The sequence below is a fragment of the Scleropages formosus genome, chromosome 6, assembly GCF_900964775.1.
Source record: "Scleropages formosus chromosome 6, fSclFor1.1, whole genome shotgun sequence".
NCBI lineage: Eukaryota > Metazoa > Chordata > Actinopteri > Osteoglossiformes > Osteoglossidae > Scleropages > Scleropages formosus.
In genome coordinates this window covers 13,078,892-13,366,459 of record NC_041811.1, presented here as the reverse complement: position 1 = coordinate 13,366,459, position 287,568 = coordinate 13,078,892, and the positions used below count along the sequence as shown (strand labels likewise).

The 287,568-nt window shown below is 45.0% G+C and overlaps 11 protein-coding genes, 1 long non-coding RNA gene and 1 pseudogene across 25 annotated transcripts; 4 read left to right on the top strand and 9 right to left on the bottom strand.

Annotated features, from left to right (window-relative positions):
* Positions 1–14,960: 14,960 nt before the first annotated feature.
* ctxn3 (cortexin 3) lies at positions 14,961–33,935 on the bottom strand. Of its 2 annotated transcripts, XM_018744697.2 has the most exons (3): positions 33,556–33,935; positions 29,691–29,714; positions 14,961–17,848 (listed from the first exon to the last, which is right to left on the bottom strand). In XM_018744697.2, exons 1-3 carry the CDS (start codon positions 33,584–33,586, stop codon positions 17,514–17,516), a joined length of 390 nt encoding a protein of 129 aa, XP_018600213.1. In that variant the 5' UTR covers positions 33,587–33,935; the 3' UTR covers positions 14,961–17,513. The 2 variants fall into 2 exon arrangements, with proteins under 2 accessions (XP_018600213.1, XP_018600214.1); XM_018744698.2 differs by lacking the exon at positions 29,691–29,714.
* A 21,733-nt stretch (positions 33,936–55,668) lies between these two features.
* Positions 55,669–66,779, bottom strand: prrc1 (proline-rich coiled-coil 1). Of its 2 annotated transcripts, none has more exons than XM_018744918.2 (9): positions 66,679–66,779; positions 65,602–65,708; positions 64,879–65,274; positions 61,470–61,612; positions 60,438–60,540; positions 59,409–59,572; positions 59,093–59,196; positions 57,285–57,387; positions 55,669–56,519 (listed from the first exon to the last, which is right to left on the bottom strand). In XM_018744918.2, the coding sequence occupies exons 2-9, from the start codon at positions 65,690–65,692 to the stop codon at positions 56,310–56,312; spliced, it is 1,314 nt and encodes a 437-aa protein (XP_018600434.2). In that variant the 5' UTR covers positions 65,693–65,708; positions 66,679–66,779; the 3' UTR covers positions 55,669–56,309. The 2 variants fall into 2 exon arrangements, with proteins under 2 accessions (XP_018600434.2, XP_018600433.2); XM_018744917.2 differs by having other exon boundaries at positions 66,674–66,756.
* Positions 66,780–69,003: 2,224 nt separating this feature from the next.
* Positions 69,004–145,760, bottom strand: megf10 (multiple EGF-like-domains 10). 2 transcript variants are annotated; one of them, XM_018744669.2, is made up of 25 exons: positions 145,469–145,760; positions 122,279–122,415; positions 120,506–120,607; positions 119,743–119,843; positions 117,259–117,351; positions 106,268–106,514; positions 105,471–105,591; positions 104,979–105,115; positions 95,802–96,014; positions 92,821–92,995; positions 92,169–92,289; positions 91,452–91,615; positions 87,744–87,846; positions 80,905–81,051; positions 80,338–80,472; positions 79,813–79,941; positions 75,390–75,518; positions 75,015–75,143; positions 74,170–74,298; positions 72,988–73,218; positions 72,599–72,717; positions 72,344–72,470; positions 70,782–70,826; positions 70,458–70,664; positions 69,004–70,150 (listed from the first exon to the last, which is right to left on the bottom strand). In XM_018744669.2, the coding sequence occupies exons 2-25, from the start codon at positions 122,404–122,406 to the stop codon at positions 69,984–69,986; spliced, it is 3,399 nt and encodes a 1,132-aa protein (XP_018600185.2). In that variant the 5' UTR covers positions 122,407–122,415; positions 145,469–145,760; the 3' UTR covers positions 69,004–69,983. The 2 variants fall into 2 exon arrangements, with proteins under 2 accessions (XP_018600185.2, XP_018600186.2); XM_018744670.2 differs by having other exon boundaries at positions 72,344–72,467.
* Positions 145,761–147,578: 1,818 nt separating this feature from the next.
* LOC108929906 (TIMELESS-interacting protein-like) lies at positions 147,579–152,757 on the bottom strand. Its single transcript, XM_018744741.1, has 5 exons — positions 152,692–152,757; positions 150,065–150,187; positions 149,245–149,341; positions 147,971–148,036; positions 147,579–147,885 (listed from the first exon to the last, which is right to left on the bottom strand). The coding sequence occupies exons 1-4, from the start codon at positions 152,728–152,730 to the stop codon at positions 147,978–147,980; spliced, it is 318 nt and encodes a 105-aa protein (XP_018600257.1). The 5' UTR covers positions 152,731–152,757; the 3' UTR covers positions 147,579–147,885; positions 147,971–147,977.
* Positions 152,758–153,529: 772 nt separating this feature from the next.
* Positions 153,530–155,511, bottom strand: LOC108929939 (uncharacterized). The gene is made up of 3 exons (XR_001965796.1): positions 155,407–155,511; positions 154,330–154,491; positions 153,530–153,604 (listed from the first exon to the last, which is right to left on the bottom strand). It is a non-coding gene; the product is annotated as an uncharacterized LOC108929939 (long non-coding RNA).
* Positions 155,512–156,406: 895 nt separating this feature from the next.
* Positions 156,407–160,416, top strand: c6h5orf63 (chromosome 6 C5orf63 homolog). Its single transcript, XM_018744864.1, has 4 exons — positions 156,407–156,805; positions 158,591–158,717; positions 158,876–158,932; positions 160,008–160,416. The coding sequence occupies exons 2-4, from the start codon at positions 158,598–158,600 to the stop codon at positions 160,209–160,211; spliced, it is 381 nt and encodes a 126-aa protein (XP_018600380.1). The 5' UTR covers positions 156,407–156,805; positions 158,591–158,597; the 3' UTR covers positions 160,212–160,416.
* LOC108929936 (E3 ubiquitin-protein ligase MARCH3-like) lies at positions 158,874–183,761 on the top strand. 8 transcript variants are annotated; one of them, XM_018744859.2, is made up of 5 exons: positions 158,874–158,932; positions 175,073–175,377; positions 178,030–178,231; positions 181,056–181,265; positions 182,144–183,761. In XM_018744859.2, the coding sequence occupies exons 2-5, from the start codon at positions 175,127–175,129 to the stop codon at positions 182,300–182,302; spliced, it is 822 nt and encodes a 273-aa protein (XP_018600375.1). In that variant the 5' UTR covers positions 158,874–158,932; positions 175,073–175,126; the 3' UTR covers positions 182,303–183,761. The 8 variants fall into 8 exon arrangements, with proteins under 8 accessions (XP_018600375.1, XP_018600374.1, XP_018600372.1 ...); XM_018744858.2 differs by lacking the exon at positions 158,874–158,932 and adding an exon at positions 160,669–160,858; XM_018744856.2 differs by lacking the exon at positions 158,874–158,932 and adding an exon at positions 160,669–160,863.
* Positions 183,686–199,556, bottom strand: lmnb1 (lamin B1). 2 transcript variants are annotated; one of them, XM_029252814.1, is made up of 11 exons: positions 198,825–199,556; positions 191,258–191,414; positions 190,763–190,888; positions 189,830–190,000; positions 188,800–188,925; positions 188,242–188,462; positions 187,534–187,759; positions 186,151–186,255; positions 185,913–186,032; positions 185,710–185,817; positions 183,686–184,969 (listed from the first exon to the last, which is right to left on the bottom strand). In XM_029252814.1, exons 1-11 carry the CDS (start codon positions 199,187–199,189, stop codon positions 184,928–184,930), a joined length of 1,767 nt encoding a protein of 588 aa, XP_029108647.1. In that variant the 5' UTR covers positions 199,190–199,556; the 3' UTR covers positions 183,686–184,927. The 2 variants fall into 2 exon arrangements, with proteins under 2 accessions (XP_029108647.1, XP_018600371.2); XM_018744855.2 differs by lacking the exon at positions 198,825–199,556 and adding an exon at positions 197,841–197,902.
* Positions 199,557–204,967: 5,411 nt separating this feature from the next.
* On the top strand, positions 204,968–208,051 carry LOC108929880 (la-related protein 6-like; annotated as a pseudogene).
* Positions 208,052–208,700: 649 nt separating this feature from the next.
* phax (phosphorylated adaptor for RNA export) lies at positions 208,701–212,841 on the bottom strand. Its single transcript, XM_018744725.2, has 5 exons — positions 212,697–212,841; positions 211,240–211,841; positions 210,550–210,670; positions 210,276–210,359; positions 208,701–210,034 (listed from the first exon to the last, which is right to left on the bottom strand). The coding sequence occupies exons 1-5, from the start codon at positions 212,799–212,801 to the stop codon at positions 209,747–209,749; spliced, it is 1,200 nt and encodes a 399-aa protein (XP_018600241.2). The 5' UTR covers positions 212,802–212,841; the 3' UTR covers positions 208,701–209,746.
* A 716-nt stretch (positions 212,842–213,557) lies between these two features.
* Positions 213,558–222,208, top strand: aldh7a1 (aldehyde dehydrogenase 7 family, member A1). The gene is made up of 18 exons (XM_018744687.2): positions 213,558–213,822; positions 214,819–214,872; positions 215,529–215,594; positions 215,747–215,827; positions 216,065–216,188; positions 216,355–216,487; positions 216,773–216,817; positions 217,488–217,565; positions 218,432–218,529; positions 218,619–218,660; positions 218,787–218,881; positions 219,068–219,152; positions 219,365–219,471; positions 219,926–220,042; positions 220,586–220,683; positions 220,952–221,025; positions 221,115–221,190; positions 221,554–222,208. Exons 1-18 carry the CDS (start codon positions 213,619–213,621, stop codon positions 221,606–221,608), a joined length of 1,632 nt encoding a protein of 543 aa, XP_018600203.1. The 5' UTR covers positions 213,558–213,618; the 3' UTR covers positions 221,609–222,208.
* Positions 222,209–222,341: 133 nt separating this feature from the next.
* Positions 222,342–232,439, bottom strand: gramd2b (GRAM domain containing 2B). Of its 2 annotated transcripts, none has more exons than XM_018744677.2 (14): positions 231,729–232,439; positions 230,357–230,485; positions 229,154–229,241; positions 228,164–228,233; positions 227,767–227,870; positions 227,529–227,624; positions 227,367–227,438; positions 226,818–226,898; positions 226,591–226,702; positions 225,823–225,927; positions 225,645–225,732; positions 225,365–225,469; positions 225,082–225,166; positions 222,342–223,955 (listed from the first exon to the last, which is right to left on the bottom strand). In XM_018744677.2, the coding sequence occupies exons 1-14, from the start codon at positions 231,857–231,859 to the stop codon at positions 223,917–223,919; spliced, it is 1,305 nt and encodes a 434-aa protein (XP_018600193.1). In that variant the 5' UTR covers positions 231,860–232,439; the 3' UTR covers positions 222,342–223,916. The 2 variants fall into 2 exon arrangements, with proteins under 2 accessions (XP_018600193.1, XP_018600194.1); XM_018744678.2 differs by having other exon boundaries at positions 231,737–231,841.
* A 17,344-nt stretch (positions 232,440–249,783) lies between these two features.
* Positions 249,784–255,543, bottom strand: LOC108929881 (zinc finger protein 703-like). Of its 2 annotated transcripts, none has more exons than XM_029253070.1 (2): positions 253,718–253,770; positions 249,784–253,091 (listed from the first exon to the last, which is right to left on the bottom strand). In XM_029253070.1, exons 1-2 carry the CDS (start codon positions 253,730–253,732, stop codon positions 251,577–251,579), a joined length of 1,530 nt encoding a protein of 509 aa, XP_029108903.1. In that variant the 5' UTR covers positions 253,733–253,770; the 3' UTR covers positions 249,784–251,576. The 2 variants fall into 2 exon arrangements, with proteins under 2 accessions (XP_029108903.1, XP_029108902.1); XM_029253069.1 differs by lacking the exon at positions 253,718–253,770 and adding an exon at positions 254,669–255,543 and having other exon boundaries at positions 249,786–253,091.
* Positions 255,544–287,568: the final 32,025 nt, after the last annotated feature.

Genomic DNA, 287,568 nt, shown 5'->3' with positions numbered 1-287,568 from the left:
GCTTTATTTTTCTTAAAAATGTAATCTGCTCATTGATCACAGACTGTCAGTGTGTGCAGATTCTCAGAGTTTTGACAAGTTTATGAATATGCAGGTTTTGCAGAATGCTCCCAGTGCAATAAACAGTCATTTTTACACTTTTCAGAAAATTGTAGAGGCCTTTGCTTTAGTAGCCTGCTGATGTATGTGTAGCCTGTAGTTATTGCGCTCTCCGGTAATGTTATGGAACTATTTGTTCTGCTTGAAAGCACGCTGAGTACCTTTCAGGCAGTTGGGTTACCCCTAAGAAAACACTTTATGGCCCTTTGCATGAACAGAGTGCAACTGTACTGCAAAGGGTGACTGCCTTTTTATTTTGTGTTCAGTAACCTTTAATTTTGTCAATGACCAGTTAAAACAGCTCCAGTAGTGGCTCCGTAAGTAGGAACAGCCAAGTTTTGTCACAGAGACTCCACTTCCAGCAGAGTTCCTTATCCGGCGCTGACCATGTGCCATCGCACACCTCAAATGAAATGATTTAGTTGAAAGAGAGAAGGAAGATTTGAAGCAGAGACTGAATGAAAAAATGTTATTTACGCAGGTTCAGTTTCATCAAATAGATGAAACTGTGGTTTGAGATGTATATGGTAGTACAGTAGTTAGCACCAGTGCCTCACAGTTCATGGATTCAGGTCTGTATAGAGTTCTAGTGTTTGCATGTGTTTCTTCCAGTGTTTTAGTTTCTTCCTAACCCTAAGTATGTTCCAAGTGTGTGTGATTGCCATGCAATGGACTGGCATCCTGTCCAGGGGTGTTCCCTGTCTTTACCCAATGATTCAGCTGGAACAAGTTAGGGTAAGTACATTACTCAAGAGTACTATAGCTGGAGGTGGGTTTCAAACCTGCAACCTTTGGGTCTAAGTGCAGTTGCTCTAACCACTACACTACCAGCTGCCTAACTTATTGCTTTTTAACGTATTTATTTATCAAATGAAATATGTCTGTAACCTAGAACGCTGTTAAAGGCTGTAGGTTCAAATCCCAAGAAGGAAAATTACCGTCCTTCAAAAGGAGTGTCAATTATGGCCCTTACAGCGATGGTAATAAAGCTGAAACCTGAATGTGTGGTATAAAAATGCTGTTTAAATGGGTAAAAGAGTGAGGTATGTAAGCTACTTAGGATAAAAGCACGTGCTGAGCAAAAGAAAAAGTAATACAGTCGCGCAGATTAGCAGCTCAGCGGGAGTGAAAATCATAAAAAGGCATTCAGAGCTCGAGTTTCTGCTGCGTGCTTATTTTGGTTCAAAGTGCTGTTTGAGCCTCCTACATCAGAACTCTTGACTTATCGCTTGTTTACCTGCGAGGCCTTCCTCGGATTCCACAGGCTCACGCCTCTCGCAGGTACTGCTCGCTTCTTCACCTTGGTGGCATCCGCCGGGTTTGCGCTCGCTGTGCAAAGTCAAGGGGACGTGTCATATTTGCAAGTGGCATCTTCCATGACATTTAGAGCTTGTGTGCGACGTACTGAAGTGGCCTCCGGGCTCCTTGCAAATCAAAGGAAGTCAGGACAAGTGGAGTAGTTAAGATGGCAGAATGAAATTTGTCGACCTCCTGAAATGTTCTTGCGCGCCCATAACGTCCAGAATATCTTACGTCAACGAGACCCGACAATGCACGCAGGATTCTCATAAAAAAGTTTATTAACGAGTTACATTTCTAACAGCCATTTGTAAGAGAGCAGTGTGGTAAATGGCAAACGGCTGTTTAATTCAACCTCCGAGGGTGAAAATCGTTAACAGTATTGACGGTTCCCAAAGCCCTTCTTCTAAGCCTTGTTTTGTGAGTTATTCAGTATGAATTAGAACTGAAAAGTGAAACTGTAATATAGTACTATAAGGTTTATCGTTCGCTATCATTCTCACAAGAAAAAAAAAATGTGCTCACGTGCTGGTGCGTGTGATGTGAATTAATTGTTTGTCTTCGAGTCTGGAGTTCTGAGTCGGACAAAAAACAGGAGCCCTTTCGCCTCCAGTATCAAATACTTACGTTATTATCTTCTTTCTACACTGGCCCATTCTGTGTCTTTGTTTCGAGCTGAAATTTCAAATGAGGGTAAAATGAAAACAATCGTCTATAGTGCTCGCAGATAATGACATGCAGGACCATTAACATAGAGCACAACAACACTCTTTTCTACGACACGCCGCACCGTTGCCGGGCCGAGGGGGGCTTCAGTGGGCCCCACCGCCTGTCAGCAGAACTGGGCTCCTAATGCACAAAGGAGCAGTTTTGCTCAGGGCACGGAGCATGGGCTGACGCGATGCGAGGCACGGGGCTCGGGACCCAGGGCCCGCCTGGGAAAACCTGACTGATGTGCAAGCTCAATGTGAGAGAGAGTTAGCGCGCTGTCACCGCAACATTACATCTACATGCATTCATTTAGCCGACGCTTTTCTCCAAAGTGACTTCCGATGGATACTATGTAGTGTTATGAGCTCACACATCTTATTCACCAGGGTGCCTTACACTGCTAGATACACTACTTACTATGGGTCACTCATCCATACATCAGTGGAACACACTCAGACTACGGGGGAACCTGAACAGCATATCTTTGGACTGTGGGAGGAAACCAGAGCACCCGGAGAACATGAGAAGAACATGCAAACTCCACACAGACTGAGCGGGGATCGAACCCACGTCCTCTTGCACCGCCCAGGTGCCGTGAGACAGCAGCGCTACTCAACAATCATTCGCGTGACATTTCAAGATGCCTGCAGTCACGTGGACAACTGTAGCAGGTGGGACTGTAGCTGCCGTGCTCCTCTGGAGGATTTGGACAGCCAGACGTCGCTCATTTTCTTTAACGGAATTTCCTGTCTTGCAAGTAAAATCGCAAAGGGGTTCGCATCACCCATACACCTGCAGAGTTAACTCCGGTTCTTCGGTGAGTCACATGCACTGCAGTACTCCGTGCCGTTTTATGAAAAATATAATGGTGTCTGGGTTTTGCCCTTTACCTTCCTTGACTGCCGAAATACATTTCGGCTTCCCCAGAACTCTGCAGTCGGGCCTCTCTGTGGTTCTCATAATGCCCACTGAAGGTTTCTTTCAAATCAAAGAGCAAAGGTTCAAAAGGTGGCCTTGGAGCCCCCTCGTAATTCAGTGTCCTGTCACTGTAAAGTGGCACTGTTTTCATCAGACATCACTTCGATTTTTATCCAGTCCAGACCACAGTTGCCATGGCAGCCCACGCAGGTCAAAGATTGAGGACAGAGCGCAGCGTGTGCCGAATGTTCCTCCTGACACTTTGGACGTGCTCGCGCTCACCGCGACCCAAAAAAGACTCGTTTCCGAGGGGGGTCACATATTTTTGCGCGTCTGCTGGCCGTAACGGCATGCGTACCGTATGCCACAGGAGCTCAAAAGTATTACAGCGTTACTACTGGGGTTTTCAAGGCTGTACGCAGGTACACCTTAACGAGAGTGAGAGCGTATTTTGGAAAGCTTCATTATAAAAATGTACACCCTTAAGAACAAACAAAGGAATAAAAAAAAACCTTGGAACTAAGTGAATAACTAAGACGCTCACTGGGATTGCGACAACTGTTTCATAATTTTTCACTCCTTTAGCAGGGATCTGTCACTTTAAATACAAATCACTCAATCACTCCCCAGGCAAAGCACTAATATTCTTCTTCTGCATATGATAACTGATTAGTTTCAGAGGGAGAAGCACATCTTGGTCAGTGTGGTCAGTGTCATCGGAATAAAAGCGCAGCAATCGAAGGCAAATTTCATAACCCAGGGAGCGCAAAAAGGCACAGATAAACGACTGCTCGAAATTCAAATCTGCACCCGTCTTTAACAGAATTTATATACAGCATTGTATAATACATTTACCGTATATCAAAATTTCTATTAATTTGCAGCATCATGTACTGGGCTCTTTTACCCGAAGTTGCAGTTGCAGAAAAGGCTCTGTTGATTTAGCCCTGAATAAGGTACTTGACCTGAAGGAAAGTGAAAAACTGTGAGTTTTCTCGCCCTGAAAGGAAACCTTAGCGAAGCAGCATCCTGAGAATCCAGACAGACAAAAGGCACTTAGTGAGCCCTGGTCCCATAACTCAAACCGCAGATCCCAAGTTGCTTTTTCCCCGACTGCGACTCAGAATATTTATCAGTACTACGGATACACAGAAATACGTAATTAATTGTGAAATTACGTTTTTCTGTGAAAGTTAGTTATGCACGGTTGTCACAAATAAGTAGAACTTTGCAAAGATTTTCCAGTTATTCCTGTTATATGATGTTGAATGTGAATATCAAATATTTCCTTCAGGAGGGTACCATGGTGGCATAGTGGGTAGCGGTGGTGCCTCGACACTCCCCGGCTGTGGATTCAGTCTCTGGTTCGAATCCAGTTCAGTCAGTGCGGAGTTTGCAGGTGCTCTGGTTTCCTCCCACAGTCCAAAGACATGCAGTTCAGATGAATTGGAGACTCTCGATTGCCTTTAGTGTGAATGTGTGTGAAGGACTGGTGTTCCCTGCCTCACACCCAATCTTTCTGAGATAAGCTCCAAACCACAGTGGCCTTGCACAGGACTAGTACTTGACAGAAACAAAAAAATAGGGGGGAAAAAAAAAAAAATTCACCCTTATTCTTTAAAGAGAAATTTTACACAAAGAAACTTATTGTGAAGCAGCGATTTTTTTTCCACAATAATCACAGTGGGTTAAGAAAAAGAAAGCGATCACATTAGATACACACGCTTTTCTCCCATGCCATGACGGTTCACTGTGCGGTGGCTGGCGAGCGGTAGAGGCCGCAAGGCTGCTGCTGCTGCTAGAGCGCCGGCATCCCTTCCACCACCGTCTCCTACCCATTATTAAGTGGGCTGTGCTCTGTGGCACTCATTCACAAAGCAGAGAGCTGAAAAAAAAAAAAAAAAACGTACAGGCGCCGAGACACAAATTCATCACAATACCTACAAAATAGATGCATCTAATTACCACTGTCAGACCAGCAATCATTACCCATTGGCTTTTTCTTTCAAAAATTTCTCCCGAGGACACGACGCAGGATTTTCCGAGCGATTCCTGTGATGAGCAGCCAAAGCACCGAGGCCAATGGCATGTGGGAGGATCGATGGCAGATTGTTGTTCTTTTAGAAATCATTTTTTACCACGAGGGGGGCGCGGTGGCGCAGTGAGTGGGCTTGGGTAGGTCCCGCTCTCTGGTGAGTCTGAGTCTGGGGTTTGAGTCCCACTTGGGGTGCCTTGTGGTGGACTGGCATCCCATCCTGGGTGTGTCCCCTCCCCCTCCAGCCTTACGCCCTGTGTTGCCAGGTTTGGCTCTGGGACGCCGTGACCCTGCTTGGGACAAGCAGTTTCAGTCAATGTGTGTGTGATTTTCTGCCACAAACTCCATGCTGACCTCTATAGAGTCCATCTTTGGCCCAACAGCATGAGCGCTTCCTTCCTCCAGCGACAAGACACAGACAGATAGGAATGTGCTGATTGGAATGTAAACTATTGGAACATATTTCACACTGTTTTGTCTATTCATCTGTCTCACAGAGACACTTTGCACTTAGGGGGTTTTGAATAAGGTATTCTCAATGTTTCTCCTCCGTCCTGTTAAGTTTGTTTCTGTGCGAACTGTTATGTCCACGTATGTCACGCCAGAGAGGAGCATCAGTAGAATAACCACTGCAGATGTGAGCAAGACATTTTTATGCGGCACATATATGTCACTCTTGCAACGAAGGAGAGAAAGCCAGCATTTCGCAACTAGAGCAGATGTGGATTCAGTTTCTCCAAACCTCGAGCCAGGGACCCTGCTCCCTTTATACCTAATGAGTGGCTGGGAATGGAAAAATAATCAGGATCCTTTGGCAGGTCTGTCAGATGTTGTGTCATGTTAGGGTACAGAGTTAATTCTAATACATAACACCCTATGCATCCATCCCTCCGTTTACCAGAATTCCCAAAACAGTGTCACGGTAATGCAGAGCCAACCCGAGAAGGGAGATGTTGCAAGGAGACAGACTACGGCCTTGACACACAGTCAGTCCATGTGGAAGTGCATCAATTCACAAGACCAGCTTCAGGAAAATAAGCCCATATGAGCCAACGCCATGAATCGTCCAAGGGAAAGTCTACAGTGTGCTGCTGGTGACCTCAAAAAGTCGTCCCGGTGATGCATGAAGCAAAACCCAGCAAGGTCTCTGAATGGCATCTCACCAGGATGTCCACGGCCGCATCCCGCGGTATCGGCCGCGCAGAGCTCCAACAGGCCCGGACTTAGCAACAACTCCAAAAACATGGCAAGCACTTTGGAAGAAGTAGCAGACAGTCATAATGTAACTGAAGTGCTGTGAGAAACTGGTTGCTGAAATTACTATCTGATTTCTTTATTCCTAAGGAGAGCAGCTGCCTTTGTCCCAGGACATCAAATCTTGGAATCAAGTGGCCATGTAAGCTAAAGGTCATCTGTACCTAGTTAGATTAGAAGCTCTGGTCTTCATGATTATTTCAGGAAATCACTGTCTGAGTGGTTTAGTTACTGACTGATTGATGTGTTACTGATTTATTGATGCAGAAGGCAGACGATGTACATTTTGATGCCCGACTCCTCGTCTGACTGACTGCTGTGCTCGAGTCTTCCCACAGGAGGTACAAGAAGAAGATGCAGGAGCTGAGGGGGTTGAGGGTTTGTGATGAAGATGAGAATCCGCTGGTTGCCTGACTGAGAGATTAGCTGCCATGTGAAGTATCGGCCTTTGTGCGGTCTCGAAAGGAGGCTGCAAGACGGGCGGTGCACATGGCACAGCTGGCCTGCAGAGGAAGCCAGTACCTCCATAGCACTTGTGGAAAATAGAGAATATGCAGAACAGGCCTTCAGATCCCTAACGCCGGTCCTCCTAACCCCCCCACCTCAACTTCACACCAGGGCTGTTAGTCATCCGGCAGAACTATTTATCATCCTCCTCTACCTTCTCCCAGCTCCCCTTAGCAACTTTTATTCATGAGGTTCACTTTGTACCAGGCTCCTTCCCCAAGGCTGGAAAACCTCTGATCTTACTGAGGGCCTTCAGCAGGCACCTTGACAACCTTGAGAGAACTCCCTCTCAGCCAGTCTCCTTCCTCTCCCTCTTTCTGCCTCTGCCTCACATACTCAAGCACAGGCAACACACAAACTCTAGACCCTAGATCCCCAAGCGCCCTGCTTTCACACCACCAACATCTGGTCCATTTTCTGCCTCTTCCACCCTTTCCACAATTAGCTTCCCTTCTCTCCTGTCGATTGACTCATCTGGTCACCTCTTAGTGTCCTCCATCCGTGGAGCTGGCCACATAAACCCTCTTCTCCCCTGCAACGTCCCGGAACAAAGAAATCGAAGAAGACCTGTAGACAGAAATTGGAAGAGGAAGTGGAAACGGAGGAACCGGTCGGAACTGACGCGTTTTGCCTTATTCATTTGCTTAACGCCGATGCATCACTTCAGCCACGCAGTCTTCTTCTGGCTTTCCAAAGCAGTTCAACCCCGAAAAACTCTTTGTGAGGTCAATTCTCAGAAACCGAAGATATAATTGCATATAGGGCCAATGGTTAAAATTTGTACACATTCCTCAGTTGTTCACCCATTGATGCTAAAATATCACCAAAACCTACGAGAAAGGATATATTTACTTTGATATTTATCATCAGAGGGGGTGTGGTGGCGCAGTGGCGCAGTGGGTTGGACCAGAGTCCTGCTCTCGGGTGGGTCTGGGGTTCGAGTCCTGCTTGGGGTGCCTTGTGATGGACTGGCGTCCCGTCCTGGGTGTGTCCCCTCCCCCTCCGGCCTTACACCCTGTGTTACCGGGTTGGCTCTGGTTCCCCGTGACCCTGTATGGGACAAGTGTGTGTGTGTGTGTGTGTGTGTGTGTGTGTGTGTGTGTGTGTGTGTGTGTGTGTGTGTGTGTGTGTGTATTATTACATATATAATACAGCATAAAAAGGCAGTTTCCTCTGTGAGTTACTCTATAATACTGTACAGCTGTGTGCTCATTCAGCTCTTTCATAGCTCTTACATACCATACTCTTCAAAGCTAACAACCAGAACGCACATACACACAGTGCTTCTGTAATAATTCAATGAAATCGATGCAGATAAGCTCTCGCTCATGGAACAAGTTGACATTGTCGGACAGTCCAAAAGGGGCCATGACTACTGAGATTATAAGAGGGAGACTAGATAACCAGGGGAAAAGGAGGTTGAGGACGTAAACGCAGCAGGAACCAAACTGTAACTGTGAAGAAGACCGCATGATAGCTCTGGTCTCGTGCCGCTCAGCTGTTGGGAGACACAAATTCCAAACTCAGCTCTTGTAAATGCGAGGAAATGCCTTAAACACGGAAGGAGGGATGTTAGATGGAACTCGGAAGAAAGTGCAATTCTTGAACCATATGGGTGTATCTCAGAGTGCGTCTGTACAGTATGTGCTTCCGTTAATCAGCCAGAGCTGAATTATTGGTTGGTTTTTCAGGTACTGACGTAGTTGTGGTACAGATATAAACGAATTTACTAATTCCTCGAGGAGCGCTGATGTGTTATCTAGTTATCCAGTCATTCTTGAGCCAGCAAAACCAATTTCAGGGCTATATTTAAAAACAGAATGAGCGGTTAAATTATCAGGAATAAAACAACATTCCAGTCATACTTTTTGTAAATGATACATACGCATACTCACACGGTCTCTCTCTCTCTCTCGCGTTGGGATTTCATATTGACTCACTTCGGTGAAGTAAATGAGTCCTTACTCCACCTAAGTGCAACCTGAAAATGATGTTTTGCACTTTCAGTTTCTTGAAAACTCTAAACTGATCTCATTGCATAATCTGTTAGCTAATATGCAAGTACCAAAATTTACTTCTCTTTTCAGTTAATGAGAAAAGATGTGTCTGACCATTAGTGAATCCTGCGATGAATAATTTATCAAGTAACCTTTGCAACGCCCGAGTTTATTTTTGATGTGCATGAGATGATTCTTCATTTCGTCACCTCGTACTCTCAGTGCTGTGTTGTCTGTTACAGATGGGAAGAGAGATGCCGTACAGTATATACATTTCTCAGTTAATGTGCTTTCAATGTGCAGATGGACTTTTGTCATAATTGTTGTTGGCTCAGTAAATTTCATGTATGATAATGTCATATGTAGTGTATGACGGGTGGCAGAGCAAGAAGCTTTGCAGTCTCACAGTGCCTGGGTGGTGCGAGAGGATGTGGGTTCAGTCCCCCCTCGCTCTGTGTGGAGTTTGCATGTTCTCCTTGTGTCTGTGTAGGTTTCCTCCCACAGTCCAAAGACATGCTGTTCAGGTTCACCCATAATGTGTGAGTGTGTGTGACAGAGAGAGAGAGAGTGTGTTCCAGTGATGTATGGATGAGTGACCCATTGTAATAAGTGTATCTAGCAGTTAAGTCACCTTGGGGAATAAGGTGTGTGGGCTCATAACACTACATAGAGTTCATTGGAAGTTGCGTTGGAAAAAAGAGTCTGCTAAATGAAGTAATTTAACAAGGTGATGTGAAAATAAACAAGTATATAACATCTCCTGAGCTCAACAGAGGTCTGTGTGCAGTTTGCATGTTCTCCCTATATTTATGTGGGTTTCCTGGGGTGCTCTGGTTTCCTCCCACAGTCCAAAGTCTTGTTTCAAGTGAAATGGTGACTTCCATAGTGTGTAAATGTGTGAGCGAATAAATGTACCCAGCCTTGTAGCCCCAACCCCACACTGGACAAGTTGTATTGATAATGAATGATTGATGAATGAATGAAACAGCTGCAGTGACCTGGCAAGAGGTGGGGCCACAGCACGTGGTGAGGCTGATGTTGGTGAACCATTCCCTGGTTTTCATTTTGTACCCAGTCCAGCTGTGTAATAATGACCAGCTGCCTCCTGTTCAAGGGACAGTCAAGGAAATGATTTAAGGCAGCTTTTCTCATGACATAACAACACTGGAAGAAGGGAGCAGGTGACCTCCTTCACCTAGAAAACAGTGAAAGCTGTTATATTTTTTTATTATAGAAATTGAAAGCTTATAGCATTAGCAAACCTGCTGTCCCGATTTCCAGTCCCACCCATAGGGCTACGTCCATCCTAAAAACACACACACACTGGCTGAAGCTGCTTGTCCTGACTGAGGTCACAGCAAACCAGAACCTAACCCAGCAACACAGGGCACAAGGCTGGAGGGGGAGGGAACACACCTAGGATGGGATGCCAGTCCACTGCAAGGCACCTCAAGCAGGACTTGAACCCTAGACCTGCCAGAGAGCAGGACCCAGCCAAACCCATTGTGCCACCGCACCCCCCTATAGCTTATAAAGAGCAACACTGATTTATAATATCTTAATGAAACAAAAAGGAACACCAAATGCACAAAGAACACCTACTTGCAGAACATTTGCAAGTAGAAGGTAAATTAAGAATTTGAACCCATAGGTCAAGAGAGGCTGGACCCTAAAGCTGGGACACTTCTCTACTCTGCCATCCTGCCTACAGCTATAATAGTGCACATGCAGAGGTTGTTGACTTGTAACATTCAGATTGCAGCTTCAAATCCAGCTCCTGCCTCTGCTGTAGTACTTTATAACAAAGCACTTACCATGAAATGGCCCAGTATCAATACCATACTGTGGGTATTCAACTTTGGGAAGTTACTTTGGGAAAATGCCATCAGCCAAATAGAAAATTACAATTAATTCGTAATAATTACAGCATCTGAAGGGTCAGAAGGTAGTCCTGTCTGTGGTATGGACTTTCCAGATTCTCATAGTAATTGTATGAGTTCCAGGGCCTGGAGTTCAGGTAAAAATAAGTTTTCTTTGATGTTCAGATGTACATGTGTGCTGGGAAAACTCTGCCTTGCATCATATGCGTGTGTGTTGCCAAGACCTTCCAAGGAAGCGGCTGAGAATGGGTGACAGCGGTGCTGAGACTCAACTGTCCATTATCTGTGCTCTACTGCCACCCAGTGCCTGTGTTCTTTGAGCCCCCGGTCCCTGTGCAATGGGACAGTATGGACTCACCGGTGCTCCTTAAACTGCTTCTCTCCAGTGAGATCAATGTTGTTGTTGCTGATAGCTTTCCATTATATAATGACCTTTAATTTCACCATTTTTTTTGTGTGAACTACCACTAGCAAGCATGTAACTCAAAAAGGATTCAAGAGACTTTTTACAGCATTTGTTTCACATTCATGTCTTTTGTGCAAACAAAATATATTACCTGGTATTGCAAAGATCCATAAATACCCTTAACAATTTAAGTAAAGTAATTATTACACCTAAAAAGAGTAAACCAGAGAGTCATTAGAGACTGTGCAGATTATTAATTATTTCAATGTGCCCTGGACTGAGTTACTATCAATGGTCTCAGATGATGATGATGATGATGATGATGATGATGATGATAGATAGATAGATAGATAGATAGATAGTGTAGTGGTCACAGTTATTGCCTTTGGATTCAAAGGTTCCAGGTTTGATCCCCACCTCTGGTTGTAGTACCCTTGAGCAAGGTACTTACCCTAAATTGCTCAAGTAAAATTACCCAGCTGTATAAATAGGTAAGTAACTGCAAGCTTCTAACTGTGGTAATTGTAACCTTAACATTGTAAGTTACTTTGGAGAAAAGTGTCAGCTAAATGAATACATGTAAATGAGGGGAATTTGAACCTTGGTCCTTCAAGCGGAAGGCAGCAGCACTCTGCCACCTGCCAAGCATATTGCGTAACACCTGCTGTCTCTCTCCTTGTAGAAGATGTAACTGCTGTTAATCCCTGTCCTGAAAGCCAGATCCAGACTAAGCAAAGACCAAGGGGGAAAACACAACAATCCCCAAAAGCAAATTCCAGAATGTGATGTCTGAGAACAGCCTGTCCTCCAGGCAGCCATCTGCTCCACCACCAAACCTAAGAGGTAAAAAGCACATTGAGTCCCAGTCTCAAACTGCCGTGCTGTGGTAGATTTCATTGCCGTCTGCTGTACGCTAATATAAAATGTAATACTGATACATTCCTTAAGGCATGAGAGTTATAGAAGCAAATTAAATTTAAGCATCATTCCATGTTCATCAACCACTTGTCCAATACAGGGTTCTGGTGGTGCAGAGCCCATCCTGGAAGAACATGAAGACCATAAAGCATGGTACACCCTTGATGGGATGCCAGTCCTACACAAGGCAATCACTCACTATTTTACTCACGCATACACACACTAAGGGCAATGCAGAGTTCACCTGGACTATTGGAGGAAACCTACGTGAACACGTGGAGAACACGCAAACCACACCGACCGAAGATTCAAAATCCACGTTGGAACTCACAGCACGGGAACGGTGAGGCACCGGTGCCGCTCTCTGAACCACCCTAATCAGAGCATTTACGAACAATAAAAATAACACTCTTCCAAGAATAGTTTATTATTTCACCCTATATGACAGATCGAAGTGAAAAAAAAAATCTCCGGAACTTGCAAAAGATGTGAATATTCCCGGACATGCTGCTGCTGTTTAAGTAGTCATCGCTTTTATTCTCGAAGGTTTTATTTGGCAATGCTAAACAGGGATTTTGGCCTTGAAGTCCGTCGCGCCGCACGGCAGTGGCTGTCGACGTTGCCTCATCATCGAGGCCTTATTTGAGAATCTCCTGCTGTTCTCGTGGGCCTTGCTTTGGATCGCGCTTCTGGCACGTTCCCCAGGTTTGCCGGATGTCCTTCCAAACATCTTGCACCGTGTTCTCCTGATTAGTCATTGATAATCGAGCGCCGTCTCCCTCATTGACGAATGCGCTCTCGAAACAGGACATCCGTTGGATCGTTCATTAGAAATTGATACCGTCTGGCAAAATAAAGTGGGGACCGGGAAACAATTAACTGCATCGGTGAAGCTTTTCGTACAAGAACAACAGTTCTTTGGCTGGTGCCTGTGTATTAAAGATTATGTAAATCAAGTACATCTATTTATTATTTAGTTTTTTACTCAAGATAAAAGGCTTTCCAGCAGCAGCTCTTTTTATGTTTTAGCACCGTGAATTCGGCATACAGCGTCCTTTGTAATGTCCATTAGGCCTCAGGATTGTACCGTGTACAGTTTGCCACGCAGTGCACTTAAAATCATATGTCCTCTAGAGTGGACAACAATCAATGCCTGGGTGGGTCTCAGGAGGATGATGATATAAAGACATAATATAATATGAAGGTGAATTATTTTCAAAGTCCACACGCAATTTAAATTATAGCAAGAACCCCATTTGGAATATGAGAAATTTTGCAGCATCACCACAAAAGTAGTTTTCTTTGTTTTTTGTGCTTTCGATGTGCTCTGCAGCACTTCCAGTTCTACTTGTATGGTCACCGTTTCCCTGTGAGGTATCCAGGCATTTGTAGAGAAAATGATTCTCTCAGTCACACAGCCAGTGCGCGGACTGCTAATGTGGGCAGATGGACTTTAAATGGGGTCTCACTTTCAACAAGCCCAGGGTAATGTATGGAACTGCATTCGCTGCATTTGCCTACGGAGCAGGGGTGTGGTGGCGCAGCGGGCTTGGCTGAGTCCTGCTCTCTAGTGGGTGGAGGGTTCAAGTCCCGCTTGGGGTGCCTTGCGATGGTCTGGTGTCCCATCCCAGGTGTGTCACCTCCCCCTCCGGCCTTGCGCCCTCTGTTGGCAGGTTAGGTTTGCCGCAACCCCGCTCGGGATAAGCGGTTTCCGACAGTGTGTATGAATGAATGAGTGAGTGAAAGTCCCTCTTGGGGTGCCTTGCAATGGACTGGCGTCCCGTCCGGGGTGTGTCCCCTCTAGCCTTACACCCTGTGCTGCCAGGTTAGGCTCCTGCTCAGGACAAGCGATTTCGGACTGTGTGTGTGTGAATTTGCCTACGGAGAGGTACGCATCTCCAGAAAAAGCAACTCTTGGCTGGTATGAATACAGAACAGAGTTAAGAAAAAGGTTGCACTTAATTTGGTTTTCATAGCCACTGCTTTTACCAAAAGATATTTTAATAAGATTATGGTAACCACGGCACCCTGTGGAAACCCCTTTAATACAAAGTGCCCCAATAAAATACCCTGCTTTATCGATGGGTAGTTTTAAATTGCTTTGAATAATATAAAAGCAACACCTAGGCAACAAAATTACACAGGGAAAGAACAATTTTTAAATGAAGCCAGGACTTCGTACGGATATTAGGTATAATGCACTTTTTATATGAATTTGTTAACGGTTAATGCACTTTAGGATTCCGCCCTTTAATTAATGTCTTTTGCATTAAATGGTGACATTACTTATGTGAACATTTGTACCAGTCTGGGTTTTATTACGTTCATTTAGGGCTGTCTGGACATCGGGGACAAGTCCCTGGCATTTCTGCCAGCTCTCAGCATAAATAAAAAGATTTCGGCAACGGGCCTGCTAGCTGTAGTGATCTTTCATAAAACAATGCATCTTAATAAACTCTTAAAGACTCTTAATAAACTCTTAAGGTGTTCTTGATCTGTAATAATATAGGCATCCTGTATGGTTTCTTACTACACTTCGGTCTGACCACATCTGGCAGTTGAAAATCCGTTCTCAAAGGTGTATTCACAGCAGTTGGTCACTAAACTGGATTTATTGCATGGTTGTGTGTGCTACATGTTTGTGTCTGTATGGCTGCATAAATGAATGTGTGTGTGTGTGTCTGTGGCCTGCATTAGACAGGCATCTGATACAGTAAGAATCATACTTTCAGCTCTACAGTATGTTCCTGTTGTATGAATACAATACAATTTTTCAAAAGGTAATTCAAAATTAACAAACTTTTAAAGTTATGTTTGAAGATTTTCAAACAAAAAACAAAATATTTTACTGTCAGTAATGTTGATTTAGAAAGCACTGCTCAGTCTTAAGAGACACAGTCAAAAAATGTTAATTATTTTTATTTTATTGAGGGTACAATGGATGGTTACAATTTACAAGGTGGTAGCTCATTACATGTTTCATTTCTTTGTAGTTTAATAACTACATAATTCCTATGAATATATTGCAGTACTGTTTACTTACCAGTTAGTTCTGTTAGTTTACATAATTAGTCTACTAAAACAGAGAATTATGAATTGTAATTCACAGCACTTAAAGGCAATATCCCTCATTCATAGCGATGAGAAGGCTTTGTTCTTGAACAGTTGGCAGGTCATATTACAATCTCAGCAATCACAGTTTAGAGCAACGTGGTGCCTGTGCAAATCCCATACCTGTCCCAATCCAGTGGCAGTTCACTAAATCAGTTTGTTTATTCGTTTGTCTGATCAATCGAGATGGTGATGGGGGGTGGGGGGTGAATTGGCACAAGTGGTACGACAACTCTTTGGGATTCAGACTATTTTTATTCTAAAACCTGCAAAACATATCACATAACACAGTTTTTCTCATTCCTGTCTCTCTATTAAAAGTTGGTTTAAGGCTCTCTAGCTAATGAGAGTCAGTTTCTGTCATCCATAACTTTTATTTTTTAAAAAAAAAACATATCAATAACCACTCGCTATATAGGAATTTGTTGGATCGCTTCGGTTTGTCCTTGACAAGGAGATTGTGCTCAAAATAGCCGAGTCTCCTGACAGAAAAAGGAGACGGAACAGCTCTGGAACGAGCGCTTCAGACGTTGCGCTTCACTGCGTTTCCTGTGTCCGTATTTGCGACCACTATGTACAAAGCAAAGCCCGGAGAGGAAGAGGAAAAGTTCACAATGAGGTGATTTACAGTGCCTTAAAAAGTGCAAACAGTCTTTGCTGCATTAAATGCGCATCAGGAAGCCTGGCTCCACCAAAACCCATTATGTAAACGGCGCACCTATTTTCCTGTTACATTTGCGCTGCGGTCCTATTAATGATCTATTAAAGCAACCGTCTTGTTTTGTGACTCTGAAGTGCGTAGCTTACACACAGGCCATGGCTCATATCAGCATGTGGACAATGTCAGACTCCATTTATAATGGTTCCTAATACCCCAGTCAATGGGAGTCATTTTTCCCCCGTGGCTATTTTTAAGCAGTGGCTAATAGTGCAATGTAATCACAAAATCGAAAGATATGAACCGATAGCTGGAAAATAATAAGAACGGGAAAGCCTGCAGTCACATGAAAAATGGCTCCTTGGGCATTGCCCGCCCTGGTCGATACAAGGTCTAGTGCAGGTCTTTCTTTAACGTAAAGGTCAGGTATTCTACAAGGAATAACGTACACCGGGAGTCAAGCTGATCACCCTGTAGCATTAGCAGGCAGCAGACAGATAACTGCATCACACACTCCAGCTATGTTTGCTTAACTGACAGCTGATTTGATGGATCGTAGTGATTCTCGAAAAATGGCGGCTTTAATTGAATCCTGTGAAACCACCGACGCTGGGAAGTGTGAAGGACGATAGAGAGCCCACACACCCACAGAGGTTTGATGACCACTGTCACTGAGCTGCTGATGGCGTCAAACTTTAAACTGACATTTGATAAGTTGACAAGCACCACAAACACCGTACAACTCGCTGGAGCTTCGTGTCAAGTGCAGCAGTTCGTAACAGTCTTCCGTCAACGCAAGCAGGCTGCAGCGCGATACGGAGCTGATGCCTCCCACCTCCTAGCGAACGACTTAAAATGCCAAGACCCTCCGAGGTGAGGTAAACAACTACATCCGTTTCCTGGACCACTGGAATGAACAGAACAGTACTGTTAGCACACAACTGGTAGCATTTAAGGTCAAGTGTAACGCACTTCTATTTCTGCTTCTACTTCAAGCTTCGTGTTAGGCTAAACAAGGTATGAGCATACTGTAACTGGCCTTTTTTTCCTGACTGCAGAAAACAATGTTTTAACTATATTCTGACAGTGCAAATAATCACTGTATACATTCCCCCATTTGCCAGTGAAGACATTTATACAGGTTTCACCCCTGTTGTGCAGTGGATCTATAACACACATGTTACTACTTTACACTAATGGTACATAAGAACCCAGGTGCTGATTCTCAATGTATAATGGTCCCAGACTGAAAGGGAGAAACACTGCAACTGGATAGCAGGTCAAAGCAGTAGTATGGTTTGGATTAGTTAACCAAATGGCCTTCATGGTTAATCCAATTTCATAGCCACTCAACCAACTAAGCACAGATTTCCCAGTTTTTCTCTGGCAATGCTCAACCATAAGTCTGTCGATTTTGCCTATGCTGGTGAGTCTTTCAGATGTTCTTGAGCTTGAGGATGGCGTACCTACAGCAGTGTGACTTCACATAGCAGCACGAGAGATCACGTAGCGTCACTGAACAAGCTGTGAGGTATTAGGAAGAGGAGAACTACCCTGTATGAGCTGGGAGAGTCTCCCAGCGGCACTGAGGGAGACCACAGCAGTGTCTGTCCCACGGCAGACATCAGCGTTTTCTGCCTTCCATGTAAACAATATCCAGCCTCTTGGGATAAATCAAAGTGTTTTCCACGTGTGGTGTGTCAGCTGCTGAATGGCTGCATCATGCCAGGGTGTAGTCAAACTGGCCTTTCTCCAGCCCATCAAGGCCATCGGCCCAGGTCGAGGTGGGCATGCTGCGGTAGGGGTCCAGAAGAATGCGGAAGCAGCGCACGATCAGGATGCCCAGGAAGACGAAGAGGAAGATGACAAAGGCAAAGGTGGTCTTCTGCTCCAGTGTCATGCCGGCGTCAGCCACGGAGCCCCCCGCCTGGAGCAGCGTAGAGGTGAAGGGCTCCCCCTCCATCATCCAGGAGAACTGCAGAGGGTGCTCCCACAGGACGGGCTCTCGCATCCTCACTCTGCCCCGCCCCAGCTCCTCCAGGTGGACCTCATTGTCTGTGGGCAGAGGGACACGACAAACAGGAGTGAGCTCTTAGAGCAGAGTAAGTCAAAATGAACGAGCTTACAGTAATGAAAAAGCTGACAAGAATTCATTAACTCACCTAAGCATCATTCAAGCCATCTACTAATACTCACAAAGCACAAGAGTTTCTAGCGGACTTATCCCGGTTCACAATTTATAGATTAAATGGAGGAGGGAACAGACTCCTTTATGTGGTTAACTAATAATAGGAAGACTGTAAACTCCATCCATCCATCCATCCATCCATCCATAATTCCCTGGCTAATACAAGGTTGTGAAGGTCCAGAGTCTATCCTGGAAACATAGGGTATGAGGTAGGATACACCCTGGATAGAACACCTGCACTACCGCGGTTAAGGGCTTAAAACAACCACCTGTCCACTCTGTACACACACACACACACATTTTCAGAACCGCTTGTCCCTTACGGGGTCACGGGGAACCGGAGCCTACCCGGTAACACAGGGCGTAAGGCCGGAGGGGGAAGGGACACACCCAGGACGGGACGCCAGTCCGCCGCAAGGCACCCCAAGCGGGACTTGAACCCCAGACCCACCGGAGAGCAGGACTGCGGTCCAACCCACTGCGCCACCACACCCCCTCCACTCTGTACAATGGAATCAAAAATGACAAATGCTTAGTATGCAGCATCTTCATCACTGAGAAATGCAAGACTTTTCACAAACACATCAATAGCATTAGTGAACTGTGCCATTCTAAGAGTTTTATTCAGATGGGAGTTCTATACTCCAGTGCTTCTCATGAATTCTTTACTCATTGTGCATGGCTTTCTGACGGATTCTTTAACAACACTGCATATATCAAGTCCAGTTTTTGGCAACAACGCAGTGGTCGAGTACACAGGCCATAATGGAGCCATTTTTAAAAATGTAGCGCAATACACACACACACACACACACATTTTCAGAACCGCTTGTCCCATATGGGGTTACGGGGAACCGGAGCCTACCCGGTAACACAGGGCGTAAGGCCGGAGGGGGAGGGGACACACCCAGGACGGGACGCCAGTCCGTTGCAAGGCACCCCAAACGGGACTCGAACCCCAGACCCACTGAAGAGCAGGACCCGGTCCAACCCACTGTGTAGCGCAATATTCCATTGTAATTACACAATCAATTGCTCAAGAATCATCTCTAAATTTTATCAGACATCAAAATGATTTCAGCAGGCACAAACAACTGTTATGCTTTATTAAAATAAAGCATTAACAAGAGAGTTTTATTTGAATTTCTAGCCAGTTTGAACCAGGTGTCACAAGTCCTGAGTCTTAAACGCCCAGTGCTAAATTTCCTGATATACTGAGCTTTGTCATTTACCGCTCCAGCCAACAATAGCGCTTGACAAATCTTCTGATCCCCTCTGCTGCAGGAATTAGCTTTTGATAGATGAGCTGCTGAACCACTGCTGTTGTCACAGAGCAGCTTCAAGGCTGATTCAGAGTGGCCTGAATGGACTGAATGGTATCTAAAATAGTGGAACTGACTCACATCTTCTCTCTTTTATAACAAGACACTAAGCTGATAAGAATAATATATGCCAGCTGTGCATCTTCAAGCAATGTCTGACTCAAAGGAGGCTTACAAGAGTAGAGTCAAAGTCAAGAGTAGTCTCTCAAATCATGATCAAAAGTTTAGATCTTGTGTTGCTCTTGAACAGTGTGAAGAATTTTCATTCGGGAAATAATTTTCAGCTGAGCCACTGCAGACAGGACTTTCAACACGATAGTGTAGACTTCGCAAGAAAAAATGTGTGATTGCAGAATTAAGCTATCTACAGCAGACTTGCTGCTCTCATAAAAAAGTGCATCCTATAGTTCTCCTTGAAGTTCTTTTGAATTTAATGCAGCCAAAAACAGTGTTTGCTTTCTTCTTTTCAAATTGTTTTGAGACCTCGCTGTATGGAGGGTGTTCATCATACCAGACACAAGAGCCCTTATGTGCTGCAAGGATCCTATAATTCAGCTGCAAGACTCTACAAATGAAGTGCTCTTTTCATTCACAGCTGTTCAACCTGCAGAGAGAAGTTCAAAATCCAGTCATGAATCTGAAATGCAAATTAAGTCAAAATTACACTGCTTTACATGAGATGCCTGCCGCCAATATCATTTGTTGGAATCTCTGTCAGTCTTGGGGAAGGCCTGTGGGCAAATTCTGAAAATAAAGTGTTATATTCCTGAGCAAGCACAAAATCTGTAAGGATGCAAAGACTGACGATAACCAGCGAGACTAATGGTGACTTTCTGCAGCAGCTCTGGCGGACACATTGCTACTCTTGTTCTCCTGCATCTTCTTTCTGTTCGCCATACATTGTGTATCCACAGCTTAAATAACCAACAGGTTTATTTAAGTGGAAAGTGGGGTGGAATCAAGTGTACCTGTTCATTAAACCACATCATTTGTATTTAAACTGCTATTGAACATTATATTTTATTACCCCATTATCACAGTTCTTGATATCACCAAGCTCAGACTTCCTCAGCCGGTTTGGTCAGAATATGCATATATTTCTGTTCAAGTGGCCGAATGCAAAAGGAAGAGCACCAAATGGGGATTCTGAGGGTGTCTCATTAAAACCTGCAACCGCTTAAAGGTCAAGGATGGGGAGAGAGCGGTGCCTTCTGAAGCCACTGCTGCAGTTTTTATTTTATTATTCTGTCTATAAGTGAGAAGGGCAGCTGCAGAGAACCTTCCTAGAGATTAGACAGCGACACTTACTCATGACCTTACTGTCAAATTTGTTTGGGCTGATAGCTGTGATTCACTATTTCTCCAAAACAGGATAGAATGTCAGATTGCTAAAGAACCTGCTGACTGATGCTTCTTCACTATCATTGGCAAACAGAGCATACAGAAGTCTTTATTAAATTACATTTCTTTTCACACAAAGCACAGTTCCCACAACTGTATTTATGACCTTATTGTTCAATTTCTTTGACATAACTATCAGTTTTGTTTAATACATCCATTGCTCACATTATGGGGTTAAATTCTTCCATGAAATCACACACACATTTTCTGAAACCACTTATCCCATGCAGGGTCGCAGGGAGCCGGAGCCTAACCCGGCAACACAGGGTGTGAGGCTGGAGGGGGAGGGGACACACGCAGTACGGGACGCCAGTCCGTCGCAAGGCACCACAAGCAGGAGTCGAACCCCAGACGCACTGGAGAGCAGGACCTGGACAAACCCACTGCACCACTGCGCCCCCTGTTCATGAAATCACCCCATACTGAAATTACTGCTGTGAGGGAACTGAACTGCTGTGATTTCTTATGAAAAAAATATAAAGGTTCTGGAAATAAAAATATTCCCTTAAATTCACAAAGATTCCAGAATAAAAGTTATTTTGATGCATGACAATAACACCCATCATTAGTAAAGCAGCACCTAAATGAAGAGAGTCCAACTACCACTATTTGAGCTGTATTTGTACACTACTTTGCATTGTTTCCAGAGTAATTTAAAGTTTAATATGATATATTCAGGCAATATAAAGTCAGACTCATACCATTTTGGGACAAAAACTTTATGGGTTTGACACAAAAGTGTGTAATTGTCCAAAAAGTATACTAAAAGCAGTGATGCTGTTGTACAGAATAAAATACCCATTTGCAGAAGTGAAATCGCCATGTAATGGATAAAAAATCCATTGTACTGAATTAAAAGCTCAATGTATGAAAAAGGGCTATATATTTAATATATTTTTTCAGAAGCTCTTACACCAGTTTTTTGTTGCATGATTCTTGCATTTTTGTAAGGAATGAGTTGTTCTGTCAAATTTAAAAAAGAAAACAAAAAAACTAAACTTGGACTTATATTTTCACCATTTTATGAAGTACTTTAATAAAAAAGAACATCCAGATCTTCCTGCGACAGTCTCTGGATCACATAGCCCTGCTAAACACACTCTATCCACATACACATTTTGCATCTCACACTTTTCTGTGCATGGCCATGTAATGAAGGGTTACATTAATTTTGAACACTGCCCAAAAATGCACCCAGTGCTGTCCGTGCCCGTGGCATGATGAGGTTTATCTCTCCAGGCAGCAGGGGCCGCTGCAGAGCCGCAGAGCCGCAGTGCAGGGGTGCTGGGGGGAGGGTCCCCGGCCCTGTCTAACATATCACCTAATTCATTCATAAACCAGATAAAGAACTTTTACCTTTAATTATAGTACCGCAACCTTTCATTGTTACTGTTCTCAAAGTCAATTTTACCATAACTTCTGCTTATTAAAACACATTTTGTGAAAACGATAAACTAGGACAAAGCCCAACAACGGAAAAAGATATTAACCGAGCCTTTGAAAAAACTGTATTGTCTTGCAATTAATTCTTCCCTACCAAGTGCCACCTTCCGTTACAATTAAGACAACATTTTATTGTAGAACTCATGAAAAACAACCTGAAAAAATGCTTCCTCATCGGTTGTTCCTTGCAAAGCACCACGGAATGCTATGGAATTTGTAAATGTGCCATTTTAATGCCCTTGACCATTTTGAAATCTATACTATATACCGTATACCTACCATATCAGCCTGTATGTAAACTGATAGTAAACCACAATCAACTATGAAAGCAACAGCAGTTCACACACACACACATTTTCAGAACCGCTTATCCCTTACGGGGTCACGGGGAACCGGAGCCTACCCGGCAACACAGGGCGTAAGGCCGGAGGGGGAAGGGGACACACCCAGGACGGGACGCCAGTCCGCCGCAAGGCACCCCAAGCGGGACTTGAACCCCAGACCCACCGAAGAGCAGGACTGCGGTCCAACCCACTGCGCCACCGCACCCCCCCTCCGCAACAGCAGTTCATTAAAATGCAATTAGCTTCCACTGTGAATGTAAAATTTTTTTAATTTTTGCCAAGCAAACACACATACTGATTGTTTGTGTATTTCTAAAAGTCATGCCCTTCACTTTTCCCTCAGTGAGACCTTTGCGGTTTTGCATCGGATTCAGAATTGTCCACTGTGGCTCCCACGGGTCACACCGTGATGCCGGAGCCAGCGCTTGCTGAGGAAGAGTTGCATTTTTCATTGCAGGAAAGCAGCAACTTCAACTGAACCCACAGGAGGCAGGTAAGTGAACTCTTGGAAACTTCTAGTTTCCATAGGCAGATGGTGCTATGGACCTTCAACAGGGAAGGGCCTCCAACCGGAAGGGGTGGCTTTACTGCCTGTGTCAGCATGCTTATACTGGTAAACCTTGAGTTATGACATACGTGACTTATGACAGTCAACCTATCAACCTTCTTACATTATTGTTGTGTTCTCACGATTAATCTTAACATCTAATGACTACTCTATCTGCTGTACGATAACATCGACTGGCTGCGCTGCCACAAGGCACCCATATTCCTTAGTGTTTGGGTTTGTGGCAGCAACTGCATTTTGTTCACAAAACATTTTTGTCTGCAATTCCCTGCAATTAACTTTTTATTTAAAATGGCTAGCAAGCCAAAAGGTGAGGGCAACGGTGATGAAACGTAAAGGGAAAAATTTAGAAATAGTGCAGGATGAAACTATTATTATGATATTGTCCTTCATTTATATTATTATTCTATGTTAGTATTATCAGAACATGAATAATGTGAGATATTAGTGAAAAATATAACAAAGCTCTATTACACAACATAGCATTCATGCATTTCAATTGTTAACATACGTTTATTGTTTATATAATGCGATGCAAGAGGGTTTCTGCAGCAGAATTTTAGAATGGCCAAAAATTGAGTAGCTGAAACAGCACAGCAGTGTAGTTAATTGAGCTGTACTCCATGAATGCAGCAGTATCTCGAATTAAAATTGATCTGCCTCTGTATTATCAGTAGTTACTTTTCTCTGTTTTCATCTATCCAAATGCATAGTGTCAGTCAGCTCACACACAAGTTGTGCCCACTGTATACAGTGAAACCTGCTGGAATCCAGTACTTTACAATGTGTCTGACAATGCTTGGAGCATCTTTCATTGCCATAAACCAATATATTTTTGCATCATTTGTTTGCTCAGAGCAAGACTTTCTCAACAAAAACACAAAATAAATAAAAGATGTGTCAGTCTTATTGTATTTCAGATCCCTGTTCTTAGGCGGCTATAAGTGTTTTTTTTACACAGCTAGTCCCTCTTGTTGATTCATCTTACTATGCTATGCCCCTTCAGTCAAACTAATCAATATAATCCTGCATCTCTAAACCACCTGGACTAATTAGCTCACAAAACATACTTTTTAACGGCGACTGCATTTGAAGGTAAATACAGATACGTGAATAACAAACAAAGAGAAAATTGATTTCACTGAAAAAAACAACAAACAGGGAAGAAATTGGGGGACATATATTAAAGAGTGACAAAGACAAATCAGTAAATGCTGACGTGTTCAAAACAATTTTAAATGACCATAAATATAATAGCTATATCCATTTGTCAGTTTAATTTATTATCACATCCTCCTGTGCTCATGGTGGTTGAACTGAGTAAATATGTTACTGCAGAGAGATGAATTGTCACAGCAACTGAACTGAAGGCTCATTTAAAGGCTGAAGGGTGACGTACAACCCGAATATAAAGATAAATACTGTTGCTAATTGAAAAAGTAGCTTCATGCCATCCTTACACTCTCAACTCGTTTTATTCTGCCCCGAATAACGAGGGGACAGCAATAAAGAAGACTTACACCACCTTCCCTGCAATCAATGCCAAAGACAGCACTTAAAACCAGGAACCTTACACAGGACACTATGTTTCTTAATGCCCGCGGGGAACCAGGTTAATCTGTGAGTCCCCTGAGGTGTACTATCTCTCGTGCTCCAAATGGTAATGCGTCATAATCCACGCATTAAGCACCAAAGTTGGCTGTCTCTGTGTAAACGTCAGCTTCATGATGTCTGTGCCGTTTTTTCTCGCTTTGCTGCACTGTCGGAAGGGACCTGTCTTCACAGCGCCAGTGTCATCGGCTGAATTCGGCTCAAGGCCAGGAGATTTGTTCGCCTTGCAATTTCGCCCCCACCAAAGAAAGACACGTTATTACTACTGCTCACTTCTTGATAACCAAATCCTAAAAGCCCCAAGCACTTCCTGTATGCTTTTATCTAAAGCAACTCACAGTTTTTAACATTTAAATTATTAAAGGTACAACATCAGGGTCTCCCCTAGGACTGGATCCAGCAACCCTGAATTTACCAGGTTGTGTCTATAACAGCAATATTAAGTGCTCCCCATTATATACCTGTCAGCAGAAATGTATAGCTTTAAAATTAGATTATTTTAACATTTATGTGGCAAATTTGCCCAAAGCTATGATCTCAAGGTTAGAACAGCAGAGCCTCTCCAGTGATTTCAGTGAACAAGCCTCGGGTTAAAATTGTTTGTCCTTAGCCACTACTCTACACGCGGCCCTCTAATACAGCAGTATTATTTTAAATGCCCTGTACAATGTGTGGCTGTTAGGATGATGCTTGAGTGCAAAGCTTCTTATATATTGTCCAGTTCATATTGCTGGATATTTGAGCAATTTGCACTAATAGGGGCTCAGGAGTATAACAAGGCCCTGCTGTGATGTGGTCTCAGCTCTCTGACAGCCCGCTTTGCCACACTGCAGTTATCTTCCGCTGCTGAATCATAAAGGGTTTGTGAAAATGACATAACACGGCGATGCAATTCCCCATCCCCTCTGAATATCAATTTGATTCTAGCTGCCTCAGCAAACAGCTCAAAACACTGACAGGGATTACAGAAAAAATACCTAATTTGATTTAAAAAAGCCAGTCATAGGGATTAAATTTTTGTTATTAAGACTAAGTAATTTGCGAAGAAACATTAAAAATATCCATTTGAACTATTACATGTGACAAGAATATTTGATACATGATAATTACTGTTATAATGTTTTTATTTCAGGTGACTTACGGTTCAGTGTCTTTCGATAGTTGTTACTGTGATTTCATGTATACACATACATGACAAAGGTATCTAGTTAAGACGAATTAGGTGAGGGGACACATACACACACACACTCTGTCTGAAACTATCTGTCCCAAGCAGAGTTGCGGCAAACCGGAGCCTAGCCTGGCAGCACAGGGTGCAGGGATGGGCAGAGGGGTGACGATGACACCCAGGACAGGATGCCAGTCCGTTGCAAGGCACCCCAAGCAGGACTTGAATCCCCAACTGGCCAGAGAGCAGGCCCCAGTTAAACCCACTACACCACCACCTCCCTGAGCCCCCTGTGAGGATAGAGAGATTTTATCTACAGACCAGATGTACACTGTGACCAAAACTTTTCAAAAGTGTAATAAGTGTAAATGTTTTGAAGAAATATTACTGCATAATGACTACTAGTGCAGAAAAATACAGTCCTCTCTCCCCCAACCCTTCTGAATCAATGCTAATTCCCCAACTCACATTTTACGTGTTTATGACATGTATTTTTAGCTGATGGAAATAACTGTGTGACTCTTTAGCTGCATAGCTGACATCCCTAAGAAGCCTGAGGCTAAACAAATGCTGCGATGCTGCCAAGATCTGGTGAGGATTGTATTCCCTCTTGGGTATCAGTGAGTGCTTGTTCCTTTCCACAACACTTCTGGATATTTCAGATGAGGTGGGATTTCCATGAGTGAGAGTGGCTCCAAACTTCTTGCCTACAGTGCATGTCTAGAGATTGTAGCATGTTGGCTAGTTGTTAACCTTTGAGCGAATGAAACGGGAAGGCAATTAATTCACAGTGCAGTTGCTTTTCTGATGGATGGTGGAGCCTTGATTCAGTCTCATGGGCCTTTCTTGGATTACAAATGGAGAATACCATTATAGAAGCCTCACACTGGCAAAAATAAAAATAAAAATAAAAATATAAAAAGGCACTGGAGGACTCAAAAAAACCAAAGCTCTCTGTTGAATAGTGAGGAAAGTGAGGAACAATGAAGTGAATGTTTCGGCATCATGCCATCACGAACACAAAAGTATCAGGAATTTGTTTGGGACTGTTTTATAGAGATATAACCTGCTGGACAGAGGGCACAAGCAATCAATTAGCACCATTACTTTTTGTCCTAATTAGAAAAACCAAATTACTTATTACTGAATTTTATTATTATTAAATGGGTCCAACTGCTTCACACTAAATCTAAAAAAAGAGAGTGTCTTTGTACTGCAATGAATTGAAACTGTTTTCTTGAAGAAAAGCAATTCTGAAAATATGACAACTCTGGCAATGTGTTTTAGTTCATGTACTGAAAATTAAAGACAAACACTAAGAGGACTTACCCGCAATATTTAAAGCTACACCGTAATGATGATTTCCCGCATTAAGTAGCTAAATTAGGACTGCTGAAATCTAAGATTCGGACAAAATAGACCAAGCTGAAGCGGACTGAATGGATCTTGACACAGATATGGCTTATGGAAATTAAGTATAGTCCTGAGCACCTACAGTTGTTCTATATACCATAATCCACCTGTTTAAATACGTGTAAACTAGAAAGAGGGTAGCACACAAACTGAAAAGAACAGTTACTGTCTGTAGCCAATATAAGCAGAAAATACTGCATAACAGCATAACTGACAAGCTAACATTAAAATCTATGCCATATAAGATATTAGCACACCTTTTATTACGCCTGCCTCACGGGGTGATGTACAGAACACCTTAGTAAGTGTTACAGCATGACTGTCAGGAACAGCAGTAGCGTTTCTCAAAAAAAAACCTTCTCAGTAAATATTCTATTTATATTCCCTTTTTATACTTCTGTCTACAAGAAACTATGCATATGACAAAGTAACACAAAGTACTAAATCGGTTTTAAATGCTGGCCATTATCATAAGCACGAAAGTTCAATCTGGTACAATTTCCTACAAAGAATACACTGGAAATGCAGACATTTACTGGAAATATGCTTCTATAAAAGTATAATGTATTACAATCAAATTTATGTTAGACTTTGTGCATTCTAAGCTTCATGTGTATCTCTTGGTCTCTCATTAACGAAAGCACAAAAAAAACCATTTTATATTTTTGAAAAACAAAACAGGAAAGGTTTTTTCCATGTGTGCATTTTTAGATTTATTTTTTAACCATCAAAATACGGACATCTATCCGCCCTGAATCCATTCCTGAAAATGACGTGGATAATGAAAAGACGAATAGCGGGAACCCATTTTCCATTTTTCCTTATGGGGAAAGTTATAGTCAGTTCCAAGCCCATCCTGAAAACCTCAACTGACTTTGACAAATGTCTTTAAAGATGATAAACACTTTATGAAACACAATAACAGTTCTAATGATAATAAATTAAAATAAGCATAATCATAAAGGAGGGGGCGTGGCAGCGCAGTGGGTTTGGCCAGAGCCTGCTTTGTGGTGGTTCTGGGGTTCGAGTCCTGCTTGGGGTGCCTTGTGGCGGACTGGTGTCCCGTCTGGGGTGTGTCCCCTACTCCTCCAGCCTTGTGCCCTGTGTTGCCAGGTTAGGTTTCAGTTTAACGTGATCCTGCTCAGGACAAGCGCTTGTTCACACTGATTTAATGATAAAGTACTACAGTAAATTATACAATATTTATTTAAGTTTCCCAGAAATATTGTAATAACTTGCCTGGACCGTGCCATTGGCAGCGTTGCAGAAAGACGGCTCAAAAGACAGAAGTGTCAGAACGCAACTTTTATTGTGCCTCCGCATCGTTAGGGAGCAGCACTCACAAAGCACACACACACACCCAGCCAAAAGCTCTCAAACAACAGAACAACACTGGAGTCATTAATCCCCATAACTCCCCACAATGGTTGCCCAATAACTATTTACATCCATAGCGGCAGCACAGCACTATGGGAGAGCTATTGCTCCCAGCGCCACAGCTAAAATATATTTTGTAGCTTTTTTGCCGGTTTGAGTAAGATACTATCAGAAAACATGTTCTTAGAGACTAAATTTGATGTTTTTTCTGGAAACACTGACAAAAAGACGTTATAGCGGAAGGGATCAGGGTGGAGGACAAAGATGGCTATTCATCTGTAAGAGGCGTTATAGCAAAAGGACTGATAACGGGAGTGTGGATAGTGGGTACGCCTATAGCATACACTTAGCCCCCAGTCCTAATTTGCTCCTGTAAACAGTCACGTAATGTGATGCAACGTAAACAGACTAAATACAGAACAACCAAATAATGAAATAACTTATCTCATTATTTCTTATCCGGAAAAATTTCAGTTCAATCCAACCCCATTCCACAAAACACCATAAGTGATGCCTAGTATCACAAAAAGTAGTGTAACGTTAAAATTTTACAAGGTTCTACTTTTTTATGGTCTGTTCCTATAAAACAATGGAAAAAAAATATTTTTTATTCATTATGTCTGCAAAAGTTTCCGAATGGTAGGGGTGGCTGTAGTAGGCCTATATATTTGTATATGTGTATATGTTATAAATATATATATATATATATATATATATATATATATATATATATATATATATATATAAATACAGACATAATATATAATACATATATATATTTTTGTATATATGTGTAATATATAGCAGTAGCATATAAAAAGCACCCTCACCATTCTACATTTCAAATAGAACCAAGAATGACTATTATTTTTCTTTCATTATATTTTATGTTCAACTTATTTCTTGTTCTCTAAATTACAAATATATGTTGAAATTAAAACTGTTACTTTCTAAGCTGCTTTTTTAAAGCTTACTTGGTCTATAGGATAGCATGAACATGAAGGCTATAGTGTATATAAAATAAAGTTTTTAAAAATGTTGATTTCATAAAAGTAAACTTACCATGATAGTCTGCATCAACTGGCTCTAGGAAGACAAAGGATATATATCACCTTTAAATAAATGAACAATTAGAAGTTTAAGTAGAATGGTACAAAACAGAGCATTGAAACACAATTTTAAGTATGCAAGAAAGACTGTAGAATGCCAGGGCACAACTTAGAGCGTGGGTACCCGGGTCACACAACACAGTACATCTCAGAGTCTCTGTCATATAGCCTCTTGGCATAATTTTCAAATGTGGTCTCAATTTATCAGACCAGACCAAATTCCACAGGCCCAGACGACATGTAGCAAACGAATAAATGAAAATCTGGACCAATTAACAAGTGGTATTAATAATTATAGACCAGATAAGTGATAAAGCTGGTATCAGGTGACCAAATAAGGGAATGAGTGCATAATAATTATTCAACGCTATAAGAAAGTTCAGCTGGTTATGGAATATTTGCTCAAAAGAACCTTAATAAACGGATTACAGTTTTCCTTTTTTTTATATATTCTATTTCAAGTCATTCATTAGCACTCTTTTACCCAGCTAGACTGGACATGTGGGTTTTATCAATTCTGGCTTTTATGTACCCAAACCAGCAGGCAACAACAATTAACAGCTTTCTGAGATATTTACCTTTAATAAATTTATAAGCATAATAACACAAATTCTACTTACACAAAGGTATGCAAATGGTAATTTCATAAACATTGAACATTCTGCCTCATTAGAGAGTTAAATACAATGCGATGCTGGTTCACTGCTCATCTCTGTTCAGTGCTTTGTGGAATGCTTGTTGCTGCAGTTACAGTAAAAATCACAGCATGAGGAACAGTGTGCTCTCACAAACGGACTTTCTTTTGATCCACAGAGCATGCACAAAGACTCTTGCAAAAGCTCTGCACCATAGCCTTGTCCTTCATGTTCACTGTGGCAAACTCTGGATTCTGTGTTTTCACTACTGAATGGATGCCTGATTTCTCAATTATTCACACGTTATTTATGCAGCCTTGCGGCCCTGCCGGTGGAATAAGAATTGCCTGACAAATACTCACGCCTAAGCAGCACATCCATCAATGTTGCTCCACTGAATGGTGCTGCTAGCAGCCTTATCTTTTTTTCTGAAAACTATCAAGTGCACATGGGAACACAGCTGGAGCTGGGGGAAACACACAGGTGCTGCACTGCAGCTGAATGGTGTTCCATACGGGGCGGTGTTGCTGGTGCAGGTGGGTTGTTTGTTGGTCGGTTGGGGATTACCTCTGCATCCCATCAATGATTTGCCTTATGTGCATGAGGTCAGGATCAATACATTACCTCTCCACAGGTATGTCTGAAGGCATAAAACCTATTTAAGATTGCATGTTCTATACATTAACCTTGAGGGCTCAAATATAATGCTTATAAATTAAAATGCATCCATGTGTGTTTGCTTGTGATGGCATTTATTTTACTGCCTGTCCAAATACATGTATACAATATGTTGCATTCCTAATAAGAAGTCACCCTCCTCAAGTTAAAATCACAGGTTTGGTCTTCTGAATGGGCAGGGGGGAACTGTACATAAATTTATGGAGGATAATTTGATATAAAATGAACTGAATGTCAGTAATGACAAAAAACAGCACATCGTTAAATCAATGATTCCGTTAAGGCCAAATGCGTGCAGCAAAAAAATTAATTCCACTATAAAATGAGATGCCATGCTATTAAGGTTAAATGATGCAGAAAAGCAAAATTCAGCACACTGCAGCATTAAGTACCATTGTTTTAAAGTCCATTGTTTTGTCTCGGGAATCCTGCACATAGTACTATCGGGAATTTGAACTGAAAAATTGCTCTCCCTGCATAAATATATTTGTTAACATTCATAGCATCCAGTGCAGCTGTCATCAATTCGCAAATCAAGAAAACATATGTACAATTGGACACACTTCCGGTTAGGTGTAGAAACAGAACTTAAAACAGTTTATAAAGCATACATTAACTTTTTGATGGGTAATGCAGAAGAAGTACAAGTTTGAGAACCGAACCCACTTTGGATGCTTCTGAAAATAACCTGATGGGATACGTTCGACTACATCAGCAGGGGCCTGTAGAAACGACTGGAAGAAGTGCAAACACAACTCCAATGACACACACACACACACACACACACACACACACACACACACACACACACACACACACACACACACACAAGACCTTGGCTGCGCACAGGCTCGTAGTTAGTCGGGAAAAAGGCGCGACTGATACACAGCATTTTAGTCGCCGACACTGTTGATCTCATACAGTTCTTACAATAACCATGCAAAAACAGCAAAACCGGTACCACACTAGCAATACAGCAGTCTACACCCACTTAGATTTTCCACTGCCTTCAAAATACAAGAATAATGGTATTGTAACCACTATCTTAAGTCAGCTTGGCAATACAGCATGCTGTAGCATTTTCTTCAGCTAAACATTTTAAGTCACTCTGGAGAAAAGCATCAGCTAAATGAATAATAAATATTAACTTAGCTAGCTAGATCATAGATAAAACTTACCTGCCAATGGACATAATTAGATTAATATCCACTATGCAATGAAGGCACCTACGCAATGAAGCTCATACCTACCCAAAATAACCGCATATGATATATGCAAAATTTAACTCAAAAAACCACTGAAAGTTTCAAGCATGAAAGCATGTTGTATCCATGTTTCAATCTCGCTGTTGCTCGCTATCCTCCTGTACCTCTGTTGTTCTTTCATGCCTGTGTAAGTCAGTGCTACTTGTCCTCGTCTCTGATACAGAGAGTTGGTGGATATTGCATAAAATCTCCTGCATAATATGCAAAGGGCCCGAGCATTGCAATTAAGATCTCAATTCGTCACTCACAGATCTGGACAAACCATTAAACTGGCAACCACTATAAGTTGCAATCTCCCTGGCAAGGGCAAGCGGATGCTCTACGTCAGTTTCCCAATGAATTTAGGACACAACCTGTCAAACAAAACACCAGAACCCCGATCTCCTACATCACCATCACGGTTAGACAGGATGTGCTGCAATAACACGAATTTTAACAGCATTACAGAACTTGTGTCGGCGTAGACTCAAAAACATCTAGATCTTAGGGTCTGTATGGACTGATGAGTTAATAAATGCAAATAAACTGATCCTTTTTTTTTCCATCTTCTGCTGTGGATTAACATGCCCACACAAATTCACGAAGGACCATTCCTTCAGTGCAAACGTGTCAGGCTGCTTTTGGTGTAAATTTAATGTAAATCAGGGATATGCAACATTATTTCAACAGTCCAGCGAAAAGCAGTGATAAACTAAATTACTGGAGTAATAAATAAGATTCTACCAAATCTCTTCTGCATTATTATTAAGAGTCCCGTGCCATTTGACAACTTTATACTTGAATTCGTTGTCAAATTGAGCAATCGCGACAGTTAGTTGGAGGGCAATTTGAGTGAATTTCTGATATTAAAATTGTCGAATTGAAGACGCAAGACAAGCAGCAGAAGGAAGGGGAAAAACTCATCTCTCCACCATACCTCCATCTCCACGGACGAATGATTCAGAGCTGCAAGCATCACAGAAAACACACACACATATCTAACACACATACATACATACGTGTGTGTGCGTACGTATATATGCGCGTGGGGCTACGAAGGGACTTGGTCGCGCGGGAACTGCTGCACCTTTAGCTCATTTTCACTCAACAAGTGCGTTAAGGCGAGTGTCACACCGCACTGCCACATGAACGTGTGTGCTTCCCCCCGAGCGCCGCGTGGTAAAACAACCTGAACCGCCACCTCGGAGCGAAAATAACAAGAAGAAGAAGAAGAAGAAAAAGAAATGGACTCGGGCTGTACCTTTATCTCCCCGTGAGAAAGACGGATCCATGTCCAGAGTTAGAAGGCAAACCTCGGGGATTCGCCCATTCTCTTCAGCGTCCCCTGCTCGCCCCCTCAGCGTCAGCACAGGGACAGGCAGAGGCAGAGAGAGAGAGAGAGACAGCGGGTGGGTGAAAAAGAGAAGCGGGAGGAAAAAAAAAGAAGCGGGAGGAGACGGCACGCAGCAAACCGCAGCTCAGTCTTCGTCTCCTTCTTCTTCTTCACAACACATTGCGGACGGGAAATTTGAGCGCTATTTTATTTTGAGGCGTCGACAACGGACTCCTCTCGCAGCCCTCGCGTGCGGCTTCGGGCGCGCGCGGATGCGCCTCGCGCCTCCCTTTACCCCTGCCCGGCAGAGAGAGAGAGAGAGAGAGAAAGAGCGAGCGAGCGAGCGCGTGCGGACCCTCGACGCTTGGCTCTCTGCGCGGAATGCGAGGCGCGCGGCAAAAACACGGCTGCAAACCTGCAGGAGTTGGAAATCACCGGGCATCCCCCCCCAGTCGCCTCCCCCTCCCGGTGCCCTCCTCGCTCGCACTATTCCCAGCGCTATTCCCCGCACCACAGTGGGCGGACGAGCGGCACCCCTGCCCGCAAATTCCCGTCAGCAACCTGTTCGGATGACGTTTTTTCTAGCAACAGACAGTGTCCTTATTATATTGATCTCTTGGCGGGAGGAGAGTCACGTCGGATCGCTGCTCCGCCAAGGGTGTCTTCTCCAATGAGCCCTGGCGTTCGACATGACAATATACTGTCGCCTACAATTGTGTTGAGGGTTACCGAACATGCACAAGATACACGTGATGTTAACGATAAATAATGATTTACGACCTAAAGCGTCAGTCTGCTTAATTATCCCACACATTTTCAACAAGCATCTGCTTGAATCTCTTGCTGCTGAAATACATTTGCTGCATTATTTCACTGGGCTGTGCCGGCCAAAGGTGTTCTAAAAGCATTTTAATAAGTACCTCTATATCTCCCATAAGAGGGACATTATTAATACTGACTCATTAAGTGAATTAACCAAAAAACAATAGCAGGGCATGACACCACGCTGCATACCTCTTTCCATAAAAGTCCAATATTTCATTCTAAAGTGTTTCCCGCAGTCTTCTGTGTGTGAAAAGGATGTCGATCTAGATCAAACTGCAAATCTCCTTAAAAATAGGGAACAATAAAACGTGGCAGTGAGATATTGGCAAGGAGGGTTGTAGCAACAAATATGAAGTTAGTTCTCAAAGGAGACATGCGAATATTGTGGGGTCACAGGCTTGCTTGAACATTGAGGGTCATGTCTACAGGTAGATGATATGTTTTGTGGGCTGTACTGTGATTCAGCTACAATATTGTTATCTCGCAATGCGACGGACTGGTATCCCATCCAGGGCGTACCCTCCCTCACTCCCTATGATTCTAGGATTGGCTCCTGACCACCGCAACTCTGCATTAGGAGAAGTGGTTAATAGTAATGAACAAACAAAATGTACGTGACCTCACAGCTCCACGTCTGTTGGTGTTGAAGACACTGAATCAAACCCCCGCTCCGTATGTGTGTGTGTGTGCGCTCTGCAGACTCCCCCAGTGTCCGCTCACCCCCTGGGCCTTGCTTGAGTCCCCCGGTCAATTCATATAATTGAAAGACATGCCCACTGAGGTTGCCTGGCCGCTCGGAATTGCCGCCATTGTCGGCCCCAAAAAGGCTCTCCTCCTTTGCAACCTGCCTCTGTGCCTTGTGTTTGTAAGGATGGTTTTATTTTCCCTAGGCCTGTGCGCCTTGAAAATGGATGAACAGATGTCAAGGCATATAATATCGCATTTTCCTTGTATTTTTTCCTGTGTATTTCTTATGTGTGCTTTTTTCAAGCAATGCCATCATTGTTCTATTATCTTCCCGCAACAGCAAGCAATAGCAGAAAGCATGTGAAAGGCGTTTTAAAGGAAATGATGTAGAAATTACAAAATCATCCACGCTCGCCAGCTGGCTACCTTCAGTAAATTTGGATGCAACTTACTGCAATTTAGAAACAGTTTAGAATAAACTGTGAAATCAACGGTGTTAAATCAACACTGACAGAGTAAAACACGCTGCTGGAAATATTCATTTTCGTACAAAGTGAAATCTTTGTCTTGATTGATCACTGATTTCACTGTGTTGTGCGTTCCACAATACATGTAACACGTAAAAACGTTTAGCAAGGTCAGCTATTCACTGCACATGAGATGATATATTTTTGGAATATGTAAGTGGAAAAAAATGATATTACCTTATGGATGCTTATTTAATAAGGTCTAACAAGCTGTAGTGAGAGACACTGGCAAGGGTTTCTTTTGAAGAAGAGCATGCAGCACGTTTTATATTGATTGCTTGAACTTGGGCCTTTGTGAGTCACCTTACCATAGACCAGCTCCTGGGATTCTCTCCCAAGGTTGATTTTTGCCGTGTCTGCAGCTCATTTGTTGTTGCTGCTCGCGTGGTCTGGGGGAATCGCTAGATGGGGGAGGGAATCCCTGTTGATGCCATTGGAGGTTTCGGGGTAATTGGAAGAGTCTGCTACAGGGCCTGAGCAGCTCAGCCCAACACCCGACCTCAAGCTGCGTGGAGATGCCGCCTCCCGAAGGTTGCAGAACCGAGATCATGCAGCGCAAAGTGCAGCCCAATACATATTCCCCCCGATACCTTAGTATTGCAATTCTGCAACAATGTTGTGAGGCGGTGCACAGGTAGTGCAAGTTTACATACACTGTGTTATTTATTTACTCATTTGCTCATTTACATTGTCATCTCAGCCTAGATGAGTCGACTCCAATTCAGTGCAAGACTCTACCCAGACTTAGTGTGTGTTCCTAACGGATTCCCAGCAGGATGCTTCGAAGGCAGAGTAAGAGCTACTATGGTGTGCTCCCTATAAGATCGATTTCTTTCTCTTTCCTCCTTTTAAATTCAGAACAAGAATCAGAGCTGCTCAGCAGTAATGTGCTGCTGTGATGCAGCCACACAAGGAAAGATATTCCTGGCTATGGGAGCTGATGAAACATAGTAGGGTGGCTGTAACGGTACAGTATTAAATCCCATTCAGTGACCTTACTGGTGCAATGTTATAGCCAATTCAGTGGTGTTATTCACTGAGGGTTAAACCTAGTCCAGTGACCTTTTGATTGCAGTGTTGCTGTAAACCCATTCAGTGACCTTACCTGTGGAGTGTTAAACTTATACAGTGCCCTAACATGCTGAGTAGTAAACCCAGTTTACTAGTCTTGCTGATTGTGAGTTAAACCCGGTTGGAGGCCACCTTTCATTTCTTCAACGTCTGAAGGGCCACATACTTTCTTATCAAAGAAATTATCACTGGTCAGGGCTGTGACCCTGGGAACGTCCAGTGTCCCATTCTATGCAGTTGACCCAAAGCAGGTACAGCAGCCATCTATAAGACAATGAGAGATCGAGAGCAGCATCTATTGAAAGCAGAGAAAATTCTCATACTGTTGGGAATTAGATGGTGCAAGTCTCAGCAAAAATAGATTAAATGTCAGTTAAGATACCTTAAACTTTTAACAGCAGCTGTTATTCAGATTCATGATGTGACACTCAGTAGCTTGAGGGCAGCTGGTAGCATAATGATTAAGAACACTGACTTGTAACCTGAAGGTTGCCAGTTTAAACCTATCTTTCCTGCTCTAGTACCCTTGAGCAAAGTACTTACCCTGAATTGGTTTAATAAAAATTTCCTGCTGCATAAATGGTTCTAATAAAAACTGAAAATGCTGTATGGGTTTGTATGTATTTATAATACATACACATCCAGTACTCACATAACAGTGTTAATTCGTTCCGTGAAATCACCCAATTAGGCAAATTCCCATTAGGAGGAGGCTGAATTGCCATTGTTTCTTATGGAAAAGAAATAATAGATTCCCAAACGAAAAATGCATCAGCTAAAATTAATTCAAATACCAGCATAAAAGGTATTTTTTAAGCATTACAGTAATAACACCAATATATTTTATGAAGAGGGGGGTGCGGTGGCGCAGTGGGTTGGACCACAGTCCTGCTCTCCGGTGGGTCTGGGGTTCGAGTCCCGCTTGGGGTGCCTTGCGACGGACTGGCGTCCCGTCCTGGGTGTGTCCCCTCCCCCTCCGGCCTTACGCCCTGAGTTGCCGGGTTAGGCTCCGGTTCCCCGTGACCCCGTATGGGACAAGCGGTTCTGAAAATGTGTGTGTGTGTGTGTATTTTATGAATTCTGTAACAAAAATAAAGATGTCAAGGTTGTCTTTCAATTAAATGTTTTGCATTCATTTATTAATAACCACATGTCCAAAGCACTAAATACTTGGTTCACGGATTTCTATATTTTGAAGATGGTTTGAATGCCAGTTGAAGAAACATTTAGCAGATTTTCTCAGTTGGGAGAAACCCTAACTGACAACTGAGGCAAGTGGTGTCTTTTTAAAGCCTCTTCTTATCTCTTTTTCATATTTATATTTATATTCCTGGACAACTTGTGTTTTAAAATGTACGGTCCTCATTTTGAAGAAGTACTTCACCAGTGTGTTCTTTTCTTCTTTTTGAATTAAAAACACATTGCTACTAAAAAGCTCCTCTTCTGCAAGAGTTGTAGAGCAGAGGAAGTGTTTTATCTGGTTTTTAGATGTTCCCTTTTACTCAGTTTAAACTTTTTGAACTTTGTGAACATTATCACAGCAGCCATCAGAGGCGTATGCGGTGTCTCTCAATGAACAACGATATTGCATACATATTCACGACTCTTTTATTAATAATTTTTATTTCCCCGCACTTTTTATGATTGTTTCTCTCTTTCAGCTGTGTTGTACCTTTGTACAAGTTAACCTGAAAGCCATACGGGAACTACATTGCACTGTGTCTGAATTGTTCCTTTTTAAAACCTGCCGCTGGCTGAAACAACACAGGGGCAAAGGTGAATGGTGTTGTGGAAGTCAAATGACAGTGTAAAAAAAAGAATAGTACATTTTATGAAAAAAGATTTTCATAAGTGGTGTAGAGGTTTTTCTGTGTACAGAACACCATTATATGAGGACTGGAGGAATTCATATAATACTAAAATTTAATTAAATTAATGTGATTATACATATACCACAGTAATTTCTTGTAGGAGTAGTATATGTCAATATTATTGATGACATTATTAGTTCGAAAAATTCTTGAAATTTAAGACTTATTTTTTTAGATTTATTTTCCAACAGCTTGAATCACCTGAAACAAAACTTTGTGAGTCAATATTTTTCCAGTGACTATGTTCTGCTGCATTAATAGTTTGCTTTTAGCTGTTTTGGATGTATATAGAACACTGTCTGTGGGTAAATTGAGAACTGAAAAGGATTTATTTTGGTGCCAAAGAGCAAACACTTCATAGACCACAAATGACAGTAGTGGAAAAAAAAAACATCCAGGGACATTTACTGTAGCTACAAGTAATGGTTTCCCCCTTGGCCCTTGCTCTATACACTTATTTGCACAGTTTATTTTCATTGACATTTTTCCTTTATTGCTGTTCTGCAGACAAAATATATAGCCTTGCACTGGCATCTTAGCCATTATGGTCAATTACTTCATTTTACTTGCCATCAGTCTGACTGTCAAACTGTCAGAGGCCATGAAGCCCAGGCTGTTTTGGCAACTCCAATAAACTTGCATATTGGCCAGGGGTTGAGGAAGCATGCTGAGAGAGCCACCAAAGTCTGGGGTAGTCCCTTGGCCTTTCAATCAACACAGGTACATTCAGAAACTATGCTAAACTAAAGATCTGAGAGCAAAATGCTTTACATTTGAATATGGACATTAGCCACAAGCTTGGAATAGGCCAAGTGGGCAACAGCTGAGGGCGTAGGCTGAGCAGAACTGAATTACCTACCCATGTGGCTTGGAGGAAGTCTCCAGAGCCACCACGTCACCCTGTCTTTCTGAGCGGAAGAGTGCACTCGGCAGATGTTTCGGACAAGGGCAGACAGCCGGAGGCCAGGGAGGTGCCTCTGGGAATTCTCAGACCACAACAGGACCCCATTCCTTTCTCCAGCAGTCAAGCACTGCAATTATTGATGAAGAAATGCCTATTCTTATCCTAGACTTCTTGAAGGTGCCATGGCCTCTGCCCAGTTGTACACAAGACAAAGTGCATTTTAGTATGAAGACTTGTCTGTACACCTATAAAATGATCAAGTCAAATTCTCTCCTGAACTTTCATTAATATGGTTTTTTGTCATCAGTAAACATTTGGGTTTTTTGATGGGATGATACAAGCGTGGTGTTGGCACTGATTACGAGTGCAATATTAACGTAATCTTGGGTGTGATCTCCATTTCATGAATGCTAAAGTTCCTCCTGCAGCATGTTTTGGAAACTATAGTGCTGATAAATAACAACACAATTCTTCAAACATGTTCTCTGTCTCTTGGTTGTCTTTTTAAGATATGCAAGCTTCTATGTGCCATCCCATTCACTGTAGTTCAATTGCTGAAGATAAAAGACCTATCAAAAGCAAACTCCATGTACTTCAATGGTGGGTAGAAGCTTAATGCAATACATATTAAACATTACAAATAAATTATTAAACTTGATCTACGACGGTCACTGGCAAAGCAATGAGGTTCTGTGTGTTGCATTAATGGAGCCATTAGCTTGGTGAAATCATTATGAATGAGCAAGGATAGTCACAGGAATGCTGCTGTGTTATTGTAATCTTTATCATCTGCATCATAGTAAATCATTCTTGCATTACTCATTCACATTGTTATGCACATCTTTCATCCCAAATTGCCTTAAAAATTTCAATAATAAAATTAAACTCTCATTTCAGATGATTAATGTTTTGAAAAAGAAAATGCAATGAAATCTGTAGCATAATCTCTTTTAAGACAAAACCCTCTAAGAAAATGTAAGCTTTTAGGTACCCGTTTAAAATAGACCCAAAATTCTAAAAAATTCTTCTGGATATCCATTCATCCATCGAATTTCAAGACCTGCTTGTCCTGAGCACGGTCGCACTGAACTGGAGCCTATCCCAGAAGCTTTGGACACAAGGCTGAGGAGGGGGTACACCCAGGATGGGATGCCAGTCCATCGCAGAGCAGCCATCCACACACACACACACACACACACACACAGAGTCACTCACCCATTCACACTCTAAGGCCAATTTAGTGTCATCAATCCACCTGAACTGCATGTCTTTGAACTGTGGGAGGAAACTGGAGCACCCTGTGGAAAGTCACACAGGAACTGAACCCACATTCTCTCACATCCCCCTGGTGATGTGAGGTCACAACGCTATTCATGGCATCATCGTCTGGATACACTTACCATAAATCTTGAAGATTGTATTACCCATATACAGATCTAAAGAATATAAAATGTGCAATATGTTGGAAAACACCGATCATCCAAAACATTAAAACCACCGGCCTAATATTGTGTAGGTCCCCCTCATGCCGCCAAAACAGCTCTGACCCATCGAGGCATGGACACCACAAGACCTCTGAAGGTGTGTCCCGTGGTATCTGGCAGCAAGACGTTAGTAACAGATCCTTTAAGTAGGTTGTGAGGTGGGGCCTCCATGGATCGGACTTGTTTTTCCAGCACATCCCACAGATGTTCAATTGGACTGAGATCTGGGGAATTTGGAGGCCAAGTCAACACCTTGAACTTTTTAACAATTTTTGCAGTGTGGCAGAGCGCATTATCCTGCTGAAAGAGGCCACTGCCACCAGGGAATAACATTGCCATGAAAGGGTGTATGTGGTCTGCAACAATCTTAGGAAGGTGCTACGTGTCAAAGTAACATTCACATAAATGCCAGGACCCAAGACCTCCTGTTTTGGAGATGCTCTGACCCAGTCATCTAGCCATCACACTTTGGCCCTTGTCAAAATCACTCAGATCCTTACGCTTGCCCATTTTTCCTGCTTCCAACACAGAAAATTCAAGAACTGACTGTTCATTTGATGCCTAATATATCCCACCCCTTGACAGGTGCCATTGCAACGAGACAATCGATGTTATTCACTTCACCAGTCAGTGGTTTTAATGTTTCGGCTGATCAGTGTATGTGCCACTCTGTATAAAGTGTCATTAATAAACAACTACACAATTACAAAATATCTTAAGTGTAGCTACCGTATAAAACACAGATGTGACTAACAAAAGTAACATTATTACATCATTTTTTACTTTTCCCCAGTTTGCCCTTGTTGCAAGAGGGAGATATTTATCAGTATCATAAATATAGCTGAATTAGGGAAATAAAAATGACAAAGCACCATTATTAAACTTTGTTCAATTTAGGGATCTTTCAAGTCAGAAGCTCTTACTTAGAAATTATGAGAAAGTCTCTACTATTTAACTAACAAGGGTCCAACTTAACCCACAAATGACAAATATACAATTAACAATAGTTTGAAGTAAAAGAATAGGAATCAATACAAAAACACTTTGCTGTGGTACAGTTTAATTTAAACAACTCATCCAAATCAATTCACACTGCATAAAATCTTATGTAATTTCAAACAAGCGTACCTTTCATAAGCTAAAGCTTTCAGGTGTAAATTCTCTTTTGCACAAGTGTAATAATTACAGCATGTTTTCAAGGCAAATAACCAGCATGTTCATTGTCCACTCAAAAATGTGAGCAATGTAAATAAGATATGCACAGGCACAATATTCTTTGTTTATGCAGAAAATCATATTCTTTCTTTAGTTTTTTTGGCCTAATTTTTCAAATAAGTCTTCATAGCTTTATCTGTTAATTTACAAATTCTGATTAAAAAGAAGTAAAAATCACACCGAAGAGGCAGTAATATAGAATGATACACAGGGTAAGATGGTAAAAACCCTTGTGCTAAGATTATGGGGCTGGACACAAATTACTAACTATACCAACCAGTGCCCACTTCCTTCTCAGTACTCATACCAACTATCTCAATCCACCAACCATCTTATTTGATCTGTCCATACTACCAAAACCTTTTCAGAATATCTCTATACAGCAGCACATATTAGCCGTGGACACTACCTTCCTCACCGGGGATCACTGTGAGCCTTTCACTGGGGTTGTCAAGCGGGCACCTTCCTTCGTTGGCATTCCATCGAATTGAGCCCACGACACCTCCAGAAGGCTCAACAGCGATATGTGGTGTCCCAGACCCAGCCCCTCCCTGCTCACGTCGCAGCCCCAGTGACTCAATCTGCCAAAAGCCTCCCACTCCAACCACCCTCCAACCAGCCCACAACACAGGCACATGGAGGTGACAACAAGATCTAACATTCAACAGTATGTCGCTGTTAAATTTAGAACAATCATCCAGGCGTTGCTCATCAGAAACCAAAGCAATAAAAACAAAACACAACAAATCTGTTTAATTGACTAATTGCAATGTTGCTTTCCCCTCTGAGCTAGAAATATGCAGCTCCCTGTTTGATGGCATAATTTTTAGTGCTTCAGAAGGAATCCTAATAAAGGTCTAGTGTTATGTGAAGTCAGAATGGCCGATGGGGTAAACACAAGGGGAGTGTTTCACTTTCTTCCCCTGCCCTGTCACACGTAGCTTATGATGGTTGGTGTGAGCCTACATTTTTTTACATGCTGCCAGCCAAAGAGTCTTCTCTGCAGCAGGCGGCCAGCAACCTTGTGTGTCCTTGCCGCTTTCTGCCAGCGTGCACAAGTTCAAAGGCCCTCGGACAGCTGAAGGCAGAAGGAGAGATCGGCATTGACTCTTCTGCCTACCACCCCACCCCCCAAAACAGAGATACGTGTTGATGGGAAGATGAGGCAGAGCACAGAGAATGGCAACTCCTGTTCATGAGGGCACAGAAACCTCCACTGTTTAATTGAACTTTGCACAAGTCCTGGGGTCTCATTGTCCCTGCCTGGTTATGGTATACTTCTCGCATCATGGGGTAAACGTTTCTTAACCTTTCTGAGTACCAAACTGCGGACTTTCACATAAATCGCACTACAGGTCAAATGAAAATCTCTAACACTTCAAATTGTAATTACCAGTTTTTGTCTGTTGTTCAAAGAATGCCTTTGGCCATCAATGTCAAGGCTTGTCCTTTTACACAAGTGGAGACATATCTGCTAGCCATTAATTAGGTTTGCAGTTATGAATAAAAAATACACACACACACACACACACATTTTCAGAACCGCTTGTCCCATACGGGGTCACGGGGAACCGGAGCCTACCCGGCAACACAGGGCGTAAGGCCGGAGGGGGAAGGGGACACACCCAGGACGGGACGCCAGTCCGTCGCAAGGCACCCTAAGCGGGACTCGAACCCCAGACCCACCGGACAGCAGGACCGTGGTCCAACCCACTGCGCCACCGCACCCCCTGAATAAAAAATAATGAAAGAAAAACTAAGAATAAGATCCCTGGTTTTGCTTCTTATTCGTCAGCACAAGCCTTTAAATTGAGTCTCAGAATCACAGACAAGGTGAAACAAGGACATGAAAGCAAGTCAAGAACTGAGTATCCCTAATATCTCTGCACTAATCCCACTGAGAATCTGGCCGTGACGCTAATGACATTGTTTTCCTCATTTTTGTTTAACTGTGGATTTTTATTTGAATTCATTGCAATAAATATGGGGGGGGCGCGGGGGCGCGGTGGCGCAGTGGGTTGGACCGGGTCCTGCTCTCCAGTGGGTCTGGGGTTCGAGTCCCACTTGGGGTCCTTGAGACTGACTGGCATCCCGTCCTGGGTGTGTCCCCTCCCCCTCCGGCCCTACGCCGTGTTGCCGGGTTGGGCTCTGGTTCCCTGCAACCCTGTACAAGCGGTTCAGAAAATGTGTGTGTGCAATAAATATGTAAATACAGTACATATAAAACTATGATCCTGAATACTGCCAATAACAGTAAGGAATATGTTGTGCCCTTTCTCCCTTTATACTTTACTAATCTGAGCTAAAATTTAATTACACATAGTCTTCACGAAGCTCGTACTCCATTTGCTTTGGTCCCCCAATGAACAAAAAGAAAACCACAGTACAGGTATATTAAAATATTAATACTTAGAAATTACATTCACAACACAGGTAATAATTTGCACTCATAAAAAGAGTTGAATTTCAGTTTCAATTCCAAAAAACCCAAGAGGAAAAAATACAATTTTGTCAAGTATTTTGTTTTTCTTTCCACTGATCTCTGTGTGGCACAGCAGGGCACATCAAGTTTGTGAAGTGACCAGGCCTGGAGCAATAGTAGCTGGATATCCATTTGCTTTTATTTCCAAAATCCACCTCTACTAAACTCACAAACACAAATCTCTCAGTCCAAAGAAAAACATCAAGAAAATGGCTTTTCGGGCATTGAAGAAGAAAATCCTCAAACTCTGAAATATTCAATAGCACAAACACAAACCTGCCTCACAACACTAGATCTCAAACAGGTAATACCTCAAACAACTCTCACCTGGTTTCCAGAACCAAGTGTTTTATTTAAAAAAAAAAATATTAAATGGTTATTTGGCCGCACCTGGTGCTCACTTCTTCTGAATGAGTTGCTTTTGGGTGCTGCTGTCAGTCTGGGGAATGGGAATAGCCAGATTAGAGCATGCCACACCCCCATTATATCAACATACATTCTGATCCGCAATAAATCAGTGAGTGTGAAAGTAGTCAATTGCCTCCAGTACTTCAAGGATCCCATCAGAAGAAATTTGGCTGGTTACAATAAATCCCTGAAGAACGACATCTCCTCCCTGCTTTCTGAAGCCATCTTAAAACACGTTTGCTGCAAAAGTCTGCTGCAACCTACACTTGCATTCATATACTTGTCTTGTCACATCAAGTGAATAGTCTCACTTTATAGGCACCAAACTGCCTTAGCAGAACTCATTAATTTGTGAATTGACTCTGACAATCCCTGCATTGAGCCCTTTGCAACAGAAAAATCCAGAGGCGTGAAATAACACATTAAACCTAATAGATATAGCTCACTTATTGTTTTCAGTCTTCTTGTGTTTGTAAAACCTTGGTAGCTGTCAAAAAAAATCTCGTGTCCTGCAGGCTTTGGATGAAATATTCATACATGAGTCTGTTTGACCCAGGGCTGCTGTAGGACTGTCTGCCAGAAAGCGGCCATTTAATATTGTGATGCACTTTTTTTAATGCTCAGGAATTTGGAAAGCGCTGAGGGAAAAGCAAACACTTTCGAAGCACACACACACATAAAAGGCAGTGCTAGACAGGCAGTTAAAGCTGTCGCAAGCTCTTTACCGGACAGCGGACGAACAATGTGAGCGCTATTTGCGCAATTAGCTGGAGAGCACTTAACTGGAGCTCTGGACATCAGCTTCTAAGCCCCGTAATGAGGTTATTCCCTCTCTCGTAGTGCTGAGTCACCAGGCCTTGGACGGGCATTACGGACATCCTCTCTCTGCGCCTCACCTGAAGGTCGAGGCACGAGCGGTGGCCCAGTCCCGACCGCCTTGCAACTGAGGAGACCGCATGCACTCGCACCTCTCTCCAAGAAGCCCTTTATCTCATCTCCCTCTCCCCGCTCTTGTCTATTAACGCACAGTTGTGAATCAGGACGTAATGGGGACACCGTCGTCCTCTGAGGTCAATGGAAACCGCGGACCGTAAATTAGTGCCTGGCTGCGTAGAGCGCAGGGTACGGCAGCACTCTGAGCCCTGTGCGGCAGGGAGGCAAGAACTGGTGCTACATCGATGACCACAGCTTTGCTCCTTTGACTAAATTATTGTGCATAAGTCAGGAAAAAATCAGTTGGTAATAATAAAACTGCAGTATGAATGGGTGGTGAGGTGCTCATACTTAACAATACATTGGGGAGCCATGCAAATATCTTACACTTTATTGTTTCCTGACATTTTTATGCAAATAGCATTAAAATATGACAAAACTTAAGTCTTATTTCCTCTAGCCACATCATGGGATGTGTAAGTGTTATTAATGAGGCAGTATATGTAATTGATGCACCAGTTTTGAGCATTGTTCTTTTGTATGAGAGTTAAATGTACTTTGTGAGGGATACATTCATAGAAAAACATTCATAAGAACCATTGCCTACATTATTTAATCATTCTGGCAAAACTGAATTTCATTAAGCCAGCGTGTATGTCGAATCAATCAAGACAATATTTTTGCAACAAGCTGGTAATTGCTGGCTTTGCACAGGAATGCATCTGCATTAGCTTTTAACAGAAAAGAAAAATTTCTGACGTTGCATTTGTATAATACTGGCGTTCTGTTTTCATTTCCAAAAGTGTGGACACAAATCACCACAGAGAATCTTCGAACAGAAGTTTATAAAACAGCGCTTGACTTGTGCAGACCTTTGCTTCGAAGATGTGTCTACTAAATTAATGAATGTGAATTAAGACTTGAGCTTATTTAAGAGGAAGGGAGCCTGAAGGTCATGCCAATTGCATCTCAGGCCCTGTGAGTCCTTCATCTCTGATGTAAAGTTGAATCTGTGCCTGTGTCCAGAATTTCAGGCACCGCCTACCTGGATGACCTCATTGAAACAGACACGAGGACCCATTCCATCACAGTTAAAGAGGTTATAAAATGCACAGGCCAGGCTGTGGTGTGCTCATCTCATTCACCCTTTTCTTTTCAACATGATAAAATGAGAAGAAAATTACTGGAAAAATTCTGAAAACGCAATTCTCTGTGCCACATATATACTAATTAGGTGCCGTATGAGGCTAGCAAACAAATCTAGGCTTGGAAAAGAGCTTCCAGAATATACTGAACACATGATAAATCTGAAGGTAATGTGTTTTCATCTAAAATATAAGAGATTCTTGTCAGACATATGACAGGAATTAGTGTATATTTATGGGAAAAAGATGCACATGCCAAGCAGTATATATATATATATATTATTTATGCAGGGTAACTGCACAGTCTGTTGTGTGTGTGTCAAGATCCTGATCTTCATTCATCGCATTGTGACGTTCTGTGTTCTTAATGTGACTGAATATCAATTTATTTCAGGCAGAAAAACAGACTTAAAGCTTTCAAGTCTCAGATAACCTGTCAGTCAAAGCTTTAACTCAGCAGCTGAAAAAAACAGTGTTCATCTTCTTCATCAAAGCTACCAAAACACTCTCACCAGTTATATTCCTGAAATTATGATTTATGATTTTAAAATACATACAGATTTAGGCATGAATTTAAACATGAACACATTATTCAGGCAGTACTCTGATTAGCCATGGACCTTGTGCTTTCTGGATAGGTTCTGGACTACTGCAACCCCAACATGGACTGGAGGTTCATAGTAGTGAGTGAGCAAGTGAGTTACATTCAGTGTTTTCAGTAGGTCACATGTGCAAAATGTAAAACAAAACATAGGAATAACAATAATAAGTACAGTTAACACAAAATTATGAAACATTGACTGATAGCACATTTTAATCATTGCTGCATATAGAACAATACATTTAATAAAAATGACATATATACAGAAAGCCCCAGAGAAATATGCATAAGAAATATATGGGTATCTCAGGTGTTCATTTTAAAAGCTTTACTCTGCTGTTAATAGAAAAATTTACATTTAACCACTGAAGCATTTGTCAGTTACATATTGAGGCGAGACAAAACCAAAGGATGCAGAGGGAAATGGAACTAAGAGCCGCCCGAGTGTTAAATAACAGTGATTAGCAAATGGGCCCCGGCATTAGGATTGAGCTGTTTCTGCAAAATGTGGGCAAAATGTTAATCAATAACAATGCTGTGCTGCAGCTACAAGAGTAGGAAAGAGGTTTCAGCTCAGTCTGCCGTTTTGATGTGTTGTATCACTACACCCACCTACGAACCCCTCCAATTCCAACAACAACAACGCTTAAAATGTGTACTAACTAATCTGCATCAAAAAAGCTGGAAACCTCAGGGTACACAATCTCTTAGAAAACCTTTGTAGCTTAGATACAACGTATAGCTAGTTGTGATAGTCATTTAAAAATGTAGGATTTAAATTTAAGCTAGACAGACTGAGTGCATTTTTAGCCTAAGGAACAACAGCAGGGTTCTTAGGGCATAACTAAACCTGCAATTTTTCTGGCTACAAAAAACTAAGTGCCTTAACCAATACAATGTATTTTTTCCCAGTGCTATATGTGCGAATATGTTACATGATAATTATTCAGTCCAGTACATCTGATCAGGTTGCTGTGAATTGGTTGAACAAGGTGCTGAAAGTTATCAAATCCTTTACTTCACAAAAAATCCCAAGATTGCATCCATTTGCTTAAGGGGGTTGCAGTGGCGCAGTGGGTTGGACTGGGTCCTGCTCTCTGGTGGGTCTGGGGTTCGAGTCCCACTTGGGGTGCCTTGCAATGGACTGGCATCCCATCCTGGGTGTGTCCCCTCCCCCTCCGGCCTTATGCCCTGTGTTGCCGGGTAGGCTCCGGTTCCCTGTGACCCTCTATGGGACAAGTGGTTCTGAAAGTGTGTGTGTATCTATCTGTGAGCTTCTTTATGAATATTACTTTCTAATATCAGTCCAGAACTTACCTTTTACTGCATTTCTCTGGCATCATCATTTTACATTCACAAAATTTGCATGGAGTGCCTTAAATGGTCCATCTTACTAAATCCCCTGATCCTTCATTTTTTTGAACCCTGATTAAATTTAGTATCTTTAGCCCCTTTTTGTAACATCGTGTTCAGTGAGCCTTTTTGGTTTTCTCTGAACATCCTCCTACAGCTCTCTGTCAATTTTATTAATGCAGGTACGAAAACCTGGCCTAATATTCCACTGATAGTTTTAGCCCAAGCTTCTTTCATTGTTCCTGTATCTCTCTTACAGCTCTGAATCTACAGTACTCTGTCCTACTTGTGAGTTGATGGGAGGCATGGAAGGGCAAAAATTTGCAATTACTTATTTAGCAGATGCTTTTCTCCAAAGTGACTTACATTGTTAAACTGCTTCAGAAGGTGGGATTCAAAAATAAGTACACGGCAAACGCTGTAACCACCATGCCAGCTGATGGACATCTGGCAAGTGTCTGCTGTATGAAAATTCTTCCAAATAATGAATATCACTTGCCTCTAGTTAAGTGAACAATTAAGAGTGGTACACGAGGCAGCTGGACTGAAGACGGTAGACTGGTTAGAACTGGTTGGGATTGCACTGCATTGTGTATTCAGTTCTTCTTGAGAAGGTTCTTTTTTTAGAGATTATTTACATTTATTCATTTAGCTAATGATTTTTTCAAAAGCAACTTACAATGTTAAGGTACTTACAGTTACTTACCCATTTATACAGCTGTGTAATTTTACTGGAGCAATTTTAGGGTAAGAGGAACTACAGCCGGAGGTGGGAGTCAAATGTGTGACCTTTGGGTCCAAGGGGAGAAGCTCGAACTGTTGTGTTTTTGTAATTTTTTTGCTTAAATAAAAATAATGGTTTTGTTTGGAAGCCAGGATATACTGCATCTGTGCCACTCATCTGGCCATGTACACCTCACAAATCGCCGTACACTGCAGGATCCCAGCTTGATGCCAGTGACATATTCCTAATAAAATGTGATATTTAACCATATTAATCATATGTGATCACCTCAACTCTGAGATTTTAAAGGCTTGGTGTACCTTGGTTCTTCTTACTCCTCTTAAAGTTCAAGACTTTTCAGCATGGGCCCTTGAGGAGCCGGAGCAGAGCAATGCTGTCCTAAATAAAAGAACCACAGTTTGCCTGCGGTAAAACACAATATGGTATGTTCTCAGAGAGTTTTGTTCTGTGAAGAGTCCCCGACAGGAGGAAAAGAGGAATTGATAAGAGTTTTCAATGCTGTTTGTGTAAAAGGACAACTGAAAGCACAGAAAACGCCGCATGTTAAATGTAATATTTGATAGAAAGTAATCTGGCACCATTTCAAAGGTCATTATGTCTGGGTCACATAAGAAACGTATATTTATATACGTATATTTATTGACATTTCCCCTCACACAGTAAGATGTGTTTAAAAATAGGAGGTTTAGCATTTAATCCCCAATTCAATTTTTGCACCTTTTCAAATTCTCTCCTGCCTCATTTAATACGACCTCTTTACTTGATTTCCTAACACGACATACAATTTTCGCAGTTTCATTTATGTGGCGTATGCAGTGTGGTTTCCGCAGATGCAATATTTAGCGGACTTCGTTAAAATTCAAGCCGTCGCCATTAATTTTGGCGGCAAACGGCAAGTGGCAGATTTGTCTCGCGCGGAACACCTCCCTCGCGCGAAGCAACCCCTTCGCTCGCTGCCGGTTTCCATGGCGATCTTAAGCGCAGGTCCTCGACACTATGCCAAACTGCCCTGTCGAGAACGTTAATATTCCATACAGTACCCAGCGTACACAAAATAATTTGCGCCACACATCCCAGCATCGCATCGGTGTTTGCCTGCGGTGTTTTAATAACAGTGGGCTGTACCTGCGGCGCGGTGCGCTGATCATGTAGAGAAATGCAACACGTACGGTGAAAAATACTTAATATAATGAGTAGGGAGCTTCATCATGTCTAGTTAATGTCATAAATATATAATGTTATAAATATAACATTAGAATGCGGATAAACTAAGTAGGCTAATCCAGCATAGATATTGTGCAAGTTCGGATCTGGTGATAGCAGTGTCATTTATGAGGCTCGGAGCAATACTGTAAAGAGTGTTTGTGGAAGGCGAGGACGCTCTCTGTTCTATTTCGGGCGCGCGGCGGCAGAGGAGCTCGTTCCCGCGCAGGGCAGCAGTCGGGGATGGTGTCGAATGCTCTGATCTCAGGTGAGAAAAGGGAGGAATGACTCATCAGAGCACATTCCAAAACCCGTTCCCACCAGTTGTTTACATTGTGAGGTAAAAAAAAAATACAAATAAAGAAAAATGCAGCAGTATCTGACAACCATAAGACAGCATTGCCACGACTCCTGCTTCTTCGCGCAGATCGGGAAGTGCAAAATAAAAGTTAATTTATTCTGATACATTCATGATTAGGCTTCAAATTTACCTGTTTACCTCAAGTTTAAAATTTGGCTGGACTCGTTTTGAGACTTCCCTACTGGTTCTTTTGAGTGAAATGAAACTATAGGTGCACTGAAATATGCAGACTAATTATTGATTTAAGTCAATTTTCTTAACACTTGGGGGAATTACCTTATGAATTTAAATAGTCGTTTTTATGGGCGCGGACACCTGTAATATCCGGAGCTCATTCCGCTGCAAACGTTTGGCAATTCTTGAAACAGACAGAGCGGCGAAATGGATTGTTTCGATGATTTCAATTACAACCCCGAAGGAAAAACAGATCCATCTTATGCAAACGAGGGCGCGAGCGAGTTGCGGCGGGCGACCTCCCTCGCGCAGTCATTTCCTCTGGCTTTTGCACACAAACCCAGCCCGAGGAGGAATCAGTGTTTGGCTTTTCGTCGTGGAAAGCAATTACTGTTTGCTCTCCGATCGCACCTTTCGCGATGGGACTCTCATCTCATTGTTCGAAGCACGTAGAGATACTTAACCTAAAGGAGACCAATTTGCCACCAAAATATTCCCGCCAAATTGGTAGCGCCGTTCCCGCCAAATTAGTAGCGCTGGAAAAATTTGTATTGTATACACTTTGTGTTCTTCACTTTTTCCGTTTTCACGCCTCTGTAATTAAGGGAAACTTTCTAAAAACTTTTATTAAATGTTACTTTGGTAGCAAAGCCCTGTTTTAATTGCATAACTAACTTGCGTTTGAGACTTTAAAATGCATTTTATGCTCATAAGGCTTAAACGCAATGAAAAACGTTGAAGAGATTAATAGTTTTATCATTAGTAAGGTACAGTATTTGTCCTTTGGAGTAAGACAGAGAAGCTCTAAGGCAAGCGAATGGGTTTTATTCAAAAGAGTGACACTGATCAAGAGTAGTCGCCTTTGTGTTTTTCCACAGGATTTCTCCTTTAAATAAGATGAAAAAGAGAAGGAGAGCAGGAGGAAATGTTTGACACTTCGACGGCCTTATGAAATCATTCTTGCTGCTATTTTTGGGACCTCAAGAAATGACAACAGGCACATAGAAAGATACCTTGGACACATCAAAACAGCAGAATATGTAGTGACAACAGCTCAGACAAAAAATCTGCAGGTTTAAAAATTATTCACTTGAACTACTTCCGTATTGCCATGAACATTGGGGCAGCTGGCACCGTAGTGGTTAGAACTGCTGCCTTTTGACCCAAAGGTTGCAGGTTCAACTCTCACCTCCCCTGGTGGTATGCTTGAGCAAGGTACCCTGAATTACTCCAGTAAAATGACCCAGCTGTATAAATGGGTACATATTTATAATTTAACATTGTAAGTCACTTTGAAGAAAAGTATCAGCTAAATCTAAATATATCAGAAGTATTAAGAGTTTCCCCAGTATTTACAGTCTCCCCAAGATTGAAAGTCAGGATGTTTGAACAGAACCTTGATTTTTTGAAGTCAATCCATAGTTCCAGCTAGTGACTGGAATGACAGTTAGACTTTAAGAATGTTGAGGTTTGTCTCATAATCTACATTTGCTGTTTTCAGTATCTTGGAACGAGTTCATTTGGGGAAAATGCATATTTGTCAGTGGTACGCTAGCTAGACATCCAGGTCTTAACCTTAGCAGTAACAATTCATTTGTAAAACTGCACCGAAAATGACGCTTATCTAGTTGTCCTTGAAGACCTCATAGGACTGCAGTTGTAAAATAAGAGCCTCTGGGGCTTGAACTGACACTCTTTTGGCCACAGTGCGAGAATGGGAACTGGGCCTCTTGCCAGTAAGGTACTGTCTTGCTCTTGTAATCATGTATGCTTATATATTACTCCATAAGCAGATACACTGTGTCACTGGCCATTCTATATTAATTTTCCAGCATGAATTTAACTTGTTTTATATGACATAAAAAAAAAACATTTCTCAGGAAATGCACAGTTTTGAAGATGAATTGAAAAATATTTTTGCTCCATTTACTAGATTGACTATTCTACTCAACAGGCCAATTCAGAAACAATGAGCAAAATAAACAATTGGAGCAAACGCAAATAACTGCACAATAAATGTTACTTTCGATAAGTGTAGTAATGTAATTTAGCATAGTGTCTTACAAATGGCCTCTTGTATTTTCTAATTTGTATGACCACATTTCTGCTATAGCAGCAGACAGAGTGCCCAATGAGGGACAGTGTGAAACACCATATTCTTCCTATTTGCCTAAAAATAAGAGCTTTTTGAGAAATGATGCCTTACCGTTTTATTTCACATGGAAGGCCTGATAATAGGGTGCAATCTCACCGAAATCATGATGCAATCTTGAGTTCAAAGCCACCACAGAAGAACAACATACACACATACACAAGAGGTAACAAAAATTGATTTTACTCTTCTGACAAAAAAGGCACATTGAGGAGGCAAAACTCCAAGTGGGGATACAATAAAACTGAATGAGGATAAAATGTAAATCATTACAGGCAGAAGAGACAAATGTTAAATTGAATAAAACTTGTTGAATAGGTACATCAAAAACTGTCAATGTTATTCCAGATTCAGCTGGAAAAACCCAGAGGTCATTCACAGTATCCTGATTGTTACTTGTCTGTACTCACTCTGGGTATAATGACATTTCTGAAACAACTTTGAGATTGAAAATAAAGATTGTATGAACCTGACCTAAAACAAACTTTGCGTAACGGTAGTTTGTGACAAAACTGTGTTTGCCAGTACATCTATGAAGCCCAACTTGGCACCATGTGTCCTACAATTAGCAGTAATTAAATTTCATGCATGCATATTAATTTCTTCCTTCAAGAACTTAAAAATCAGGGGAAAGGTACATCAAGTTTCATTCTATTACTTTAATACAAAAAAACAGAAATACATATTTAACCTTAGTCTGATTAACAGAGCAGGGCACTTAAGATATATACAAATAAAGTTACAAACTTTCTGTGGATTTAATTAGCCTGATGCCATCTCTGTTCTGTTTGTTTTTAATTCATAAATGATAGTTTTGTTCTTTTAATTTTAATTTCTGTTCCAGTATACTCCCTGTTTTTTTCTCCAGTGCCCTTTTTCTTTATGTTTATGCTCTTGTTACAAAACTTAAAGATGACACTGAAAAATTTAAGTAGTGACCTTCTGACCTCTGCTGTGATGATAAGCTTGGTTTTGACAGAAGGGTCTGTGAATAGAGGTTTGTCCATAAACCTCAGTTTTTAAACAGAATCATGTCCTATGCCTCTCACATTATTTCTCATTCTGTTAACCACAGAGTCTCAATACAGTCCAAAGACCAGCATCAATGGTGTACATACTGTAAAGCATGGGAAAGACAGGTTTTCAAGTCCACGGAAACACCCTAAGCCCTGTGCTGATTTTTTTTTAAGAGGCTTCAAGTTATTTTGGAGAAAAGTACGTTCTTAAAGAAAAATGTTAATATACGTATGATTAATCCTCTTCCTTCTTCATGTAGCTGCACTACAGAACACGGATGAATCTACAACTTCGACTGCGAGACCATTCAAAAGGACTGAACTGTTGGGAACCCAACAACCTAAATAATTTCCTTTCTAAGAACATGACACTCGATAGAAAGGTGTTGAATTAGTGTAGGTACAGGAGGGAGGGTTATCATCCACAATGAAGTCCTAGTTATCAGGCCAACAGTTAAAACAGATTCAAAAAGCAAAGGAATGGTTTGACTTTAGCATCTAATATATCAAGACATCACTTTTGTGCTGCTCTGATGACATTCAGACTGTCCTATTGTGACAATCACTAAATAATTAAATGTGTGGACCACGTAAAACTGTTTCATTATTTATGAGTTTATAATTGTCAAACCTCATTAAGATTCAACATACTAAGTATTCCTAGCAAATATGAATTTTACTTCTCTTATGTGGGGATGGGGTGGTACTCTAATAATAAACACAAGGATTTATCCCGGTACTTAAATCCTTCGGTAACTACTAAATTTCTTTTTGTAGCTCCAAGCAAGAGACTGATTTTAACAATTACAAACTTTCCATAGAACAAGCCACTCGGGTTGACAGAGAACACATGTGTTTTGTTTTATCTAACTTGTCAAGGGGAAAAAAAAAAAAAAAAAAAAAAAAAAAAATCGTACACACAATGTACAAAACGCAAAACATTTAAAGCTGTTTTGTGCACACTGCACTTCATGCTATACATGTTTCAGAACAAATTACGCAACCAGAGATACTTCATAAAGAGTAGTTTAGAGAGACAGACACGTTTTACACTGGCCAGGGTTTCTTGCACTGCTCAGGACTCAGTATGTGAATTCCTAGCAAAAACACCCATCAGGATAAACGGGCTACCTATGACCTTCTTGTCTGAAGGGTTTCCTCTCCAACTTAATGCAGCAGTCTTTTACATCATAAGTCATATAACAATTGAAATGGTCTCAGTAGAATATAATGAGAAAATGCAACTTACAATTCTCATAGGTCTTAATAAGAATTATAAAACATTAAGATTTTCAAGGGCACTCCTTAACTTTTCTTTACATGTTCATCTTAGAAAACATCTTCAATATACAGGAGCTGTTTCTTTCATGAATGCTTTAAAACACGTTGGAATGTCTACATACCCCAACATGATTAAAAACATAAAAGTAGTATGTTTGGCTTGTGCGCTGAGACCGAGGGGATTGGCTGAGCAGGTGAGATGGCTCTGCTCCGCTCCACCCTTACACCCAGGCTTGTGGCGGTATCACACGGTCCTGGGGGGAAGCTGCTGTTTGTACATGCCAGCCAGGGCCTTGGCAGCGCTGTAGATCATCTTCTGGCGGGACATGCCCGTGAACGCCAGGTGCCAGTCAGTCCGGCTCACGTGAGGGAGGCTACCCTCTAGTACCTCACCCACTGTGATCTGCAGGCCTGACCAGCGCAGGCTGTAATCTGGAGGGGTGAGTGCCTGTGCCTGCAAAAATGAGTGAAAAAGACTTGGAATGAAACAGAGGTTGCCAAGCAACATGTATTTTTACTGTATAAATTCAAAGTAAACACCTTGCTGAAGGCTACTACAGCAGGAGTGGGATTCAAACTTTGAAACTTCATATTGCTGGGCAATGGCCCGATCTACTACTCTTTATGTGGATTACAATTTAATGAAAAAAGGCATTTTGAAATCTGCTATCAGAGTGCAGTAAAAAATACATTTGTTTCATTTGTGAAAATTACCAAAATAAGAATTCAATTCCTTAAGCTGGAACGAGCTGCACAAGAGTAGCATCCTGAAATCAGATTAAGAGGGACCACTCTGAATTGCAAAGACATTCAACAGTTTGATGTGTTAAATTTAAATTAAGCACTTCAAACACGACCGCGTTAGCTTGAGAACCGAACAACTCAGCAAGCGTACGGACAAGGCTGCAGTTATTGCAGCAGGTTCTAAAACTATTTCACAGCCAAAAAACATGCTGGTATCTTCATTCCTATTACGACATTTAATTGTAAAAAGTCCAGGCTGTTTTAATTAACCTGAGTTTGTTATTGAAACTGCTGTGCTAATAGTAAGGTCTGTCACTGAAGTGAAACTGCACTTTAGGGCTCTTAACAGGAGCACACCAGACAGGAAAGAGCATGACGTAAAGGGGGCTTGAGCTCTAAATCAGAACTGATTGCTGAGTCAGCCTTCAGTGAACCAAAAGTCAAGTTGTGAAGAAGTGCGCAGGGCCACTCTTACCTGCTGGACACGTTCTAACGGCACCGGTGTGGCCTGCGTGAACGTCTCAATGTGGATTCCATTTCCAGGGTCCTCAAGGATGAGGCAGCCGATGTCGAACCACCTGCACCAAAGAACTATCCTCCTTTACCAAGCCTTGCAGGATGGCAAAAACAACATAACAAGCAGGACACACTGCTAGCGCCGAGCAAGAAATGATTAATAAAACGACAGCTAAAATGAAGCTGGCACCTGAAAGGTTTGAAAAGATTTGCAGCTAATTTCCATGATGAAAGATGAGGGCTGGACGAAACAGGTCTGGAGTTTCGGTGTGGGATTTGCTTCCCTGATGTACAGCACTGGAAGGCTCGTCGGACCAAAATTTTTCCGCAAATGGTTGTCCTTAATTTGAACAAATGAACCTAACGCTTCTATGACATAGAACAATATACTATTCGTCGGTACAAATGATGACTTCAAAAAAAAAAAAAAAAAAAAAAAAAAAAAAGAAAAATCAATACTCACTTTCTGGCCCACAATCCCCACTAGATAACTTCTCATACCTGGGGCCTGAGCCAAACTCTGCTCTGTCCAACCCCATCACACCAGTGTAACAGTTGTCATTTTTTTTTAGCTATGTCATCAACCCCCCACTGAAAAGAGTGAGTTGGATTGCTAATTCAATCCATTTATCCATGGTTCAACAAGCGCAACCCAGCTCTTCAAGGAGGTATCCCAGAATTTAGCAACTCTGTCGCTCCGAGATAAGCAGTCGGGGCAGGCGCATTTGTCTAATTCCCACCCACATCGCTTTTAATACCTTCATACATTAAACAACTCCAGATGGCGTTTTTGGTGGAGAGATCAGCACTCATTCTAAGCCTGGGTTACGAGCTCTTATCGTCTGAGGCTGCAGAATGTGTTTTCTGTTGCAAAATTTTGTAGTGTGGCTAGTCACAACGGTCCACATGCTGACACACTAAATGTGTTTACTGGGAGGCAGAAAGTTGTGCCATCAGGTAAACCAGAACAGGGAAAAACAGAGGAAGGTGACTTAAGAAAAGGCCCACTAATGAATCACCAAAGTTTACACAAATTATGCTGAATAAGGTTGCATAATGCAGAGGCAAAAGGTGTTTAAGTCCTGTGGTATGAACTGGCCCTTTTTGTAAGAGACCACTATTGTTATACTGACAGAACATATAAATACGTACTGTCTGAATTTTTTATGTTTCGAAAGCCCAGTGTAAGGATAAAACGACAGCATATAAGAAATAAAAGTATGAGTGCCCTGCAAGTGCAAAAGCGCTGTAATAAATCACCTACTTTCAAAAGTTCCGTAACAACGGTTTGGAAAAGATGTGCGCTTTTCCCTAGAGCATTTACCTTATTATACCAATGTAGTTACCCCCACTTTTGATTTGTATGGTTTGAAAGCCATTTCCTTCAGACCCATGTAACTTTGTGCAGAGAAATCGTTTTGATGTTTATTTCTCATCTCTGCAGAAAGTGCAAGTTTATCAGCCTTTGGCAAGACTGGTCCTGAATGTCTCCCAACCTGGGGAACATTTGACTGCACCGACAACATTTAAAGGACAGTGAGGCAGGCTGCTATGACCACCCCTCCCCCGAGCTACCCTGGACTGCATCGTAGTTGGACAAGAGCCAGGGAAGGAAGAGATTTTTTGAAAATGTCCTCTTGACCTTCTGTGACTGCAGGAGTGCAAGTGGGGAGCTGAGGGCGGTCATTCATCGTCCACAGAGCCTTCAGAAGCTAAAATGCACCTACTTGGGTAGGTGGACTCATAAGGATAGGGTTTCCTGCTTACTTGTCAGAGAAAAGCTCTGCGATGAAGTTTTCCACCGAGACAACGGGCTGTTTCTCGTGGATGATGCCAGCTCGCCGCAGGCTGTCGATCCGCTCCTGAGCACCCTGCAGATAGAGCCACAGACAAGTCACCTCGCTCGTATGCAAGTTACGTAAGCTTTCTTTAAAAAGTGAAGGTCCATTCATTATCATTCTTTCCCTTCCTTGGTCTTCACACTCCTTCACTCCATGACAATGACAGGTTCCCTGCACAAGTAAGGATGGACAGTGACTGACAGAGACAGACAAGCTCACTCATCAGTCAAGAGACTTCTCACCTTCACTCCAGCCGCGTATCCCACTGGTTGCGGGGCGATGTTGGACTGCCCCGCCTCTCCCGTCACCATAGCCAAGCCAAACACCTCCTGGAAGGCATCACGCACCGCTGCGACCTTCACTTCCTTGTTGGAGGTCACTACAATGTCCAGGTCACCTCCGGATCCTGCGATGCATGCAAGCCTTATTCAGGCACCCTGCTGCAAGGCAGCACCCTCTGATTGCCTCTCCAGGTTCAACTTATCATCAAAACAAGAACTGTTACTGTCAGTCAGGGTGCAGGTCTCATAACTAATCACATATTTAGTGGCCATTCATTTACCCCGCACAATTCATTACGCTGCAAACTGCTAATGAACTACATTTAGCGACCGATTCACAGCGTAGTAAAACTATTATTCAGCAACACCAGACTGGCCTGTACAGTAATCAGGTTGTGCGTCAGGTCTTTCCAGCAAAAGCACTTAGTCATTCTTAATCACACTCTGTTCTTCATTTGAGATCAACATTATTGATAGATTATTTGTTTCAAATTAAAATAACAAGCAACACTGCGCTTGACCTCTCAACTGTCAGGATATAGCATGAGTCTTTCAAAATGCTTAACACAAGCCATTTCCTCCCATCAGCAATGGGGAGACTTTTTTTTCCTTTACTTAATTAAGCCTGGTTCTATGCCATGAGGAAAAATGTCTTCCTGTCATTTATCCAGCAACCATGAAATGTAAGGCATGATTGTAAGGGCTACAGGAGCCTAACGGACCGACGGATAGAATCCAAGATCAGTGTTGCTATCTGCCATACATATCCTCGCCTCCACCCCACCCTGACGGCATTCTGGAATATTTTGTGCTGAAGAAATGCTACGAAGTCATCACCTTCTCTGATGTCGACCCAGAGGAAGTCGTTTTTCCACTCACTCACAACGAGCTAACGTTTTAATTTTTTTCCCCCCTAGCCTGAGACCTGTCAGTCTCCAAGACTGAAATCCCGGAGCTGTCAAAACAATGACGGATGTCAAGCTCACATACTGATGTACGGTGCCATGCCAGGGTCCAGAGTGGTGATCATGGACTCCACTGAGTGCTTGGTTTTGTCCAGGACAGTCTTCACCATGGGATTCCCTGCCACACCCTGCCAGGGGAGACAGAGACAGGGATCAAGCTCCACTTGCCATGCTCTATTAGAGCAGCAGGCCTCAGGTGCATTGTGGTCGAGAGACAAATGAGAACAGCGGCCTCGTGGGGCAGTGTGGCTTGGGCCTCTCTGCCAATCAGAGCTGCAACAAAAAAAGTCTGAGGAACACTATAAAATTTCAAATGTGGCAAATTTTACAAGAATTTGGAATTGAGGTTTTGATTACCCAGTTTCCAATAATCCAACTGCAAGTATTTTTTTTGTAATTTTTTAATGACAGATTTTACAAAATACCTTTGACTGAAAACCGGCCCAGTTTATAACTGTATATCAGACCAAGTGGTGATGGTCGCCTCTCTAAACATCTCATTTCATACAGAAACATGCTTTGAATTTCCCCCCCTCCACACTTTAATTCTGTGCTGAATTGTGAAAACATAATAAAGCTGATGTGATACTGTTTCACTTTAGGTTTTATTTTAAAATACTGAAATAATTATTACTGCCTAGGATCTCACAATGTATTTCTAAATACACATATTACAACATATGGCTTTGGATTATCCAGTTTCCTGTTACTCAGCCCACCACCGTTTTACCGTTGAGGCCAGATACTCAAAACTCGACTGTACCTCCCACTAACTAATCATTTGGCACCGGGACTGACAAATAATGCCAATCAGTCAATTGCTAAAAGCCAATGAATCAATCACCACACCCCAATAAACACGGCACTCCCCAAGTAACCGGTTAAAGCACTCCGATCACCCCACTTCCGTACCAATCATGGTGGGTCAAAGTGCGCAACTGACATACCCCAGACTCAGAATGCAGTCTGGGCATTAACAGCCACCTTTTCCGTGGCTCAGTCAGAGAATCCACACCACTCCATCTCTTTGAGGAGATGGGAACAAAACTGCACCCACCTTAATAAAACCCCATAATCCACCTGCATTGCTGTTCATGTTGGCCTGGGGGTCCTCATGATCCTCTGGAAAGGTGATTGAGGACCCCACTTCCAAGCCACTTGACATTACAGGCTGCTGCACCAAAGGGTTGGTCATTACCCCTGGAGGAGATAAACAAGAAGTCATTGAGAGTCACTGAGCATTTGACTCCAAACTGCATTCTAAACTCTACCTCTGTGAGGGGTCAAAACCCATCCACCTTACTGCTACACTTTGCAGGGTATAGCACCGTAAGACATGAGGTTACAGCCACGCTACAGATATCCAAATCCATATTCATCATAAGTTCTCTTGGATATTCTCTTGTGGCCATCTTGATAGCAGATGTGCAACATCAGAAGCACTACAATTTTTATGCTGTCAATTTCTAATTTGAATTCCATTTGAAAGTGAGCAGAAAAGTGAAAAAGAGAAGGCTGCATCAAAGACAGCAAAATACTCAGACACACTTTTGGACATTACTTTTCTTTCAAAAGACTACAGAACATGTCATTAACAGATGAAAATTTCATGAACCGATTGTCCAAAAATTCAATAAGGCACAAACACAAAGCACTCAAATGTCTGTCACATTTATTGCACAACTTTTCAAGTTAAGTCACAATTGGTTACAAGGTTTTTGAAGGATATCTTCTTAGTAGCAAGCTGTCACTTCCTTTCAACAAACACCTCCTGAAATATAAACTGCATGGTGATAAAACACATTCAATCAGTGTGCAAAAACCATAGCTTTTCCTGACTGTCAAAGAGCCACTTCCCTACTTTGAACTCCAAATACTACAGAACAATATGTGATTAGGCATCACTGCATTTGCAGAGTTCCATCTCCAACTGTACACGAAGCTCGATAAAAACAATTACAATCCTTAGCTGTCACTTTATCCAAAACAGGCCGCAAATTTAGTCATTTTTTGAGCAGCAATTTTACTGCCGCTATTCAAGTTCGATAACTTTCTCAGCAGTACTGCAACAGGGCCCTTGACAGGATTTGAATAAGCAACCTTCTGGGTAAATGTCCACCTACTTATGATTCCATTATTATTAATACTTTATCCAATGCAGGATATGGTGGTCTGGAGTCTATCCTGGAAACATATGGAGTGAGGCAGGGCACAGCATGACCAGTCCATCACAGAGCAATCACACACACACACACACACACACACACACACACACACACACACACACACCAAGTGCAACTTAGACTCATCAGTCCACCTGAAAACACATTAACTGTGGAAGGAAACCAGAGCACCCAGAGGAAATCTACACTAACGTGGAGAAAATATGCAAACTCCTCATAGACTGTCTAATACAAAAACACAACTGAGCCAACAACTTATGAGCTCAGGCAGTAGTGCTACCTGCTACACCACCGTGTCGGCCTCTACTTAAACACCTGTGCCCTTCATCAGACTTTTTCCAATAAAATAACTTACCATTTGCCAGCTTGTCGACTCTGCAATACAAGCACCTTCCCAAAACAATTGAAGCAATACTGAGCTTCTCCATGAGGTCAGGAAAGGAGAAGAGTTGAACCGAACACCCTCCATTACACATCATAGGCCGTCTTGCCATTGCCGTTTCGAGAGTCTTGTTCGGGGCGCCTATCTCAGACTTTTGGCTCCAGCTAATCGATAAAATGACTCCACTGTCACCAAATGTCCCTGGACTAATTATAAAAAAGGGACACTCGTTTCAAAAAGCAATTAAACCTACAGCCATAAAAAGAAATGCAGATGGGTATTGACAATGGACAAAATGACCTTCAACTGACACAGGCTTCCAAGCTTTTCAAAAAGTTAATTCTGTATTTTTATTCATGGAAAAACTGCCCCTTGTATAAAGGTAGTAGCCGACACTGAGCTTCAAGGTGGGAAGTAGGTTACAAGGTGAAAAAACTGAAATCCACATTTGGTAAAAGCCTTTAAATCTTAACTGTTCACCAAAACTTAAATTAAAAGGCTGCTGTTTTCTGATGCTCCAATGCAGAATATTTTTTTTTTTTTTGGCTTTGGTGGGCCAGATTTATGGAAAACACAAGAGGATGCTCTCATCGTTGGGAAGGAAATGTGTGAAACTTACAGATTTCAATGTTCAAGAACACATAATGATAATTAATGCAGTACTTATGGAGATTTCCCCCCCAAACTCAGCATGAGGGCCAGTAGTACTGAGAGGAAAAGGTTCGCTGGCATGACCTGAATAAAAACCATGTCTTCGGCTAGGGGTTGAAATCCCGAGTGCGCCCTTCTTGAGGTGACTGGCTTCATAATTATGCTGTAAATCAGCTTGCTTTCTTCTACGCTTAGCTTCTAACAAAGTTTTTTTTGCATGAACCAACACAAACACAACTTTAAAAACACAACTAAAAATGCAAAAATAAGCACACTTTTTGAAAAACATAAGCATGAACACAAGCATACTTTTTGATTATTATTGATCGTAATTTGTTTCCTGAGCTAACACTTATTTTGGGTTTGTTTCCTCCCATTGTCCAAAGAGATGTATTTCAGGTGAACTGGAGATGCTAAATTGTAATTTGTGTTTGTGTGCGAGAGAGATTGCCCTACAATGGACTGGCAGCCCATCCAGAGTGTACTGTGGCTCACATTATACATTTTGTGGATAAGCTCGAGACCACCATGACCCTGCATTGGACACACAGTTTGTTGATAATATTTGAGTGGATGACGCTTAAACTTTCACTCATGTACACACTTCAGCATTTTACTTTTTGTACTCTTTTTCTCAAGGGTACAAAACAGGACTCCCTGGGTCAAACTGGGAACCTATTAGTTAACAAAACTGTGTTTAAACGCTCTACTCCTGGCTCACTTTTCCCTGTATCGCACTGAATAATCCTTTTAATGGATTACACACTAACAAAACTAAATTTATTGGGGAGGGAGGGACTATGCATAACTAAAGTAAAAAGAGGAAGGAGAGCACCCTTATTTACACAGCAGTTATGCAAGGTTTCTCTGCTGCCCAAGTCAACCGCCTGCAGGTCAAATCCAACATAAAAGCTCCAGACCACTTGAAACGGTAAAGCAGTGTGATAAGCATGTATATCCAAGGCAGAAGAGCAACCGATCATGTACATTCCCCGACGGAAAGCAGATATGTCCACGTCTTCCTGCGAATGTCCAAGTCAAACTAGAAGTCCTACTGCTACACTGTAAATAAAATTTCAGGCACATATTCCCTAAAGTTACTTTTTAATGTTAACTGGAGAGACAGACAGGTAGAGAGAGAGAGAAAGAGACAAAACAGGCTGAGAGCTGCACTAAGTAAACGTAGGGAGAGGAATTATGGGGTGGTAAGTGTAGCTATACACCCAGTGGGAGCACAAGCAGCCTGGTACCTGGGACTGGAGCAGCCGTGGAGAAGCTTGGCAACAGCGGCGTCTGCGGCGTGCGCCCAGCGTGACCCCTTGTGATGTCATAAGAAGCGCTTGTGGTGAAGCCGGACGTAGGCGGGCCAGGGGGAGGGGCAGTTGAGAGTGGGGGTGGAGCATTTCCAATATGAGGTGCAGATGGAGAGAAGTTTGACAGAGGGCTGGCAAAAGGGATCCCTGTAGGTGGGGTGACGTGGGTGGTAGAGGACATGAGGCCCTGGGGGCTCCCGAAAGGGGGTGGCGCAGAGGATCTGATAGGGGGGGCTGACGTTGACACGGCAGGGGGAACTGGGGTAGAAAAGCCCTCCGGGGCAAACGAAGACATTCCTGTCGTGCTGGGAAGTGTAATTGGACTCGTCAGGCCTGAAATAAGGAGTAAAAATAGATAATATTAGCTCTGCTGGAACCATTAGCCACACTGCATGAGAGAAGATGTGTATCCTACCCTTAAAAAATGTACCAGAATTGCTACCATTTCCTATTTCTTTAAAGAGAAGACTGAAAATCTAGAAAATTCAGATATCTATCTTTTTGAAAATATGAAACCCCTGCAGAAATCACAATTTGGGAACGTCCACTATTTACATATAAACGTACACTTGAAAAATAATGCATTAGGAAAACCTTGCATTTTACACACACTTCAGAGTACACTGTGGCATTGTGGATATTTTTCTAGAATATTCTTACCAACTGATAGAGGTGGTGGGCTAACCACCATGCTGGATGGGGGAGGTGGGGTAGTGGGGGGAGTTGTCTCGATTCCACTCTCTTCCATCATCTTCTTACAAATGAACCTGTCATTTGAAACGTTCAACAAGTTTTCTTTAAATAAATCTGCGACAAGCATAAGCAGGGAGATGGCACAGTGGCACACCGTTATGCTTTATATAATTATACAGTATATCCTAACCATGTTTATTATTTCACATTTTTTTCATTTAGCAGAGACTTTTCTCCAAAGTAACTTGCAATGTTAAGCTACCTACAATTTTTTTCCCCATTTGGACAGCTGGGTAATTTTACTGGAGCAGTTAGGTACCTCACTCAAGCAAGGGTACTACAGCTGGAGATGGGATTCAAACCTGCAACCACCAGTTTGGGTCCAGAGGCAGAAGATCTAAGCACTACACTACTAGTGACTACAATTTTATAATAAAATATTCACTTATTTTACACACATGCGGCATTACTTTGTTTGTAAGAGAAATCTCAACACTTCCCTAGGTTACCCAGGCACGCTGTGGCCCCTCTCGGCTTCCGTACCGGTTGTCCAGTCAGTGAGTTGCCACGTATCCTCGATAATTCAATGAAGCCGCCACACTAGTGATTCATTTTGATCTGCCAGTAGTAGCTCGCCATGTGCTGAAAAAACTGATCTAGATGCCTTTCCTGGCTTGGCTGTGGCCATTATGCCTTTCAAAAGGCAGCATGAATTTTGACACATGCTTAGCTAGTACTTCGTCTTCAATGAACTCGGCGTTCCCACGTGTCGACGACGCTAGATAGTACAAACTAGCAGACACAAGGAGACAGCTGAGTGAGTTTGGGGAGGGACTATTGTTTCCACCGACTGCACTTCTTTCTAGCCATTGGATAGAGAGCCTGGTGTTGTGCTCCACTAATTCATTAATTACTAGCCGCTGCTGGACTCAGAGTCAGAGTCATTCAACACAACCAACTCGTGAGGCTTTACGGAAGCGAAGGAAAACGGTGAGCTGTTGGTTTATTCTAGACATCAAGAGTGAAGATGCAAACTTACCTTACTTCTTAACGTCTCGGTTTCGAGAAGTTGCGGAGGAGATCCAAAAGAAAGCAACCCAATTTTCCGTGTCAAGGGAAACCCAAACACCACTGTCGAAAATGGCCGCGACACGATGACGTCACGAACTGCCACGTCTTCCTGACCTGAAGTGGGCGGTGTTTAGCATAAATTGGGCGGTTATTATGGTGAAGTGGGCGGTCTTTAGCGTAAAGTGGGCGTTCCACACCATAAGTGGGCGGTCTTTAGTGGGCTATCCTGAAGGTATGAAGCGCTACACGTTGCTGCGTCAGCTCAGCTAATTTCGAACCGCTTCGGGAGGATCCCTTCACTATTTAGTATCGTGCAGTTCCATTTTTATCATCTTTTAGAAGTATTGCGATCTATTGAAAAGAATGTAACAGATGCCCAGTAAAAGCTTTCCAAGGTGTTTTCATTATATGCCAAATGTTTTCTGAAAAAAGTGTAAAGTGCTTAATTTTAAAATTTATAGAAACCTTTTATTTGTCAAAATCAAAGATTATATTGGAGGATTTTTATTAAGCATGTTTGTTAATCCTCTCCAGGAAGACGTTTAGTATCATCTGGTACAAATTTTTCTCAATGCTGGTGTTAATTTGGTCCTGAAAGGGTTAAACAGTGATTTTGAAAAATGATCAGACACCGGTTTTATTCATAGTGTAGGACTATTTTGATGTACATATGTGAACAGCACATCAACAGGACTTCACACTTACGGTGGAATGATAAATCCAGATCCATCTTCAGTTTTTTTGAATGTCCTTATGGTTCATATAAGTATAATGTTCTACATTCCCAGATTCTTAGAATACTATCCTTTATTTTCTCACTGTATTTCCCTATATTTACCTTTTAAATCTGAAAAAAAAAATTAATGGCATAATTGAGTTACCCTCACACTTTTTTGAGTCCAGAAATGAAATGGCAATGATGGTGCATTATATTGACCTTTTTTTTTTTTAAATCTTGCTCAGAGGAGCATCAGCATACTGAAGCTGCAGTATGGTCTTATTTCCGCAATGTGGCAACTGGAAAATCATGCTTAGATGGACACTTTTTATGATGTTTTTATGGGAGAGAGTTATTTAAGACAACAATAAATGTTTCTGTCCTATGAATACTTTTTTGCATGGCCTGGGAAAAAAGCATTATGTAAATATTTAAATGTAAAGATTTATAGAAGGTTGTCTTAACATGCAAATAAAGCAAATATAAGGGTTTTTTCATAATGACACAAATTTGAATACAGAAATAATTTTATTGAAAAGCTCTTGCACATACATGTAATCTACAGATTTAACAGGAGATTTAAAGAATTTTAAAAAGTGGTAGTACAAGGAAAGTTCATTGTCTTCTGTCGTCTTTGGGGAAAAAAACAGTTATCTGAAATGTGCAATTTATTTGAGTACCTTTACAAATTAAAAAAGAACATTAGAAAGAAGCAAAATTAGCTACAATGCAAATTATATACATGTACATACATGTTGCCCTGACAATTGAATTTGAAATACAATCATTCTTTTCAAATCAGTTCTGCATTTTTCCCCACAAATACATTTGTTAGAACTTTGAAACTAAAAGTCAATGTTTTGTATTTGTATAATCTGTGGTCTACCATAAAATGATATCAAATATGTAGCTGTCATTTACTTGTGACTGAATAAATTTGTAATAAAAAAAGTGAAAGTTATTTTTTTTTTTTTAAATTGTATAAGCTGACTGGACCTCTAATGGTAAATTTCCCGGTGCAATATTCACCCATTGTCCCTGTATTACAGAAGGAAAACAGGGCATTTTGTCATGTTAATACATCAACACCAAACATCACTTATGTTTTAAAGTGATTTACAGCTATATACACAATCTTTATACAACATTTTTATCAAATCTGGCTCAGAATAGTTTAAGACTAGTGGCTGTCCTCATGCCATTCAGTATAAATGAAAATAGCCTCTCAAACAATATGCAAATATATAAATCCTTAAAAAAGATGCAGAAAAGTCTAAATGTGTTTACATTTGTTACATCTATCTATTCTTATTTGTTTATCCTTTTTTAATCTTTTATTGTTCTTCCTTGTATGCAAAAGACCAGCTTAAGCATGATTTTTGTTTACTGTCTTGGGCATTTATGTTGCTGGTTAATATCAAGCACAGCATTAATTTCTATGCTGCATCTGTTGTTTTCCTGTGTCTCAGTGAACACAATGTTCTGACATCAGTCAAGATACAATACCAGTGAGAAATGTGAGTACACCTGGGCAATAACTGTATGGGACAAACTGTACATAAGAGTCAAATCAAAGCAGCTAAAAGTGCATCTTGGTGCAAAAGAGCTGGGAAGACACAGAAGTTAATTTCCAGATGAAATTTAAGTTTTAAAAAAAAAAAAAAAAAAAAAAAACTAGTTTCCAAGAAGTATACTCATACTTTGCACTGGAACTGTACTTTATGGTGTAAGGCAGTACAAGCAAAATGTCTGAATGTTCAGAAATTAACAGATAGACTAATAACAGTACATATAGTGCCTTGGTCCTTTAAAATGACTTCTTTTGTGATAAAAAATAAAAATATCCAGCAGGGAAATACTGTTTCTATTGTTCTTTGGTTAACTTTATTACTAAACAACCCTTTTGAAATTAAGCGGTATTAAGCTTCCTCAGCAACACAAAAAATAATGCAGAACACGCAGTGATGTTACAGTACGGGGTTGTTATTCATTCATCCCACGGATCTCGTTATAACGCTGTTATAACAAGTTATTTTTTTTATAAAGAAATCCAGAAGTTTCTTTCATATTTGTTTTCTACGGATCATTTGATATGAGTTTTAATTGAACAGAATGACTTAAATATGCATTTGTCCATCAATCCATTCACCCATCCAGTTTCTTTTAGCTTACCCAGTTGATGGACATAGTGATGATTTTCTTATCTGAAGCATATTTGCTGTCTTGCCACCTGTGTAACTGGATGCAGAAGCTAAAAAATATAAAACCAAATTCTCATCCCTCTCCACACTATACTTAGCAAACCGCTGGTGCACTTGTTTGCATACAGAAGATGACAGTAGCTAGAAACTAGGAGACTTATGTGAAAGTGTCTGCGACAAGCAAGATTAAGAATGATAATAGTGATTAAAAAAACAAATAAAAGCAAATTAAACAAGTAATAAAATAGTGATGGGATATGCAGCAAGTGAGCACAGTGGGGGAAAAAAAAGGCAGCACACGAAGGCCATTGATTGGCTGAGCCACGGTGGGGGCGTGGTCTCTTTGTGTCTCTGAGAGCTCATTCGCTACCCAGCTCCTTGTGGGGGGAGGGGGGACTGTCCCGTGTGGGCAGAAGGTCGTAATGACAGGGGATGTGGCTGTTCTTTGGTAGATCATATGGGTCTTGGCCAAAGGGACCACTGTTGTTGCTGTGGCTGGAGGAATGGACCACGTTCACTGTGGGTTCTGAAAAACAAAATCCATTTGAATCTTGTTATGTTTCAATCAATTGCTTTAAAATTCATTATTTTATAGCTTTATGTCTTGTGGGTCTTCACAAGTATTAACACGTCTACAGATATCTGCAGATATATTATTATATCAGCACCGTCCACAGATGCTGGCAGATTATCATTGCCCGTCTGAAGCTAATTCCCATGCAATGGGATAAAAATGTGTTCTAAACACAGGAATACGCCACCGGATGGAACACAACGTCATGCATTTGCCTCGAAGCGCTGTATTCTACTGGAAACGATGGTCCGGTCCTCACCAACTTCATACACGTTCTTGCTGGTGGGACTTGAGCCGTGGATCTCCGCGTAGGGTGAATCTCGTCGAGCAGGCGACTTCATCTCCACATAACCACATTCGGAGTTTTTGGGCACCAGAAGGGGCGGGTCCTTAATGGTGGCGTACGGGTTCTCCGAACTGTTCAGGGAGCAGGAGCTGGCGTGGTAGGGGGTCCCCTTCACCAGGTCTGATATAGGGATGGACAGGTATTAGAAAACCTCACACATCTATATGAAAAATTACTGAGACAATTTCCTATGCAGTTATGCTGTGGTCATAAAACAAGACCAATAATACTATGTACCTCTAAGAGACTTTCCCATGTAACGTCTGTCAACTCCATACGCTCCTGTTGTTGAAAAAAGATGTTGCAAAGCATGTATCATCAAAAAACCATTAATATAATTTTGCACAACAATGTCATCTTCAGAATGATAAAAAGTTACAAAACAGTATTATTTAACAACGGTGGCCAAGACGGTCTGTTTTATTATAGCCTGCAACAAGTTTTATATACTAATAACGAACAGATTTTCTTGAAAAAGCAAAAAAAGCAAAGCTGAAAAATAAGTTTTTTTTTTTTTTTCTTTTTTTAAACTGTGTCTAAAACTGTGCTATAATAAAGGAACAGAACAACATAGTTAAATATTACATGGTATTTGCTGCCAGGTTGAGTATGAATAGAGCAGCACCGTGGGGTCCCAAGAGTCCAGACAGAGTGACTTCAGGCTGGATCACTACTGACTGCTGAAACAGGCCTTTGATTGGCCAGATTGTGTGACGACTCAGTCATAAACAGTTCTGGCACCAGCGAGGATCAGGCCACTTGCAATTTTTTTTTATTTTTTCCCCATCTTCATGAAACGAGCACCATCCTTCAGAGGCGGTAGACAGATTCAATTGCAACTACAGAGAAACCTGTAACTTTTCTGTAATCCCTCTGGGTTCCTCCAGGCGTTGGGAAGCTCAGATGCCATTGCCGCCACAATAATCTCAGACTTTTTTTTATGTCTTTGCAGTGGTGTGCAAGACTGTGGGATGCACAATGGTTCGGAAACTCATCATAGTGGCCAGAAAGCCTGGTCTAAATTCCAGCAATGAAGTTGCTGCTGTATCTCTTGGGGAGGTACCTTACGTGTGTTCCCACCAGAGATTTCCAGCTTTGTAAACTACAAACAAGGCATAAAACTAAAATTATGCAAGATGCTTTTTAGGGTGGCACAGCAGTGCAGAAGGTAGCAGTAGCACCTCATAAAGCCCTGGGCTGCAAGTTCAAATGTGGGTTCAAATGTGGCTTAATCTGTGTGTAGTGTGTATGTTCTCCCTATGTTCATGTTGGTTTCCTTCAGATGCTCTGGTGTCTTCCCATAGTGAAAATACCTGTGTTTGAGGTGAACTGATGACTCTAAATTGCCCTCACTGTGTGAATGGGTGAATGAGTGTGTGTGATTTTCCTTTGATAGACTAACATCCCATGTGAGTGTACCCTGCCTCATGCCCTGTGCTTCTAGGGTATTCCCTGAACCACAGTAATCCTACTCCAGCAATTGGAGAACTGGTTATTATAAATAATGTAACAATGCATGGGTGAATGTTTAACCAAAAGGTTGCTGGAGCAGTGCTGTAGTATCCTTGAGAAAGTCATCTAACTTGAAAAGACTCAATAAAATATCCAGCTCAATCAATGGTAAAGACTGGTACTGCATGGATTAAAGTGTCAGCTAAATTATGCTTACAAGACGGACTCTGGACCACCACGACTGTGCGTAGAACAAGTGGTCTCTGCTAATGGATGATGGATGAATAAGATGATTTTGAATGTAAGGGCCTCTAAAGAAAAGAGGCAATGGGGACATGCAGCCATACCCAGTTCGTTGAAACCACCGCCCTGTTTCCAGCCTGCAGGTAGAGTACCCGTGTGGTCCATCAATGGCAGCCGTTTCCTATGGTCCACATTCTTCAGGTTTACAAAGAGCTGGTTGTTTTTTGCCTGCTACCAGAAAAAGAGCCATGGTGAGACTACAAGCATCCGCACTTCAAGACTCCATCATTTCCAGCCCCCGTCACACCTCCGTTTCCCCCTCCATGACCCCAAGGCAGATGTCATTTCCCACACCTCACCTTCCCATAGGGGATGTTGTTGACATGCGGTGGACTCGTACACTGAGTCAGCGTATGGTAGCTTGGGTTCGAGAAGTAGTTACTGTTCGGATGGGCTTCGCCAGTCTGAGGAAGTGCTTCTACACATGATGGAAGGCACAGCATTCAGCACTACATTCATCTAGCCACTTGCAGTAGCTACTTCAAATGCAAATCAATGAAAACAGTAATTGGGTGATTCAACTGTATCATCTACGCCCTTAACACACATTTCAGTGAAATAAGAATTACTGTTATTGAAGTAGTTAATAATCTTTTCCAACTCATGTCATCTCCACTGTGGACACCGCAGTTTTTATTTTGAATTAGACACTGGAACTGACACCAGGAGAGTTCAGAGCAGTGCACACCTGCCATGGCGTAGTCTGTGTTCACCACACGCATTGCCGGGGTGTACGTGACGGCCGGCATGGCCGGCTCCTTGCCCTTCTGCTTCTTCCTGTAGATGACGAAGAGGATCAGGAGGAAGAGGACCAGCAGCACCAGGACGATGATGCCCGCGATGGCACCGATCTGGTAGGAGTCGGCCGGGACGGCAGCACTGGTCAGGCTATTGAGGTTCCCCACGATGATCACGGCAGCTGGGGGTTGTGGACAGTGTCAGGTCTATGAGTCTCGTAACTTAAATGTGTACCGAGAGCCCTTGTCCTTCTAATTTAGAAGTACTGAAGTCTCAGTAGGAGCCTGGCTACAGTATTGTAGAGGTAGGTTCTCAATACAAAAAGCTTCATTAACATATTTCCAACTATAAAATACATTATCTATATATTTGCCATCAGAATTTTCACTTAGGTGCACCGTGAATATTAATACCGTGTTTATCTATCCCTACCAAAATTTTTGCTTAAATCATCTGGTTGTCATTGTCATGACATCCCGTTCATGTGAGTTGAGACCGCAATTAAAAATTGCATTGACAGATGACATCCGTTCTCCTGATTTGCCAATATCAGTCGGTAGCGTTCAACAGTCTCCCAAATCGCCACCTCCACCAGCACCTGCTACTCACTCTTCCACCTGTGTCAAATGCCACCACTTCCCTTCTCCTCCCGTCTTCGCCTTGCTTAAGGCAGTTAACTTGCATTATTACGATAAACTGAATTTTATCAAACTTTTATCTTTTACTACTTTTCTCACATTATAAATTTAGAATAGCTTTGGAATGAGTTAGATTTTTCCCACTGTAGGTATTCAATAATGCCTTCATAAAGGCCAAAATACTACAATTACAGCACGATCCATAAAAAAAAGCATAAAAAATGTGAAGTATTTTCTGCAATATTAAACATGGTGCGCAACACTGAAATGTATTTTTCACCAAAACTCTTGTTTAAATGATCAATGACAAGCCAAAGCCTTTCCTTGAACATATGGGCACATCATCAGTGACTCAACATCTAAGCTTGTTTAAGTAATGAAAGGACGTGATGCCATTCCAACTGAACAGAAGAGGAAGAGCCAGCCTCCCTGCCTGCCAGTCCTTTAATCCTGGCCCAGATCTGGAGGGCTGGCAGAGTGGAGACTGGCCTCACCTTGGTCACACCTGGCCCCCTTCCAGCCTGGGTTGCAGTAGCAGGTGCCCGTCATGTGGTCACAGGTGGAGTTATTCAGGCAGTCGCATACCTGGCGGCAGCCATAGCCGTAGGAGCCAGGGGGGCATTCTGGAACCCGACACAAAGCAGGATGCTTATGAGCCAGTGACAGAATCTCGGTTTCAATACCGCAAGGCTGTGGGCGCCAGCTGAACATGCACAGAGATGGTTCCCATGCCCACACGCTTGGGAGTTTACACCTAGACTGTTCTGTAGTTTTTAAGGGTTTTTTTTTTAATAGGTACCACAGCTGTTAGAGCTGTTGCCTTTGGACTCGGGGGATCCAAGGTTTGAATCCCATCTCTTGCTGTACTATCCTCAAGCAAGGTACTTCCACTGAATAGATAAAGTAAAAACTGCCCAACTCTATAAATGGGTAAATCATTGTCAGTCGCTTTGGCAAAATGTGTCAACTAAAGGACTTTATTATGATTCTGAATACAGGGGCTCCATTGTACTGGGAGGACATGAAACTTTCTGCCTTTTTTCACTGATTTTGATGAACGCATGGTATATAGGATATATACAGAGAATAATGAAATTTTCAAAAGATATAAGTATTTCCACATTTGGTACAATTTTTACGTTTGTTGTACCATCTACGCCCCAGAACTATTCCCCCTGCATGTCTCAGCACTGAGACGGGACTCTTCTGAGACCTGTGAGCACTGTCAGCGTTAATGGGTTCAAGGCCACTGCATTAGACTGCCTCCACGCTCTACCAGCCCACCCAAAGCCTGCCAGGACATATTCTGATTACACACCTGCCTCTAGCGCAGACTTACTTTGTTCACAGTGCCGACCCATGAATCCGGTGCGGCAGGTGCACTGGCCAGAGATGTGGTCACAATCAGCGCCATTCTGACACTGGCAGGTCTGAGCACAGTCCTTCCCGTAGTAACCCAGCGGGCAGCCTGCGGGGGGAGGAAGTGTTCGCATGAACCTCTCTATGCGCTCCGTAGCACGCGGCACGTAGTGCATTTCTGATGCACTTCTAACGCAGAATTTTGCAAACACGCCTTAGAACTCACAATGTGTCACCATGGCAACAGAGGAAGCAATTTTTAAAGTGGGGGAAGGGTGGTAGACAAGATGGCAACAGAGTCAAGGATTTTGAAACATTCTTAAAGGCGAGGATTTTGTGGCACGGCGGGACTCACGCTGTGTGCAGTAGAGGCCCGTCCAGCCGGCGGTACACTTGCACTCCCCATCGTAGGCGCTGCAGAAAGCCCCATTGTGGCAGTTACAGGTATGGATGCAGTTTGGTCCCCACTGGCCTGGCGGACAGGCTGTAAACCAAGGGCCGAGATCAGACCAGCTGAACCTGCTCAGTGTGGGGGCTCCGTCTACAGTAACTCTCCAGTATAGCAGGGTAACATCCACCTCTGCAGTCAGACCAGCTTTGCTACATAACCGGAGCAGATATAGCAGAAGTAAAGCCTTTGAGGGTGTTAATAGTAGGGCCAGCAGTGCAGTCTTCAGAATGAGCAGATATTTAAATCTGAGTGATTTCCAGTTTATATGAATATTTAATGGTCGCTATTTAAAAACGAGCATACAATAATTCATATATGGATGTATATGAAGAGGGGGTGCAGTGGTGCGGTGGGTTTGACCTGTGCCTGCTACACAGTGGGTCTGGGGTTCAAGTCCCACTTGGGGTGCATTGCAGCAGACTGGCGTCCCATCTAGGGTGTGTCCCCTCCCCCTCCAGTCTTACACCCTGTGTTGCTGGGTTAGGCTCCGGCTTTCCATGACCCTGCTCGGGACAAGCAGTTTCAGACTCTGTGTGGGTGTGAGAGAATAGGGGGTGTGGTGGGTTTGGCCTCTGCCTGCTGTGTAGTGGGTCTTGGGGTGCCTTGTGGTGGGCTGGCATCCCATCTGGTGTGTGTCCCTTTGGCCTTGTGCCCTCTGTTACCAGGTATGCTCTGGCTGGACAAGCAGTTGTAGGCATTGCATTGTGTATGAATATCTAATTTACGTTAGCCTGAGAGATAAGCCTTCTGAATTTGCTCTCTGTGGCGCTTTTCTTTTTGTGGGGTGAACACATCTGAAAACTACGCAGCCACAAAAAACTGCAAGCACTGCAGTGGTGCTTACAAGCTGCAGCCATCATAATTTTCCCAAGGAAATAAACTTTGTGCAGTACTGTAACACGGCACGTGGGGGCAGCCAAACAGCATGCTTCGTTTTAGGCATGGCCCAGAGCTTCCAGTGAATAAAACAACGTCCTCATTGTCACACTTGATGCAAAAAATACTAAAACCAATTCTATATTTAAACAGATTCAAAGAGATTGCTCATCTTGGCCATTCCAATTCTGGAAAACAGCACTGCAAATTTTTGGCATTAATTGTGATTCTTTTAGCAAATCGCAGTCGGTGTCTTTCAAATGAAAATCAAGTCTTTTTTCATTGGCGATGGCAAGTGGTTCAATGTCCAGAGGGTTCCTCTGGGTAAAATGTCAGAGTACAGCAACAGAATTCACATCCTCAGCCTTAAACTGACCCTAGATTAAGGGTGGAAGTCCAGGACCTAACTGCCATAGTTGAGGTCTGAATATTTTTGAGCACCTCTCAAGTCAGCTCCTTGATCAGGTTTTTTTACTATGAAAATGAGACATATCTGTGATCAGAGCTCACTCGGTTGGGGAATGACCAAAAAATGGGCTTAAGGCCCTTAAGTCTCCCCTTACAAGTCACACTGATTTTTGTGTTTCGAAGTCACAAGATGAAAATATGATTAAAAGATATGACTGAACGACTGACCTTTGCAGGAGTCACAAACAGCACACAACTGGCCCTGTTATTACATAGGGGATGGACAAAATAACAAAAACACAAAACAATACATCGTGATACCTTGCGGTGTTACTTGTTGTTTAATTGTAAATAGTTGTGCTTTGTTGTGTTCTTTATTTTAGGGTGTGGTTCAGGGATTGCGTGTGATGTGAGAGGTGTGGGAGCGCCCGTGTGTGTGTGTCGGGGGAGAGGAGCCAAACGAGTTGGATGTGCGCATTTGGTCTGCGAGACTGGTCCTAGTTGTTATTGTCGTTAGTTGCAGACGAGACAGCAGTCCGTCTTATTGTCCAGAACTTCAATTAATCCCAGTCCTTGGGAATCGTCCCAAGTGGCTCTGCGCTCTTTCGGGTCGTTACAACATTAATATCAAGGACCTAATAAGGAGTAGGGCCACCCTTTGCCTTCAGTACAACTTCAGTGCTTCTTGGAATGTTGTCACTGAAGTCCTGAACTGTGGGTAGAAGGATACTGCACCATTCTTCAGGAAAAAAAAGAAAATTCAGGTGCATAGCTTTACTATGCTGCATATCTTTACGTAGAACTACGCGTGGGTGGTGAGCCCCGAGCCACTCGGCCCGGATATCAGGTCGGTCGCCGCTGCATCCACGTCCGTGGGCTTGTGCTGCACGGCGATGTCGGGCGCGCGAGAAGTTGATGGTTGCGGCTCCGAGGCTGCCTGAGGCGATTTTGCAGCCTCTCGCGCACGCTGCTCACACTTTCGCTGTGTCTTGGCTGCTGTTTTTCGAATCCCAGAGGCCTCGGCTTGCTCCCTAAGTGCAGCTCGTCGGTCGCGATAGTACTTTGCGTCGTGTTTCTTGGGCATCTTTGAAATGTTTAATTCGATGATCCGCCTTCGGGCCCCCTACCTCGGTCTAAACGTAGGGTTTCCTGCCGGCACGATACGCGCGGCTCCCTAGCTACGAGCTGAGGTGCTGACGTCGACGCTATGGCATGAGGTTCAAACGTGGTGACATGTGACATATAATGCAACGCGCGGCAACTCGATAACGAGCCAAATGTGGGACATTTTCGCGACGTTGCCAGCTCGCTCAGGCTCAACCGGCAGCGGCCGTTCATATGTCGTTTGATGCGGTGTTCCTTCCTCTATCCAACGGTATATGCACTATCTCTCTGTCTTTTCATTTGTGAGCAGTAGCAATGAGAGAGGGTAGCATTTTTATGCGACGGTCAATTCCCAAGTTACCCCCATACCTAGTGAGAAGAAAGATGTAATTCTACATCAAAATTCCTCCAGTTCTGGGTCTGGGGTTCAAGTCCCGCTTGGGGTGCCTTGTGGTGGACTGGCGTCCCGTCCTGGGTGTGTCCCCTTCCCCCTCCGGCCTTACGCCCTGTGTTGCCGGGTAGGCTCCGGTTCCCTGTGACCCCGTAAGGGACAAGCGGTTCTGATAATGTGTGTGTGTGTGTGTGTGTAATTCCTCCAGTTCTTTGAGGGATTAATGAGGTGGAAAGCTACTTAGAACTCTGCTTTTCAGAATATCCCTTAAGGGTTCAATGATGTTTAGATCTGGTGAGTGGGAAGGTCATGGAATGCATTTGACCTCATCCTGGTGTTCCAAGATCCTGGAAGATGAGAACATCATGAGGGAACTGTGTTTGCACCATAGGGTGCACCTGGTTCAGTAAAATGGCTTCATATACCTCGGCCGTCTTACAACCAGGCAGTGCGATCGTCAAACCTAAAGACTCCCTTGAGATGGCTGCCCGTACTATTATGAATTCCCCATCTCTTTTAACAGATGGCAGCTGACATTGCGGGTTCAAGACATCCTTTCCCCAAATGTAAACCTGTCCAAATGTAAAGAATAGGGCAATAGAATACTTTTGTCAAAACTGGGTTGCAGAGGTGCCGATTCAATTCTGCGGTCATTTTTGAGGCTACACTTTTGTGGCATTTAGCAACTACGCTGTGAAGTGCCCATCTATCCCTGTCGCCGAGCTTCGGCTCGCGACCACCGTTCCTCCTCGCCGATGCAGTTGGTCTGTGTTTGGGATATGCTGTCATTATTTCTGAGATCATTCCCATTGATACATTAAATAATTGTGCAGGTTTTGTGACCAATGCACCTGCAGTTCAGGTGCCGCCTACTTGGCCTCTTTAGAACTCTATTAGCTGCCTCACATTCCTTTGAAAACTCACATATCAAAAAGTGCAAATTTTCAGACTTCTTTAATAGCTGACACTTACTTCTGATAAACAACATAATATGACAACTTTTTGGTGCTGTTTTAGTTACTTCAGACATAAACTCCTTTTTCACATGGCATTTCTATTATTTTGCCCAACCCCTATAAATCTCTATAAAAGTGAATGATCTCACAAAAGTAAATATCTGTGTTTTGTCATAAAAAGAGGATCTATTTCATAGTCCAATTATTGAGAACAGACTCTTTTTTTTGTTCCAGCAAAATTCATTAAAATGTTTCTTTTAAATGATTTGCCAAACGCTTTGAAAAAATTAAATGTCAGACATGGCACATGATTATAAAATAAGACGATCCGAAAGCAGAGCAGAAATAAGTTAAACTAAAACAATGAATATGGTATCAGCGTGTAACAGTAATAACCCCACTCGATGAGGCCATATGCAACCCCTTACTAAACAGAAATATGAACCTTCACAGAAAGATCCCCTGCTGACCCTGGAGCCTCCCTTGCAACAAGAAACACAAACCCTAACAGCAGGACCCTCTGATAACGCTATGGAACCAGCACCTAACAGCCATCCCCCCCACCCACCCCCGAAAAGGGCGGCGCTCTCACGCTGGGAGCAGTCACTGCCAATCCACCCTGGGTAGCACTGGCAGGAGCCGTCGATGGGATTACAGGTGCCGTTGTTGGTGCAGGTGCACACCCCAGCGCAGTTCTTCCCGAATCGGCCACTGGGACACACTGCCGAGGAGAACCATACGGTAGAATCATTTCTGTTATTACACCACTGTTTAACATGCAGGACGTATCCGCAGTGACTCACAGTTTTACCCATTTACACAGCTGGGTATCTTACTGCGAGAGTTTAGGTAAAATGTATTGCTCAACGAGAAAAACCAGTATAGTAAACACACACACACACACACACACACACACACACACACGCAAACATTGCATTTTACGCAATCTCTGAACCTGCCAGTACTTTTTCTGACTATTTTATTGCTTATTTTATAAGAAGTGAAAGTTGTGCACGTTTTTTTTATACTAATATCCAGTGACTAGAACATGAGAATGAACAAGTAAGTGTAGCGCTTCAAACGCCACACCGCCCAGTGGCTGAGCGCAGAATTTCACCTTCGTTGCAGAGGGCCCCCTTGAAGCCCGGCAGGCAGTCACACTGGCCCGTGACGTGGTGGCACGGCCCGTTGCTGTGCACGCACTGGGGACACGCCTGACTGCAGCGGTGGCCAAAGAACCCAGGGGAGCAGACTGAGAGGTTGGGAAGGGTGAAAAGCACAGAATGAGAGCGACTACCAATCAATACACTTACGCACAACTGCTACTCAGATCCGCTGCATAAATATCACTGACAACATTTATGCGCATATTTCTGATATGACCTCACAAAGATTTTATATACAAGATAAACTTAGGGTGGAAGAACAGCAATGCTTTGTTGTGATGAACACCACAGTGGTCAAAACACTAACACAGCCCATTAAACGCTGTTATTAGAACAACTTTTATTGGGTGTGCAGTCTCTCCTTAGGATATTTTGTACGTTTATGGTTCATTTGTGAGGCCTTCATGTGTAACTATTCATTCTACAGTAACCTCCATATGGACAGTGTTCAGCATTAGTTCTGATTTACTGATCATAGCAGTGAGTGTCGAGGAGAGGCCAGAGGTGTGTGAACTCACTGCGCTGGCAGGTGGTGCCGCGATATCCGGGAGCGCACTCGCATGTGCCCTCGTCGGGGGAGCAGGATGCTCCGTTCTTGCAGTTGCAGGAGAGCGAGCAGTTGGGCCCCCAGCGGCCCTCGGGGCACACGCTGTCACAGTGAATCCCTGTGAATGCGGTCAATCGGACCAGTTAGGCCGGGCAGGATAAAATGCATCTCAAATCCTCCTAGAAGGACATGTGTGGTCCATTTGTGAAATCTGAAACAGCGAAACTGGAGATATTTTGCCATCCGCATTTGTGGAGGCTCCTGGGCCGCATTAAATCTAATTGTGCAAAACATCATCCATTCCCGGGCAAGTAATCCCTCATTTTCCACAATTGTGTCAGGATATGAAGGATAAAAGAGGTCTTTGTAGCAGCCGTCTGCACGCAATTACTCTGTGTGCCACAGGTGCCGATAATATGTTGCCTTCTTTACCGCATCTGTGTGGTGCGGATAACTCTCTGTGGCGCAAGACAAGACCAACTTAATTTGTGATCGAAGCAAGTTCTTTTATTTGGGGCCATTGCTTTCAGTCATTTCAAATCCAAATGTCCCCATAGGAAAAAAAAAAAATGTGAAAGCAATTTAATTGTATCTTGTGTTATTGTTTAAAAAAAATTTAATCAGATTTTGTATAGGGGGTGCGGTGGCTTTGGCCGGGTCCTGCTCTCCGGCGGGTCTGGGGTTCGAGTCCCGCTTGGGGTGCCTTGCGGCGGACTGGCGTCCCGTCCTGGGTGTGTCCCCTCCCCCTCCAGCCTTATGCCCTGTGTTGCTGGATTACGCTCTGGCTCGCTGTGACCCTGCTTAGGACAAGTGGTTTCAGACAGTGTGTGTACATATGTTGTATTTTTGTTAATTGACGAGGAGCAGAAGCGTAGTAGTGAGCAGAGGTACTGCCTTACAACTTATGGGTAGTGGGTTTGGACATAGGTTCAACTCCAGCTCAGTTTGTGTGGAGTTCGCATGTTCTCCCAGTGTTTTTGTGGGTTTCCTCCAGGTGCTCCGTTTTCCTCCAACAGTTTAAAGATGTTTTTCAGGTGAACTGGTAGCTCTACATTACCTGTAGCGTAAGCGTATATGAGTGAATGAGTGTGTGTGATTGCTCTATGTTGAACTGGATGTCTCCAGCCTGTCCAGGGTGTACCTTGCAAAGACATCCTATGTTTCCAGGATAGGCTACAGACCATCAGGAACCTGCATTGGACATCAGTCACTGCTAATAAATGAATACTAGAAGTGGAATGTCTGCTACATTTTGCTACATTTATGCTTTAACATCTGTTAACGAAAACCCCGTGTCAAAATTGAAATTGCTTTGAATTATTTAGGGCGTGCCACAACGCAGTTTAGCAGTTTTGTTTTTCTCAGTTCGTGAAACAAAGACAATCAAACACATTTTTCGTTATTTCCTTGGATTTTTCCCTTATTGTTTATAAATCACACCATATTTGTCGAGAACAATGTCATTCAGGCTCCAGAGGCAACACCGGGGGGACGGATCGGCTCCTCAATTGCATCACGGCGCTAAGATGGTTTGGAGAAACAGAATGCTGCGAGGGTCACGCATGCAACATTTTCCTTGAATTCCTTGGATCTTTTTCCTAGCTTGACTCATCTCATGATGAAAGGGGGCCCAAAAACTCTGCCACATTATTTTGCTAAATAGCATAGCACATTTCCTGACCACGGAGGGAGAAAGCACCGAAAAAAGGCCGCTTTCAATGGAGTCAACAAGGAAGAGAAACCAGGGCCATCTGACTGGATCAGTGATGCATGTAACCCAGAGTTTTCTGATCACATCGTAATGCGGTTGAGGAATTAGCCCTCCTTATTAGCACCATACAAACGCATCCAGTTTTGGAACGGCTGGCGGATTTTCGACAGATTCTTACCATTTATATTGAAATGTCGAGTCACTAACTCAATTCTCCTTTCAGAACGGCCATTTATTTATATTTTCTTTTCGCATAACAGCATGTGAGAAGGGAGTAATGTGATTTACTTTTCCCAAGGAATTTGGCAGGCGGCGCGACTCGGTCTCCGTGTCTCATTTGTTTCTCAGCTCTGTTATCAATTTGATATGGGATATAAAAGAGGGGGCACAATATACTGCGCAAAAAGTCTCAGCATTTGTAACAAAAATGGGGTTTTAAAAAAACACAAAAACTTTCTCGACTTTATCGCCATTCTAAAGCAAAGATATGTGAACTGTATTACATTTTCTCACTAGGACATAATAGTTACCTTATGTACTGCACGCTGAGAAACTTTTCAAAACAGAGAACCAAATAATATCTCTGGAGATGGACTGGTGCGTGGATATGTTGCGGGGGGGGGGGGGGGACAATTTTGATGTGGAAATTAGATACTATTGAAAATGTTTTGTATTACTCAATTACACTTTTCCATTGAGACACGGAAACAAAGTGGGTGTGGTGAGGGGTGGGGGGGTGAGTCACCACTAACGCAGCTGAGAAACATTCAAATTATCCTCATTCATATTGTTCTTATAGTTGGACTGAAACGGCAAATAAAAATGTGCTCTCCTGACTGACTTTTCATTGCGGGGGGGGGCCTACACGTCTTGCCGCAGTTAAAATAAAATAATTTTTCTCCGCCTTTCATTAAAAACGAGCCGTTTCCCCTCCGCGGGCCGCCTGGCGCTCTACAGGCGATAAGCAACATTGTGATGGAGCGTCGTGCCAGGATGCAGGACAATGGGCCCTTTGATGGGGCTGCGCGCGTTGCTAGGCGATGGCGGAATGCTGGCGATAAACTCTACTTAAGTAGGTCTGAAGAAATGCCTGTGTTTTGCAAGGGCCCCGTCGTTGTGCGGGCCCATCAGTATTCTACCGGCGTCACGGCCGGAGAGGGAGAGAAGTCCCCGGCGAATCCCAGACCCGAATTCTGGAGCCGGATCAGAGCCGCCTCGGGCAGCAGCGGGATCCTACTGTTCTCGTATTGACTCCGAGGGACAGCGGCTCCATTTGGGTTTTATAATGACACACAGTCACTGTACCCATTCTGAACGCCAATGGAGGAAACACCCAAATAGCCTTTTAAACAAACATTTACGACGTCATCTAATTAAAAACAGAAATGAAAAAAAAACTCTACGCAGCTACTCGTGTAACGTACACTAGTTCGTATGGTGGTATGAGACAAATTGACTGTACTCGAGAGCCACAGGTCTCTACCCAAGTCTTTTCTTATCCCAACACTTAATGCACTCTTTGCATTAATCTCCAAGATGTGTGGCACGGTGTCACAGTGAGTAGTGCTGCTGTTCTACAATGCCTGGGTGGTGTGAGGGGATGTGGGTTCCATCCCCGCTCAGTCTGCGTGGAGTATACAAGTTCTCCCTGTGTCTGTGTGGGCCCCCTCTGGGTGCTCTGGTTTCCTCCCACAGTCCAAAGATATGCTGTTCTGGTTCACCCATAGTGTGTGAGTGACAGAGAGAGAGAGAGAGTGTGTTCCACTGATGTATGGATGACTGACCCATTGTAAGTTGTGTATCTAGCAGTGTAAGGTATGTGGGCTGATAATACTACATAGAGCTTGTTGGAAGTTGCTTTGGAGAAAAGTATCTGCTAAATAAATGCAGATGTATGTTGCTTTGGAGGAAAGCATCTGCTAAATGAATCAATGTAAACAGAAGCTCTCCTCAGTTAAGTGTCCTACATTTAATGCCATACATTTTTTAATAATGCACTGACAGCAAAGACTGTTTCTTGTGGGTAAAACAAAAGAAATGCTGAAATATGACATAGGGACATGGGCCAGGTATTCGAGCTGTAAAGCAAAGCAACAAGATGCTGCGGTTATGCTTACAATTTCACAAATATCAATCTCGGTAGCAGACAGTAGCGCGGAGAGCGGCACCGCTGCCTTACGGAAGCTGGCTGTGAGTTTGGGCGCAGGTTCGAATTTGCCTAAGTCTTTGTGGAGTTTACATGTTCCTCCTGTGTGGTTCCTGACACAGTCCAAACACCTGGATTATCAACCACACCTGCTGAGGAGACAAGGCTCGTGCGTGGCTGAAGTGTTTAAACGGACCGGAAGAAAAGAGGCGAAAGATAATGGGACTCCATGGTGGTGTCGGCTGCAGAATAAATGTCTCCTTTATGTTTGATTACCTCAATATGGCTGTAGTGTTTGTTTTATGTTTCAATAAAAACCATAAAAAGGTCCATCTGGTACCGTCCCAACCCCTGCACGCTCCGGTATGCCACATGTTTCAGGTGAACCGATGACTCCGAATTAGCTAAAACGTGGTGTGCGGTGTTCCTGGGACAAGTTCCAGACCACCATGACCCTACAGTGAACAAACAGTTGTGGCAAATGGAGGAAAAAAACTTTTAACTTGGTATAACAGTCCTTAACTGATCCATCGGTCTTCTCCTGTTAGAACTGTAATACAAGGGAATAAGTTACCAAGTGGGCATGTAGTCATATGATGAGTATAAAAAAAAAATTCATTTTACCGCAGAGCTAACACTAAAAATGAGCCAGGATGATGTCCAAAAGGCCTAAGGGGCGTTCTCATCGCTAAATTACCTACCAGAATCGTGTAGCGTCCGGACGGGAGTCCGACACGGACGCGCGTCTCTGTAACGTCCGAACTCGGGCGAAAAGTATAATGACCCCACGTACAGAGTGCATTTATAAGCGCACAGCACAAACTGTACAGTACAGAGTAGAGGTGAAACGATGAAGCAGGACTTGAAGACGGAGGTGTGACGAAAGACCGGACTGGAACGCTGGATCTGGACCGGAGCGCAAAAGGTAGGAGTAGACAGGACAGGCACTCGGGACCGGAACGGAAACACCTCTGGGACAAGACTTGGGAAACAGGTAACTAAAGTCCACCAAGAAAGCACAACGAAACGCTGATAAAGAATCCGCGATGTATCCCCGGCCGCTCGCTCCTTTTTTACCTCACTAAGCACCAGATTGCAAACAGGTGCGTGGGTGACTGGAACTGAGTGGCGCCTCCTCTGGCCCGTAGGGGTATTGTCCCTTTGGGTCGTGACAAATTGAGCTTAAAGCCGAAATTGACTACTCCGTTATTTAAATTTAAAAGCGTCCCTTGCCTTCCACTCTCAGAGGGGTCTCAGACATTACGCGGATGGGCCCGTCAAAACATTTAAGCAGCTGTCATACGAACACGCGTGCAGTTTGTTTAGTATCATTGCTACGTTCCTTCAGAAAATTGCTCTGTGACAGAACTCAGTACTGAAAGCAGGAAACATTGCGGGTGGACTGGGGACTATATTCGTTAACCGCCTGATTTGACCTGAGTCTGGCAAACGTGTTGGTCATGGCAAAACGTTCTGGCAATAGTGAATTTTGGACGTCAAGTCCGCCGAAGCACGTCGTCTCTTTGGAGTGAGCCTCACGAATCCACCAACAGTGGAGTATCTTCTGGCAGCTTGTGCCCAGAGCAATTGGCAGAAGATTCAAAGTTGAGGATGTGGGTTCTGATACAAATCTCATAATGTACCATTTGATCTGAACTGAAGCTGTTTTTTAAAATCATGCCCACCTGCTGAATTAAACTGGTTCGTGGTTTGCAGTTCTCAAAAAAGACTGCCTTGCCTTCTTGGCACTTGGCACAGTTACTATGAGGGTAAGTCTAAAAGTATCTGAAATAATATTTTATCTCTTTTATAAACATTTCGTGGACACTTTTGGACTTGCCCTCACATTTATTAATGGGAGTTGTCTGATGGGATGGCTATATTAAAGAGATCCAAAGAGAAATCAGAATCCATTAGTGCTGTGTATCTTGTCGGAAGGCCATGTCAGATCCAGTGACGGCAGAAGCACGTTATACTATTATCATCTCATTTAGCTAATGCTTTTCTCTAAAGCGATTTATGATATTCGGCTACTGTTTGCAATGTTTTACCCATTTATACAGTTGTGCCATTTTTACTGCATCAATTCAGGGTAAATACAGTACCCTGCTCAAGGGTGCTACAGCATGAGTGGAATTTGCACCTTGAAATCGAAGGCAGTAACTGTAACCACTACACCTCCTGCTCTTCCATATACAACAATACCTGCTTATGACAGTAATATAGTTAAAACAGTAGGTTTTGACTCCTGTAAGCACTGTGTAGAGTATTATAAAAAAAGAGAGAGCACTTCTCGAGTCACCTTACACTGACACTGCCATTGGTAAAGCATGGGCTGCGAAAAATAAAGTGAGTTTCTAGACTCCGAGCTTCAGGTTCCCATCCTTCCTTTCGTTTTCTCACACGTTGCTGAGATTCATAAAGCGGCGAAAAAAGAACACGTTAACTCATGAGAGAAGCCCCGCGGGCCGTTCCGCGGGGACGTCTCCGGGAACGACTCCGCTGATCGCGGCCCTACAAATCCTCGCAGAGATACTGAATGGGAACGGCTTCAGCAGCGCGCGGCGTACGCGTTCCTCTTCCTGTCGTATTAGTGGAGATCCGTGTCCAGGAAAAACAGCTCTTTCCTGAAATCTAATAAAGCATTTCTGGTTCTGCTCGATTCTTCTCCCCCATAAATACTTTTGCCCATGTGCACCACAAGAACTTGAAAACTGCAAAATTCGTCAGCAGAGGATTGCGAAATATGCTGGCCTCAACCACGGATCTGCCCTTCTGCGTTCGCGGGGAGCACCAGACATGATATAATTAGACAGTCTTCCATACAACACCGCCGTGGTGAGCACCACATAGGCTGAGTGTACAGCAGGCTGGAGAAAGAGAGCAGAAGAAGGAGGAGATTCTGACGGCGGTCCGAGGAGCACGGCAGCCTCGGCGTGGACGTCTCGCTCACCTGTCCAGCCGGCCAAGCAGCGGCAGTACCCCGTGGCAGGGTGGCAGCCGTTGGCGCGGCTGCAGTCGCAGTTCTCCTTACAGTCCATCCCATAGGTGCCGTCCTGCAATGCAGCACCACAAGTTAGCATCTGGATTTCCCAAGAGGCTCCAGTATTTTCTAAGGGGCAAAAATTGCATCTTTAACTTTGAGTGAAGATACTTGGGTTGCATGCATACAAAGCACACGCGTAGGCGAGTGCGTCGCTCAGTGGCTTTTCCCAAACGTGTCTGTCTCGCTGCGCTCCCACTCTATGCGTGATATTACAGTAGTTTGATTTGGCTTTGTTTTCATCTTCTAAACTGTGTATTTGTCAGAGGTTGATCTTGGGTCAAGTGCAGTTCTGTATTTCATCTGAGTCTGCCAACAGGGTAGCAGATCGCACAGCGGTTACAGCTCTTGCCTTGCAGTTCAGTTACACGAGTTTAAACAGATGCTCTTGTGAACGAAGCCTGGAGCAAGGTACCATGTGAATGGATACAGTAAAAATAGCTCAGCTGTATAAATAGGTAACGAACTTGTATGTCGAGTAGTAAACCTACCATTGTAATTTAACCTGGGCAAGGGCATTAGGGAAAATAATAACGTAACGTAATGTAAATGATGATTACTGCTATACACTCAAATGCCATGAAAGCATACTGTACATGTCTGGCCCTGTAAATTGAACTGGTCAAAGGCTTTATCTAAATAAACACACACATACACACCATCGGAAACCTCTTGCCCCATATGGGGTCGTGGGGAGCCAGAGCCTAACCAGGCAACACAGGGCGCAAGGCCGGAGGGGGAGGGGATACACCCAGGACGGGACGCCAGTCCATCACAAGGCACCCCAAGCGGGACTCGAACCCCAGACCCACCAGAAAGCAAGCCCCGGCCAAACCCCCTTGTGGCACCGTGCCCCCTTATCTAAATAAACTTCAAAGGATAATTTATTTGTATTTTCATATATCAAGGCAAACTTGTAACTAGGGTCTCTCAAGGACTTCAGGGCATATTAAAAGAGCCTTTGCATTTTGTGTTGTGCATAAAAGTAGTCAAGGAACATTCACGCAATAGCTGCACATAACTGCTACAGGCTAAACATCCTCCATGACTAATGAAATCTATAATGCTGAACAGCGGTCATTTTTCAGGCTTCACCGCTTCCAGGAATTTTTGGAAGCTGGATTAATCAGTTACATCCTTCTGATTCATTAATACGCTTCCCTTGCGATTCCTTTCTGTATTATCAATTAATCTTTGCATGTCTCCTTAATTTGCTCATTTCAGTTATTAAATGAGAAAAGTGGAATATGCAACAGGATGTCCTGCCTTTGCACAACTGCTTCAGTAGCGTGTAAATAATCGGTTAGAAGGCATGAACCTTTCAGACTTCGTTATTCTGAGGCTTTTTGAAGGAAAGCGGATTATTTGAGCATTGGGTACAACCGAGGGCCGAAGGAATGTTGGCCGTTGTAATGCAAGGATGCATTCGATTATCTGTGATTAAACCAATGCCAGTTTGTGGTTTATGAAAGCCTTTGTTTACACAGCCAAAAGTTATTACTTTGTTGTCACAGTTTTCAGCCAACAATCCTGCGTCGGTGTGGAAAGGCATGAAAGACACCACAAATTACAAGACACCACCCCCCGGCACCGTGTCAACTCAACAACCGGCCAACGATTTGAATGAGTTTTATTGCAGGTTTGATAAACCCTGTCTCACACCCCACACCCATTTTGATCTGCGAAGAGGAGGTGCGTCGGGTCTTCGTCAAACAGAAGACAAGGAAAGCACCAGGCCCAGACGGTGTCTCACCGGCCTGCCTAAAAACCTGTGCTGACCAGCTGGCCCCTATCTTCACAAAGATCTTCAACAGATCACTGGAGATGTGCGAAGTTCCTTCCTGCTTCAAATGCTCCACCATCATCCCCATCCCAAAGAAACCCAAAATCACAGGACTTAATGACTACAGACCTGTCGCCTTAACGTCTGTGGTCATGAAGTCACTTGAAAGACTGTTGTTGGCCTACCTGAAGGACATCACTGGAACCTTGCTGGACCCCCTGCAGTTTGCTTATCGAGCAAACAGGTCTGTGGATGATGCAGTCAACATGGGACTGCACTACATCCTGCAACATCTGGACAAACCAGGGACTTATGTGAGGATCCTGTTCGTGGACTTCAGCTCGGCCTTCAACACCATCATCCCACACCTCCTCCTGTCCAAATTAACCCAAGTCTCTGTACCCACCTCCATCTGTCGGTGGATCACCAACTTTCTGACAGACAGGCAGCAGCTAGTGAGGCTGGGAAAATGTTCATCCAATACTCGCACGATCAGTACTGGCGCCCCCCAGGGATATGTGCTCTCCCCACTGCTCTTCTCCCTGTACACCAACGACTGCACCGCTAAAGACCCCTCTGTCAAACTCCTGAAGTTTGCAGACGACACCACACTCATGGCCTCATCCGGGATGGTGACGAGTCTGCTTACAGACAGGAGATTAAAGAGCTGGCTGTCTGGTGCAGTCATAACAACCTGGAGCTGAACACGCTCAAAACGGTGGAGATGATCGTGGACTTTAGGAGAAACACCTCAGCATTATCCCCACTCACCATCATGAACAGCACTGTGGCAACAGTGGAGTCATTCAGGTTCCTGGGCACCACCATCTCACAGGACCTGAAGTGGGAGCTCCACATAGACTCCATTGTGAAGAAAGCCCAGCAGAGCTTGTACTTCCTTCGTCAGCTGAGGAAGTTCAACCTGCCACAGGAGCTACTGATGCAATTTTACTCCGCAGTCATCCAGTCTGTCCTCTGCACCTCTATAACTGTCTGGTTCGGCTCAGCTACCAAGTCATACATCAGAAGACTGCAGCGGATAGTTGGGACTGCTGGAAGAATTATCGGCACATCCCCCCCCCCAGCTCTCCAAGAACTGCACTCGTCCAGAGTCAATAAAAGGGCTAGCAAAATCATTCTAGACCCCTCACATCCAGGCCACTTCCTCTTCGAACCTTTGCCATTTGGCCGGAGCTACAGAGCACTGAGCACCAGCCAGGCATAAGAAAAGTTTCTTTCCTCAGGCCATCTATGATCTACCTCATGAACACCTAAATCTCTCCCCTAGAGAGTAAACCGTGCAATACATAATGCTATTTATATTTATATTTATAACTATTTATCACATATCTCTTACTCACACTCCCTTGCATTTGTATCTAGTGACTATTTTTGTATATTGGGTACTTTATATTTTTAAATATTTTTATCCCTTGCTCACATACTATCTTCTCACCTGTCTTGTCACTGTCATTCTGTCTGTGCTGTGGTAGTTCCTGTCACCAAGACAAATTCCTTGTATGTGCGAACATACTTGGCAATAAAGCTCGTTCTGATTCTGATTCTTAGAGGACCCTTTCATCCAAAGCGACTTGAAGCATTTGACCCATTTATACAGCTGGGTGTTTTACTGTACCACTTAGGGTGAGCAGATTTCTCAGTGGTACAGCAGCAGCAATGCAGAGCAGGGCTTGAACCAGATGCCTTCAGGTTCCTGGGCCATCTCCTTAACCCCCGCACCACCTGCTGTCAGCACGTGAGTTGCACAATATCCGAAATGAACAAGCATCTTCAGCGCACCGTGGGTCTGGTGGTGGGGGCAGCTGTCCACTCACCTGGCAATGAAAGTTGCACTTCTCACCCCTCCAGCCAGGGGCGCACGTGCACTCCCCGTTGAGCGCGTCGCAGGCTCCTCCATTGGCGCAGTGGCAGGTGCGGTTGCAGCCCAGACCCCAGGTTCCACTTGGACAGTTGATGGAGCAGTCCACGCCGTGCCAACCTGTGGTTGAGGCAAAGGATGTCACCGCACACCTACGTTCACAGACTCAACACACATACACACACAGCTGACCGGTATCGCTCAGGAGTGCGCGGCAATCACGTGAAACCATGGTTGCGGAATTGAACATCTGACCAGATGGCTGCAGTTTACGCAACAGGTGGGGCACCTACAGTCGTCCCTCCGGGGAAGACGCTTAATCTGAAACTCTCAACAAACCAGTGACCACAAGTGTAAAACTGTAAGCAATGTACGCATTGTTAATAAAAAAAAATCTGCTACGTATTTTGATAATATCACGGAGTTTGTATATGGTGTAAGCCTGTGGACCTATTGCAGGTATGTACAGCTCTACCTTCGAAGCACTGCTTTAAGAAGTGCTTCTATGACCAGTCAGACTTTCATTTTACTGAGGTGGCTCACATTTATTAACACTAATAAAGTACAAGTGTTACCGTATCAGTTTAGTTGATACCACAATTGCTGTATTTCTATTAAACTATTTTTTCCTCTTGCTCCAAGGGATGACAGGAGCGGGGCATTTGCACCACACCTGCTTTGCAGGAGCACGACCCATCCACAGGAGAGCATGTGGCGTCATTCTTACAGCCGCACAGGGAGGAGCAGTTGACCCCATGGGTCCCTGGGGGACACAGCGTGGAGCAGTTTGGCCCCTGGAACAGACACCCAATAAGCATCATCAGCATTGTCAGAGGAACAGATTCATTATCTATTCTTATTATTATTATTAGTCATTATTTAGCAACCCCCTTTGTCCAAGGCAACTTACAGTCTTAGATAATCAACTTTATTATTGTTATTATTATTATTATTATTTACCGATGTAGCTATTATGGTAATTTTTACTGGACCAGCATAGGGTCCCTGCATTGGGTACTGCAATAGCAGGTTGGATTTGAACCCAGGCCGACTGCAAGGCAACAGCTGTAACCATTCCAGGTAGCGGTACAACAGGGGTGTACTGCAGCAGTTTAAAAGAGGTGGCCACTTCCAAAATCTGAACAAGGAATACAGGACTATAGTGTAAAGGGAGCAAACCACAGGGAAGTCTTAAAGGTGTGCAATGTATACTGCAGTGCGTAAATGTTTAAACGAGACATCCAAGGAACAGTCTACGGCGTAAAGGAACGTGGCTATGCTTTACTACGGTCTAAAAGGGTATGCCGGGCGTCCCGCTGGCCTACCTTGAATCCGGGGGCACAGATGCACATCCCGGTCACACTGTGGCAGTCTGCACCATTCTGGCACCGGCACACCTGCCTGCAGGCCTCGCCAAAGAAGCCCGGGGCACACGTCTCATTGCAGTAGAGTCCTGACCAGCCCGGGTGGCAGGTGCACTCCCCCGACATTGGGTGACAGCTGCGGCCAAGGAGAGAAGAGGCGCTCACTTAGCGAGACAGATACATTCCATAGGTTACTTAGCAATCAGTTGTGCAAGCCAGCAAATATGAAGATATATGGACCTCGACGCATAGCTGAAGCGTACGTTTCAGCGGTTAGCCTTTCGCAGCTAAATATTGTGGGAATTAAGTTCCCCCTCCATACATGCACGCACAGGCACACGCACACGCTGTGTTGTATTATCAAAACCTTTCGGCGCAGAAGGGCCGAACCAATCAAATCAAGTTTGCGCATTTTGTTGATTTATGCTCTGTGACATTCATTGAAACCAATGAAAATATAATTACCGAAAATCTTGCACAAAAATAAATGGTTTGTTAACGTACGGTTGCATTTTGTCATCGTAGTTTATTTTTTTTTTTCGGAACTCAATTCCGATACGCGTGTCACTTTTTTATTTACTGTCTGGCACAAAGACTTGATCCATATTCCGTTGGAATTACACGCGGGATTCGATTAATCTCTCTCACGGGGATGGGTCTGGACAGCTTGGTTAGCAAGACGCTTGTGGAAAGCCAGTTCCAGATCACCTCTGGCAGACTCCCGTTCACGGGGAACAGACATGCAGATAAAAATCTCTATACTGACAGAAAGCAGGGGAAAGGCTGTAGTCAAAGGAAATCAAAACAGACAAATTTTCTTTCGTTCACGTGGGGAAATGAAAATTTTACATTACATGAGAAATGAGCATTCCACCTATCTAAAGTTACAAAGTGCATCACGGGAGAAGTAAAACAGCTGAAAATGCCGCTTAACCGCAAGCCCGAAAATAAAAATTGCGACGGGCTTCCCATCGGTTCGAACGGAAACTTGCGGAGCACGCTCTTCTTTTGCTTAACCGGTGTTACCTGCAGCTTTTCCTCAGTTTTCCAGAACACACTGCAATGCTCACGTGATCAGGCGGGCCCCAAGAAACGATGGACACGTGGGCCGTTTAACGAACACGTGTCCGAATGCGCGGGGGGCAGCTGTCCCGCAAGCAACAGCAGCCCCATTGAGGCACAGCACAGCAGCTGCCCAGAAAGGCGACATATGTCCCCCGTCAGCTGTCGAGCTGACCGGCCTCATCGTGCGGTCCCTCAGGGTGCACAATGGCAAAGCTGTTTGACCCGATACAACACAGGCCAGGTGAATCGCCACGTCCGAGAGACACATGCACCCAGTGACCTTTGGTGCGCGGCGATAATCCTCACAATGCTCAGCACACACATCGTCATCCGTAGTACTGATGGAAACAGTGTAATAGTAACCCATAAAATACAGCTGGCCTTACATTAATTTTGATGTTAGTTTTAAACATCCACAGTCGCAAAATCCGTGCTCGATGATGACGGTGTAATGATGACGTATCATGGTGGAGACTAAGGGGTTGCTCCGCCCCCTCGATGCTGGCTCCCGGGCGCGCAGGCTGATATACTTGGCCGTGTACACCTTTTGTGCCTCGCACGTTTTGGAGATTGCTTTAATGTTGGTTATTTTATTGTAAGGACAGCTGTGTGAAATATGTTATCCATAGTTGCCCACAAGATATTAAAAAGAAGAGCGTCCTTTTGTCTGTGTCCATCTGGATTTATATAATTTTACGCCTTTCTGGAATCCACGTGAGGATCTGGGCTAATTCATTAGCTTAGCCGGATCGTTACAACGGGCATTTTTAAAAATTTCAGAATTTTGTCTTTGTTTCATCTACATGCATCCACTTCCGGTTTGTTGCTGTGAGCCAGAGCCGAACTGTTGATCCATAACATTTTTTTTTTTTTACATTTACATGTATTCGTTTAGCAGATGCTTTTCTCCAAATCGACGTACATCTCAGAGAATAATGCAATTTGTGCATTATATTAAGAGAAAGAGTCATAGCTGCAGACGTGATTTACTTTCCACTTGATGCGCCGATGTTCATCGCTGGAGTAGGTGCATAAAACGCAGGACAGACTAATCCTGATAACCTTCCCACAATTTTTTTTTTTTTAATAAAGTACACAAACATTTACATGCAATGCAGGCGTAGGGGCTGTGTTATATTCTGCGAATTGGAATAATCAGCATTGTGTCTTTTTCTTTGACTTTCCTATTTGTTGACTCTTTTTCAGTCACGTTACTGTTTTGTCTACATCTGTTTTCAATTTGAATTGCTTTTGTCAGGTATCTTTGTGTTAAATACATCTTTTAATTACAGTATAACAATTTACAACTGAATTTTTTCATTACATCACTATTACATCAATTTCAATCACTAAACTAATGATGAGGTCAATGAAAGACACATTTAACTAGATATTTTAACCAAAAACAAATTACAGTCCAACGACTCAAGATATTTCTCGTCCCTAAAAATATTGTCCAGAGAATTGTGGTCTTCCTGAAGTTGTTTTTTGTGACCACATGCATCGTTGCTGTTCTAAATCCACCAGCATCTGGTTAAAACTAAAAAACATCAAACAAACCAAGGCAAGGATTCATCCAGCAAAACTGCCTCTTTTTAAACTGTGTAATCAAACAAGTATGCCGCGTCACGTAGCCGAGTGCAAAAATGAAAACAATGATGAAAACTTTAATCCCCGAAAGAGTGCTGTTCAATTAACGTTCTCATAACTGAAGTCTCGGCAGACCCATTCGATGTTATTAGCAGGACGAAATCTGTATTCAATTTATTTTCTGTGACTTTTCCAACAGCCATTCTTTTACTTTACTGCTTTGACTTTTGAAACTGCAGATTTCTTGACACGATCAGCCCAGCAGGGGTGAGGGGTGGGGGGCTTACCTGTACGTGTTGTCGGCCTGGCAGGGACACCCTTTGTCGCACCTGAAACCGTAGACCCCCTCGGGGCAGAGTCGGACCTCGCAGTGCTCCCCGGTGTAGCCCGGCTCACAGAGACACGCCCCACTAACATGGTAGCATTCGGCACCATTTTCACAGCGGCATGTTTGGGAGCAGTCCACACCGAACTTCCCGACAGGGCACTCGTCCTGGCACCTGGGACAGGGGGGACGAAGGTAAACGCGTCCTCAGTGGATCCACTGGGCTGCGCTTAACATCTGGCGAGCCATCCCGTGGCTGCTACGTCTTCAAGAAACAAGAAGCTGTAAGAGTTATCAGTTATTCCCAAACACGAACAAATCACATTGCATAGAAATTACGCAAATTAAAATGGAACAATGGGCGTGCGATGCCATAATTGCACGATTCATATGCAGGTGAGCTATGCTGCGCTATGTTGCATAAAATGATAGGAACCCGCGTACCACTCAAGTCGAATACTCAAAGGCTTAACCGGCGCAGAGGTTTTTTACCATAGAATCAAGTGCTGCGTATGATTTGAAGACATGCGGACATAATGAAAATGTAGAGGAGCACCAGACAGTGAATGGCTGACTGTTAAAACTTACACCATATATTACCAACGGGTGGGGTTACTGCAGCTGGGTTGGAACTGCGTTTATACCACACATAAAAGTGCGCGATCAGGCTGCATTGTCATAAAAGCACTACAGAAGCGATCGCTGCCCCACAGACTGGTGCAGTAAAGGATAAATATGTTACATTACGGAAAGCTTTGACATCCTCACAACACATGTGTTACCTGTTCATGAAACTGTATATTCATTGCCCAGGACCAACCATTTGTCCCACATACTAGAACATCTGACGGAGCCATTATCTTCACTGCCCAAGAGTGGTGGGCAGCCGCTAGTACTTGGACTCCCACAGTTTTATTCTTCTCTCCTTCTTTGGAATGAGAATTTTCTGTTTTCCTCTCAGGGGGATGCGGTGGTGCAGTGGGTTGGACCGGGTCCTGCTTTCTGGTAGGTCTGGGGTTTGAGTCCCGCTTGGGGTGCCTTGCGATGGACTGGCGTCCCGTCCTGGGTGTGTCCCCTCCCCCTCCGGCCTTACGCCCTGAGTTGCTGGGTTAGGCTCCGGTTCCATGCGACCCCGTATGGGATAAGTGGTTTAGAAAGTGTGTGTGTGTGTGTTTTCCTCTCCTCCGCTGCTGGCTGGCTTGTACTAATCGATAATACTGTAAGTGCTGCTACTCTGTATTATGCCTTTGTATTGTAATCTGTATTGTTTGGAACTTTCTGCAGCATGCAGGTTTGGCCGGGTCCCACTCTCTGGCAGGTCTGGGGTTTGAGTCCCGCTTGGGGTGCCTTGTGGCGGGCTGGCGTCCCGTCCTGGGTGTGTCCCCTCCCCCTCCAGCCTTACGCCCTGTGTTGCCGGGTTTGGCTCCGGCTCGCCATGACCCCGCTTGGGATAAGTGGTTTCGGACAGCGTGTGCGTTTCTGCAGCGTTCTGTGTCACCTTGGAGAAAAGAGTGCTTTATAAAAAATAAATTGAACTTAAATGTAATCGAATCATCTTTTCAGGTTCAGGCCCCAAATTGTAGCTCAACATTTAAGCAGCTTAGATGGCAACATAACATATGAATACTGGATTCACAATACACCAGAATTAACATTTAGACTGTGATTGTGTTTTATTAAACTAAATACAAACATTCCACACTTCAAAGCATATTTAATTATAATGCACTGGAATTTCAGGGGGGTGAAGTGGCACGGCGGGTTTGGCCGGGGGCCTGCTCTCCAGTGGGTCTGGGGTTCGAGCCCTGCTTGTGGTGCATTGCGATGGACTGGCATCCCATCCAAGGTGTCTCCCCTCCCCCTCTGGCCCTGCGCTGCCAGGTTAGCCTCCGGCTTGCCGCGACCCCCGCTCGGGATAAGTGGCCAATGTGCGTGTGTGTAATTTCTGGACAAGTTAATATATCTGTCCAAATGCATAAATGTCCAGCTGTTTAGCAATACAGTGTGGCCTTTGTGCTAACTCTTCAAAGGAAAGTGTAGGACAATGCATTCTGAAAGCCCTCTAATGTCCCTCATTTATTTCTTTTCTTGTTCTCTGAGCCTAGAACTGCATGAGGCTTATAAAACTGTCATAACCGACTCTTAGCTTTCCTTGTCCCTACCAAGGAGTCCAGTCCTGGGGCCTAACAGGTCCCAAATGGAACTCATGAGTATTCTCCTTCCAGTTTCTGGTTCCAGGCACGTGGTCCAGGCACACTAACGGTCATGCTAACAATCATGCTTACCGTTATGCTAACCATGCCAACTGCCATGGGTCACATTTCTTTGAGGAAAAGTGGTACCAGTTTACCATGCTTTGTTTATATTCTTTGTGGCAAAAAACCCATCTGCTCATTGTTCTACATCAGCCAAAACAGACATATAGAAGGATAAGCCAATTAAAACAATAACCTCCATGTAACATGGTCCAACGATTGTTGCATATAAAGTGAAATCCTCCGTTCCTTTTGTGATGACAATCAAACTGTTAAATGGTCACAGCGCTTGAATATGTAAGTGGCTCAGCAGTGAAATCATACAAATACAATGCCTTGCGATCATAAAAAGCAGTGGGCTTATCACTGACTTAGTTACACGGGTCCCATGCAAACCTGTTGAAAAATTCGTTTGGGTTGAAGACACGAGGATGACGTCACGCGGCCATTACCACGTAAAATGTAATTTGGACCTATAAAACTATCCATTCACAGAAAACACGAGTTATGGCTTGAAAGCCACTGCAGGCAGCCGCTTTAAATACGTTGGAAAATGTAAACTTGCTGTGATCACTGTATTCATCTGTGCTGCTCTATAAAATCGGAATGTATCACGAGTGAAAGGAGCTGTCCTCCGGGGCCACCCTGCAGCGAAGGGCGCTCTGCAGAAAAAAAACTACTGAACTGAATTGAGCTTTTATTAAAAACCGAGTGATGGGGAGGCAGATCCAAGTTCAACCTCCTGCGGGCCATCCCGCATCCTGCCAGATCTCCCCACTCACAATTTTTTTTCTGCATTTCATATACAGAGGTTTTTGGGGGTGCTTCCAGAAACCGGACTGGAGACTGTACAATTGTCACCATCCCCCTCTCCACCACCGTCCCCAAGTCGCAACCCTCTTCTCCTAGGCCACAGGGGCCACGCCTTGACTGTTTTCCAGGCTAGAGGGTGTGTTGCGGCACTGCGGCCTGGTGTGGCCCGAGGCAGCCTGTGACGTCCGGGTTTCCCACAGCCCTTATTAACTCATGAAAATGCACTTGTGTTTCTATTCCTGTCAGTTCACTGACTGTGTAAATACATGGTGTGCCCTCCCTGCCATTTTGGTAATTACGGGCCCTGGGCTCAGCACCCACCCCAGCGCAACTGAGTGCTGGATCGGGACCTGTTTGCTGCTATCAGGGTCAGAGATCAGAACACAGAACATCCCACGTCCTGCTCTACAATAACCTGTTTTGTTTCGCAAACCTAACCCTGGTACAACATTTACTACGCCTAATTGTGTGGCAAAGGCAACGTTGTGACAATAGGCATCCAAAGCCCTTTTCTCTGTATTAGTCATGCACAGTATCTGTAATAGTTCTCATGAAAATTTGCTGCGGAGTGGCAGAGCTAAGATTGCCAAAGCCATCATGCAATCCACCTTCAGCACCCCGGCCGCCGCATCCCCTGCTGCTTCAGTTAGGCTTTGGTGAGAAGGACTATGGGATACAGAGGAGCTCCACACACACCTGTGGACCTGGAGGCAGGACTCAGAACACCGGCTGCATAGAGAGCGCATCTTCTCCGGCCAGACCTGGAATCCATCCATCCTCTGCTGGTCACGATTTCACCCACAGATTTTCCCACTCCCTTCCCGCTCTACCGGGCGGCTCACAGCTGCCTTTCCAAGTGGGTCTGATGACATGCTGACAGGTTTTACATGGCACAGATCTTTCTGGCTCCAGCCCATGCTCCGCAGCATGCCATCACTGCCTTCAAAATTATTGTCAACACCAGTCTGTTTATGTTACATTTCCTAAAAGTTCACTGAATGCCCGCTGGCAATCCAGGGTGGATGCTTACCCCACAATGAACGAATGGGAAACAAAGGAAACCCAGTAGGAATTAAACATTTCCTACAAATGGAAAATCTAGTTAAGGATGTCATAACAAGTCAGCTCCTTGGAGTCATCACCAGGGCTTGACATTAACTTTTTGGCTCACGGGCCACTGCGGCTAATTATTTTCCAAAGTCACTAGCCACTCAGCATTTTCACTAGCCAAAACGCCCCCCTCACAAACACACACACATAAATACTGGAGACTGTAACTGCATTTTTTGATCATGTATTTGAACAAAAACGGGTTTAGCTGGACACAATGTTCCAATGTCTCTTTTGTGTGTGTGTGTGTGTGTGTGTGTGTGTGTGTGTGTGGTGGGGTGGGGATCAGTGGGAAGAAATGAGGGAGACAGAAACATGTGATATGTCCTCCAAGCTCTCATTTTGCTAGTCGAGCCTTAATGTTAATTTAGGCTGCTCGGACCTCCGTTTTCACATTCTGAGATTGCCTGGCTGACAATAGTATTACATGTAAACTGAGTTATCTTCTTTTAAAATTTGTAAAATTAACGTAGTTACTAGCAGTCAAGTACAGTAATGTTAGATCTGATTAATACTTACTCGCACATCCACAAGTAATCAGTGACGGGTCTGCCATGCTTCCTGATCGCGTGGAGGTTTCGGAAAAGCGGCGTCATCTTTTCAAATTTGTGATGACTTCATCATGACAAGTACTTTCGCAGCAATGCTGTCTTCTGACAACAAACCAGTCTTCGCCCTCTTGCGAGTTTGGCTATGCAGGTGGCCATTGGACTTTTCGTGATCATTTATTGACTCCAGTTTGAAATTGGTAGTTCCCGCAACAAAACATATTTTCTGTGCCTTGTCGTTACTGTGAGTGCGACATAACGTAACGGCGCTGAGGACACCCGAAATAGTGCCATGTCAATGCTTGTTATTAGAGTTTATTTCTGTACATAGTCTGGTGTTCTGTTGTGATTGGTTGTTTTGTTGTTTAGGCGTAGTTGGTTATGGGGAGAATTCTGGGTAATTCTTGGGGTGCCCCCCTAACCGTTGTGCGCAGTAGGAGGGTGGGAACTCCCCACTGTTCAGCATCACTTGTACTATTTATAGTGTCTTTGTTAAGAGTGCTGTCAAAGACATGTACAGTAAATGAATAACCTCTTCCTTTTGCCCTAACTCCTGAGCCTCTTTGTAGTAGCACTACAAGCAGCTACTACAATAATGATTTTGTTGGGATCATAGTGTAGCCACTGATGACCCATTCTCTACTTTTCATTGAAAATCCTCATTTTCTTTGCCTCATCTTGATCTACTGTCTTCTGCTTTTTTGTGGTGCTATCCATTTGTTCACCTCTTCTTTTCATGACTTAAAATGCTGCCACATTTTCAACTTTCCTTCCCTCCTCTTGCAGGAGGCTGGTGCCAAAGCACCCAATAGTATGGCTTGCACACTGTGCAGAAAGTGCTCATGGGAGTTGTAGTATTATTTAGGATGACATTGAATTGATTTGATCATCTGAGAATTTCGTGAAATACATTTTTTTTTCAAGCTACCAAAACATTACCCGCCACTGTAATTTTCTACCTGCATTTGGTGGATAGGCAGGTGTCAATGTCAAGCCCTGGTCATCACTGGCCTTTCAATCAGCATTGTGTTTCACTGTGACACACTGCTGAAACCAGTGCTTAGGAACTGCTATTAAAAGCAACAATAAGTGTGGTGGGGCGATACACAATCCACCTGGCAGTGGTATTAAAAAGGATAACAATCTTTAGGTCAAATGCTTGTAAAGATAATGACGGTCTGATAATAACCAGTAATTTATATTGTTTATAATATTCTACCTGTTTTGACCAGCTAATGTGCAGACCCAACTCAACTTTGGACCTCAGAGGGGCTCCAAAGTCCCGCTGTCCTCTTACCATGGGTTACCGCTCAAACTCTTGTCTTCACTTATGATGGAAGGCCATGGTGGGGACTATAACAAAGTCTAATTTTGGAGCCGGCCTCCTCCCCACTTCACATTCACTGTGTGACTTGCGGTTTGCTCCTATTAAACCAAATGATAGGATTAAGGGTTGGGTGCGGGGAGCCGAGGGTGCAAGAAAGCGGGGGGCAGGCTGGGGGTGGGGGGTCATGGGGTACAGAAGAGTACAAAAAGGCAGGGGAATATATTTCTCTCTTCCATCCAGCTCTATTCGCAGCAGGGCAACTCACTATTTCAGACTTTTCCTGCATTGTGGGAACACAAAAAATAAAGAAAGCAAAATATCCCCAAGCTCCACAGCTGAATTCCAAAACCCTGAGCTTGAAAGAGCTTTATTAAAAAACAAAGGATAAGGCCTGGTGAGGGGACCCAGGCCGCATAGTGATGAACGCTAATCAAAATCGTTTTCACTGTACTCAGCATTGAAAAAGCCCCGAGCTCAAGAGTTTACATCCAAGTTTGTACCAGTCCCTACATTTCAGTGAGAAATGCTGCTGTTTGAAGTCACTAAAAGCCTCTGTGTCACTTCTTTTGTAGGCTGATGTGGTGTCATTTGCAATTATGTTCACTGGAAACCAGACCCACTGTGCTCCTCCAAGTCCTACGGTCCATAACATCCAAAAATGAAAAAAGCTAATCTAAATGTAGCAGGACTTGTTTTTGCAGACAGAAATCACACGTGACTTGTTCAATGTACAAGTTTACCATAAAAATATACAAAATACATAATTTTTGATACCACACCCCAGATACCAGAGTTGAAGAGCAGTTCAAAAACTAACCCTCATTTGACTAACCCTCAGTGATCCACAAATGGGCCATATGAGTACCAAAGAGCACAAGTGTGCACCCAGGGCAACATATGTATGGGGCAAGACAGACACGAGGTTGAAAGCAAAGTAACCCACAAGTGTCCTGGGAAACTGGGAAGACACAGTTCCTCATTTCCTGACTAAACCTGTTAACCAAATACCTCACGGGGAAAAAGGCAGTTTCCTGCCTGTGCACCCAAACTTTTTACTGGTACTTTAGACACAGAAAATCAATAATTTCAGAATAATAATAATTACTACTACTGTTACTAACATTGTTATTTTTTATTCACGAGACTTCTCCAAAGGAGCTTACGATGTAAGGTTTGCATACCAAAATTTTTACTCAGCAAAATTGATTCCTGTGCTATTAGCTCAGTACTCCACGGTACTCCAGCAGGAGCTGGGATTCAAGGCAGGATTGTACAGTGACAGCTCCAACCAGCATACCATTCTAAAGTCCACTCAAAATGTTCATACTCCAACCACTATACACACACACACACTGTCCAAACCACTTGACCCATAGGGGGTCATGGGGAGCCAGAGCCTAACCTGGCAACTCAGGGCGTAGGGCTGGAGGAGGAGGGGACACACCCAGGACGGAACGCCAGTCCGTCGCAAGGCACCCTGTGCAGGACTCGAACCACAGACCCAAGAGAGAGCAGGACCCGGTCCAACCCACTGTGCCACTGCACCCTCCCCTTCCAACCACTATAATAAATAATGAATAAATATACACACACACACACACACACACACACACACACACACACACACACACACACACACTTTCTGAATCACTTGTCCCATATGGGGTCATGGGGAGCCAGAGCCTAACCTGGCAACTCAGGGCGTAAGGCTGGAGAGGGAGGGGACACACCCAGGACAGGATGCCAAAGCACCCCAAGCGGGACTTGAACCCCAGACCCACTAGAGAGCAGGACCCGGTCCAACCCACTGCGCCACTGCACCCCCGCACCCCCCACAATAAATATACAATGAAAAAAAATAAAACATATTATTACATTTATTTTATATTGTGCCTTTAAAAGCCCATTCTAAAGTGCTTGCAGAAAGAAGAAAGAAAAATAGGACATACCACTGAGAAAAGTTTTACAATAAGTCAGCATGCACATGTGAGTCTTAAGGCTTGTCCAGAAGAGGAGATTCCCTGATTCACTATCTGCTCACCCAGGTTTTATAATAAAGCAGGTTCCAGTAAAAACAGTTTCTCATTTAACATCCTTCACAGGGTTGCATCTTATTTCTCTCCCACCTTTGCATTACGTCTGTGCAGCATATCATTTATTTCTTTGCCACATAAGCACCATTCAGAGATGACAAAGAGTTAGGAAAGAACAAAAGAGGGGCAGATCTTTTCACCACTGATGTTACACATTGGGGTTTGGTTATTTGTGACACCCCCAAATTACAAACAGTCGGATTCACTGCCTAATTACACTCTGTGACCTTGTTGTTGTTCCCGGGCGGATCGATGGGTTCGGGTTCGGGAGGGGGGTGACGGGTGTGTTTTTCCTTCGTGCGATTGGTCTGCTCCAGTTCCGCTAAAGGAAGCAGGTCAAAGGCCAGTGGTTGCCCTGCCTTCTGCAACATCAAACACAACAACCCCTACACCTCATCCCTAAAGCCTGCACACTTAATATTTTACACAATTGTGTACCTTCCTCAAGGGTTCAGCTGTAAGGTTTTCTCTTGGTACATGACCTGCAGCTATAGCGTAGGTCCTAACTCTCTGCACAGAGGCCTCAGTCATTGGCCAGCACACTTCACATTGATTCATTTCTTTACCTCACACCTTTCTCCAGAGCAGTAGAGTGCAGCTTACAGCATTAAACTGCCTACAATTATTTACCCCTTTATACAGCTGGATAATTTTATTGAGGCACTTTTGGTTAAGTACCTTGCTCAAAGGTACTACAGCTGGAAGTAGGATTTGAACCTGCAACTTTTGGGATCAAAGGGAGCAGGTCTAACCACTGCCTTACCAGCAGTACTCATGTATTTAGCCATATTACATTACATTTACTCATTTACGTAGCTGGATCATTTTAACCGGATGAATCAGTGTAAGGCCCTTGCTCAGGGGTGCTCATAAGAAGGTGGGATTTGATCCTAGACCTTCAAGTGCAGGTGCAGATCAAACCACTATGCTAGAGTTAACTATCACTTGAAAGCATTGAGCACAAAGGGTGTGCGGTGGACTTGCAGTGCTCACCTCTCTCCTGTGTACCCGGGGCTACAGAGGCACTGTCCCGTTGACGACACGCAGGTCCCTCCGTTGTGACACTGGCACTCCTGGGAGCAGTTCGACCCGAAGCGGCCCTCCGGACAGGGCTGCCCGCACACGGTGCCCTACAAAGAGAAACACACGCAGTCATTTCGCAGCCCAGCCACAGCTGACTTTGTTAACCAGGGAAATCAGAAAACAGTCCCTCATGACATTTACACAGATTGATATTTTTACTCTGTCACTACAGGATAAGTACCTTAATCAAGGGTACTACGGCAGCAACAAGCAATGGGGCTCTAACCATTAACTTTCAATTTACAAGTTTATTTATCAATTGCAGCGCTATGTGTCATTAAGCACAGCTACAATCAAAAAAATAAGTGCAACAAAAGGTAAAACTTTATAAGAAAATGGATGTGTTCTCAGCAGTGCATGGTGAATCCCACAGTGTAGATGGTGTAATGGATGTAGACCTACCATCCATCCAGGAGGACAGGAGCACTCGCCTGTCACATGATGACAAATACCCCCATTCTGGCAAGGACAACGCTCCTCGCACTGCTGTCCGTGTTTCCCTGGCGGACACAGGTCCTCGCAGCTGGGAAGAGGGGTAAGAGAGAGGGCTCAGTCAGATACACCAGGCCCCACGTCTGTGAAAACTCAACTGCATCACAAGACACAGCCCCATGCTGCCTATAGTGTTCTGAATATAAAATGAGCAGGCAAAGAAAAATACAGGAACCCCTCCAATCTCAGCCATCATGTGTAGACCCCCCCCAACTGTAAAGTAAAGCTTCAGACCTCACCCTATTATTTAAGTAACTGATACTATTCTCCAAAGCTGCTTGCAGTAATTTACCCATTTATACAGCAGGGTAATGTTTACCCTATCAGTTCAGGGTAAGTACCTTGCTCAAGGGTACTACAGCAGAAGGAGGGATTCAAACCCAGGTCCTTTGACTGCAAGACAGCAGCTCTAAACACTACGCCACCTGCAGCCCCAAACACATTTATTCTGATTCCCTTTGTCTATTAATAATTATCCCCTGCAAAGAATTTCCTCCATGAATAACTTAATGCTTATTAAAACAGATTATAACCCCAAAATGAAGAGTTATTAATAATAATAATAATAAAATAATAATAATAATAATAATAATAATAATAATAATATTATTATTAACCTTTTACTACAGTTGTTTTTGTTGTTCTATGCAGACTTTTCGGCATGTTGACAGGTTGAGGCCCCAAGAACTAGGTGGAAGTACACTCACAAGGCTCCCGTGTATCCTGGCGAGCAGCGGCACTCCCCGGTGATGTGGTCGCAGTATGCCCCATTCTGGCACTGGCATCGCTGCTGGCACCCGGCACCGTACATGCCTGCTTCACAGCGCTCTTCACAGCGCCACCCTCTGTGGCCCGGGGTGCACAGACAGGCGCCCGTGATGGGGTTGCACAGTGCCCCGTTCTTACACTGGCAGCGGTTGCTACAGTGGGGCCCCCAGTGGTTGCTATCGCAGGCTGTCAGGGTGTGAGAGGGTAAGGGGGGAGGGGGGTCAGAAGGCAGCGTGCACATGATACCTCTGTGTGTGCAAAGTGTGCCTTTCAACACAAATGACAAGTTATGAACACTAACACACTAACATGTGTAGGTGCCCCTGTCAAGTTCAACACTCCGTCAAAGCATCCGCATCCCCATACCTACAGGGCCTGATCACTCCCTGTAGGTCCCAAACACCATATTTTTGGACCAACCACTTTGCAGTGACTCTCTATGCGTCTGTGGTCTGACTTTCGCTTCTGTCACCAGCTGCTCGAGTAATTCTCGTAGCTGCACCTCCCTGCGGAGAACAGCATCAGCCGAATGCGCAATTGCAATTGTAAGGGTACAAAAGCGTGGTGCGTCTTGCACTCGAACTGGCAACCATCAGAAAGGACACGAGACATGAATATATTCAGTTTGCTCTTTCCAGCTTTGTTGTGGATAAGCAGCAGGCCATCCCAGTCCTCGGGGGACGACGCCGCAGCTGGTTTTTGGCACTGCTCTCCGATGTGTGGCACTGCTGATCAGCAACCAAACACATCAACGAGGTAATTACAAACCAGAAGCCGAACTAAAAGAGAACGTCAATGGTTCTGCGTCCCCATGGTAAACAACGAGCTTTGTAAACGAACAGAGTCCCAGAATAACAAATGAGCGCCTGCGTGATGATTGTAGGCCACATTAGGCAATCTCGGCCCTTTGTAGGTTTCTCCGCCGCAGTCCCCACCGGGGCTCCCATGTGTAGAGTTGGGTTCTACATGTCAACGTGGAGCCGTCCCAGTCTTCTTCCAGTTTACGACGGAGGTTTCTCTACGCCTTGTAACTCAGCGAAGGCAGCAAGTCTCTGGCCACAGGTTTACTCTAAAAGTCTTTCATCAGCTATGAAAAAAGCATTGGTTTTCCATGTTAAGGGTGCACCCCAACATTATAAGTGGAAAATATGTAAAAAAAAAAAAAAAAGCTGTTTACCTCTGAAACCAACCATTACATGACATAAACTCAAGCTGAAAAAGACTCTGCTGACTTTCTGCAATCAGCAGGTTGGGAACGTGTCACCCCAGACTTGACTGCTTACAGCTGTGAGACGTCCTTCGTTCAGGTATTAAGCACGGGCTGACAGTGAGTACAAGGAGAAGTTTTCCATGGTGCAATGCAAAGCACTCACTCGAACAAGAGGAGCTGCACCCCACTGACATCACATATTTACTTTCTGCAGTCAGTTGCACCAAACAGTAGGGGGTTTGCAGCTTTTTAAATTCATTCAACTTCATTTGACTTTTTTTTTTCTCTAAAGCCACTTACAATGATGTACCTATTTAGACAGCATCAATTCAAGGTAAACATCTTGGTCAATAGTGTCATGACGGGGGTCCGGAAAGACGTTCGTTCATTGAATGGGGTAGGCACAAGAATGGTTGAAAGTCATTCAGGGGTCGATTGATTGACAGCCATCGTACAACGGAAAAGGCAACACTTGTGGTCCAGAAACAATCCAAGGTAAACAATCAGTGCGCCACAGTCAGGTAGCAAAGGAGAAGAGCATTGCAGTTTTCCATCCGAGGTTCCGCAACGAGGTGCTTCCAGGGCCCCCTTTTAAGCTGTGCTCCCCGGATTGGCCGCAGGTGTCGCCAGTTGGCCGCTGGACGAGGGCATGACAAATGGAACTTCATGAAGAGGTGGGATTCAAACCTGTGACCTTCACGTCCCAGGCAGCGGACCCTCAATTAAGGTTCTTAAGCCAGAAGTAAACTATTATTTGCCGAATTATCAGTGTAAGCTTTATTTTGTATATTCTTCACACTTATACTCTCTACTCCTTTACATCAAAACTCACATCACATCACACAGCATCTGAAACCGTTTATCCCACGCGGGGTCGCAGGGAGCTGGAGCCCAGCCTGGAAACACAAGGTGTAAGGCTGGAGGAGGAAGGGACAGACCCCGGACGGGACGCCAGTGCGTCGCAAGGCACCCCACGGAGGAGTCAAACCCCAGACCCAGCGGAAAGCAGGACCCAGTCAAACCCGCTGTGCCACGACACCCCTCATGAAAACTCAATGTAGTCTAATTGTGTACTAATTATGGAAACTGTCTTCCAATTTCAGTGGAAACAGCTGCAGAAGCGAGTGTATAACAAGTCGTTGATACGGACAGCTAACACAACATAAGAGACAATAAACTATGACAAGTGGCTGCTCGGGATTTAACCAAGATGTCACATAAATGTGCGGCTGAGAGTGCCTGCCAAGGAAATTTACCCAAAGCCATTTCTTTGCAACTGTGTGGCACATTGTTGAGGCTGAGCTGGAGCTGGGGCAGATGTTTCATTACAGCTGTGATTAAAGCACAGAGTGAGGTAATGAAAGGACTGAGCTATAGGACAGGCTCTGTTTTAGGGGGCACAAGCCCGTTTATGTGATTGACTCATTTGGAGGGTTGTATCCAACCCATCAAGACATCAGAACAAAGCTCTTCATAACACCTCCGCAGCCCACTGATAGACAGATCCCACTTTTGAAGCCCTTAGGTAGAGACACTATACATTTTTAATACACTGGACTGACATGAGGTATAAGGGCTTCCCATGAAATGTGAAGACAACTGAAAAAAGTATTTTGATCTTTTTTCCTGTCAATTACATGCATTCGTCTAGCAGGAGGTTTCCTCCAAAGTGATATACAGCACAGGGTAATCAAAAATGCATTTCACAAACAGCTTAAGCTATTTCCAATTACATACCCATGTCTACAGCTGGGTAATTTTACTGGTGCGTTTTAGGGTAAGGGGGTGTGGTGGCGCAGTGGGTTTGACCAGGTCTTGCTCTTGGGTGGTTTCGGGGTTTGAGTCCCGCTTAGGGTACCTTGTGACAGAGTGGCATCCTGTCCTGGGTGTGTCCCCTCCCTCTCCAGCCCTGTGCCCTGTGTTGCCGGATTAGGCTCTGGTTTGCCGCGCCCCCACTTGGGACAAGCAGTTTCAGTCAATGTGTGTGAATTTAGGGTAAGTATCTTTCTCAAGGGTAGTGTGCAAGAGGTAGGATTCAAATGCAGCAGCTCTAAGCACTATGCTACCAGCTGCCCCTATATGCATCAGAGTGAAAACCCTGAACCTACAAATGCCTGATTTTGGACTCCTTTTTCAGCAGGGCCACCAAATGGCCGAAGGAGGACTGCAGCACTCCTGCGGGGATGCAAGTTGTGATCACGTTCTGTAGGTTTTACCTCATAAGCAAAAGAGATTTTTGGGGAAATTATGAAGAGATATTATAACCTTAACTGTTTATTCTACCTGCCCTAGTCTACGAAGATGAGCAACTCTAGTGAAGAAACTATCAGCAGAATTGCCCATAAACACTGAAATTGGCCTCTCAGACCCATTCTGGTGACAAATGTCTATTCCCCGAACCCACGACCATCAGACACATCGAGTTCCAGTCTGCCGCCTTAATTCACAAAATAGGTCAGACGTCCAGGCGGAGTGAAATCAGCCGTGTTGGATAATTCAAGTCACACGCACACTCACAAAAAGCTTTATCCTCATTTACTTCGGAACCAGTGATCTGTAACCACCAGATTTCAGGAAGCAACGGGTCCAGACACACAAGGCGGAGAATGATGTCGCACCAGGTGTCTACCACTTCCGCAGGCGCTTCCCGCGTACTTAACAGTTGTCAGATAAGAGCCAGCCCGAGGCTGTTTGTTCGAGACTGAAATTAATTAATTGCACATCGGTGGGAGGTCTGGTGCTCGACCCCAAAGCTGCTGCCCCCTATACCCTCCACCACCTGCCTCTGAGCTCTGCAATGTGACACTCATGCGGTAGCCGGGGCATACACTCAGAAGGATCATCTACACTACAGGACTTCAGCCGACTTCAGACATGGCCAGGCGGCTCCGTTGTTTCACGGATCTGCCTGAGTTCTCCTCTTTTCACATCTACGGGCCCCTTTAGTCCACGTCAGAGAAAAGCTGGAAGTGTCTAAGGAGTCTGACACACCCCAACAGATGTCAGCAGATCCAAATGAGATAAAACCCACTAAAATTTCTGTCCCGGGCCTCTGCGGTACCTTTATGGGACGCGACCTAGGAAGAACGTGCCTGGAACAGGAACAGAAGGCTTCTTATGGATGAAAAAAATATTCCCACTTATCTGCCCAGTCAAGTCACCGCTAACCTACAGGACACAGACATGCAACAAAGACCACATGAGGACAGAACTCTCTTTTCTCATAGACCATGACAATTTTCTCTTCTTCTGTCTTATAATATTGTTCTCATTTTTTGAAAAAGTCACAATGCTGTTTTAAATTAACCAGCCTATTTAACACCATAAAATGTATGATATGACATTTTGGCAAATCAAAAACAGAAAAAACAATTAAATGCTTGGCATTAAGTTAGTCTATCTACAATCAGTTCTCAATCATATCTTTAACATTCCTGCCAAGGGAATTAAATATGTCAGTTTCCCAAATTGGCTAAAATATTTCATCATTCCATCATTTTACTCTACATTACAAATCCAGTTTATGTATATTGTATACATACTTTCCAGTAAATTTGCATAATTGCTATAATTGCTATAATGGCTGAATATTTGCTGACTTACGATAATAAAAAAATAATTTTTAACTACACCTTGGCAAGGTAAACAACTGAGAGAGCAGTTGTGTGTGATTAGTTTACACACAGTGTGTTTGACTGTTATTGTCACATAGCTGAAGATCAGACCACATTTTATGGGCAGTTGATGCAGAAAGCCAGGTAATTCCAAAGGGCTCACAAACTGTATATACACACACACACATTGTCTGAAACCACTTGTCCCCAACCTAACCCGGCAACATAGGGCACAAGGCTGGAGGGGGGAGGGGACACACCCAGGACAGGATGCCAGTCCATCACAAGGCACGCCGAGTGGGACGCGAACCCCAGACCCTCCGGAGAGCAGGACCCAGTCAAACCCGCTGCACCGCCGCACCACCGTACCCCCCCCTACAAACTGTATATACCTCCAGTTAAATTTATGTTTATAAAACACTCTTCTCACCAGAGTAACACAGATGCTGAACAGGGTAACTGAAAATAATGCAAGGTTACAGTGAAACACACATAAAAAAGGAGGTATTCTACTATGGTGACTGGGGACCATACACAGATACACAAACTTAGGTCTAACATCTATAAAAGCAATTTTGGTCAAATACCTTAATAAAAAGAAAAATTGCAGGGCCCTCCTTGTGACTATAACCCTGAACTCTGACTCCGTAAGCTCACTTTTGCCTACAGAATCAAGCTGTGCCCAAGGCTAATAGTTGTGAATGCAACGTTTGTGGGCGTTGCATAAAGGAGGTCCTTCTCCTAGTAGATAAACCCAGACCAAAAATGCTGTAAACAATGTAGGGCATGTATAGTCGTATCTGCACGAAAGCACAAAAAGGGACTCGGAGCGCGTCCGGAATACACCCAGCGTGAAACTGAAGCGCGTATTAAATAGGCTGCTGAGGTCAGGGGCACCCAGATAGATTCGTGTTCATAAATATACCCCGATGTCTGCTGATTGGACGAGCGGGCATCTGTTTTATATCAGCTTCCAGAGTATGCAGTACAACTACTTGTCAAGGGTTTACAGTGAGTGTCAGGATTGGATGCCGTATGGCGAGCGATGGGGGACATAGAGGTCGGCAGGGGAGCGAAGCGGAAGAAACGGAGAAGGAGGGAGAGGAGGACCTGATCAGACAACTGCTTTCCGATAAAAAGGGTGTGGGATCGGGGGGACGGGGCGCCATCCCTGGGAACGCAGGGCTTGGAGGGGGAGATCCAGCTGTGCATTACGGAGTCTCCAGTGACAGGCAAGGGAGAGAAAGTTTTCACATCAAAACAAAACCCCTCTCCCTCTCCTCCAAGTCACTGACTGGCCAGCTGTTAAGGCCGGGTTGGTACAGAGGCCGCTTTTCCATTCATTTATTATCGCCCACACGGACGTTCTGACACACGGGGGGCTGTAAGGGGGTCTGCACAGAGAACCGTGAGGCTCATGGGAACTCAACGTGACTCTATAACAGATGTTTTACCAGGGACATTAGAAATGAACATCTGCAATGTGTGTCAGCCGCACATCCCTCCTCTTTATCTGTGTGTCCATGGCTTAGTGTGTGGGCATGTTTACGTGTGCTCATATGCCCACGTGTGTGTGTGTGTGTGTGTGTGTGTGTGTGTGTGTGTGTGTGTGTGTGTGTGTGTGTATGTGTGTGGTTATGTTTCTGGGCAACAGAGATGCTGATTAGCCATACTGAGACACTGTAGCTGCTGAATTCCTAAAGGACTTTCATATGTATTAATTGTATGGGAACAGAGTGCTGCCTACTGCAAGTCAAAGCACACTTGCACTGCTTAGAAAATAAGGGTCTTCAAAATCACATTCCTCTTTTTATATATACGTACATATCGTGTGTATATATAATAATAGTCTAGCTGTTGTAAGTAATACATCTCTATTAACAATTCTTAATTTTCCCAAATGTAGAAATATACAGTGTGTTGTACAAGCTTACTGTGTATTTTGAACAGAACCAAAAATCACAAAGAAAAACACAGGATTGTTTACATAAGCATGTTCTGAATTATGCAGAGAGGTATTCTTCCAAACTGGCCATTCGCTGAACTGTTGCGCAACTCCGTTTTGTTCCCATGGCATTCCGTGCTCAGCGGTGCCATGATGTCACCTTCTGTGAGTCGGAGTCAGGTGGACTCGGTGGCCAAAGGAGGAGTGCAGCACAGGAAGCCCTGTGTGGCAGCAGCGTGAAACCCTGTGTCCCACAATCAGATGGTTAATGCCGTTGTTCTACTTTGCTTTTTGAGCAGGGCCACTGAGTCTGGCACATGAGATGGGACAGCAGACAAGGCTGTGAGTTCAAAACTCAAAGCATGAATTGCAGTTCTAGCCCCCTCACCCTGCCTGCAGGCTGAACACCTACTTTAGCAGATAACAGGCTTTATATAAAGCTCACTACGAAAACTATGTGCAGTACCTCCGTGTAGATAAAGGGAATCGCTAAACTAATAAATACGGTAATTATGAGATATCGGCTGGAGACCTGAGGAGAGAAACCAGACCTTATTCCCCCAGCAATGAGCTCACCCTGCTGTCTCCTGTTCCTAGAAAGGGTCTATGTGCAAAAAAAAAACACACAAGAAAAATGTACTTATAAGCCCAGCGCTCCCAGGAGCCCCTTCTTGGTGAGGCCCAGTTGTTCTTTGCTCTGAACTGGTTGAGGCAGTCCAAATGTGGCATGAATTCCACGGCTCTAAGCTAACCAGCACTGCCCCGCTTCATAAGAAGGGTGAGGCACGTTACGGCAAAGGTGTCCAGCGGATACAGAGGGTTGCCATCAATCCCAAGAAGGTAATATCGTTGCTCTTCAAAGGGTTGGGGGAGGTCCAGCTGAGCGCCAGGACTGAGCCGGGAAACCGGATCTGCGCAACAGCTGGTGACAGTGTTCACATAAAGGCACTTCTCAGGCTAGACCACAGACAGACCAGACCCACCGCCGTCTAGTCAGGAGGCGACAGTCATCGCCACATTGTTAATGAAATAGGGCTAGAGTCGCGACCTCATTAATGACCCTCCGACCGAATTGTCGATCCCCATATTTTTCAGCGAGAAGAGAAGGTCATGGCCTGCAGCGGGAGGTCCCCATTTGGATTTTGCCTTCCTTTAGCACATATTCCAGACTACATCTAAACAAGAGATGTTACACCCCAGGCCGTTTTCGACATTTCTGTTCATCCGAGCTTATTTCTTCTTTATCCAGCCAGAGAATGAGAGATTTTCTTGCTTCTTTTCTTTGAGGCAGAACAATACTCAGACGTATTGTTGGAAGTTCCTCACCCATAAAAGGGAAGCAACAATCAGTCTGGTTTTTCATGGGCTTTGAGGAAATGAAAAGTCATATTACTCTGGACACTGAAAGCATACATGGGACCTCCCTTTGAGAGCGCCGTGGGGTCGGCCGACATTCCCAAGCCCAGGCTTGGACCTCCAGTAGAAATGAAAAGACTCCCCCCGTTCAACAACACCCACCCCACTCAAGCGTGAGTGTAAACGTGCCTGGTTTTACTACACTAAAGGGCTTTGTGAACGAAGTTTCCAATAACAGTCGTGGCCAGAGAGCATATGGAGCAAATTCAGCTACCATTTTCAAAGCTTTAAGGTTTTAAACAAAGTGGCTAATACATTCTTGAAAATCGTTCTTGATCGTGGAACATCTCCTGGATGTTTATGTTGTTGATAACTTGACTGCAATTACACAACAAAGAAACCAAAACCTATAAACCCACCTGCACTCCTGATTATGGCCTGACGTTTCCAGGTCCAGCTTGTGTTGGTGTAAATACAACGAAAAGTTTGAGGTGGACTGTTGGGCCAATAACAGCTTCACAGACAATCAGGCACAGCAGTAATGACTACCGCTGAATGAGCTTGCACAGCCTTGGGGCACATATCTGTTTGGCCAGTATTGATCCATTCATCCCACAGCCTTCTAATATTCATCACAGCATCCCCACCAGCAATGATCAGGGGGCAGAAAACAAATAAGAATTTCTAATAACAACCCTTATTAAACAGAAATCAAATGAAAAAGGAAAATTTATCCATCACCACCAATGCAAGTGTCCTGATCGGCCTGGAGCAGAGTATGAATATGTAACGGAGTAACATATTTGTGCCGACAAATCTGAGTGACTCGATTAGCTCTTTTAATGGAACTTAAAATAACTAGGCTATGCTTACAAGTCACATCCCAGTAACGCTGTGATCAACTGCAAGTGATAAACTCCCCATTAACAATCCTTGATGCATTGTTATTTTTCACAACAATCTTATCGTAAAATGTTCTAGAGGGCGCAGCTTTGCCTGCTGTCAAAGCGACCCAGCTCCACGTCATTATCTGATGATGCTGAGATGCTGAGCAGAAGTGAGAGGCCAGTATATACCTATATGTCTTACCGTTCAAGGTCACAGTTGAAGAGCTGCTGAACTTTGCAGGCCCAAAGATCGAAAATTTACCAGATTGCCTCACTTTACATAAATTATGTTGCCATCGAACCCAACAGGAAGGACTTGTGGTTTCTTGAGGCATCAGTAAAACCTGTAAACGATGCAGAGTAGCGCAGAGCTAAGAGACCACGCCAGAGGATATCCCCTTACTCTTTAACTCCGGCTGGATCAACTGCATCAGCGCAAGTCTAATCCCCCTGGATTGCCTGAACTGGCCCAACCGGCCGCACCACAGAGAGAAGGTGCTCTTGCAGACACAACAATGCTTCCTTTATCGCGAGCTGCAACACAAGACCAGCAGTAGGGCCATACTTTCAATGGGCCACAGCTCCAAACCCATCCCCTGGCCTCATCTGACTATTTATCCCAACGGAATACATCAACTGAACTTCAATGCAACAACACTGGAGCTGTGTGGTAAAACATGGCACATGTCTTGGAAGCGAATCTCATCAGCCATCTGAGGAAGAGGACGATTTCTTCTTTGCGGCTGACAATCCAGTTTTTAGAGGATTGTTCCAAGTTACACAGTGTACAGTCCAATTGCTTCATCTGTTGTAGATAAAAAAGAGGCTGGGATTCATTTTCATGCTTAAGTAGCAAACAAGCACTATAAAGGACAATTGTGTACAAATGAGTACAAATTCCTTCTTACGTAACACTGAATGTGAAGAAAACAATTATTCTCATAAAATGGATTTTGCAATTTAAATCCACAAGAAATCAGACGGATGAGTATTACCCACTTAAGAACAAAATAGACAGCCCTCCCTCTTGAAGCCCTGAGTACCACACAGAGTATTCTAGGAGGACACGCTTATCGTATCATGCTAATAAAAACAATAGCAAAATATGCAGCAAATGGGTGGAGGTGAGAGCGCAGCTTATTCACCAGTAGGTGCCAGCTTTAACCAAGAATGAAGAAAAGACCAAAGAAAGTGTCTTAATCTGTTTGGATTGAACTAATTCTTTTTCAATCAGCATCCCAAAATGAAACAGCTGAAACATTTTTACAAGTCTTTGCAAATGTATTAAAGACAAACAACTGAAATCTACCATTTACATACTATCCAGACCCTTTATTCAGCACTTTTTAGGACTATTTTTAGCAGCAATTTCAGATATGGGTCTCCTTGGGTATGCTTCTAGCAGGATTGCATACCTGGATTTGGGCAGAGCACTGCAAACCCTCTCAGACTGCATGAGGGGGAATCAGTTAACTGCAATCTTCATAGATGATCAAAAGAAAAAGATGTATCTGAGCTCAATGTAGAGGGTCACACTAAAGGGTGTGAATACTTACATAAATGGTCGATTTAAGATTTTTCTTTTTAATACATTTGCAAAAAATTTTTAAAACTGTGAATTCACTTTGCCTTCATGGGGTATTGCGTGTCGATTGATGGATAAAAGAATCGATTCAGTCCATTTTGAAAGAAGTATAAAACACAAAGTGTGGGAAAAGTGGAGGGGTCTGAATACTTTCTGAAGGCACTGTATGTTCTACACTCAAACACATCACAGCAGGATTACAGAGCATCCTCCACATGTCCATTATTATGGACAGGCACACTGGTGATGAACACAGAAGCAGGTCAAGGAAGCCCTGCCGGAGACGCCGTGTGGCTGCCGAGATAGGCGGCCGCAGCTGGAGTCGGGACTTACCGCTGGAGCAATCTGGCCCCCCCCAGCCTGGCTCACACTGACAGGTGTTGGGGGCCATGCAGCGACCATGGACACATTTCTCGGCGCATTGGGCTGGGAAAGGAACGGGGTGTGAGGGAGGAAAGGGGAAAGGAAAAAAACAAGGGAAAGTGAGGTTAGATTTCACTCGGCCTTACGAGCTCCGTAAAGGAGTCGAGGAGGAGAAAGTGAGAGAGAGAGAAAGGAATCCTGAAGAACACCGTGACGTCCCACATTACACACATTAGGCAGGATGGCCAAGACCCTGCAGCTGTACCAAGTCTTCATCAAAACAAGTCAGTTCAATCTCACTGGAACCCTGTTATCTTCTACTGGGGAGGGTGCCGATGTCCAAGAGGAGATCAGGATCTTTAAGTTATTCAAGAAGGATATTGTACATATGTTTCAAGTCAGGGGATTATTGACAGGATCATGCTGGAATGGAAGATCTCAGCCTAGTAAAAGCAGTTGTACTTGGCACAAAGAAAGATCTCAAACTAGTTAAAACCACTATTTCTTTGGTCAAAAACATTTAATGAGGACAGAAAGTTCACCACATGGCCCTGAAATCATAGCACTTCATATTTATTTATTTATTCATTCCGGTGTTTTGTCACTGGTTCTTTTAACGTGTGTTGCTGTCACCTCTTGCAATTTTTTCCTTGGAGGTTAATAATGTTTTTCTGTACATATTTAAATGAGGACAGTTAGTATTCACAGTAATGAAGAAAATTTCCTTCGTGTCGTAACGCTACAGCTGAAATCATTGTTCAAATGTTGTCAATTTTTAGCTTGGTATAAGGTGTGCTTCGAAACAGGCCTGATATTGTGCCGTGGGTTTTACTGAGTCTACAATCAGCTCATGTTAACTTTTAATGTGGTCAGTCCAAACTTTTTGAAATTTGGAGGAAACCTGCAGGTTCTTTGTCTCTGGGCTGAGGTCAGCTGAAGGGAAAAGACAAAAACTGCGCCTGGGAAGAAAACGGCACAGCGACTACCATTTTTCACCGTACATTTGGTGCACTGACTGTTACCAAATAAATCGAAAAAGCAGAGACAGAATTTAACCTTTGCCTTAAAGGTCTTGGAAATTAATATTATCGCATCTTAAATGAGTGGGCACGACAATGTCAAGTGTCAATTTAAGTGTTATTTATATGATATGACTGGCTGCAATTTGTGACACAACCACATTTCAGAAGCAGCCAAAAACAGCTCCTCTGTTTGGCACAGAGGAAGTGCAGTACATGATAGCAAACCATGTGACTGCAGTTTATTGTACACAAGAGCTCCTTTTCAGGGCCCGAAGAAAGTCCCCTTTGAGCTCCAAGTGGTCACATTTTCACATCCACCATTATATAAAAGCTGATTCACTGCAAGTAACGGCAGCTATGAACCCTTTGTTTAGCATGGCACTGACACCCCCCCAAATTAGCTAGCATTTAATTGTGCAGAGTGGGTCTGAAAACAAATTAAGAGTAGCAAATTTCTTAGGATAACTGATGACATGGTGGTGAGAAAAGGCAGGAACTCTGATGGAATCTCTCTTCCCCCCCCCCCCCCCCCCATCACGTCTTACCGCTTAGATCAGGGTGTACTTGTGGTCTGCAGTGCGGTGTGGACCGATGTAAGCAAATGTGCGCTGCAATGTTTTCATAGGGAACAATGTGTTCGCCAGAGGAACTTGGTCTCAGGTCAAGCGACTCTGCTGCTCTTTGCTCTCCCACCTGTTCCTGACCCTGGAAGGTTGAGCTCTAAACTTCGGTAGTCTGTCTACCACCTGCTCTTAACAACCATGATGTGGCGATCATACGGGACCTTCAGCACTCGGCAGTCATATGTGCTTTTAGTATGCGAGCGGTAGGGATGAGGCCCTCAGCTCTCAGCACAGTGCATTCTGGGAATACTGGAGTTTCTTAGAAAATATTGCTGAAATGGAAAAAGGGCAGAACAGCGGCTTGAACATCCCTTAATTCAGGTCCTGAGTATCCTACAGATTTCGGATTTAAATTACTGGCAAGAAAGGCCAATTGAGGACCGAATACTGTCTCGCCATCCATTAATATGCCATATTCCATGAATAGCAGACACAATGCACGAGAAATGTCATACCAAAGAACAACTGAAAGCAAGCCATATCGTGTGTAATGCATTTACATTTATTCATTTAGCTAACACTTTTCTTAAAAGCGAATTACAGTGTTATGCTACTTACAATTATTCACCCATTCATACAGCTGGGTAATTTCACCGGAGCAATTTAGGGTAAGTACCTTGCTCAAGGGTACTACAGAGGTGGGATCTGGAATGAAATCTTTGGGTCCAAAGGGAGCAACTCTAAGCTCCACACAACCAGCTGCCCCTAGCAGTTGGTGTCTTTCGCACAGGAGATCAAGGGAATTGTTTCAGCAGGCTACAGAAAACGGGACGTCAGCGGGACATTTGCAGGACGTCAGCGATACTCACGGACACACATCTCTCTGCTCTCAAAGAAGCCGGGGCAGCACTGGGACTTGCGGCGGTACATGGTTTTCTCTCCTCGCCGGTACGCTATCCTATAGCTTACCCTGAGTGTCCATGCAAAAGAAAAATAAGATGTGAGACAAATGATATGTAATACAAAAAATAAATAAAATAAAAAAAACATCTAAATTCTCTCACACACACACACACACACACACACACACACACACACACACACACACACACACAGACACACACCATCTGAAACCACTTGTCCCATACAGGATCACAGGGAGCCAGAGCAGACACACACAGGACAGGACACCGGTCCATCACAAGGCACCCTAAGCAGGACTCAAACCCCAGACCCACTGGAGAGCAGGACCCGGTCCAACCCACTACGCCACCACATCCCCCTAACATCTAAATTACACAGTGAAAAAGTATTTAGCATGAGGGACAGATCAGGTATGTTGTGGCCACATTTTACATTCTATGTTAATATACATTAGGATGCATGGCAATGCTTCTTTAATGAAAACACTCTTTCGAAATCTAGCTGCAAGTTTACCTGACAGTGTTTCTAGGCCAGAGTCAGCCCAGCATGTAGTCATACTGTGAGATACAGTAGCCCACTCATACATGTGTCACAGGAGCGGTGAACTCATAACACAGAACTCATTGACCCCATGACTGCAGCTTAACAATGTGACCCCAAAATCCCAGGCAGCATGACCCCGCCACCACCGCTCCTCCCGGGCCTCACCTGTGTCGCGTGCACTTGAACCAATTGAGGATATCGGTGCAGCTGGTGTAATAAATCTGGTCATAGGGGTGGGCGTAGGACTCCTGCACGATCACTGAGTAGCTGTAAACAGAGGCACACAGATGAATGACCCTCCGCAGCATGTTTACACAGTGTGCACGTGTGTGCCCGAGTCTTGTGCTCAAGTGGCCTACAGCAAGACCACCAAGTGGCTAATGGTGAAACCCGCAAGGTTTCCTTTCACTTCAACATGTTCACAGTTCACAAGTTCCATACAGTGTGCACTTCACACCAAGGTTACCTATAAGTCCTTTAATTACTCTGGCTTACATTTAGAGTACCTTGTTCAAGAGTTTGCAACTGCAATATTTCATAAGCATCCTTTGCTCGTTCTGGCACAGATTTTAATAAAATTGGCAATAAACATTTCTGTAAATAGTACTTTATTATATTTCAAATGTTGCAGTAGTAATGCATTTAAATTCTTTATTTTATACTTTGTACTTTGCTTTGTATTTAATATTATAATTTTGTTGTATTGCACAGCAGTACGATAACAATAAGGTTTTCAATTCAATTAAAAAAAAAGAAAACTAATCTCAGTTATGACCCTTGCAGTGGGGTTTCAGAGTGTTGGTCTCTCCCTCTAGTTTGCAACATTTACATTTATTCATTTAACTGACACTTTTCTCCAAAGCAACTTACAATGTTAAGGTTATAATGATTTACTCATTTATACAGCTGGGTAATTTTACTAGAGAAACTGAGAGTAAGCACCTTGCTCAAAGGTACTACAGCCAGAGGCAAGGCTCAAACCTACAACCTTTGGGTTGAAAGGCAGTTGTTCTAACCACTATGCTACAGGCAAGAAATGCGCCACGGTTCCTTAGCACACGGAAGAAATGAGTGTTAAACAAAATCATCGGGCAAAACAGTTCAATCGTAAAAGTGTAATAAACTCGCAATCCTAATTTGGGCATGGGAAGTTGAATGGGACAGGTCATCCAGGATTGGCTCATTACTAAAATAAGGCCGCACCCCCGGCCCCCCTCATGGACCACGTGAGGAGAGCCGCTCCGTTCCCTCTGTCGTCACGGCTTGCTAATGTCCGCAGCTGTCTTTGCACGTCACTCGGCGAAAGGGAATCTAGGTGGGAAAGCTGCCTCCTCCTTTGTTCTTCCCTAATCTGCCCTAATGGATTTTCTAGCTGTTGCTTAATTTAGTGCCGGAAATACTTCCCTGCGATTAAAGCTGTGTGTATCTTTTGTACGGTGGATTTGCAGAGTTCCTACTTGTACAATTACAGAAATTAACCAGCTAAACAAATCGACGCACAAAAAGGAGCAAAAACTGAGTGTTGCATCAGAAGAAAGTCCTAAATAAAAAAGTGCATAAACTGTATTACGATCCAGAGTCTTTTTAAGAGCCCTGATTGGCTCACTGATGCAAATTAAGATATGCCAGAAATAAACTGATAAAGCATCAGAGACATATTCAGTTAATGCAATTGAATTTTTCGAGGTAACTCTGATCAATGGGTGGTTCAATGGGTTCCTCTATTTAATTTAGACAGATAATTCAACTGAAAATTCATCATGACTGCATGGAGAGAGCTGTGTGATGGCCATATCTAGACACAGCAGTAATTAAATAAGTAATGTAATATAATGCTTGTCCGCAGCTGTAACATGGTTTTGCAAACGGAAACCAATTTAGAGCAGTGACTCGAATCGGACCTTTTCGAAGGCACATTCCTGATGCTGAGCAGCTCACCTCTCCCAGTGGCTGCACACATTTGGATCCTCCAGGTTGAGGGACAAGGTGGTCTTCTGAAGACACCACGCAAGGACCACCAGGGTGAAGCCAAAGCGATGTGCGGGGGTGACCATTTTTGCCAACATCTGCGAGACCTGGAACATAAACCACTGCAGGAATGAGACGCACAAGAGGGCATAGCTGTCTGGAGGAGAGACTGTCAAGGATCACACAACTCTGTGTATTAGTGATTTATTACACTTTGACACCTTCTCCCCCTGTTCAAATGACACGATACCACAGTAACAGTATGCTACTGCATCAAAAACTGAAAAGAAAAAAAAAAAACATTAATCATATTCTTGTACTCCACCTCCCTTCAGTGCAGACCATAAACACAACATCTTGGGAGACACAAACAGCAACCCCCATGACCCACTCTCTGGACAAAGGACAGAGCAGTCTTTAAAACGGGCACTGTAACGCACGCACACACACACACACACACACACACACACACACACACAAATGTTTGTTTTGCTATCTTTGTGGGGATTTTCACAGACTCCTGCAGCGCAATTATCGACTCCTTACTCCACCACAATAGAACCTAAAAACATATGGAAATTTCTACCAAAAATGTCCCCTTAAGATGCAGAAAACAAAAACACACATGAAACACACAGACAGCCATTTGTTTGCATATCGCTGTAGAAGCTTCACGCCGACTCGCATCACTTCACGAACGATTCCCATCACAATAAAGTAACCAATGTAGGCCACTGACTTTTTTTGTGATGGGCTGCATGTGGGTCACATGGGTTACTTTTGAGTGATTGTGAATTTAGTGATTTGCAAAACGGTGACCCCCATGACGGACTTTGGGGGCACTTTTAGTACTTTTCTTTTTTCGAATCGCTAACTTAATAAAAGGCATTATACCTCCGATATGCCTTCTGCGCATATTTTCTTCAAGAATACATATACATTTGCATTCACATTTAGCAGATGCTTTTCTCCAAAGCGACGTACATCTCAGAGTATAATGCAATTTGTGCATTACATTAGGAAAAAGAGACGTAGTTGGAGACATGTGATTCTTAAGTAAACCTAGTTTGTTTCTTTCCAATTTATGCGCCGATGTTCATCACAAGAGTAGCTGCAGAAAACTCAAAATAGATGATTCCTGATCACCTTCCTACAGTTATTTCTGGAGATACGCAAACATTTACGTACAATACAGGAGTAGCGGCTGTGTAAATGCTTATTCGGGCATGATCATAAAGTTAGGGCGCACGAACATTTACACCTCACATGAGCCTAAGAGATCATTGGCGAAGCGAGTCTGGAAAAGGTGAGTTTTCGGACCCTTTTTAAACGTGGACAGAGTTTCAGCAGTTCTGAGTGAGAGGGGGAGGTCATTCCACCACAACGGAGTCAGAACCGAGAACCTCCGCGCTTCACCTTTCGTGCGCGGGACCACCAAGCGAGCGGAAGTAGATGACCGAAGCGGTATATACAGGTATACAGACAACTCAGACACGTAGAAAAATCTAATTCTCATATAAAAATACTAGGTAATTGTTTACAGACATTCTCGCAGCAGTTTAGGATATCAGATATCTGTAAATGATTTGAAGTAATCAAATATTTGATATTTCTGATGACATCTGGAATTCAATTCTCATGTTATTAATTTGGTTTGTAAATAATCACTTGTACAAATCAATTGCGATATCTCACAACGAGAAGCAGATACAGTCTAAATCATCAGAGATATCAAAATTACTCAGAGACCCGTCACGCGTTTCAAGAGCCCTGTGAACGATTTACACATTTGCCCGCCATCTGTGCTTGCAGAAGCACACACACACAAGCATAAATGCACACACACCTTTATTTACATTTCTCTTTCATGCACAAAATTTATGTGCACATTTTTAACACAAAACATTGCACAACGTGACGAGATGGACACGAGGGAATGTGCCGAAGTGTTTAGCACCAGATCAACATCCAGCTGTGATTTTTGTTCACAGTTACCAACAACCAATATGCTTTTGTTTTCATGTCAAAAACACTATATTAAAATGTATTAGTGTGTGACAGAGGGCGCTTTTCAACAGCAATGCAAAAGCACGTGAGTTCAATTATCACAAAGCGATAAAATGACACTGCTTGCTAAGTTTGCTTTTATACTGTAATTTGTAAAAGCACAACAGCTTCAACAGTACTGTGCGTACACTATGTGCATCTGTTGCCCAGCTTGGACTGCAGGATGCTGAGAAAGCCACAGTTCGGCATGGAGGAAGGTTCGAGGGGGGCCAAATCATGCACCGTGAGCAAAGTGTGCATTAAGGCCAGAGGTTTCTGGATGTTTCCTCACAACTGTGGGCAGCTTTTTTCTGGGGTGACAAAGAAATAACAGCAAAATCAAAGTAAGTATGCAAAGCTGAATTACACTCCGGTCGTATATTATACCAGCATTGCCACATTATTTGTGGGCAAGAGAGAATGTGGTGAGAAACCAGTGAAAACGACTCATTCAAAATTGCTGTTTTATGGTGAGCGGGGCAGGGGTGTGGGGGCACGGGGGTGCGGAGCAGCAGTGGGTTTGGCCGGGTCCCGCTCTCTGGTGGTCCTGGGTTTCAAGTCCTGCTTGGGGTGCTGTGAAACGGACTGGCATCCTGCCCTGGGTGTGTCTCTTCCCCCTCCAGACCGGCGCCCTGTGTTGCCAGGTTGGGCTCCGGTTCGCCACAACCCTGCTTGGAACGAGCGGTTTCAGACAGTGTGTGTGTGTGTGTGTGTGTGTGTGTGTGTGTGTGTGTGTGTGGTTAGAGGCTAATTTCATAAAGAGGAATACACCAGATCTAGATTAATTCACCTATTCTGTGCCTCTATTGCCATGAAGGACATAGAGTTTTACAAAGAAAGACACATTCGCTTTTATTTATTTAGCAGACTCTTTTCTCCAAAGTGACTTCCAATGAACTCTATGCAGTGTTATGAGCCCACACACCTTATTCACCATGGTGACTTACACTGCTAGATACACTACTTTCAGTGGGTCACTCATCCATACATCACTGGAACACACTCTCTCTGTCACACACACTCACACTATGGGGGAACCTGAGCAGCATGTCTTTTGAGTGTGGGAGGAAACCAGAGCACCCAGAGGAAACCCACACAGACATGGGGAGAACATGCAAACTCCACACAGACAGAGCGGGGATCGAATCCACATCTTTCTCACCACCCAGGCGCCGTGAGACACCAGCACTACTCGCTCTGCCACCATGCTGCAGACAGAGAGCATAATCATGCAACGCGGTGACACCGCTGGTACTGCTGGTGCCTCACAGGTCCTGGGCTATGTGCTCAAAACTGGCTCAGTCTGTGCAGAGTCGGCGTGTTCTCGGGGTGCTCTGGTTTCCTCCCAAAGATGTGATGAATTACTGACTCAGAATGTGGTTAAAAAAATTAAGGTAAATTTAATTTAAAACAACTGTTTTACCGTTAAGGGCTAATTTAATAGGGAAAAAATATGCACAAGTCAGCATAAAGTATTCACTGTTTGCCTCAAATGGAACAGAGGACTCACACTCGTCCTGACACTCACACCACAGCAGAAGTGAAAAAAGTGATTTTGCATAAAAATGTTCCGTCGATGAAATGTAATTTTATATAATCCATTTTCACAACCATAGCTGTCATAAAGAACAGCAAAAAAAACAAAAAAACTGTCAATTTAAAGTGCTAGTATGTGGAAAATTGTAAATGACTCCCAAAGCCCAAGAAGCAGGAATGAAGAGGGGATATAATCGGTGCAAATGTTTTAATATCAGCGCTCCTCTGTGGAGCAGGACGGCGCATTCTGATGAAGACCTGCAGTGACCCAGAGCAATAATCTCACGTCTTTATTTCTTTATTGATTTATAGCTGTGTTTGGTTGGTCAGCAGCCCCACTGGGTTTTAAATTCCAGAGATTCACATTAAGCAAAGCGGGACATCGAGCGTGTTGTGGTGTGGTGTGTTGTGCATGCCAGTGCCAATCACAGATCACACTTCTGCTTCACTTTGAAAATTAAATTTTAAAAGTACAATAAAGGGTGTTTGAGCCCAGCAGTCTCAAACTGCTACTTCTCTCATCTTGCTGTGACCCATCTTCACGGTTTGTCTTCAGGCTAAAGCTTTAAAATAAATTCCACTTTAACAAAGTGCAGGTGTGTGTTATATAGTACCAATTTTTCCTTACCATAAGACCTGGTCAATGAATTTCAGGTATATTCAGAAATACATCCTTGTCCAACTCCAATCAGCATTTAGCTTTCCCTCATAATTTTTTTCATAATGTGTCATAAGTCACAGTACACACACACACACACACACACACACACACACACACACACACACACACACACACACACACACACACACAGCCTGAAACTGCTTGTCCCAAGCGGGATAGCAGCAAACCGAGCCTAACCTGGCAACACAGGGCACAAGGCCGAAGGGGGAGGGGACGCACCCAGGACGGGACTCCAGTCCACAGCAAGGCACCCCAAGCAGGACTCAAACCCCAGACCCATCAAGTCACAATATATAAGAGATTTTTAAACTGTACTTTGTCTTCACATATGTGACACACCAGGTCATATTGGATTAAATGAGTGGCCAGGCTTGGAGTAGTATGTGCAGGACTTAAAATAGATTTAACTTATATTTTTCATTTTTAGAGATTGAAAAATCACCCCAAAACCCAAAAAAAGTAATAAAATGAGTCTTCCCTCTCTGACTACAAAAGAATGAAATCTGAGAGAAAGCAACAGCACTGGAAAAGTAAGGTACTACAAGGGAACAAATCTCAAAAACACATTTACACCTCTAACCAACTCTTTTCCCTCAAAGTGACTTACAATTTTTTTTTACCCATTGATAGAGCTGGGTAATACTACTGAAGCAATTTAGGGTAAACACATTGCTCAATGGTACTACAGCTGGAAGGGGGATTCAAACCAGCAACCTCTAGGTCCAAAGGTAGCAACACTAATCACTATACAACCAGGTGCCTCACAGGCTCCAGAAATCCTTCTTCTCAGGAGTCACAGTCCACCTGTTGACGGATGGGGTTTCATTCATTTATTGGCCGCACCTGGTGCTCGATGCCCTTATAACAGGCTGTCCCCCGATGCAGCTGTCAATCTGGAAGCCTGAGTGTGGCCAAGGTGCTGGCATCCATAGAGCAGCCCACTGGATTTTGAAATAATTTACTGAAAAGGAACTGCTCAAATACATTACATTGTGTTGCAGTATTGAGACATGAACCTAAACTACTAGCCTATCAGGACATTGTTTAAAAGTAACAAAATTAATTTTCAATTAGGGCTTAGTAAATCTTGCCTTTCTTATTTTAGAAACACCTTTACTTTTACCAGTGTTGCTCAAATTGGGGAGCTCAGGCTGCAACTTTATCGTGCACATACAGTATTTAGTAGGAAAGATGAACAACGGAAGGATAATTTGGAAATATCGCAAAATTCATGTAGACTAGTACCAAGTTTGCGGTCAAGAGGAAGATTCTGGTACTTCGTTAGGTAGAATCTACCAACATAAGACAATTGAAAGTCAAAAAAGTAGTGGGTGTGAATTGTATTGATTTATTAAAAGACTTTTTAATTAATATATTATTTATGATGGTGTGTGGATATTATTATTATTATTATTATTAGCATAATTGTTACCACTGCTGCTTTGCAATCAGACAACCCAGGTTTGAATCCCATCTCCTGCTGTACTACCCATGAGTAAAGTACTTTCCCTGAATCGAAACAGTAAAAACTATCCAGCTGTATAAATCAGCATATCACTGTAAGTATCTTAACACTGTAAGTCACTTTGGAGACTAGCAGAAATCAATGTAAATTATATAATGTAAGGTGTATACAAAAAGAACGACTGTCTCGGTGTTGAAAGGACCCTTCACAGAGCAGAGGAAGCAAAGTGGTTAAGTATCTTCTGCTATGGACTGCAGGTTCACATGCAAGACTAACGCAAGCTGCTATACCCCTGTGGAAACTTGATTTACTTGAATTACACAGCATCAAGCTGCATCCATAAAAAGGGCTTTCTAATAATAATAATAATGTACAGTATGTAGCAAAATCAGTTTTCTTCACTGCAATCATAAGCTAATTTCACACTCCAGCATTTTACTCCATTTAGTACACGACTCTCACACGTGCATTGATCAAGCACATTTTACAGTACCACAAAAACTTGGACAATATTACTTATAATCCTTCTTGGCTGTAAGATGTTAACATTTCATGCTCAGTATATTGCCTGAGCGTCGTCATTTTTATGCAAGTGCAGACAGCACGGCCGCTGACTGCTATCTGCTCTCATTCGACACAGGAGACATATAGCTGATACTTGTGATGTTTTTCTCGCACAGATATCCTTTTGTGATCACATCCACTTAACTTTACTTAAGTTAAAAATAAGAACAGTGGTACAGAGGTTACATATGACCGTATGGGGCCCTCAGCTATCCACTGACACTCAGCACACTTCTTTGTACATGGAGTCACCAGTATGGCTGGGTGTGTCTGCCAATGGCCAGGAAAACACTGGGCTAAATGAAGCTTTGGGAAATGGGCGAAATTCCCATCCCAGCAACCAGAGCTGTGATTCAGGAAGGATACCCGGCGACAGCTGCTACATCATTGTTGAAGCCTTTGCCTTTTGGCAGACGTCAAATTGAAGATGTTGCGTCCACCGCAGGCTTGGCTTTTTGAAACAGCCAACCAACTCCGGCTTTTTTGGTACATTCCTGCTCTTAGTCTGTCTCTTATTCATTCCTGATTTCCCCTTGGTGGGGAATCAGTGCAGTAGTTCCGGAAAATAACCCCCCACGTGCACACATAATTGTTGCTCCAGTAAGATGTAGCACACAGTAAACTGTGGAGTAAAATTTGATAGTCTTGGTAAAGGGTTCACTGTTATTTTCAAAGAAACCTGTTACATTCTGACACTTCATTAACTTCATTAATGAGACCACCCATCTCTCTGCCTTCTATCGTACCAATAGTTTTCACGACGCTTTTGCATTCTAGCTCAACTGAAAATATATGGCAGAAGTAACACAATAGCTCGCACACAAAGACCTTCTACCAGCTATTAATGTGTCTGGCTGCTGCGAAGGCCAGCACACGTAGCTGAAATCTGGGCTTCGCTTGGATCTGTGGTAGCAGCCTGGGAATAATTTTTGCAGTTGTGTCTTTGACAGCTCATAAAAAATTAAAGAAAACATCTGATATGTTATGTGCTTTCAAATTTTCCTGGACTCAGTTGTTCACCAATTCTGGAAAAAAGGGTGCACTGAGAGCATGCGGCGCTAGCAATTATTGCTTCAATGCTGCTATTTTACAAAGCAACGTACAGCATGTAGGGGGTGTGGTGGCGCAGTGGGTTGGACCACAGTCCTGCTGTCCGGTGGGTCTGGGGTTCGAGTCCCGCTTGGGGTACCTTGCGATGGACTGGCGTCCTGTCCTGGGTGTGTCCCCTCCCCCTCCGGCCTTACGCTCTGTGTTGCCGGGTAGGCTCCGGTTCCCCCGTGACCCCGTATGGGACAAGCGGCTCTGAAAATGTGTGTGTGTGTGTGTGTGTGCGTACAGCATGTACCATTCACGCAGGCATGATATTTTACCAAAGCAACCTCGGATATGTACCTTGCACCTCAGTGATACTACATCAATCTCCTTCCTGGGATCTGAACCACCCGCCAAAACGGTAAAGTCTTATGAGTGTAACCAGCATTTAACTTACACCAAAGAAACCTAAATGGTGGTTATTGACTACACTTTCAGATCCTTTCAGTTCTATAAAAGGAGTTGTTTGTTTAATTGGTTTTTACCATCAAATAGGAAATAGAAACTACCCAAAGTCCAGCCATGTGAGAATCCCAAGTAGTACGAACAGGTGACTTTGAAAGACTTTGACTTCATATTTGCCAGCAACAGTGACTTGAGGATGAGGTGGGAGTGGATGTTGCGGGTGGGGAAACATGCTGACGTGATCCACACCAAGACTAGTCCAGTGATGCACCAGTACCAACCGCCAATTCACACAGCTCAGCATGTAGGGTACCTTGAAACAGTCATGTAAAATCCAGTCATCATGACATGCCGGGACGGACGGAGAGGGGGAAGGAGTCGCCACACCTGGGGCTAATAACGAACCCTATTTCTACCCCTGTGCCTGACAGTGAGAAAGAGATTGGGAAGGAAACTTACAGCACGCGCACCGAACACAAGACAGCAACAACCTCGCCCAGCCCTGAACAAACCTGAAGATCTCCCGCAAAACCAGTTCCACGGTGTCACAGTGTCGTTAAGAGATTTCATTATTGTGCAAACATCATTGAGTGTGCTTACACAAACCTAGACGGTATAGCCTCGATCATAGAGCACTTATACAAACCTAGATGGTATAGCCTCGATCATAGAGTACTTATACAAACCTAGATGGTATAGCCTCGATCATAGAGTGTACTTATACAAACCTAGATGGTATAGCCTCAGTGCAGTCAAGAGATGCAGTAAACACGAGATTTATGATGCTACTGTTTTACAGTAAACTTTTTTATAAGTAGAAAGAGTACACTCTAAAATAAGGATAAAAAAGTACAGTACAGTAAATACAGTAACATAGGTGTTTATTATCATTATCAAGTATTATGTATTGTACATAACTGTATGTGCTATACTTTTATACGACTGGAAGCGAGGTAGGTTTGTTTACAGCAGCATCACCACGAACACGTGAGTAAAATGTTGCGTTACGATGGCTACAATGTCGCTAGTCGATAAGAATTTTTCAGCTCCATAATAATCTTTTGGGACCACTGTCGTATATGCAGTCAGTTATTAAGTGGCACATTTCTGTACTAACCCTGTCTTGATCCAGTACAAACTTTCCAACTATGAGCAGATTATTGTATTTTGTGGAGTGTACCATCCAAACATTGTAAGTCACATTGGAAAAAAACCCCTTCCAAAACAATAATAAAATTAAGAAATAGTAAACAAGTAAAGTATGACTGTTCTTGTAGAATGATAAATATTGAAACCAAGGTCAGAGAAATAAATATGACATCAGTTAAGTCAATGCTCTGCGAACAGCTGTTCCACTTCAGTCATAAACAATACTCAACTTGCAAGAATACACTCATGTTTACCACTTGTCCAAGTCAGTACCATGGTGGTCCAGAGCCTATCCTGGAAGCACAGGGCATGAAATAGGGTACACTCTGGACAGAACGCCAGTCCATTACAGAGCAGTCATACACACACTCGTTCACCCAGGCTCACTAAGGGCAATTTAGATTCCCCAGTTCCCCTGAAACACATCTCTGGACTGTTGGAGAAAACAGAAGCACCTGGAAGAAACCCACATGACCACAGGGAGAACATGCAGACTCCACACAGCCTCAAGTGGATTTGACCATATGCCCAAACAGCCCGGGCAGTGTAGGAGAGCACTGCTACCTGCTGCTCCACTGTGCCGCCAGCTTACAACAGCATTGAGCCCTTAAATGGAAAACCAGCTCAAACCACTACATGAGATTTATAAAGAATTTTAAAATATGCTTCTGGTGTTGGAATTCTTTACATATAAAGCAACCATCAGAGCCCCAGACACATCTGACACAGCTAAGGCTGCCAACCCCTGCAGAAACAAATAAGGGACACTTTTGGGTTATTCATAGGAAAATAAGGGACACGGAATTGTGTAGAAAAAGAAATCTCTCCTCGACTGAATAAAATGCTAAAATGAGTCAGACAAATTTAATTTGCTTTTAGCTCACTGACATTCTGTCACGCGAAACACAGTGAGCCGAGACGGCTGAACCCAAGTGCAGCGTTGTTCGTTAGACGTTGAGGGAAGAGTCAAGGTCTCAAAACCAGGGACAGGCGAAGGGTCGGTCGATCGGCGAACAGGACAGGGACGAGGACGCATGGACGTGGTCGGAGAACGAAGCAAGGAGTCAAAAAAACCGGAAATCGTGGACAGAGCAAGAGTGTAGTAACACGAGGAAGGGCGGTTGTCCCAAACGAGATTCCGCAACGGTATGGGAGCTGAACAAGGTCTTTATAGGGTGACCGATTACTCGTGAGCTAGTGCGGAGTCAGGTGTTGTTGCTTGTGTTGTGGGCGTGGACGTGACATACATGTCAGTTGTAAAAAAAAAAAATCAATTTTTATGTCATGCTAAAGTGTCACACACCATTACACACATATCACTGGAGCGTCTATCTAGGCCATTTATAACACTTGTTACACAACTGACGACGAACAGACTCACAGTCCTTTTGAGTGATTTTTTTTTAACTTCAATGAACAAACAAATGGACAAACCGCGTTCCGTATGGTTTTAATACGGAACGCAACTCTTATCCCTTAAATACGGAACGATTCCGTATCGTACCGGACAGCTGGCAACCCTAGACGTAGCTAACTTCCCGAACGAGCTGCTCCCCCGACTCTCCAACCTCCATCTCCCCTCTGATTGACAGGAGGGTGTGCAGGCCTCAGACGGCGGGCCAACAATGGGCTCGGTGGTGCCAGACAGAGCCCGTGTCATCGAGGCACTCTTGCTGTTTAGTCTCACACATAGGCGCTTTCTGAGGCCCTCCTTACCTCCGAGTGTAACGCTGACACCAGTCAAGTGTCCCGCGTGAGCAATTGTGCCTGACTCGTCCATATACGCAGTGTCCTCAACAGTCTACCATGAAACAACCGCTGTTTCCAAAACCTCAGAATGCTGCCAGGCCTGTGCTTAAACTGGGTTACAGCGCAGCTTTGTGTTTACAACTAAAAGCTGAGCACTTTGGAAGGGTGGTGGCTCATAAGAACATGGACCAGAAGGCTGCTGCTTCAAGGCCCTAGCGGGACCCCGGTGCAGTACTTTGAGTTCGCTACTTAATAAAAATTGTCCCGCCAATATACTCTGTATAAATAGTGACAGGGTCTGTCGCTTGAAGTAAAAATGTCTCCTAACAAATGGAAAAAGAAGGCGACTTAAGAGCCGCGGAATCGATCTCAAGTCATGCTGACCACGTACAGTACTGTGCAAAAGTCTGAGGGACTTAGGTGTTCCACAGAAATATTTCTTTTAGATGGTTATTTCATGTTTTCTGCGTTACTGTCAATGGGAAAGAGCATACTTTAGATTTACGAGCATTTCGTTTGCAAAAAAGTTACAGAATTACAGTGAGAGTTTTTGTATGCTGTTAAAGAAACAAAGTACACACACTGTCTGAGACCGCTTGTCCTGAGTGGGGCCGCAGTGAACTAGAGCCTAATCCAGCAATACAGGGCGTAAGGCTGGAGGAGGAGGGGACACACCCAGGACGGGACGCCAGTCCGTCTCAAGGCACCCCAAGCAGGATTCGAACCCCAGAGCCACCAGAGATTGGGACCCAGCCAAACCCACGGCAACACCCGCTCGAGACAAGCGGTTGTTGATGACGGTTCGTTACTAAGCTTTGTAGGAAGTTTAGTAATTAAGAGCATTATTTGCGGAAGCATTCTCACTTGACAGCTTTTCGCCCCCAAGTGCCTAAAACTTTTGCACAATACTGTGTATCGAGTGCTGCCTCAATAAAGTTGTCCTCCTTAGTGTTAAAAGGGGTGTACACTGTCACAGTGACTGAGTCCATCTGATTGCAATCATTACAGCCTTTTAAGGATTGCGGTCTTCTTGTTCGTGTCCAAAGTGCAACACCCTCATTCGTCATTCGTGCTTCCTGTGGCACAATTTGGTCCAAGATCCATCTATTTGTTTCCCTGGCTGTCCACGGTCTCCTCCGGTGCCACAGTTCAAAAGGGTCCATGAATTTCCTGAGCTGTTTATTAAAATCCAACATCCCATCTTTGTAAACGAAAAAGAACAAGCACTAGAACATCTATGATGCTTTGAACACATGACGTCATGTGAGAAAAAGAACCGTCCCGTACGGCGCGGCGCATACAGACGGAGCATCCCCGGGACTCATGTTCGAGCCACTCCTGGAACTGCGATCAAGCTTAAACTTCACTACAAGGGCTACGGTGGAGATCAGCAGGGCTGTAAAAGAACACCTGGACTAGGTATGTCCACAGCTCATTATTTCGAAACCCCGCTGTTCCCGCATTTTTGGAGGTCCGCAGCCCCCATTTCGCTCCTCTGTCTGCGCCAAGATCCGCACCTCATGGCTCGTGACCTAACAGATGCCTGTCCAAGGGCACCTTTCCACCATCGCCGTGTTCCAGGAGCGAGGCTAAGAGGAGACAGGCGGAGCTGCTGGAGTAGGAGTGAAACAGCCCTCAACAGCCTATCGAAGCACATTAACAGAGTGCGATACTTCTGCAAAGTCCTTCATGGACGTCCCTTCTGCACCATCCTAGGATGACCCGCAGTGCAACTGTCTGCTGCACATGAGGAAACGGAGAGAGTCGTGCGTGCTATCTAGTTGTAAAACATTCATAGTACGATTAATCAAGTCAGACTTCAGCTGATGAATAACGCATGACCGGATTCACGCAGCTTGCATAAAGATATTTAAAACAGGGCAGACAGAGCTTGAAGTATGCATATAAGCCTTGTTAAGGGAAAGAACGCACAATGCAAAATTTGTTCACAAACCCAGAATGCATCTGTGGCACATCAGGGGTGATTAGCTGTAAGTATGTGAGTGGAGATGGGGAAGGGGACTGTTTTATGTCTTCTATTTTAAATTTGGAGCAATCAACAGAAAACACGTGTGTGCCTCGCACCCTTCTCAGGCCGCAGTGAGACCTACCTGCTTTTTGTGAATTTCACACCTGGAATACTGAGATCCCCCCCCCCCTCACACACATACACACACCTGCCAGAATACAGCAGAACAGCACAACCTCCTCCAAAAGCTTTTTTAAAAAGTCAGAGTTTGGTCTCCAAAAGATGTCTCACTTTGCCTACAAAAAAGGTGAACTAGAGGGGCAACGGGAGGTGTGCCGGTCAGCACTTTTACCTTGCAGGCTGAAGATCGCAGGTTCTGCTGCGTTACTCTTCATAAGGGTACTCGTGCTAAACCGATACAGGAATAATTTCCCTACTGTATAAATGACTATATAATTGCAAATGTGTTATAATAAAAAAACCAAAGATCTCAAGTTGCTTTGGAGATAAGTGTCAGCTCAGTGACTAAATAATTTCATTTCTTTTACTTCCTGCATCGAATCATCAGTAGAATAGAATAGAATAGAATAGAACTTTATTTGCCAGTACCGAGCTAGTTTATTCACAAAAATGCATCTCTTTGACTCTCAGGTTCAGAGATGTCGGAATGCATCGCGTGAATATTACAGATTACCTCCATCTGTTGCTATATGCTGGAATTCTTTCCAAGCCCTCCTCAAAAAATCAGAAACAGAAAGAACTTTTGTTCCGAACACAGTACAAGTAAGTCTCCCAGGAAAGCAGGTATAAATGAACTTGGTCGGGGCCATTGCTGGTAGGCCTTTAATTTTCGAGTAACGTTGCTCTTCTAAGACAAAGGCGATATCCTTCCGAAGAGAAACAGCTCCAGAAAACAAGTCATGGCTTCACTGTCAGGGTAATATTATATTGTAGTAACACCGGGTTCATAAATGAGAAATACTATCGTACAGAAACGGTGACTTTGACTGCAGCTTCCAGACACACGACAGTTTGTCTGTATTGTTTTCTGAGAAAAAGCATCTGCAAAATGAATGAATGTAAACGCAAATGACGGCTGCTTCGCACTGGACCCCAGGTATCCAGACAGGCCAGAAAAGTCACGTAAAATTCTGATTCTAATTACAGACATTAAGGCTGTAAAAGGACAGAACAGAAAAACTTTTTGTTTAAGAGTTTATTTGCCTGATACAGTGAACCCCCTGGACACATACAGAGAAACTCACACCCCTAAAAGACCCATGGGGGAACAAATTGGTTTTATGCTAGTTCTTTCACTTCATAAAAGATCTTAAAACGCATTTTCATTTCCCAATTTTTGGCACAGGATTCGATTTGTCACAAGAGCTGTTTTCTGGGAGGTGTAACATTCAGTGGTGCCTTGGAGGTCACCTGAAAGATTCTTAATTACCAACACTATGCTGCACGTACACTTCTGGTATAAATTTGTAAACGTACTTTTTGTTTGGCAGTTCGGTGGCGGTTTAGTGGCGCAGCGGGTTTGGCTGGGTCCTGCTCTCTGGTGGGTCGGGGGTTCGAGTCCTGTTTGGGGTGCCTTGTGATGGACTGCTGTCCCATCTGGGGTCTGTCCCCTCCTCCAGCCTCATAGCCTCCGTTGCTGGGCTAGGGTCCGGCTCACCGCGACCCCACTCGGGACAAGCAGCTTCAGCCAGCGTGTGTGCATACGTACTTTTCTTTTTTAACTGAAATATACTATGTAAAGGAGCAGCACAGTGGTACAATAGGTAGTATAAATGCTAAATGAATAAATGTAAATGTAATGCAAAACGGTCTCAATCTATGTGGCATTTGCATGTTTTCCATATGCTCATAAGGGTTTCCGCTCGGTGCTCCTGTTTCCTCGCACAGTCCAAAAGGATTTAGTCACTCTATAATTGCCCTTTCTGTGTATACAAGTAAATAAGTGTGTGACTGGTATCCCATCCATGACACACCCTGCCTCACACTCTATATTTCCAATATAGACTCTGGACCAGTGGTCATTGTTAATGGATGAATGGATACTTTATTCATCCTAAAATATGCCAATCAAGTATGAATGTTGTAACCCCGAATTCTGCATAATGTGCAATAGGAACTAAATCAAACCAAATTACAACACGGACATCTTTCTTTAAAAAAAAAAAAAAAACAGAAATAACCATGGAAACTAAATTTATAAAGAAATAAAACAAAACAAATAGTATAACGACTTAGAGTCCCGCTATCTTCAATAAATATTGTTGTTCTGGAATATTCCAATGTGCAGAGTAATATCAAGTACAGTATGAGGTGTATTAGTTTATACCACTGACTATTGTATGTGAAAGGTCAGTACTTGAACCCAGCACCATTATCCACACTTTGCAGCTGTTCCAGCCACAGCCATTCTGGCTGCGCCGTAGAATGGCAGGCTGCAAACGAGCGCGGGTTCAGACGGCACAGCCTTCCGAAGTGCCAGTTGCGGTGGAAGCTGGGGAGACACTCTGCGGTCAGCAGAGTCTATGCAGGCGGTCAGTGGGGACGCCGGGATCGACATCTCCAGTTTCACCCGGCTAACCCGGGCACAGCTGCACGGCAAGCCCCCCCCCCCCCACCTATGACGGCTGTGCGCGCAGACAACGGCGCCGCTGTGCACGTAAAAGAGAGTTGCCCTCGTGGGTGGGAGGATTTATGGACGGTGGAGGGCCTTTGATAGGCCAATCGGGGCTCCTTTTCAGGCGGGACCCCCCAACCCCTACGCAACATGGGCCGTCTGAAGTCCCTCCAAACTTTCCAGAAAGAATCTGACAACAGTGACACTGTGTGTGAGTAACACCCTCTCTCTCCCAACACACACGCGTCTCCTTGTCACCACATTACTGCCAAAGAGCCCGTCTGGACAGCCCTACGCTGGCATCACCCATCACCTCCGCTGGCGCTAACAGTTTTCCGTCAGCCCTGCGTTTCTTTTAGTGCCATCTGGCAGGTATGGGATGGGGACAGCGTGCTTGGAAGCTAATATCCTTGAGTACATTAATAATCTCAGCTGATGTGACATGATACGAATAGTAGGCCAGGAACCTCCTCATACACATAATTGCACACAGGGATGTGGGAAAGGGGCAAATTCGTTTTTAATAAGCGAGATACAGAATTCGCTCTGAACTCTGAAAGGCTTTGCAGTGAATTTAGACTTTACAGATTTAAGGGGACACCAGCAGTTCCCGAAAAACCCAAACACATGCAGAAATCTCTGCTATTCTTTGTGTAAACCACACTCACAAAGCCAGATTCGGCACGAGCCCAGTCAGTCAAACCCTGATCCAGCTCTCCGGAGTACTCTTTTTAGAGTGCTGGGCGAAAACGCACCACTGCCAGTTTCTCCAGCCAGTGCTTTTTCAAACTGTTCTCTTCTCCACTTCTTAACCGCATCTCCTGTTCTGTTTTTTAACCTGTTCCGCTTCTTCATCCAGACTAAGGTCAACACTTCAAAACAAGTTAAAAACCAATATACAAGCAGAGGAAAATTCAATATGTCAGAAGAGTCATACGAAGGCCTTCTAACTGTCAGACGGGGATCATCTGCTTTGGACATCTAGTCCTCGCCGAAAGTTAATTCAGCGGTCCTGATGGCAGATGCAGGTTGGGCCGCCTTCATCCGGCTTCCTGTTCAGACCAATCAACATAATCCTCCGCTTCCTCCACCTAGTAGCATAGCTGCTAGAGGATGTGCAGGGGCCAGTTTCTGGAAATGTCATTGGAACTGTCCCAGGGGAGGATCTGCGAAGCAGGATCTTGGTCTTTGTATCCTCTTTAAACTCCCCGTTTGTAAACACACTAAGGACAACGAACACAGCAGAGCAGCACAGTGATTACGGACACATATTTGTGATCTGGAGCTCAATGCTAGCATGGATCTCAGTTCTTAACCCTTCCATGGGACCTCTGACCTAGGCACTGCATTCTGAAGCGCCACAGTAAAATACCTCGCTGTACATTAAGCACAAGTGAAAATGTAAGCCAGTTCAGGTGGAGGATGAGCTAAGCAACAATATAAGAAGAGTTTGTTTTATGTCCGCCGTGGCTGGCACTTCCCCAAGGCAATGTCACGTGCTGTCACACGGGGCCGAGAGAACCGGGAAGGCAGGACCCAAGTGCAGAGCTGTTCGTCTGGATTCAGGGGATAAGGCAAGTTCTCGGAGTTGGGGACAAGCGAACGGTCGGTCGATCGGCGGTCGGAGTCAGAGGGAGGATCCACGGATGAGGTCAGGGGACGAAGCGAAAGGTCGGTCGGCGTTGGAACGTAGATCCGTGGACGTGGTCGGGAAACAAAGCGAAGGGACGAAAACCAGAAGATGAGAACGGAGAACGAGTGTTGAGCGTGCGCTGTCACGAAGGAGGGCGGTTGTCTCCGACGAGATTCCGCAAAGGTATGGGAGCTGAGGAGGGTCTTTTAAAGGGTGAGCAGTTAGTCAGGTGCTGGACCAGAGTCAGGTGCTGTTAGTTGAGTTGTGGGCGTGGACGTGACACGTGCACAGAAACCATGGGGGTTTAGATGGCATGGAGCAGGCAAGCTGGTGAGCCATATATCATAGCTGCCCTCGCACAAAGTCATCTTTCTACCTGATGATCCCATCCATGACCTCCTTTCCCATTAGTGTGCCCAGCCCACAATACTCGACAGTGCGTTCCTGACCCACTTCTCATTGCACCCATATCAGAGTCTCCAATGAGACGAAGATGTTCCTGTCTGCTCACCATAAGTGCGACCAGAAAAAGCTTTAGCTAATATTCACCCCAGAGAATAAGCTTTTACAAGTGTCACAGTTGGACACTTTAATTATACATGCACTAAGAAAAAGTTTTTTATTTCTGCTAATGGATTTAGTCATATAAACTGCCCAGGCCTTTCACACAGAATTTCAAACGTAATTTGTCATTACTGCTGTAAGATGATGGAGTGAAATCGGGTTGCACCAAATTGGAATGGGGTACCTATGGACCTTGGGGTTCCACAGGTACCAGCACATGGCTCTCTCTTTTTTCATGAGTTTGTAAGGAAAGGTCACACAAAAACACAGCACCTGCTTGATGTTCCAGTTTTACAGCAAAATGTAAATTCAACCACAATTTAGGACTTTTCACCAAACCTTACTTTCCTTTTAGCAAATGCTAACAATTCCCTCCTTTTCTCAACCGGGTTCTATGCGACATTGTGCGAGTCCAGTTTCACACCTTAGAACACAACATGAAATGTCTGACCCCGAGGAAGGAACAGAGAGTAATGGCACCCCCCAAAAAAACAGAGAGACGACAGAGAAACACGATGGGCTCTCACTAATTTGTCTTCCATAATAAACAAAGACACTGTCATGAATCACTGAGTTCTTCTTAGTGGTGGCAAAATTTTTCCAGCCTGGGGTACACTCCTGCATGGACATATGTTCGAAGTCCAGCAAAGCCTTTCCTCATCATTTACCAACACGTTCAGTGCGTTCAAGACACAACATGTTCTCAAAATGGGTTTAAAGTCATCCGTTCGTAACCTGATGTGCACACATTAATAGCTAAAACCGCAGGGGATTTGACCCAGAATGCTGCAATGAAGGTTTGGAACACTTTCGCCCAGACTCGGCTCAGCTTACACAAGGGAGACAAAAACAAAGTCAACTGGGTGGTGGCCGAGTGCTCGATTATTAAGACAGATGACATTTTACCGACATTAATTTGAGAAAAAAATTAATCTACGCTGCGCAATGGAAGTGCTGAAAAGCATGAGACTTTGGTATGAATGAAGGATGCATAGTGAAATCTATCTTCATAAAAACTTGCAAAACTTGCAAGATGTTTTTGCGTTGGTTGCTGGAAATTGGTTCCGGGCTTTGAAGGAGGAAGATCATCTGAGTGGAAAGATTTCTTTCGCAATTTTTGTCATCAGCAAAAAGAGGTTGCATACTGATTTCATCTGTCCTTTCAATACACTGCATACATCCCGAAGCTGTGAAAAAGTGACGATTCCACCTCTCTTAATATATTTCCATAACCAGTACTAGGGAATAAATTGTTTTTAAAAAATGTGCCTTTAGTATCAGCAGTGTCACTGAAAGAGCAGCAATGACTTAAGGTCGAGAACTAGCCAAAAGTTCTTAACCGTACCCTGGCAATACAAATAAAGACAAAAACTGTGGGAAAAATTTATTACTCCATCACTCATCCTGTGTGCGACCAACTTAATTTCTTTCTAAGTGCTGTGGGCTTCATCGCACGTTACACGTGTGGACGTGCTATTCGCCCAGCTGTGCCGTAACACTTTAGGTGAATTTCTAAAAGCAGGTACGAGTAGAGAGAATTCTATCTGTCCCTGTATCACGGAAATCTGGGGCAATCTGTGCTTCCTGAGTCTCACTGACAAAGACAGCTGGAGTGAAACGGCAAGGGATTTAACTCGAGTCCCTGCTGTAGCAGGCACAGCGTTTAACCAGAACACCGCTGGGGTGCCCTGGGCCGCACTCAGCTTGGAGCGATTCTGACTCAACGATGACATTTAAAGAGAACATACGTATTATTAACAAGCAAGTAAGAGAAAACGATACGATAAAAAAGGATAACGACACCACATTACAAGTTCTGAAGTGCTCTTTTTAACCAGCCCATAAACTTCAGACAGTATACTCCTACAGTCCAAACGCAAAGTAGTGTGTGAGTGACAGAGAGAGTGTGTTCCGCTCATGTATGGATGAGTGACCCATTGTCAGTAGTGTATCTAGCAGTGTAAGTCACCTTGGTCAATAAGGTATGTGGGTTCATAACCCTACATAGAGCTCACTGGAAGTCGCTTTGGAGAAAAGTGCCTGATAAATAAATAAATGTAAACGTAAATGCAAAGCACCCTTCACTCTTCAACATATTAAGCTTAAAAAGCATAGTTAAATTAGTTAAATGAGTAGGAAATGACCCGTTGAGCCGCTTGACCTAATAACACGTTCAACGTGCTTCATTTTTGGCTGCGGTTACGGGTCAGCAACGCGGACTCGGAAACGCTCGCAGAGGCCGCAGCGTTCTTCACCTTGACCCGAGAGCCGGAGGACGATAGAGATGCACTTCCGTATCAGTCGCACGCCATCGCGAGCGAGAGCGAGGCGGCATGGCAGAGTGCTCTCGAACCCGTGTAGGGCACATAGCCAGGCAGCGTTTGCCCACTGGACTCCCCATGATGTTTGTACATTAGAGTATCCCCACCCTTTTCCCTTTTGTGCAGAGAAGGAGTTACTGAATTCCAACCGTGCTCTTCTAGCTATCCAATAATCATATTGCAGGCGGTGCTGTCAGTCAAAACACAGCTCTATTCATCGGAGTGAGGACACCCCCCCCCCCCCCAAGGGGAGCCAGTCGGCGAATTTTCTTTGACAGGTCTCTCCCTGCTTTTCAGGAGCTGTATGCAGACACAACAGCAGGTGAGCAGCGCTTCCTCGGTTCAGCAGCGATGACCGGGATCTTTATTTAAGCCAATTTTTATGTCAGAAGAGCCGTGAGGTCCTCCGGCGTACTCCCTCCGTTTGCAAGCTGTACAACAGCAAAGCGTTTCAACGGAAATATACAGGCTGGAGCATCTGCATCCTGCCACGCTTATTTTTACCTCTGCGCTCTCTGCAAACCATGTCCACTGCTAAGTCTTTAATTATAATAAGAAATAATGCTGTTTTTATTGCTGCCATCTGGGACTAGCTGCCACACCCAAAGCAAACGGGGGACGTATTACAATAATAATATAGTCACTGCCTCCGTATTCCGCACACGCACACACACACACAGACACACACACACACACACACACTCACCACAGTGACTTTCACTTTCAATGCCACAGGGGGCCCACAGTGTCACTTCTTCATCTGGAACATGTAAGTGTTCTTCGTGGGTTAAGGAAGTGCCTCTGCCATAGATGGAACCTGCTGGAAGCTGTGGCTCCACAGCCTTGAGGAACCACCTGCAAACAGATGCAGGTAGACACACGCTTCTCTTCTGTTGAGTCAATACTTGTTTTTTATTTTCCTTTGAAAGTAGAAACAGAAATACAGAAAATTAATCCTTTCAAGAAATCGGTGTCATGGAATGAGCTCCCTCTCTCCCTCGGAACTGCTGAATCCCATTCAACACTTAAGAAGGGTGACAAAATCCATCTTTTTGGACCCACTTCCCTCCGGATCTCCTAACTGCTACATAAATCCATAAAGACGTCACCTGTCATGATGACCTATGTACTTCCTATGAATTCTACAAACAGGTACTTGTGTAATGCGCACCGGTAAAAACAGCGGCATTGCACTAATTGACTGCACTTTGAGAATGCAGGCATGCATCTATTAGTTTGTCGGTTTGAACTTTTTATCCACTTGTTAATGTAAAATGTAAGCCTTTGTATGCAGTGTATTAAAATGACTCTTTGTCAGAGAAAAGGGTCTGCTTAAGGAATAAACACAATTTACAAAGAGAAAGGGGGGGGGGAGAAGTCCAAAAAAATCAGAGGAGCTCAAGGAACCCATTAAAATGTGCACGCGAAACATAAATAAAATGGGAAGGAAAGTTCATCGCATCTGCAGCGGCACATAGTATCAGGCGCTGTGATTTATCCGTGATTGTGGAGAACTGACCTAAATACTCCGGCGTTTGCAAGAAAGACCTGCTGAATGACTGGGCCCCAGCTCCATTCTCTGGGCATCACATGACCTGGCATCCCCCCCCCCCCCCCCCCCCCCCCCGCCACTGCCGTCCTCTCACCGCCACCCGAGGGACACCGGCAGCGAGACTTCCTCCACAAAAAACACAGCTGTGCCCTGTGGCCCCAAGCTGATGGCCCCCGCGCCACACTCCACCATTCTGAACCGCGGTGGGCGACTCCCTTTCAGATCCCACCCCTCAGAGTGCACAACAGACTCGCAGCCCTCCGTTCCCATGCACAAGGAGCCGCTCATCAGCAGACGTGCACAGACACACACAGATACACACACGCACTCTCTATGTCTCTCTCAAAATGAACACTTAACCAAGTAGGACAATACTCAGCTACGGCCACGTCCCGCAAGTGAACTGCACTGATTCATGTTTTCTTTCTGCCAATGCATTTCCCAAAGCGTGAGATGCACTTTTAAGGAGGACTCTTTACTTTGATGCTCATTGTTCATGTTCCCAGCCCAAGGGCAGTGAAAAGAAGAAGATGGACTGAAAAGAAAAACAATGCTTCAGTGTCTTTTTTTTATTTTCCTGTTTTCCTTATATGCTTATATACGAATTAAGACAGACAGGAGTAGCAACGGAAGTAATAAAATGTAATGTTTAACAGCAAATATGTCATTACCTAAAGTTCAAGAACATTTATAAAAAACACTTTGTTGAAAAAGATTTCTTCTCTATTTTTAACTTTCGATACTTAAATGGTTTGCAGCTGCCTCTTCACTACAATTAACCACAGGCAAGTTGCAAAAACTTACAAAATTAGTATTTTGCACAATTAAATTTAAACTCACACACTCCATACTCCTAAGTTATAGCATAAGATGGGCACATACCTTATTAAAATGTACTGTTACATGTTATCATCATTAGAAATACTGTTAATGAGAAGCTCATTGCAAACCAAATGATCTTTGAATGCAGATAGGGAAGGATTATAATAGTCAATCTTTTGTTTATTCCAAAATGCTGATTAATGTGTATAATAGACGTTCGTACAATAAATGATCGAAAGACTTCTTACACTAAAAGTATTTCAGTGTTTCATCTGTTTATAGAAACTTTTTAAGAACTGTTTCAGCAGCTCCACAAACAGTTGACTGCATCAATTATGAAAATAAAATTACAGAAAACAGGGAAACATTTTTTTCACTGCAAATATGTCATTTTTTGTGGAACTTTACTAAAACTGAAGCTTCTGTGACTATTTTTTTTTTTTTTTGCGCTTTTGATGGACAAAATATAATTTAAAAATGCAAGTGAACTCAGATTTGGATCACATGGCATGCAGGCAGCAGTTGTACCTTTTTCATGCATCACAAACAAATACACATATATAATCATAAACAAACATGAAAACAGTATACATGAATAGAGCAAACGAGTGTAATAACAGCACCGAGTCCAGTGTGTCAACCTGCTGTTGTGATGGGACTGAGATGTTAAAATGCAGAAACATGTTACATTTACATTTTACATTTATTTATTTCTAATTTAGCAGATGCTTTTCTCCAAAGCGACTTACAATGGATACTATGTCGTGTTACCAGCTCACACACCTTATTCACCAAGGTGACTTACACGTTACATAATGAAGATACTGCAGCTGTGTTAGTAAGTGGAGAAAAAGTTCAGAGTTTTGCATGATGAAACACACAAACGTTGCTTGTCTGCATGAGCCCTTAAATGTTGCTTCTGCTGAACACTGCAGTTGAAGACCCTGCTGAAGCACAGACAAATGCCATCACCTACCTTGTCTATGCAAGTGTGGGGATCCTCCTCAGGCTCATGGATCCACCGTCTTCACGATGTTCTTGGGACACAAGTTCATCCAGATGATGACAGGTTCAAGCAGAAGGAGAAGAAGAAGACGCAGATGGACAAGTTTCCAGGTGGAGTCACGCCTGGGGTCTGGGGTCCGAACGGAAGCGCACGGACATGAGAAGGATGGCAAAGATGCACAGGAGCGCTCCAGCGCATCCCACCCTGGGCTGAGCAGCGATGATCAAGGGTGATGATCAAGGATGATGGATGAAGCTCCACATGAATCTGCCCCAGCGCGAGAGCCCTTGTTGGGGGGGGGGGGAGGCAGTTTTCCTAGTGACCTCATTGGGGTACCAGCCAATCGGAGACCCACTTAGCGCAAAAATGTAAATACTTGCAAAAAAAACGTCGTTCTATAGAGCGCGGATGGAACGCGCTGGCAGATGTTAAGGATGCAAAATGCTATACGAAACTTTATTAAGTTGGTTCATAGAGTGAATGATCGAAAAAGTTCCGTCCAATTAAATTTTACTCTAATAATTGGAAAAGGAATTAAAAAAAAAAAAAATCACAAATTTTATGTTTTAACCACGAGAATATGTACAGTAGTTGCAGTGCGTAATGACGTTTAACATACATTTAGGAGCGATAAGAAGCACGCACTGACTTTTTCGCCGTTTTCGTTCGCAGACAGTTCGCTTTGCCTTTGCCCTCACGAAGGAAACGCAAACGTGTTTGTTCGAAGGGCAGAAGAGTCGCCGTGTGACAAACTCGCGGCTTTTGGCGCCCTCTAGCCGCGCGAGGCGGAAGTGCACACCTGTCCCGCGGCGCACGTGTCCATCACGCGCCCGTCCCGGTCACACCATCCACTGCCAAACGAGCGGTGGATATTAGGACATACCCTAAGGACGCGCCTTGAGCGTGATCTGGTGATCTCTCCTTCAGATCCTTCACCTAAAAAAGACACGAATGGGAGAATGCATTGCTAAATCAAAGCTCTTCATTTAGTCCAAGTTAGTTATTTACGTGTAATATTATATATTAGGCTAGCTGATGCATTTATTACAATGTTATAGTACACACACACACACACACATTTTCAGAACCACTTGTCCCATACGCTTATTATTAAGCTACTTACTCATTTACCCATTTATACAGCTGGGTGATTTTACAGGAGCAATTTAGGGTAAGTGCCCTGCTCTACGCAGTGGGTTGGACCGCAGTCCTGCTCTCCGGTGGGTCTGGGGTTCGAGTCCCACTTGGGGTGCCTTGCGACGGACTGGCGTCCCGTCCTGGGTGTGTCCCCTCCCCCTCCGGCCTTACGCCCTGTGTTGCCGGGTAGGCTCCGGTTCCCCGTGACCCCGTAAGGGACAAGCGGTTCTGAAAATGTGTGTGTGTGTGTGTGCCCTGCTCTACGACTGCTCATAGTCGGAGTGGGGTTCAAACCTGCGACCTTTAGGTACAAAGGCAGCAGCTCAAATTATTATGGTACCAGCTCCCCTGCAACTACTTAGTTAGTCCGCTGCCCTCACTTTGCACTCTGAAGGTTGTCAGTTCATATCCCAACTCCTGCTGTAGTACCCTTCATCTAGGTGCTTACCAAGAATGCTCGACTGTACAAATGGGCAATTCAGTTGCTTTTCACCCAAAGTTGGAGTGACTGGTTTGAAATGTAATTAAATTTAATAAATAAATAACTGTCAGAATAGCAATAACGTGTCGTCAAAGGAGGGACTGTGACACTCCGGGGTGACTGCTCTGAGTGACCAGGCATAGTGTGACGAGAAGTCATCTTACAGTTGCAGTTTATTATTCCTTTGTACAATAACGAAAATCCGACAAAACAAAGACAGGAAGAAAATGGTCCTCTGTTGCTTAATTAAAAAGAAAGAAGAAGGATTCGAGATCAGAGAAGGACCGCACACAATGCAAACTCCTAAGTACTAGAATATGTCAAAATATTTACTCCTCCCCACAGTTGAGCTCAGGTCTCCATCTAAAGAGCCTTTTGTTTGTCCCTATTGGCCACACCTGGTCCTTCTTCTCTTTGAATCAGTTCCCATCAGGTGTGACTGTCCATCAGGGGGACGGGGTTGTGGCCAGGGCTTCACCCTGAGGCAGGCATTCTGACACCAGTCGCAAAGGCCAAAAAAACTGTTTATGTGTTATTCTGGCTGTGTACTCCAATAATACTTAATATTTTAAATTACCACAGTACTTTATCTGTTTAGAAGTGACTAGAATGATCTAGTTTATTATGTAGGTTTCCTGATCAAAGTCCAAATTGTACACCGTGAGAGCTCCGCTGCCTGCCACACGTCGGACCCTTCTGGTCCGCAATCCTGGACTTCCGCGTCCTGTTCGGTCGCACTGTGGGCCTTCGGTCACACTCCTCCTGCAATCTGAACAAAGTGGAGTATGAATGTTCTGCTCTGCGGCTCGTCTTCCTCGACAACGAGTAGATCTAAAGCGGTGTGAGAGGGATACCAGCTTCTTAACTGAAAGCTTCCTCAGCGTTCTCCTCGGCTTTGGCTCCATCTCCCAGACTGCCATCTGTTTTGAAAATAAAGACACAGTTGTGATGAGCAGTTGCAAACTGCAACTGACAGTCCCCTGTGGATCAGCATGTGTCCTATAACCTCCATGCGCTTCTCTTTATTTCACATGAGGCTGGATTCACAGTTGAGAACATGACTGTGTTAAAATATGCAGTGCAAAAAGACACTGAATTTATGGTGATAGTGCTTGTATAATTTATCGTTGTTCTGTAATTTACTCCTGTGGATGTGCTTGGTTGGCGGTACTTAATTTTGGTTCGCTGATTACATCAGTGGCATCTTGAAAGTGCTTTATTTTTATGTTTTTTTTTTAATTAAGAACATACATCATTTGATGGTGTCAATTAAAGTTTGAATTTCTGAACAGTTTTGCTAAGCTAATTATCCTGTTTAGGTGGAACGAACAGTTGGGATGTTTGCAAATACGTGCCAGTAGTTTGGAAAAAACATCGGAGACCGAAAATTTTCAGAGACAACCTATATCGCTTTAAGCATTTTTTTCCCAACTTATCTTTTTGTTCTGCTTTTCTTGTCTTTGCCAGCAAAGGAGGCATTAATCACATCAAATGTGAACGTTTGTGACAACGAAGTGCATGTGAGAGTTGCGCAAAACAAATCCTATCACTCTGAGGCTTCAATTCTAGTTTCACATAAGGCATAACTATCAAATGATCCTGTCATATGAATTCTCATCCCTTCGATTAGCTTAGACATTTTCTTTCATGATGCCAAATTTTCACTCCTTTTACGTGAGAATATTCTCCTTTCTTCACATACATGCTTCAGATAGTTGTCTGAAGTAATACAGCACTCCACGTATCACTTTTGAATAAACACTGTGAAAGACATGTAAAAATCAACAGACTTTAAATTTTCTGCATTGCGTGTATGTCTGAGTGTGTGTTATTGCCCTGAATGGAGTGGATACTGTCCAGGGTATATCCTGCCTCACACCATGTCTTTCCAGGATAGGCTCTGGACCACAGCGACCCTGCACCGAAAAAGCAGTTATTGGCAATGGATGGATGAATATTGCACATTAAGACCTGGATTTCTAGTGAAGCTTCACATGTCATAAAATGGGTTTAGGACCAAGAAGTGTCAGTTGTCCCTAGATGAGAGTCTCCTCCTGGACTTTCTGCATCTCTCCTTGGTTAAAATGAGACCATGGAACGAGTGCCATCATCTCTAGGCTCTCCTCACCTTTGCGCTCACTCCCAGCACAGTCTGTCGGGCCCCATGAGGACACCAAGCCCCAGTGCATGTCTCTCCAGCAAGTCTGAAGGGCAGGAACCAGGGACTGACGACATGAACAACAAACAAGTTAAAAAGTAAATTAGGCATGACTTTGTCTCTCACATCAAATTGATTAATATGGTGGCAGCAGATGCTACAGCTTCCCTTCACTCAAAGGACCCAGGTTCAAATTCTACCTCCTGCTGTAGTACCCTTCAACAAGGTACTTACTGTTAATTGATGCAGTAAAAAATACCCAGCCATATCAATGGATGGCTGGACAGATAAACAGTAGCCTAGCGCTGTCATTTGGTTAGGAGGAAAGTGTCAGCAAAGCAAAAAAGTGAATTATTAAATTAATTTGGGTGGCATGGTGGCACAGCGAGTAGCATTGCTGTCTCACAGTGCCTGGGTGGTGAGAGAGGACGTGGGTTCGATCCCTGTTTAGTCTGTGTGGAGTTTGCATGTTCTGTCTGTGTGGGTTTCCTCTGGGTGCTCTTGTTTCCTCCCACACTCCAAAGACATCCTGTTCAGATTCACGCATAGTGTGTGAGTGACAGAGAGATTGTGTGTGTTCCACTGATGTATGGATGAGTGACCCAGTGTAAGTAGTGTATCTAGCAGTGTAAGTCACCACGGTGAATAAGGTGTGTGGGCTCATAACACTACATGGAGTTCATTGGAATTTGCTTTGGAGAAAAGCATCTGATAAATAAGTAAATGTAATTAAATATTTTCCTGGACACGTCTGGTTGTCTACATCAGGTTCCCAAGTGCCAGTACACACCTGAACCTGTGAGAGCCTTCCCATTTCCTCCAAGTGTGTGGCCAGGTCCTCAAAGTCACGCTGAGGACATAGCTGGCGTGCCCAGCCCCGAAAGCCCTCCAGAAGAGCCTCAAGGTCCTCTGCCTGGAGACACGGACAGAGCGTGTGTTAATCGAGGTGGCTACCTTTAAACCCGGCAGGGGAGGAAGTTCACAGGAGGCTCTCGCTGCGTCTCAAATCAGTTTCGGATGGCGCGCCTCGAGCGCAGCTTCTGTCCTTGTAGGGATGTTTCTTCAAGGAGGCGTAGCATTCCTAGACGTAGTCCAGTCCCGCTGCGGTGTGGATCACACTCATGGGGTGCCTTCTGCTTGTTGGAGCTGTTCATCGTGTTACATGTTGGTTCGCACTCCATGATGCACATTAACCGAGGTGTGTTCAATTAACACTCAGTCACCGTACGAGCGCGACCCCCGAGAGCAGCGCAGATTGACCTGCGGCGGATTAGTCGCTAACCCTGTAACGGCGCACGAAGATGCCACACTGACACATTCACAGACTGAACTATTTTAATCCAGTCTAAGAGCTTTCCGTAATCCCGTAGAACCGCACAGGGTCACTTTTATTTTGGTTTCGCTTTTCCTCGGAGGAGAAAGTAAAATGTGTGCAGCCGGCAGGTACAGGGCCGGGGAATCGGGGGATTAGACTTCAGCGCCAGCTGCCTGCCCCTTAATACAGGCTTACTACGTTTCCACGCTCGCTGCTTACGCACACGAGGGCTTGTGCCATCGTCCCATTTCCAAATGCGTGTAACACACATTCACACGATGCATGGCAATCCCCGCTCTCTGTAGGAGCAGTATGTTCGGAGCTGACGGCACGTCCCGCGGCGAGTGCCTCAGTTCTCCGGTATCTATACACGCTGGCTCCTCACCATGCAAACCCAACGAGGACTAGAAGTCCGGAACTCGACTCAATCATCAACTCGCGTTTGCCGCCTAGTTGCAACCGAAAAAAGTTTAACCAAACATACTGCACGTCTATATTCGCTGGTGAGGTTCTATAAAATCCTCCAATAAAGTAATAAAAAAAAATACTCTGTCATACTTTTTGTAGCCATTTTTATTAGATTTAAATATTAAAATTAAAACTCATGAATACGTAATGTCCACAGTCTCCTATTCAGTCCTGATTGCTGACCAATTCGTCACCTAAAAGTTCATCCTTTGGCTGCACTGAACTTTCATTGTCGATATAATCAATAAAAGCTTAATAACACAAATATGACTCACTTTATGTAAGAGCTTCAAACCGCCTCTCAATGCAGATTTTTGATATATTCATACCATAAACATATGCAACTTTCCTCATCTTATTATTGATCACTAGCACTCACAAACATGCAGGTCACCGCGAGAGAAACTTTTTGGAAAACGGATAAATGAAGAAAACGAAATCTTAAATAACCGCATTTGTTTGAAAATTCATAAGCTAAACATTCATAACGCAAGAGGCCTATTTAGCAAAAGACGCGCGTTCCTGAACACGTGACCATGATCGCCACTAGACCACAGGCTACAACACTGCTCAGGTGCTCGAGGGTTTTTAGGTCACATTTCACAGAGATCTGTTCTGTCCATATGACCAGTCAGGAGGGTCATTTCCAATAAAGCTCCTTGATAATGTGTCAGTTATGAATGAATGTTCATATGTCCAAGGCAGCTAATCGCACGGGTCCACTGTAGCGCCATATGGACTTTCTTCGGACAGCCGCAGGTGTCTAATACAAGTAGATTATCCTTCACTTCCGAGGATCAATCCAAAGTCATTCTCAAAACAGCTGGTCGAACCTGTGTGCGCATGGGGATTCTCCCCAGGGCTTATTCGCTTCCCGCAACATCAGGGCTCTCTCACAACACTCTGCCCCACCCATCAGCAGGTCCCAGCAAGACAAACCCCCTGCATTCCCCTGAGTCGTGTCTCCCTCCATTCTTCACGTATTTTCACTGAACACTTTCATTCTGTAAGTGACTTCAAAAGCAGAGACATTAGAACATCTGCGTTGAGTTTACTGGATTCGAGTAGTACTTATTGCTATTATATTGGTCTGTACTAGTTTTTGTGGGTTTCTGATGGCAATTTAATGGTCTTTCTTAGCAGTGCAGCAGACTTTTTAAGGTGTAATAGTCCCTAGTGCTTATCCAGTGGGATGCACTGGAATTTTACTGTGTGTTACTGGTATTATAGCAGCTCATATCTCACTTTTATTTCATCTGTGTCTCGCGACTAAACTGAGTTCAACCAGAAACATATAACCTGACCTGAATCAAGTAATGGCAACCATGGCATGATAAACCATTAAATTTTGATGGAAAGTGTACCAGCTCCCGCTATGTAATGAGAACAATACAAAATGGTCTAGTGGTTCTCCTAGCAGGACAGCAAAGCAATATAATGCAATGATCACACAGTATATAAATGTTAACGTTGGAAAAGGTCTCATTATTAACATTTTCCATGTGCCTTTCAAAGAAAACCCAGCTCCTATATATTGTCTATTAATTTCATACATGTGTACATTATTGACCAATCCATTTCACATTTAAAGTATATACCCTATAAATTGCCCTTTTATTCCAGTTACGACATACCTCGTGTCCTTTTCCTTTGAAGGAGATGTTTTCAAACATGTTATACAAGGTACAAAGGCCTTTTTCAGAAAGAAGCCTGTTAAGAAAAACACACATAAAAGTGTTGAATAGGCATGCAGTAATACTCTAATCCTGTAGGGGACAGACAAGCATTGTACAAGTATCTGGTAACGAAGCCCTTAGAGAACATCTGTTGTTCGACTGCAGTACTCTTCAGTGTTTTTATTATTATTATTATTATTATTATTATTATTAAGTGTAGAAGGAGAAGAGTGCTGGCAGGAGGACTTCACTCAATGTTCAAATGAGTCTCAATATTCAACTCCACTGAACATTATTGCTAGTTTTTGGTCACCTCAATGCCTGATATATTTTGTCACAGAGAATAATCACGAAAGGCACTCACTTTCATACATGTATTGTAAACTACCGTGTAGAAAATAAACTCTGAGCCTTTTCTGGCACACATTCACGGATGATGGCTTTAAACCTCTAATAAATCAAGTGCTGATGATGTTGAACAAAATTTAACACATCTCACATAAGGTTGAAAGGTTATGCGAAATAAAACATTTTTCCAGTCTTCTATGAAAGTAATGTGTACTTTTGGTTATATGCAATTATTTCTACTTCTGTGGATTTTCTCTTATTTTTCACTGTGAGCAGAAAGGTATAAGTGACTCTTCCTAGTCTGACAGAGCTACAGCTGTGCTCCAGTGGATGAAACAGTAAAACTGTATGTTGGCTTCAGTGTTCACTCCCCCACCCTTCTCTACATTCAGTATTCTGTAGTGGTATCTATTAAAATGTACTCACTTTTCCATGCCTGGTAGTGGGGACAGATCCCTCTCCTTCCTCTCCTCCATGGGTCTGTCCTCCATACAGCTAAGAAGCAGCCCCCCAACTCTGTGGTCTGGACAGAAAGCAAAGAGGTGTTCCTTTCCTCCGCTATTCTACATCCATTACACTGAATCCGCTAAAACCCGTCATATACCCCCAGTCCCCCATGGCACTGTCCGACATGTAGTAATGGATGCAGAATAAAGGTAGAATAATTGACGTAATGTACATGGTAGAATGACGAATGTGGAATAATGGTGGTATTGATGTAGTACAATGGTCGTATAATGGGTGTAGAGTGTAGGGTATTGGCACTATATGGATGTAGCGTAATCAGTGTATAATGGATGCAGAGCAAGGCTGTTATAACAGATGTAGTACTCTAGTACTAGAGATGTAGAATAATGGTAACATAATGGATTTAGAGCAATGCTAGTATAGTAAATGTAGAGCACTGGAAGTACAACTGATACAGAATAATGGTAGTATAAATGGATTTAATTCAGGTGCCTTCATCAATTTGTCACCATCCATTCAGCAACCAAGGGAAACTGTATTCATCATGCAGTTATACACTGATGGGCACTTTAATTATATGCATAAAGAGAAATATGAAAGATGCTTCGTTACGCTTGTTTATTGCACAGTGGATTTTTCATTTCACACCACTATTTGTAACTGCAGTAACACACTTCAATTTACCATGTATGTGACATTGTGGGCACAGTGAGAGACGGACGCGCGCAAGGCGGCGGACGCGTTACTGGTGTGTTTTCTGTGTTTCTGCGCGCTCCCTACCTTCCTGAGCTTGCGGGTGTGTGTGCCTGGAGCTGGAGGAGCGGTGGACGCACAGCGGGGACAGCGGTGGAGGGAGGGGGCCGCGCTGCTCTTCATCGATGTCCTCGTAGCGTGGGGGCACAGTGATGTGCTGGTGGTCGTCCGAGTCGCACATGTCTGCACCTGAAAGCACTGTCACTGTGAGACTGAGCATGTGTCATGGACTGCTGTCCCACCCGTAGTGTGGGATAGGCTCCGGACCACCGAGACCCTACGCTGAACACGCACACACAGTCTGAAACCGCTTGTCCCGAGCGGGGTCGCAGCGAGCCGAAGCCTAACCCGACAGCACAGGGCGCAATGCCGAAGGGGTGGGGGACCATCCAGGACGGGACCCCAAGCGGGACTCGAACCCCGGACCCACAGAGAGCAGGACCAAACTCGCTGTGCTACCGCACCCCCTTGCACTGGACACGCGATGATCAAAAATGAATGAATGAATGAAACTGAGCGTTCTGACTTTCAGCGGTCCCGCTAAATTCAATGAGTCGTTATTCTAAATTAGCGTTATTAGTTTATTTCCTTCACCATATCATATGCACCAACGTTTATCACACGTAGCTGCATAAAACTTAACCAGAATATCGTCGATTCCTAATCACCTTCCTACTAGTTCTAGTAGTTTTTTTTTTTTGAGATACATAAAAATTTGTTACATTGCAGGAGTGGCTCTGTAAAGGATTGATCCGAGCATCATCGTGAACATTTGTACTTACATGAACTTAAGAGATCATGGGCAAAGTGAGTCTGGAAGAGATGAGTTTTAAGACCCTTTTTAAGTGTAGACAAAGATTCAGCAGTTCTGAGTGAGAGGGGGAGGTCGTTCCACCGCAGCAGAGTCAGAACCGAGAACCTCCGCGCTTAACAAATTAACTCTACTTCAGATCACACATCGTCATCTATGTCTCTTTTAATGTAATGCACACATCAGACGTATTTTCTATGAGATGCACGTCGCTTTGGAGAAAAGCGTCTGCCAAATGAATAAATGTAAATGTAATGAGCGCGGAACGAACAGGTGTGAAAAAGAAGACCTACCTCTGAGAGCGGCGCATGGGAAACGCCTCGCGGCTGTCCGCGCGCCCCGCCACGCGCTCACGCTGCAAACACACTGCACGCGGTCTGCCCGCCGAGCCAAATAACGGCTCGTGTGCGTCAGTTTGCCGCTAAGACCTCTTTACGTTGTGTAGTACTTTATTCTGTCTGGCACACCAAAAAAAAAAAAAAAATCACAACCTAAAATAACTTCACAGTCTGTCGAAGTTACATAACGCAATTTAGCCATAAATCCATCACGTCACAGATTGTTTCAATAATATAGATATGCTATGAACCACGTAGATAATCGCTAAAATTATTCCTTTTATAATTTATATAATACTCTCAGAATAATTAACTTGTTATTAACTTAATCTATATGTATATATCTACTCGTATACTTAAAATAACTACAGTGTTATAACACAAATTGTAATCCACAATACACAGCATCGGAGTTGTATGCAAAATAAGTTGTAGATGTACCTTCTTACAGTGAATTGTACATTAAAATATATATTAAACGTTTAAATGTCTTTCCATCCCAAATTCCACTCAGAGACAGACTGCTTAAGTTTACGCCACGTGCCATAAACTGATGTGAGAAGATATTGATATAAAGTCAACCAAAACTGGGCATAGGCTAGCGCCTGCAAGGAATACTTTATATTTTATCAGAATTGGAGGTCAAACCATGTTCTGTTTTGAAGCAAAAATAGTCTATATTTGGTCTTTTCCAATTGTTAAGTTCAGAACGGTGCTTAAAACGTAAAAGGACTGAACTGCAACGCATTCCGCGTCGTAGCTGAAGTGAGAAAAAACCTGACGAGGTGTACAATTATGACAAAGTTCCACAAACTGTAGTGTTTCAGTACACTTGTTTTTCACCCCCATGTACCGCCTTGGTCTTTGTATTTGAGCGGCGGAAAGCCAGCGAATCAGCGTTCTGGTTACACAGGAAGTACCGCCTATTTCCTGTCGTTGTCTGCAAGCAGAAATTCTCCTTCCATGCAGCACGAGCGTGGCGTGATCGGGTGAGGTAGCAAAGTGAGGGTGCTGTCTTAATGTATACTAATCAGTCGAATTTAGTGTTTCGTACTGTCCTATGTTCGCAGACAATTCTTTCCAATGAGGCGCAGTATCACGAAAAACTTAGCAAGGCCTATTTATAGTGTTTGTAAGACGTAATAGGCGCTCTAAAAATAAGCAGAGCGGTTTAGTATTGCGTAGGAGCGCGAGCCCGTGTGCGCAAGCAGGACTCCGCTTTTACACGCGCCTCGTCTCGCTGCGCGTGTCGTTGACCCACTGCGTTACATTCGGCATGTAGACACGCCACGGACGGAGCAGCCGGTCGAGCAGGATAATCCGGTAGCTCTGAACCACTGACCCGTGTGTGACGGTGAGCAGGGCTCTGCTGCAGGCGCCTCTCCGGCATGATACACACGCAGCCGGCTCGCTGCTGCTGTCCGACGGCGTCGGGGACTGTGTGTGTGTGTGGTGCCCGACTCCGGTCCCCGCTACTCTGCTCCTCTAGCTGGCGCTTTTCTCCAAAGTGATTTTTTACAGTGAAGTAGTAAAGTAGTGTTGTGAGCCCACACACCTTATTCACTAAGCCAGGTGACTTACACTGCTAAATACACTACTTACAGGTCACTCCTCCATAGATCAGTGGAACACACTCTCTCTCTCACACATTATGGGAGAACCTGAACAGCATGTCTTTGGACTGTGGGAGGAAACCAGAGCACCCAGAGGAAATCTCCACAGAGGCAGGGAGAACATGCAAACTCCATACAGACTGAGCAGGGATCAAACCCACATCCTCTCACATCCCCCAGGCACTGTGAGACAGCACTGCTACTTGTGCCACCATGCTGCCATTTATACAGCTGGATACTTTTGCTGCAGCAGTTTTAGCATAGGTACCTTGGTCAAAGGTACTACAGCTGGAGGTGGGATTTGAACCTGCAACCTTTGGGTCCCAATGCAGCAGCACTAACCACAAGGCCTGGAGTCATGGAGTGCTGCATGTACCGAGCATGAAAAATGAACTTAATGTGGCCCAATGTTGACCGACTCATATGACTGAAAAGCAATCAGACCTGTTCTGCTGTTAACATTTATTTGGGGGTGGGTTCTTTCCAATCAACTATTAGAGATTTTTTGGATGAATAAAACAGTTTATAAAATTGGGTCCTACTACTTAACTCAACACTTTGGGGGAAAAACAGGAAGCAGTAGCAAAGAATGGACTGAGTTTCTATGAAGGTGGACGCTTTTATATTTATTCACTCATCTGGCACTTTTCTCCAAAGCTACTTTCACTTATTTACACATTTATACAGCTGGGTAATTTGAATATAACACTTCATTGGGTACATTTCATATTTATCTTACCCCTTTGTCCAGTTATTACTTTATTTGATAACTTGCTATCTTTATTCCTGCTGATTTTATTGGCATAATAATAACTGTTACTGTATTTGGATAATTGTGATTCTCTAGGTTCCTTGTAGGCAGCATGGTGCTATCTGACAGTGCTTGAGCTGCACGTTTGTGCATACGTTCGAATTTGGCTCTGTATTTTGCATATTTTCCTCATATTTGCAATCCGGAGACGTGGAAGAAGGTAGCGGTGAACCACTTCCGTACCTTCCCTTAGAATAAAAACCACATCTTTCCAAATTTACAGTAATACAGTGAATGGAACGTAGCAGCAACGGGACGCAACAACAAACACATCTTCTCACTGCTTTATAGAAACCACAGAACTGTACCGTAGAAGATACCCCTTTAACACCCTACACAACATTTCAGTCTTTCTGGAATTTAAAGGCTGTATATTTCAAGGGGTTCAATTAAACATATAAAAGTGTGTTTTGTGACTATTGATTGTGGGTTAAAATCCATTACTCTGTGGGTCTAGCTTCTTATCTGCTGGGACAAAGTATTTTATAGAAAGCCATGGTCCTTGATGTGGAGTGATGTTTCTGCAAAATACTGTGATGGGTGGTGATATCATCTGTCTTCTGCTGGGGCACAGAGCTGTGTGGTTCTGATGCTGTGGGATCCAGTCTACTGCATGGTCTCAACACATGTTAGTGAAAACAAAGGTGTGGAGCAGCGGAAGAATTAACCATTGTGCTTATTCTTATTGTTTTATGTGTTTATTATTCCTTCACAGACACATAATGCAAGGCTTAATGCATAAACATCTCTGGCAGTTGAGGTGTTTTGCTCGTCTCCTTCTGGCAGTACAGTGGAGGTACTGCTCACAGAAGCAGCTACCCATCTTAACCCTCTTCACCAAGGTAAGTCATCAAGGCGGTGTTTCGAAGAGATCTTAAGCCTGTTCTGACCAGCCCTTGTGTCCTGTGATACATGAGTCTCCCATGTAAATCTACCTATAAGAACCCATGTTAAAACACCTGAATGCTCAAACCATCATATGGAACATTTCTCTTCCCAGAATCCTTGCCCTTTGTGCGATGAAGCAAAACAAGAGCTTGAACCGTACAAACACAGGGTAAGAAAAGAGATCCAGGAACCAGTGTTTTATTGATTTGTGCGGCATGTTTTGACATGTGCACCCATCCCTTGTTCAACTGAGTTAATTAGTAGTGAACTCACCCATCATGCGAATTCTCATTGTGAGGGGTTCACAACATTATTTCTTATGTAGAAAGAAATCCTAGAAAGGCTGGTTTAAGTAACTGAGTTATTAGTGGCTTGTTAATAGTTTATTTTATAAGGATTCATAGGACCTGCATTCAAATCCCACTTCCTGCTGTTGTAACCTACCTTGAAATTATACATTAATAGTAAGCCAGCTGTATAGTTAAATAATTGTCACTATTTTAACACCATAAGTCACTTTGGAGAAAAGCAAATGATAAATAATAACAATAATAATAATAAGATAATAAGAAGAATAATAACCCTGCTGTAGCTCATTGGATTAACACTGAGTTGTGATTGGTTGAGGCTGTTAGTGTGTACATATATACATGAATTTATTGTGTTTTGTAATTTTTTTAAGTTCCAAATTTTCCATGTTTACTTGTTGCTGTGTGTGAGGAATGACTGCTCTTAACCAGTAACGTGAGACAGGAGTTGTGCTGTGCTGGCTACAATTACCTATATAGGCTTCAGTGCTGTGTGCTGCATCTTTGTCAGCATCATGTCAAGCACATTTATGGCAGCAAAAAGACTGCATAAGAAGTAAATCATAAGCCAGTTGTATGGATAATATATATATTCACAAGCTGTTCTGACAATTTTTTTATTGTACTGATGCCATTATGTGAGAGGTAGGTGTGTTTGAATTTGTTGTTTTAATAATACTTGGGAATTACTTGAATTATATCTAAAGGTTTTACGAGGACAGTGCAGTCAACTCTTTTGCAGAGTTACCGATAGTGACCAATCAAAGTGCGTAAATGTGTGTGTTTTTACACCTCTTTAGTCTACATAGGAGGGTAGGGGGTTCGAGACCTGCTTGGGGTGCCCTGCAGTGGACTGACATCCCATCCAGGGTGTGTTAAGTGATTGTTGTCGTTGGTTAGTCTATGTAGGGCAAAAATAATGTGGGTTATTTTCAGTTTCTGTTGCAGGAAGTAGATATCTTGCTGCCAGAAAACAAGGTCTGGTACGAGAGATACAAGTATGACATACCTGTGTTCCATTTGAATGGACAGTTTCTCATGATGCACCGGGTCAACACCACAGTTCTGGAGAAAAGGCTGGGAAGAATGGAGCACAAAGAAAGTACATTAAGAGCACATGACACTCACCATGTAGAGTGAACTGTGTGGCCTCACACACGTAAATAGGATTTTTAAGAAATGTCAACAAAAAATGAAATTGCTGTAGATGAGTGTAATTACTGAACACAGATATGAAGGGTGTCCATAATGGGATGCTATTCTTATGTTATTGCTCACTCTGTACTCTTGAACGAACTGTATTGTTTTCTGTTCATCCTAACATTGTATTTTGTTACGGACATCTGGCCAATAAAGAAATAAAATAGCAACAGTAGTATGACGTCAGTAAATGTTACGCATTCGTCCACGAGGGGGCGCAATCACTCCTCGCGAGAGGCAGGTGCCACGCTCTCAGTGTTTTGCTGTTGACCTTGCGTGTACTTTCGGTGCGCTCTCATTGGTCGCAAGTGTAGCGGGTTCTGTCATCTGATTGGCTGGACGAGCCGTCAATCCTGAGGCGGCGTGACCAAGCACACTCTTTAACAACTGACTTTATGAATCGAGCGGTGAATGCATTCGTCCTTCGTGGAGAGAGGGCTGCGCTCAAGTTTTTATTTATTTATTTATTATTTTTTTGTTTTTTTTCCGCCCCCCCCACCAAATGAATTCTCTCTGAGCTCATATTGCGTGTTGTCAGTTCTCTCCTCCATTCATCACTCTTTACTTTTCCATACGGGAATTTACCGGTAAGGTAAGACACGTCTACTGTGTACTTTATTTATTTATTTTTTTTTGTTAATTATTTCAGCGGTGTTTCGGAAAGCGGCTGTGCAGCAGAGCAATGAAAGTGTCCGTGTCGTTCTGAGTGAGTGTTACTACAGCTGGGGGGGATCCAATCTGTCATGATCCCTGACTGTCAGAAATCCACGCACACGACGTTCTGAGGAGCACGTGATTCTTACATTTCTTTCTAATATCGATATTTTTATTATGTTGTTCGTCTTGGGAAGAGCTGCAATTTTATAAATTCAGTTGACTTCCAGCAGTACCACGCACGTTCCATTGCGTCAGCGCGGACTGACTGTAATTTCTTTTCCTTTAGTGCGATTGTTTAATGCGAAAACTTTTAATTACTTCATTACAATTTTTGTTTAATGATGGAAAAGCCTACACGCAGCTATTCGTGTGACGTATACTGGTTTTTACGGTGGAATGTGACACATGGACTGTACTCTAGAATCACGTGTCTACACCCCAACCCTCCTTCTGTCAATCATGTAATAATACTGTGTCTGTACTTTTCTCTTACATGTAGGGTGGTCGTCTGCTAAATGAATAAGTGTTGATGTGCAAGTTTTCTAGAGCACTGAGATGTGTTTGTACCCGGCGCTGCTTAGAGGGTGTTTGTGGCAGCTGTCGTGTCACGCGCCTCCTCCTCCTCCTCCTCCTCCTCCTCCTGCTCCCTGTCACTGATAGGAAATCGTGGCTCTGATCCACGCAAAGTGCCACAAGTGAGGTGACTAAGAAAGCTTTCCGGGAACGGCACGGTGCCCCCCGCCCCCATCCCATCCCATCCCATCCCACCACCAGCCCTGTGGGGTTGCGGGCGCACGCCCTGCCCTGGTCACCAGCTCGAGCGGGATGCTCGCTGGCGGGTTGGGGACTAGGTGCGGCCAAGGAGACCACGTGAGTCGTGACTGAGAGGCCGTGGAAAGGGTGCAGCGGGTCAGGGTTTACACCGCACCCCAGCCCACCCGAACGATGGACGGTGGGACGCCGCTTGGCGCGAGCACCTCCGATGAAATGTCCATCTGTGGACAGCATACAACCTTTTTTCCCCCTCCCTCCACCCAGTTAACGTTGTTATGCACCTTAATTCAGCTGAGACCTTTGTCCAAGGTGACTTGCAATGTACCGTTTGCCCATTTACACGGCGGTGTGGTCCCGCTGTAAGTGCCTCGATCAAGGCTGCTACAGCAGGAGCGTCATTTGAACCTGGGACCTTTGGGGTATGAAATAACAGTTCAAACCTCTACACTGCCTGCTACCTGCTTGCTGCATCTCGCCATTGACTTCGAGAGAAGATGCTCATCACCCTGCTGCTGTGAGAGATATTTTCGGTGTTAGTTTTCTGGACAGACCCTCTCGCTCAGTGTCATTTGCATGTCAGACTGGTTTCAGGACATCAGGCCAGGTTTCCTCTATTTAGGGTTCTCTCTTGAACGTTCAGCAGGAGCTCTCCTCGAGGGTCTTTCTGATCTCAAGTGCAACTCCTCAGCTTCACCTCACTGCCTGCTCAAGAGTTTTTTTTTTTTAAAAGTTAAAATTTAGTGATGGTAACATGAAGATCTTTTGGAACAGCTTTATTACAAGGGTTAGTCTATGAGAGTACCTGTGTGTTCAAACACGTTCATCTGCACTTCATCCTGGAAGGTCATGCCTGTTTGTGGAAGTTTTGCTGCAAATACTCGGTTTTGTTTTCTAACTTTCTCTTAACTGTCTTGGATTTTTTTGAAGATGTGATCCGTGTTAGTACATTACTGGTATGTTGTATACATGGAGAAAGTCAGGCAACAAAGCTGAGAAGGAGTGTACTTTTTTCTTTTTTGGATGATTCTCATTGACCTCTTTACTGCCTCTTGGTCAAGGCCTCTCAGGCCATCCAAAAGAGGCTGTAGTTTATACAGTTGAGCAATCTTACTGCCCTATGTCTACGTCTTGTTTACCTTTGATGCTTTCGTCCCTCCCTCCCCAAATGGACCACGTCGAGCCGACGGTCCACTCGTATTCATGCAGTTTCCCATCGGGTTTAAAAAGACATTCTGACTTCAAGGAATGTCAGCAGACACACTAAAAGGTTTTGAGTTGAGGGAACCGGCCAGCGTCCTACATTATTCTGGACTAAACCCAAGATCACTCTGTTCTAGTCCTGCACCAGGAACCCAGCAATCATCACCTGTGGCTGTGGCGGGCGAGGAATCCCACATGTGTGACTTGGTGCCGGAGTTTACGAGAGGAAAGCTCCTGTTTACCACGCTTTCAGACCGACTTGGCAGCCGTTGTGATGCAGTCCCGTTTGGTGAGGTGACTAAGAGAGCTTTCCAGGAACGGGGGGGCTGCATGGTAATAGCTTTGCTTCGTGTCAGTAGCGGTGTTGCTCGGTTCGATGGACACCACACGCTGGATGCCCGCGCTTCGAAAGGTAGCCGTCCGTGAGCCGACTCCCGCTGGCCCCCCCTTCCTATGAGGAAATGCTTCTGCTTGTATATTGGCACCCTAACTATTTCACCAGCAAAGTGCGGTGCTTCTCCGAAAGAATTTGATAGTTTTTCACTGTGTTAGATCGTAAGTGAAGCAATATTTAATGCAGCTAACGAATCTGTTGTTTTTTTTTTTTCTTTTATTCTATTGAGCATTTGATGCCGTTATTAGTTATAGACCAGCTTATGTGGACAGAAAACAATCATTTGCTCCAGTGGATATTCTCACTTTGGCAATATAGGAAGCCTCACAGTTTATCTGCCAAGCAACAGAAGTTTAGGACATTAATACATAATGCGAAATTTAGATAAAGATGAACATCAAAGGCTCACATTTTGTGAAGTGCTGAACATGTGTGCTGTATTATGACTTTTCCATATATTTACATTTATTCATTTAACTGATCCTTTTCTCAAACGCGACAAACTTTAAGATACTTATAGTTATTTACCCGTTTATACTGCTGGGTAATTTTTTTTACTAGAGCAATTTTAGGGTAAGTACCTTGGTGTTACAGCTGGAGGTAGAAATGAAACTTGTGACCTCTGGGTCCAAAACATATCCTTTAAAACATGGAAAAGTACCGTATTGTGACTGTCACCTTCGTGGTCCCGCCTTGAACAAGTACACAACATGAAGTATGCGGACAGGGTGAGTAATACATGCTCACAGGCTCAGAGGGACCCTTACTGCAGCTCAGGGCAATACCGGGAAACGGTCATTTCCTTATAATTGGGAAGAACGTGGATCTTTAAGTGGCGCTGAATCACGGTGGCCGAGGCACAGCCTTCGTGTCGCGTTGACATGTTGCTACGATAAACCTTTCGCGGAACAGAAGCGCGTGGCTGAGACGTGCCCAAGAGGTTTGCCGCTCTCAGTCAGAGTTATTTTCTTTCACCTGTTCCATGATGTCTTCTTTCTGTGCATGGAAAACATGCAGTGAATTTACTTTCATGTGGGCTCCCATTAAATCATTTTAGTTTTTTTTTTTTTTTTTTTAGGCAATGATCCTAACATGATTCGCCATTGAATAGGACTCACATAGACAAAGCAGCATAAACCCTTTTGGTCAAGAATTTCTTTGGCTCATCAGCAGTGCTCCAATGGGATTATTAAATTTTTTATTACAGTTGATAAGAATAGAGTATGATCAGGATGTAGAACGTCACTGTTAAAAGTGCACGGTTACCCCACCCATCCTTGAATAAACTGCACATCCCTGCATGGTACGGCAGCAGGTTGCTTTCTTTCAAGGTGTACAAGTGATTGGCAGTTTTATGTCTGTCTTATGCCTAAGCACCTTCAGCTCTGATGTGATCCCATCTTCATTTGCTTGAGCGGCACAGAATGGCATGTTGATATACTATGATAATTAGGTATTGTGCCTGAAATGATTAGTTGCGGTGAGCACTGGAATCTGGAGATTAAGTTATTAGCTGACTTCTGAAGGGGGATTAGCGTGGCATGGTGAAAAGACCACATTTACCCAAAAAACAACCCCCCTGAAATATCCCCTGCTGTCATCTTCTTAAAGCCCCCGAGGCGGCTGGGGCTGGACAGGGCAATGGTCCCATGCCATGCTGTGCAGTTGGAAGCGTTCCAGTCCATCCAGTTCCAGCACTCCCGGGGCGAACGCCATCTAGGCTGATCTCTGTGATGTGGGCGATTCCATGTAGATGGTATGGAGGAGCTTTTCGTCAACCCTACGCTGGATTGGCATCCCATCCAGGGTGTACCCTCATTGGCCTAGTGTCTTGTGCTTCCCGCATAGGCTATGCACTGCTGCGACCCTGCCCGAGGATAGCCCATTATTGATAGTGAGCGAGCGAGGGTTAGAGTTTGGGTGTGTGAGGACGAGCGCGACAAGCATCAGTAAAAGGAGCGACCACCTCGAAAAAGTGTCGCCCACACCGCCGCCATCCATGACGCTCATCGGTATGCGAACGAAAGGACAAGAACAAGGCGGCTTCATGCCTTTCAAGGCTAAAAAAATCCCATTTTAGCCAACAGTACAACCGCGAACACGTACCCTTGAGATATGCGTAGAGGATAACGCCGCTGTGTTTTCATTTACCAGGGTGTGAAAATAATGAAAATCAGTATTTTTCACTACTTATGTCATTAGAAGGACAGGGAAGGATTCTTAGTGTGTTACTGTCACATGGAGGAAACGGGAGGCAAGGGATTAAACTGAAATGCATCTAGATGAGTTGTGACTCGAATCTTCCGCTGTCTGCACTGCATCTCAGACGTGGGTATTTTTAGTGATATAAACCACAACTTTTTGGGAACATTAGTATTACCACAGAGAATCAGAGGTCCTTAATGGGGAACAAAAGCGTTTTTAAAAAAACATTTCCTTCATATTTCTTTTAGCTCTTTGACATCTCAGAAGTTTCATTGCTTGTCCCAAGGGCCTCCAATTTTAAATTACCTTGTTAGAGGCCTCTTGCATAGAGAATTCCCAAATGTGCCCTTTCCCTGCGAGCGAGCAGTCTGAGAAGTGTCTTCTAAAATGTGATCCGCGCGCGGTCCGATTCAGGCGTGATTAAATCGTTCATTTTAAACTTGTGCCCGATTCTAATTAGAGGGCGCCGACTATTGTAATGACCGACCGGAGCGGCCTTGTGAAAGTCGGAAACTGGAACTGGTCTTGTTCGCAAGCAGTCATTTCACAGCATCGAAGCTGCCAAAAGCAGTAAAGACACCGCATTGTCTGTGGCTCCGTCGAAACAGCGACGTCTTAGGGGAATCGTAGTTTTCCGTTGGAAAAGGATCGCGATCTGATCTTCAGTTCAGGTTTGACTATATCCTGCGCTAAGTGGTGCCGTGACGAGGTAGCGAGCGGTGTCAGTGCCTCATTTCTCCTGGGCTGCAGGTTTGACGTGGGTTTGAATCCGGCTCTGCGCGAGCGGAGAGCTCGCACGTTCTCTCGGTATTCGTGTGGGTTTATTCCGGGTGCTCCCGTTTCCACCGCTGTCCAAAGATGTGCTACGGGTGATCTGGAGACTCTAAATTGCCTGTAGTGTTTGTGTGGACTGGTGTTCTGTCGAGGATAGGTTCTGGACCACTGTGACCTGGCATTAGACAAACGGTTATTGAAAATCAATAAACACCAGACAAAGGCAGTATGGGACAGCGCGCACTCGTGTGAAGGAAAGGGAGTGGTGTCATCGTGGCCACCGCCCCTGCCCTGTGGGACAGCTGATTCCCACCAGCTGGGGAGTCCAAGTCTGTCTGCAGCCCCTCCTTTGTCGATGGGCCGATCCCACAACCCCACAACCCCCCAGCCCTCGGCCACCCAAACAAGAGGAGTCTTTGAGGCCTCGGCCACAGCCCAGCACTTGTGGCGTGTCAAACGGGTGGAGGTCACTGGATGCGGTCAGCTCAGCTATGGAGATGCTCCATCCAAAGGGTGGGGGCGCCACTATTTTTAACCGTTGGCGGCTACTTTCCCACGGCTTTAAAGATACGGGAAATGAAAGACGGCGAGACCCCGTAGCGAGTGCCCGCGATCCGGGTTTTGCACGAGGAGGGAAGGATTCGCGATGCTTTTCAACACGGGGGACACCACGTGTGCACAGGAACCGTGTGTTTAGCTTGAGTATAAAATGCTCTAGGTATTTAGTTCAAACGTAACATGACAATTTTTTTTTTTTTTTTTTTTTTTTTTTTTTTTGTTTGTTTTGGGCGGTACGGTGGCACAGCAAGTAGCGCTGCTGTCTTACAGCACCTGGGTGGTGCGAGAGGACGTGGGTTCAATCCCCACTCGGTCTGTGTGGAATTTGCATGTTCTCCCCGTGCGTGCGTGGGTTTCCTCCGGGTGCTCTGGTTTCCTCCCACAGTCCAAAGACATGCTGTTCAGGTTCCCCCATAGTGTGTGAGTGACAGAGAGAAAGAGTGTGTTCCACTGATGTATGGATGAGTGACCCAGTGTAAGTAGTGTATCTAACAGTGTAAGTCACCGCGGTGAATACGGTGTGTGGGCTGATAACACTACACAGTATCCATTGTAAGTTGCTTTGGAGTAAAGCATCTCCTAAGTAAATAAATGTTAATTTTTTTTTTAAATTATGTATATTTACAAGTGACCTGCAGTGTTTGGTAAAGACAGTGTAAAGTCAAAGGTTTAGAATTATTTTTTCCCTCTCCATGATATTTGTCTAGTGCATAATAAAACATGGAGTTTATACTCACAAAATAGAGACCGACAGATGTGAGGATCTAGTCCTGGTTGCATCTGAAAAGAATTGGTCTAATTGCTGATTTCAGTGTGGTTTTGTGATTAAAACACTAGACGCTAGTGGGAACAGCATGGCATCCAGTGGCCCTGGACAGGGTATGTGGATGAGTCTTGTCCATCACAATAAAATGCATGATGACTCAGTCCAACATGTTACTTGCAATCCTCACCTGCTAGTATTAATGTCTGAACTCTATGCTTCCTTCATTGGGTGGCTTCGCTGGCAGTATTGAGTTGCTAACAGTGATTAATCAGGTGTAATATTATCAAACATGGTAAGAGTGGGATAAGTGGGTGAGGTGGCGCAGCGGGTTTGGCCTGTGCCTGCTCTGTGGTGGGTCTGGGGTTCGAGTCCCGCTTGGGGTGCCTTGTGATGGACTGGCGTCCCGTCCTGGGTGTGTCCCCTCCCCCTCTCCAGCCTTACGTCCTGTGTTGCCGGGTTAGGCTCCGGCTCCCCGCGACCCCGCGTGGGACAAGCGGTTTCAGTCTGTGTGGGTAATAACTGAAAGTTATGCACAGTTCATGCACTTCTGGGGCTTAGGTGAGCATCTCTTCTGTACCCTTTGCAGCCGTGTGCAAATTTTTCTAATGCTCCGTTGCCAAGCCATCTAATCACACTCAGACATACAAACACTTATACACTGCTATCCTGTAACTGTCCCTGGTTCGACAGACTAATTGTTAAATGAAGTGCGTCAAGTTTATGTTCATGGAATGCGCTTGTCTTTCCTAAAATTAGTTATTCATCTTTTAGTAATTGAGGGTAAATACTAAACTTGGGTGCTACAGCAGGAGAGGTGATTGGAACCTCGGTTCTTCGTTCACAAGGCACTAGCTCTAATCACTTTGCCAGCTGCTGTTTATCATTCCCTCGGACGAGATACTTAACCCCGTTTGTTTAATTAAGGTATCAAGGTATTTAAAAGGTGAAAACATTAACCTGGTTTAGAAAAGAGTTTTCCAAGCGTAACGAAAGCGAACGCGTACTGTACGCGGTGACTCAGTAAACGAATAAACTGATAATGCAAACATCAGAGGGAGATGCGTAACTTTATAAATCGTAGCCAAAGGCTGGTTTTCTGCAGTGTAATAATCACGAATAAATCCGCCGCAGGACACAGGACTCGGAACGCAAGAATTTCCCCGTGCAACATATTTCACGCTAATAGTTTCTTGCAAATTCAGCACTTGTCAAAACCCTGCAAGATGTAGAGGGGGACGAACAGGGCAGAGCGCGATGCTGGCGAGTTTGCTTGTTCGTATCCACGCTTCTCTATCGGACGCGTGAGCAATACGGCTGTGGTTCGGTAGCCTTGGTGCCGGTCCCTACATCTGTTACGCTGGTTAATCCCGTTGCATGAACGCGTCAAGGACGTTTCCTCTCTTTGAGCGTGACCTCAGAGCTGGGCCTCATCCGCCAAGTATTTTCCCCACTGGTTGCGTGTAACACCGGGTGAAATGACAAATGGGGCCCAGAGCGGCCGACCCAGCGAAAGACCAGGCGTAGAAATAAAGAAATGGTGAGCAGACAGCATGTTGGTAAAGAGTATTTTTTAGTAGGCTACAATACATAAGCGTGGGGCAGTTGGACCACCCTTTTCCATTTGCATCTGCGTTCCCAGGCACAGCGGTAGCGATTCGGTCCTGCGCCTTCCTGTCGACTTGCTGAGATTTTGGTGACAAGATGCTGGTTGGACAGAAACTCCCAGCCTCGGAGCACGAACGGCACCCGTCCTCAAACCCGACCTTCGCGCGGCGGCTGCGTCCGTACGCACGTGGCCCTGATGCGAGAAGGCTGCGAGCCCATCGGCCGCGCTCGCGCGCCGTGAGAATGACCGCAGGTCTTCCGTGACACATCTCTGTGTCATTTTGCGTCATTATCTCGTGTTATTGCTTAGTATGATTCGTCATCCAGGAAAAAAAACTTGAAAGGGTTAATCATGTGCAGCCTTATAAAACGGGATATTTACTAACCCAAGTCAATCTACATCAGAGAGGGTAATGGGAATTTAGAAAAGCTTCTGAATGGAGTCATTGAGCACCAGTTCTGCCAGCACTTACTTATTAAATATCCTAACAAGCCAGACGGAGCAAACAGCCTCCGTTCTTTTTATCCACCCGTCTATCCATTATCGGTAACCACAGGTCCGGCGAAGGTTCGCAGTGGTCCACGGTCTGTCCTGGAAGCATGGGGTGTGAGGCGGGATACACGTGGCATGGGATGCTTCTGCATCTCAGAGCAATCTCCACGCACGCACGCACACACACTGTGGGCAATTTAGAGTCATCAGTTCACCTGAAACGCACGTCTTCGGACTGTTGGAGGAAGAACCCTAGAGGAAATCCACACAAACACGGGAAGAGGACATGAAAACTAGGCACGGAACAGGACTTAAACCCGAACCCAGATATGCAACCTCGTGGTCACTAGTCCAGCATCGGGATCAATATCGACACTTATTGCCAATTCGCAAATATGGCGCGTTGGAAATCTCACACACACACCATCTGAACCACTTGTCCCATACAGTGTCACGGGGAGCCAGAGCCTAACCTGGCAACACGGGTGCAAAAGGCTGGAGGGGACACACCCAGGACGGGACGCCAGTCCATTGCAAGGCACCCCAAGCGGGACTCGAACCCCAGACCCACCGGAGAGCAGGACCCGGTCCAACCCACTGCACCACCGCACCCCTCCTTGTGTTGGAAATCTTCCACGTTTTTTTTTCTCAGAACACCTGCCACCCACCCACAAACATTCGCTGTACGCGCAGCCAAGCAGAAATGGCGGAGCCCGTTGAGCGCTGCGGAGCAGTTCAAGCGGTCAAACGTTTGAAAGCGGAGTGACCCGAGAAGCAATTTGCAGCGAGTTACCGCGGACAAAGTGAAGCTTAACGCAGGGCTCGCCGCTCCCCGCGAAGGTCAACGTACTCGCGCTTGTCGGAGCAGGGAGGAGAGCTCGTTTTTTGTTTATCTGAGCGCACGTAGAGCAGGGCGGCGGCACCAAAAGTTTATCAGCGCAGCGATGACGGCTAGACGCGTCCTTCCGCTTAAACGCTGTTCGGCGTCGCCGTGAATGACCTCGTGCTGCCAAAGATGTCGCGCGAAGCGGAGCGCGACGAGTCGGATAGCGTTCGGGAACGGAGCTGGATGGAGCGTTAAAGGACGGCTGTGAGGACCGCGGTCGGCCAAGTAAAGAGAAGAGTAACGCGCTGAGAACACCTTTTGACGCCGTTGCTCCAGCTGAGTTTACAGTGAATGCTTAGCTTCGGAAGATGTACAGTCAGACTGTTTCATAAGGCTGAGGGGAAAACTATACAACCTTTTGCCTGGAATTGTGTAAAAGTGACAGGGCTTCCCGTTCAGAGAAGCTTGAAGAAAATTTGCTCAGTGCAATAGTTTTATGTTAATAACATGAAAAAGAATATTTGAACGTTATCTGAATGGTCAAAGGAAAAACATTCAAACTTCTCGAGATGTGTTCGGTAGGGTTTTCATAAAGATCATTATTATTATTATCTTGCTTTTACTTTTCTCCACTTTTTTTTCCTGCTTTGCTCTCTTTTATTGATATGTTTGTCGTTATGTACTTTTGTAAATTTTGATTTTTTTTTTTTTTTTTTTTAAATACTTGCGGTGTGTCACTGTTGTTGTTCCGTCACAAAATTGCTGAGTGCTGCTGTAGCCTAATGCGACTTCCTTCAGCTTTTAATTAAATTCCTATTATTATTATTATAGCCATAATAAATGTTACCTTTCTAAACTCTTTTAATTGGTTCTACTTCTGTAATTTTTCTGCAGTTCTGGTTGAATGCCTTGCTCAAGTCAGCAGCAGGACTTTGAGGTTAAGGTTCAGCCCGCTCCCTAACCGCCACGCCACCTGCAGGTTAATAATTCAGCGAATGCAACCATGGGAGAGGGAACCTCCGTGCCCCACGGCTGATGAGTAGCTTCCATCCTCTTGGATGCCCGTCCTTTCCGTACCCGGAGCGTTTTTTTTTTTTTTTTTTTTTTTTTTTTTAGCCACCCACGAAGAGCAGCATCATGTAATCTGATATGTGCACTAAATAATTCATCTGCCTGTTGTCTATCACGTTGTTTCGTGCTGTTTAAAGCGAGCATCCCTACAAAAGCTGCACGAATGTGAAGCCCTCCGTAGTCATTTGCAGAATCAATAACCGCCTGGCACAAACTATCTGAGAACGATAAGTAGAGCTGAGTTTGGTTTTGCATGCTGTCGCGATGAGATCCGCGTCTTTGGCAATCTGCATGGGGTGATATCTCATCATAATGCCGCACCGTGGAATATCAAGACCTGTGCACATCGCTAAAAAAGGTATAAAATGATGATGATTCTGTGCACTTGGCAGTAGACTCGGACAGATGCGCGCGAACCTAGACTTCAGATGGTGAAAAAAGCGGAAGGAAATCCAACAAACGCAATCGGCCGTCCCGTGTAAATAGATAACTCAAGAAGTACTTGAAGATTTACTTGCTTTCACTTGTAGGTGGGGGGGGGGAACTGTAGGAAGTTTAGCGTATGTGTCTTGCGCTGTAAAATCACGTTGGATGCCGGTGTTCACTAAACGCTCCGTAATAATCGCTATAATAATTTGCTTTGGCGAAACGAACAAACATAAATGCGAACGTTGATCTTTGCTACGGTTATGTCACCGAGTTCTCCACATCCCGGTATGCTGGCTTCTGTTTCCCTGTACTCTCCGGCCTGGTTGGTGGGGGGGAAACAAGCTGTCATCGATGGATGTTACTTCGTTTCGTTTGTGTTTTTGCCGAAGGAACGATCATTTCCAGAAAGCCCTATTGTTGTCCGTATCACTGCAAAGTGTGTGCGTTGCGAACGGTGTTGAGCGTGTCGCTGCGTCAACCTTCCTGTGCGACTGATATCCTCCCTCAACAGCTCAGCTGCGTGCGGTCTGAGCCGCTCCGAGCCGCTCCGAGCGAACGTGGCCTCGCTTCGCTTTCTCGGCCGCTCGCACAAAGCGCTTCTCTGGTGAACCGATACCTTTACTACGTTTTTGCATCCAGCTGGAGGAACGCTTCACTCCCGCATACCGTGGGGAAAAAAAGTTGGCCCGGGGTTAATCTCAACGTTGACGGCTACCGCTCTCGGCCCGGGTCTCCGCGTGGACAACGCACGTAAAGACGCGGTTTTTGGGTTTGGCGGTATTGCGTTATCGGACGACGTGGGAAGGGGACCGATACACGGCTGCACTTGGATAATGCTAATACCGAACATGTCCGACGTTGTGACGTCACTCGTTTAACCTCATCGTGAAGGACATCACAGCGTAAGGCCCAACGTCTAGCAGGAAATGACATCTAATTGACTCATTTGGACAAAAGCGCGGGTTCGGTTGAAATGTGATCCCCGGGATAACTTTCTAATAAGTAGCGCTGCTAATTTTTGCTTGTGTCCCAGTCACAAGTTGAATAGTTTTGCTCCGTCAGACCTGTTTTCCCAGTAAGTAAATAGGCTAGGTTACGGTTGGTGTTGAGTCAAACTCCGCTCGCAGTGACCGCTTGGAAGTAAAATCACTTCCTAGACCAAAAATAAAAAGTAAAAACAGCAGCTGAAGGAAGGACATCATCCCTTCCTAGTTTACCTTGGCATTTTTAATGCGTAAGTTACACGGCCTTAGTTTTGGTGACTCATAAAGAGTGCGAATTTCGTCCGCTTCCCTTCTCCTTAACACGCAAGCGCTGGGTTTTCCGCCGCTTGCTTGCCGGGACTTTTGGAGCCCTGCCCCGCGGGGTAGGAGTCCGACTGGAAGCGGGGAAGGGGAACGCCCGCACGACGGCTCGGCGGGAGTCCGCGTCAGCCGGCAGGCTTCCCGCCCTTCTCGCCGCATCCCAACGCTCCGCTCATCGCGTTCCAGTGGGGCAATCGCCGCTATTATCATCGTTGCGGCTTGCACCAGAGGCCGTTTTTAGTCCTGAGCTCTTGCTGCTCTGCAGAGCTGCCTTTCTCCTATTATTTTACCGTCCTCTTCACATCCGATATGTCTAACCCCCCCCCGTGAGATTTTATTCCTTTAACCACAACTACCAGTTGTAGGTTGGTAACGTACTAGTGATCGCAGCCCACGTACTGGTGCCCCAGCAGCCCTCTGACACCCTCCTCGGTGCGAACTCTCACCAACTCGCTACTTACTGGGCTCTCAGTTAAACATCAGTCTCCATCTCCGACAACTCATTACAGCGGACGCCATAAATCTGGAACGTGATGTTCGTGACGAACGAATGAGCTTTTCCAGAAACGCAAGATCCGAAGTGACGGCTGTATGAATGGACTCGACCAAGAAGGCCGACGTAACTTTTTACCTTTCCGTTTCCCATTTTAGTCGTTGCCGGTTAGCCCGTTTTTATCTCTCCACCTTGAAACCTGACAGCCGCGCTAACTCATACGCGCACGCTGCCTGTGCGGGATGCGAGCCACCCTCTTCCCTTTTCTTCTCGGTCTCCGCTTCATCGGGAGACGCGAGCTGGTTGCCGGAGCGCTGCTCGCAGGATTCCTCCCGTAGACGTCCGGTCGCCAGTCTCGCGCCGGCCCTGTCTGTAGGCTCTGACGAGGGAAAAGGGCTAGTTTGTGTTCCATAGGTCTCCTTGAAACGGGATCTCGTTTTATTGACTGACCCCTTTGCGCAACGTGACTTCCAGCTGTACCCTTTTATACTTGCTCCTCACTTTTGTTAACCGCTTGTCTTTGTTGGGGTTGCGGCTGTCCGGAGCCTATCCCGGAATCACCGGGTGCTAGACTAGAAAGCCCACACCCTGGATTGAACGCTAGTCCATCTTAGAGCCTTTTATACATCTGGGTATTTTTACTAGAGTAACTTGGGCTAAGTACCTTGGTCAGAGGTACTACAGCAGGTGCTTCCTGGAATCTGTCCCGGTTACCGTCAAGTCTTAAGTCCACATGATTTACAGCTTCTTTATCTACTGTCCAAGTTGAGTGGGCTTCCACAAATGGCTTTCTCTGGCCTGACATCCGTTTTAAAGAGTGAGTAATTTCCACCCAGCTTTGTTGCTTGATGCTTTTCTGCTCACTGAAGAGTAAAACATAATATGAGGAAATGGTCACTGGGCCTTGAGAGGGATGACAAAGGAAATGGAAAAATTAAGTAGATGATGTGTCCTCTGTCTCGCTCTTTCATCGGCAGTCTGCTTGTCTAGTACTTCATTAGTATTGAGAGAAATCCAGTGCTTCGAACATTGTTCAAAAAAGAAAAAAAAAAAAGAAAAAAAAAAAACAGCTCTTTTGTGCAATGAGAGCAGGAAGTCAGGGCTGCAGGAAATTGCATATATTGAATTTTCAATGTTATCTCCATGCAACTGGTTTTCAGTCATCTCTGTAAGAAGAGCAAGGAAGACAATGCTTCGTTGCCGTACGAGACACCATAAAACGCATATGAGCGAAATGTCCTTTTTTTTCTAGATGGGAAACGTGTGACGGAGTGCTGTTCCGACTGGGCGATAGCATTCTGCTGCCATGACAACCTGCCGCTGCAGCCAGCTGCCTGAGGTTCTGCCGGAACTGATAGACTCCGCCCACGCGAGGAAGTCGGACTGCGGAGGCCCTGCCCCTTCGGGAAGTTTGGACGTCTCGAGCTCCGCCCTCTGGGGAAAAGCTCTGGACGATTCAAGCAGCCTTGGGAGCGGACAGAAGCCGTGTGTGATGCAGGTCTCAGCCAAGGACGGCCAGCTGCTCTCCACGGTAGTTGGATCATTCGCCACTCAGAGGTACAAATGGGAGCAGATGTCTAACCCTGATGTCGTGCATTGTGGGAAATGTGTCAACATATCTGTTGCATACATCTGCTGGTGGAGAACGTGAGCTCGTGTTGTGAACATGCTGATCCCCTTTTTGACGTTTACAGCTGTAACTAAATTGCATTCACAGTTTAAATCACTGGTGGGGTCATACGTTTATTTGGGTTTTCACTGAAAATATAACGCGCGGCACCGTGCCACAGAAGGCGGTGCCTCGCGACTCCCGGTCAGTGTGTTCAGACCTGGGTTCGAATCCACATCACTCTGTGCGGAGTTTGCATGATCTCCCTGTTTTCGCGCTCTAAAAAGACGTGTGTCGGGGGCATTGGTAACGCACTCCAGTTGCCGTTAACGTGTGGGAGTGATTGCCTTGTGTTGGACTGGTGTCCCATCCAGGGCGCACTGTGCGTCACACCCTGTTCTTCCAGAATGGACTCTGAACCACAATGACCCTGCATCGGACAAGCACGCATTGATAACGGGTGGAGGGAATACAATGCAACCCTCTGTGTTAATGCAGAAATTTTTACGTCCTGGCAACGTTTAACGAAATAAACAGACTTCCCAGCTGAGGAAATGCATTATAGTCAAAGAAATGATTTATGTTTTATTTTCATAGTTTTTTTTTTTTTTTTTTTCCCCGTTGCCTAATCTGGTCAGATGGGGCTGCGATCAGTGCTGCTCAACAGTAGCAATAAACAGAGCGAAGGTCAGCTGTGACTGGGATAAACTGAGCCCGGGTGAATTCCGGGGACCATCTAGCCAAGCGGCGGGGCCCGGCGGTCGCACCCAGCGGGACGCGCGGCCGCAGAGCCCACCGGTTTGAAAGCACACGTCCGGGTCTGCGTTTAGCCCCTTTGATTAGCATGCGCAGCGGGCGGCTTTTGTGCAGACGTCTGGGCCCCATCCCCTGCTCGGCCCCAGGCTAACCGCACAAAAGCAGGCTTTGGCAAAAACAGCTGCTGCCCCGCCTCGCCACCACTGCGCCCGGGCCCTGAAGGCTTAGCCGCGGGCAGGGACGTCGCGTGCCATCACCGCTTCTGCTCAGGTCGCACGCCGGCAGGGCTTCGCCGTCATCCCTCCGGGTGCAGCTGGAATCATCCCACCGTGAGAGTGCTAATTTATTCACTGCAAGAGGTTATTTTAACGCTGCCGTGTTTAAAATGAACCGCCCGAGAGCTCATCTTTCCGTCGAACCTTTCGCTCTACGGAGAGCGGCTCCTCCAGCGCTGGATCGTGACGTGAAAGAAATTTCATTTCGACCAGCTTTTCTTGCTGCCGGATATTGATCGGCGGGAAGACGATGGAGGGAAATGTCTCATCTTTTGTCCCGGTGTCGTTTTCAAAAAAAAGTGTGATTTTAATGTACCTCTAAGTGTGTGGGGTGATATTCCAGAATGACTGTGTCTCGCTCCTTTCAGTATTACTGTAATATTTTTGGTCGCTCAATACCTCACAAGTTTTTTTTTTTTTTTTTTTGCGCCGCTGAAGATGCTCTCTCTCGTGTTGCTTGTATAGCCGTTTTTCATTTTTTTTAAATGTTAATGAGATCTCGACACATCGCCGTGCGTTCGGCACATTTCCGAATAAGTATGGAACATCTGCGTAACTGATTGATTCACAGCAGTCGGCCGCTGTCTCAGACGAGCAGCACTGACACCTTTGCTAGACTCGTGGACTGTGGACTCACTCAGGACCATAAGGAAACAATAATAAATTTGTTCATTTTATGAACCTTCCCGTTTAAACTCAGGTACGATCCAAATCCTTGTTCAGTGGTTTTTTTTTTTTTTAAGGACAAGAATCTGATTGGTTTAGTTCATCTGCATATTTATCGTGTTGTGCCTCCTCTTTGTTCCAAAGTGCCTTTGTGTCGTTTGGGACTAAGGCGAGATCCTAAAAAGAAGATTACTCTTGTATTTCCGCAAAACGGAGCAGAGCGGTCTAGATCTGGAGATTATCTGCCATATAGAAAATTGATGAATAATAGATTATGTTCCATAAAGTAAATGAAAACATAAACCCCTTGTGCATATGCTGAGATAATCCTGGATGTAACGAAGTGTAAAAAGCAAAACAGTTGAATCAAGTTGAGAACAATGCAAATGTTCATACAGTAATATCAATTTAGTTGAATGCAAAAACGTTGTCATTCATATAATGCTGATCACCTGTATAAATCAGAATCTCAGTAATTTTTCATTCTTTTCCCTATTTAATAAAAAAAAAAAAAAAAATCATCGTGGGTGTGTTTGTCACACAAGTATTTGTTTTCACTGAGGGCATCTATTATAATCCATCCTGTCAAGCTGTCTGTGTTTTTACCAGCTTGTGGCTGATGAACATTTAACATCTGAGGAGGACAACAAGGTTCCCAGCATTAACAGCCGAGAGATGCGCTTTGTGAGATAAAGGCTGTCGCTTGTCCCGATTCCCCACCCAGGAGCCCTCTAATGATGCAAACAGTTTTAGAAATGCTCACATTTTCTTATAAGACTATAACTTCTTCTCATGTGTGTATTTTTGTCCTTATTGCATTTTTTTCTTCTTTTGCTCCTGGCTGCTCTGTGTTCTCCTATTTTTGTCTTTTTTCTTATCTATTTTTAACCCCCCACCCCGCAGCCTCGCGGAGAGGCCCATGTGCCGGATCTGCCACGAGGGCGGCGCTCAGGAGCAGCTCCTGTCTCCCTGCGAGTGCACGGGCACTCTGGGCTCCGTCCACCGGAGCTGCCTGGAGCGCTGGCTCTCGGCCTCCGGCACCAACTTCTGCGAGCTCTGCCACTTCCAGTTCAGCGTCCAGCGCAAGGCGCGGCCCCTCCTGGAGGTAAGCGCCGGACCCCCGGCCTCCCACAACCGTCGCCTCGCTCGCCGCTCGTGCACGCACAAGGTCGCTTGATGGCTCTCTGCACCGCTGACGGCATCTCTCGACGCGCGTTCCTCGGTGGCTGCGCGCGCTTCTCCGGCTGGGCCGACGCTCGCGAATGTCGTTCGCTCGTTGTCCAGTTACGGTCGTGGTTCGGGACCAGAACGCCACCACTAACTGCACTTGTCCACTAACTGTGCCACTGTTGGACACGCCCCGCTCTGTGACGTCCTGTGGCTGCTACCGCTGCAGTTAAACAGCTGGGAAATGGCACTGTGCAAGTTTGTTGAAACACGTCACACGTTAGAATAAGCACCAGAGTTGCAAAATTAATTTTAAAAAAAAAAAAGAGAATGAATAAAAATTTTTGTGGCACAAAGGAGCTGACTGAGACGAAGGTCAGGTACGTCCGTGGAATTTCACGGGCTGACGAAGGACGGGATTCGTTGCACCGGGGAGCTCAAACTGGTATTGATGTGGTTGCTGCTGAAAGCTCCTGCTTTGCGTTTTCTTGTTTGTTGCAATATTTCTTACATATTTTCAATAAAACAGTCCATAAGTGCGTTCCATCCCACCTCACGCCTGGCCGTTCCCTAAACCCCGCACGCCCGATGTGTCACAATATTTAAAAAAATGTTGTAACTTCTTACCTTTTTCCATGATGCCGTATGTGCAGGAGGTACACAAGACGCTTTGATATTTTATACGTGTACATTTCACAACTAGTTTCACTGCATTTTTATATACAGACACACACCATCTGAAACCGCTTGTCCCATATGGGATCGCGGGGAGCTGGAGCCTATCCCGGCAACACAGGGCGCAAGGCTGGAGGGGGAGGGGACACACCCAGGACGGGACGCCAGTCGATCACAAGGCACCCCAAGCGGGATTCGAACCCCAGACCCACCAGAGCGCAGGACCTGGCCCAGCCCACTGTGCCCCCGCATCCCCCTACCACCAAAAATAGAGAACTGGAAAGCCTTACCTTCGTTATTTAGTTAGGTATACAATATAAAGCACGTTTTTGGGTCTTTATTTCCAAATGATTAGTGAATATCTTTTTTTTCATTGTATTCCCGTAAAAAGTGAATATTTACAAACTGCAGAGAGGCAAATATTACTTGGCATTGGTCAAAGACATGAGCGTTTTTATGTGCTTATGAGCAAGGCCCCTAAAGTGAGCATTAGTGAACGTGGTCCAAAAAATGGCATGGTTGCAAAAATGCCATATACCATAGTTGGCCACATATGATGTTAAGCGGCCAATGACTGTATAGAGTAAAATGTGTTAAAAGTGAAAGGTGTGAGTACATTTGCTGGAACCTTGAGTTTCTGCTTGGAACAACTGTGATATGTACCCAGGTAATTAGGGTAAACTAGAGGCACGATCATAATTAGAGGCATAGCTCTGATTTTAAAACCGTGTTTTCTCGCATTTTGTCGTTGGCCCCTGCCCCATTCCTTGCGAGGTGAAGGATCAGGTCCTGCTCTCCTCAGCAGACAGAAACACGGTGCGGGTACCACCGCGCCGCGAGCGAACTGTCACCGAAGAGCCTTGTTCATTACAGGTGACATTTGCATGTAATCGATGTCCGGCTGCTCGTGCGCTCTCTAAGGGGAAGCGGCACAGAATTTATGAGCCCCGAACCCACGGCATGCCAAGACTCCCACATTAAGAATGAGGACCGCTGTTAACCATCTGAGACAGACATGGGACCCTCGGTTGTTGTCCTGCAGGAGCAGCGTGCCTATGTAAACGCACATGCGCTTTCTATGGCGATGCTCGAGTTCATTTATCCACTTTATGTACCGAAAGGTCAACGGTGGAGTCGGAACGGGGGGAGCCGGGCCTTCCTTCGGTTGGTGAACGTTGAGAACGGCAGCGATGTATCGCCGGTCCATTAAGCTGCAGGGGAATAATTTGATTTACACGGGAGGAGATGGACCGGTCTCTGTGGGCGGGGCTTCCTGTCTACAGACCTACTTTGACTGTCGGGTACCGATGGTATCTGTCCTGCTGTAATCCACTTACGCACCGGTTTCCCGAGACGTGAGTATGAATGTCAAGTAGCAGCACGGCACGTTTTGTGTCGCTCTGGATTCTCGTCGAGAAGATGGTGGGTTGTCTCTCAGGAAGAAGTGACCCCCCCCCCCACCCCCGTGATGACTAAGCTGTGCAGTGCGGGCCATCTTGTCTGACTGTGACAAAGAATACTTGCATTGATTTATGTAGCAGACGCTCATTCCCAGGTCACCTAGCAGAGCCGTCGACGCAAAGGGCACAACCTTGATGGCAGCAGAGCGGTTCAGATGCGGATTTAGGTCGGCCCGCGTAGAGTTTACATGTTCTCCAGGCGTTTGTGACTTTGTTCTGGTTTCCTCCCAGTCCAAAGACGTGTGTTTTAGGTGAACCAGTCACTCAGAATTGACCTTAGTGTGTGTGTGTGATTGCGATTGCCCCCTGCGCTGACCGATGTGCTTCCAGGCTAGACTCCGGACCACCGTGACCCTGCACTTAACAAGCAGGACGATGAAGCCCCTGGTGGAATTGTTCTTAGTTCCTGGATCTGCTTTGAATATTCATCTGCCGTGTCTTGTAGCGTTGTACATTTTACACATTTCTTACTCTACGGATGCAAGAGTGAAACCCTGAGCTATGTGAGTCACTCGATTATGCATCTCCTAGACATGTAAACAGTGATGAAGTAGTTTGGCGCTGCGTCTGACTCCGCGGTGAGGTCAGCGGAGTAGGTCCAGTACTGACGCTCCTTTCCTCCCCCAGTGGATCCGGAACCCGGGGCTGCAGCAGGAGAAGAGGACGCTGTTCGGAGACATGGTGTGCTTCCTGCTCATAACCCCGTTGGCCACCATCTCGGGCTGGCTCTGCTTGCGGGGGGCTGTAGACCACCTGAACTTCTCCAGCCGCCTGGAGGCTGTGGGACTCATCGCTCTCACCGTGGCACTTTTCACCATCTATCTCTTCTGGACTCTGGTGAGCGTGAGCGCGAGCGCGTGTGTGTGGGTGTGTGTGTGTCCATGCACACTTATACTTGCGTTTGTGTATTTATTGAATGACTCAGATGATGTTAGGTGTGATACGCTATGACATCATGTACCATATCATCGTGGTATATCTCGCTGTGATTACAAGTTAAGAGGCAGCGAAATGAACGGTTATTCACTGTTTGGGGTTTTTAAAAAAAAAAGCAAAAATGTTGCAACGTAACACCTGTTTATTAAATAAAAGATAATCGCGTTAGGGAATCGCAGCGCACGTAACTACGTACACACTTGGTGAAGGAGTGCGACACAGCCCGTGTGGGAGTTTCTCCTTCGGTGCCTTACAGGACATAACCGATGCGTCTCGCGCGTATAATTTCAGCCTCGCTGTGTGACGGGGGCCGTCTTCCCGAGGACATCCTCAGGACGAGCCCCCCACCCCCTTTAACTGTCATAAAACTATACAAGACGAACCTCGCTGACCTCGTCTGAACAGTCCTGTGTGTCGTGTGTGTGTGTATGTAATGTCAAATGGGAAGTTACAAGACAAAGAGCCCTCGGCGTGAACTGCCCTATACTTTTATTCTTCATTTTTTGTGATCAATAACCGCATGTTTGGCGCTGGGCCTCGGTAGTCTGGAGCCCCTCCCTCCATCGCAGGGCAACCGCACACGCTTGTTCAACAGCACGTGATCTGGACCCGAAACAGTGGCTTCCTGCTTCAGTCAAGCAGTAACAAGATGGGGTGACAACGTACCGTAACCTGACAATAACGTACCGTGATCCGCAGCCTTTGACTAGGTGGACGCGTCAGACCTTTGCCATTTCAGGAGTACTTCTGAAAGTCTTGTCTGTCTGTCTCTCTCTCAGGTGTCGCTCAGGTATCACTGCCGTCTGTACAACGAATGGCGGCAGACCAACCAGAGAGTGGTGCTCCTGCTCCCCAGGTCGTACGGAGAACCCCCGGGACACCCTTCGCTGCTGGGACGGCTCCCTGTGAAGCGTCAGTCCAAGGAGTCCCTTGTCTGAGCTCGAGGCGGGTTGGAGATCGAGGGGACGCGGCAGTGGGGGCTGGACGGCGCACTGTCAAACGGGCTCCATATTGAGCACTCGCCGTACAAGAAAAAAAAAGCAGCTTTGGGGGTGGGATCCATGGCGAAGAAGGAAACAGCTCTCCGCTCGTTCTCTGCTGGACTCGTGGGAAACCTGCCGCTTTCTGCCATGCGACTCTAGGGACACGCATCTTTCCGTATGCAACCACGACTCGTTCTGCTAGTTGAGTGCCTACCAACGGCCCGTACTGTGCATCAGCTACGCTGCTGCAGCCTACGTTCCACAAGTGTGTAGAAAAGAATGTTTTGTGGGCGGGGGGGGGGGGGGGGCGGACATAAACAAGTTGGTAGCGCACGAGGTACATGTGCGTCCTCAGTGCCCATAAACGCACCTCTTTTCGCTTTTTCATCTCCTACCCTGCCACAAAGTACAGGACCATCGCTGCACTGTCTTAGCCTCCTGCAGTCCATCCCATTCCATGAAGCTCGTGGGTGGACGACGTCCTCAATTGTCTGCCTGTGTAGCCGTTGCCCTGGACAACGGCGGAACGCATGAAAAAGATCCCAGCAGGATTATTTGTTGATGGTGTTAAATTGGACTGATTTAACGGGCCTCGCTTTATTACTTTTCTGGAGAAGTAAGCGTTACCTGGTTTTTCCCCCACTGTGCATAGCAGAGCGATAATCAGAGCTCCTCATGGATACTTGAGAAGGGCAAGAGGTGAATACAACGCATCCCTCCCTTAAGGTTTTAATAAATGCACAATTTGACAGACATCATTGCTTCTACAGACAGTATACCTTGTGTCGCAGCACCGGCTTTAACAGCTTTCCGCCAAAACAAGGTCGCTCGTCTCAGACTCTGGGGTCTTACCTGTGGCGACTTGCCAGACGTGGGCCTCACCAGTTGCGGGAAAGAGCCAAGGTTAACGCCAGCGAACACCTCATGGCACGTCTGCTTTCTGAAGGAGGTCCTTGAGGCTTAGCGATACATGTGTGCAGCAAGTCAACCGTAGCGGCGTTTGCAACGGTTACCATTCTGGGCACGAAGACGCCTCCTTACGGATCCAAGGGGTCGCGAGCGCCATCCTCAAGCAGCTTCACTCAGTTTACAGAATGACGTTGTTAGCGTTACCCTTTTTCCTTATGTACGTGTGTGAATTAAGGAGGGTGTCAATTTGTGTTTGGGTTTACGAAGCCAAGGACACAAGCACGTCCTTGTCTCCTGGTGTATAATGTTTGTGTGCATTTTTTGGCCACGATGTCACTAGTGTATCTACTACGAGTGTCTTTGTTGAGCAAAGTGAAATGGAGGCACATTCCAGCTGTTTTTGAAGTGGCTATTGATTTTTATCCTTTGTACTACAGCTGTACAGCTATAGGGTTTTTTTGAATTGTTAAGCATGTAGGGTTAAATAAATCCAGGCTGTACCCTACACCACAGGTCTGTGACCTTACTTTTGAATAATTCTTCCTAGTACAAGTTGAATTTCGACAAATCTGCAGTTGCTTCATCTGACAGGCACACACCTAAATGGTGGGGGTGTATGTGTGTGTGTCTCTGCATCCTCTATGGTCACAGATGAGAAAAATGCTGGCAGTGAAACCAATTTAAACAAATATTCCTGCACCATCACAGTGATGAGGGAAAAAAAAAATTGCAAATCCACAAATTAGATCCTTTGTAAAAGAAAGCAAATCCTGGCAATAAGCAGCCCAGCATGCTGGTCCAGGTACTTACAGTACTGCATAGTTGCCAGTTTCCTACCTGTGACTATAATTTATGGGAACATCAGTAATAAAATGACAGCAACTCCTTCGCAACAGGACCATCTGTAGCTACAGAATGCGAGATGGAAACGCAGCTTTTGAGATTGTTAGACACTGATGAACAGGAGGGTTTGTGAATTCCATACCACTCACTGGTCACTAAAAGGAGCAACACTACACTTCTATCATGGTTTTTCTTTAAATAAAAATTTAAAAAAAAAAAAAAAAGGCTGTAAACCTCATGCTAGGGTTCTACATTTCCATCATACACCAATCCAGCCTTTAGGGGTATAAGTTCATGGGTCATTTACATTGTGTTACTTTAGACCTTTCACTCAATACATAAAACTCCTTTAAAGATATGCAGAAAATTAAAGACAATTTGAATCTGTCTTTATTGTTTACATAAAAGCATTGACTACACTCAAATTTATTCAATAAAACCCTGCCCATCTAATGACTACAGAAAAACTAAGAACACTTCCTATAAAGACTTTAAAATGCTATTTTAAACTTGAAACCAGTATAGAGGTGGTAAAAAAGTAAAGTCACAGCACCTGGAGAACGTTCCACAAGCTGCCTTGCTTACACATCTGTCAATATATCACCTAAAGCTACATGAAAAACAGTCCTCCATTAAACAAGATTTGGTTCATACAAAACAAGTCATGAGTGTTTTATGATTTCACAAAAATAATGTATATCAAAACGGTTACAATCTGCTGATAAAGTTTCCTGTGGTTGATAAACTAAAAATATAGAAAACAGTCCGGTTGTGTTTCCATTGGCAGCTGAAATTGCTCGAGAGGAAAGGGAGGCCTTGCTGGTTTGCTCACATGATGGCGCAACCCCTTTTCACTGCCCGAGGGTCCCCCTGGAAAGGAGCAGAGAGAATGAGGAACAGCAGCTATCTGTCACAGGAGTCCACCCTGTTCGTTTAGCTGCTCCCATAACAGGGCAGTGGATGGCATTGCAGTTAATAGCCATCCCTTCACAATCAAAGGCCCAGGTCTGAGACGCACCTCCTGCTTCAGTATCCTGGATCAAAGTACCTACACTGAATTACCCAGCTGTATGTACCAGTGCTGCTTGGAAGTATGTGAATCCCTTGTGTCCTTTACTTTTATCACAAAATTGTTACTTAATGAGAACCAGTCTTTCTCATCGGACATAATAGGTATATGACAACTAATTCCATATGTTGGTTTAGAAGAAATCATGTGTAGCACAAAAACAGTAGTGCAGGTGCAAATGGGGAAACCCAAAGCTGGATTGTGTTCGACCAAGTAGAATCAGGTGTGTAACTCAAAAACTTATAAAACAAATAGATGATTAAGACTTAAGAGTCAGAATTTACAAAAGATAATTCTAATTTAATGCAAGAACACCACCATCCCTATAGGGTTCACATACCTATTTGCAGTGCTGCTTTAAAGTAAAAGCCAAGGAGGCATTTGCGCGAAGCTAACAGTAAGCAGAGTAATTGACAATTTGAGTCCGTCTACGACAACAGCATTTTTGCATTCAACTAAAGGCGTTTATACAGAAATACTCATCGCAAGGCAACTTTTGTACTGTAAATTTTAACCACATTAACACACATGAATTACTCACCTGTTGGTGAAAGAGGTCCTCCTCGATTACCTCGACTTCCTCGTCATCCTCCTCTTCCTGTTCCTCCTCTGTGGCAGTCTTGAAGACTGTGCTCCTCTGAGCCACCTCCTGCAAATGGGAGACGACGAGAATGCAGTACCAACGCATTCACTTCCTGCCCCCTGGTGGTGACAATGTAATAAGGCACCATCCCAAACTCGTACCTCTCCCTGCGGGTTCCTCAGCACCACCAGGACATCCTGACCAGTGCCCCAGGAGCTCTGGTTCTTCCAGATGAGGTCAGTTGGTGGGCTTGAGCTCACGCCTGCATTGGAGGCCCAGATCTGGTGGAAGTCATGGCAGATGAGTAAGTTTGTGCCCCTGCCCCACCTCAGTGACACAAGAGATGTGCCCCACTACTGCCAATACCACCCCAAGCAGGAAACACGGGAGCACTCGTACCGTGACTTTTTGCCCAGCTCTCAGGACATACTTCGGCGTGAACTTGTAGGTGGCCGAGGACTCTCCAATGGTTCTGGTCATCTCATAACCGCCCATGGGCTGGTCCTATAGAGAGATGCAGGGCATTTCAGTTTGTTTTTCTTTTTGGTAGAATTCCACTAAGTTCTCCAGTGACATGACTAATGAGGTCCTTTCTCAACACACAGAATGCCAAATTCACAGGACCAATGTCATCACCCGAAACTAATCCCCAGAAGGAAGGTTCTGCACCCTTCTACAGCCACCCTCAGGAACTGACAGGACAACTCACTTCCCTTTTTGAGGTCGCAAGAAACATTACAGGAATAAGTAATGTGAACTGTGTTGGCACTGCTATATCACATGGCAATAAGGCCAAACTTTAACTGCAAAGAGAATACATAAACCTTTCATCAATATTATTATCTGACAGTGGCGGATTTAGGCATGGGCGACATGGGCAGCCCCCCAGGGCGGCACCTTACTGGAGGTAGCACGGGGAGCCCGTGCAAAAAAAAGTGTGATCAGGTTTTCCCTGCTTATTTGCATGTCACGTCTGCGCAGACCATTCGGCGTATGACATCAAAGTACCGCGGGAGCTTCTCGTGAGCAAACTGCACCTCCATATGCTTTTGAATCGCTCTTGCGGTACTTTGACGTCATATGTGGCTCTGACCGCGCAGCACAGGCACTCTGAAGTCGAACACACACCTGTACTCTTACTAAAATACGAGGAGGAGGGGCGGGGTTAGTTGACATCACCTCAGGGCATCCAGTGGCGGCACCTGAGGTAACATCTGCAAGGAGAGCAGGAGTGGGAGCGAGCGAGAGAAGTTCTAAATAAACGCAAATTGTAATGATGGAAAGGAAAAAAACGGTTTAAGCCATCAGGTGCCCAGTTCAGAAAAAAAGAGGAGGAGGAAAAACATGCAAAAGATAAAGGTATGTATGTGGCTGACATGTTAAAAGTATAATATATATTTTATTATAATACAAAAAAAAAAAAGTATTTGTATTGTTCAAAATCTCTTAATAAAAGATGCGTGAAGTGTGTGCATAATGGTGTTGGTTTTTTTTTTTTTTTTTGGCTATTACCATACAAGGTAGAACCACCACTTATCTGATGCCATTATTTAAAGCAGCTTATAATCATTTATCCATTTACACAACTATTCTTACAACATCGATTCAGGGTAAGTACCTCATCAAAGGTGCTACTGCAAGAGATGAGGTTCAAACCAGAAACCTTCAAAAGACAAGGCAACAGCCCAGCCCTCTGCACATTATCATTTATCTAGTATGCACGGGAATTCATCCAGCTGACAAACATAAGTTCTGCAGGATGCGGTGGATGGGAGTGTTCACCTGGTCGGAGGTGTTCTGCAGGCGGATGAACTTCCCATCAACGTCAAGCTCATCGATGCACACGTTGCCGGTGGCAGAGGCCGAGTGGGAGATGCTCACACTGCTGCTGGCCTCTGATTCTTCCACATCCACACGCTTACGCTTGCCCCGGGTGGTGCGCACGCTACGGCTGGAGGAGGCGCGGGAGACTGTGACGCGCGAGGTTGGACTGGGGGAGAGCTTTAGCCTGCAGAAGTGGGGGTGGAGGAGAGGTTAATACCCAGAGATCAGTGCTTTTCAGATACCAACGAAACAGTGACATTTTCAACACGTGCAGTGCAAGTGTATTGGTGTCTCAGGAATTTTTATATTTATAGTATAAGTCAAAAAAACCTGTGAATGTTAGAGTAAATGCACATTATTCACTTAGCTGACAAGAAACTTCTGTTAATTTACAATGATTTACTGCTTAATATAGCAACATCATTTTACTGCAACAACTGAGGCCAAGTACCTTGCTCAAAGTTACTACAGCAGCAGAGAGATTTAAACCCAGATCTTTTGCTTACACATTTAGTACATGCATTACTATAACACACTTCTTGTGTTGTTCTGACTCCAGAGTCCAAAGAACCAAATTGTATTTAACTGTACATCCTTGGATCTGACTCAGGTCCAACAATGTGCAAACAACTCCTTTATATATGAGATGCAACAGGAAGCACCCACCTCTCCTCCTCGCCCTCCAGCAGCTTCCTGTAGGCATTGATCTCCATGTCGAGGGCCAGCTTGACGTCCAGCAGTTGCTCGTACTCATCTAGCTGCTGCTGCATCTTGGCGCGAATCTCAGCAATCTCACGCTCCTTATCAGCCAAGGCGCGTCGGCTGGCATCTCGTTCCTGGGCCAGAGCTGCCTCCAACTCGTTGATGCGGTCCTGCCAGCCACGGGCCTGCGGGGGGCATCACACACGGGGTGGTGACACCCTGGCAACTGTTGCACCCATTCACACGCACACAGACTGGCAAAAGGCACCATGTAATCAGGAGCACAGGGCACCATTTCCCCACAAATACACAACTAGAAACTTAAATGAACATTTAGTGCAACACCTACTTTGGTATGGACCATCAAACACATGATGAAACCTACATTTTCAGACAAGGAAAGTCTGGGTTCCAACCTTTGTCAAACCACTAAAAAGGAATGCGAGATCACTTTGGCACAGATGCCAAAAGCCTGTGGGATGACTGTGCGGTCACATCCCCTGTCCCCCCCTCCTCACTCACCTCCTTCTGTAGGCTGGCCAGCTGTGCAGAGAGGCTCTCCATCCGCAGGCGTGCCTCCTTCAGCTCCTCACGGGCCATGCTGGCTGCCGAGCTGCTCATCTCTGATGACAGGCGAGTGTTTTCCAGCTGGAACGACAGGGGGACCAGGCATCAACTTCACAGCACAGGAACAGACTGACCGTCAAGAGGAACTTGCCGTCACATACACACAATTTTCTTAAGAAACCACAGACAGGAAGCCTGTAGAGATATTTTTAAGCCGTACTCGATTCTGCATCAGAACACTTCTCAGAAGCAGGGCAAAGGTGTTAGCAAATCTCGCATAAATCTATGTAAACATGTGCAATGCTTGTATGCATAACATGTAAACACACTCCAACATCCAGCAAAGTCTTCAGTAATATAGTCTCGAAATCAAAAGTCGCTTCTTGTACAAAGAATCTCGCATCCGTTTTCTGTTTCCTTTAAAAGGGAACAGAAGATTGTATTATGCAAAGCTGCTACCCAATATGCAAGTGCAGCACAAGGCACGTGCACCAATTCTTTTTCCCAAACATACACAAAAATAAACACAATACAAAGAAATCGTATGGCACGAAGGAACAGTAGGCTGTGGGTTCAAATTTGAGTCGATCTGTGCTGTGTTTGCATGTTCTACACAGGTTTGGGTGGGTTTTCTCGTTTCCTCCCACGGTTCAAAGATGCATTTGATGTGAACAGAGAACTACACTGCCCCTAGTGTGTGTACACGTGACTGGCCTGCAATGGACTGGTGTCTTGTCCAGAGTGTGTCCTGCCTTATGGCTTGTCTGTTCAGGATAGGCTGCAGACCACCAGGACCCTGCACTGCAGAAGCAATAACTGATAATGAATGGATGGATGGATGAAAAACTGCACCTGTATAACAAAGTTTACTACTGAACTAAAAAGTTGAAGACAAGCCGCATACCACAGGAATGATTAGCCAAACTGTCAATAAAAAACAAAACAAAAAGAAACACGAACAAAGTGGTGTAGCAGAGGTTCTCACCTTTGCCAGGTAGGTCTGCTCCATCTCCTCCTTATAGAACTTGACCTGCTCATCGTGCTGCTGCCGCATTTCAGCCAGAGCCTCGGCCAGCTTGAACTCGTACTCCTTCTGGCGACCCGAGTCCACCTCTACCAGGCGCGTCTCGTGCCTCCTCCGAGTGTCCTTGATCTCCTGCCAGGAGAAAGACAAGGCAGAATCCATCAATCCCACTGCAGGACCACGACATCCATCAGCACTTTTATGGCTGTGAATGGGAACTCAACTGTATTTAGGTCAGTACCCCAAAGAAACCTCTTTATTCTGCCTCCAGAAACCAAGCTACTAGGCCAGATTCCTACTGAGCATTGAGTCTTCTTGTTAACCATATGAAACATTGCCACTTCAAAGCCACTGTGGGGTAACCGGGACGATATTGGTATTGAGCCATGAGGGTTTGATCAGAAATCGAAAGTCCCTCCAGGTTCATTTAAAAGCACAGTAACCATTTAAACTGATCACAATCACATCTGAATTGCAATGGCCCTGTTAATTTATGACACATACAGACAGCTGGATTTTTTTATTGCAATAATGTAACTTTTCTCCAAAGCACCTTACAAAGTAAAGCTACTTAGAATGATTTACCCATTTATACCACTGAGCAATTTCTGCTGGACTAATTCAGGATACTTTAAATCAAGGTTACTACAGCAGAAGGTGGGATTTAAAGCTGGGTCCTTTGATTGCACTAACCATTATGGAACCAGGAGTCATAAATAAAGATATGAGATGGACATTCATGTATCATAAGTGGGCTCTGTTGTTGTATATGTGAACTAAATAAAATAGTTTGAAATGTTAGAACCTATAAATATATACCATACTGGTCACAGATTACTCCAGTTTGAACAACAGTTGCTTTAGTTGGTAAATGTGGAAGGTGGAGTCACAAACCTCCTCAAACATGTTCTTGCGGAACTCGAGCTCCTCAGCCAGGCTCTGGCAACGGTTCTCCAGGTCCACCCGGAGCAGAGTCTCATCACCCAGCTGCTTCTTAGCAGAAGCCAGGCCCACATCCAGCTGAAAACATACACTCAGCATTAGAACAACAAAACTTATGGTTTAGCATTATATTTGACCTGTGAAGGAAGACGTGCCTGATCATACATCTAAACTGATTCTGTAATAATATGCAGTAAAAATAAAATGCTATGCAAAGCATACCCAAGTATGCTGGAATAGCTTGAACTTTAAGGAAATTTTAGCTATAGCGCCTCTGCTGGCGATAGAAGCTAAATTCAAAATTCTTCCAAATCAATGGATGAAACCTTCTGGCTGCAAATGAACCCATTTCATTTACTCTTAAAGTGGATTATGAGCAGAAAACTAAAACCCAGAGAAGCAAAGGGCTCAGAGAGGGTACAGTTTTAATATTTTCTAACGTAGTACCTCAACAAGCTGCTCCTGTGCATCAGCCAGGCTGGCCTCCAAGGCCTTCTTCTCAGACAGCGCTGTGGCCAGGGCAGCCTCCTTGGAGTTCAGCATCGCCTCCAGGTCCTTGAGCCGAGCCTGGCAGCTGGCAAGGTCAGCATCCTTCTTCGCATAGCTGCACAGATGGAAGGGAGCAGAGGTTGAAAATGTTTCAGAAGAGGACTGTCAGCCAACTTACCCAGACAGCCCTCATGAGTGCTGAGAGTGGAAGTGATCTCCGTAGGCCAAAGACAACATCTCTTCAGGATCTTTAAATTATCATCATCTCCAGCTGTTTATAATGAACTGGCAAATTGGTGATGGACTGCAATATGAATGGCTCTGCCCTGAGCTGATTAGCAGTACAACAGGGATTGACCATAACAACGTTTGTTGTTGTTGTTGTTTAAAAGCCATAACACCACCAAGGGGACGAGCAACAGCTCACTCTGAAAGGGGAGAGGAATTACACAAGTAACACAGGCACATGAAATGACCAGGGTTCTTCTAAGCATTATTTAAGCACAGCAGCCTCACCACTCTAACAACCAGAGTTTCTGAGGGGAATTGGTACAGATTTGATCCTTTCAGATCCAATCTAGTAACTTGATTTAAAAATTTTAAATCTTGACTTTTACTTAACTTTTCTTTTAAAATGCAAACTTCATTTACTACAAAAATAGTGGCGTTAGCTTAGATAATGTCTACAGCCTCCCTAAGGGACACCCTGTAAAGCATGCTTCTTTTGAGTTGTGCTGGGATGACTGTCACTCTGCAACTGCTTGTACTCTTTAAAAGTAACAACTACAATTAAACCAATATTCATGGAAACGTGTGAATTAACCGTTAGTCAAAAGAGCTGAAGAGTCCAAGAAAGACTGCCTCCCTTTACAAAAAGGATCAATGCTCACAACATTTCCATTATATACGAACACAGCGGCATTGGAGGCAAAAAAACAGGCATACTCCATTCCCACAAGCTCCCAGGGTACAATGGTCCCTTCTGTGTGAGGCAAAAGCAAGCATGCTGTAGTGTTATCAGCCCACACACCTTATTCACCAGTGTGACTTACACTGCTAGATCCACTACTTACAATGGGTCACTCATCCGTACATCAGTGGAACACAGTGTCACTCACACACTACGTGTAAACCTGAACATCATGTCTTTGGACTATAGAAGGAAACGGGAGCACCCGGAGTAAACCTACACAGACACGTGGAAAGCATGCAAACTCCACACAAACTGAGCGGGGACCGAACCCACGTCCTCTCATCACCCAGGCGCTGTGAGACATCAGTGCTACTCGCACTACACTTGACGTTATATAATGCAATCCACTACGCAGACACCTTGTACAAACTACAAGTGACATATAAACAGAAGTGTGTGAAGAGTAGAGTAGTTTCAAAGCAGACAGAACCTATGTTTGACAAGTGAAGTGCAGCAATGCTTTGGCAGTAAGAGCAAGTGGCCAACAGGGGGCAGCAATGAGTCAAATTCCTTCAACACGTGTAACGGCTTCAATCTAGACAGTTCGGAATAGTTAATCTATAAAGATTTATTATTGATAGAGATGGATAATCTTGTTAGACTTTAGACAACTAAGATGAGAGTGAGCATTATTAAACATTATTCAAAGCTGAAGCTGAACTGTCATTGTTACAGTAGGTTCTGTAGCACTTAAGAGATGAACTTAAATTTGCCAGTTCAGGATCTACTCCATACTACTGCTGTAGTACCTTTAACTAAGAGACTTACCATGAATTATTCCAGGAAAAACACCCAGATGTATATGTCAAATATTTTAAGTCACTTTGAGTTAGAGTGAGTGAGTGTGGGGCGGGGTTTGGCAGCAGGCTTAGCCAGGTCCTGCTCCCTGGCGGGTCCGAGTCCTGCTTGGGGTGCTTTGCGACAGTCTAATGTCCCATCCCAGGTGTGTCCCCTCCCCCTCCGGCCTTGCGCCCTCTGTTGCCAGGTTAGGTTTGCCGCAACCCCACTCGGGATGAGGGGTTTCGGACAATGTGTGTGAGTGAATAAGTGAAAGTGCCAAAAGAAAATATTATTGGTCAATTTCAGTGGACCTGTAGTCTTAGTGGGGACACTCAGAACTATTACCTAACACTAATCAATGTTTACACAGAATAAAGAACCTTTTCAAAGAATCTGGCTGACAAAAATCAAGAAGTTTCAGCTGCTCTAAAGTACGGTTACTACAACATTCAAATTTGTGCAAAAGGAATGCCTGCTGTGCTGCATAAACATACAGGTATTTCACCTGGGTTGTTCTTTTAATTTTACCATTCAGCCATGTAATTATTTAGCTGAAATGTTTCTCCGGAGCAACTTAATAAATTAATTGGACCATTTTTACTGTATGGGGGGGAGGGGAGTTTGGCCGGGGCCTGCTGTGCGGCGGGTCTGGGGTTAAAGTCCTGCTCGGGATGTCTTGCGGCGAACTGGCATCTCATCCAGGATGTTCCCTCCCCCTCCAGCGCTGCGCCCTGTGTTGTCGGGTCCGGCTCCGGACGAGCAATTGTAAACATTGTGTGCGTGTGTAATTTTTACTGCAACTATTCGTGCTAAGCACTTTGCTCAAGTTTATTACTTTGAGCACTTTGACTTTACCTACTGCGCTACTTTCTGGATATTTAACAGTGGTCAAACACCATTACCTAAGCTCAGCAATATCAGAGATATAAAAGAAGGTGAAAACAACAAGAGTCCAGGATGTCTTCCAGGAGTCCTATGTGATTGGTGGGCTGTATGACAGCCACAGAAACCAGCGTGTGCGGCGAGACAACCTACTGGGCACATTCCCTGTATATGCGACTACCTTCATAGAAACCAATGGAAGGAGACTGCAGTGATACAATGCATACTGCACTGGCAAAAAAAGAAATCTAAAGAGACTGGTTATCGAGCTACAAGTTAGAGGGAGAAACTATCCGGGGATGGAGATGTGTGGTCTGATACCGAGCAGTGCCGAGATACGATGTGGAATGCGAGAAATGCCTGCAGAATGTGGCACGTTCCACACACGTGCCCAGGGAGAGGAACAGCAAGACCCTGAAAGGTAGAGGAACGTGAGCTCTGATGTTTGCAAAAGCAAGCAAACCTCTCACGGCGCAGGGACATGTCGTTTTGTTTTGAACAGTTGCTCACTTCAGAACCTTGTTCTCCATCAGCCAGTGAAAACCACATATTTCTTAACCCCCCTCTTCAGCAAAAACAAGGTATACCCCAGAAAGCTGACATGCATATATTCAACATGGCTATAATGCTTGCCTGAAGACAAAAACACTTTGGGCAAGAAAGCAGAAGAACAGACCAACAGCTGCCAAGAGGAAGAGTACGCTGCCGGAATGGCGACACCTGCTGTGTCACTCAACAGCACTGATTAAAACAACGTCTTTGTGTGGGGATGCACATGCACAGTTCCCAACCTCCTCACACAGCATCAGCTGCACTTGGCTCCGAGAACCTCCTCCGACAGCACGTAACCACGTCACACTCTGGCCAACCGCTCAGCTGGGTTTCACACCCGCTCCTTTTAAAAGCCACATGCCCAATAAATCTGGGTTTAATTGCACCGCTTATGGCGCTCGCACAGTGAAACGGCCGGTTATTAGTATGCAAATCCATGCAAAGAGCCACACTCACCGGGCATATCCCCCCTGGGGAGGGCACAGTGCACCTCAGGCTGACAGCAGGGTCTTTTCAGACATATTTCAATACATTGCACAAGAAAAAAAAAGCTTCTGATTCACATTTCATAAAACTACAACTTCCAGAGAAGCCAGCCAGCCACAAAAAGCCACAAGGAGTCTCCCATCAGCAAATGAGATTCATGTTACAATTAAGCCATACAGTGTCTAGTAAACAAAGGAAAAGGGTTGAAAAACAGGCCAGGTTTTCTAAATACCTTAATAATGAGCCTCTCTCAATCTATATTAATTTACCCTTTGTACATCGGGGAAATTTTGTATACATCTTTCGGGGGTAAGCACCTCGTTCAATGGTATTATAGCAAGAACAGCAATTTGAATGAGTCCTTTTTTCTTTAAGGCAGCAGCTCTTACAAATACACTCCCTGCTGACATACAAGTATGAGATTCACACACAGTTGCAGCTCAAATATCTGAAAAACAGTATTTTGTTGTTAAGGATTTACAGTATAACTTAATGGGATAATTTGTGCTCTATTCAGTGTGTGTTGGGACATTGGTACAGCTGGAAATGATGGGAAGTAAGAGAAGGCTGGAGGAGTTTCCTTTCCACACCTGCAACTCATGCAGTGACCCACAGGTTACACAGGAGGAGCAGAGGACAGCTGTGTCTTTATGGAGCCGTTTTCCTTGCTTGGGTTTGCAAAACACATGGCAACTAGACCCCCTCCCCCACAGAAGGTGGCTTTACTATGACAAGTTTCCCAAAACACATGAGGCACATGGTTAAGACTACAGTATGTCCAATAGCCCTGCACCCTGTCACACTACATCTGTCACATTTAATCCTAAAACAGGTGTAACCACTGGACTTGCTGCTCCAGTCAGTCAAATGTCCAGTCAATAGTGCCCTTTCAGCCTTCCCACACCAGTGGTTAATAGCAGCAGTGTGACATTTTTGATATCACAGATTTGCCTTTGACATGTCACTCACTTCCAGAAGAACCAGTTATGAAATGTTTCCCTGCAGCTGTCATAATGAAAGCTACATCTTGTCCTCAAGACAAGTTCACCTGGTTTTTTTTTTTTTTTTTAAAAAAAAAAGCAGAGTTTAACTCCTTACAGAATCTGTAGGACAAGTCATTTCCAATGCCAGATGTAGAGAAATAAACATGCAAAGCTGCACAAGACAGCCAGGGTGCAACACCACCCTGGGAGGGACATGCTTACAACACATTCCACTGCATATCACATGACAAGTCACATTTGCCTTGTTTTGTGTGGATAAGTACTCCTAACTGGAAAATTAGAAATTCAAACACTTCCCTCACAGAAATCGGATCGGGAACCCAGAGGTTGGGAGAAGACACAAACTCCATCGGCCTCAAGGAAACAGACATGGATGTTCCTTCAAGGTCTCTGTTCTACACCCTTTATGCACCTCATTCATAAATGGACACTATCTTCAGGACTAAAAATCACCTTGCAGAGGTTTCACACTGTAAAGTCCCCAGATATAAACAATCTATTCATACTAACACCAGAGGAAACTGACTCATCATAACTAAATATTCTCTGTCATTGTTTCACCGTTTGTATTGTGCATTTAATTTTTCATACTGACTTTTACTATACTTTTTTTGTTTTATTATTGGACCAAATATATCATTCCTTCTCACAGCAAAGCACTTAGAGAAGTTTTAAGTGCTGTAAAAGTTATTGTAGAAATGCACAAATGCAAAAATTCTCAAAATCGTACAAGAAACTGAAGTTAACAGCACTAATTCCATATTTCTCTTTGGTATTAAGGCAATGCTGTACCAGTCAAGTATGCTTCCACATAAAAAATTTGAAATAGACAATAGTTGATGCTTAGTCAGACAAATTCAACATAGCAGAACCTCATCCATGTCACAGAATAGGTAGAAAGTAACAGTACAATTATTTATAGGAATGAGGATGTGCATATTTGAGTAATACAGATAATCAGATGACTCTTTTACCATAAATAGTAAAGTGTGTCACAATGGCTAAAAATCTGATTCATGCATACTCAAAAACTTACAGCAGCTTTACTATAATTCCCCTCTGCAATGCAGGAGGGGAAAACCATTTTATTTTTGGTTCATGGCGTGTTGTGGAAAGAGAGCTCATGTAGTAAGTTAGCAAATCTTCCCCCAACAAACACTCATTTGTTCAGCTAATAAAGCAGAATACATAAGAAGTTACACGTCGCTTTTATCATCAGTAAAATAGACCTAACTGCAGACCTGCATGGGGTGTTTTTCTAAAGCGTACGCACACTCGATGCTCGGGTGAACACACACTACACACAAACACATGGCAGCGCCTCTGTAAGACAAAGCACGTTGATTATGATGCCAACAGTCGTGCAAACAACTGGCCTGAAAAGTGAATTACTGTCCTGTGATATGGGAGGGAAACTTGTGATCACACGATGCATGAATGACCAGCACCAGGTTGGACAAAAGGCCAGAATCACCCAGTCCCACACCTGAAAAGACATTTTCCCCATTTACACGAATGGAAACTTGGACACAATTTATGATTTACTAAAGATTTGTCAAATGTCCAGAGAGGGAACTTCTTTTGGGTGATAAAGTTCCCATCACCACACTACACTGGGACCGCTGGGAAAACAACGGATGGGGAAAAACAAAATACTTCCGCTGCCTACTCCAGTTTAAGTAGTTAGAGCCACCGCCTTGCAATCGAAAGACGTGCGGTCGAACGCCCACCCCTTCGAGTAGCCCTGATCAAGGCACTAACCCTGAATTGACACAAAAAAAAAAATTGCCCAACTGTACAAATTGACCTGTTTTTTTCCCTACATTCAGTATATGAAACTCAGGCAAAAGCTCAAAACACAAACCTCAAATAGCAAACAAACTGAAGAAAAAAGTGCCATCTAAAAGAACACATAACGGTATTAAAGAGGTGACATTTACTTATGTGCAAAAAAGAAGACTATTGATTATAATATTTCTTGGGATAAGAGGAGCTGCTTTGTCAGCAGACAGGAAACTAAAAAAGGAAAAAGAACCGACCAAACCCTCGGTGGGGGGACAGAAGGAGCCCACCGCTAACTTGGAGTTCAGGGGGAAAAGAACTTTACACTTACACATACGTGCACCTTTCTCAGGCATATAGAGGGACATGGAAGTGGGCAAACAGATCACACAAAAACAAGAAGTTTTTCAGGTTATTTTTCTTTTTTTTTTTTTAAAAGGCATTTGAAACACCGGCCCTCCCACGCGGTCCATATATGACCGTGGTGACGTCACCCCTTCACACAGACCAGCCTGAGCCTGCTTTTCGGACGGAGCGCCACTGCGAACACAGTCCGTTTGGAAGCCCTGCTGACCGACAATGAAACCTCCCTCGCGAACGTTGCGTAACGACGTGGGGAGCTCTGGCTGCACGCGCGACAGTGAAGGTATCGCCCCTGCCCCCTCCCCCCCTCCGAAAGCGAACATAACCCGGGCAAGTTGGACACACCGAGCAAAGTCTAGTTTGAGAAGTGACTTAGTGCATTAAAAATATCAAATCACTGGATATACTTCGCAACAGACAGTAACCGCTCGGTTGTTATAGTTATAAAACTTAAGTCGTTCAGAACAAGAAAAATTGCCACAAGAAATTTTAGAAGTTCTAAAGTTCTAAGTAATACAACGCGGGAAGAAAAAAGTCATTGATTACACATAACAACGTGGGACAGGTTCAGTGCTCACCCTGACTGTGTTCTTTTACCTAAACTCATAAGCATATTCAACAAAACCGACATGAACATGTCTCGTAAAATATTAACCGTGTGAAATTAAATCCGGGCGGGGGGGGAGGGGGCGCGGCGCCTCACCTCTGCAGCAGCTGCTCGTGCTCGCCGCGGACTTTTCCCAGCTCGAGCTGAAGCCTCGCGCGCTCCCTCGCGGTGTCGTCGAGCGTGCGCCGGGCGTCCGCGAGCTCCGTCTCGTATAGCGCCTTCAAGCCGCTAAGCTCGCGGCTGCGCACCTCCTCCTTCTCGGAGATCTGCAGGTGGAGCACGCTGTTCTCCGACTCCAGGCTGCGCACCTTGTCGATGTAGACGGCCAGGCGGTCGTTCAGCTGCCGCAGCTCCTCCTTCTCCTGTAGCCGCGATATCCGCGTGGGGCTCAGGGGGGTAGTAGTGGTACTAGACCGGGTGCTTATTCTTTGCCCGGCCGGGGTGGAAGTTGCCGTCGCCATGATTGTAGCCGAACAAATTCAAATTCGCGATAAAGAATAAGAGTATTTATAGAAAAATAAGTTATACTAAATATTGCACGTTAAAAATTCAACAGAATATCAGTGTTGAGGTGCTGTGAATAATAGTTCGGAAGAGGGAACATGAGACAAAAGCGACGTCCGCGAAACAAATCAAATGTCCAGCTACGATACTTCACGTTCACTCGAAAGAGGCTTGAATGTCGCTGGAGCAGGGAAAGAAGCGAGGTCCTGGCAAACTCCGCCGCGAATCTGGTAACCGCAAGCGAGGGGGGAAAACCGAGCGCCAAAAATACGAAATAACCGCAAAGAGCATGAAAAGTGCTTCTCACTTTTGTCTTCCAGGCGAATGAAAGAAAGGGGTTCGGCCAACATGGCGGTTCGAGCGCGGGGGACATGTGGTGGACGGCGGACCAATGGCGACGCGGGAGGACACGCTGTCTCCTCCCCTCGACCCTGGCGCTCCAGACAAATTTCAAAAAATAGGAGGAAAAGGTCCCGCGTCGCGCCAAAATCTCTGCCGCACGTGGGATTTGTCAACGTCATTTTCGATTTTGTTTGTCCTTGTGCGTTAACTTTGCTAAGCTTAGCTACCCCTGCTTCAGAGTGAAAACAAATATGCCAGCCATGTAGACATTGTTTTATGATTGCTACATTTATACTCGCATAAAAACTAATGCATTATGCATCTGATGTAAATTGCGTTAGATGAAGTCAAATAAAGTCAAAGAATGATGTTTGCCGTAATACGTAATATTATTTATATTACTGATTCTGTTTTGACATTTAGTAAATTAAACGAAATCGCATCACCAGCCTGGCTTAAGCATGCGGTGCTTTCAAGGGTTAAGACCACGGTAAAGCCGCGTAAGGTGGCACCTGCCCTGGTAAGGTCCACTGGGGATCAGTGCCAGATGGTTGACTTGCCTGGACATACGAGGTTTGTCGGGACTTAAAAGGCCGTACTGCGAAGAGTCAGTTACTGTAATCAGATTTGGCCCTCCGGGACAGTATTGTCGCCTGGAATAATAAAAGCAGATTTGGTAAATTAATTAACAAAGACGGGTTGGAAATATTCTTCGTGAAATGAAACAGATATCATATTGGTAGTACAACATTATATTGTTGTGTTCATGAGAAATGAATCCGCCGGTTCACATACATAACGTGTTTCAGACATGTCATGTGAGAAAAATACACCGAGAGGGAACAAGCAAGAACCCCATTTACAACTTGGAACTGCATTAGGATTCTGCGTTAATACTTTTTTTCTACAGCCGTTGTGCTAAAGTATATGTAAACGGGAATTAACTTTCTGGTTTCCTGAAAAAATTGTGAAAAACTTGCCTACTTCTCAATTTTTTTAGTAATATCTGTATGATCGTCACCCATGATAGATAGATACTTTATTGATCCCCGGGGAAAATTCAGTAACGAAACGGAATTAACTACTGGAAAAAAAATCATTTATTATTTGTTACAGCGTTGTATTAAATATCCTAAAATTGTTATGCAACGGAAAGACAGCTACCGAATACTCCTAAGCAGAAAAAGTATCTTAAATACTCATACTGGTATTTGCAGTCTGTGAGGAAAACTTAGAACGATAAATGTATCCTATTACCATTCGATTCAAGCGAACTGGACATGAGCAGTTTAGTAGTTTATTATTCTCCATGTTTGGTTTGATTATACCTTAAAATATCTTTGATCAAGTAAATACAAAGCTCTAATTTTTTAATATGAACAGGAAAATGTTAATTTTAAAAAAATTAATAACTGAAGAATCCCTAATACCAGGAGGACGAGATCATACATTCTTCATTTAGCTTTTCTCCGTAGTGACTTATAACGTTACGTTCTTAGCAATTTTTAAATCATTTATACAGCTGGGTATTTTTACCGTAGCAATTTAGGGTAAATACCTTGCTCAAGGGTACTACAGCTGGAGTTGAGACTTTAACCTGCAACCTTTGGATCCAAAGCTCTAACCACTACATTATCAGCTGTCTTGATCAGGGCTATTAAACGGGGCTATCTCACGTTCCGTCAACAATAAATTACCAACGTATTCAATCAATTCTCAGATTTCTGAGTTTAAACAGTTAAGGAATGTGAGTGGGGGTGACTGAGTATGTACCACCTTTGCACAAAGATGTAAAGGAGTCCCATACCATGATGCTGTCACCACCATGCTTCACCGTTGTGGAAGAAAACACTAACCATTTCGGGCAATTAGATAAAATACCTAACTGATTAAGTCAAAGTTCAACCAAAGAGCAACACTGAGTACTGCCAGCAGTATGAAGTCATTTAGTGCTTTGGGGTGTGCCCCACCCAATATAAGAAACATATTTATGCCAAAAAAAACCACATGTCCACTGCATTATCAGAGCAAACACAGACTTCACTACAGAGGAGATTTTCACACTGTAGGGATTGTGTGTTTTGAGACATGGGCACCATTACATGACCATCAGATCTAGGTTACTATCATGCTTTTTGGCAAACTTTGTTACTTCCTTTATTACGGTTATACAATGGCTTATTTTTCACTGCTCTCCTACCCACATAACTAACATTAAACCTTAAATTAATTAATTTTGAGTTTGTGTTTAGAAATAAAATATCACAATGAAATTTCAGTCAAGCTTGTGTGTCTGTAAAGTCAGAGAATTGGTCAATGCTTTGAATACTTCAATGCACTGTACTCTTACCATTTACTGAATAAAAATAAGAACATACTAACTGAAGATATATAACCCATATTCAAGTGAACTTATCCCTCGCAGAATGGGGTCCCATAAAATGAAACTTTACTGCAGCAATATATGAAAACAGGTACCCTTTAGTGCAAATAAAATACTTTAAGCTTATCCTGTGTAGTATTTATGGTGGGATTTGGTTGCTCATTATAGTGATCATTTTTACTACTATGCCAGTTTTGATTCATGCAGCAGGCCATTGCTTGAGGAATTAGTTAGGGCATTGTTTACTTTAACCCATTTACAACTATGTGGTGTGATAACACAAGAAATGTATCTACAAGCCAAAACTTTTTTTCTGACCCAGTGATCTCATTCCTGCAATTTTCACGATAAAATGTACTGGTGTAATAATTTTATTGCTTAAAGTGTTTTGTGTTTTGGTGAGTTTTAGGTGCAATTTCAAATTTCACTAAATGTAAAAATATGTATATGAGTCCCACAGTCAATAGGGTGATACCAGAGAAGAAGTAAGGGCTGTTGCATGTAAAACATGTACCTTACTGCTTTTTTTGGTATCATGTCCTATAGGGTGCCTCCCATGCACTTCCAACCCATTATGACTTCTTCATAATCATGACTTATCTTTCTTTACTTTGTCAGCTGTTTGATACTTTTAAGAAGAAAAAGTTTTGCAGAGTTATGAAAATGGCTTCAGTGATTCTGTGTTCTTCTGGAACTGGAAGCTTTACTAAAGAAATGCATATTCAGAGCATAGAAATAAGCAGAGAAAGAGTTAATGAACAACTTGGTGCAGAACCCAGAAACGGAGCAACTTCCAACATTCTTTGCATGCTTAAGTTGCGAATGCAATTGAAATGTTCAAGCTTGAAGTCAAGCTTGTGGAAAAAATTAAGGGATGCAATGATACCGAATAACTCAACACAGTGATGTCTTTGTTATGAGAACACTGTCATTGAAGTCACCTGAGTTCATAAAATTTGATTAAAGGACTGCATATGTTCCTTAAAACCATATCCCAGTCATACAACTACGTAACAGGTCAGCAACAATTCAAGTCTTTTACCACAAATATTGGTTGTGTTTATTTCACAAAATGCTACTTATTGAACACTTAATTTTTTGTGAATCACAGCTAGGAATATTTGGTCACACTGTGCTGTGTGAATATTCCTTTCTTGTTCTTTACTGTACTGTAACTGCTTTCCCCTGCTCTGCTCTTGCTCACGATTCCAATTATGAAACTCATCATCAAAGTCTGATATGAAGGGAAGAAGATGTTCATGTGTTCACTGGCTGTCAGTAGTAGAGTTTATCAGCATGATGACATCCTAATGTGGTTTAGCTTGTTTTCTACCTCCTCAAAGTATGTCCACAGCAGGTCCTCTGCCTCCTTGTTCTCCGCCTTTCCCTTTCGCAATCTTCTTTCTTTGTCTTTCTTTTGTCTTTCCCCTGTCTTTCCTTTCACCTCCGTACGCTGCACTGTCTTCCTGCCCTTCCTTTTTTCAAAAAAAAAAAGAAGAAAAAAACAGAATGTCATTAATTCGTGGCGTCCCCTTCACTGTCTGAAACCACACTGAACAGTAATTGGAACCTTCAGCAGGTATTCTGTCGCGGTCACCTTAGAAACCTTCATGATGTCATTTAAATTTGCATAATTTGCCACGTTTTTGTCTACTATATTATAAGTCGAATATTTTAACTGAATTTCAAATAAAAAATAATGGGTTTTGTAGAAATACTTCTTATATTTACAATCAATTAATTAACACAACAGAAACAACAACAATAACCACAAAATTAATTAATTTATTATCGACTATAATTTATCCGATGCGGGGGGGCGCGTCGGTGGTGCAGCGGGTTTGGACAGATCCTGCTCTCTGGTGGGTCTGGGGTTCGAGTCCCGCTTGGGCTGCCTTGCGATGGACTGGTGTCCCGTCCTGGGTGTGTCCCCTCCAGCCCTGCGCCCTGTGTTGCCGGGTTTGGCTCCGGTTCGCCGCGTCCCCATTGGGACAAGCGGTTTCAGCCAATGATGTGTGTGTGTGTGTGTGTGTGTGTGTGTGTGTGTGTGTGTGTGCTTTTCCGATGCTTTGCCATGGTGGAGCGGAGCCTATCCTAAAAGTGTGCAGCCTGCACTAGGGCAATTACATACATTCAAACTGAACAAGCAAACTGAACACAACCTGAGCTTGATTCTAACATACATTGCCAAACTTCAATAATAATAATAATCATAATAATAATAGAGCTAGTGCGTCGTGGTTGCAGCGGCTGCCTTCAAAGGTTGCCGGTTCGATCCCCGCTTCTGACTGTAGTGCCCTCGAGCAAGGTACTTGCCCTGAAATTGCTCCAGTATCCTCGCCCAGCTGTGTGCCTGGGTACCAAGATGTGGCCCTGCGATGGACTGGTGCCCCCCCACCCCTTCAGTCTTGCGCCCACTGTCTCCCGGATAGGCTCCGGCTCGCCGTGACCCACGGCGTTCGGGACAAGCGGTTTTTTGAAACTGGGTGGTTGGTTGATCTATAGTGCATTAATAACACATTATGCTTCATAGATATTGACATAGAGACAGACCGCTTCATGCAGAGTCTTCATATCACCATAAATTCTTACATTTTACATACATGACATAAATGCCAGGAGATTGCGCAGCACTTTCGTGGGAGCAGTACAAACGAAAGTTGAAGAGGGCTCATGTTTAACAGTCTGGGTCCTCAGTCAGTGGTGAGCAGCGTCACTTTGAAAGTCGCCTTGGCGCGATCCGTGCTCTTGATGATGCTGCTGCTGTTGCTGCTGCAGCTGTAGCGGAGCTGTGGGAGTAGGTTTGCGGTCAGTACTGCGGACGTCAGTGGTGATCTCGCGCTCTTGGAGCTGTCAGTGCTGTGGCTGTCAGCGGTGATCTCGCGCTCTTGCAGCTGTCAGTGCTGCGGCTGTGGTGATCTCGCGCTCTTGGTGATGTCAGTGCTGTGGGTGGCCGTGGTGATCTCGAGCTCTGGGTACTGAAAAGCAGCACAAACCCATGATCACCGCAATGAATGAGGATCTCAGCCGCAGGAGGGAACTCTCCAATAAGACCGTGAGTCATTCAGAAGAGATGGAAACCCACATCCCTGACGAAAAGTAAGTTCTTTTAAAATATTCGGAGTAAAGCAATCGTGTAAATACAAGCGTTAGGCAGGAATTACTTTACATGACTGTGGATGGGATTAAATGTACTTTTCTGTTACTTGCCTTCTACCACCTACGTTCTGAAAAACAGAAGAAAATTCCGAACACATTTTTTTTAGATCTAGACCCCAAAGACCCACGATCAGTAAATGGACTATATTTGGAATATTTATCTTTTACATATAGGATGGAGTAACCGTTGTGAAATTGTAGACTATACATTTTATTTAAAGTATATTTAAAGAACACAGTATATTGCTTCATCGTGACTCCCCTCTTCCCGGTGTGTCAAGGTGTGTTCGTGGGCGTTGAGATGTATTTAGGTGTGATCGGGTGTATTTTCCGTTCTGTCTCATAATACAGACATTCAGCTGAAGCCTCTAAGACCCTCAGTGGTGGTGACATGATGGAGCGCTGGACCCCCCCGGATGAGGATCTGGTTCAGAAGGTGGTGAACCTGGTGGAATATTACCTGTCCGATGAGAATTTGGCCAAAGATGCTTTTCTCCTGAAACATGTGCGGAGAAATCGAATGGGGTTCGTCAACATAAAGCTGCTGACCTCTTTGAAAAAGGTACGACGACACTACTACTATCCATAAAGTGGTAACAATATCACACATAACATTTGCCCATTTCTCATCTTTGCGCATCATGAAAATCTGTCATTCTGATGTGTTAAAAAGCAACGCGTTTTCTTTTTCATGCCCAGTTGCATTTTTTGAGCTCCCAAATCCTTCCCTAATTCTAGTCTATATTAAAGCACAGTTGATGTATATGTTATAGTAACTAATTTTATACTAAAACTATATCTGATCGAGTCAATGTTATATTAGGAATTTAGTTAAACATTTTTCCAGTTCCTTATCCCTGAATTATACCCCCCTACTGCAGTTTTACTTCCACTGTAGAGGAGGCAACAAATACAATATTGCCTTCTTTTACCGAAACGTGCTGGAATAACTGGTGCTTTCTGTAGACAAAAGGTGAAGGTATGCATTAAAAATTAAGCATTTATTAACATTTTTCCATCGAATTTTCTATAACCTTAATTCCTCCCCACCAACCTTAAAAAAAAAACTACTACATGTGGTTTCCTGTGACATAATATTGCAAACATTGTCTAAGTTCAGTCCCGATCTTCGAAGTGATGTTAAAATTACTTTTGATAAAAGTCCACTGCCTGCTTCCAGTATGATTCGTATTTGCACATTTAGTGTGGTGTTCATCACTACTGAAAGGAGCCAGGGATTGAAGTTGGGCTCCTTTCAGCGAAGATTAGCACCAGATAAAAATAAATACAAATAGTATCATTATTATATGTTCTGAGTGGCAGGAATAGCACTGCCGCCTTACAGTGCCTGGGCAGTGTGGGCATAGGTTCGAATCCTGCTCAGTTTGTATGGAGTTTGCATGTTCCCCCAGTGACTGCATGAGTTTTCTCCACCAGTCCAAAAACTAGCAGTCTGGGTGGATTGGTGACCCTAAACTGCCTGTAGTGTGAGTGCGTGCAAGTGACTACCCTGATGGACCGGTGTACCATCCAGGGTGTACCCCCCTAAGTCTTGTGCCCAGTGGTTCTGGGATAGGCTCTGGACTTCCTTGACACTGAACAGGACAAGCAATTGTTGATATTGTTCAGGGGTTGCGGTGGCACAGCAGGTTTGACCAGGTCCTGCTCTCTGGTGGGTCTGGGGTTTGAGTCCTGCTTGGGGTGCATTGTGTCGGATTGGCATCCCGTCCTCGGTATGTCCCATCCCCCTCTGGCCTTACGCCCTGTGTTGCTGGGTTAGGCTCTGGTTCGCCGCAACCCCACTTAAGACAAGCGATTTTAGTCAATGTGTGTGTGTGTACAGTATCTTAAACTGGAAACCCACAGAGTGACCAATGTTGGAGCTGCAAATTAAGATCAATTAATTTTAAGTGGAAACACCCGACAGGTTATTGAATACTCAAAGGTACAACGGCAGAGTTGCATTGAGATTAACTGCAGTTAAACCAAGATATCTCTTCTCCACAGTAGGTCCGCAGCTGTTCCTAATGGTAACTGAACAGAAAAGTAATTTTTAGGTCTTGATTGCACTGCTAGCAAACTGGAAATAAGTGGAGGTGACAGTAAACTGAAAGATCCCTACATGAATATCCATGAAATAATGGAAATAAGGAAAGATATGGAGAAGATGAGACCTTTAAACAATATTTATGATTTATGCTTGTTTGCCTTGAACTTTGGGGGCATACTCAGGTAAAAAATAGCTTCATACATGAATAAGATCGTTTTTCCTTTGTCAAAGATGAAGCAGTTGACGAAAGACTGGCGCGTCACTGCCTACGCTCTGCGGAAGTCTCTGAAGGTGGAACTTAATGAAGAAGGCAACAAAGTCCGCCGAAAAGCCCCACTGCCTCCATCGTTTCTGGTTCAGGTTCCCAGCAAGCTCCTTCTGGTGTGGAACATCTCAAAAACACACCAGGTGGGGGACCCAGCCGCCCCTCACAGGAGCAGCATGGAGTCTGCAATCGCCATACTTGGCCCCTTCGGAACAATCAGCACTATCCGGGTTATTCGACCTGGGAGGGAGCTTCCGCCTGAAGTTCGGAAGTATGGATACAAATACCCTGAGCTGAACTCTCAGGAATGTGTGCTAGTTGAGTATGAAGATGTTGAGGTGGCGGATCGAGCCTACCGTGAGCTCTGCAGGGATAGCAAAGTCATTAACGTGGTGCTGGTGGGAAGATGCTCCAAGAGGGTAGCTGGATGGGTTTCAGGTTGTGTGGAGCATATACCTTCTGGGAAGAACATGAATGTCCTGAGGCAACAAATGGAGAGGCTGCAGGTCAGAGAGGACGACTCTTCATGACGCAGCTCCTCCGAGTCAAAATTCCCAGCATCCTTTTTCTCCAGTCAGTACCGCTGGGATAGTGTTTTACGAGGCGGACCAACCACCTAGAGTGAAAGACCCATTGAGGGGGATCTATTGAAACACAATGAAAACCATGGATTTCCATATCACTGCTGGAAGAGGACTACTTCAGAAAGTTGGTTTTGAAACTACATCACGACATGTTCCAGGTGTGCAGGGTGTATAAAGTGCAGCTGATTTACATGATAGTTTGCATTTGCTGTTGACTGAAATACCAAAAATGGACCAAACATGGTATCATGTCAGTCTGATCAGATGAGTTTTCTTATTCCTTTTCATCCTGCAGGCTATTCTCCTTCTTTCAAAAGTACAGCTGTTGAACAGGTAGAAGTCCAGTATTTTACTGAAATATGTTGATACCATAATTGCTGCTGAAATTTGAGGATACATTATTAATTTTAAACAGAACCTCTGTGGTAGCCTTTGAGTTCTAATATAGATTGACAATCATGAAAATTTGTGCATTTGTTTCCATGACAACACTTGAATTTGCATCAGGGTCCTTAACTATGACAGTCCCCGAACTCATTGTGACCGAGTTATTTTCTCATTTGAAAAGCTGAAGTGTTTTGGAAAATTATGGCTGCAGCTCTTCATGAGGTGTCCTTTATCAATGGGACAATTACATTTTTTTGTCATGTCAAAATAAAGGGCATAATGAAGTTTTTTTCCAGGTTCATTCATTCATTGATGCAAAAGATAATTTGCATAGTTACTAGTGCCATGGTGCCCCTTTTGAACAAATTCTCACTTTTACAGACTTCCATACAGTATTTTACAAATCCCCTTAAAACAAATTTCAGAACTACAAATCATTTTTTTTTTAAAAAAAGCATTTGATAAAACAGTCAAACCCTTTTATTTCAAACACCAGTATCGCTCTCTGGTCAACAAAATTAAAGAGTTACTAAATAAGAGTAAAAAAAAACAAAAAAAAAAAAAAGCCTATCGACTAAACGAAGTCAACATTGTAAATTTACTATTAAGCCACACTCTTTAAATTTCATGTAGACTGCCAAAGAATTGGGTGCTTGGTTTGGAAATGCACTTAAAGGATTAGTATGTCTGCATTGTGATGTAATGCAATCACACAGAACTTGGACTAATGGAATCTATACAAAATGGAATGTGGAACATAACACATGAAACACAAAAAGGACATTTATGCAGCCAGTTCCACAGTGACACAGATGCCACCCAGACACAGATGTTTATATTAGAGGAAAAGCATGACTACAATTCGTCAGAAAAGCAATGAAAGAGCATTATTACTCCTCAACCAGTGCTCTAAAGGTCAAAATTACCAAAAGAAAATATCTTGAGCAGCAATTTAACGGATGGTAGCCACAGAAAAGATCAGAAACACGCAATCCTTTTTATTTTCAAAATTTAAAAAGGCAAAGCTGTCTATTGTTACTCTGTTGCCCAAACCTCAATTTAAGGTGCAGCTGTCCTGCCAGATCTCAGCTTGAGCTGACTTAGAGCAAGCCTAGTTAAACAAGTCACTTGGAGTACATTGCTCCAGCTCTCTGGTCTAACTGATTTCTGCTGAACAATATTCAATCGCAATACCCAAGTGGAGTGGACGGCAACATACACATTGCCTGCACAAAATGCTCCCCATGTTCACTAGTTGCTCTACAACACCTAGATGCAACAGGGAGGATTGTGGTTTAAATGCAGGATGTGCTGAGGAGCTTAGCCATGGGAGTCTCTCCTGTATCAGAAGACTTCCAGGTCACTAGAACTATAGACCACTGGAGTGTCCTCAGTACCCAAGGCAGGCTCAGGCTTGGGCTCGGGCTCGGGCTGCTCCTCCCGCAATTCCTCCAGCGACTCCAAGGCCTCATTTGTGTCGCTGGCAAAAGTCTCCCGGGACACATCATCATGGTCCTGAAGATTCAGAGTGTTGATGGCTTGCTTCATCTTTCTGCACACTTCCTGTCGACGCCGCTTCTTGGCAGCCTTTCGGTTGTTGTAGTCTTTTTGGTTTTCCTCATAGAATATTTCCTGGTCAGGAAATAAAGTATAAAATTAATCTTCCTTCAATATTAAACTTTATTAGAACATTTTAATCTGTCAAAAGCAAAAAAAAAAAAAACACTGGTGCTTTCTGACATTACATTAAAATAAACCACAGTGTCCAGGTCATTGCAGAGGCTTTAGTCAGAATTATCACAATTTATTAATACAATAAAATCAATCTAATATTTAAAAAATGTGACCGTAATGAAACCCCCAACAACTGTACCTTAATTTGCTCACTGGAGATGCTGGGTGTGTTCTTCAGCAGGTTGAGGAACACACCCCCGGGAGTGCGCCTTCTGCTGCCATCCTGCAGGGAAAGTCATAATCAAGCGAATGCTGTCAGATCAGTTGACCAGAACTAGGAAAATCAGTACTGAAGACAGACCTTTCTTTGGTCCAACAGCCTAGAACTTCAGCAGCTTCAAAGTTAGACTCACTGCTATACTTCTGTTAACTGAATGAATCAAGGGTGCAAAGGAGAGATGGGAACTACTTACCACTGTGAAAAGGCCGCCATTTTGCTCAATTGTAGTAGTTTCGGAAAGCAGTTCTATAGCTTTCTTTTTCCCAACGGTTTTCACCACTCTCTCTATCAGATCCATTTTAGGCTCCATTAATCTGCAAGAAAGAAAAAATTTTATAGAATTGTCAGTACAGTAAGCATCTGCAGAGGAAAAAAATACATAACGTTAATTTTGGTTGTGGTCTGACTATATTTTTAATTACTATTAAAAAAAAAAAAAACAACTTTGCTTTCATTTTAGAAACTAAAAACATCAAATACGGTGGGAACCCTTACTTAATTTTCTAGTAAACTTTTTTCCAAATGTATTTAGTATTTATTGTTTCATAAAGATTTTCAAATCATGTATCAAAGCATCACCTAAAAGTGCATTTCATCAGTAGACAGATACACCGACACTGATACGCAGGTCTCATAGCGCAGTCACCAAGTCCAACACCACCGTTTCGGGCGGCAAAAATTTCATGATCAATTCTGTAAACAGCTGCACAGGAGCCCCTTGCCTGCTTCACGTTAAATTCAATTTACAAAATCTGAGTAACAAACCAATGCTCAGTTCCAAGTTTGTAAGTGGGAGACCACCCGTATGCATGCATACACGTACCACCTGTGACACTTGGCATAAGTCTTCACAGAGCACGACTGACAACAAATCAAAATTCACCTGTGTGCAATTTCATCTATGACCTTATCCTCAGGGTCATCCTCTGTGATTTCGTAGCGACCCTTGAAGTCCATCACCGCTTTGGGCCCGAGTCTCTCCTTAAGGGGCCGCTTCCTCTTGAGGTGCCCCGTGCCATTTTCTTTTTCTTTGCCTTGCTGCATGTACTCCTCCAGCTGGCTGTCCAGCATGTCTGCCTCACCCCCACCGCTCTCCTGCTGCTCCTTCTCCATCATCTTCCTTGCCAGCAAGTAGTTGTAGGTCTCGCTCTGCCGACTGCTCATGCTGAGATCGCCTTCCATCCCTAGGATGCCCAGCTCGGCAGCCACAGCCTCCTGGCTCTGCTCTTGCACCACCGCACCCCAGATATTGTTCACCTTGCGGGTCATCCCCCCAGCGGGGACTGTGGGGGGCAGAGCAGGGGGAGCAGCATGCGAGCACTTTTGGCGTTTCCGCCTCCATAAGGCGGCCTCCTCGTCCGAGTCGGAGTCACTGTCGCTGGCGTCTGCGCCGGCGGAGCTGCGGTAAGTGGTGACGGAGGGAGCCGTCTCCGGAAGCGGTCGCCTCTGCGAGGACTGGCTGGCAAAAGCAGGAGCCGTGGGCGTCTGGGTCGAAACACAACATGTTGAACACGGTCACTGTCTCATATTCAACAGGATGTTCTTCGTGCCCGCTGTGATAAGTTTAAAACTGAAAGTTAAACTCATGATAAAAACCACAGTACAATACCAGAGGGGACAACACTACGCCTGCTGTAATTTACATGAAGAACAGGGTGTAAACAACGCATTTTCTCTTAGGGAACTCACTTATTCGTACTGCAGTAATTCAGTCTAGTACTTCATTCAAAATGTGTCCTCAGTCGATAATCTCAAAAACCATCAAAAAAAAAAAAAAAAATCGTGGATTTTTTCCCAGACTTTTAAACATGAAATACCCAGTGCCAGTGGTCCAGTGGAAGGACCATTACTGACAAGATGCAAACGAATCTGACGAGTGAAAGGCGGCCAAAAAAAGCTATGTACACAGGAATGCACTTTTTTAATTTATGCTTTACTTACTAAATTAAGCTGTGAAGTGGCCTCAAAACGATAAGCTGAAAGTTACAAAGCAGAGTGTACTGCTATTCACTAACACAAAAAAGATACTTAAGTTTCAATGCTAAATTTAGGCGTTAAATTAATCAATGACCTCACGTCTTATTTACATTATCATTGTTTGTAGACTTTATGCCTCACCGTTTAAAATTCCTTTCGATTTTAATAATGTGTTGCTGGAACAAAAAAGTCGAGTTTCATAAATCGATAAATCATAAAGTTATGTCTTATTTATTGCCTCAGAGTAACGTTACTATTTTAAATATTTACCAGCAGACGCAGTTACAACAACTAAGTGAAGTAGAACACAAGTCTCCTGCGTAACGATAATCACTTAAGAAAGCCCATAGGGGATTAAATCACCTGCATTCGTTCGGCGACGGCTGTTCCCATCTCTGACTCGGAATCGGACCCAGAGATCTCCCCCTCCTCCAGATCATCCATTTTATCCGCACCAGAAGCCGCCATCTCTCGTGAACCGGAAGCAAACAGACTTTCATCGGAAGTTGTATTTTTTTACTCCACTTTACGTTCTGGTCGTACATTTGCTGCCGCATTAACTCTTGACTGCTCCTTGTGGTACTGGATGATTATGACATCTTCGGCTAACACGGAAAAGCGAACAATGATTTTTTTTAAACTGTTTTCTAAACTGTGAAATAGAAAAAGCTATGTCCTTAATTGAAATTATTATAGATTCTGAGAATGAATGAGAGTGTTGAAAAAAAGATGAAAATATATAGCAGAGGATGGTTTCGATCCATCGACCTCTGGGTTATGGGCCCAGCACGCTTCCGCTGCGCCACTCTGCTCCACGGATATAAAATGGTGGCAATCATTCCTAAGACATTGACGTACTTTCTATACGTAGACACATAGGTCCATATGTAATTATCTGCTGTTACATTAAATGATTGTTAATAATGTACTTAACGTAATTCAACAGTTATACTAATGAATTTGCAACTTATTATTTTAGTTTTCAAGCTCTCATCATCTCATCTCAGTTTTCCTGACGCTTCCATTCAAAGCTGACTTCACAAATATCAGGATTAAGCAATACTGCAAAATATCATATGCCTGTAGAAACGGATCTAAATGTAAAATACATGCGCAGCCGGCAGGTGTTCAACTTAATAAGTTTTACTTGTAACGGTTCAACCACAGACGAGAAGGCGTGACAGCGTTTGCCCAATCGGAGGAGGCGTCGTGACGTGGCTGAACTTGCACGGACCGCGTGCACTGCGCCTTGTGCTCACGGACGCGCGTGCACCCTTGACGAGCCATGCCGCAGTTTATTGCCCTCTCCGCAGCTGCGAGGCACTGGGTTCTGCGAAGGAAGCTGCTCTGCGCGTCCGCGTGTTTGCGACACCGAGCCGCCATGTCGACGCTGCTCATCAACCAGCCCACGTATGCGTGGCTCAGGGAGCTCGGGCTGCGCGAGGAGAACGACGGCGTGTACAACGGGACGTGGGGGGGCCGAGGGGAGGTGAGAGCTGCGCGCGATTAGGACTAAAATACACAAAGATGGCCGATGCGAACGAGCGGCCGTTCGGATTAGTGGTACGAAAGTGGCGAGAGGCGGCACAGCGAGCAGAGAAATGCACATATCATACTCAATGACTGCTATAAGTGTGTACAATCGCCAGTGTACTTTTAAACCTGTCCCGGGTGACGAATGCACGTCAAAGTGCGACTTTGTATCACTGGACTTGTTGCAGGAATATCTCGTGCGGGGCGGGGTGGGTGACGGGAGGCTCATCTTTGCGCAGCTCTGCTCTCGCGCTAGACTTCAAGTGTTGACGTGGTCCGGATTGGACTGGACCGGAGCCCAATGGACGTCCATTGCTGTTTCCCCCCCCCTGATTTGGAATTTTACAGAAACCTGTCTTTTGGCATTTTGTATTGTGAAAATGGAATTTGGGTGCCCTAATTTTTTTTTCTTTTTTTTTTTTTTTTTTTTTTTAAAAAAATTCTAAATCAGTCATTTGGACACTACTTCAAGGGTTTCATGAGCTGAAGCTTAATTATGTGAAAAAATCAGAAATGTTAAGTGAACTGGTTTATAGAAAGGACCCCAGTACTTGGGTGGCATGTGCGGGTATTTAAATGTCAGGTTCCCCTTCATGGAACATTTTCCCATCTTTCTACTTAATATCCTGTACACTGGGGGGTGCAGTGGGTTGGACTGGGTCCTGCTCTCCGGTGGGTCTGGGGTTCGAGTCCCGGTTGGGGTGCCTTGTGACGGACTGGCGTCCCGTCCTGGGTGTGTCCCCCTCCCCTTCCAGCCTTACGCCCTGAGTTGCCGGGTTAAGCTCCGGTTCCCCGTGACCCCGTATGGGACAAGCGGTTCTGAAAATGTGTGTGCGCGCGTGCTGTACACTATACAATCGTATACACACTATATGAGTGAGGCCCCCCACCACCCCTGGACCCAGCATACTTTTCCCTAACACATCTAACCCTGTTCTCTATATGTCGGCAGGTGGTCACTTCATACTGTCCGGCCAACAACGAGCCCATCGCCAGGGTGCGGCAGGTAATCCTCACATCTCACCCGTGTGCAGAGGGTTCAGGGTTCACAGTGCCTGGCTGAACTTATTATCCAGTCATGCAGTGCTTGGGATGGGAATGTGTAACTAAACTGTGTTTGGTCCTTTGTTCAGGGGGAGCATTAGATCAGAAAACAATCCGCTTGGAAAAAGTGCTTTTAAACATTAGTCGCTCTGTCAGTGTTCATGCTCATGATTAATATTTAAATAATGAATGGCTAGTAATTTATAATTCACAGATGTTTATACTTTGTTACAAGTGTTCATTCCAGCACATTAAATGGTCTTTTCACAAGTTTACAGACTTGTTCAAAATATCTTGAAGCTGATCCTATTATAAATATATTCTTTGTAGGGGATGGGGGATACTAATTAGGGGACTGCCTTTTTATGCTTTCTTTTTTCCCCCAGCAATTACATCTGATTTTAATTTATAGCGGCAGAGGTAGTGGAGCAGTTAAGGACATGGGATTGAAACCTGAACATTGCCAGTTTGATACAGTAGTACTACTGAATAGTACTTTGAATTACTCTAATAAGAATGCCCAGCTGTATTAATATAATAAATGAAAATAAAAGTGAGTAGTGTTTCGGTGAGTTGTAGGTTAACAGATGTGGTGAGGCTCAGTTTCTTGTGTTCAAGGCGACCACGAAGGACTATGAGGAAACGGTGAAGAAAGCCAAAGAGGCTTGGAAAATCTGGGCAGATGTGAGTACAGCAGAACATCTAAAGAAAATGCCAGACCCACTAGATTCTGCTCCTGCAGGGATAACGCGTCAGATGTGACTGCTCAAAAGAGAAGTGTCTAAAATGAACCTATTTTTTTTTTTTTTTATATTTTTTATTTATTTAAAATCCAGATTCCAGCACCAAAGAGAGGGGAGATTGTGAGGCAGATTGGTGATGCACTGAGAAGGAAGATTAAAGTTCTGGGCAGTTTGGTAAGATCCCTAAAACCAGAAAAGAACTCTTCTTCCCCCAAAGAAATGTCAGGCTCCTGTAGCAGTTTAAAATTTTGATTTAATTTTGTTAACCAAGGCAATTTGCAATGATCAAAATGACACTTTTTTTTTTTTTTTTTTGGAAAGTGTCACCACTAACTCCAGGTCCACACTGCTGTCTGTAATGTCTATCAGAACAGTACTCCATACTGAAGTGTATTTTATTTTTTCTTTCAGGTGTCCCTGGAGATGGGAAAGATCTACGTGGAGGGAGTGGGGGAAGTGCAGGAGTATGTGGACGTGTGTGATTACGCCGTGGGCCTGTCGCGAATGATCGGCGGACCTGTCCTGCCCTCTGAGCGTACGTCTCTAGGCACTGAGCATTTTGTTACACTTGTCTGTGGAGCTGCAGGATGACTGAGGTCACGTCAAGGTTGGATCAGTGGACACATCCTGCACACATGGTTCTGTGTTCTCTTCCCTGTGTGTGTAGTGCTGTTGGGTTAATGTTCTGGGTGTGTCTGTAGGGCCGGGGCATGCTCTGATCGAGCAATGGAACCCAGTTGGACTGGTTGGCATCATCACGGCCTTCAACTTCCCTGTGGCTGTGTACGGCTGGAACAACGCCATTGCGCTCATTTGTGGCAATGTCTGCCTTTGGTAAACATCCTTTTAAGACCACATTTTCAAGCTGAGGTCTTAACTCTTTATTTCATGACACTCTTTGTATATTGTTAACTGTTGATGTCCAAAAAGGAAATTTTTTAGTACAACAGCCCTACAGATGAGTTTTGTATTTGGCAATTCTGGTATTTTTTAGAGACTGTTTAAGGACTAGTGGCCTTAAAATTGGGCATAGCCTGTGCCTGCCAAAATTACTGGGAAAAATCTGAAAAAATATGTATGGACTTAATGTTGGACTCCGTTCATTTGTACTCTTTTTAGGAAAGGAGCACCCACCACTCCTCTGACCAGTGTAGCTGTAACAAAGTGAGTACATGTGCTCTAATTCACTCACGGTTTTAGAAAGCATAGATGTGGAAACGTGAGTGGCAGGATTCCTTTGTAATGGATAATTGGACACAGAAACAAATTTGATTTAAAATTATCATTTGTTATTGATTAGGAAGATGTCCAATTCAAGTCAACAGATAATGTCCATTATTTCTTGCTTTGGCTGAAATTGTGCACAGAATTACATGCATCTCTGGATGTGGCACAGCAGTGCCACATGATGGCCAGTCTTCAAAATTATTGACTGTAACCAATGAGGTCACGAGTGCCTGTTTTAATCATTAAACACTAATATTACTAATGCTAAGGTTTTAGGTAGAATAGTGTTTAGGACTGTTGCTGTTCAACCTGACAGTTCCTGCTTTGAGTCCCTGCTCCTGATACAGTAACTTTAAATACTTACCCTGAACTGACACAGTAAGAATATTGTACTGTGTAATAGGTGAATTATGCACAGTTTGGCACACAAACTTGTGTCTTGGGCAAAGGTAGTAACGAAATAAAAGTAACTGCACATCAGAAGCTTTTAGGTATTTTGGTAAAGCTCTGAATAAGACATTTTATCAAACATTAATTTGACAAAGGACACTGGATCATTCTGCATGTTTTCTTTCCTTTCAGTCTCTCTGTGTATTTTGTTCTGTAGGATAGTGGCAGAGGTCCTAGAACAAAACAACCTTCCAGGTGCAATCTGCTCCATGACATGTGGGGGTGCTGAGATCGGGTGAGTCCATTGCGCTCTGTTTTCTGCAGCACAGGGCTGTACCCTGTCCATTTATTGTTTACATGTATTCATGTAGCACATGGTTTTCTCCAAAGCGACATTTATCTCATAGAAAATACAATTTGTGCATTATATTAGCAGAAGCAGACATTTAGATAGACTCATGATTCTATAGCGCAGTTAGTTTCCTTCACCATATGCACCGACGTTCATCATATAAATAGCTTTATAAAATTTAACCAGAATGTCTTTGATTCCTAATCACCTTCCTAGAAGTTTTTTTTTGAAATGCATATAAACATTTACGTTACATTGCAGGAGTGGTTCTGTGAAGGATTAATCCGAGCATCATGGTGAACATTTGTACTTGCGTGAACTTAAGAGATCGTGGGTAAAGTGAGTCCGGAAGAGATGAGTTTTAAGACCCTTTTTAAATGTAGACAAAGATTCAGCAGTTCTGAGTGAGAGGGGGAGGTTGTTCCACCGCAGCAGAGCCAGAACCGGGAATCTCCATGCTTTACCTTTCGTGCGTGGGACCACCAAGCGGGCAGATGTAAGAGTATAGCAGTCTGGTCGGCGTGTGGCGAATGATCAAGTCTTGTTTGAAATGTTTGCTGCTTTAGTATCTTTATGGGTAAGATACCACAGTCATTTTCTTGACTTTTACCAAGAAAAGGAAATGGCAAATTTAGGAAGCTTTGATGTGGTCCCTTTTCTGCATTGTGTGTAGTTTGCTATTGGTCTCTTCAGCCCTGTGTATCTCAGTCTGTTGTACGAGTGTGAAAAAGGTTGGCGCGTGCTGAACTTTTGTTCTGATCACACTTGTGAAGATGCCTATATTGACCATGAACTCCATCCCTCTGCAGGAGTGCGCTGGCGAAGGATGAGCGTGTTGACTTGGTCTCCTTCACTGGCAGCACTCATGTTGGAAAGCTGGTGTCTCTCATGGTGCAGGAGCGGTTTGGTGAGTCCCAGGGGTCTGAGAGCTGGATCCCCTTGAACTGACACTCAACCCCAGACTCATGCAGAGACCCTGTTTGTGCTCTTCCCCAGGCCGTCAGCTGCTGGAGCTTGGTGGAAACAACGCCATTGTAGGTACGACCTTCACGGTTCCTTTTAAAACTTCAGTTCGGTCTGGACATGCTGTTAATGGCACTGGTATTTACCTTCACCCGACTTTGTTGTAATTTTGAGGTTGCATATATTTTTGTTCTCCTCTAGTATTTGAAGATGCTGACCTCAACCTTGTGGTTCCATCCACTGTCTTTGCTGCTGTGGGAACTGCAGGACAACGTTGCACAACCACACGGAGACTGGTGAGGTTTTGGGATATCTGCCGTGTTACATCGTGCCTTAACTGTGACCTGACCCTCGCTGCTGGTTCACTCTCTGTGCTTCTCATTGGCTTGGCCTCTGTTGCTGTTATACAATGAAGAACTAATTCAACAAGGAAGTCTATCAGTTCTTGTAATTGTGTCTGTCTTTGGGTGTGCTTGTCCCAGATGCTGCATGAGAGCATTCATGATGACGTTGTGGAGCGACTATCCAAAGCATACAAACAAATCCGTATTGGTGACCCCTGGGACTGTAAGTTGACTATTTATTGTAAATGTACAGCGTTTGTACGTTTCCAAACTGGTTATTGAGAAGTATTTTCATTCTTTGTTCTATATACAATTAGGGTTCCTACTCTAACTTGTGAATTCTTTCTCAGATATCATTAGGATCAGATTGATGTTGACCCCCTACTGGAGCCTTGCTTGCCCACTGAAAATGGGTGGTTGCGTTTGTGTCCACAGCAAACACCCTGTATGGACCATTGCACACCAAGGAGGCTGTGGAGCAGTACAAGGCAGCCATTGAGCAGGCCAAACAGCAGGGCGGTACCATAGTGTGTGGGGGCAAGGTACTGCGACGTGCATGTGTGTGAAAACCACCAACACCTCAAAAATATTTGCACTTGTGACTGAGAAGACATCTCTGCTAGTTTCATGCCATTCTCAATGGTTTGAAGATGCTACATTAAACATCTGAGGTCCACATCTTCTTGATTTTTCACTCTGATATTATGGAATATGCTCCATCTGTCCCTCAGCTGCTGAATCCCCATCAGCATTTAATAAGGGTCTCAAAATACATCTTTACACAGCTACATAAATTTGCATTACACCTCTTAATCCCTCTTGTATTGCTCATCTTCTACTTAGTTCTGTAGACAACTACCCATGGGATACATCTGTCAACCTCTATGTTGAATGGATGCATTTACTGAGTTATTTGCTGCTTTGAAGAAAAGCATCTGCAAAAGGTATACATGCACAGTTTTGTAATGTACTGTATTCTGCCTCTTCCTTCCCCAGGTGATGGATCGTCCTGGAAATTACGTGGAACCCACCATTATCACAGGCCTGGCACATGATGCCCCCATCGTTCACAAAGAGACCTTTGTGCCCATTCTATATGTACTAAAGTTCAAGGTTGGCGCTCCAAAGTTACCACAAACTCAGAGCACTGTATATGTGTGAACTGTGAATTACGATTCAGGTTGCCATTTACAGGACATATACTCTTAAATGTTACTAGTGGAATTGTATGACATTGACTAGATTTTTTAAATTTTTTTTTAGTTTATTTTTTTTTAATAGACTTAGCAGAGTGACACAGGGTGCTAAACATTAGATTAAAGCAATAAAGTGACAGCAGTGATAATCTGTGGTCAGGTTTGACAACTATGCCTGCTGGCAGCTGAGGAGAAGAAAACAAAAAAACTCATGTTCACAAAGAGGTGAAAAATAAACCTCAAAGTTCAAATACCAGTAGCTATCCACCCCTCCTGGCGATTCCTCTGAGAAGAGAGGACTTGTGTGAATATGTCTATTGCTAAAGGACCAGTCCACAGAGCTAGAGACTGGAGACAAGTCGTAGGCCAGACCCAGATGGCCGATCCAGTGGAGGTATTGAGTTGATATCTGCTTAAATCTATCCATGTAAATATGTGATGTTTCTTGTGCTGCATGTAGACAGAAGAGGAGGCCTTTTCATGGAACAATGAGGTCAAGCAGGGGCTGTCCAGCAGCATCTTCACCAAGGACATGGGGCGGGTATTCCGCTGGCTTGGGTAAGATACGAACACTCAGTGCTGTTAATATGAAATCGTGATGTTATCAGTTTGGTTTCTACCCCCCCTCTTATTGTATGAAGTGCTTGATTAAAACATTGTAAGACATCCAATTCAAACATGACCAAAGCTGATCCATTGTTTGTCACAGTGGATAATGAAATATGAAGAGTATTGAGACTTTAACACTGGATAATGGTGGTGATAATGGAAAACGCTGATTTTGGCTGCAGTTGTCCTGTTTACTAATGCTTTTGTGTGTTTCCAGTCCCAAAGGTTCTGACTGTGGCATCGTGAACGTCAACATCCCGACCAGTGGAGCTGAGATTGGGGGGGCTTTTGGTAAGTGGTGTGCTGCTACATGGCCATGACTTTAATGCTGTCTTGCAGAAATTGCTAATTAACCTACATGTGTCCTCCTTTATTCTTAGGAGGGGAGAAGCACACCGGTGGAGGGAGGGAGTCAGGGAGTGACTCCTGGAAACAGTACATGAGGAGATCCACATGGTGAGTACTGGAGTCTTGTGTGCTTGGAGGGCCTCACAATGAGGACTTCTGCAATGGAAGTGTTCTACAGGAGTCCTGTTCCCTTATCAGGCTGTAGTTTACTGTGTTTTCAGACAGTGAGCCTGCTTGCCGTCCTATGTGGCTGGGTACATGGTCTCATTTCTGGTCGAAGCGTCATTGTGCAGGTCACCCCCCTCCCAACTAGAAACCTCAGATGTCTGAGATGGTTTGGTAGAGCTGTAAAATGGACTTTGAGAGCAGAAGCTGAGTTATGGTTCAGCTTCAGGTCATCTAGTGATTTCTTGCAAACTGGAGTTAGAGATAATACACATCACTAGTCAAGTGTTTTTCTTTTTCCTACAGCACTATCAACTACAGCAAGGACTTGCCGCTTGCCCAAGGTATCAAGTTTGAGTGAAGAAATAGACCTGTATTTTCCAGTCAGCAAGCGCAGCAGAGCCCATAGAACACTAATGATGGTGACTTGCCACTCACCAGTTAACTTGAAAATGCTTCACTTTGATATTGGGGAAAACTAGAAGCATTCAAAACAAACACCTTTCTTTATGTCAGTAAACTTTCAGTCTGAATGATGCAGTTTCTGATAATGCATCATTTCTTTAGTGACTTTTGGTCCTGAATGTGGCATGTTTCTGTATACTTGACTGCAGCCTAGCACATATGAAATGAACACACAAGCTTAATTGTTGCAACATTGGCAGAATTCAAATTATCATTTACATCAATTCTTTGTAATGGAACTTTATATAAAAAAAAGTTAAGATTTGATTTCTTATTGGCATAAGAGACAGCTTGTTCATCAGAAGTTGTTTAAAAAAAAAAAAATTGACTAAACTGATCTCTATTCAAGGGAAGTGTGGTAGCTGAAATTTTTCAAAAACCAAATGTGCTTAATGTAACACAAAGTTTCTGGATTATATATAAAATCCTTACGGGGGGAGGGGGGCACGGTGGCACAGCAGGCTTGGCTGGGTCCTGCTCTCTGTCAGGGCTGGGGTTTGAGTCTGAGTCCCACTTGCGGTGCCTTGTGACGGACTGGTGTGCCGTCCTGGGTGTGTCCCCCCCCCCCGTGGTGCTGGGCTAGGCTCTGGCTTGCCACGACCCTGCTTGGGACAAGCAGTTTTTGTGTGTGAGAGAGATATCTCTCAATCTTACTAGGGAAGAGGCAAAAACTATCTAGTAGCAGAAGGTGCTGTGCCCTTGTAAACTAATCATAGCTCACCAGCAGGGGGCACTAATGTTGCCTTGTTTGTCTATCACTTTAAGTGGCAGGGTTGGAAATACAACTGTTATGGTATCCACATCAGGGTGACAATGGTCCTTACCCAGTTCTAGCCAACAGGGTACAAGGCAGGGTTATTAAACATAAAAGGCAATTTAGGTTCACTCTGTAACCTGAAGAATCTTAAGCTTGCAAGGAAACCAATGCAAGCATGAGGAGATGGAAACTCCATACAGATATGAGATTTGAACTGTCACCCAAAGACTTGTACACCACTATACTGCTCTCTTGGCAAAAGTAATTACAGCAGTGTTTCCACATGGATACCTTTCATAACCTATTCTCAACAAAATTTTCTTCCAGCTTTGTCTTACTTTTTTTTTTTTAAAAATAAAAAAAAAAAAGACTTAAATCTAAACATTTTCCATTTGGGTAAAACTACTCCTCACAGGAATTCTGAGTGAATGTAGTTGTTACATTATAAAGTACAACCTCCACAGGAGCAGTACTTCAGATATGAGGTCCTACCCCAGTAAATCTAAAAATGTAGTGTCAAAAAGTGTATCAAGTTTTCATAGCTGATAAAGACAATGCTTGTCATGCCTGTATACAGAACTTAATTTAACATAGCACAGGAGGAATTCTGTCCATGGCATTGTTCTGTTATCCAGGCTACTTCCTTGGCAAAACAGTTTGTCAGATGAATAAATATTTTAAGCTGACTACATACGCACTAGACTTTTTACCACATATGGTTAAGGTATGTGAAGGTGCACAGCTCAATTAAACTGAGCATAAGCACCAGCTCCATCAATTGTACTACCCAGACCATAGATAAAATTGGTGAAAATACACTCCTTTGCTCGTATCCATTCCACAAATATTACAACTTTAGTTATGGAAGTGTCAGCCTGAGATAGCTCTCAACAGACCAATAAGCAACAGAAGCCAAGCATGTGACAAAGGCAGTCTACTGATATATCATTGATTTGACAAAAGCATACCCTTAATGTTTCATTTTCTGTGAATGTGAACATATAATTAATGGTTTTTGCAATAACCAGAAATTATTTTATTGGTGATAGATTTCTTTACAAGCTGAGAGAACAAGCAAGGGGGGGGAATCAGCATTTTAAGGCTTGTGTGGAAGGGTGCAGAACACAGCAGCCTTACTGATAGCCAGTTCCATCCTACTGGCCAACAGTGTCTGCAAACACCTCTTGGTCCATACTGGGGTCCCAGTTTTGGAAAAAAGCACTACCTTGTTTACTCAGTCCTTTCTGTTTTGACAGGGTTATGCTTAGCACAAGTATAGTGCAGTTCAGTCCTGAGACAACTGAAAAAAGCAAGAAAAAAAAAAAAAAACCTTATTGCACTATTTTAAAAAAGTTCATTTTTCAGACTAAGGCCTACATTTCTTTATTGAAGATGCAGGCTTTACTCATGTTGTGCAGCATTCCCAGGGTGGTACACAACGGAACATCTAGGTATCCTCCAGCAGCTTCTGCAAGTTCTTCTGGATCTGAACCAGTCAGAAGAAAGAAGGGTTAGTACTGATATTTCAAAGGACACACTAACATCACCTTTCATCTATTATCGGTAACCAATTAAATATTCGTTGCTGCCTACAGAGGTCCAAAGCCCATCTCAGAAGCAGAGGCCATTAGGCAGGATACAACCTGGATAGAATGCCAATCCATCTCACACTCAGCCATATACATATGCCTGCAAACATATACACACACACACACACACACACACACACACACACACACACACAGGCAATTAAGAGCCTGAAACACATCATTGGACTATGGGAGAAAACCAGAGCACACAGCAGAAACTGAGATCAACACCGACCACATGAGAAATCCATACATACAGTACAAGATTTGAACCCACAGCCCAAAAGCTATGAGGCAGCAGCACTACCTGTTAATCACAGCAATGTTCACGTTGGGGCACGTTAGGTTTTGGGAATAATCAGGTAGGGAACAAGTGTGTGTGGGGTGTGACTCTTTATGTCTTTCCCCATTGTTAACAAGAAAGCTCACACAAAGACAATAATGACCAAAATAAAGCCAACAATTCACACAGTACACGGGAACACAACTCCAGCATGTAATAATGCTAAACCCAAGAGACACCAAGCATCAGCACTAGCACGCAGGACACCGCATCTAGACTTGAGTTCTTTGTTGGGTGTTTGGCTGCACCTGGGGCTCATTATCCCATTATTAACAGACTACTCTTATAGGTAGCTGCCAGTCTTTTGCATTGGGTATAGCTAGACTTTTTGCCAGCCGCAGGGCGTCATAAAGATTTTTTAGTTTTCATATGTATGTTACAAAAATTGCACATCTCAAACATAATATGCCGTTAAGTATCTTTAAGCACCCATGTTGTACAACTCACTCCTTGCTTCTGATATTTTCAATTTATAGACATTTGGATCCTATCCAGATTATACATCCAACGATGAGATCACTTGTTAGAAAAGTTTGAGCAGTCCTGCTGTCATATAGTAGATGTACAGGCTATCTCCATCTGCACGACATTCTCTCTGGAACATGTAACCAGCACAGATTACTGTTTTATTCAGTAATGTTTTCTATGGCAGGTGCTGCAAATGGCTGAGAGGAACATACCTTTTCTAACTTGAACAGATTTGTAGACAGTTCTCCGTAGATTTCTGCATTGAACTCTGCCTGGACTCTGTGGTGCAGTACATTTCTGAAATTGAATATTCAGCTCTTGGGTGAAAAGCTCAGAATGACGGTAAGTTTGTCACACCTCAGGACTATGCTTTCAATGTTGCAATATACAACCTGGTTTAAATGGTTTCTTTAAAAGAGCTCACAGATAGGTTTGAATTACATTACATGTGAATGTAAAAATACACAAAGTTCTACTTTAAGATTGAGTTCTTACTCATTGTGGGGGTACTCCGTCTTAGAGCCCAGCGAGTTCAGCCGCTCCTCAAGAGCCACAATCTTGAAAGCCATATAACATGAGGAAAAGACCAGAACAGACACTCTGCAAAATACAGGACAAACACACAATGTCACTGGGTTCTACTGAGGAAACCGAGAGCATTCTTTTTTGCATAGCCTTCTCCCAAAGAAAAGGCCAGATATCTGACTCCTCACAGCACTTTTTGCAAGCCAAATGTTTCGTTTGGGGAATATTAAAATAAAGAGGTACTACTTACAAAAACAAATAGATAAAGATGAGCGTATTCAGGGAGGAGGGTTGAATGGATTTCACTTCACATCCGGCACTTGCAGCTTTAGGGAGACCTGAGGAGTGCATAAGACCACAACCTTTAAAGCAGGAGGCATGCAGGACTGAGTTAAGATGGTACACTTAAGAATCCATTGATGACGCACCATTCCGATACTGGCAGTGTTTGGGCTCGGGGGTCTGCTGGCAATGGACGTCTGCGTGCACTGCCACCTCTCCACTGAGGAAGGACTGGGGAATACTGGAGAACTCTTAACATAAAAGAGAAGCAACTTAACACCACCCAAAAAAAACTCACCAAGCAAGAATTTCTATGTGTGCTTGTTTCTGCTTGCTAAACACTATTAATCCAGGAGCTCTTGTTTCAACACACCTCTATTTAAATGCTCACACCCTACTATCACATCGCTGCGGCAGCAGACACATCATGCTCAGTGGTTGCTCAGATATGAGACGTGCTGTTGATGTTAAGCGAATGTGCACTGCAATTTTCCCAACCTGTGGGTGGCTGTATTTGGCAAAGCCTGACATTAAAGTTCAAATCAGCACACGCGGTGCAGCCCAGGCCTTCTCTCTCATTGCGCAGGTTGTGGCGTGTGCAAGTTTTCCACTAAATTAGTTCCATCAGGAAAATAATTAGTTCAATCAAGCGCTGAAACAGAATGAAAATGTGTGTGCACACAGACTATGTTGTTCTGTAGGACCAGGAGTTGAGGTCCATGGACACATACTATGGGACTTATGAGGACAGGTATTAAATGCAGTTCTTACTCATAGTCAATAGTCAGAGTGGCTATTCAACTGTATGAAAGAAGTCAACTAAGTATTTCTTAAGAAACCAAAAAAAGAGCAGGAGATTCTGCATGTTTTGGCCTTCTGGGTCCAGGATGAGATGACCCTGGTGTAGAACCTACCTGGAATTTTCTCGTAGTCTGGTGTCTGGGAGCCGGAGCTGCTGCTCTCCATGGCATCCAGCCTCCTGTGCCTCACCACTCGATCCAGGTCCGTGAAGTCCCTGGAGAAGTCCTGTGGGAACAGAACAAAGGCTGTGTGGGCTGGACACTCAAATGCCCATGAGCACCCTTACCAACTGACCAAAACCAAAAATGAGTCAGTGAAGACATGCTAATAACATACTAACCAGCGGAATCGAAGCGGGTCGCTCCACTCTGAAACTATTCTCCACAGAGGAGGGACTGGGGCTGCTACACATGTTATCACCCTAGAATTGTGTTTAATTAAATTAGTCAAAACTGACACTTCGAAAGACTTGCATCACATCAGAATGCAGTGAGTGTAATTTACAAACCAACATCTGGAGCATCTTTAGCTGCTTAACGACGATTTTGGGTTTAATGCATTTTTTTTTTGGGTACCTTACATTTCGATTAAAAGGCAGCTTCCATAAAATCTGTATCATTCCCTCTATCAGAAACCCAAATCTCTAAAAAATAATACTGACAGCAGTTCCTTTGTTTACTTAAGTTTTGAATTGACTCCCACTGGGCCAGGAACAAAGAAACCCTTTCATGAAACAAGCAACTTCGAAGAAAATCTATTTAAAATTGTAGCCACAGGTCCCTAATTTTAGGTCCTTAAAAATCAGAGCCACATTTTCATTTGAATCACAAGCAACTAAGAGCCCTAGAAGCTGTGGAGCACTGTTCAGCGCATGGGAGAAAATACTCACATCCAGATGAAGACAGATGGACTTCAGGCATTTATATGTGGTGTCGCGGGAAAGGAACGACACAAACACATGCTGTAATGCACAGTTACGCACTGTCAGTATCGTCGCATTCACAAAATTAAAGTGACAGGTAGCTATGCACTTGTGCAAACCTTTACTCACCCGCTCTTTTGTGGTGTTAATGACTAGTGCATTTGGCACCAAAATAGCTGTTTTTGTTTTTTTAATGAAGGTAACAGAGTGCACTGGTATAGCGATCTAGATGAGACGAAAACAAGTTAAGCAAAACACGTTCAGCATCCATCCTGGGCAGCCCTTCTTACTGAGTCTTCCCAACAGAAATTTTAAGGAAATCAGTGATCTGAGTGGCAATGAATAACACAATAATTTTTGGCCATACCTTAGTATCTTTCCCAAAAACTTTTGAGTAAAAGCAGATCCAGTTATCAGAGACGAACAGCTTTCCCTGATAGAGGATGTCTTTCTGCAAGGCACATGTGTAACCTGTGGAGAAAGACATCACGTAAAACATGCAGGTCGCATTTTCCATTGCCACTTAAAACACAGACATCTTACTGATTTACACTGCAAATTTGGCATATTAACACCTAAGAGAAAAATTTTTTAATGAGTATTTTACCATTATAATTTTGTTAGCATGTACAGTGAGTTCATCATTCACTGAAATCAAACAGCCCAACTCAGTGAATGAAATAATGATCGTGGAGAAAAACACTCATCATGCAGCAAATTCTACAGTAACCATCTACAAACAGACGGAGAGACAGTATACTTACTCTGTCGAAGGAGCTCATCTTTACTGATCTCTTTAAAAGTTTTGTGATAGTGGGCGTTTGCCTTGGAAAACTAAAACAAAACCAGAAGGAAGTTCAGCATGTGTCCTTACCAATGAGAACCAAATCCTTTCCAACTTTAATTCTCTAGTCGTATTAGAAATATTTAATAAAACCATCAATGAAGAAATTGTATTATGTTTAAATATTTTTCTACAAAATACTGTTATTTCATTTCCTTTTGTTATTATTTTTTGTGTCAGTGTGCTTTCTAGGAAAGCCACTTAGAATTCAAGTTAACAGGTGTACTTCTAGCTACTGTGACTACAGCTTTTTCAGTCTATTGCACAAGATGCCCAGTATCACTTGTGTACTGCTGAAGACACCTTCTCGTTCACTGAAACAGGAGATCGAAGAAATTACTTTGGTCAGGGGAACCTTCTTGGTCACAAGTGCTCAAAGACCAAAGTGTCCAGGTTTTCCAGCTCTCTAAACAACTTAACCCCACTTCTAAGACACAGTGATATATTAGAGAAATTATTCCTGCAGTCAAATCAAAGTGAGAAACTGCAGACGGTGCAGCCCAACAGGAACAAAACCTAGACTAAAAGAGTTTTAGGATGGAACAAGGCAAACACAAAATTCAGTCCAATCATAGCTAGAGGTAAAAATGATGTTCACTGTTAAAACGTACATTATTGTGAAAATCGTCAATGAGTTCATGACGAACAGGCTCAGTACGTTAATTCCAACTTTTCAAACAGAACTTCTGGAAGTACAAAAGCAAAACCATAAGGATATCTTAGCTGGACGAAAATGTGACGTGTATTGTGAGATACATACATGACCAGAATGACACCAGATCTACTCTCAAGGGATATGGTTCACCGGATGTGTATTACCCCAAAACTGACTACTGAATTCTATTCGAGTAAAATTTTATTTAGTTAATGGGATGAATCTGGGATATGATATAGTCTGTAAAATACTAACCTGGGTAGATTGAGATTTCGTCCTTTCAAGTTTCGGTTCATAGTCACTTGGACTTTGCAACACAGGAGGCTGATCAATAGCTTTTGACCTTTCAAAAAAAAAAACAAACAGGATAAAACAAGCTATGTCAAAATCAAACACTACAAGATTTAGTTTGAAAAATGGATAAATATATATATGACCTTTCAGGAACTCTTAGAGGTTATTTTAAGAGATCATTTCTTTTATCAAAGATAAGTCAGTTGACATAACTGTGTAAATCAGACACATTTTAGGCTTGATTAACACCTATGAAATGTCTTGATTTTTATGAGACACGTTCAAGACACAAGTTATTCCACAAGCACTGTGTCTCAAAAGCTTAATTTTAACTGAAGAACAGGTTTTGAAGCGGTGAACTGAAGTGTTTCAGAAAGGCTCCGTAAAAATCCCTGCTACACGAACAGCTTTCAAATTAAGTTCAGCTGCATGTGTGGTGGACCTTGAATTGTTATTTTCGCATTCAGATCTGTTGTCCAATGTAATCACCGGCGCTTCTAAATATGACCAGGTAGCCAAGCGCTCTCCCTGTGAGGTTATGCAAACCATAGTTTCCATGTCAACATCGGTGTTCTGTCCACACACAGCCGAGTTCAACGCTGCGCACGGGCAAACAAAGCTCCTAAAATGTGTAACTGACCATCTATCTACTGACAATATGCAGCAGTCTCCTGGCCTGTAATACGAGCAACCTACAAGAGTCCAGCAGATCCATTTTTCCAAACACTGCACTGCTGGTTTCTCGAGCTCAGCTGTTTGCCTTTCAGCAAAAGATCACCACTTATTATAAACAGAACAAAACTCACAAAACGACTCACCAACTCCAAAAGCAGTGATAATTAGGCTGTATTCATCTCTGTTCAGCTGACACTTTTGTCCTGCACATGCAATGTTAGCAAAGATATAATGTTTTCCCTAATTATACAGTGGGGTATCCTTAAGGTATAAACTCAGCACAGTAAGATCAAAAACCACGAGTGGATAGATAACTTGAGTCCATACGGTTTTCATGGTGCAAGTTGTAATCTCTGCACCGTTCTCAGAACCTTGTGCAAAAATGGTCAAAAACCCACGTTTATCTTTTTTGAAGGCCGCAGAATTTAAGCGTGCGTGGTGAGGGGTGCTATTTTAAGAATCTGTACAAAAGATGCCTGGAATCCTCACCTCACAAACGGTGGTTTCCGTCTGCTTTCTGAGATCTCAGATTCAGCGTCCACGGACAACTCGGTGAAGGTGCAGGTCCGTCCACCCCACCGCTGCTGCTTCTCCTCTGTCATGTTCTCTGCCTCAGAGCTGTAGCGCACACGTAAACACACAGTTATGGTTTTCGTAAGCTGGCTGCCCAACGGCCGATGCCTCTCTGACCCAGACGATCAAATCCATCACGCAAACAATACGTAAGAGAGCTTTACGCTCCTGTCAGAGCTCAGCAGGCACGCCACGAGAGCAGAAATCATTCAAATTCAGAGAAAAATCTGAACCCTCAACATCCTCAATAGTTGACTGAAGCATGATTTACTCCACAAGACACAAGCAAGATTCAAGTAAGGTTAAAAGTTCTTATATGGCCCACTGTTTGTGTATGTGTATATATGTATATGTATATATATATATATATATAGGTACTGTATATGTATATGTACATATATAGGTATATGTTGTATGGCTGGATATTCAAAAAAATCTTGGAATAAGGCTTATATTTTCTTATGTGCCCCAGTATAAGGTGACACGTTCATATTACCCGGTATTCTTTTTTATGTATGTTTTCAGTACCTGGATATTTATTGATGAACTTATGTAAAAGTTGGCACTGCACAGACATTTCAACTAGAACTGGCTGAGGAAACGCAGGAACAGGCGGAATTTACAGTTTCCAAACACAAAGGGCAACACGCACGCAGTCGGTAAAGTTACCGCAGCACCATCTTCCCAAACAGCGGCTCCGTCGCTTTTCGCTCTAATTAGTGTTACACGACTTGACGCGACGACACGCGCGCGATCTTTGCCGCTACTCTCTTCTTCTTCTCCCCGTGAAGCGGCTCCCCGCTGGCGACTCGTGTTTGCAACACTGGTATAATAACAACAATATATGCTGCTTTCGGGTGATTTCCACGCGAAAGTCAACACTCGATTTAGTGCAATACACGTAACAACAGCGGTGTCACGGGATCATTGGTGGCCGTTGAAAAAGTACAATGAGATCAACAAAGAGCCACAACCGTCGAGTTTGCCTGAGTTATAGCACCTAGACTGAAAAATAACCCAGTGAAACACAAATAAGTAACACGGGTTCAGATGCGACGCTGACAAAGTTACGAAGAAACCGAGGGAGCGAAAAAAAGTAACGAAGTTAACGTTCCGGCACAATAAATAAGCAACACGAGAGACGGGCGCGAGACGACAAGCCAAGAAGGCGGCAAAAAAATAGGCAGCGCGCGCTCAGCCGCGGCCACGAACACGGTGGCTGTTTTGTGGCTTTAATACTACTGTAATTTTTCTATATTTCGAAAACAAGAACTGAAAACACATGTACTTGGTCACCAAGTTGGTGGTGTTGACTCCTCTCGCATCTCTTCTGGGCGCTCTAGCGGATTTGAAGTCCTCCGGCGCGGATAGCGGAGCGGGAGCCGTGTGGGGCAGTTCCTGCCCGGCTATGAGCCCCATAGCGGGGCGACCGAGCGGCTCCTCTGAATCCCCAGTGCGTCCGTCCCCTCTTCCTCTGAGTCTTGGTCTTCGTCGTCCTCCTCCTCCGCTTCCTCCGTCCAACCGCAGGTCCGGCCGAGAGAGAGGAAGTCCGCGCAGGAAACTGGAGAAGGGAGGAGAAGGAGGGAGGGGACAGAAGACGGGGAAAAGGACACCACCGCCGGGCAGGAACTCGGGAGCGCTGTTCCCAAACGAGCGACCGCGCCGCTCTTCTGGCTTGTTGTCGCTGCCGCTGTGCACTGATCAGTCTGGTGTACGCGGCAAAACGCGGTAAACTAAGGAGGTACCGGTAGCCTGGCTACATCGATCGTGTGTGTGTGTGTGTGCGTGTGAGCAGCAGCTCGCCCTGGCTGGAGCGCTCCGGAGCAGACTGCAGAGAACCCGTTATTCGAGTTGTCAGCCGGTGCCTGTTAGTGCCTGTTGTTCAACACTGTTCGCACAGCCACGGTCGCAGTGGGGAGTCACTGCGTGTACCGGTTACTCCGTTTCCACTCCTCCTCCCATTCGAAACAAAAAGCACTACTGCCGCACTGCCTCTCCATCTAATAGTCAGTGCAGCATGCATTCACTTCCTGGACTCTCCCTTGTTTTGATCCCTTTGGGTTAGGGTTACTTACGTAAGTCAATATACAACAAGCAATGCACTTGAATACAGCGCCCTTCAAAGTACCTTTACGGTAATGATACTGATAGGGTACTAGAATAATTCTAATAATAAATTGCATCAGATCATACCATAATACACTCAGCTCTCGTATAACGGGGTCTTGTACAGCGAAAAACTTAATAATAATAATAATAATATTATTATTTGAGTGAAGATGGAGGTTTCCAGGGTTGGGAGGTGAGGGGGTGGCCTGAGGAACTAACTGGAGTATTTCAAGGTAAGTACCTTGCTTCTACGTGGTGTGGCATGGATGGCTTCTACAACAAGTATGAATGAATGAGCTTTATTGCCAAGTATGTTTACACATACAAAGGATTCCTCTTGGTGACAGAAACTTCCACAGCACAGACAGAATGACAGTGACAAGACACAGATAAAAGTAGAGTGGGCTAATAAAAGATAAAAAAAATGTATAAAGTACACAATATACAAAATAGATACTAGACATGATATGTTTGTACAGGTATGTTATATACAATGCAGGGGAAAGTAAATAAGAGATATGATGTGAAAAATAAATATACTGTAAATATAAATAGCATTGTTTATTGCACCAGTTTACTCCCTAGGGGGCATTTAGCTGTTCATAAGGTAGATGGCCTGAGGAAAGAAACTTTTCCTGTGCCTGGCTGTCCTGGTGCTCGGTGCCCTGTAGCGCCGGCCAGACGGCAAAAGTTCAAAGAGGAAGTGGCCTGGGTGCGAAGGGTCTAGGATGATTTTGCCAGCCCTTTTTCTCACTCTGGACGAGTACAATTCTCGGAGAGTTGGGGGGGGGGGGTGTGCCGATGATTCCTCCAGCCGTCCGGACTATCCGCTGTAGTCTTCTGATGTCTGATTTCGTAGCTGAGCCGAACCAGACAGTTATAGAGGTGCAGAGGACGGACTCGATGACTGCGGAGTAAAATTGCATCAGTAGCTCCTGTGGCAGGTTGAACTTCCTCAGCTGGCGAAGGAAGTACAACCTCTGCTGGGCCTTCTTCACAATGGAGTCTATGTGGAGCTCCCACTTCAGGTCCTGTGAGATGGTGGTGCCCAGGAACCTGAATGACTCCACTGTTGCCACAGTGCTGTTCATGATGGTGAGTGGGGATAATGCTGAGGTGTTTCTCCTAAAGTCCACGATCATCTCCACCGTTTTGAGCGTGTTCAGCTCCAGGTTGTTATGACTGCACCAGACAGCCAGCTCTTTAATCTCCTGTCTGTAAGCAGACTCGTCGCCATTCCGGATGAGGCCGATGAGTGTGGTGTCGTCTGCGAACTTCAGGAGTTTGACAGAGGAGTCTTTAGCGGTGCAGTCGTTGGTGTACAGGGAGAAGAGCAGTGCGGAGAGCACACATCCCTGGGGGGTGCCAGTACTGATCGTGCGAGTCTTGGATGAGAATTTTCCCAGCCTCACTAGCTGCTGCCTGTCTGTCAGGAAGTTGGTGATCCACCGACAGATGGAGGTGGGCACAGAGAGTTGGGTTAATTGGGACAGGAGGAGGTGTGGGATGATGGTGTTGAAGGCCGAGCTGAAGTCCACGAACAGGATCCTCACATAAGTCCCTGGTTTGTCCAGATGTTGCAGGATGTAGTGCAGTCCCATGTTGACTGCATCATCCACAGGCCAAGACGGGACGCCAGGCCATCACAGGGCACCCCAAGCGGGACTCGAATCCCAGACCCACCTGAGAGCGGGACCTGGCCAAACCCGCTGCGCCACCACGCCCCCCCTTATCAGGAGTACCGTTACATTATTACAAATAAAGCCTTAATCTTGTGATGAAATAAAAATGATGTTATGACAGTAAAAAACATAGGCAGTGATCTTGAGACCTGAGATTGTCAAGCATTTTAAAAAATGATTTACATTTAGCTGATGGTTTTCTTCAAAGCAACTTACAATGTTGAGTACCGGCACTTATTTACCCATTTACACCACTTTGCCATTTTACTGGAGCAATTTAGGGTAAGTACCTTGCCTAAGGGTATTATAGCTGGAGGTGGGATTTGAACATTGAGGTTCAAAGGCAGTGGCTCTAACCACAACACTACCAGCTGCCTTCACAGACTATATGAATCCACTAGATTTCTGGTGGATTCATCCCACAGGCATGTTTTGCCACCTTCTGGTCACTTTCAGCTTTCTTTATTATCTACGCTATTAATAAAATCCTGATTACGTTTCCAGTTATTCATTAAGCAGATGCTTTTCTCCAAAGCGACATACATCTCAGAGAAAAATACAATGAGTGTATTACATCAGCGTAAGGAATTATCAAAATTTTCTTTATTTATTTACTCATAGGGGGGCCCTATTTCCTCATAGGAGATCGAAGAAATGTAACTTGAACATTTATAACAATGAGCCAGTATGTAGCGATAAAGGCCACTCGTGGCTTCGAAGGTGAGGTTAAAGAGCTTTGTGTACCTGGACAGAATACAACAGGTAGGCGTGTTAAATCAGCATGACGAGATAACAGAAGGTCGAAGAGCCCTTTATGCACAGAGCAGGCTTTGCTAGACCAGTTTTTTCCCTTATAGTAGCACAATATTATTTCCAGATAAGGTTTGTGATACTGGTGCTGAAAATAGCTGAGACCTTGCAAATATATTGACTGTTCATATATATGGACTTTTTCTTTCTTACATTACCTATGGATCAGTTCCCATCAGTTCATTTTCGACATGCCACTGGGTAATATGTAATTTTTCCCATGAACGCATTCCCATTAACATGTTGGACGCATTAAAAATTACTTCACTATAAACTTTATCACAAAACAGGCCAGGAAACAATGCTAGAAGGTAAACACACCATAAATACACAAGTATGACCGCTTTAGTCATACAGTAGAAAACGCAAACAGTGTTTTAACAGGAATGTGTACACCTAAGCAGAAAGGGAGTGTAATAAAAAACCCATTGTTTAGCCAAACAAACTACAACTTTTTAAAGCAAAATAGCTGAGACATATAATAAACAGTTATATGTTTTGAATGGAGTTATGAATCAGAAATAAGTGTTGTCCATTGCTGGCTTCAACCACAAATCATATTGTTTCTCAGTGAGACTATTCCTGGGCATTTGGAGAACAGACCATGGGGCAAAAATGTGATATCTGGAGCCCCAACTGCTGCCAAAATGTGTTAGTGAATATGAAAGGAGGAAATTGGAGGAGACAAACATTTCACAACTTGGTGAGGAGCTTTAAACAGCTGGCTACACTTTGAAAGAAAGGAAAAGGCTCTTTTTCTTTGAATAGACAGTGTGACAATCACACCATCTGTGTTAGAGGTGTGAGACAAGACATGAATCCGATCAGTTGCACGTCAGGCCTAATTTCCCACTCAATAACACCATGGCATTTGTAGACACAATGACAACTTTTCCTTTTAACACGAATTGATACTGTTAGAAATACACACATGCTTAGCAGCTATTTAATATATAAGTGACTGTAATCATTTTCAACATTTTCTGCTGTTGCCCTGGTGTCCAGTCTGAGGTATATGCTGCCAATGCCTCCAGGATGGGCTCTGGGCAACCATGACTGTAAACTGAGCATGCTGTTATTCATAAAGAATTATTAGATTTTTGGTTGGTTTTTTCCTCTAATTTTAACACACACGCTGAAGCCGCTTGTCCCGAGCAGGGTCGCAGCAAACCGGAGCCTAGCCTGGCAACGCAGGGTGCAGGGCTGGAGGGGGAGGGGACACACCCAGGACAGGACGCCAGTCCATCACAGGGCACCCCAAGCAGGACTCGAACCCCAGACCCACCAGAGAGCAGGACCTGGCCAAACCCGCTGTGCCACTGTGCCCCCCCACTAATTTTAACACTAATTATTAAAAAAGAATAAAAAGCACAAACACACTTGCATCTGGGATTAAAACATGGAGCAGTTTCCAGGTCCGTTGCAAGGCACCCCAAGCGGGACTCAAACCTCAGACCCACCGGAGAGCAGGACCCGGCCAAACCCACTGTGCCACCACACCCCCTCCACTGTTTCTAATAAAGGTAAATTAATATTTCATATAATACAGCTTTAGATGTATACGTGAAATGTCGACCGTTGCATTTTATGTGCTATTCCCTAAATATTATTGTCAGCAAAAGTTCAAAGAATCATTATCGGTGCATGACACCTGATGCTTGGGGAGGTGAAGGGGAATGTACACCTCTTTCCACTAGCTGGTCCTTTTAGAGAGAGAGAGAGAGAGAGAGAGAGAGAGAGAGAGAGAGACACTGATTGTCTCTCTGTGTGGAAACAATGACGAGGACACGGAGAACCCCGACTCACACAGCCGGCGCACCACACCACACCCCTGGCCGCTGCATGCTCCGACACTGTGCCGACTGCTCAGCTGAATGCTGTGAATAAAAATGGGTCACAGGAGGCAGCTGTAGTGTACTGGTTACAGTGGCTGCCTTTGTGTCTGAAGGTTGCAGGTTCACATCCCAAGTATACTATCCTTGAGCAACCTACTTACCTTAAATTACTCTGGTCGTTACCCAGTTGTATAAATTGGTAAATAGCTTAATATTGTAAGTAATTTTGGAAAAATCTGTCAGATAAATGTAATGCTCATATGTCACATACTTTTTACACTGGTAAAAACACAGAGATGAGCTTTGACATTCTTTATCCATTTAGAAACCTTGAGACCTTTTAAACTAATGGGGTAAAATGGTGTGTGAACTTGCATTTCATTTTTGTTGCATCTTTGGCCTGATTATAACAGCTTCATTGAAATGACTTGTTTCCGCTTAATTAAAATAACTTTTAATCCTCTGAAACTACTTTCCAGTCCTCTGTGTGCTAAAAGCTGGTCGTACTGTACAACAATATATAAAGTGGTGACACAATTAAGTACCTTAATAATTATCTCTAATTTAGTATCTCTAGTCACACATACTGGAAGTCACACTTAGAGAGGGTTGAAATCTTTGCTGTGGGACTTACCCTCACCCTGGAATTATTAACTAACTGATAGATAGATAGATAGATAGATAGATAGATAGATAGATAGATAGATAGATAGATAGTACCAGCTTTGGGTTTCCAATGACATAGGGTAAGTCATCTTGAACAAAGACATCAGCTAAAGTGTGATAACAATATTATTTTGGTCTTTGGGTGACAGATGAGTGTAGCCTGTTCCTCCGTAGGTCTCATACTTATTTTTGTTCATTTAGCTGACACATTTCTCTATAGTAACTTATGATGTTAAGCTGCTTCCACTGACTTGTACCACAGGGAAATTGCAACACTGTAAGCTGCTTTGGATAAAAGCCTCAGCTAAATTAAAGAATGTAAATATTACAGCGGTAATTGCATTGGTCAGTAACAAGTCCATATCTTGCATCTTGAGACCAAAGAAAAATTCTAGATTAAATTACCTGAAAATGAGTTTAGTGATTAAACAGCAGCAGTATTAGAGTATTAGCAGTATAATCCCTCAATTTAAAACACTAGTGGGGGTGCGGTGGTGCAGTGGTGCAGTGGGTTTGGCTGGGTCCTGCTGTGTGGTGGGTCTGGGGTTTGAGCCCTGCTTGGGGTGCCTTGCAGCGGACTGGCACACCCCTTCCTGGGTGTGTCCCTTCCCCCCTTGGCCTTAGGCCCTGTCTTGCCAGGTTAGGTTTTGGTTTGCTGCAACCCCGCTTGTCCGGAGACAAGCGGCTTTAGTGCGTGTGTGTTTTAAAACACTAATGGGACCGAAATTCTGTTCGTAACTCAATTTGTTCATACATCCAAAGTTTCTTAGTCACAATAAATAAAGGGTTAATAATAAAGACTGAATTGATTTGTTCTGTAGATTTTTGTAAAAATCTGGGAGATGTTAGTAATAAATAAAAATACTTAAGTTTTATTTTTAATAATTTAAGAGCTCTGAGCGACATTCAAACTAATTTGAAATTACTGAAAACCAAATCAAGTAGTCACCACAAAACTCGTGATTTTATATATATTTATATATCCATAAAGCTGAGCGATGCTCGTCCCCTACCGACCACCGGCACACAGGAACAACAGACAAGCCGACGCTCGGCTTGCCCGTTCATTGAGTCGGTTCCTCGCTCCTCTTGCGCTCCAGTGTCTTTTACTGACACCTGTCGGCTGAGCCTGTAAATGCAGGTCGGTTTCGCGCCGCAACAAGCACAACTTTCAGACTCTCGGAAAGCTAGTCAGTGACTAATTGCAGTTTGAAATAAGCGCACGAACTGGAAAATGTGTGTATTTTAAAATTCTTCTAAAATTCATAACTAATTTACAGAGTCAGAGTGTTTGGTCATTCCCCTTTTCCGCGCGTTCTTCGGAGGAAATATCCCACGTTTTACCACTAGGTGGCGACAAAGACGGAACATTTGTTGAAACGGCCAAGCGGCCCGAGGCTGCGGCGTTTCACCCTTGAAGAAACGGTCCTGACAAAGTCTCTCTTTGATAAATAATACATACAGTGCGTCCTTGCACATCCTCACTCAAGCAAATCATGGCCCGAGCAGAGAATTACTGTGCTGTTAAATCTGAAACATAAATCTGGGCGGTGTGCATGTGTAGTTGTTAAGTGGACGCGCTGGTGTCCGTGAACTTCACTGCATGAAAAATATTGCCTGATAGCGAAACCTTCACTCGACCCGCTTTCTTCAGCGTCAGCTGGATGTAAGAGTTTTTGCCCACTTCTAGGAAGTAATTTACCGGGGTTTGCAAGGTCAGCCTTTAAGTGGAGCAGAACACTCTGAACTGGTCCATATTTCTCGAGTCGCAGCTTTCGGAAGGATTTATAATGGCGCTGTTTTTTTTTTTTACACGTTCCGAGACACGAATGGATGGAGAACTCAAACATTTTTACGGTCAGGTTTCAGGATGTTTAAATCTTAAAATACGCAGTGATGCGGTGACTTGAGTATAATTTTTTTTTTTTTTTTACGTTTCAAGGACTCTGGGCCTCCGAGCCACTTCTGGCCTCACTCGACACGTGCAGTACTGACTGTGGCCACTAGGTGGTGCTCTGAGCTGGAGCAAATACTTCTTTAAGAAAGAAGAAAAGAAAGAACCAAGAGGTGGGGGGGAGTCTGTCAGAGTTCATTTAGTACCCAGGGAACAATGCTGAAACTGGCAACGCGAGCCACACCAGGCCGGACTACCATTAATCATGGCTGACAAGGGATGGGGGTTAAGGGGGGCGGGGGGTTGGGGGGGGTGAGCTGCCAGCGACTCTGTTAGTGATTATAGGGCCGCTCTGCTGGTGGGGGGGGGTCTGCTGAGGCCTGCTTTCGAGTTCCCATCCACAGACCACACTACACAACTACAGCAGCACACACCCTACCTGCAACAACAACAGCAAAGATAATAATAATAATATCCAGGGTTTTGAAGTTTGGGAGTGGGGGTGGGGGGGTCATGGCATGAGAAACTTCAGCTCCATGTTCTCGGTAATGACTGCCTACATGTGCTCAGCTGGTCTCCTCGTGTTCTCACTTCAGGGCCACCCAGGCGGTCCCGCTCGGGTTCGAGGCCGGCCAATCTCGAGTCTCGACCGCTTCCTGACGTTCGTACTGCCGCTCCGTGGTCAGAGGGGTGCTGTGGAGCGTGTGTTTTACTCTGAATGGGAGCCCGCATCATTCCGCAGCAGCGCTGCCGCACGATGTCGAGATGCGTCACCTTTCCCCCCCCAACCGACACACACCCCACCCCGTGTGTGAGTTGGGGCCGCTGACGAGGCGGTGCATTTGCGGGCGAGACAAGCGACTCCTGCGAGGGCGTCCGTCCGACTCGATGGCTGTCGGAGCGCAGGAGTGCTGATGACTGCCATCCTTCCCTGCTCTGCTGCCTTTGGAGGGAAAAAGGGGCGGGGCGGGGTGGTGGGTGGGGGGGTCGGGGAGGGATGCGGGAGAACGGAGGGAAAATGGAGCCCGTGACTCGCGGAGACTGAAGCCCCGTTAAGTGCTCTGCTTGAAAGCATGTCTGGCCTCATTAGCTGTCAGTTGTAACAATGGCGAACTGGCAGCGAGGACGGCCTGCAGTCTCACGGCCATAAATCACGGCCTGACAGCGCTCTGACAGGCTGGGAACCGGCACACATGCGAGAGGTGTGTGTGCGCTCTCTCTCTCTCTCTCTCTCTCTCTCGCTCTCTCTCGCTCGCTCTCCTGCACACACTCTTCCTGTCTCTCTCCCGCCCTCGCCCCGCCTCCGAACCCGACGCACACACGCAAGACGCCCCATCAGCACTTCCTTGCACCTTTTCTGGAACCGCAGGCTGAGCCGTGCGCCCGTGTGTGTGTGTGTGTCTGCGTGTGGTGGGCAAGCGCACAGCTTCTGCCCGTCACTGTGAAAGGCGAGCGGCTGCTGGGGGGTGGGGGAGGGGGGGCGCCGCGTCTGCCCACGTCCATTATCCTGACAGGCGGTGGCGCGGGTGACATCGGCGCGGAGGCGAGGGGAGAGGCCCGGGCCCCCGGGTCATTAATCATGGCCCTTAACATGCAGACGAGGGCCAGGAGGCGACCTTTCGCTCAGCGCTGACCAACCTTCAGAACACACGGGGTGCTGCTCCCCACCCTCCATATCTCACCCTCCTTTACTCCGTCAGCGTTCGCTCTCACCTTTGACCTTTTATTTGTTTACTCCGGCCACTGTTTACCGCTGTCGGCCGCTGTCGGCCGCTGTCTCTCACGTCCTCCGTCCGCTTCCTTGCCGTCGTGCCCCTCCGAGGCCTCGGGTGCGAGTCCGTCTCTCTCCAGCCTTCTTCCGCCTTGTCCGACCAGGGTCCCTCTCCAGCAGCCCCAGTAACGGCGGGGAGACGGGCCGACGGTGTTTAAAGGAAGCGCGGGGGGCGGGCGGGGGCGCGATGCTTCCTCTCGGCCAAATAAACAAGCATGACGTGCAGCTGCGGGCCATTTATTAACGCGCCCTCCTTTAGCAGAAAAGCAGCCGGTGGTGATTCATGGCCCCGCCGCGCAGGTATTACAGGGAGCTGGAGTGGGGGGGGTGCCGTGCCCTCTGCTCTTTGGCCCCCCCTCCGCAATTAGCGCAGCCAAATATATTGTTATTGTCATTAATACAGTACGATACAGTGAGGGATCGCCATGGAAACCGGCAGTGCCCGAACCCCGCTTCTTTCGCTCCGTTGTGCGGCACAGGGGAGCGGAGCGGTTATATTTGGGGAATTTATAGATGGCGTGGGAGTAGCAGAGAAGGTGGAAATAGTGCGTTATTGTTCTCGGCTTGGGCTGCTAACTTTTCCATGCCGAACCCTTGAAGCGAGCCGAGAAATTCGGAGCGCCGAGTGCATTTGAACGCTGTTGAAAAGCAGTTAAGGTTTTCTGGGGCTGTACCCGCTTTCGGGAGGGGGACAAAATCAAGGAAGAAAATCCATATTGAAATGAATGAAGAGCACTGATTAGTTCTCGGTTCTCCCTCCGCTCTCACGGTCACGCGCCCCGTCTGTCTTCTGCACTCCTTCTCGAGGTGCGGCTCGTGCCTGCACCTCCGCCTGATGCGACCGGGAATGATGCGAATGATGTAATGCGGCAAAGACCCCCTCGACCCACCTCGTGAAGTTAAAAAAAGTTTTGAGTTCAGATCTCAGGAGAGGAGCTGCAGCTGCGCACCGGAGAGCAACAACAGCTGAGCGAAACGGCGAAGGCGCGTCGAGGTATGTAGGTCACTTTGGAGGAAGCGGCCCCTTGAGTGCGAACGTAGCTGGCCTCACCACTAGGATGTTGGGTCACAACCGATCGCCGGGAAATGGAGTGGCACTGGTGCACTTCGTCGGGTCGGTGCTCGCCGTGCAGCATGAGCCTTGGTGTTGGCGGTCGTGGTTTAAACCCTGGCGCCCGCTGCCTGATCCTGGATGTCGAGCGCAGAACCACAAGACCAGGGTCTGCAGATGGGTCGTAGCCCTTCTGCTGAGTGTGGCCGTTTCACCGCCCTCCATTTCCCATCAGTGTGCGAGCAGCATGGGTGAGACCGCACGGCGCGGTCGGTTAATGCACCGCCCGCCGGAATGGCCGCAGGTGAATAAAGCGAAAAGAACTCGGCGAAGTTCTCGCCGAATGCTGCAGCTGCTCGCTTTCCAAACGTTTTTGGCAGGACGACCGTAGGTTAAACCGGACGGCTGCAGTTTGCCATCACTCCTCTGCAGGGGGACACTCCCAGCACTTCTCGGAGTACTCCTTACCGTGTTTACTGCGGTCAGCCCCATTATGGCCTTTTTATGCGACTCTTCTCTACGTTCCCGGAAACTGCAGCATCGAGAAGAGCTTCAGCTGCACCTTCTTTCGTTTTGCTCGAAATACAAATGAGGAAGACAGTAGTTTCAGGCATAGACTAAACCTTCATACATGTCCTTTGATTTAATGCTCTGGGATCATCATTTTCTCCCTCTGACATACTTGTGGTGGGATTCTGATTTTGGGAAGGACATTTCAGTTCTGGACAGCATCTGTCTATTTGGCACCATGTTCTTACTGCATTGTTCCATGCAAAGCCTGTTGCGCTGTTTTTATACAGGATTTAACCCCATTTACATTTATTCATTTAGCTGATGCATGTCTCCAAAGCAGTAGGGGGGCATGGTGGTGCAGCAGGTTGGACCAAGTCCTGCTCTCCCATGGGTCAGGGGTTCAAGTCCCACTTGGGGTGCCTTGGGATGGAATGGCATCCCATCCTGGGTGTGTCCCCTCCCCCTCCAGCCTTGTGCCCTGTGTTGCTGGGTTAGGCTCAGGCTCTGGCTCCCCATGACCCCATATGGGTCAAGTGGTTTAGACAATGTGTGTGTTTCTCCAAAGCAACTTACAGTATTAAGCTGTTTACAATGATTTACCCTTTTATACCACTGGGTAGTTTAACTGAACCAGTTTCAGGTAAGTACATTGCTCAAGGGTACTACAGCCAGAGACGGGAATCAAACCTGAAACCCTTGGCTCTAAAGCCAGTAACTCGAACCACTACACTACCAGCAGCCCCTTTCATGGGACTGGTATTTTACTGAGACTATTGAGACCAAGTACCTTTGTGAGGGTAGATGAATATACGTTGGCTCCTTGTTTTCTGAATGGCTGTGACAAATTATCGAACATACAGGCCTTGTGCAAATATTTATTTTTCATGGCCTTTTCTTCACTTTTTCTTCACGATTTTCTGAAATTGTCACCCGAGTGCACGTTGCCTGTGTTTACCCACCAAGCCAACAGGTGGCAGTAAAGGGCACCCAGAGTAGGAGCGCGGGACCGCCTCGCTCGCACTCGTCTGCACAGTGTTTACAGCTTGCGCCCGGTGTTCGTCGGCGTCGGGGACGGTAGTAGGTCCCGTAAGAAGAGGCGTTCCGCCCCAGTGCTGAGGAAAGTGGCGAACAAAAAAATGTCGAAAGCGGAGGGAAGAAGGTAAAAGTCTCCGCATATGAGATCAGTCGGCCGGTGACTGGCACCGACTTGGGAGCACGTGGGAACAGCGGACCTTTGCTTTCTGTCGCATTTCATTAGTCCGTAAAATGAGGAAAAGAATCGATGTTTGGTTGCTAAGCCAAGAGTTTTATAGAACCTAATATTAATTGAGGGGTGTCTGCATTATTTTACTGACTTGGACTTAGCGGTAAAAGTGACTGTTTGGTTATGAACAACCTTCCAGTCCCACTTATGTTCTTAAGCCGAGGAGCCGGAATCCTGGCACCGTATCAGTGTCTTAAAGCGCTGCGGGACCTGCGGACCATCTGGGTGCTTTTAGCTCTTTGCCTCGCATTGTCAAGGAGCCCTTACCCCTCCCCTCCCCCAACCCCGAGCACCAAAGTCCGAGGAAGATGAGGGAGACTTTCCGTGACCCCTCGGCGCTACGGCGTCGGCATCTTCCCCGGAAGCGGTTACGGCGCCGCGCGGCCCGGGAAGAGCCGTAAACGCGGCACGCGGCACGCAACGCGCCCGTCTTCCCTTCCTCCGGCATCCTAATTGTTTCTCCCAAGATCACAAGGATGTAACAGCCGTTCAAAACCGCGCTCCTTGGGAGATGAAACGTACAGAACGCGGGAGATGAAAAAAGTAGGTTAAAAGCATTTTTCCCCCTTCCCGATGGATAGACGAAATGATCAAAAGTCAGAGGATGTCACTCGACGACTCCCAGTGTACCTTACGCTGAATCATTTATCAGCTCCGGTGGAGGGAAGCTCCGAGTTGCTGCCGGAGGGTGATGTCAGCCTCAGATCTCTCAGCCGCCCGAACTTTTGTCCGCGCTCTTCCTCACATCTCCTCCGTATGAAGACGGGCCGCCGCAAGGGGACTAGCTCATCTCCGGCATTCCGCGCGTGTGCGCGCGCGTGCGTTTGCCCGTCTATGCGTGAGTCAGTGGCTTGCGGTGTATCCATCGCTCTTTCAACACCCTGACCATTTTCTGGCTTCTTTGCTACCGCGTGGGAACGCCGGGCCAGAATGGCGCGGGGAAATGAGGTAAACAGTGTAAACTAGGCAGAGGAACCCCACCGTGGAGCTGTTAAAGCTCAGCCGTGACACCCGAGTGGTTGAGGTGTCGGACTTGAAAATGCAACGGGGGGGTCCGCGCGCAGGTTCGAACCGCCTTCCCGCCGGTGGGTGCCGGAAGCTGATCGGCGTCCGCCTGCTGCGCTCTACTGGTATAACTCTTACGTCGTAAAAGTAAAAGCGGAGCTCGCCGCACGCGGCGACTCGCTCCGCTGCGTCCCGCCACCCCCGGCCCGTGAGGCTGCGATGCCGACGGCCTGATCGGTTTGGACACTTTCATTTGTACCTGCTGGGGGGTTAAGAGGTTGCGACAAATGGAGAAAGGGAGACTTGGTTTTTTCCCTTCCGCTTTTAATCGGCAGAAAAAGAGCGCCGAGGAGCCGCGCCGAGGAGCGGTCGGTGCCGCGATCGTTCTGTCCCCAGCTAGGCGCGTTCCCTTAGGAGGGCGTTTCGGACACCTATGGCTGGCGGGGAGGGCTCACGGACGGCTCCCCGAGCAAACGGGCCGATGGCGAGTTGTCCCGGCGAGAGTGGACGTGGGCTCTGTTTTCGCTCAGCGCAGAAGTACGTAAGGGCCGTCTCCGTCTCGCCCCCCGGCCCTCCGGCGCGCTCCTCACGTTCCCACCTCCTATGTGGTAATGCTCTTTTGCCTCGGCCGCCTCGCTCCCCCCCATCCGCCCCCATCCGCCCCACCTCCCTCCCCTAACCACACCGTGGCCTCTTTGCGCAGCTCCTGCCATAAATCAGCGGACAGGATCGCCTCTGCCAGTTAGACTAAACAAGAGCATTTGTGAGGATTTGCGCTCGCCCATTAATCATCCTGACAGCTCCAAAAACACATTTCCCCTTTAATGACTGTATTTGGATAATCAGGCCTGTTTCCTTCCAGCCCCACCCCTCCGCCTCTCCGGGCTTTTCATTTTTTTTTCACCTCGCACAACACTCCAAGACAGCTGGGTTAACTTACTGCAGACCCAGAGAGTGAAAGCCAATGTGTGTGTGAGAGAGAGAGAGAGAGAGAGAGAGAGAGAGAGAGAGAGAGAGAGAGAGAGAGAGAGAGAGAGGTCAATCCAGGTTCTAAGAAGTTTAAGTAATCCCGTCATCTTTTGAAAACTTCACATTATCCACATTCCTCCCCATTTCCCAGAGGACGTAAACAACACCGGGTTCGAGACACAGCGAAGGCCTCAGACTGATGCATCGATGTTGTTGTTCGTGACGAACGGAAGCGTCGAGCTGCTGAGAGCAACGGATCTGGGGCTTTCGAGGCGCTAAGCTTCGCAGCTGCCGGACTAAACCCTCGGACGAAAACCCACGACGTTGCTCGTCGTTCGAGCCCGGAACCTTCCTCTTCTCTTCACGGGCTGGTTTCCGCCACCTGGGAGATGAGTCGATAATGGTACTGGTATAGGTGTATCGGCCTGCGCCAGTTCCTGCACCCGGGAAATCAGTTACCAGTTGTCCTCTATTATTATTATTATTATTAATTCCTTCATGTGTAAATGCAACGTTATGTTTGTACACTAAGTTTCTCGTGATGATTAAGCCCTTTCGTATAGCCGGGAATTTTTTTTTACAGCAATTTAGAGCGAGTGCCTCCACCAAGGCTCTTACAGCAGGAGGTGGGAGCGGAACCCGAGTGTTTCGATCGAGAGCCCCTACGAGAGCCCCTACGAGAGCCCTAACCGCTACGCCACCTGCAGGTACGGAAGAGAGGGGTCATCCGTGAGGAGAAAGGTGTGTTTTCTCTTCTCGGACAAAGGCAAAAACGCGGCAAGTCAGGAGGAGCTGCAGGCATTTTAAAGCAAAGAGGCAGAAAAAGAGAAAGGTGCCCGAGCGGGTCAGGGGTCGCCGCCCGCTTTCGCCCCTTACGTGAAGCGTGAACGTAGGAAAGGAAGAAGAAACACGCAGAAGGAACGAGGAGCGCGACCTGGGGCTAGGAGTTGCGGGGGGAGCTGAGAGTTGGGCCTCCGCGGGGGAAACCGGGAAGGTGCCGTCGCCGTGGTTACGGCAAACACGTAACAACCGCCCCCCGGCTCCGGCACCGGCGCTGACTTGCCAAGGCACGTTTTTTCCGTGAGCGCGGCGTCCGTGATGCATGGGAGCTGACAGGCCAGTGGCGTGTCCCCCAGCGCGCAGGCAAATGAAACCCAGCTGGGGCCGCGCGCATTAGCGGTCGGCCGTAATTGCAAAAGGCCCCCTCGTACGCCGCGGCACCGCGTCCGTCTGCGCATTTGCATGTCAAGGGCGCCTCGAGGCCTCGGGGGGAGAGACAAACAAAACGCTGGGGGGGGCAGGGGCTGTGTAAATGGGCCTCTCTCTTTGGATAGGTTAATTTACTACAGGATGTGGCCCCCACTCGGTGAATCCGCCCTATCGGCTGTGCCCTTCAAAGGGGCCACGACGGTTCTCATGGTGTGGAGGCATGTGCTTCATTTTAGGCTGGAAGGCGGGCGGGTAGGCGGGGGGGGGTGGGGGGTGGCAGAGATGCGGAACCGTGAGCCAAAGACCATTTTTTACCCTGGTGCAAGAGACACATTAAGAACAGCCCCTGCGATTGGTTTACGGCCCAGATGAAAGATGCTCCTGACATCTGGCTCGCGTTATTGTGCGGTCACTGCGGGACTCTGGGAAGATGGGAGGCGAGGAGGGAGGGTGCCGGGATAGATAGAGCGAGCGAGCGAGCGAGTCTCCCTACTCCTTCTGACGGGGTTTGCCATGCCCCCCCCAAGCCATGGGGAAAGAGGTGGTCTGAGGTGACTCAGGAGGCCAGCGGGCCCGGGTGCGACCGCTGCGGGGACCGTCAGTGACAGCGCGCGCCCGGCACAGCGACTGCCGTAGGTCGCTCTGCGTTCCTGACCGTCTCTCCCACCGCTTCGCCCTCGCTCCCTCACCGCGCTCTGGCTACGAAGCTGCGTGAACGCGCCGTCTAATTGAGGAGCCGCTCCGCACTCTGTCATCATTAATCACGGGGGCTGTCGGATGTCCGCCGCTTCTCCTCTCCGACAGCGCCCCCTTCGCCCACCCCCGCCGGGGCTCTCCATCACGCCCGACGCGCACAATGCACCGGTCCGCGATCGGCTCCGTCCCTTTTCTCCCCGGCGGCCACCGTGATTTAGTTCCCGCCCCTGCCGCGGCCGTCGGGGGACGCCGAATTATCCGTCACACGTAGCGGGCGGCCAGAGGAGGTGGCGGGCGCAGAGAGCTGAGGGCCCGCGCGGGGCAAATGGAAAACAGATGGGCACCGTGATGGATGGCGGACGAACTCGATGATGGATCGGGCAAACGAATGCAGAGGGGTGACGGTGCCGTTAATTCGGCCAGCGACACAAGATGGATTTCCCTCCCCGGCCTTGCTTTCGGTACCACTTTCCGCAATCATTTATATCTGCAGTATTCTCCCTTCAGTTGCGCTCAGTGGTCACCTGCGTACAGAACACGCACGTTTCCCCACGTTCCCAATGTCGTGTCACAAGGGGACCTGCAGGAGGCAACCGGACGAGACGATTTATTCCTTTTTGCCAACATGCAAATGACTAATTAACTACTGACTTTCTGCTGGGGGGGCTGGGGGGGCATCCAGCTCTGCTAAAATCAAGCACAGGAAGCAGCAGGTTTATTATGTAACTGTCTGTATGTGAGCATATATGGTATGTACCAGCTTACTCTCATTAACCATTTATTCATCTCAGGGTCACGGTGGTCTGGAGCCTATGCAAGAAGCGCAGGGCTCAGGGCGCAAGGCTAAGTAGGGTACACCCTGGATGGGACAGCAGCCCACCATGGTACACTTTCTATTGGGCAGCTTTCAAGGGTCATCTTGGGAGGGGAAAGGTCCCAACCACTGGATAGAACTGCAGTGCATCCTGTGGTTGGGGTCCCAGGTTTGAGGAGAACGCAGTTCCCTCCCCTTTATAGCTCACGGTGAGCTCCATGGTCAGACATAGGTCTACAGATGGAATCGAGTAGACCCCTTGGTCGGCCATCCACGTCTGGAGAAGGTGCAGTGCTTGGAAGGGACTTGCTGCGGTGGCAACAGCAAACTGGGAGGGGAAAGAAATGGAGAAAAAGGCTCCGACATCTACATATCAGGCATAACACACCTTCTGCAATCTCTTTAAAAAAAAACACACACACACTGAAGTTCACCATATGGTTCTGATGTGTGCAGTGTATTGTGCAAGTTCTACAGTTACACGCTCACAACTGTAAAGTGTGCACGGTCCCGCAGGGAATACCCAAGAGCTGGTGTAAAACCCACCGCTAATCCTCTAGCGCTACAAAGGCACAGCGAAGACCACAACATCTGGGAACAAGACCCGTGACTATGACAACACAGCAGGGATAGGCGTCACATTTAGTGCCAGCTGGGGTCTTTGCACGTAAAATGTGACTCAGTTCGAAGACGCTTGGTTAACAACATCCTGCTTAATGTTCCATGCCTCTCGCCATCATATCATTCCAAAAGTAATTTGCCAAGTGCAGTTCTCTTATATTGCTCTTAATATCCCTACATTCCTGTGTGGCACTGTAAACATTAACATTAACCTGTCTTTATTAACAGTCATCAGCTTTGCATTTCGAGTCATAATTCAAGACTGAAGCTTAATACCAACACGATCAAGCATGATCACATAAATAAACATTGTCTGACAAACCATAAGATTATTAGTGTTTGTCACATAAAGTCCATTCATGATTTGCACATAAAGACCCAGAACAGACAGGAAGATCTGAGAATCTAGAAGGGCAGAAGACAGAGAAAATTGCAACAAAAATTTTAAGTTGTCGTTTTATTATTATTATTATTATTTTCCACGTGTGTTAGGTACTACTGTCTTGGTAAAACCTAGAAAGAGAGCAGCTCAGGGTGTTTTGGGGTTGAAACCCGTCCGCAGTGCCTTGTCTAAGAAAGGTCAGGAGGTCGCGGAAAGAATCTGTCACGTCACCCTCAATAGCCCCCCAGTCTCCTGCTGACCCCCCACCCCAACCCATCAGAGATGATCCAAGGTGGGTGTGGATCACACCTAATTCATCATGGCAGTGTCAAAATCATCCATCATTTAGGACAATAGGGCCAGACACACATTCAGCACCACTGAGCGCTTGGCTGACGAGCGCGCTGACCTCAGCTTGCACCTCCTGTTAGACACCACCCACATATTGCATATCATGCCAAGTACTGGCTACTTATCTCATGATTTTTAGGCAAACTGCTTTGTCGTCCAGCTGCTAATGAAAGAAGCAGTAACCTCTTAATTAAAGCTACATCCTCCAGGTCAGATCTCACCTGTGGCTCTTCAAACTTTGGATTAGTATGCCACTCTCAGGGAGGGGAACCCTACCGTAACCACTGGCATCATTATTCGCTCGATAAGCGGCGGCCCCCCCGTCCACAGTGATGTTCACAGTCTGCAGCTGAACAAATTCACCCAGCGTGATTTACCTTCTCCTTCTCCTAAAGGCAGAACAGCAGGTGCAGGCACAGGTTCTGAACTAGCACATCTGTCCCACTGGACTCACGCTGAGAGAAGTGCTCATGAGATCCTCCACAAGGAACTCCGCAAACTTGTGCGCTTGTCCTCCACGGCCCAATGCAGCCTTTACCTGTTATATATATTAGTTTACTCTGAGCTGCGTGACACTTTGGAGGAATGAACATAAATGTCAAACATTGGACCTTAGAGCACCTAAACCAAAAGAGAACATCCTGTATCCAGAACAGAGTCCAATAAAACCTGCATGGTTTAAATATAATCATTGTCATTTATTAAACAAAATAAGACCTTCCCCTTTATACTGACAGCACTGCCATCGCCATTTCATCTCCTTAATTATTAAGCACCTGCCACCCCAGCCCATGAACCCCCCCATTCTGGCCAGCTCACACAAATACAATACAAAAAAATATTACATCTCTTATTATGTTTTCCTCATGAGCTGTACAAATTAAAAAAAGCTTTTTCAGTCTGGTGAGCGACGTGTGAAGGGCACGCCCTTCCACGCAAGGAGTCGAACCACTAGGAGACAGGTAGAAAAAGAGAGGGTGCGAGAGGAAAAAAAAATATCTTCATTAGAGGCTTGCCATTAACTGTTGCCAAGTTGCATACCACAAAACTTATTTTAAAAAGTGTATAATAAGCATAATAATATTTTTTATTAGAATAGTAAGAATACTTAAGAACAATGCGTTCAGATAATAAACTCCCCCTGAACTTGGAAGCCAAGCGCTCTGTAAAAAATAAATACACCTCTTCAGTCGTTGAGTGTGAAACCGTGTGAAAAGAGTCAGAGGGAAACGGAGACGAGTGGCCCATCCGGCATCCTCTGGGGTCACGTGCGCACGACCAGTTCTGCCAGTGTCTCCCATGCCGCGAGCGTGTCTGCTTTCTCAAATTCCATCGCTGGAAGCTCAGGGTGGCTCTGGCGGATCCCCCGTCCCAGCGTGATCGATACAGGACCCGGGTGAGAGCAGAGGCTCAGGGTGCCCCCTACAGGTGGCCGGCAGCATCCTGGGCCAGTTCCCCCGCTCTCCGGAGCGGTTGAGTCCCTGGCAGCATGACTCACTGGTAGCCGAGCGCGGAGGCGGAGCCCAACCTCTGGCTGTACAGGGCATAGGGTGAGTAGTAGGGCGCCGAGGCTGGCAGCGAGTGCATGGGCAGGGAGGGGGCGCTGGGCAGGTGCACCTTGCTGTAAGGGTGGTAGCGGGCCAAGCCGAGGCTGGGTGGAGCCCGCAGGGAGAAGGAGCCGGGACTGCTCTGCGGAGGCAGGTGAAGGTGGCAGGAGGCAGCCGCGGCCGCAGCAGCTGCCGCAGACGAACCGGGAGCAGAGGGATAGGTGGGGAGCAGCTTGCCGTCCACGCCGGGGAGGGCAGTGTGTGTGCGCAGGTGGGCAAGGAGCTCCTCGGAGGTGGCGAAGCGCTTGTCGCACGGCCCTGCAGCCGACACCCAATTGCAGGCATGGGAGAGGGGCTCATTGGGCAGCATGAAGCCGTAGGTGTAGAGCGGGTGGGAGAGAGATGGTGTGGCGCTGGACGAGAGCGAGCCGGGATGGAGCGGGTGGAGCGGGTGTGTCGGGTAGATCAAGGGGAAGCTGGACTTGAGCGTGGAGGACGGGTCGTGGACACAGGACGAGCAGTTGCTGCCGCCCAGGTGGGAAGAGTTGGGGTAAGTCAAGCAGTATGGGTCCCTGCACAGCCCTTGCATGAAGGATGGGGGGGAAGCGCCAGTGAGCGGGCTGGAGCTGGGGTGCTTCCCTGGCACCCCCACACCTCCAGCCACCAGGCTGGACTTGGCATGGTCCAACCCTGGGACGAACTGGGAGGGGTAGCCCGCGTAGGCGCCCACGATGGAGCCATGATATCCCATGCTGGAGGGCGGCAGTGGGAACACAGAGTGGCCCGGTTTGAAGGGTGAGACGGGCGCTATGTGTCCGGAGCCTAGGGCTTGCTGGGACGGCTGCGCATCACCTTTGCCCTCATGGTGCGGGCTGCCATCAGAGCTGCTGCTGCTCGAGTCAGCGCTGGCCCTGGCGTGGCTTGAGTTGGCCAGTTGGGCACCGTCCGCGCCGGGCCTCCCCAGTTCGGCTTCCTTTCTCATGGCGCCGGGGCCGCCATCGGCAGGGTCGGCAGCGCTTGGCTTGCTGTCTGCGTGCTGGGCCTGTGGAGGCTGGGGCGGCTGAGTAGGCGGGGATGGCTGTGGCGCCACGTGCTGGGAGGGTGAACCCACCCTGGGATTTGGTGAGACTGCGTGCGGCGGAAAGGCCGTGCAAGCTGCCGCACTACTGCCACTACCGGGCACCCGGAACCCGGCTTTGTCAGAGCCGCCGCTCCCTGGACCGTCCTTGCGGCCCTCGCCGCCCACTTTGGAGTACGGCTTGAAGCTGGACTTGTCTTCCAGGGGCTGTCGGTGCTCACCCAGCTTGAGGCCCGATGAGCCGGAAGAGCGGCCTGTGGGCTCCTTGTCTCCAAGGCCACTGGAGGTGATGGAGCCCAGCTTGCTGGGTGGTGGCGGGTCCGGTTTGCCGATCTGTGAGCAGGTCTGCGCCAGCAGGGCCAGGGGGCTCTTCTTGGCATCCAGCTGCAGAGGGAAGCCAAAAGAACAAGGGGAAAATAGTAACTCTCACATATTAAACAGGCACTTCCCAAGAGAAAAGAATAATTACTTCCATCCTAACTTGTGTTAACAAGAGGTTGTTTTTGATTTGCATTTAACATTGAAGTGCGTCTACTGTTATTGTTATTATTGGTACCGTTATTTATTGTTATTGTTTACTACCATTACTCATTGTCATTGTTATTGTTTTGTGCAGCATTTCTACTGTTTCTGTTCATAGTCTGTGGGGAAGAATTCAAGAAGAATTTCATGATACTTGTACACAGTACTTGTACCTATGACAATACTTGAAACCTGAAACATGATCAGTGTGTTTACATACAAAGTTATTAGTAGACAGCATATCAAGCATAACATCTGGAGAAAAATATAATGCAAGCTCGTACTGTTATAAAAATAGTAATAATAGTAACAACCTTATTACTATATATTATTATTGAATTCCATGTATTTTGGACATATTACTTGTCTACTATATATTTCTTCCTCTTATTGGTATTGTACTCGAGTCTTCTGATATTTCTTCTTAAGTGAGCTGAACCCCCGATTGTCTAGAAGAGAAAATGAAGTAAAGGGGTCCTGATACACACACAGACAGTCTCCATGATCAGGGCCTGGGGCTGCGCGAAAACAAACCGGAGGAGCGCAGCGAGCTGTGCCCGATTGTCGTCGTCGTCGTGGTGTGAGGAACCGCGATTACTGAGAGCTCGGCAAAGAAGACAATTTGCACACAATCGCAACCATTTTACCGCTGCGTCTCTTATGAGGTTTACAAGAGAAGAGACACGAAAAACTTCCGGGATTCGCCGTAACTTCCGACTGAGGAGCGGGAACAGTGTCCCGTTTCAGCTTCTCTGAGGGCAACAAAAGTGTCCTAAATACGGAATGACGCTGCTAGTTCTTATGGAAGTAGTTAGTAGTAAAATATTAATTATTATTATTATTATTATTATAAAGACGGCGGTGATTAGTTGCCTCACGGACTGCCCCCGAGACCCTTACAAACACTGACGTAGCTTAGGGGCGCAAATTTCACAGGAATTCCTCTGTATTTTACACTTTAACATTATTTTTTTATTTAAATAATGGAGCGCTACACATTCGTGTCGTCCCACACACCCTGTTCCTGCGAAAAATGGCTTTGACCTTTTGCGTAGTTGTATCGCGGTGCTACCGAAAAGTCTTCCGAATACCGCGTGCAGCTGTAATTTAAATTAATGCAGAATCATGCCACCACCACCAGTCCTGTAATAAGTAACTAATGAACTGCGCAAAGTACAGCTCGTCCGAACAACAAGGGGGCTGAAAACCGAGTTTTTACGCAACTGAAGGAGTTCGAGGAAAAGACACTGACTGGCCGCGCGGGGAGCGGCTGCCGCGAGGCGACCGCCAGCAAACTCGGCGCGACGCTCGCGCGCGTCCGTCCCCCGCGAGCGCAGAAAGCGCACTGCGCGCGAGGCAGAGAAGGACGAAGCGGAGTGGAGCACAACAGCTGACGAGGCACAGCGCGCGGTGAGCAGTAAGTGAACCGCGTACGTTACCTCGATGCTCACTGGCGCCGAAGTGAGAGGCTGCAGATACTCCGGGTGCAGCAAGTGGCCGGTGTGCGCGGTCAGCATCTTGAGAACCCTGATGGGCAGGCGCCTCGCCTGTCGCGCGGGGTCGGACGGACTCGGGCACTGGCACGGGGCCCGGGACGGTGACGCCGGTGCGTGCGCGCTTCGTGTCCCGCGGCGCTCGAGGGAACGGGGGCCGTCGCCGCTGTCGCTGCGCTCGTGCGTGTGCTCGCGTGCTCGCTGCGTGTCACATCCGAGGGAGGAATCGCGCATTTGGAGCGGAGCGAAGCGGTGCGGCGGACGGCGGCTCAGCGCGCATTTGTGTCACACCGTCCGTGTCACTCACGGTGCCACGCACTCGAGTCGGGCCCCTTTTCGTTCTATTTCTCTTATAATCCAGGAGAAACAAAAATAAACGACAGACAGACACACGTTCTTTATAAGATCCCCTCGCGCAGGCAGTCCACAGCGGAACAGGGTGGCGCCCTTCCTCCTCCCTTCAGACAGGGCTCATGGTCCGAGCCCTGATCGCCCCGCTGCCGTCCTCCTTCTCTGCCAAGACAACAGTCACCAGGCTGCGCGAACTGCCCCGGATCGCAGGGCAACAAACCCCTTCACGCCGCGAAAGGAGGCAGCGGGAGCGCGCGCATGGGTGCGACGGGGAGGAAAAAAAACCCCGCAAAATCCCAGAGATCCCCACAGCGCACCCCTCGAACCGCGAGCCTCCGCGCGTATTTCTCTTAAGACGCGTTCCCTTCACCCATCCACACTTAAAGTATTTGCGCTCGCGAGGCGACCTTCAAAGCCGAGGCGCCGCCGTCCAATCGCTGGAGCCCGCATCCCTAATGAGCAGGTCGGAGGCGCGCGAAGGCGGAGTCTAGCCCCCCCCTCCGCCACCCCATCCGCCAGCTCGATCCTTCGTGTCATCATAACGACAGCGCGAGCTCTGTAGATGAGTATTTCAATATTCATCCTTCATTCATCTGTCCTGCTGGATGCCTTTCTTCCCAGTTTAACTCCCCCACCCCCCCGCGCTCGCGAGCTCTTCCCTTCCAGGGTGTGACAGTGATCTCAGCCCTGACGGAGGGTGCAGCACCGCGAGCTGCACGGCAAAGAAAGGGGGCGCTTTGGCCCTTGACACGTTCGACGCCCCTCCGCTCCGCGCTGCTCGCTGGCTGCCTCTTATTATTGATCATCACGAGGTGCGCCGCTCAGCATCAACAGAACCCCGGAAAACAAACAGTACATTCGAAAGAAGAAACGCTGATTCTGCTACGATGAAAGAAAATCGTGGTGCTCCTTTGAAATCCCGAGCAGTGGGTTATTGCTGCAGTGCCGCATGATCCGCTCCTGTTTTTTATGTTGACAACCCTTTCTTTGGAAAACAAACTTCCAGAATCACGGCAAAACTCAGTGCAGCCCTTACCGATGCCCTTAAAAAGCCCTTTAGTTTAAAGCTCCGTGTTAAGAGCTTTAAAACCGGCCGAATTCTGCCTCAGTCGTTGTTTTGCCCAGAGAAATCTCTGCAAGGGAAGTTCAAAGAGCATAATTTAAAGAAAAGGGCCGCTTTGGGGGGAAGAAAAGAGTTATGCCTCTTAGAAAATAACCACATAAAGTTTGCAGCGCATGTCATTGAGTCAATTTCTTTTGTGCCACTTTCACATCCAGTTTGGAATAAATCTAATAGAACAAGAACGACCCTGTGTTCTGTCTGCCCATAAATCTGGAATGTTAATAACTTTATTGCATTACTGCTGACTGACTCGCCAATGAGCTAATTTTGTTAACCTAATTATACAATGAATTGGTTAAAGTACTTAAAAATTACGCCTGACAAGAGCTATTAGAGGTGGCCAGAAATAGTCCCAGTCTGAGGAGCTTTGATGCTGAGAATCCTTCACAGTCGTAATTGTGTGCGAAATTTGTCAGTCTTAATCCTTCATAACCTATGGGCAAAACTCTGCAATTGAGCAAAGCAGGCCGACATCCCCCGCACCGGCAGAGCCGCATCCATCCAAAGGAGCCCTACCGCACAGTGCAACAATCATAAAAAATATTAATGTTACCTTATTGTTAATGCTGCTTTATTAGCGGGAGCAGCGGCAGCAGCATCAACGGCAGCACCGGCGACACTCGACTATATGAGAAACATGCTCCGCTGTAATAGACGACGGTGTTATGATGTGTGCGCACATCTGAGTTACTCACTTCTGTTTTCTTGGTAGTATTACTCTAATGTATTTCCTATATTTGTGCGTCGTGATTTATTTAACTGCTATGAACAGCATTCTGCATTACTGGGTATTTATGTTTTACATATTTCTCAGAAAAAGATACAGAAGGCAGGGTGTTGTTATTCAAGAACAATAACTGGAGTCAATTTGCGCTGAAACCGGGCTTCTGACGGAGAGCTGTTGAGCGCTTGTGTGGTATTGCTCTCATTGTTTTCCTCACCTGTTGTGGGACAGTTTACTTAATCTGGGAAGACGGGAGTGGGTAGAGCTTTTGGAAGGGTCAAGGTTCGAATTCTTACCCTAGCTGTAATACCCTTGAACGAGTCTTTTTTTAACCCTGAACTGCTCCAGTAAAATTACTCAGCTGTATAAATAAGTAAATCATTGCAGGTAGCTTTGAAGAAAAGGGCCAGGTACATGAATAAACACTCATTTGTTTTTTTTTTTTTCATTGATGAGCAGGCAAACAAAGGTCCTGGTCCTGCTGTTGAAAATATCTTCCCTAACAACCAAACACCTCCGTTCAGGTACGTCCGTACGTTCGTACTCCAAAATCACCATCCCAGCGATTCCAAGTGAGTAGCTCCCTAGGATGTGGAGAAAACCAGACCGACGTGGCGTTGGGGCGCGCTGCCAAGGTTCGAATGTTGCTGGGGAGCCTGTTGGCTCTGACACGCTCTTGCCAGTGATGAGACGCAGACACGAAGACTGGCCCCAGGGGCTCACGGTCCAGGCCCTGCGCTCTCTGGGGGTTGTGGGGCCTCGGTGGGTGTCGGGACGCCGGCTGCATGGACATCTGAAAATCATGAAACGAAGGTGATAAAAGGACCAGTTCAGTGAGTGGCCCGAGTCAAACACCATCTTTCGAGCACTTTGACGCGGCAAAAGAGCATGTCTCCCCAGACTTAGGGACCAACTTTATGGGATTCTCTGACGCCTTTACAGCTGCAGTGAACACGATGTGAAGAAGACAAGCGCCCGGCACAGGTTTTCACCGGAAAGTCTTGAACTCCGTCCAGCTGGAAGGATCTGTGCAATCAAAAGCAGCACTATACCGCCTTTAAAACCACCGTCCAAACCATGCGTATATTTTTAAGAGAATTAAGACCTCAGATAAGATCCAGGCTGAGTCTTTCAACGAGAATTTACCGTTTGTTCTTTTGTCTTAAGGTCCTTTCATAAAGGAGGGATTCTTGTGATTTAAGGAGAGCGGTCTACATGTATTTAAAACTTCAGAAGACACAATTAGTTAAAGTCCGGCTGAGCTGTCAGGTGCGGGGGGATAGCACTACAAGTAATCAGGCGGTGTTGAAAGCACGCTGCCTGACCTCAATGACTAGAACCATTCACAGCAAAATGTGACACCGGGTTTGCCAGCGATGCCTTCTTTGGATCCAAAATATCACCTTAAAATGGATTGTGCCGTAGATTAGAGGCACAGAGATTCTCTGTCGAAAAGTGCCGCTATTATTATGCAGCATGTAATGTTATAAGTCAGGGGGCATAATTATGGGCGATAGACCTGCAGGTTTTAGACAACAAATTTTAATTTGCGCTTGACTGATACCTGAAATGCCAGCTGAGATGACATACAATCTAGTTAATGACTTAAATATAATAATTAAGAGCGGGGAGCGAACAAAAACCTGTGCACTCGGTCTCCTTCGTAACCTTTCGGTTTTATTATTTTTAATACTGTTGATTTTCAGCACGACATTAACCTTGGCATGTTGTAACGTGGATTTTCCAATGATTATTGTTTCCCCTTTTGCCACCGGTTGTCGGTGCGGATTCATTGGAAGTCACACGTTTTCAGCTTCTTTTTACAAAATTTCGTGAGAACCATTCAGCTTGATATTCCTGCTGAGGGAATTCCGGTCTTGCTTTTGGTAGCGCTCACTTTTTCAAAGTAAAAGACGAGCCTCTTTTTTTTCCAGCGGCTACATGCCACCTGCTAGACACAAAATATAACATAAATAACATAAATTAGGCCACGTGAGCCCTGCACAGTCTTGAAGAATTTTTACAGATGAACGCTAAGGGGGTTAATTAAAAAATTAATAGGGAAGTTATTATACTTTGGTTGATCTTGATGAGTATAGATGAGGATGGAATGGAGCCTTTCTAGTTTTGACCAACAAAGAAACCAGAGCAAGCTAAAATTGTTTCAGGCTCACACTGTGGCTTATTTAAAACAAATTGGAACAGCTGTTTAAACCTTGACTCATGCTTCTTCCACAGATATAGAAAAGAAAGATGGGAAGTGGCAAATTTACAGCCTTTGACCCAAAAACTTTGCCGCCATCCTAGTTTTTAATTATGTGGCAAATTTAATTTGCCAACATGCATCTCTCCATGGAAAGGAAGAGAGCACCAGGCAAATGGTCAGAGATGGCCTTCACTGTTATGACGTTGCTAGTGGAAAGCATCACCCATCACCTGTCACTCACACTGGAGCACTGTGGCCTGGATGGAATGGCAGGAATGGGACTGCTTACATATATATACACCTTGAGCATGGTATGGTCCACATGTGTCTTTGTGCACTCAGTCTTAACCACAGGCACCGTGAATGGTGAAAAATATAACTGGCACTACGTTTACGTTTATTCACATTTACATTTATTCACTTAGCAGATGCTTTTCTCCAAAGCGACTTCCAAGGAACTCTATGTAGTGTTACCAGCCCACACACCTTATTCACCGTGGTGACTTACACTGCTAAGATACACTACTTACACTGGCTCACTCATCCATACATCAGTGGAACACACACTCTCTCTATTCTCACTTCGTCCATTTGAAAAGTTCTAGAATGGGAAACACTGGAATTTCAGTGCCTTTACATTTTTATATTTAGCAGGCACTCTTATATATACATTTAAAGCTACTTACAGTGATTTACCATTTTGTGCAACTGGATAATTTTGACTGGAACAACTCAGCAAGTATAGCCATACCCTGAGATATGTCTATCTGGGTAATGAGAATATGACTTTATGGGGAGTTTCATTTAATGCCCCTACTTCAGGTAAAGAGGCATTTCTTTGGATTTATGAGGACTGAATCTGGATTTTGTGTACCTTTCTTCGTAACTGTGCCCCCTTTTTGAACCCTCCAAACAATGCCAACTTGTTCTGTCAGTGCAAAGTCATATGCATGGTCATCAAAGATTTCTTTTTGCTTTGCTTTTCTTTCACATTTGAAAGTTAGAAATGGTAAACTGACATTGAAAATGACTTTGTGCTTCATGTTTCTGAAAGCAGAAATTTTTGAGGATGTTACCAAAAGAGTACATATCTGAAAAACTTTTTTTTTTGCACCATTTCTGGAGGTACAGTAATACAAAAATGATGCATGATGTGGATGCAAGTAGACTGTATTCCATCTTTCCAGTTTGAAACCACATTCTTGAACAAGACTTAGAACAGAATAGAATAGAATTGGAACAATCAAAATAAAAAAAGTGAGCTTCTGCAGGTCATTCTTAACCATACAACCCGTGTCTATAGTTGCCCAACCCAAATGGACATCCCACAATGCACAACGAGGCAGGCTTATAAACACTAGTAAAAACCTGTCAGAAAATTATGGTTTACATTTTCCCCATCAGCACTGTCAAAATATGTTATTTGTGTTTGCGATCCATCCTTAAGTGTACAATATGTAATAGCTGTGCAAGAGCTGAGCAAGTTCAAAGCTGTAAAGTATTACGCAATAATTAATGAAGTGAAACTGCTTTGTGTCATGAAAACCAAAGTTAATTATTGAAGCATCTCTGCCCATTGCAGTGGGATTTGGTGATATTTTGTCCTAAATGATTATCAGTTTTGTAGCTTAAGAACATATAGAAATGTTGTACCATTCAAAGTAATGGTAATTATTGCCTTCAGTTTTTACAAATTCATCTTACAAAGGGTTTTTCAGGATCAAATTACTTTAGTAAGGTGGGGTAAGGCTGTACTTTGGTCAAGAGTACTACAGCTAGATGAAGAATTTAAACCTGCATCCTTTGCATGGAAAGCAGAGACTTTGACAACAGTGATACCTGCTGCCCTCTTAGATTTCCGTGACTCTGAAGCAGTCTTTCCGGAGAGAGTCTTCACCCTATAAGCATAATCCGGGCTGCCCCATAATATTTAATATTATTATGAAATCATATGCAAGTTGGATATTGTGCTTTGTGCATTTTCAGTTGTTGCACTTGGTATTGGGAAGAACTGCAATTATAAATCAGAAGGATAAACCACCTTGTTTCAATCCAGTCTTGAACTTCCACAATTGGGATATTTGCCAACAGTTTGTTAACCCATCGAGTTTCTGTGCTACTTTTTGCCACAGAAACATTGCCAATTTCTGTTGTTGTTAAGTGCCGCTGAGTCAAAGTGAACGCTTTTGTGATCGCATAGACAGAATGCTGCCAGAATATTCTTTTCTGCACCTTTATCCATAGCCCTGAAAGGAGCGCATCCATTGTTTTCGGGACTGAGTCCATCCCGCCGGTTGCTTTTTATCCTTTTTCCTTCTTCTTTCTCTACTTCAACATCCTCCGTTATTGATTTTGAGAGAAGCATCCAGCAAGTGTAATATTGTAATAATTTAAAAATGTTTTATTCTGATATTTGCAAACAAATTTTATTCTACAACTGCAAATTATGAAGAATTTTCAGAATTTTCAGTGGTTATTTTGCATTTTATTTCCTCATTTTTTCCTCAGGCGGTGAAAAAAAACGTCTTTCGGGAAGAAACAATGAGACGCACATTTTCACCTCTAGACCTTTGAGTAAAATCTAATCTATTCACCCTTCACTGATTTGGCACCATGTCAGCGTGAGAACATTTTAATAGACTTACATTGAAATGGGGAAAGAAAAAAGCAGATGTCATTTCAACCTGGAAATGCCTTTGTTATTGGTACGTGTGTTCAGGAAATGAGTAAGAACTTTTCTTTGTGCCAATATACAGACTCTAGAGTACATTGTTATTGCCAGGTCAAAATGAGGACTTCCCTCAGCGTTTTATTCGCGGCGGTATATCGAAAATGGTAGCTTTTAAAAAAGAAAAATCTGTAAGAACTATAAACACAGACAGAGTCGAAAGAGACACAATATTCCTTGCAAGCCGTTCAAAACGTGCATATTGAAACGCCTTATCGCCACGTTGTGGAAGCATAAGTGTTCATTCCGGTCAAAACTTGGATGGATTGGTTCCTGTACTGGGAATATTTTAAGCAGCCAGGGTACTGGCTACGCTTCCAGCTACATGATGAGGGTTACATGATGATTATTAAGAGATTTGCTCGCATGGCGTCAGACAGCGAGCGTAGTACAGTCGTAGACGTATTGACCTCTCCCGAGGACAAGCAGCTCTGAGGCTCTCTTTCAAATGCCATGTAAGACAATCCAACTCAATAGAGCTTTCCATTTTCAGAAGCGCATAAATCTCTTAACTTTATGCGGCCGCATTTGCCAAACACACATTCCTTTCAAAGTGAGTTAAGATCAAAGAATGTACACAATGCCATTTTATTTTCTTCCAGAGCAATAAATTATTGCAATTTTTGTCTGCTCCAAAAGTTTACCGCAGACTTGACTATGCTTTCTGGAGGGGGAAATAAATCCAGAATGTGAAGCCAGTCCAAAAAAAAAGAAGGCATCTTCATCAAGTGGCCTAAAAACATTTGTCATTCCTGTGTGTGATTGTGTGTGTGTGTGTGTGTGTGTGTGTGTCTGTGGCTGTGCATACAGCTTTCGGGACATTTTTTCAGAGCGAGTGTGTTAACTGGGTGACACTCAAGCTTTAAGCAGCCCCCAAACAGCAGGCATGGATAAGGATCTAGGGATCAAGTACGTTTGTACATTTGAGCATCCCAGGATTATCACTCCTTTCCAGGCCAGTCCTCTCATTTTATGTGAGCCTTTCCATCTGGGAGACCAACTGAAGCTTTGAGCTGCCGGCTTTTTTTTTTGGGGTGGGTGGCAGGGGGGGGGAGGGGTGACAGCTCGGCAAGAAAAAAAGGAGCGATAAAAGGGGGGACGAAATGACGGGAAAGAACAGAAGAAAAAGCAGGCCTCTAAATCACCTCCTTTTAATTAGCTGTGACTGATTTATGGGGTGTGTGGTATGGAAATGGAGACCCATACCTAGGTGCTGCTGCTAGCTTGTGAGCTCTCCAGAAATAATAACAATATAATAAAACAAAACAAGACAGGTTTACGAGGTGTGGCTGACATATGTGAGTCACCAGCCCCGATGAACTATAAAACACATTTTCATTTTTATCTACGCACACTTGTCTATGTGACTACATGCTCCAAGTGTGTGTGGGTGTTTATGTGACGCGCAGAAAGTGTGCAGCTCAGCACATCATGCGGCATGCGCGATGGTGAGGGGCGACTTGGCAAATATTGCAACGAGGCAGCAGGTGGCGTAGCGGTTAGAGCTGCTGCCTTCAAGGCCTTCGGTTTGAATACCCGTTCCCACCGACCAAGGTACTTGCCCTAAACTGCTCCAGTAAAAAAGTACCCTGCTGTATAAATGGGTGAACAGCTGTAGGGCGCTTTGGAAATAAGCATGAGCCAAATGAAGAAATAAGTAAATGAAAACGATGCGTTTCAGCAGCGCAACGATGCAGCTAAGAAGGAGAAGTGTCTACAGCGTTCGGCGTTGAGGCAGAAAACAGTAAGCGATTGTTTCGGGGCAGGAAGACGAGGCTCTTTTAGACATAAATGACACGCATTCATCTAACTGAAAAGCAGTGATTTTTGTCGTCTTTCACGAAGGCGGCGTTGCGAGGTCGGGTCGCTGCTCGGCGTAACTCCGAGGCCCCGCTCGCGGGCTTTTCCGAGCGTTACCGCGTTACATCTCCGAGCATCCGTGCCATCTCCCGCTCTCATGTGTCAGTCAGCTGCGGCAAAATCTGCACTTATCTTTGGCGCTTCGCAAGATGGCGACTCAGCTGGTGTTTGTCCTCGCTTCCTGCTCCATCATCTGCTCCGTCTACAGTACCTGTCATCTGCCTGCCAGCCTGTTTATACACACAGACAAGATGTTTCCCAGCGGGTGATCCGTCTATTTAATTACGTTTTTCCCCCCTTTTAAGTGTAGGTGACATGTGCTGAGTTAAGTGTCCACGAGAATCCCAAACGCGCTCGATGGAACCCGCGAGCTGAATCTGTCACGCGCACGGAAACACGAACGAAGACGTTCGCATACGTGTATTAATCACGGCAGCACCGTCTCCCACACGTGTGCGGAACCACGCAGACACATGCTCACACGCGTACACACGCATGCACGCTCACACGTGTCGGGGATCCTGCGTGCGCCTTCCCAGGCAACAAAAGATGCTATTGTACTCGGCATGGAGAAGTTATCAGAGAGCGGGTGGGTGGCTGGATGGGTGGGCAAGCGGGGCGGTAGGGGGGGGGGCACCCGGAGAGGGAAGAGCCCGTCAAAAAGCTTCGGCCGGGAATCAAACCCTTGTACATTGTTGTGTGAAATTTCAGCTGACATCAAAGGTGCTCCTCCAAAAAAAACCCTCACCAAAGGCCCCTTTCTGACGGAGCCACAATCGGCTCATTCACGGGACCCCCGACACGTTTCACTTCGGAACATCTTGTAAAATGAAATCTCCCCCGCATTCCTCACGCTTGTTAAAAGTGCCTGCTACTGCCTCTCTCCTGCGTTTGAACGGCTGCGTTCAGGAGATCCGGGTGTCTCACCAGCTCGTGCGCACGCACACACACACACACACACACACACACACACGCACACGTACACAGACAAACATAGACACATAAACAGTCAGGAGTGGGGCTGCGAGCTGCGGACGTGTGCTCGGAGACGGACGCTCGAGCGAGGTGATGCTACGCAGGTCCGCACTGCCACAAACCAGGGAACTCAAACCGGCCCGCATGATGCAAACACGCGGCACCCACGGCAAAGCGCCGATTCTCGCAGCAGACCTGGTTCCCACCATGATTCCACGATGCTTTTATTCAGGCAAAATAAATGTCAAGTCAATGCCAGTAGCTGGTGGTGCTGGATTCTCAAAATGACATGATAAAACAGTGTGTGCGCTGAGTAAATTAATCCAGTGATGTCATCGACACCTCAACCGCTAGCTCACGGTGTTCTGGGCAGTATAAAAAAAAAAAAAAAAAGCGAGATTCCCGTAATGCTGCGGAAGACTATAAAACACAACTGACATCACAGACTTTTCCTTCTTCCCGTTTGCTCTCCGAGGGCTGCTAAAGCCATCTTAAAAGAAGAATGGCACACTTTGTATTTAACTTAACTAAATCATCTGTCTCTTCCCTTATAGTCGCAGTTCAGCTGATTCTCTGTTGCCAAACCGTGGCCGTCGACTGGATATCCAGACTCTGACACGCTGCATTCTTAAGCAACTTTAAAACTTATTTAAAGTGAATTCTGCTTAATAAGGCAGATGGATCAATATCTGACTTTTTTCAGTCGCTCTTGTCTGAATATTGACAGTGGCCTAATGTCTGTGTTACATTTTCTGCTCGTTCTCAGTGACTCGATGATGTGAGCATTTCGACAATAAAATGGATGACGAACATTATTTTGCTTGTCAGCCGCTCTTTTCTCGACATAAGCTACACTATAAGTCATGTTCATGTCCTCTCTATTTACAGGTAATTCTTGGCTTCCAAAAGGGATCCATTCCGATGATCCCATCGAAAGTCTACTAAGTCGAAAATCTCCTAACGCCATATGAAAAGTAGCACGAATGCTGTTTTCAGTAATAGAGCTTTGTTATTTTCACTAATTTCACTCATTATTCACGTTAAAATAATACTAATGTCGAATAATAATATACAGTAGAGCATTATATTTTCAGGGAGGCACGGTGGCGCAGCGGGTTTGTCCTGCCTGGGGTGCCTTGCAGTGGACTGGCGTCCCGTCCCGGGTGTGTCCACTCCCCATTCAGCCCCTGTGTTGTTGGGCTAGGCTCTGGTTCACCGCGAACCCGCTCGGGACAAGTGGTTGTAGGCAGTGTGTGTGTGTGTGTGTGTGTGTGTGTGTGTGTGTGTGTGTGTGTATGCATATCATGTTGTATTATTATTTTCATTTTTAGATCTATTGTTTTCTGCTTTTTCTTTTCGTCACCACCAGAACATTAACTTTTTTGTGTGATAGCTGTTTGAAATAAAAAGTAACTGCAAGGGAATGACAAGCAAACAGTTTTGTAAACAAAATGTAATCACTTTTAGACACCCAAACACTGACTAAGAAGCAAACAATAATAGATATGGATGCCTTGCAGCAGTGCGTCCAGCTGACGTTAGCAGATGAAATTGTCTTCGTCACACGTCACGACCGAGCATCAGAGTTCAGAATTATATAAGGTTAACAGAACAAAGCTGTATGTAAATCTGGGTGGCTGTCAGTCGTATATGTCGTAATTTTGGACTACCTGTATCTGCTGCAGTTTTAAATGATAATCATCTTACCGGGAAATTTACACAGTTATCATCCTTAAATGTTAGTCCTAAAGAAAGAAACCCAGTTGGCAGTAAAGAAAATGGCTTCGGTTATATCGAAACTGCTATTTTTGAATGACTTTGGTTATTTTTAAAGCCCCGTGAGGCCCAGGTAGATGTGGCAGACAGTTACACCTGTATTACATTAAGCTCCATAGCCAGGGCTCACTCAGCGTTTACATTGTACTTGTATTTACACATTCACTTGGCAGATGCTTTTCTTCAGTGATGTACAACTGAGGTTATACAAAAGTGCATTTCGCAGCAGACAAAGAGCTTTCGATACAAACACGGGATTATACCTTGTATGTCTGATGCTGACAATTTCCTGGTACCCTTTACTCACACAGATGTCCATAGAAATTTAGTCAAATAGCAAATATGTAGATAAACACATCAAATAATGCTGAACAAATTCGTGCAGCTACAGGAAGATCAGGAGATGGAAAGGTTTTAAGACTCCCATTGAATCCTGGGAGGGATTCAGCAGTTGTGAGTGTCCTATGAACTATGGAATTTTCTCATCCTTTGTAGGCTGGGCAACAAAGCAGCAAGAAGTAGAGGAGTGTAGCACTACCGCTGAAATGAACTGAAGTGACTGGTTCTCAGGTCACAGCACCTGATATTGCATCCCAAATTGGGTTCGGTATTACATGGCATTCGGGAATGACTAAGCCGTTGAACAGTTCTCGCGTTCGTTGCGCTATCCAAAAAAAATTCAGTAGAAAAAAGGCCAAAAAATTATTTTCCCCCATTTGGGGCATTGCAAAGAGAAAATGAAAATGCTCTGCGTGAGAATAGAAATGAGTAGGAGGAAAAGGTCATGGTAGAAACCGGGGATGTTGGCTCTGAAAGAAGTTTACCACTTCATTCATTGTAATAGTTCAAAAGTTGCCTCGCTAAAAACACGTCGGGATGTTGAGTGAACGCGCTGCGAAAAAGCCCGGACCGAATGCGATGCAGATGTCTGAACGGCTTTCTAAATGTGGCTCAATGAGTTGTTCTTATCAAGGTACGATAAAAAATGAGTAATCAGTACCCTGTGCAACAACTGAGAGCGCGGTCACGGTCGGCGGGTTTTCTTCGCGTGCGGGTTCACGTACAAGTTTTCGCCTCCGGAACAACATGACGGAACGGACACAGGGACGCCTGCACACGTACCGTCAAACATCCGTCAACAGAACCTCCCTTATCTGCCGCCCGTGCCAACAGCTGAGACAAACCTGTCTAAACAACCGCCGTGCGGTTCAACACGAACTCGAGCTGCGATGAAAAAGTAGATAAGTGCCCAAGATATTTATGGCATTTTATTTTCTCATTGGGGGTTGCGGTGGCACAGCAGGCTTGGCCAAGTCCCGCTCTCTGGTGGGTGTGGGGTTCGAGTCCTGCTTGAGGTGCCTTGCAATGGACTGGCGTCCCATCCTGGGTGCGTCCCCTCCCCCTCCAGCCTTGAGCCCTGCGTTGCCGGGTTAGGCTCCGGTTCGCCACAACCCTGTTCAGGACAAGCAGCTCTGTGTGTGTGTGTGTGTGTGTGTGTGTGTGTATTTTCTCATTTTTTCTTTTACATTACGGAGGCAACAGAAATCAGCGCCTATAATATCCGTCTTAAAGCTCACGGATAAGTGTGATTCTCCCTCATAATACAGCCTGAAGGAAATTTAACCATGTAATGCAAAGTTTTACGAGTGCAATTTGGGACAAACAAGATTCTCTTCCGAAAATGCAAACATTAGCATTTCATTTCTGCCTACTTCATTACGTTTAAACACGGCTGGCCGAAGCGATGAGTACGAAGAAGCGTTCCGAAGGCCTGCATGCCCTGCATGCCCTGCATGGTAAAAGTAAGGAAAGGAAACGTAATGTAATGTACAGAACAGAAAGTAACGTTGGCACAGAAATTGGGTGTTGAAAGGGTTCTTTGAAGGAAACAAAACAGTTAAGTGCTATAAATGCTGTATTCATTCATCGCTTATTGCTTATTTGCAGCTTATGCTTTAAGTTTTGTGCTATATTTTAATTTAATTCTGGGTGTGCTGTGAGTTTTCGAAGGGGGACACAGTGGTGCAGTGGGTTGGACTGCGACATGCTCTCCGGTGGGTCTGGGGTTCGAGTCCCGCTTGGGGTGCCTTGCTGTGGACTGGCGTCCTGTCCTGGGTGTGTCCCCTCCCCCTCCAGCCCTACGCCCTGTGTTGCCGGGTTAGGCTCCGGTTCCCCGTGACCCCGTTTGGGACAAGCGGTTCAGACAATGTGTATGTGAGTTTTTGGGGTGTGTGATGGTGCAGCGGGTTCAACCGGTGTCCGCGTGTGGCTGGCCTGGGGTTCGAACCCTGCCTGGTGTCCCGTTCTAGGTGTGTCCCCTCCCCCTTCGGCCTTATGCCCTGTGTTGCTGGGTAAGGCTTCGACTCGCTGCGACCCTGCTCAGGACAAGCGGTTGTAGATGATGGGTGTGGGGTAATTGCTGTATTTAATGTGCTGTGCCCCATCCCGTTGCCATGGCAACTGTTATTTTAATAGCGCAAATTAGTGAAAATGCCTGATTCACAGGGGCACGACTATCGCGTTATAGTATAGCTGACTGTATCTCCGCATTGGATGGGCGCTTCCGTTTTACGAACGCCGCACGCGCAGCTCGGACCCATACGCATACTCGCTCGCGGAACCGAACGGGTTCACATTGGAGCGGGAACGCAGGAGGAAAAGTTAAAAAGCTGACCAGCGAGAAGCTGTCAGTCATAATTTGGAACCTGTCAGTCACTAGTAAGAAGCTGTCAGTCACCAGCGAGTCGGAGCATAACGGACTTTGGCGCTCAATTAAAAAGTCTATCGACGTGTGAGTAAATGGACGCCCATGAGTGCTGTCACATCAAACAAATGATTATTATACGGGTCCGCCCACTTCATTAATCTCACACTCGTGTTTGACAGCTGGGGGACGTGGGGAGGTGGAAGGGAAGACCCTGAGGGGAGTCTCCAAAAGGAGGACCGGGTGCCGTGTGGAGGCCGGGTCCAGATGCGCCACATGATGTCCTGCACCTTCACTCTGAACTTTAATGACGTCTTTTCTCCATGTATAAAGTTTCACAATTTAATCGCTGACTCATCATCAAGTGTGACATTAACCAGTCTGACATTTTATTGGCACCGCGTGTATTTCATTTAAGGCTTAGCTTACGTGAAGGATCGGCAGGCGCGGCTACTGTTGAGGATAGGGGCTCGCAGCCTGAAGGTTGCTGGTTCGATTCCCGGCTCCTGCTGTAATACCCTGGAAGCATCATCCGTGCAAAGAATTAGCAGAAGCATCATTATTATAATTATTTTTTAAGTAAATGTCTGCGTGCACTGGTCTGAAAGTACTCACACACACATTGTCTGAAACTGCTTGTCCCAAGTGGGGTCGCGGCGAGCTGGAGCCTAACCCGGCAACACAAGGCGTAGGGCTGGAGGGGGAGCGGACGCACCCAGGACGGGACGCCAGTCCATCGCAAGGCGTCCCTATGCGGGACTCGAACCCCAGACCCACCGGAGAGCAGGACCCGGCCAAACCCGCTGTGTCACCGCGCCCCCCCCCCGTTGTGAAAGTACTGATTTCAACAAAACTTCAGAAACATTCAAAAAGTGTAATCCCTTCCACAAATTCAAAAGCCCGTCTTCTCCGCACATTCCAAACACTTCAAGCACTTTAAAGATTCTTTTCAGGGTTTGATAACAAAACGAAAGTTTGCCTTCGAGGATTCCGGTCTGGAATTTTGCCCCCTCTGCCTTTCAAACAAGAGATCTTAGGGAATTTACGCGATCATAAAATGATGCTTCACCCCGACGTCAGGGTGGAGGCACGCTAGGTCTGCGTGCCATGCGAATATACGACTGAGCGACGCTCACAAGAAAACAGATGTCTTTACTGTGATTTCTCAATGTTTCTTATTAGCCATTTTTTGGATCCCCTCTAGTAGTGGCTCATGTGTTGTATGGTAAAGCCTTCGAAACCGGGTCCGGGATCTGTATCGTGGCACGCGTGAGGATTTTTAATGTATTGTCGAGCGGGATGAGTGACCAAACCTTAAACCGCATCCCGGAAGAACCTAAACGTGCCGCTATTTTTCAATCATTCGGACCTCTGACTTGCGATGCTCTCTCTGCGCACCTCTTCTAATGCTTCCGCTGTCATCGCTTTCATTCAGATTTGACCGCGTGGTTCCTAATGCTGGATTTAACAGTTTTTCTTGGCTCGCCTCCCTTGTTCTCCCGTACTTAACCGTCTCTGCGGAGGAACCGGTAACTTACGAGCGCCTTGTCGCTGGGGTAACAACACTTCCAGAAAAAAGTTATATAGTAGGTAAGGGAGCAAGATGCTTCTGCAGTGCCTGCCAAGAGGTTTCTGAGCTGGGGCACCATAAATTACACATGACAGCACACGAAAAGGTGGGGGGACAGAGAGAAAGAGAGAGAAAGAGGGCGAGGGGGGAGGAACGGGGGGGGGTAAGTGCCGTTTTCTTTATTGTCTCACTTGATGAATGAGCTTCAGAACAAGGCAGAAAATACATCATATCACCTTTAATGGGTACACATTTCTGTCGCCATAACTCACCATTTTCAAGGAGGGAAAAAAAAGGGTGAAAAACGGCATCGTAGATCTTTTCTCCCGACACATAAACGAGCCCTCCCTGCTGTATTAATGCCGCGGTTGCTATTTCACAGCGCCCGGTGTCAGGCCTGGGCCCACAGCACAGGGCCAGCCAGCACAGTAGGGGAAGGCAGACCTGGCCCAGGGGGTGGGGTGGAGGATGGGGGGGTATTAGAGACATTACAGAGCTGCCAGAGGCGGACATCTGTTCTGAAAAGCTTCAACGTGCGACGGTAAATTTCGTAGTGTTTGTGCCTGCTGCCGTCGAGATCCAAACACCGAGCAGGGCTCCTCCGTTCCGGTCGAGCAGCTGCTGAGGATCCCTGCCTGACCAGAAGTCCTGTGGGAGGCCTGGAGGTGAAGACCCCAAGAGATGCTAACCGGGGTAGACCGAGCCCGTGATGTTGCCCTCCGCTCGTGGATCCTGAATCGTATAGTGACCCGTACTGCCTAACCGCGCCAAAAGTCGCGCCCTTTTCGGCGCGTGCGCGGCGTTTGCTTATTTCCCCGTTCCTCGACCGCTTTGGTCGTCCCTCGTTTTCCACCTTGTCTTGCGTTCTTCGCTTATTAGGTAGTTTGTTAGATATATTTCGGTAGGCTGCGCCGTGACCGTGACCTTCCCCGCTGCGACACGGCCCGTTTGTACATATCTGGAAGAATGATTGCGGGTGTCCGTTTGAATCCCGGAGCAAGAGCGCTCATCGCCTTCCGTAGCCTGCGCCCTGAGATAAGGCCGGAGCACTGAAGGGCACATAAACCAGTGGCGCGATATGTATGAGAGCATAATCGTGATTTACGCGGTTGCACTCACCTGAACCCCCCCTCACACTAACAATGTCACGGTCATATTAACATCCTCACGGCGGCTCGCAGATTCACCCCACGCTGTTTAATTTTACAGCTCTGCCCTTGATGGGTCTTTCTCCCAGTAATAGCTTTCTGGATTTCATCTCTGTCTTGTTTGTGTACCTATCCTCGTCAAATACCGCCCCCCCCCCCTCCCCCACCGTTCTCCGTTCCCCAGCCACCACAACCGCTGCTAACCGCCTCCCCAGACAAAGAATCAGCCTATTAAAATCCATTCTAGACCATTGCCGCTGACACATCATCCATGTAAGCCTGGGTCAAGAAGAATTATTGTTGTGTAAATCATAAAGACTTTTAGGAGATCAAACTTGCCAAACATAAATCAGAGCTCTCGCACACGCTCGCAAACACGCAGAGACACGGATACGGGGAGGAAGTCTTCTCTCTTCCCCGTATTTGAAGACATAGAGGCAGGGTGGTGCTCCAGTCCCAACGCGAAAAGCAGAGGGAGCTACACTTGCTCTCCCTTCCCTCCCTCGTGTTTGCGCTTCGCACTCCGGCGTTTCATCCCGCCGTCAGTCACCAGAACAAAGAGCTCACTCTACTTCCCATTTCATTCCTGATGTTTTTTAAGACTTATACTCTTCATATTTACTCGCCTCTTTGGCTCGATCTCGTCTCTTACGGTTTTCGATCCCTTTCGGCTCTTTCATCCCCGTGCTCTCTTCTTAGATGAGCGCTTGTGTTGCGGTTGCACGGCTGACGGGCTGGACGAATCTATCCGCAGTGGTGTACAAACAGTGGAAATAGAGTGGAAACAGGCTTGCCTGCGTTGTCGCCATTGCGCACACCGTCTGATTGACCTCAACAAACAAAGATAATAAAGGCCACGTTGAATTGATCTAAATACGGGTACAATGTGCCGAAGAGCTGCAAAGAATAGGAAGGAGAGTTAACGCTGGTGGGTCTGGGGTTCGAGTCCCGCTTGGGGTGCCTTGCGACGGACTGGCGTCCCGCCCTGGGTGCGTCCCCTCCCCCTCCGGCCTCGCGCCCTGTGTTGCCGGGTTAGACTCCGGCTCCCCGCGACCCCGCGTGGGTCAAACGGTTTCAGATGATGACGATGTGTGTGTTTTAAGGAGGCCCATCTGTTAGGTGACAGCGTCCATAGCAAGGACCTCGGCGACAGTAGCCAAACCGTAGGTCGACACCGCCGTTGTCTTGACAACTCTCGAGTGCACCCAGCATTTGCTAGTTGAGGTTTCCTACACCCAGCTGGGACAAAGGTGCATGAAAAAGACAGGAGACCCGGAGGCCTTAATCGGACTGTGAAATGGTTTCACTTCAAAGCCTCCTTCCCCGGACTGGTGCGAAAGGCCCCCCGATTTGCCTTGTAATGAAACCCTTGGAGTTTCATAATGGAATTCTAGCTGTAGCCTCTTCACCTGGGGCTCTTGTTTAGATGCCTCGCACATTTAATAAAGAACGCTGCTTGTGTCTGACCCACTCTGGTTAAGTAGAGCACACGTTCAATACCGTCGCCACTTCGACGGTCGTCTCAGCCGGTGTCGGGAGAAAAGTTTATGTTGTTTAATTTGTACGCTACGGCCCTACAGCAATGTTCAGTCCTGCTCGAAAGTAGCACTTGAACCTGCTGTTTCAATGGTGCTTTAGATTAAGGGACACAAATGGTGTTTATAAATACTTTATTACTGCTGATTTATTAGTGGGGTATTAATGGCAACACTTTGTATCAAGGATTTCCAAATGTCATGCATAAATACTTAATTACCCAGAACTGATGAGCTTGGCCGTAATGAAGAGCCATTAACCTGGCAGTTACAGACCTGTGCTAACACTTCCGTGGCGTTTCACCATTTTTACGTGCCTCTTTCCGTTACGCTCTCCGAAAGCACGCTGTTGCTCGGCGTCCACAGCAATCTTTTTCCTGTCCGGCTGTTAGATTTTCTCTTCATTTTGGCTGCTGCTAAGTGTCCACACCTCCTCTTTGAGTATCCGTAGTAAGCAGCCTTCCACGACTATGTTCCCAAACGGTCATGAAGTCGTTTTAATCACCAGTTATCCCACTATATAACCGTCAACGCGACTGTACACCGGTCAAGCATGTTATTGAAGTTTCCGAGAAAAGAGCTTCGGCTAAGGCAATTAGGCAGTGAGCTTTATGCTTCTACTCATTTATGAAGCTATTTCTTTTTATCCAGTCCGTGTAGGTCCACACTGCTCATGTCAAGCATTGCTCCCGATCGCTGCCCTTCTCCTTGCAGGTGATGAGCCTGAAGGATGGCTCTATGCTACTGCTCCTGGCTGAGCCTCTCTGGGTTATGTGGACGGCCTCTTCTCCTTGGTGCAGTTGTCTGAGGAGCACAGGGGTCTGCATTCTAGTGTATGCGTGTTTTGTGAACTTGGGGATGCGTATGACCGGTCTCTTATCATGTGCTGTAGGAGGTACCGCAGGGGTATGGCGTATTGGCGCCACTGATGTACGCTATCTGCTCCCCGTGTAGGCGCAGTATGAGCTCTGTCTGTATTCTCAGCGTTAAGTTAAATCTGTTTGACATGGTGGTGAAGCGGGAGCCGATTCTCCACGCCGAGCTGTCAGTTTACCGCTCGGTCTACCTCCCCACCCTCACCTATGGTCACGAGCTTTTGGTAAGGGCCGAAAGAATGAAATCGCAGATGCGAGAAGCCGCAATGAGTTTTCTCCGCAGGATTGCTGGGCTCGCCCTCCATGACGGGGCGAGGAGCTCGGTGATCCATACGAGCCTTGGAGTGGAGTCACAGCTGCTCTGCGTCGATAGGAGGCGGCTGAGGTGGTTCAGTCGTGTCATAAGACCATCCCCGGTCAACTCCTGCTGGAGTTATTGAATGTTATAGAACGTCCCGCTGGGAGATGACCCCGGAGCAGACCCAGGACTCATGGTTGGCCTGGGAATGCTTGGGGATCCCAGATACGATGACTGGGAAAAGCAAGGTTTGAGTTCCCATCACAAGGACAAGTGGGAGGAAACCGACTAATTGCTTCACTACAATTTTATTCACTCATTCTCAGTTCAGTTCCGTAACTAACTCCCTACATTTGAACCCATAATCCTTGGGTGACAAAATCAGCGTCTGAAACAGGAAAACAATGTGCTACGTGCTGTCAACACGCAGCATCCTTTCGATTTGACAGACTGTAACCACCCCAGACTTACCGCGTGACATACAGTATTCGAAAGACTTTGAAAAGACCCATCAAGTCATGTGTTTGAATTTCCACAACAATAGGTTACGAAATCAATATTATCTGTACTGTCAAAAAGCCGTGTAGATGAGGTAAGGATAAAAAGCCCAGAAATTGGTGAAATAATACTAGCATTTATTTGAGGCAAATTACCCATTGTTTGAAATCTACCCCAGAGATGGGAGATAAATTCCCTATTGTTTCAGATATAATCCCCTGACTGGAGGAGAATTCTGCATTGATTCCAAATTTCACATGTGGAAAAGAAGCCCGCAAAGGACTAAAAGTGTTTCTTTTGCGCTGCAGGTCTGTGAACCATAAACAACAGGATTTGCTCATATATGAGTAATTTTGCCTCTCATCTGCTTCTGAATTTTATACCAAGAGCTTTTTTTTTTTTTTTGAAAAAAGTCACTGTTTAATTCTCAGGAATTAATATGTTCTGGTATGGTGCTATGCCACTTAATGGAAATTTGGCTGAAAGAGCATCTGGATCTTTTCTGGTCCAAAGACATTCTGTTCAGGTTCCCCCTTAGTATGTGAGTGACAGAGAGAGAGAGTGTGTTCCACTGATGTATGGATGAGTGACCCAGTGTAAGTAGTGTATCTAGCAGTGTGAGTCACCGCGGTGAATAAGGTGTGTGGGCTGATAACACTACATAGAGTTCATTGGAAGTTGCTTTGGAGAAAAGCATCTGCTAAATAAATGTAAATATTGGATCTCCTTCTGAAACTCAATAAGCATTCATTTTATGTCTCTTAAAATAGCTTTTCATGTTGGTACATTTCTAAGCAAGTGTACAGCTTCACATGTTTATGGAATTTAAACTTTATTCTTTAGGTGATGCTTGTCTCTGAAGCTACGTACAATTATTTACCCATTTATAGAGTTGGGTAATTTTACTGGAGCAATTTGGGGTAAATTCCTTTCTCAAGGGCACTACAGCCAAGGGTGGGGTTTGAACCTGGGACCTATGGGTGCAAAGGGAGCAGAGCTGACCACTACTGTACTAACCATCCCAACACCACTCACCCAACCAGAGATGTTTCTTTGGCTGATTTATTATCTAATTATTTATTTAGTCCCAAATGACTTAGAAGTCAAGAGGACTCAGGTGATGCAAGTGTGTGGACTAACCTAGTTTTTAGCTGCTATGCCACCTGCCCACTTCAATTCCAAAATGCAATTTGACATTTGGCAAATTGTTTCATGTCTGCAAACGCCGTGCACGGCTTGACGGCGGCACGGTTGCAGTGAGCAACTAGGTTAAAAATGAGCAACACTGGAGTGAAGTGGGGGGGGGGTCTTTTTCCCATGTTATTTTTATGTCAAAAGCCTGAAGGAGGAAAGATTTTGGCTCTGTCTATTATGCCATAAACAGAACGTAACAAAGTGGAAATCAAATGAAGTTTTTCAAATTACGCTGTCACACAGAACACGCAGAGGAGTGCAATTCTGACATCACGATGCCCCTGAGGGGGGAGGCTGGCTTTTTGATGTGTGATCCGCCCGGGCCGCGTTGGTTGGCAGATTGTATCAGCAAACAAGGCTGGCGAACACGGAGGAGACTAAATAAAAAGGGGGTTAGCGATAAGGATGTCAAGGATTATCTCCTCCGCTCGGGCTCTGTGATGTCGTATCAAAAAGGATTTGGTGGAAATTATTTGACAGGAGGAGAGGAGATCGGGGTGTTGGAGGGGGGTAGTGGGGTGGGATGGGGTGGGGAAGAGGGGGGTGCAGCGCAATGCGTGAGAGCGGGCAGGATTTGGTTTTTATTATTTCATTAATTTTCTCTGTTTCTCCCCCGACGCCTCTTTAACGTGTTTTGTTTCACACCGATTGAGACTCGCGCGGAGTAATATCGCAGAATGATTGCGGCTGTCACAGAGTAATTTGCTCTCCGCTGTGCAGGGGGGAATGTGGCAGCGAGCGAGTCGGGCCCGTACACGCGGGCGAGAGAGGGAGGGAAGGAGGGGAGGAGGGGAGGAGGGAGGGCCTTTCCTGACTGACGTTCCCATTGTGCTCCTAATTCTTTTCATGCCCAACTCTCACCGGATCTCGAGTGGGGGACCGCTAGGCGACAACGCGGGATGTGCCTCGGCCTCCGCGCGCCTCGTGTACTCACCCTGCTTTGGGATGTCTAAGCACATTTAAGCAGGGAGCGGGGCGCGGCACACCGCAAAGGCCATGGGGTCGGTGGGTCATTGCTGTACCTCTGCTCTTAACCGGATAGTTCGAGTCATCGTTTGGCTTTTGCAGGGTGCCCTGGAATGAGATCATGGGTGGAAACGGATGTAAAATTATATTAAAATTATGCGAACCCCGTTGGGTCAGCTGGGTAACGTGGTGGTTAGAGCTGCTGCTCTGAAATAAGATAGCATGCTGGTTTATTGACTCCAAAAGGCACGACTGCCACCCCAGACTTAGACAGGTCATTAGCACAGATTGGTCTGAAGCTTTCGCTCACATGCGTAACATGCATTCAGATGCCAGCAGCTTCAGCCGCAGTAAATTGCTCCTCCTAATTGACTTTCATTGTATTAGTTTTAAGTTTCTTTTCTCATCTTCTTCCAGGCTCAATTGCACTTTCGTAGGGAGTTGTTTTATTGTAGAGACAGAATTACAACAGAGCTCTTTTTTGGGAATAGAACTAGTTACCTTCAGGGTACAATGTCCATAACCACCACGCAATATACTCGTAATGCTGGAATAGATGAACTGTTCGAAAATAACCTTTGTTTGCCGTCTGATCCTGACACTTCCACACAAAAGGCTCTTTCCGGGGCAGTGTGCAGTGTCCTGGTTAGGGTTGTTGCCTTGTAATCTAAAGGTTGCTAGTTCGTAACCCGGTTCTTCCATGTTTAAGCAAGGTACCCCTGTAGCGATGCATCAGCAATTCTCCACTGCCCAAATGGGTAAATCACTGTCAAATTTGGTAGAGCAGCAGGCAACGTGGTAACCAGGGCTCTCGCCTTGCGGTCGGAACAATAAGGTTCAGCTCCCATCACCTACTGTAGTGCCGTTGAGCGGGGAACTTACCTTTAATTGATTCAGTTAAAAGTTACCCAGCTTTATAAAAAGGCTAAATCATTGTAAGTAGCTTAGTGTACAAATCTAAGATTGTAACTTTGTAGGAGGATTATACATTTGTTTGGGGACAAGTGTTGGCTAAATGAATTAACAGTAATAATTTCTGGCAATGTCACTATGCAAATTTCATCACTGCATTCGGTAGCATAACGAGTGGGAAGTTGCAGTCACGCAGCTGCCACAGGGTCTGCAGGTGTGTGAATTACCTTTGAATTAGCGCCGGATTTACATCTGGAATCCCAGGTGAGCTTATTTTTTATTCAAACGACACTATTCACGTGCGATGTAGACTGAAGCTGTACGGAGCTTCTCCGCACATGGTTTAGGGTGTAGATTCCAGTTTCGCTGGACCGTCAGTCGTTTACTGTGACCGAACACCGCAACGGAAAGTCCTTTCCGGGGATCTGTTCCGGCGACCTCCTGATCTCAAACTTTTGTTTGCACCACCTGCCCCTGTGGCCTTTCATCTTTTGCTGATCTCCATTGTCTGCCACATCACACTTAGCGTCTTTTTATGACACCTGACTGCCATATGTTTATAATACCTGGTAACTTCCACACCATATTTGCACACATCTTTCACAGATTTTCTAAGACATGTTTCTAGTTTTTGTTTGCAGCTGACGCATGTTCATTATCATTATTATTATTATTATTTAGATGTGATTAATGATGTTTACAAAAGCTGCAGTAGTCACAGTCATTAAAATTATTAGTGTTTAGGAAGCAGTCATGAGAGAATTGAAGCAGGTGGAGATAGAAGCAGCTGAAGCAGGTGGCAGTGATTTTTACTGAATGATCATGTGAGGTGTAGAGTGAACTGAACTTTATTGGAACTGAAACTTTATTGAGGGGGGAAAGACACATCGGAGCAGCCAGATCTCACATGTGTGCGCTCTCCTCTCCTCTCCTCTCCTCTCCCTTTTGCTTGTGCACACTCAGTATCATTTTCCTCTGCCCCTTCCAAACAACATGGTATTGTACCTCTCTTTTACACCATTGCAACAGCATTGGGAATGGCTGACTGGACTGTACCCTGTCAAAGATCATCACATACAGCTGGAATCTAACTCGTAACAGATCATCATAAACAGCTGGAATGTAACCTGTGACAGATCGTCATAAACAGCTGGACTGTGACCTATAACACAAGCGGAGCCGGATGCACACAAGCAGCAGTGTTAATGAACATGTGGGCATACGCACGCCTTGAGTGTTTCGCCTTCTGAGCGAACCTCTTCCTTTCCCTTGTCCTTCCTGGCAGAGAGCTGCTGCCACAGATGATAGCTCCTACAGAAGAGAGCAATGACGGGTGGTGGCTGGGGGGGGGGGTTGGCGGTTAAGGGATCAAAATGACTGAAGATGGAAACCTGAAGACACCTTGAAAAGGGGCATTGTGCAGCGGGGAAATGTATTCGCTGGGACCCGCTTTGATCTCGCGGAGGGGGTGGAATCGGAGGCCCAGCGCTTGTAAACTGCAGCCTCGCATTTACTGCGGGAAATTGAGGAAGGAAGTCAGACTACTAATAAAAGGAGCACAAGTGAAGGTGACAGATTGAACCGGGACTGAAGAAGTTCAAGGCGGCAGCGCGGATGCAAGGAGTCTTCCCTCGTCGGTTGCCTTTTGGCGCGGCCAGTTGGCGAGTTCGGCCTTCCCGGAGCTCAGCGACTCGTGAAAACAGTCAAGGGAAAGGGGTCGGGGAAGGACCAATTGAAGAAAAGAGCTTTTAAAGCCCACATAAGTCCTCCCGGGGCAGCGCATGCAGAGATCCGGCAGGAACGAGATGTAGAGCGGGAGGCAGAGCAGCACGAGAATGCAGTCGGTTTTAAATGGAATTATTTGAACTGAGTATTAAGTGAAAAGGGGGGGGAGGGGTTATTGGCGGAGAGTGTTCTGCCACCTCCGCCCCCCCCCTCCCCACCCGCTCGATCGGGGCCCCAGGAGAGTGGCCCCCGGGCCCCCGGCAGCACTTTGATAAACAAAGCGTGGAGCACAATGGCTCTGAATGGGAGCGTCATGCTGACAGGATCTGAGGAGAGTGTTTACCGAGGGCCTTGTCTGATGTCGGCGCTGGGTTGTTCCTGCGTGCGTGGAACTGGCGGCGGGGTGGGCGTGAGGGGGGGGGGGGGGGGGGGGGGGGCTTTGATGTGTCTCCCAGCCTCTCGCTCTCGCTCACTCCCTTCCCCTCCTTTGATGGGGCTTCTGTGAAGTGCTCCACGCCAGCGGGAGCTGGGAGCCGTCAACACCCACGAACCTGCGGAGACACTTGCGGGGCTGCTGGGCGGGGGGAGGGGAGAGATGCTGCCCGGCACACCTTCACACGGTCCTGCACGCTTTGAGGAACGGGCACATTCCGGAACACACGTACCCGTAGGTTGCTGGTTCAAATCTCCGTAGCCTTGACCAAAATGCTCACGTTAAATCGCTCCAGAAAAAAGCTGCTCTATTTGTATAAGTATCAAATACTGCAAGCATTAGATGCAAGTATAATATAAATTGGCTTACAATAATATTGTGTTAAATTTGTTATTTCTTATTAAGCCCATTCATTTTCAATGTACTTGGAGTAGTGATGAAGAACTTGAAATTTTCCTTCCTGTTCACGTACGACCTTTGTCAGTATACAATACATGTATGTTCATATTTATTTATATATGTATTCCCTCTTATAATTATTATTATTATATATTCATTTTGCTGAGAGTTTCCTCCAACGTGCCAAACAATTTTATATTTGTATAGTAGATGACTTGCACTTATTTACCCACTCTTGTAAACAGCTGGTTAATTTCTACCGCATCAATTTAGGGCAAGTGCCTACGACAGGAGCGGGATTTGAACCTAGGTCTTTATTTTTCTGCTTCTTTAAATTGGTGACTTTTTGTTTTTCTTCATATTTATATATTTGGATTCCTATGTGTGTATGTATGTACATATATGTTGCATGTCTATCTGTACGTGTGCAGTACACTGTATGCTGCTGCAACCAAAGTGAAATGTCAATCACACACTCTGCGATTGATTGATTGATTCATTCATTCATTCATTCATTCATTCATTTAGGGCTGTACAAGATTGCAGCACTAGCCACTACGCCCCCTGGTGCCCTTACAAATGGTGATCAAAAACGACTGCAGAATGAATTCAGTAGAAAGCTGAGCGGGTTCACTAAATCTCTTTGCTACTCTTGTCATTATTGATTCATAAATGAAGTTCTTCTGAAATCTTTTCGAGTGGAGAAATTTTGAAAAGATGGCCGTCATGCCTTATTTCACTGGCTCTAACAATGCATTCACTGCTGGGGTCAGTCAGGGTGTACCACCCCGCTCCGCTCCTGTGTGACTTGGCCCCATAGAATGCCTCGGAGTTCTGCCAGCGGAAGGATATCCTACTCTCACCTGTCTGGCCAAGCGATCAAGTTCCCCAGGTCCGCACCGCTGATATTCCATAGCAACTCCCGTCGATGGCAGCCGCACAAAGAAATCACAGCGTTACAAGTTTCAACTTTTACGATTGTCTGGGCACGGGCGTGCTAACTATACTGTTTCCCTATCTGGGAAATCTGATGACTTCAATTATGGTATCATCATGGCTTGTCTTGTGTGCCGCAAGAAAATGCGGTAAAACTCAAGACCAGTGGAAGCTTGAAGCTGAGACAGCCTCATATAGGTCACCGGAAGTTTCCCAGTTTGACCGAAAGCTAACTCTCAGCTTGCTATGAATATGATACTCTTTTTTTTTTTTTTTAGTATTTGGCTAGAGAAACGCACTTTGAGTGAAGTTATTTTACCGACATCTTTACGTTACTCCCCAGGTGTCAGTCACAGGAGTTGAAATCAACCTGTCAGGAGATGCGATGTCCAAACCCGGCGGAGGAATTTACAGGATCGGACAGGTTAATCCGATTGCTCGGACGGATTTGAGTCGGGTTTCCTGCAAAGAAAAAAAAAAAAGAAAAAAAAAGTCATTGACGTGTAGCAGTCACCTAAGACGTGGAAAAATACGTTTCCTTGGGTGGCGTCGGCTGTTCGGAACGGAATTAGCGAGAAGCCGGTTGTGGCCTTGCAGGCGTTTACAGGAGTGTCGGCGTTTCTCGGCGGAAAATACATCAGACACATCCAAGAGTGTGACAGTGGTTCCAAGACCACCGCATGGATTTCTCCAGCAGCTGGACATTCGCTTAAGGTGCAGGCGTATGGAGAGAGGGGGAGAGAAGAACACAAGCGCGTGTGTGTGTGTGTGTGTGTGTGTGTGTGTGTGTGTGAGCGAGCGAGTGAGCACAAGGAATGTTTTAGGGGGAAAAGAGAGCAGCCACATTTAGGAAGAAAGGGAGGGAGTGAGAGAGTGGAAAGAAGGGTGAAGTGGGTGTGTGTTCTCTGACAGGGGTCAAATAGGGCCTGTCAACAACGGGGCGGCTTTAATTTGACGTATTAATGCGGCCTGCCAGCGCCAATAACTCACTACACGCAGGCGGAGAGCTCCGGATCGTGTGTGCGCACTTACACGGTCCCAGCCTTCAGCCCCCTCGTAAAAATTAAACCCGCACCAGCAGCAGGGACTGCAGAGCGTGTTAATAAAACATTGGACACATTTTTTCTCCCTGCCGCCCGGCCATGAATTTATTACCCGGGCGCGTCATGTTGGGACTAGTTATCGGGGGGGGGGGGGGGGGAATGACAAACTAAATTTAATTCAAAGTGAAATACTGAAGCTAAACATTATACCTGACTAATGAATGTGGATAATTTATACTGTAATTTAATTGCAGGACTTGACTCTAAGTCACCCAGTAGTCTTCTCGCGCGGCTACATTTTATTCCAGCAATTCAGGTAAGGATCCTTGAACTTTGCGCTCAAAGTACGGGAGAATCGCCATATTCAGTCATCTCGAGCACTTTCATCTTCAATCAAGCGCCCGGAGTTAATTTCTTGCCCGTATTGGAACGAACCTAAATAATCTTGTCGGCTTGCGGGGGGGGGGGGGAGCACGAGCAGGGGTGCGGCTTTCGTGAGGAGCTCCGCTCTTTGCCACGTCACCGTTTGCATTTGTCCCTTCGTTCGTCATGTTTCAAGGGTTCGGGATCGGTTTACAGGACATCCTCCTCACATCCTGCTGGTCGTTGCAACTTCGTGCTTCGTCGGTGGTTATTAATGGGGCGGTTTTGACAAGAGGTCCAGCTTGACCTGCTTGGTTGTGAATCTGATGCTGGGGAACCTTTGGGGGGGGACTGACAGGCATGTCATTTGTTATGACGGGAGGTGCCCCTCGGCATACAGAACGTGTTCAGGCAACAGATAGTTTTATTAAGTGCACCTACAGTGCCTCTCCGTGACCTTCTCCCTCTATATGCCCCCAGGTTCTTAACTCCTCTGTTGACTCAGGGTTGTCACCTCAGCGCTACATTTACATTTAATCGTGTTGCTGATGCTTTGAAATGTTAGGTTTGAATGTTAAGCTATCAGCGATCATTTGCTCATTTATGCAGCTGGGCAATTTTTACTCTATCGCTTTATGCCGAGTACCTTGCTCAAGGGGACCGCGGCAGGAGGTGGGATTCAAACACCAGTCTTTCGACTGGAAAGTGATGGCTGCCGGGTTGCTGCTTCAAATCCGGTCCCCCATTCACCTCTGCGGAGTCTGCATGTTCTCCCCGCGTTCCCAAGGCCTTCCTCTCGGCCTTTTGGTGCGTACCTTCCGGTGACTCGTTGTTCTGGTGAACTGCTGAGTCTTTTAGCCACCCTCGTAGGGTGAGCGCCTGCATGCGAGGCGTCTGGTAGCATGGTAGTTAGAACTGTTGGCTTTGGACCCAAAGGTTGCAGGTTCAAGTTTCACCTCCAGCTGTGGTACACTTGAGCAAGGTACTTGCCTTCAATTGCTCTGGTAAAATCTTCCAGCTGTGTAAATAATTGTAAGTCACTTTGGAGAAAATGTCAGATGAGTTGTGTGTGGAATGTACTGGTGTTATGCTGCACCTTGTGCTTTTCATGGGTGGTTTGCCATCTCTGTGACTCCCACTGGATCGGTAGCTATAACAGATGAATGGATCCTAGGGCAGAACTTGCAGTGAGACTCCGCAGATCACTCAAAAGAATTTGATTTGTATGCTTTAAGCCGTTCATTTGCTTCATGTTTTTTCTTATTTCAGCCCTGACGTTTATTGACTGGATGACAGGTAGCAGAGATGAGGACAATGACTGGCAAGTGCCAGGGACTCTGCTGCAGTACCCTCGAGCCAGACATTTAATTCTTAATTGCTGGAATAAAACAAACTGCATTACAAAGGGGTAGAATTTATAAATGGTTTTACGTAAAAACATTGGCTGAGCATCAGTTGCATATAGACCTTCACTCTCTCCAGTAAAAGGTTCCTCAATAATTCATGTCAGTGCAGCCTGTTTCCATTTGTGCTTTGATTTTCATTACCACAAAACTCCAGAAGAAGCACAAACTTGCAAGACTCTTGTTGATATTGTCAAGTCAGAACAGCCATATACTGCAAGAGCCATTCTGAGCAATAGAATCGCTGAGTGCGGCAGCAGACGACGTCGCTCATATTATACGATGATCCTTGAGGTTCTATTCAAACAGTTGATCATTTGCTAAGATCCAATTGCAGTTTCCCCTCTTGGGATCTGAGCCATAAACTTTATGGCCAGTGGTCCAGGTCCTCGATCATCTCACACCCACTTGGCTCAAGTTGGGGGGTGGGATGGAGCAACAGGTAGCGCAGAGCTCAAAAGAAATGAGCTGAACCGGTAGGAACTTGGTCCAAATACCACCCCTTGCCGTTGTACCCTTGAGCATGGTATCGATCCTAAATTGTTCCACTAAAAAATTGCCCACCCGCATAAATGGGTGAAACATCGTAAGTAGCTTTGGGGAACGATGTCAGCCAGATGAATAAATGTAAGCAGCTGTAGCATAAGACAGAAAGGGACAATAACTAAGATCTGGCATTCCGGAAAGAAAAAAAAATTGTGAGTAGTAAATTATAAATGACTTTCAGTTTTTCCACTGTGACACATTGATGTGGTTTGAGAAATGCCTCAGAACTCCGCAGGGGGACGGAACGCTGGCAACGATAATGGCCAGGGCCTGACAGATTGAGACAGAAAGCACATGAAAAATCACAAGAATCTGCAGGCAGATTTGCTGCTGGAACTGTGTCAGACCTGGATAAGAGCATCTTTCTATCTGCATGAAGGGAGGGAAGCTGGATACGGAACCCAAACTGGCATCTAGTCTCTGGGTTCAGTCCCTGTGGGGCCAAGGGCCTCCGTGAGGGAGGACGGGTGGCAGCTCGCAGACCTAAAGCCGACCATTATGGGAAAAAAGGAAGGAGCTGGTTCCAAGAAAGAGACCGAAAATATGGTCTTGTGACATAGACCGTTGTCTGAATCCCAGGAGATGTGCCCCAGTCTCGTACCTTTAAGCACAATGAAAATCCCAAACTTCTAAAGAAGACAAAACTGTAGGTTAAGCAACATGATGGTACTGGGTATAATGATAATAAAATCTCAGGTGCCTTTTAAGCCTCCCCAGGTGAAAAGAGACGAGAAAACACAAAGCAGTTGCAGAGATGCATCCCTGATTAATGTTTTCACCATCCGCCCTATTGGGAGTATACGGCCCATCAGGCGTTCATAACTGAGGACGACTGTGGAATAAATTAATGATGTTATGAAATGAATAATGATAATAATCACTGTGCCAGCTCAGGCTTGAACGACCAGTGTATCAGAATGAATAAAGGCGCACTTGGGCACATGTGACCGGTTTACTGCTCCTCTTGACTTTCCACTTTGTCTCGTTCCCCTTTTCTTCTTTTTTTGTTTGTTTCCGCCAAGAGCTGTTCCAGAACACTCCGGGTCTTTTTCTCCGCCACTTTTTTTATCGCTTAGATTAACTGTGACAGATTGGCAAAGGAACACATGACGGGAGGTCAGGCAGCAGACGGGAATAAGATTGGACATGTGATGCGATACTTAGGGGTCATGAGGTTTGCCCCCTCGTTGCCCCTCACCCCGACGACAACCTCCCCCCTCCTTGTACGCTAATTTTAAACATATGATCCACATACCCTCTTTAAAAAGACACACACACATACACACTTTCTCTCTCTTTGACCCGCACGTGTATTGCGAGGCCGTATTCTTTGCATCAAAACACAAGTGTAAAGAAAGGAAACCCTGAAAATGTGATGCTTTGTGAATCAAAGCTGACAGCTTGACACACACTAAAGCGCTCATAATGTGATTAGACCTGCGTGACAGCGTCACACATTTGCAGAAGACAAGTAAGAAGTTGAGAGTCCCAGCTACATTTCGCCTTTACCACCTTCTCATCTAGAGGTGAGATTCACAGCGGTGGCGTGGCTGGAAACGAGCCCTGGAATGGGGTCCCGTGTGCCGTATGGGCCGTGACGGGGGGCAGTGATTTGCCTTACCTGTTGCTTTTGTGAGGCGAAACCAGAGCGAGCAATAATACGCCGCTGAGAGGAGTCCGGTTTGTTCCCCGATCAATACAAATGACAGCTTTTCAGGGGAAAAAGGCGAATTCACGTATGATTCCATCTTGCATCACGACATCTTTCCTGCCAATTCAGCGATGGTTATAAATCAAAGAAATCACACCTAATTAGCCATAATTCCACATGATTTATTCAGCCGCGCTGAATCGCTGTGATAAATTGTACGGCATTTGTTTCTTAATCTTTTTTTTTCGGCGGGACACGTCGCCGCGGTGCCTTTCTTTATTTTTTATAAAATTCCGTAAGAGCCTAAAAACAACAGCCTGTCTACTGGCAGCGGTGCACCGCGTGACATTTTGAAGCACGGTCCTGTAAAAGGAACGCAATGGCTTTCGATGAGTTATTTCCCCGTAATGTCAGCCCAGGCTCATGAGCGAGCATAATTCTCCCGACTTCGCAAGCACCACAGCGCTGCTGCCAAAGGGGGAGGAAGAAGTGAAAAATAAATAATTGCGGATGGAGACAAAGAGTTAGGCGCGGTAAGGCCGGGGGCGAGGGCTGGGGGGGGGGGACTGTGGACATCTAGAAAGGGAATGAATAAATAAGAGGAATGAGAAAATGAGGGGAAAGTGTGGTGAGGGAGCTCGGAGGGAGCGAGGCCACGCAAGGCCAGGGAGGGCGACAGAGAAGGCCGCGGGGGGAGAAGTCACAGAACCTGGTGGAAAAGAAAAGATAGCCCCGGCCGCTCGGTCCAGCAGGAAATTCAATAAAAATTCTTCAGAAAGGCTGGGGCTGACATTGAAAAATCGCAAAATTATAAAATGGACCAGGGTAAAGAAAGAGAGGAGTTATTATATTTGGCACAGGGAGAGAAAGCGAGAGCCCAGGGCCGCATTTTCAAATGAGCCGT

Coding starts and splice junctions, on each gene's coding strand:
- LOC108929881 (XM_029253069.1), bottom strand. CDS start 254,956: ATGCGCGATTCCTCCCTCGGATGTGACACGCAGCGAGCACGCGAGCAC. Junction 253,092..254,668: donor CGGCGCCAGTGAGCATCGAG/GTAACGTACGCG, acceptor TTCCCTCTGCAG/CTGGATGCCAAGAAGAGCCC.
- LOC108929906 (XM_018744741.1), bottom strand. CDS start 152,730: ATGTTTGAAAACATCTCCTTCAAAGGAAAAGGACACGAG. Junction 150,188..152,691: donor TCAAAGGAAAAGGACACGAG/GTATGTCGTAAC, acceptor CCGTGTCTCCAG/GCAGAGGACCTTGAGGCTCT. Junction 149,342..150,064: donor GAAGGCTCTCACAGGTTCAG/GTGTGTACTGGC, acceptor TCATGTCGTCAG/TCCCTGGTTCCTGCCCTTCA.
- prrc1 (XM_018744918.2), bottom strand. CDS start 65,692: ATGATGGAAGAGAGTGGAATCGAGACAACTCCCCCCACTACCCCACCT. Junction 59,197..59,408: donor GATACGCGGCTGGAGTGAAG/GTGAGAAGTCTC, acceptor CTCTATCTGCAG/GGTGCTCAGGAGCGGATCGA. Junction 56,520..57,284: donor CGTTAGAACGTGTCCAGCAG/GTAAGAGTGGCC, acceptor TCATTTTTGCAG/GCACAGGCACTCACCCCTCC.
- LOC108929936 (XM_018744859.2), top strand. CDS start 175,127: ATGACAACCTGCCGCTGCAGCCAGCTGCCTGAGGTTCTGCCGGAACTG. Junction 175,378..178,029: donor GGATCATTCGCCACTCAGAG/GTACAAATGGGA, acceptor CCCACCCCGCAG/CCTCGCGGAGAGGCCCATGT. Junction 178,232..181,055: donor AGGCGCGGCCCCTCCTGGAG/GTAAGCGCCGGA, acceptor TTCCTCCCCCAG/TGGATCCGGAACCCGGGGCT.
- aldh7a1 (XM_018744687.2), top strand. CDS start 213,619: ATGCCGCAGTTTATTGCCCTCTCCGCAGCTGCGAGGCACTGGGTTCTG. Junction 216,488..216,772: donor TGTGGCAATGTCTGCCTTTG/GTAAACATCCTT, acceptor TACTCTTTTTAG/GAAAGGAGCACCCACCACTC. Junction 217,566..218,431: donor TGTGGGGGTGCTGAGATCGG/GTGAGTCCATTG, acceptor ATCCCTCTGCAG/GAGTGCGCTGGCGAAGGATG.
- gramd2b (XM_018744677.2), bottom strand. CDS start 231,859: ATGGGGCTCATAGCCGGGCAGGAACTGCCCCACACGGCTCCCGCTCCG. Junction 228,234..229,153: donor CGAAATCTCAATCTACCCAG/GTTAGTATTTTA, acceptor GTTTTGTTTTAG/TTTTCCAAGGCAAACGCCCA. Junction 225,733..225,822: donor ACACTGCCAGTATCGGAATG/GTGCGTCATCAA, acceptor TGCACTCCTCAG/GTCTCCCTAAAGCTGCAAGT.
- megf10 (XM_018744669.2), bottom strand. CDS start 122,406: ATGTTGGCAAAAATGGTCACCCCCGCACATCGCTTTGGCTTCACCCTG. Junction 106,515..117,258: donor GGGGCCAGATTGCTCCAGCG/GTAAGTCCCGAC, acceptor ACACCCTGACAG/CCTGCGATAGCAACCACTGG. Junction 105,592..106,267: donor CCAGGATACACGGGAGCCTT/GTGAGTGTACTT, acceptor CCCTCTTCCCAG/CTGCGAGGACCTGTGTCCGC.
- ctxn3 (XM_018744697.2), bottom strand. CDS start 33,586: ATGGATCCGTCTTTCTCACGGGGAGATAAAG. Junction 29,715..33,555: donor TTTCTCACGGGGAGATAAAG/GTACAGCCCGAG, acceptor TTGTCTTCCTAG/AGCCAGTTGATGCAGACTAT. Junction 17,849..29,690: donor AGTTGATGCAGACTATCATG/GTAAGTTTACTT, acceptor CTCTGCCCACAG/ACAATGAGGTCCACCTGGAG.
- c6h5orf63 (XM_018744864.1), top strand. CDS start 158,598: ATGCAAGGCTTAATGCATAAACATCTCTGGCAGTTGAGGTGTTTTGCT. Junction 158,718..158,875: donor TCTTAACCCTCTTCACCAAG/GTAAGTCATCAA, acceptor TTCTCTTCCCAG/AATCCTTGCCCTTTGTGCGA. Junction 158,933..160,007: donor TTGAACCGTACAAACACAGG/GTAAGAAAAGAG, acceptor GGTTATTTTCAG/TTTCTGTTGCAGGAAGTAGA.
- phax (XM_018744725.2), bottom strand. CDS start 212,801: ATGGCGGCTTCTGGTGCGGATAAAATGGATGATCTGGAGGAGGGGGAG. Junction 211,842..212,696: donor CCGTCGCCGAACGAATGCAG/GTGATTTAATCC, acceptor GTTTCGACCCAG/ACGCCCACGGCTCCTGCTTT. Junction 210,035..210,275: donor TCTCCAGTGAGCAAATTAAG/GTACAGTTGTTG, acceptor TTTCCTGACCAG/GAAATATTCTATGAGGAAAA.
- lmnb1 (XM_029252814.1), bottom strand. CDS start 199,189: ATGGCGACGGCAACTTCCACCCCGGCCGGGCAAAGAATAAGCACCCGG. Junction 190,001..190,762: donor GCAAGAACATGTTTGAGGAG/GTTTGTGACTCC, acceptor TTCTCCTGGCAG/GAGATCAAGGACACTCGGAG. Junction 188,926..189,829: donor AGCAGACCTACCTGGCAAAG/GTGAGAACCTCT, acceptor CTGTCGTTCCAG/CTGGAAAACACTCGCCTGTC.